Source organism: Canis lupus, chromosome 26 (assembly GCF_048164855.1).
Source record: "Canis lupus baileyi chromosome 26, mCanLup2.hap1, whole genome shotgun sequence".
Lineage (NCBI taxonomy): Eukaryota > Metazoa > Chordata > Mammalia > Carnivora > Canidae > Canis > Canis lupus.
In genome coordinates this window covers 4,294,008-4,553,401 of record NC_132863.1, presented here as the reverse complement: position 1 = coordinate 4,553,401, position 259,394 = coordinate 4,294,008, and the positions used below count along the sequence as shown (strand labels likewise).

General features: G+C 40.8%; 1 protein-coding gene, 3 long non-coding RNA genes and 2 pseudogenes across 12 annotated transcripts; 3 read left to right on the top strand and 3 right to left on the bottom strand.

The window, feature by feature from the left end:
- Positions 1-29,074: 29,074 nt before the first annotated feature.
- Positions 29,075-29,476, bottom strand: LOC140617828 (oligosaccharyltransferase complex subunit OSTC-like; annotated as a pseudogene).
- A 16,217-nt stretch (positions 29,477-45,693) lies between these two features.
- Positions 45,694-52,793, top strand: LOC140618860 (glyceraldehyde-3-phosphate dehydrogenase-like; annotated as a pseudogene).
- A 7,587-nt stretch (positions 52,794-60,380) lies between these two features.
- LOC140617982 (uncharacterized) lies at positions 60,381-73,957 on the bottom strand. Its single transcript, XR_012018142.1, has 3 exons — positions 73,445-73,957; positions 63,630-63,719; positions 60,381-61,183 (listed from the first exon to the last, which is right to left on the bottom strand). It is a non-coding gene; the product is annotated as an uncharacterized lncRNA (long non-coding RNA).
- A 7,310-nt stretch (positions 73,958-81,267) lies between these two features.
- On the top strand, positions 81,268-84,918 carry LOC140617980 (uncharacterized). Its single transcript, XR_012018140.1, has 2 exons — positions 81,268-81,631; positions 84,646-84,918. It is a non-coding gene; the product is annotated as an uncharacterized lncRNA (long non-coding RNA).
- On the bottom strand, positions 83,097-106,657 carry LOC140617981 (uncharacterized). The gene is made up of 3 exons (XR_012018141.1): positions 106,058-106,657; positions 87,608-87,661; positions 83,097-84,155 (listed from the first exon to the last, which is right to left on the bottom strand). It is a non-coding gene; the product is annotated as an uncharacterized lncRNA (long non-coding RNA).
- On the top strand, positions 95,642-226,875 carry KIZ (kizuna centrosomal protein). 9 transcript variants are annotated; one of them, XM_072799829.1, is made up of 16 exons: positions 106,644-106,778; positions 107,288-107,350; positions 110,927-111,089; positions 119,410-119,469; positions 119,877-119,969; positions 141,076-141,721; positions 142,095-142,419; positions 147,885-148,061; positions 177,806-177,919; positions 184,645-184,789; positions 194,907-195,072; positions 196,345-196,410; positions 211,132-211,236; positions 213,921-214,017; positions 224,343-224,386; positions 226,733-226,875. In XM_072799829.1, the coding sequence occupies exons 5-16, from the start codon at positions 119,895-119,897 to the stop codon at positions 226,834-226,836; spliced, it is 2,064 nt and encodes a 687-aa protein (XP_072655930.1). In that variant the 5' UTR covers positions 106,644-106,778; positions 107,288-107,350; positions 110,927-111,089; positions 119,410-119,469; positions 119,877-119,894; the 3' UTR covers positions 226,837-226,875. The 9 variants fall into 9 exon arrangements, 8 of the variants coding, with proteins under 8 accessions (XP_072655928.1, XP_072655924.1, XP_072655923.1 ...); XM_072799823.1 differs by lacking the exons at positions 106,644-106,778; positions 119,410-119,469 and adding an exon at positions 95,652-95,872 and having other exon boundaries at positions 141,076-141,637; XM_072799822.1 differs by lacking the exons at positions 106,644-106,778; positions 119,410-119,469 and adding an exon at positions 95,652-95,872.
- The last annotated feature ends 32,519 nt before the right edge of the window (positions 226,876-259,394 follow it).

Genomic DNA, 259,394 nt, shown 5'->3' with positions numbered 1-259,394 from the left:
ACTCTTCAGGGGCACCTGGGTGGCTCAGTCAGTTAAGAGTCTGCCTTTACCTCAGATCATGATCCCAGGGTCCAGGGATGGAGCCTAGGATCGGGCTTCCTGATCAGCAGGGAGTCTGCCCTTCCCCCTGCTCATGCTCTCTTGCTCTCTCCCTCTCTCTCTCTCTCTCTCAAATAAATAAATAAAATCTTTTTAAAAAGAAATACCTTTAAGTTTACTTTGGGCCTTTCTTTATAATGGTGTAGGATAGGGGAGAGAATGTTTTAGAATAGCTAGAAACCAATAATAGAAGGAGCAACATATGCCAAAAATAACCAAGAAGGTAAAAACATCTGCTCAGATTTGCCTATGAAAGAAAGAAATTGCATTACTGAAAAATTAGTGCATGGCCAAGCATACCTTAAAACAGAAAAGGAAAGTTCAGGTCCTGCTCATAAAGAAATAAGAATTTCTTCTTACATTTGCATTTGCCCATTAAATTCCCATGAAAAATGCAGACAGTTTCCTGTATCAATATACCTGCATTATCATAGAACAAAATATATCTGCATTATCACAGAATAAAATAGAACCTCTGATCTAGGCAGAAGGTCCAGGTCTGCTTGCAAAATCCCACGGGCAGTTTTGAAGTAGGAAGGAAAATAACCTGTATCAGGCACTGTACCAGAAGCTTCCATTTAGGAGATATAATTAAATTTTCACAACAACCTTGCAAAGCAAAGTGTAATTATCCCCATTTTATAGATAATGAAACCAAGCCTTTAAAAGTTAGATAATTTTCCCATAATTGGAATTGGAATCCACATATATGTGATTCCAAGACCATATTCCTCCTACTATAGCCCCTGGTGGTTAAACAACCACATTATCCATCTGATGGATATTAATCAGGCACCATGAATGAATCTCTCAAGAAATCCATTGTAAGATTGGTGGTTGCCACGGGGGGGGGGGGGGGGGGGTTAGGGGGAGGGGGAAGTAGGTAAAGATGGTCAAAAGGTGCAAACCGCCAGTTACAAGATGGAAAGTCCTACCTTGCACATTACATCCCTCCTGGATCCTCTGGAGCCATTTTCACCATGGTCTGAAAACATCCCCTATACCACACACTGCCTGGCACCCCAAGGCAGCTACTTACTAAGGCTCCAACTCTTCTGGTAGAAGTTTTTGCCTGGATCTTGAAGTCCCTTCTGAGAGACAAAACTAGTGTCATGGGTGGAGTGGGTTGTATTAGTGTCCCTGAATCATCATCCCCCTCTTAACCATGGGACTGGGCAGTCCCTCCCACTACAGAATATATTCTCTATATACAATATCCACATTTAATTAAAGAATATCTTCCCCTCCCTCAAGACAGCAGGTTCAGCCATGTGACTTGCTTTGCTTAATGGAATATAAGCAGAGGTGACGTGACTGTGTGCTTGAAAAGACTTGCACAACTGGACATGGATCTCAGCCATGATGAGAAGCCTTCCCCTAGGGATCTCTGGGTGGCTCAGCGGTTTGGCACCTGCCTTTGGCCCAGGGCGTGATCCTGGAGACCCGGGATCAAATCCCACGTCAGGCTCCCGGTGCATGGAGCCTGCTTCTCCCTCTGCCTGTGTCTCTGCCTCTCTATCTCTCTCTGTGTGTGACTATCATAAATAAATAAAAATTTAAAAAAATTAAAAAAAAAGAAGCCTTCCCCTAGTGTAGCTGCATCCCCTTCAGTCTGAGCTCCAGATGGACACATATAGGGCATAGACCTGATATCAGTCCTCAGGAAGGAAATAAGCCACAGCAGACCCATATTTTGAAGTAGAGCTGCTGCCCAGTGAAGCCATTCTAACTCAACCAACCCTCAGATATGTGATCTAACCAGACAAGACCACTCAAGATCAGCTCACCCCCTCCAGCCAACCAGAAATGGATGAGTTGAATGAACACTTGATGGTATACTCTTGAAGTGTTATAGTTGTGAACTATGCAGCATCTGTGGCAATTGCTATTTAACATAAATAAACTAAATTCTATGAAAGCAGAGAATTTATTTTATTAACTAAACTCTGTTAACTAAACTCCTGTTAACTGTTGTACATCCAGCACCTAGTACGGTGTCTGGCAAATAATAATGCTTACTAGAAAGATAGACCAATAAATAAATGCCTAACAACTAAAGGAAAACACTGAAGGAGCTAGCAGGCAATGCCTATTTAGAGTTGCTGATAGTATTAGTCAGAATTGTATAGAGAAACAGAACCAATAGAATGTGTGTGTGTGTGTGTGTGTGTGTGTGTGTGTGTGTTTAAAGATTTACTTTATTTATTTTATACACAGTTATACATGTAGGCAAGTCCCAGATTCTATAGGGTATCAGCAAACTAGAAACCCAGAAGAGTCGATGGTTTAGTGTGAATCTGTGTCCAAAGGCCTGAGAACCAGGAGAACTAATAACGTAGTTCCAGGCCAAGTGCCACTCGTCTCAAGACTCTGGAAGAGCTGACATTTTCAGTTCCAACCTAAAGGTAGGAAAAAGCTGATGTCCCAGTTCCAAGTCCACTGGGCAGGGAGAATTCTCTCTTACTCAGAGGAGGTCATCATTTTGTGCTATGTGAGCCTTTGTGGAGGCCGAGAAAAATTAAGGCCATTCCACCTCAAGTTTAGCATTAGCACAAGTACAGCCATCTTAGGCCCCTGGGAATAAGAGCTGAACTTTACAGGAAAAACTGCAGAGTGTCCTTGGCAGGGAATCCCATATCGGAAAGACAATAAAGCTCAGAATGCCCTCGGCAGAGAATCCCATATCAGATCTTAAGAAACTCCCCACCCTTTCCCCCATATTGGAATGGAAAAAATTCCTCCACCCCTTTTGAAGATCCCCTAGACCCACCCATAAAAACCCAGCTGTAACCCACCTCGGGATCCAAGTCCCTGCTCCGCTGTGTCGGGTATACTTGGACCCAGGCTCGAGCTTGTAAATAAACCCTCGTGTGTTTGCATCGGTGTCAGCTCCTTGGTGGTTTCTCGGATTCGCGATCTTGGGCACAACATTTGGGGGCACGTCTGGGATCCGAGAGACCTCCAGGACCCCATCTGGAGGGTTTCATGCGTGGTGAATGCTCTCAACTTTTTCCACCTTGTGCACATATTCTCTGAGAGCTCTATACTGTACTTTTACCTGTAGGAATTCCAATCTGTATCGGGTCAGCATTGGCTTAGGCAGACACGCTTGAGCCGTTGACCGCGGGTCTTGAGGAGACGTCCCTAGCCCCGGCCTGGAGGACAGGGTCTTTCTTCATCTGTAAGGAGGACGGGGTCCTCATCTGTAAGAAGGACCAGGGTCCTCATCTGTGAGGGGGACGGGGTCCTCATCTGTAAGGAGGGCCGGCTGCCAGCCCTTCGGGTTACTTTCTGTTTTGTCTCCGCAGCCGCCCTGGAACGTTTGTCTGTTGCTGTGTTCTTGTTACCTGTTTGCACGCTGGTCTGTGTTATTTGTTAACTGTCATAACTGTGTCTTGGTGTGGACGGGGGTACATAACGGGGCAGACACAAACCACCCCCTGTCCCTTATGCTCTCCCACTTCTCGGACATTAAGGAAAGAGCTCACAATCTGAGCACAGACATACGGAAAGGGAAATTTCGAACCTACTGCATATCAGAATGGCCAACCTTTGGCGTGGGATGGCCCCGAGAAGGAACTTCCCACCTACTTATTATCTTACAGGTTAAGGCCGTGATCTTCAGGGACATACCGGACGACCGACCAGGTGCCCTACATCCTGGCCTGGCAGGACATGATTGAGAATCCCCCTCCTTGGATAAAACTATTTTTACCCCCCAAAGCAGAACCTACCAAGAACCTAGCCCTGTGGAAAGGCCGAGAAGGAGACGGACTCTAAGACAAAAGTGCCTTTTTATCCAGTTTTACAGGATTCCTCTCCAGAGGACCTGATGCTCCCGCCACCCTACTGGGCACGCCCTCGCCCTTCCACCCGCCCCCCTCCATCAGAGGTACCGGGGGCTGCAGGAGGGGCGCCACCCCCCCAGATGAGGGAATTCCTGTGCGGGCAGCAGAGACGCGCAGCCGGACCCACCGGGCGGCCCCACCCCCTAACGCAGGCCGGCGGACTCCACCGCCCTTCCCCTCCGCGCCATGGGACCCCCAATGAGACTGGTGGACAGCTGATGTTGTACTGGCCGTTCTCCACCAGTGTTTTTATATGATTGGAAAACCCAAAATGCAAAGTTCTCTGATAATCCGCCAGAGATCGGAGAGAGATCTGATCAGGCTTTTAGATACTATTCTCTTTACCCACCAGCCTACTTGGGATGATGCCGACAGCTCTTGCAGGTTCTCTTCACCACTGAAGAAGGGAACAAATTCAGGTGGAAGCCCGGAAGTCTGTCCTGGGAGAGGACAGACAGCCAACTCAAAACCCAGACCTCATAAACGCTGCCTTCCCTTTATCCTGCCCCACCTGGGACTACAACTCAGCTGAAGGTAAGGAGAGACCCCGGGTCCACTGCCAGACTCTAGGGGCAGGTCTCCAGGCTGCCGCACGCAAGCCTACCAATCTGGCCAAGGTCTATGTTAGAGAGAGTCATAGAGGCTTTTACGCAGTACACCCCTATGAACCCAGAAGCCCTGGAAACAAAGGCCGCAATTATCATGGCCTTTGTTAATCAGGCCACTCTGAACATTAAAAAGAAATTGCAAAGAGTAGAGAGACTGGGAGAGAAGAGCTTGCAGGACTTAGTAATAGAAGCAGAAAGTCTGTAATAATAAAGTCTGGAAGAGCAGCAAACCAAACTAAGTGACCAGCAGACCTGAAGCCTGGCCAAGATCCTGCTGGCCACAACCACGGATGACCCACGGGGAAGACAGAGGCACCTCAAGAAGCCGGCTTCAGGGACAGGTAAGGAGGATGGCCCTGATCCCTGCCGGGAGCGCCCTAAACTGAACAAAAACCAATGTGCCCATTGCAAGGAAGAGGGCCACTGGGTGAAAGACTGTCTTAACAAAAGACCTAAGGGCCCTGCCAAGATCTTGGAGATGGAGGACCTGGACGACTAAGGAAGTTGGGGTTCAGCACCCCTCCCCGAGCCCAGGGTAACTCTCAGAGTGGAGGGGCAAGCCGTTGAATTCCTAGTGGACACTGGGGCACAACATTCGGTTTTATTACAACCCCAAGGGACATTGGCAAGCAAGACTTCATGGGTGCAAGGGGCCACGGGCACCAGACAGTACTCATGGACTACCCGAAGAGCTGTAGATCTCGACATGGGCCGGGTATCCCACTCCTTCATGGTCATCCCTGAGTGTCCCTACCCGTTGTTAGGTCGGGATTTGCTCACCAAGATGGGGGCACAAATTCGCTTCCACCCCGAAGGAGCAAAAGTCGTAAACAAACGCACCCGATTCAGGTGCTTGTCCTGAGTTTAGAAGACAAATAACAAGAAGACCACCAATTACTTAACACTGCCCCCTCCAGATGTCTCAGGTAAAAATTGACGATGGGGAGCAAATTGATTGACTTTAAATGGATCCAGATGGGACATAATAAATAGGTCTTGAAAATTGTCACTACTAAGCCTGAAACTTTTATTCTATTGAGGTTTACTGAAGGTCACATAAGTTCTGTTATTTTTTTGCAATTTATTAGTAAAAAATTGGCTAAAATTATGCTTAATTGTCTGTTTCCAAGTTTTCATAAGTAATTGTTAAGATATCTTTCAAAGTCCTTGGTAACCTGAAACCTTAGTTACACTTTGATGATAAATGGAATTAAATTCATCAGACATCTAGGTCTTTTCCAAACAGGAAAAAGTGCTGAAACGTTGATTTGAATCTGTCGGTAAACATGCTTTGTACTTAACTGTTTCATAAATTTGCCGTCTAAAGAGTTCTGGTGTTCAAAAATCGGTTACTCCTTAGTTTTCACTGGAGACTAAGGTTCCTAAGGATGGAAAAACTCTGCTAAAGTAAGACTGATGACTGCTAAAGAAAGCAACTCTGTATGTAGAAAAGGAGATATGTAAGAAATATGTAAGGAATGGGAATATATTTTTGTTCAAGGTAAAAAAGTAATTTTGTCCTAAATGAGACTGACTGGAAAGAAATGGCTTGGGACAAATTCTGAATGCAAAGGAAGGTGTAAAAGGGTTGTGAAGGGAAATCCTTGGAAAGGAATTTTAGATGTGGTCAGGACAGACTAATATCAAAGTAAATGGATTTTAAAGTACAAGAGTATAAGATTAAAAGTCTACTTTCTGTTCAAAAGTTTCCTTGATTTGTTGGTCTGCTCTTGATAAGAGCAGCAGTTTTGTCCGAGAAGGAGTCAGATCCGCGGGGGCAGCCGCGACCTCGGAGACGGAGACCGTCTGGGCAGAGCCACTGGCAGCGGAGCGTCGGCTCAACGGGCAGAACCCGCACTGGCCAAGGCGCTGACCGTGGGGGAAGGTGAAGGAATCAACGTCTACACCGACAGCGGGTCCGCCCTCGCCGCCGCTCAGTCCACGGGGCCCTTCACAGGGAGAGAGGGCTCCTGACCGCAGAGGGAGAGACTGCTCAAAACCCAGCGGAGATCCTTGACCTCCTGAGGGCCCTCTGGCTGCCCAGGGCCCTGGCCATCATGCACTGTCCGCGGCACCAGAGAGAGACACGCCAGGAGCGGGAACCGGCTAGCGGACTCAGAAGCTAAGGAGGCGGCCCTTCTGGTGACCCAGGTCTTAGCAACCACGCGACCCGGTGCGGGGCACCGACCCTGCCCGACACCCCCAACTGTACTGATGCGGACTCACGCTGGATCAACGCTTGCCGGTGACCCAGGGCTTGCGTGGCTGGGGGAGGGCCGCAGACCCCAGCATCATCCTGCCGGAGGAACTGGGACGGCGAGGCCTATCCAGGATGCATCGGAGCATCCATGGGACAAGGTAGATGGAAGACCTCACACGACATGCAAAGATCACTATTAAAGACACTCGAGCAGAGATGGAGCAGACTGTGGCGAGCTGCCACGCATGCCGGTTAACTAATGCCACCGCCCATGGATCTAACCCGGGCACCCGGCTCCGAGGGGACCGCCCAGGAGCCTACGGGGAAGTGGACTTCACTGAGGTAAGACCTGGAAAATACGGATACAGGTATTTACTAGTGTTTGTAGATACTCTTTCAGGATGGACGGAGGCATTTCCCACCAAACGTGAAACGGCACAGACCGTGACCAAGAAACTGCTGGAAGACATCTTACCGAGGTATGGTTTTCCTGTTAAGATTGGGTCAGACCACGGCCCAGGATTCTTCTCTAAGGTAACACGGGGAGTGGCACTAGTGCTTGGGGCAGATTGGAAATTACATGGTGCATATAGGCCCCAGAGCTCAGGACAGGTAGAGAGGAGGAACAGAACATTAAAGGAGACCTTAACTAAATTAGCCCTGGAGATTGGCAGGGACTGGGTGACTCTCCTCCCCTTCACCCTATATATATAGGGTGAGGAACTTCCCATATAAGATGGGACTAACCCCCTACGAGATCATGTTCGGTCTTCCTCCACCTATGATCCCCAATTTAAAACCTGAGGTGCTTTCGGAATTTGATGATCACCAACTTCTTTTCTCCCTCCAAATGTTACAACAAACCCATGAGCAGGTGTAGCCTAAGCTGAGGGCCCTCTATGAGACTGGGCCACCCCCTGGACCCCCATCGATATCGGCCAGGTGACTGGGTGTACGTGCAGAGATACCAACACCAGATACTTCAACCTCGCTGGAAGGGAACTTACATCGTGATCCTGACCACTCCCACCGCTCTCAAGGTGGACGGGATTACTCCCTGAGTCCACTACACCCACGTCTGGCCATGCCGTTCTCAAGGATTTGTTCCAGAATGGAAAGGCCGACCAGACAAGGACAATCCCCTAAAGCTAAGACTGTGCCGTCCTCACTTATTTCCCACCTCCAAGACTCCCTAGTCTGAGGTTGTCCTTCAAAACAGAAGGGGATTAGACTTAGTCTTCTTACAACAAGGGGGGTTATGTGCTGCCTTAAACGAGGAATATTGCTTCTTCACTGGGACGTAAACAGGAATGAGAACAGCAACAAGGTTGGTTCGAATCCTGGTTTAATCATTCCCCCTGGCTCACTCTGAGAGCAACCTGGACCCATGATTAGATCCTTCCTTAGGTTCCTCTGAGAGGGGGAAATGTGGAGGCCGAGAAAAATTAAGGCCATTCCACCTCAAGTTTAGCATTAGCACAAGTACAGCCATCTTAGGCCCCTGGGAATAAGAGCTGAACTTTACGGGAAAAACTGCAGAATGTCCTTGGCAGGGAATCCCATATCAGAAAGACAATAAAGCTCAGAATGCCCTCGGCAGAGAATCCCATATCAGATCTTAAGAAACTCCCCCACAGTTTCCCCCATATTGGAATGGAAAAAATTCCTCCACCCCTTCTGATGATCCCCTAGACCAGCCCATAAAAAACCCAGCTGTAACCCACTTCGGGGTACAAGTCCTTGCTCCGCTGTGTCGGGTATACTTGGACCCAAGCTCGTGCTTGTAAATAAACCTTCGTGTGTTTGCATCGGTGTCGGCTCCTTGGTGGTTTCTCGGATACGTAATCTTGGGCCAACACCTTCAACAGATTGGATGAAGCCCATTCACTTTGGGGAGGTCAAATTTTACTCAATCTGCCAAATTACTGTTCAGCTCATCAAAAAACTCCATCAAAGAAACACCCAGAAAATTGTTTACCAAATATCTGGGCACTTTGTGAGCCCAGTCAATTTGACACATAAAATTAATCATCACACTGGCTTTATGCATATCAACAGGCTTTAAATATACTCTCTCCATGTGGCAAATCCCAGGGCAGAGGTGGCTCACCCACCTCCTAACATTTTCCTGAAGAGTTGTGAGCAATGGATGAATACTAAACCCTAAGTATGAATTCTTCTAGAGTGTGATACCTTTGCTATGCTGCTACCAGAGCCTGCTGTCATTCAGATATAAAGGGGAAAGGGATGATGAGTAGAGGGGAGAGAGGTTACTGACCAACCATCAGCCCTAAATTCCAGAAACACCATGTGTGGGTTTGTTAAAGGCTGGCTTCCCCATAATATGTTCTGATGGGTTTGAAATTGGCCTGATGTAGACCAACAATAAGGGAGAGTCAAGCTCATAGAGCAGAAAATCTATACTCTCTAGATACCTGCTTACTGCAGGAGAATTCAAGGTATTGACCTTCAATTCAATGCTGAGATAAGAGGCGCTAATCTGTCCAACCTCCCAGGCACTTCCAGGCTGACAGGGATCTCTTCAGGCACAGCTTTGTAAGTTACTAAATGGGCCTTCATGGACTCAGTCTGGGGTGACACTCCTGGGAGTGTGGAAGGCTCTAACAGTGAGCCCAAATTCCTCTTCCTGCCTATTCAGTGGGGCCTGAAATTCCTTTAATAGAGGCTTAAAAATGCAAATGACCTTGGCATAAGGCAAAATGAACTTATATTCACTGAGATCTCTAGAAGTGGGAATTTCTCACCTTAATCTTTCCTGTCTCTACACCTCCTCATCCCCCAAAGGAGGGGCCCCACTATAATTGGTCAGTTTCCAAAACATAAGTTGAGGCATGTTTATTTGTGCCAGATCAATGGCAGCAGCTGGCCCAAGGCCTTGCCCACAAAAAGGAGGCCTGATCCTCTTGCTTTATCTTGCCGGTGCCTCTCTTGCTCAGTTTCTGTCTGTCTGTCCATCTCTCTCTATGCTTCTTCCTTCCACAAAGCCATTTTGCTCTCCCTAATGCATTCTGGTCTTCTCCTATGGGTCCCTTGGTCTTCTGGGTGGCTAGCCAGGGTGTGTGAAGAACTTCAAGGTGATGGGTTTGCTGTGGGGAAGCCATGCCGGGCCGGGCCATCTTCTCAGGCTTAGCATCCCAGAGCGTGGTGCTCTGCACACTGGTAGCCCAACCATTACTGACCTCAGTTAGGGACTCACTTTCCTTCAGTGCTGTCCCTCTCTCTATCTCTAATGGCATCCTTGAGGGAAAACAAGTGCAGGGTCAGACTCAGGAATACGTGCCCTCTTGGCCCCTATGCCATCCTAATAACATCCAAACCTCTTAATTCCACTTAACGGCACTAAGGCATAAAGGACTTAACCATGGATTCTTCCAGAACTTTGGTGGCAGAGAGGTGGTCACGCTATTTGGTAGAGCAAGAAAGGAGGAGAGGGCTGAGAAAGAAGTTTCTAAGGAACAAAGATGGAAAGATGGAGGAGGTTAGGAATGTAAGGTTAGGAAATGATACGAGGGTCTCCCCCAAATAATTCTGCTTTTCTTTTTTATACAGTTGCTTGCCTGGCCCACAACAAAATCAATATCATAAATCCTCCACCCAAAGATGGCAGCCCCTTGTCACTTATACTAGCCCTTGAGAATGAGTATTAGATGAGAACATAATTTGGAGACAGGGAAGAGAAAATTTGCGGTTTAAACGTTTTTTTAAGTTAAAATACTTTTTAAATGGCTATGCTTTCTAAATAATGCTTCCACAAAATTGTAAACACAATTAGAAACACATTCTGGAAGTTGAAATTAAGGAGAGAAAATCAGATGAAACTTTATCCATTTAAGGGACACTAAGGGACTTGTCACTCTATACGATTTAGAATCTATGAATGCCAGGCTCCAGAATTCAGATATTTTATTCCACAGAGATATTCTGAACCAAAATTTCATCGCCCACTTGGGTTCCTTGTGGCATATCTATCTTAAGACTGAGCCAAAGAAATAGATGCCAAACTTCCAAATCATCTGCAGAAATGCAATCTAGGAAGTTAGGCATAATAGTGACCATAACAGTAGTAATAATAATAGTGATGATGACTAACATCCATTAAGCATTTTCTGTGTGCTGGGCAATATACTATACTCTTTACAAACATATATTTATTCATTCATCTCCTGCAACTCCCAAAATGTAAGAACTCTCTTGATCTCCGATCCTGGCTAGAGAGGACAAGTAACTGGGCCAGGGTTACCCAGCTCCAGATGGCTGAGCCTGGAAATAACTACACCTGGCCTAACTTTAGAGTGGGCCTCTTAGCATGAGGAGAACCAAATAGGACCAGTGCAAGGTGGGGAAGGAGGGACCAGGGACTGCATAGACAACCCTAAACCGTTCTACCTGAAATGGCCTCATCTTTGTCAAATGACAGTATCTATTATTAAACTTCACTGCCATCACAGGTAGAATTAGGCTAGGTCCTCCCAAAACAGACCCTGAGATAAGAATTTAGGTTCAAGTAGATTATTTGGGAAGTGATTCTGGGGAAAATGGTGGAGGGATGGGGAAGTGAGACAGGAAAGGGAAGGAAGCCAATCTGAGGTGCCCTTAGGAGCTGGTTACCACCGTGGGCAGCTGGGACACAATGCCCTGGAGACATCTGGGTGATGATGTCAAATGTGCCTCAGAGTTGTCCCACTGGGAACACGAAATACTGTATACAAGGTGTATATACTATATACTGTACCAGTGCTTTGGCTTCAAATTTGACAATCAACTCTCCTTCACAGAGGTGTCGTTTTAAGAAAAGTGTTATGGCCAAGGGCTTGGAATTATGACCACTGAAGATAGAATATTCTTTTCTTAGACTCTTTCAGGTTCTCACCATGAGAGAAAGAAGATATCAGAGAAACATGAGACATTATTTGACACCAAGGAGTCAAAGTGTGCTGGAGAATTCCCCAAGGCTGGCTCCAGCCTCCTTCTCTTATCCGTGGTCCAAAATTTCTGAGGGTCTGCGGCAAAAAGGCTTTGAGGAAAACCAACAAAAAATACTCAAGGCAGGGAAAGAGATGATCAAATGCTCATAGATTCCTTTTGCCTGAGAGTGTATGGGATTTAAAAGTCCTAAGTACAAGAGGAAAAACGGTCAAGGATATTTAAGCCTTGGAAATCAGATAAGAGACATTGCAAGAATTTTTGCTACATTGATTTGGCCCACCTTTTAACATTTAAAAGTTTAAAAAAAAATGAGCTTAATTTTTGTACCATATTATACCTGACCATGTGGTGTGAAGGTGTGTGTGTGTGTGTGTGTGTGTGTGTTGTGCATAATCTGAAAAGACTCGAGAGTGTACAAAGAACAAGAGAGCAGACTTGGGGAATCCCTGTGTGGCTTAGTGGTTTAGCACCTGCTTTCAGCCCAGGGCGTGATCCTGGAGACCCGGGATCAAGTCCCACATTGGGCTCCCTACATGGAGCCTGCTTCTCCCTCTGCCTGTGTCTCTGCCTCTCTCTCTCTCTCTCTCTCTCTCTCTCTGTCTCTCATGAATAAATAAATAAAATCTTAAAAGAGAGAGAGAGAGAGAGAGAGCAGACTTGAAATATGTCATGGATTGAAAGCATGATACCACCAAATACATTATAGGCCAAGTTTATATTGCAATTAAACCTGAGTTCTGATTTATCCTTTTTAACTAAAATAAAAACTTTTCGACGATGAAAGCTTTGATGGCTTTCTCATAGAAAAAATATAGATGGAGCCACAAATAATTTTTAGTTTTATTTTAAAATCTAAATTGGGTGCTGTATTGCAAAGATGTCTTCTACAAAATATTATTTGAATGCCAAGTCACCCAAGTATATGGGGATAAGGTGAACTTCTAAAGGTTTGGGCTTTTTATTTCCTCCTGGAGCACTTTGTCCAGATAAGGCCAATTTCTGCCTTCAATGTCTATGATTTCAAATATGACTTTTCTAAACGTTGTAACCTTATTTTGAAGGAAACCATTTTAAGAGCATGGGATAAAATTCAATTAACTGAGATGACAGAAAATAATCTACTAAGCGAATATATCAAGCAATTGGAAGCTTTCATACCTTTCAAAAAGGAAGTAACCTATTTCTTGCCTTGTTATCTAATGACACAGGAGTTATTTCTCTTGAAGTCGTTACAAATCTACCTAATGAAGCCTAAACACTGTTGCCAAGCAATTAGAGTTTTTATTGTGTCATTGATTCCCTTCATGTCTGTAGCTGTTGATAATCATTAGCCTATACTGTCTCATCTAAGAATGGACATGTGTGCACATGTGCACATACATGCACACACACACACACGCACACTCCAGCTGGCTGAGAATTATAACAGATCCACTGACAGCTTCGGCCAGTGGCTCTGGGTAGGCATCCTCAGACAGTTACCAAATTTGGACATTCCTGCACATTTTATTAGTTAAGGCATTTGTGCTGACCCATACTCATTTGCTATTCTGTGGTACTCTTTACATCATAGGTACTGAAAGTTGGCAAGTTATATTTTTTCAAAGGATCACTTCACTCTGACCTGTTCTCTTCTAGAACCTTGTCTCCTCCCTGTCAAGAAAGAGGATCTAATTCACTTCCCTTGAATGTGGGCTGGCTCACAATGAGCTGGACCCAACAGAATCCAGCAGACGTGACTTCTAGGGGAAGGTCATAAAAACGAATACACTTTCTGCCTTAGACGCCAGAACATCTTCTCTTGCAGACTTCAGCTGCTGAACCCAGTGGCTGTGAGGAAGTTTGAGGAAGCCCAGGCTCACAGACCACATGGAGAAAGATTCAGAGCCATCTCCACTTTCCCTAGAAATCCATCTGCTCTGTCAGTTCCAGGCACCAAATGATGGCAACTACATATAGAATACGTCTAGTGAACTTTCCTGAATTCTTGACCACAGAAACCAGGAGTAATAAAATGGGAGTTGGAGATTAAGTTAGTAAATTTTGGCATGATATTGTATAGCCATACATAACCACAGCACTGCATACTTGTAATGACATGAGCATGGTTAGAATACTTCTGTATATGCACTCTTTTCCTTAATAATGAAAGCAGATGCTATGGGTGCTATGTCTACATTCCGTTAGCATTCATTGTTCCCATACCAGCCTTTTATTTTTTTCCTGAAAGCCACTGTCACTCTCTGCTTGGGGACTCTCCTGGCTGCAGCCTGCATGGCCACAGAGCGGCAGACCAGAAATACTAGGTAGTTGGTGCCTCCAGGGAACCTCTTAATGGAAAATGAAAGCCCAACCCTTCATCCCTCAGATGGGAAAAGTCCAATGCATGCTCTACTCCATCCTCAGAGTATAGCAGACTCTATAACACTAGTCCCGCTGCCTTCCCCCACCTGCCTAATTCCCCTGCCCGATGGTGCTTCATGACATCACACCCAAGCATCTGTCCACAAACCCTTGTCACAGTGTCTGCCTTTGAGGGAACCTCTATGAAGATAATGAGGTACCAGGCTGAAGGGCAGCAAGGCGGTGTGGTGTCAGCTCTGACCAGACCCCCAGCTCTTCTGCTGCTGCTTCCAATCACATGAAGCATCTGGGGAGCTGCTGAAGCTGGAGCCTGTGGCTGTGTCCTACCTAAGACTAGATTGGGAAGGGACAGAAGTCATCCTCATTCACACCTCTCATTAGGCACCTAGAAGATGTACACATGAACATCCACACAAATTTATTAAAAATGAATGTGTCCTGAGTGGGAATGTTGTCAAAGACAGACTTTCTCCCATCTTGCTCCAAATTTTGAAAAATACTTGAGTCAAAAAATGTATTGCTAATTACCTGTGTGCCCAGCACTCTGTTCAACAATGCAACAAATGCAAGAGAAAGGCACACCCCAAAGTCACAGCACTTGAAATGTGGCCAGAGGAGCGACCCTTCTTCATGGCAAAGACCCAAGAGTGGTGTACGGTGACTTGGGCAGGTGAAAGGCCAGCAGAGAAGGGAACTCCACCCTGGGCAGTGATTGCAATAACGATGGTGCCTGCCCTTCTGTTCCCAGGGAGTTCCTATGGGTTGCGGACTTACGTGGAAAAGGACTCAGGCACAACCAGACTTGTGGGAACACAAGCTTTTGCTTAGTACCTAACTGAAGACTACACCTTGAGAGTAATTGCCATTCACAGAGCGCCTCTTCCATGTCACATAGCCTTCAAGGGCTTTTTATATGCAAGGTAGTGGCACTTTATGCAAAGGATATTATTCCTGAAGAAACTGCATAATGAAAAGACTGCATTGTTCAACGTTAATCCCAAGAAAGAGGTGAATATTTCTTATTACCAGCTATGTGGCAACAGCATAAAACCAGTGTACCATCCACCCCTCCACCTGTCAGCTTTGAAATTACACAATTCTGGATTAATATTTATTTCATGGAAACTTGCATTGTTTCAAATCAAGAGCAAATATATAAAACAACTAGTATTTTATATTATACTAAATTAAACTCATATAAATGTGTCCTCACTACATAATTATCATCTTCATCTGTATGCTAACAAATACTGACATTAATAGTAATATAATCATTTCATATTTATAAAGAGCCTCATGTTTATTAAGTGTTTACCATAGATAAATGCTTCGCACAGATGTTAACTCATTTAATGTACTACAAAGTAGATTACTATTGTCCCAGTTTAGAGACAGGAAAAACCGAGGCACAGAGGTGACATAACTTGTCCATAATTATACAACTGATAGAAGGCAATCGTATAACTGGATACAGCCAGGCAGTCTGACCATAGAACCATCAGGCTCTACTCTCTCATTTAACTCCTATAGTGACCCTATTATGGAGGTATTGCTTTCCCATTTTACAGAGGAGAAAACTAAGGCCCAGATGAGTGTTAGAACTGCAACTGATTTCTCTGTAGCTCTAAAACCCACACTGGGGCAGCCCGGGTGGCTCAGCGGTTTAGCGCCACCTTCAGCGCAGGGCCTGATCCTGGAGACCTGGGATGGAGTCCCACATCAGGCTTCCTGCATGGAGCCTGCTTCTCCCTCTGCCTGTGTCTCTGCCTCTCTCTCTCAATCTGCGTGTGTGTTTCTCATGAATAAATAAATAAATCTTAAAAATAAATAGATGAATGAATGAATGAATGAATGAATAAATAAATAAATAAATAAATAAATAAATAATAAAACCCACATTGCTTGCATCAGACTCAGCTGGATCCTACCTGCCTTCTGTGCCCTAGCTGTATTGACGCCAAGATAGACTAAGTCCAACACCCACAAAGACTGCTTTTGTCAAGACAAACACTTAATTCGATGGAGACAGACAAATGGAAAAGATCCATTTTGACAAATGGAAAAGATCCATGAGGCTTGATGAAAGGCAGGAAAGCCTAGTGGTTGGGTGACCACTAATTGGGTGACCAATAATAGCAAATATTTATTAAGTCCCTCCATAAACCAGGCACTATTCCAGGCACCTTCCACATATCAGTCTGTATCAGAAGCCTTTTAAAAACCCAGTGAGGTACATACTGCTCTTCCTCCCGTTGTACAGTATGTCAGAGGCAGAAGGGAGGACGGGGTCCCGCTGTTTCCCTGGGGAGCTGCTGCTTCTCAGCGGAACTGAGGACAGACTGAATGTCAAGTCCCTCCTCTAGCTCAGGTACAAAGCTACAGATGGGCTCTGAAGCGTGGCGAGTGAGGGAAACTGAGGCACGGGAGGTCAGCTGCTCAGAGCTGAGCAGCATGACCCCAGCAACGCCCAGAGGAAGCAAAGTCAAGGCTTCCTTCACTCTTCTCCAGAAGAGCGGGAGGGCCTGGTCACCGACACCCTGGGGCCTTCTTGGAGGACCGCTGGGGAAACCTCAGTGATGGGCACCAGAGCGCCCTCTAGGGAACGACCGTGAGCAGAGCCCAGGGGCAAGAAGCAAGGAGAAAGCTTCGCCTGCCCAGGCTTGGAGTGGGTGGAGGTGGGGGTGGCCGCAGCGGATGCCGGCTTAGTGCCTCACGTGCTAAGACAGGAGACAAGTTGCACATGCTGGTGAAGTAAGAGTCCCAGGGATCTCAGGTGACTTGGGGAACTGATTTTTACTAAGTTTTGAGGAGCTGTGGCTCATTAAATTCTGTTAGTTCCTGTAAGGCCAACGGTGCATTTTATGGTAAGTACTGATTTTGCTATTGTTTGATTGAAATTTATTCTAATACATCTTCATCAGCGTATTTGGAAATGGAATGGGCATCGCAGCCTCACTGATTATATAGCAAAGGTGTGGGTTGAAAATTGATAACCCGTTTAGATCATAAAAAGACTGTACCATAATTCTCAGTAAAGTAGTATTCTATACATGAGCATATACCTCAGTAAGATAATATTCTATACCTGCGTAAGTGCATACATTATATAAACACTGCTGCGCCCTGCCCAAGCCTCCTTTATGGGACCAGGTGCCATCCGCCTGTGTGTTGTGCATAATCTGAAAAAGCCGCTGGGAATTGTGGCTGCTAACACTTTTCACCTGCCTGCTTCCCTGGAGAATCGCCCACTGCTAAAAGGGAAGCTACCAACTTACCCATGGAATAATGAGCCCACCCATGGGCAGTCAGTGTCCAATGGCTGTTTCATAAGGGTTCATATGAGCCTAAAGAGACATGAACTCCATGATGCAGTTCACACTCCAGGGCACCCCATGGGATCAGATTGAGAGTAGACCCCAGGGAAGGATCATAGCTTTGTGCAGCATTAACTGGTGAGATAGAAATGATATGTCCAGCTACCAATTAGAGAGTGGGATTTTCAAGGCTGGTTAGTTCCTACTAAATAATATTTTGGAAGCAATCCAGCTTATTTTCATTTCAGACTGGAGTCCTATGTGAGACAGCAAAACCCTAGAAAACATCTAATGAGCCAGGGAAAGCATGGTACACACAATGGAAAATACTGCGCCATTATAGAAATCAGGATATAGATTTTTTTTTATAGATCTATATCTACTGACATGGAAAGGACAAATTCAGGTCATAGAATCATTTTTAGAATGTGCCTTTATTGGACACTGTACATTCATTCATTCATTCACACACACAGAGTATCTTAGTGTATGTGGCTCCCCTGCCCAACCTCCACCACCCCCTACCCCAGATCAGCCTGAGACAAGGGCTTGTGTGTGGACAGTTTATTTGGGGAAGTGATCACAAAAAAACAGAAAGAGAGAGCTGGAGAACTATGAAACAGGGAAGGAGGGAAAACCAACTCAGGGACAACTGTCGAGCTAATCACCGTGGGCTCAGTCCTATTTGGGACCCTCTTGGGGGCTGTGTAGTCAGCCTCAGAATTGTCTATTTGCAGAACAGGAGAGGAGTGATTTATCCACTGGATCCAGGCTCCGTTGATTCGGGATTGTCCTGGGGGGAATTCTCTCCTTTCTGCTTCCTGAGAACACCTGCCCCAAATGGGCATAAGTACTCCACCTGCAGTGGTGGAAGAGCCCTGGGGCAAAAGTAAGCAGGGGAGCTGGGGTTATACCTGCATGGTTGGTGGCCATGGATGGAGTTAAAAGGTGGGCCAGGGGGCTTTGAGGAGGGTATAGGGGATGTGCAATCCACACAGAGAAGTGAGGGAGGGAGCTGTCAGCAGGCCACCTCCAAAGTAGGCTTAGGGAGGTAGGCAGAAGCCTAATAGCATTTGCTGCACTCAAGAAACCCAGAACTGAGATTTTCTCCTGCTCATCGTGGGCCCACTGGCTAAACAACACAGATGGTAACGGAGCAGCCAGTGAGTGGGACTCTGACTAGAGTTTACAGTCCCTCCGCCATCACTCCAAGCGTTGAGGAAGGGATGGATAGAGAGGGAAAGGTGGATGCAAAAACACAAAAGGCCGAAGCTAGGAGCAACCTCTTGAATAAATTGTTTGTTCTCAAACAGAGAAGGAACTTTATCTGAAGGGTTAATCCTCCTGTGCTACAACAGCCAGAGATCTCCCCACAAAGATTATCGACCGGAGTGGTGCAGACTGGGGCAAGCTTCATGCACTGCTTTCCCTTATAAATATCAGATCCTAGGGCCAGGCCAAGATAGTTGAAAGCAAATTGTGAGCCCCATCTGCCAGCTGGGGGCATGCTGAGACAAAGGAAAGATTCTAGCTGGCAGGGCTCACTGGAGACCCTTAATCCAGGCAGGCTGATTTTAACACGTTTGTTCCCGTGTTGTGTGGACATTCCTCCATCCTCAGAGATGCTACTTCAAAAAGATCTTTTCTGCTTGTTATCACCTTAGGCACTGTTTTAGATTCAGCTGTAGGTCATCTAGCTTCTAAATCTCAGCCAGCTGAGGGGAAATCTCCCCAGGGTTCCATCTAAATTGTAAATAAATAGGTGTTACCGCAGAAGGTGTCATGAAAATGGAGCCCTCTGTGATTCTGTGGGGTGGCTTCACACAGGAGCCATGCAGGAGCATTCCAGAAAACAAAGAGAACTGAGGAAACAAGGAGTCCACATGCACGAAGTAATCCTCAAGGTCACCTTGAAAGGGACCCTTTAAACACTTTTGCTATCCATAAAACTTCTCAAAAGTGTCGATCAGGTAAACCAACTCAGTTTGGCAGAAAATCAGGCATCATTGTTGAAATTATCAATCTCTCGGGCTGACAGGAAGACACACTCTAAGAACCAGCTAGTAACACTTGAGTTTCAGGGTGAAGGAAGAAAATATAAGCTGAGCCCCAGTTTAGAAAAGGGTGAGGATATTTTTGCAAATGCTCTCAGAAACACACTCAAAAGGCCATTTACAATCCCAAATGAATACCCTTAAAAAATATTCAGGACGCTCAATAGTTAACTGACTGTTGGTACATGTCTATAAAAATACCGTATCCTAAAGCCCAGATTTAGTTTATCTAGGATGCAAAGCCTAATGTTGTCATCAGCTATTTGGAAATTGATTAAAGTAAGAAAGACTTCCTCAAGACATTAGTAAAATTAGTCAAATGTAAAGAAGAACGTTTTCATTTTCAAGATCATATAATTTCTTTTCACTGAGAAAAAGTATTAAGGATGCTTATAAAAGAGACACAGTAAAAGACCAAAGTTATCATATATTCTAGACAGTCTTTTTTATGTTACTGTCCTTATAATTCGTTCATTCCACAAAGTAAAATTTACAATTCATTCATTCATCCATTCATTCAACAAAGATACACATGACTTCTCTCCCAGATACTCTGCTGGACACTAATAATATATCAATGCTGAAGATTGCTGGATTCCTGTCCCCTTGTGTTTACCATCTTACACATAGGGAAAAAGTGAGGTATTTTATTAGTGCACGGATGTCCGTTATTTAAAAAAAATATTAAAGATCAAAAGAACCTTAATAGTTAATATCAGAAGAAGCAAAAGCATAGATGTTGGGGCTGGATTCTTTTTTTTTTTTAAAGATTTTTATTTATTCATGAGAGACACAGAAAGAGGGAGAGAAGCAGAGACACAGGCAGAGGGAGAAGCAGGCTCCATGCAAGGAGTCCGACATGGGATTCGATCCTGGGACTCCAGGGTCACGCCCTGGGCCAGAAGGCAGGCACTAAACCCCTGAGCCACCTAGGGATCCCTGAGGCTGGATTCTGAAGGAGAAATGAGCAAGTTTGTGTGTTTCCAGGTACTGAAAGCCATGCCTTCCCCCACAGCAACCCTCCAGATGAACCAAGGAAATATCCATCATCTCTCACCTATACAACAGGTAAGTAATGATACCAAATTCATAGGATTGCTTCAGGGTATATGCACAAAGGGCCTTCTCTGGTGGCACTCATGATAAATGCTCAATTGATGTGACCTGCTTTGATATTAGCAAGTAACTCACATAGCACAGTGCTTGCTAGTAGAAAATGATCTATTAAATAATAACTCATTTTTCTTGCTACACAGACACACACATATACACACATATATAGACACATACCTTAACCCAAGGTCTCCAAAGTGGGGTATCCATGACAATCCATTGGGTGAAAAACAAAAATATTAGGAACTGTATTTGTAAATTTTTATATAAAAATGTCAACATGATTAGGCTTTATTGAAATATATTATATGAATTGACACTAGTTCCCTTCCTGGGTCTGTGTGTCAGTCTTGCAGTATTGGTACCTGAAATGCCCCAGGGGAATATGGGAATGCCACTGCTCCAAAGAGCAAAGAGTGGCATTTGGTGACCTTCCAACAACTGTAATAAAAGACACTTTTGGAACTCTGCTAAATGAATTTACAGGTTATATAAATCTAGCTTTAACCAAATTAACTCTCCCATTTGGGGAAAATGGCTTTAAAATATTCTAGCCAAGTAATCACAGATTGAAGATAATCCTAATACCACAAACACAAAGGAATTTAAAAAAAAATGGCAGAGTTGACTCTTCCATTCCCATTATCCCCCATCGGCCTCATTATAAAAATTATGATTCAATTAGTGTGACAAGAATTCAGCCAAAAAAAATATTGAAATTATAAAGAAGACTACTGGAAATGAGGATATACAATCATTATCATTGACAATGAACATAACTCTACATGCACATTGTTGCTCTGCTATAGTAGTTATTGACACAGGTTTTCAAAGTGGCTGTACCAATTTATATTCCCATCATTAATATGTGACAATTTCAATTGCCCCACATCCTCATCAAACTTTTATATTGTCTCTTAATTTTTTAAATGCCTTGTAGGCATTCTGGTACGTATATAGTGGTAAGTAATTGAGGTTTTAATTTGTATTTCCTAGCTGCCTGATAAACAGTTTTTCATGTCTTTAAAAGGCTTTTATCCATTTTTCAGATTGCGGTATCTTTTTCTAACTGGTTTTTAGGAATATTATATATATTCAAGGTCTGATGTAGATATACAGATATATATATTACAAATATATTTTTGTAACTTCTGGCTTGATTTTTTATTCTTTTATGGTTAGTGATTATAAATCCATTTAAGAAATGTTATTTTTCAGAGTCATGAAGATATGTGCCTATGCTATCTTTCATATTTAAATGTACATCACAGGGACACCTGGGTGGCTCAGTGGTTGAGCATCTGCCTTTGGCTCAGGTCATGATCCCTGTCTGAGGATTGAGTCCAGAGTCCCACATTGGGCTCCCTGCAGGAAGCCTGCTTCTCCCTCTGCCTGTGTCTCTGCTTCTCTCCCTGTCTCTCATGAATAAGTAAATAAAATCTTTTTAAAAATAAAAAAATAAATGTACATTCCACTTGGAATTGGTTTTGTCTATTACATAAGGAAATGCCAAAGATCCGTTTTCCCTTGTGGGTAGTCAATTAACCCAGAATTTTTTATTGGAAAGACCATCCTTTCCCTACTGCACCATTGTGGTATTTTTGCAATAAGATCACAAGATTAAATGTGTAAGTCTGCTTCTGGACTATTGATTCCATTGGTCTATTTATCTATCTTGTATCTGTTCTATACTGTCTTATTATAAAACAATTAATTAAATCCATCAACTTTATTCTTCTCCAAGATTCCCTTGGCGATTCTTGGCCCTTTTCATTTCCATATGAATTTTAGAATCAACTAATAAATTTCTACCACACACAAAAAATCTGATTTTTGTGGGGATTGCATTAAATCTACAGATAAAGCTAGCATTTTTATAGCATTGTCTTCCAATCCATTAATATCTCTCAGTAATTTTGTGTAGACCTCTGGGTAGATCAATATTTATTCCTAAAAACTTCATTTTTTAATGCTATTGGAAATATTTACTTTTTCAAAGTTTCATGTTCTAATCGTTGCTAATATAGAAAACAATCTGATTCTGGCATATTTTCATTAAAATGGTATTCAGCAGCCTTGCTAAACCCATGTATAATACTTAGGATTACCTAATTATCCATCCATAGATTGCTTTAACTTTTTTTCCCCCCAAAGATTCATTCGTCTATTTGAGAGAGAGAGAGAGAACACACCTGAGTGCATGGTGGAGGGAGGCAGAGGAAGAGGGAGAGAGAATCTTGAGAAGACTCTGCACTGATCATGAAGCGCCATGCAGGCTCGATCTTGTGACCCTGAGATCATGACCTGAGCCAAAACCAACAGTCTGACATCCAACCTACTGTACCACCCAGGCACCCCTAACTTTTCTATGTATCAAACATACTGTTTCATTTTTTCCTTTTCTTTTCTTTCTTCCTCTCTTCCTTTCCAACTTTCATAAATTTTCTTTTTATTCCCAATTTGCGCTATCTAGAAACACCATATAATGATGAATAAATGTGATGATAGCAGGCATCCTTCTTTCATTCCCAATCACAGAGGAAAGCTGTTCAGTAATTATTATTATTTTTTAAGATTTTATTTATTTATTCATGAGACAGACAGAGGGAGGGAGAGAGGCAGAGACACAGGAGAGGGAGAAGCAGGCTCCATGCAGGGAGCCCAACGTAGGACTGGATCCCTGGTCTCCAGGATCTGGCCCCAGGCTGAAGGTGGCACTAAACCGCTAAACTACTGGGGCTGCCCAGTAATTATTATTGTTAATGATTTAATAATGTAATATTTTCTATAGGGCTTTTACAGAGACACATATTATCAGATTAGGAAAGTTCTCTTGTATTCCAAGTATGCTGTGAGTTTTTAAATTAGGAGTTTAATTCAATTTTACATTATCTTTTTTCATTGTAATATTATTTGATTTTGTTCTGATTTTCTTGGTGTGTACTCTTGTGCGGAATGATGTCAAATGATTTTCATATGTTAACCTAAGCTTGATTTCCTGGAATCACCCCAATTTAGTGATGACTATCCTTTTGAAATATATTGTTGAATTTGATTTGCTAATAATTTGGAATTTTTCATCAATATCCATGAGAGATATTGTCCTGTTATTTTTCCTTTTTATTCTATTCTTATGAGGTTTTTGTAACAATGTTATTCTGGCCTCATAAAACAGATTGAGAAGTGTTTCTCCCTTCTCTCTTCTCTGAAAGAGTATATGTAAGTTTAATGTATATTATCCTTAAGTGTTTGGAAGACTTCAACAGTAAAGCCATCTCTCTTGAGGTTTTATTTATTGGAAGTTTTTAAATTACAAATTCAACTTCTCTAAGGAAATAGGAGGACTATTCAGATTTTTTATTTCTTCATGTGTCCATTTTGGTAAGTTATATTTTCTATGAAATATGCGCAATTCATCAAAATTTCAAAGATTAGCATGAGTTGTTCAATATATCCTTTTATGATCTTTCTAATATATAAAAGATCTATAATGATGTCCTTTCTTTCATTGTTGATAAATGGTGATTTGTGGCTCTTTTGGTAAGTCTTGATAAAGGTTTAATAGTTGTATTAATTTTTTCACAAAGCTAAATTTTTACTATGTTGATTACCTCCATAATATTCCTATTTCCCATTTGATTAATTTCTGGTGTTATCTTTATTTCCTTTCTTTTACTTTCTTTAGGCTTAATTTAATGTTTTTCCTAACTTCATGAGAGAGATTTTGGATCATAAATTATCTTCTTATATAATATATGCATTTAAAGCTACCAATTTCCCTTGGTAGAAGGGAAGATCAGCTAAGATCAGCTTTAGCTACTTCTCATAAATTTTATATGTCATATTTTCATTGTTACTTTGTAATATCTTCCATTGTCCACTGTGATTTCTTCTTTAAGAAAAAATGTTAAAAAAAAATGTTACTTAAAAGAGTACGGCTTAATTTCAAACAGAGACTTTTCTAATGATCTTCTGTTATTTATTTCTAGCTTAATTCCACTGAAGTCAGAGAACATATTCCCTATGTTTTTAGTATTTTGAGGTAAAACTTGATTTATGACCCAATATATGGTTATTTTTGATGAATGTTTTATTTGAACACACCTGAAAAACCAATCAATCTCCTGCTGTTATTTGAATTATTCTATATATGTTATTTAGGACAAGTTGGTTACTCATGTTGTCCAAATCTATAATTTTATGATTTTTCTGTTTGTTCCATTAGTTGTTGAAAAAAGTATTTAAAAATTTATATCTAACTATAATAATTATAATTGTGCTTATTTCTTCTTTTCATTCTATTGCTTTATACATTTTGAAGCTATGTTACTACCTGCATACAGATTTAAGATTGTCATGTCTCCCTGTTGGGTTGAACATTTTATCATTATGAAATATTCTCCTCTATTTCTAATAGAAATTCATTCTTTTTTTTTAAGATTTTATTTATTTATGAGAGACAGAGAGAGAGAGAGAGAGGCGCAGAGACATAGGCAGAGGGAGAAGCAGGCTCCATGCAGGGAGCCCGATGTGGAACTTGATCCCAGGTCTCCAGGATAACGCCCTGGGCCGAAGGCGGTTCTAAACCACTGAGCTACCTGGGCTGCCCCTAATTCCTTACTCTTAAAGTCTATTTTGCCTGATATAAACATAGTTGTACCAGCTCTCTCTTTTTTGTAAAGACTTTATTTACTTATTTTAGAGAGAGAGTACACAATTGGGGATTAATCGAGTGTCTTTATTATTCCATTTTTGGCCTCCATAAGTAAATTGTGCATTCTTTTATTATTCTTCTAATGGTTGCTCTAGAGATTTCAACAAGTACCTTGACTTATTAGGGTCTATTATAAGTTAGCAACATTGAACTTATTGTTAAACTTTTAACCTACTCCCCAGCTACCTTTACGATTTCCTCTTGGTCTTTAGTTTTCATCAGTTTTAGCCTGGTATCTGTAGGTATGGTTTCTTTGTATTCATCCTGTATGAGGTTCATAATGCTTCTTAACTCGATGCCTTGATATCATTTATCAGCTTTGAAATAGTCTCAGCTGCAATTTCTTCAAATACTGCCTCTGCCCATCCTCCCCCCCACCCCACTCCCCTAGGACACCAAATTCTCATGTTTAGACCTTCTCACTGTGTCCAATATATGTTTGGTGCTTTTATAAAGGGATCATCAACTTTCAGCCTCATGTCTGGGCAATCTGAGTGGGCTCTTTGTGGATAAAACTTCAATATTCATAGTTTTGGATATTTCTGCCTTTGGGGCTGTTCAAATTTCCAGTTGTGAAGTATTCCAGTCTTCCTTTCGTATGGAGAACATTTGACTTCCAGCTTTCTGGGAAACTCTGAAAGAAGAGTGAGCATCTTAGCATGTAGCATTTATCTAGGCATTTGTTCAATTAATCCCTCTGTTTTTATTATGGTATTACTGTATTAATTGTCATCCTGGCATCTTCCAGCCCAGTGACTCCATTTTAGATTCTCAAACAACGTCTTTCTAATAAAAGCCATGAATTTTGGTATAAATCTTTTATCAATTAAAAGAAGTTCACTTCTGTTCTTGATTTGTTAAATTTATTATAAATAGATATTGAATTTTATCAAATTATCTTTCTGTGTTAATTAAGAAAAATCAGGTAATTTTCTCTTTTATTTTATTTTTATGGTGAAGTGCCATCCTTACTTCCCTGTAGTAAATCATACTTGATATCGAAATATTATATACTATTAGATGCAATAAACTGATATTTTACTTAGGATTTCTGCATTTACATTCACAATTAAGTGGACCCATGATCTTCTTCCTATTGTTCTCATCAAGTCATAGAACCAAAATGATGGGCAGCCTGGGTGGCTCAGCGGTTTAGCGCCACCTTCAGCCCAGGGCCTGATCCTGGAGATCCGGGATTGAGTCCCACATAGGGCTCCTCTGCCTGTGTCTCTGCCTCTCTCTGTGTCTCCCATGAATGAATGAATAAAATCTTTTAAAAAAATCAAAATGATGCCATAAAAGAGATCAGGCAATTTATATTCTTTCTAATATTTTCTTTCTATATTTTCTTATATTCTTTCTAATATTTTTTAATATTGTTTAAGAAAGAACTAGCTGCTCTTTGTTATTTCTTCTAAAGAATTTATATTAACTTGATGTGTGAGGTTTGGGGAAAAAATCTTTGACCATGATTTCAATTTATTTAATATTTATTAGTTATTTAAGTTAGCAACTTCTTTTTATACTAATTTTGGGATATTATTTTTTTCTAGGAATTTTACCATTTCATGTAGGACTTTTATTTCATATACATACATACATAATATTCCTGTATTTTATTTAAATTTCTAGTGTGTCTGTGTTTGCTTACCTTTGCTACTCTTTTGTTTCAATCCCAGTATGATTAACATAGTGTTGTATTAGTTTCAGTATCCTTTGTTATTCTTTATTTGCAGAGGTCAGAGGTCAGCCTATCTTATCCATCTTTTCAAAGAACTCAGTTTTGGTTTCAGAACTCTTATTATTTTTTCTTTATTTCATGAATGTGTTCTCTATATCCTTCTTCTTTGGAACTTTCTCCAAAAAAAAAGAAAAAAAGAATTTTAAGTAGGCTCCACACACAACATGGGCCTTGAATTCACAACCCTGAAATCAAGACCTTAAACTGGGATCAAGAGTCAGATACTTAACCAGCTGAGCCACACAGGCACCCCCCAAATTTTTGAGTTGAATATTATTTATTACTTAACTTTCTGGCTTTCTAATTAGTATATTTAAAAGCTTAAAAAAAGGAGATGTCTAGGTGGCTCAGTGGTTGAGCATCTGCCTTCGACTCAGGTCATGATTCCAGTGTCCTGGGACTGAGTCACATATGGGGCTCCCCGCAGGGAACCTGCTTCTTCCTCTGCCTATGTCTCTACCTCTCTGTGTTTTTTATAATTAAATAAAATTGAAAAAAAAAAAAGCTTAAAAAATTCCTTGTAAGTGCTATGTTTAGCTATGAACCACAAATTTTGAAAAGTAGGGTTTAATTATCATTCAGTTCTAAATATTCCTCTACTTTTTTTTATTTCTTTTTTAACTCAGGGATTAATAGTATTATATTTTTAATTTATAAATATATCCAATTTTTAGCTATGATTGGTATTCATTTATAACTGATTCCATTATGGCAGAGAAAATAGTCATATCAAGAAAATATAGATATTGGTTATTTAGAATGTATTTAGTTTCCTTTATGGCCTCATAAATGTCTTATTTTCAAAAATATTCCAGGGGTGATCAATAAAAATCAATCTCTCTCTCCCTCTCAATATATACCTATATATGTCTACTAATTCAAGCTATACTAGACTGTTCTAATTTTTGTATCTCTGCCTATTTTTAGTCTATTTGGTCTAATAGTTTCTGAATGGGCTGTATCACACCTCAAAAACACGCTTTATCTAATTCTCTGTGCTGCTCTAACAGTTGTTGCTTGATATATAAGGGCCATATATAGTCAGGATGGATATATATTTTTGTCTTATTATTCCTCTGCAATTATAACATTTTGTTTTGTTGCTATATTTTGCCTTAAATTTTATTTTGTTGAATATTAAAGTTGCTACACCAACTTTCTTTTTTTTTAATTAATTAATTAATTTATTTATTTATTTTTACCAACTTTCTTTTGATTCATATTTTCCTGGTATAGCTTTTCATCCTATTTTTTCAAGTATTTTTTACCTTTCCATTTCAAGTATTTTTCACCTTTCCATCCAGGCATCACCCCTGTATATTAGATGTTTAAACCCAGCCTAACAGTCTGTTTTTAAGCCACATACATTTATTATAATTACTAATATATTAGGAGTTAGTCTACTTCCTTATTTTATATTTTCTATTTAGTGCATTTTCTTTTCTTTCTTTTACCATTCTTTTTTTTTTTTAATTAGAAAAACTATTTATTTCTGCTCCTCTCATACATCTTATTGTGCAGGAAACAGTCTCACACATATCTGAATAATGTACTGTCACACTGTTTAAAGGCAAAGCACCATAGGTAAAGCTGATCACCTGTCCAGAGTTCTCAGCTTATGGGATCTCGCTTCCTGATTTTACATTAATTTTTGAAAGTCAGAAATGTCATCTCCACAAAATGTTAAGGGGGCTGTAAGAAATAATCACTTTATTCAAAATTATAGTTGTGGAAATGGGAGTATATTTTCTTTAAGAAATGAAAAACTAAAAAGAAAATGCCACTAAACATCATTGGTGTGTCAGTACAGGCCAGCAGGAGAAATACTGTGAGAAGTTTGTCTCTTTGATACCAAGAGGACATTCTAGTTCAAGCTTTAATATGATTCCTATTTCTCACTAGATGCTTCTTTTCTGCTGCTTACTCTTTTTCCATATTTCACATCAGAGGATTGGTACAGCCTTTAAAACTTCATTAACAGGAGCAAATCCAATATCCACAGATTTCTTGTCAAAAGGCATTTTTTAACCCATCGGGTAGCCCGGCAGTTTCATTCTCGATGAATACTCTAGCCATGAAAAAACTCAATAGGACACAGACGAATCCAATGAATAGAAGAAGAAATCTATTGAGTTTTGGAATGTTTGGTGCATTCGATCAGTCCAGGATTATGAAACCTAAACCTCCCATTGTAAACAGGAAGCTGGATGCAAGTCCTTCCATAATATATTGTACATTTACTCTGTAGGCCAAGAAAGCTACTGGTCTCTGATGTCCATGTTCATCAGTCATAGAACCAACACTTGGAGGTTCAACAATAACATCATAAATTATTCCTCCAGTGATGAGGAAGTAAGATACCACCACCAGAGCATACACGTCATGGCCAACGGCATGTGCACCCAGGGCGGCTTCTTCAGATTCAGGTTGGGGCATTCGAGCACTAAGAACGGGATGCGGTACAAGGTCTCCATGTTGGTGGTGGCAGGGGTTTCTCTCTCCTCTTTTATCATTCTTATCCAACAGATGAAATTTACTTCTGGTAGTTTAAAAGGAAGCCTCTTCATTCTTTTTTATAGATATATATTATTCCCTTGAATGAATGTGCTGTGATTTACCTAATTCATCCACTGTTGATAGACATTCAGGATGTTTTCAACTATATTACAATCATATCCTATTTCAAATAATGAAAAACCCTCTTCATACTTCCCAATTCAAGTTTGTCTTGCGGATTTACCTTTTTTCGGTATCTTTGGCTCCAAGAATTTATGTTAACTAACTAAAATTTAAATAAAAACATTTTAAAAAGAAAAAGAACTGATAGACTCCTCCATAGATTCTGTCTTGAATTGGGATCTCCAGAAGCAGTCCCTGAGATGAGTATTTCTGTGAACATGGTTTACTAGGAGCTCAGCCCTGGAAAAAGTGGGAGAGTGGAAAATGAAGAAGGGAGGGAGCTTCACCAAGTGCAGCATCAAGCAAATCACCTGCCTAGATGACTTTGACTCAGTCTAACAGGAGAACTCTGAAGACAGTACAGGCCCCTATGATCATGTGCTGACCAGGGCAAGCACACTGCTCCTCTCTGACATTTCTACAGGCTGCCCCCAAGGAGACAAACGCTAGCACCTACACTAATCATCAGGGTAGAAGAGTCCTAAGGGCAGCCTGTGGACAAAGAGACACAGGCAGTGACTCTGGGGAGCTAGTGTGCATGAGAATGCCTGGGCAGATGTGACATTGTCTGCTATAGCAACCTGACCCCTGACTGGGTGCAGGCCAATAAGAGAGAATCAGTAGGAGATGAAGGGAAGCTTTCTAATCTAATCTAATTTAATTGGCCATAAAACAAATGAGATGCTTAAACAGAGGAGTGTCTAGGCTGACTGTTGTCTCCACCACTTGTATGTCATATGACCTTATGCAAAACATCACTTAACCTTTTTTTTTAAGATTTATTTATTTAAAAAAAAAGATTTATTTATTTATTTTAGAGAGAGAGAATGAGAACAGTGTGAGCAGGGGGAGGGGCAGAGGGAGAGAATCCTCAAGCAGACTCCCTATTGATCACAGAACCTGACTCGGGGCTCAATCAGAACCCTGAGATCATGACCTGAGGTGAAATCAAGAGTTGGGTGCTTAACTGATGGCACCACCCAGGCTCCCCTATCCCTTAACCTTTTTAAGACACATTTTTTTTTCTTTGTGTAAAACTGGGAATGATTACAGCTCTTATAACAAAAAGCTTAGCACAGTGTCTGGCACAGAGTAAGAAATGATACGAGTTCCTGTCATTACTCAGCAGAACTTTATTCAAACAACCCCTGAAGGACGCTAAGCTGATTAAACAACCACTAGAAAGCACCTTACAAAGCAAAAGTGCCAGTGTATTTATTTATATAAAATGCAGAAATGGGAGAAAATCACATAAATCATAAGTTGCTATTTTTCTTGGAGTCTACAACACCCACATTATTTCATAAAGAATTAGAACATATTAAATTACTGAGGCCTTGGAAATTTGTAAACCTGTACAAACCTCACACTGGAAACACTCATTCATATGTACTGTCACTTAAAGCACAAATTATGGTTGGTATAAAGATTTTAATTCACATAAATTCACCAGTAAAAAGTACATAACAGGACAGAACTACTCAGGGCTTCTACACATAAAGAGGCTGCTAGAAGTTATCATAGTTGGATACATTCTCTCTGGATAATTGAGTAGTGGGATTGGATGAAGGAGAAATAAGGAAGGATTTTTTTAGTTGAATTCCTCCAAAAGCCAAACTTGGGCAAGGGCTTGGGTGCAAATAGTTTATTTGGGAGATATATTTAACCAAGTTTCTTCAGAGAAACAGAACCAATAGTATGGATAGATAGATGATGATAGATAGATAGATAGATAGATAGATAGATAGATAGATAGATGATAGATGGATAGATAGACATGGGGTAGCTCACATGATTATGGAGGCTGAGAAATCCCATGATTTTCTGTCTTCAAGCTGAAGACCAAGAAGCCTAGTTGTATGATTCAATCTGAGCCCAAAGGCAGGAAAAGGTGCGATGAGATGTCTGTTCCAGCTCAACAGTGAGACAGGAAGAAAAGAGGAAAATTCCTTCTTCATCTGCTTTTCATTCTATTGAAGCCCTCAATGGATTAGATGATACCCACCTACACTGGTAAATATAATCTACTTAGCTGAGTCTACCAATTCCAATGTTATTCTCACCCAGAAATACCCTCACAGACACACTCAGAAATAATGTTTAATCTAGGTATGCCAATGGTCAGTCAAACTGATGCATAAAATGAAGCATTACAGAAGATGATACCAGGAAACCCAAGTAAGGGAGTCAGGAAATGAGGCAGGGAAGGGAGAAAAACAGATAAGGACAGTGTTCAGAAGCAAGTTACTACTATGGGCAAATGATGCTCAGAGGTGCTGGGGACCTTCAGAAAAACCATGTGGAACACACCCTCAGAACTGTCACACCAAAGGAGGGGGAAGCTGAGAAATTTATCCACCAACTTTCAGCCCCTGTTAGTTGAGACTTACCCCAAGTTGTTGAATCCTTGACACTTATAGGTTGCCCTACAAGTGGGTTGACCAAGTTCATGGGGTGCAGAAGAAACCCTTTGGGAAGAAAAGCAGAAAGACGGAAATGCTTGGGTGGGAAGTTTACAGTATATATGGGAACTGTCCACTGTAGCTGCAGATGAATGCAATGACTGAGGGAGAACCAGTTGGGGCATCCACAGCATCTGCTACAAATAAATGTTTTGAAAATCTGTCATGACTCAAGACATAGTGAAATATGAATCCATTTTAGAACACAACTTTTATTTATTACAGGGAGCAAAATATCACTATAATGTTATTGCTTCTAGAACTTTGTTCCATAAAATGTACCTCAAAAATTGTGCTCTAAGGAGGCTCTAGGCAATTATAGTCAACTGTTCTCTTTAAAAAATAAAAAATAGGGATCCCTGGGTGGCGCAGCGGTTTGGCGCCTGCCTTTCGCCCAGGGCGCGATCCTGGAGACCCGGGATCAAATCCCACGTCAGGCTCCTGGTGCATGGAGTCTGCTTCTCCCTCTGCCTGTGTCTCTGCCTCTCTCTCTCTCTCTCTCTCTGTGACTATCATAAATAAATTAAAAAAAAAAATTAAAAAAAATAAAAAAATAAAAATAAATAAAAAATAAAATGATTTGTTTACTTATTTAAGAGAGAGGGAGAATACACACATGCACGAATTGGGGAGGGGCAGAGGGAGAGAATCTTCAAGCAGATCTCCTGCTGAGTACAGAGCTGGATGCTGCATTCAAACCCAGGACCCTGAGATCATGACCTGAGGCAAGGCCAAGAGTCAGAAGCTTAACTGACTGAGCCACCCAGGCACCTCCATCTTTCCTCTTAAAAAGAACTATTTCTCAATCCAGTTTTCCTTAGCCATATGACAACCATGATAACTTTAGCACACGATATAGCACATGATTTAGCACCGTAAGTCAACAGTCAATGTATCATAAATTAATGCCAGCACTAATACAACATTTTGGTCACCATATCTGTTACAGAAGAATCTGAATGTGTTAATACAATCCAATAACTCTGCCCTCAAGTTTTCCAGGCCATTTAATTACTAAATTTCTCTTTTAAAAAAGATACCTATTGTAAGCAATTCAGGCTTTGGTTGTTGTCAGGGTTGTGAGGTCACCAGAGCTTTTAACCACTGCCTAACGTGCATCCTGTGCTGATTAACATATCTCGGATTAACTAGATTTAGCATGCGGCAATCATACTCCATTCAGTAGGGCCCATCTCTGGTGAATCATGGACATTAATAACAGTTGCAAGAGCTCAAATATTATATAATCACTAATTACATTCTGCGCAATTAGTGGAGGCTCATCAGTGTGAATCACTAATGGCTGATCACCCTGTTCTCTCTGGAAAGAAATAGACGGTCTGCATAATTTTCTGATTGTATTAGCATAGACACAAACGCTATTAATGAACTTTGGCGGTCCTGAAGAGGTTCTGTGTCTGTGATGGACAAAGGCAAGAGGCTTCATTTGATGGGCACAGACACTTCATTTTGAACCTCAAAGCCATGTGTTTGTGGTTTGTTGATGTGACTCATTCATTCCCCACCTTTCGAAAGGAAAATACACACAACATCCTGTCCAACCAACCACTAAAGAACTTGCAAACAAAGCTAGTAAAAAACAAAAAACAAAAAACAAAAACAAAACAAAACAAACAAAAAAAACGCCTATGGACCATCATTGCCTTTAGCTGATTTTCAGAGAGCCAACATCTAAGGATTCGTGAGTATTCAAATTTGAAGCTGGTGACAAAATAAGAGGAATACATTTGGAATGGTAAAGACCTTATCTATTTCTTTTAATCCTCTATGTTCTGGGACAGTGTATTAGTCTGCCCAAGCTGCCATAACGAAGTACCACAGACTGGGGCCAATTTCAATGGGAGAAATTTATTTTCTTATATTCTGGAGTGAAGTCCAAGATCAGGGTGGCAGAAGGTTTGTTGTCTTGTGAGGCCTCTCTCCTTTGCTTGCAGATGGCCACCTTCTCAGCGTGTCCTCACAGGGCCATTCCTCTGTATACATGCATGTCTCATGTCTCACCATGTGTCCAAATTCCCTCCTCTTATAAGGACACCAGTCATATTGGATTAGGGCCCACCCATATGACCTCATTTCACCTTAATTACCTCTTCAAAGTCCCTGTCTCCAAGGATAGTCACATTCTGAGGTACTGGGAGTTAGGACTTCAATATATGAATCAGGGTGGAGGGGACACAATGCAGCCCATAACAGGATGTGCATGAACTATGACAATTCATTCTAACCCAAGAAGTTCTGGCTGGAAGATAGGCAACACAATGGGACCGTGTGAAAGTCTTAAAGGCATGCTTTGGTGAGCACTATGCTATTCGAAACAGCAGTCCACAGCCACATATGACTCTTGAGCACTTGGAATGTGGCTAGCTAGTGTGGCTGAGGAACTGAATTTTTAATTTTATGTCATTGTAATTAATTTTAGAATTAAAGAAATGTAAAATATTTTTCTGTGAAACACAACTTTATTGTTTTAGAAGGGATATATTTCACCTCAACTATTAAAAATTTAGTGTCCCACTTGAAATGTGCTGTCTGAAATACACACTGAAGTTTGAAACAGGATATAAAGTATTTCATTAATAATTTTTTATTGCTTATGTGTTGAAATGAAAATATTTTTAATATATTGATTAAATGAAATGTTATTAATTTTTTTTACTTTTTATAAGATGTCTATAAGAAAATTTAAAGTTGCATGTCTGTCTTGCACTATATTTTTTTTTTTAAGATTTTATTTATTCATGAGAGACAGAGAGAGAGACAGAGACAAAGGTAGAGTGGAGAAGCAGGCTCTATGCAGGGAGCCCGATGTGGGACTTGATCCCAGATTCCGGGATCATGTCCTGAGCCAAAGGCAGACACTCAACCGCTAAGCTACCCCAGGCATCCCCTTGCACTATATTTCTTTTAGACAGCGTTGGGTTAGAACTTTAGTCCTCTGATATCCATTGCTCACCAAAGTTGTATCAGCGGATAAGTTCCTTTAGCCAAAATGATTAAAATTCCATGCCTTTTTTGTGTCCTTTGTACTAAGATTAGGATAACTGAAACCAACCATTACTTCTTGGATACTAATACAGTTGACCTTTGAATAATGTGGGGGTTAGGGATGTGGACCCTTGCACAGCTGAAAATCCATTTATAATTTTGACACCCCAAAAACGTAACTACTAATAGCCTCCTGTTGGCTGGAACCCTTATCTGTAATGTAAATAGTTGATTAACAAGTATCTTGTATGTTACATGTATTATACCGTGGTGTGTGTGTGTGTGTGTGTGTGTGTGTATTCTGTATTCTTACAGCAAAATAAGCTAGAAAAAAGAAAATGTTAAGAAAATCATAAGGAAGAAAAAATACAGTTACAGAATTGCACAGTATTTATTGGAAAAAAATCCATGTATAAGTGAACCCTGGGCAGTTCAAACCTGTGTTGCTTGAGAGTCAACTGTATATGATGAAAGTTCCCATTTCTTGCCATATTTGTTAAGTTTTCTCAATAATACTTTCAACATTAAAATCTTTTCTTTTTCAACATTAAAATCTTGCCATCACATACTGTATTTAGGAATCACGAATAATTTTCTTCATAATGAAAAAATTCTTCCACATAAATGAATCCGGCTATTCTCATCACCCTGGCTTTTTCTCCACAGTACCCTGGCTTCATTTGTCCTCCCAACGCTCTCATCTTTTTTTTTTTTTTTTTTTTCCTCTGTCTTCCTACCTCAGTTGCTAGGAAATTTTCAGATAAAGTATTTGATGATACCCTTTCCTTATTTCTATTTAACACAAGCTAAAAACCCACTCTCATTTCTTCATCTGCAATATGGAAAAGTCACACTGGATTTTACATCTTAAAACTTAAAGAATTAAAATTAAAAAATTCAAACTAAATAATTGTTTGATATTAGGTTAGAATAACTGGTTAGTTGTCTCTAACCCTTTCTTAATTAGCTTAATCTGCAAACACCAGAGAGAACAACTAACAAGCAACAGAGGAGACAAGGACTTCTAGAGACCTGACCCCATGGTGCAGCTTGTCCTTACCCTACCCACCAGCTGACGTTAGCCCTGAGTAGGGAATGTCTGAAATTCCTTAAGTGACCACAGAATTTGTCCAATATCACATGATCATTCTAAAATACAGGACACAAGGGCAATAAAACAGATGGGTTTTGCCTTATCTCTTTGTTCTTCCTGGCATCAATCAGCCTTTGGAAATAATTAAATCAATGCAAACATTTGTTGGAAGGATCCCCACTTTGAAGATCATTTGCTGCCTAACTATCTTGGTCATTTACATGGATTCCAGGGAGGATTTCAAAGAATCTCTCACCCTTATTGCTCAGATAAAAGAAAGAATCAGGTGTTAAGTTTGGTTGTATGTATATGTGCTCTAACATTTGATGAGGTTTCCGTTTCACACACGCATGATTCCCATGTTAGTTTTATTTTTCTGTCCTTTAATTGAAGTGATGCCAGTCGAATCAAAGGTGAAAAACACATTTATATCCAAAAGGGAGAAAGTATTTACAGCGAGAAAAGTGACATGTAAGTGTCACTTGCATAAAGCAAATGTTTTTCTGTGCATGTAGAAGCAGCAATACATGGCAAAGTGGTTTCAATTAGAAAATAAAAGAGGGGAAAGGTTGGTAAAAAAAAAAAAAAAGATTTCCCAACCAGAACTTAAAAGGGAAAGACAAGGAAAGGATATACATGAACCAAGTCTTCTTTTAATATAACAGAAGTTGTTCAGTCGAAAACATGAAAAGATTTTAGAAATCAAGTACTTGTGGGACGCCATGTTGAGTTTTGGAGGCAACCACTGGAGAACAAAAAATTTAATATATGTGTTATTTAATTTCCAAATATTTGTGAATTTTCCCATTTTCCTCCTATTATTGCTTTCTAGTTTTGTACCACTGTAGTTAGAAAAGATACTTGGTATAATTTCAGTCTTTAAATTTGTCAAGTCCTATTTTGTGAGCTAACATATGATCTGTCCTAAGGAATGTTCTGTGTGCCCTTGAGAAGAATGTATAGTCTGCTTCTGTTGGATGGCATGTTCTCTGCAAGTCTGTCAGTTCCCTTTGGTCTAAAGCACAGTTCAGGTTCAATGTGTGCTTTTTGATTTTCTGTTGAATGGTCTATCTTTTGTTGAAAGTGGGGATATTGAAGCTCCCCACTATTATTGTATTGTTGTCTATTTCTCCTTTCAGATCTCTTAGTATTTGCTAATATATGTAGATGCTCTGGTGTTGGACACATGTATATTTATAATTATTATATCTTCTTGATGACCCCTTTCTCATTTTATAATGACTTTTGTCTCTTTTTACAGTTTTTGTTTTTTAAAGTCTATTTTATCTGATATAAGTATAGCTACTTCTATTCTCTTTTGGTTTCCATTTGCTTGGAATATCTTTTTCTATCTCTTCACTTTAAGCTTATGTGTGTCCTTGAAGCTGAAGTGTGTCTCTTGTAGGCAGCATATAGTTGGGTCTCTTTTTCTTTTTTTAAATTCATTCAACCACTCTATTCCTTTTGATTGGAACACTTAATCCATTTACACTTAAAGTAATTGATAGGTAAGGACTTACTATTACATCTTGTTAATTATTTTCTGTCTGTTTTGTGATTTATTTTTGTTTGTTTTGTTTTTTGTTTTGTTTTGTTTTGTGATTTCTTTATTCCTTTCTTCCTCTTTTGATGCCTTCCTTTGTGAACTGGTGATTTTCCATAGTGGTATACTTTCCCAATCGTGTGTGTGTCTATCATAGGTTTGGGGTTTTGATAGGTCGTTACCCTGAGGCTTACTTAAATTCTTATGGATACACCAGTATATTTTAATTTGATAGCAATCACACAACAACTTTAACCTTTCATTTCTCCACACACCCATTTTATGTTCTTGATGTCACACTTTACTTGTTTTTATATTTATATTTGTACCCATTAACAAATTGTTGTAACTATAATTATCTTCAATAATTTTGTCCTTCAACCTTCATACTAGAGTTAAGTGATTAACATACCATGATATTACAGTATGCTGAAACTGACTATATACTTGCTTTTACAAGTGTGTTGTTTATTTTTGTGTGTTTTCATGTGACTAGCTAGCATCCTTTCATTTCAGCTTGAGGAACTCCTTTCAACATTTCTGGTAAAGCAGGTCTAGTAGTGATGAACTCCCTCAGCATTTGTTTGTTTATTTAGCCTTCCTTTCTGAAGGGACAACTTTGACAAGTACATTCTTGGTTATCAGTTTCTTTTCTTCAATATTTTCAATATATCATCCCAGGAAATTTATATTTTGAAAAATGATCCTTGACCCCTACCTCACACCATCCACAAAAATGAGCTCAAGATGAACTGTAAAAATCCTAAAAGAAAATGGAAGAGACTATTCATCATGAACTTGGGTAGGCAAAGATTTCTTAAACATGACACAAAAACTATGGACCATAAAAAATAATAATAATAATAATAAAATAAAACCCTGATAAACTAGACTGCATCAAAGTGGAAAATTCACTCATCAAGAGACACCATTAAGAAAGTGAAATGGCAAGCCACACACTGGGAGAAAATATTCTCAAGTTGTACATCTGCCTTAGTCTGTTGGGGCTACTATAACAAAATATCACAGATGAGATAGCTTATAAAAAACAGAAATTTATTGACTCACAGTACTAGAGGCTAGGAAGTCCAAGATCAAAGTGCTCAGAAATGCATTGTCCAGTTATGACCCACTTTCTGATCCCTTCTCATTGTGCCCTTATATGGTAGAAGGAACTAGGGAATTCTGTTAAGTCTCTTTCACAAGAGCACTAATCCCAATCATGAAGGTCCCACCCACAATGACCTAATCACCTCCCAAAGGCCCCATCTTCTAATACCATCACCTTGAGTTTAGGATTTCAACAAATTTGGCAGGGTGGGGTGGGGTGGGATGGGATGGGGGAATAAACCAAGTTTTTAAATGGACAAAAGGCTTAAGCAGGCACTTTCAAAAGAATGTGAATAATAAGCATCTAAATGGGCTATTATTATTCATTAGGAAACCACATGACTACCTCCTGCTAGACTGCTCTTTACAGTAGGTAAATAATTTCTTCCTTGAAATACAACATGAAGCCTCCAAGATTGGGTTATAAAATTCAGGTAGGACAATTAGGCAAAGAAAAGAAATAATACTTCAACAAAAATAAAACATTTAGTAAACTTAACAAAAGAAGTGTAAGACTTATATGCTGAAAACCGTAAGGCAGTGTTGAAAAAAGTTAAAGGAGATCTAAATAATGAAAAGACATCCTATGTTCATGGATTGGATAGCTTAATATTTTTAAGGCAGTAACACTTTTTACTTTATTTATTTATTTATTTATTTATTTATTTATTTATTTATTTTCAGTAACACTTTTTTAATGATTTACAGATTCAATGTTTTCTCTAACAAAATCCCAGCTAGCTAACTTTTTGCAGAAATTGACAGGTTCTATTCCAAAGTTTATATAGAAATGCCAAGGACCAAAAATAGCCAAAACAATCTTGAAAAATAAGAATAGAATTGGAGAATTCACATATTCCAATTTAAAATTTAGTGCAAACCTGGATAATTCAAAATTATGTACTACTGTCATTAAGGATAGACATACAGATCAATGGCATAGAACTGAGAACCCAGAAATAAACCCTTGCTTTTATCATCAATTGATTTTTTAGAAGATTGATGAGACTTGTCAATGAGGGAAAGAATATTTTTTTGAACAAATGGTGCAGGTACAACTGGACAGCAGCATGCAAAATGGTGAACTTGGACACCTATGTTATAACATATACAAAAATTATCTCAAAATGGATCAGAGATCTAAATATAAGAGTTAAAACTATAAAACTCTTTTAAAAATTTGATTAGGTAATGGTTTATTAGAAATAACACAAAACACACAATCAGATTAAAAATATTTTTGAACTTTATAAAAATCAAAAGCTTTTGTGCTTTAAAGGACACTATCAAAAAATAAAGAGAACCCACAGAATGGAAGAAAATATTTTTAAGTCATATATCAGCTTGAATCTACTACCTCTTACCTCTCAACAATAAAAAGTAATCCAACCCAGATATCACATATCATTAAATATATATATATTTATATTATAAAGATTTTACTCATCTATTCATGAGAGACACAGAGAGAGAGGCAGAGACATAGGCAGAGGAAGAAGCAGGCTCCCCATGGGGAACCCAATGTGGGACTAGATTCCAGGATCCTAAGATCATGACCTGAGCCAAAGGCAGACAGACGCTCAACCACTGAGCCACCCAGGCATCCCTGAATATATATTTTTCTTAACTGAATTCAAAATTTGAATTAACTTAAAAATTATATGTGTGTGTGTGTGTGTGCAATTAAGAAACAATTCCATGCCATCCACCATAGTTTCTCTCCATAAGCTAATACCTGAACCACATGAGTGGGTCTTCTAAGATAGAGTATGAAATATAATGATGTTCATATTTCATATTAATGTCCATCATGGAAAAGACAGTAAAAGATCAGGTAGGCAAAATGACTTAGTCTTCCTCCTTCATCAACTATTCTAGTGCTGGCAAAATAAGTATATGAACTGAAAGGGAATGATGGCAGGTTTGGGGGTCATGCACGGGCCCAACAGAATGGGTTCTCTCTCACCATGGCTAATGCTGTTACTGAATGTCACCCAATATGCCAACCACAGAGACCAGTGGTCCTATTATGGCACCATTCCTCAAGAAGACCAACCAGTTACTTGAGAGCTGGTTAATTACACTAGACCTCTTCTACTCTGGAGGGGGCAGCCTTTCTTCTTGACCAAAGCAGCATACATTCCAAGTAGGAGTTTGCTTGTCCTGTCCTTAGGGTCTCAGCCAGAAGCACATTTATAGGGCTTCCGGAATATTTGATCCACCAACACAAGATCCCTCATTATGTCACATTGAGCCAAAGGACCTACTTTACAGCAAAGATGGTCCACCGTGGTCTCATGTCTATGGGTTCTACTGCATTCACTGCTACAAAAAACTGCCAGTCTGACAGAGTAGTTAAATGACCCTTTTAAGGCACAATCAATGTGAGAAATAATATCTTGCAAAGATGGGCTTCTGTCCTCCAGAATGTCACACATACCATAAATCAATCACCATCATGTGGTACTGTGTTTATAGTAGGTGAAATCAATAGGTCTGGAGTGAACATAAAAGTGGCCCCATACACCATCACTTCCAGTGATTTACTTGGAGAATTTGTACTTCTTTCTCTGTAATTCTAAGTTCTGTGGTACTAGAAATTTTGGTTCCCAAGAAGGGGGAACACTTTCACCAGGGGGATACAAGGGTCCCACTAAGCTTTAAGATATGAACACTAACTTCAGAATCCTCATGCCAAAAGAGCAGCAAGGCAGGAGATGGGTCACCATCCTGACAGGGAAACTGACCATGATCAGGAAGAGGAGGGGCTGCTATGACATAGTTGGGGGAGAAACATGTGCCCCTTAGTCTTTCCCTGATCAGTGTTGATGGTAAATGGACAAAAGCAGCAACAGTCTGCAAAGGGCATGGAGACTAGAGGCTCAGACTCCCCAGGGATGACTCCTCCTGGTTCACCCCATCTGGTAAGCCACTGAGGCCAGGACGGATGCTGGCCGAGACTACGAGAAATCAGAATGGATAGCAAGGGAGGGAAAAAATGAGTATCGACTGCAGTTCTAAAACAGCTGGAACACAAGGTTAATCTGATGAACTTTCCTCTTGTAATTACACTTCCCTGTGTGGGAGGGTGGGGAACAAGGAGAATCCTGAAGCAGTATTCACTGAGCAAGTACACCTCAGAGGACAAGGGGTATTCTTTTTTTTTTTTTAATTTTTATTTACTTATGATAGTCACACACAGAGAGAGAGAGAGAGAGGCAGAGACACAGGCAGAGGGAGGAGCAGGCTCCATGCACCGGGAGCCCGACGTGGGACTTGATCCCAGGTCTCCAGGATCGCGCCCTGGGCCAAAGGCAGGCGCCAAACCGCTGTGCCACCCAGGGATCCCGTCAAGGGGTATTATTCTATGGTGGATGCTGTGAGACCATCCAAGAGTCCCTCTTTATGACTGGAGCGCCCCCACCATATGGTGGCATGGCAGGTGCCTACTTAGGATGTACTGTTGAGTCCCTTTCTAGAAACAACCATTAGCTGAAGGGAGTTGCCTGGCCCAAGTATCTGCCCCTCCTTGGGGACAATCTATCTCCATCAACTGGTCACTGAAGGGGCACAATTTAAAAGACTGCTGGTCTTGAATCTGCACATATTCCTTTGAGAGAGTATCACTAAACTGAGGTCTATAGAAGGGCATTCATTCATTTGGCAAGTATTTATCAAGCACATATTGTGTACCCGGACAATTCCATGAACTTGGTATACATCAGTAAACTAAACACACAACAATTCCTGTCCTCATGGAGTTTACTTGCTAGCGGGAGGAGACAGTAGTCAACAAACCACATAATAAGACAGTGAATTATATGGCATAAAAGGGGGGGGAAGCAAGATAAGAGCGATAAGGAGTATAGGGAAATGGAGAATGGTTACAGTTTTATATACCTTGTCCAGGTAGACCTCCCTGAAAAGGTGACACTGAGCCATCTTGAAGGAGACGTGGGAGGGATCTCTGTGATTATCTTGGAGGAAACTGTAGCAACCAGAGGGATCAGCTAGGCTCAGACCTGTGTGTTCAGGAGATAGCCAGGAGACATGCAACCACCAACAGTGAGCCACAGGGATGGTAGTAGGAGAGGAGGTCAAGAGGTAAACAGGTCGAGGGTGAAGGGGACCACCTTGTAGAACATTGTGTGAGGATCTTGACATGCTGTGGGAAATGGAGAGCCAGGGAAAACCTTGATCAGAGGACTACCATGATCACTTCCATTTTGACGGGATTTTTCGTTCTGCTTTCCTAAGAAGAGATTGGTGGGGGGAAGCTAGAAGCGTAGACACCAAGAGACAAACTAAGAAACTCTGGTATTAGTTTCAGTGAGACCCGATAGTGGCTCAACAGAGTAGCAGTAGAGGTAATGAGATTCTGGATACATTTTAAATGTAGAGCCAATCTTATTCTGATATATTGATGGGGGCATGACAGAAAGAGTCATGATGGATGACTCCAAGGTACTCTGGGGAAGTAACTGGAAGGTTGGAGTTGAGAGATGGGAATTGGGGAAGGAGTATCAGAAGTTCTGGACACATTTAGTCGGAGATGTCTAATAGATTCAGAAGCAAATCCTGCTGCTTCAGTGTTCCACTGCCAAACTGGAAGTGTCTGGGAGATTGTGTTCCCACACTCAAAGCCACACTCAGACAATGACTGATGAGTGCAAGGATATAATAGCCCAGCTCCCATTTCTTGCACTGGTACAAACCTCAAGCCATAACTCGCATTCCAGAGCACCTTTGTGGGACCAAGCTGAGGTCACCTTCTACAGAACTTTGCCCAGTATTGTACCTTGCTTTGTTTCCTTGCCTGCTCTGTCCCTATCCTGCTTCCCTCATTGCCTTTCTAGTTTCTCCTAAGAGTGGCCCCTTATAGATCATATACACAATTCCTCATTTAAGGTCTGCTTCTGAGGAACCAGACCTAAAATGACATCCAAATAGAGATGGATATATGAAGGAGGCAGATGGATATATGAATCTGGAGTTCATCAGAGAGCTTTTGGCCAGAGAAATAAATTTGGATATCAGCCACATATAAATGTACTTAAAGGCATGACAATGAAAATGACTTGGTATTATTCTTTCATCATAGAGATACTTTCATCTTGTAAGCAATTCAGGGAATCAAAAGGCTGATTCCTTTTTAAATATTATTAAATTGTAATTATAGTTTAATTATAACTAAATGTCAGAAGTTGATACTTGTTAAAGCTAGGCTGTGGGTGGGATGCCTGGTTGGCTCAGTGGTTGAGCATCTGCCTTTGGCTCAGGTCATGATTCCGGGGTCCTGGGATTGAGTCCCAAATCAGACTCCCTTCAGGGTGCCTGCTTCTCCCTCTGCCTGTGTCTCTGCCTCTCTCTGTTTCTCTCATAAATAAATAAAATCTTAAACAAAAAAAAAAAATAGGCTGTGGGTATATACAGAATCATTATATTATTCTTTTAACTTGTATGCATGTTTGAAAATTTCCACAATGAAAATCACACAAGCAATATATGAATATGCTCTCCTTTAAAAAAAAAAAAGAAGAAAGAATTGGGAGAATTCGGGAAGGTGGTGAAAAGTACAAACTTTCAGTTATAAGATAAATAAGTACTAGGGATATAACATACAGCATGACGGCATAGCTAATGCTGCTATACGGTATATGGGAAAGTTGTCAACAGAGTAAATCCTAATAGTTCTCACCACAAGGGAAAAAAAATTTGCCATTTTGCCATTTCTTTTTATTGTATCTGTGTAAGATGATAGATGTTAACTAAATTTATTAAGGTAATTATTTCATAATATATGTGAGTCAAACCATTATGCTGAACACCTTAAACTTAGATAGTGATGTATGTCAATTATATCTCAATAAACCTGGTAAAAAATAATTACATAGTAAAAAACTAGAAATAATATAAATTTCCATCAACAATAAATAGATATGTGAATTGTGGTTTACTGACACAGCCATGATTATGATGAACTCCCTATGACAATAGGAGTGAATAAATCCTATAAACATGATGTTGCAAAAAATGTACACAGAAGAGTACATACCATGTCATCCCATGATGTAAAGCTCAAAACAGGTAAAACTAATCCATGCTGTTAGATAAGAATTACTCTTGCAGGGTATTGACTGAAGGGTACATCAAGGAGATTCCTGTGATGCTGCTCATGATCTTTTTCTGGATCTGGTGCTGGCTGCACGTATAAGTCCACTCATTCAGTATTTACATTGCATTGTCAACATGCTGAACCTGCCTCAATCTCATGGATGCCAGTGAAGACATAAGATTCCCAGGTCAGAGACAAAGGGACTTTATTCTTCCCAGGAATTGTGGGCTTCCTGTTTGCATCAGTTCCCTTTGACCCCTAAGTACCATGGGGGTGACATGGAGATGAGCCCAAGTGGATGCAGCACACACACTGAGTTTGCAGTGGACCTGAGAGACCCTAGGCTTAGGAAATCTCAGTTTTTTAAAGGGGCTGCAAGCAAACTGCTCAAACTTTGTCCCGGTGGGGACATTATCTTTACCAGATTGGACAGCAGACAAACCTATCCTTGCCTCAGAGAGAGAGAGACCATCCCTATTTTCCAAGCCTTTTAGCTATACAAATATCCTTGAACTGATAGTCTGGAACAAAAGCTGTTGGTGCCTCTGCTCACAAGACATGAAGTACAAATACAAGACCCAACAATAAAATGTACATTTAAAAAAATCATGGCCTTCTGCTCCTCCCTGTTTGACAGACAGTTGTATCTTCTGGTGTAGTGACAGCCGAGTTGCGGAGACATCATGGTGGAGGTCAGAGTAAATGGATTTGGCTGTATTGGGTACCTGGTCACTGGGTCTGCCTTTCACTCTGGCAAAGTGGGTATTGTCGCCATCAATGACACTTCATTGACCTCAACGACATGGTCTACATGTTCCAGTATGATTCTATCCACAGCACATTCAATGGCACAATCAAGGCTGAGAACAGGAAACTTGTCATTAATGGAAAGCTCATCTCCACCTTCCAGGAGTAAGCTCTCCCTATCAAATCTGGTGATACTGGTTCTGAGTATGTTGTGGAGTCCACTGGGGTTTTACTACCATGGAGAAGGAGGGGTCACTTGAAGGATGGGGCCAAGAGGGTCATTGTCTCTGCCCCTTCTGCTGCTGGGCGTGAACCACAAAAAGCATGACAACTCCTTTAAGATTATCAGCAATGCCTCTGGCATCACCAACTGCTTGTCCCCTCTGGCCAAGGTCATCCATGACAACCTCGGCATCTGGGAGGGCATCATGACCACAGCCCATGCAATCACTGCCACTCAGAAGACCATAGAACCGAGTAACCAGCGATGGTTCTTTTCTGGCAGACTTCTCACTGACAAATGAAGTTGGAAGAGCTGAAGATCCCAAAGGACTATGTTGTACAAGTTATCATGAGCCAGCCTTTGCAAAACCCAACACCAATAGAGAACTGATTGGTACACACCGCGGGCCGAGTGCGGTAAAGGGCTAGAGCGTGCCCGGCGGGGCCTCGGGAGAAGCTCAGGCGTGGCTCTGAGCAGAGGGGGCTGCCTCCTGCTCCTTCCGGAGCCAAGACTCGGGAGCGCGACTCCAGCAGCACAGGCCCTGGATCCCAGGGCGCCGGGGGACACAGCCCAGGATCCTGCACTCCCCATGGAACAGGCAAAGGCGGGGAGGGCACAGGATAGCGAGGACGCTCCTGCCACTGGGTTCCCTGAGCTATGCAAATCAGCGCCCCCCGCCCCTGGAGCATCCAAGCCAGTGCAGACTGGGAGACTGCGGTAGTTACTGTGGGAGCTGACTCCAGAGCTGGAGACCTGGCTGATGCCACTGTTGTTCCTCCTTGTGTCACCCTGTGCCTGGGAGGGTCGGGGCCACCAGGGAACAGAGGCCTCACAAGATAAACAGCTCCTATTGAGCCGTGCACCTGGCAGCGGGCAGGGCAGCTCCCTCGGGTGCACACACCTGAGAATCAGCACAGCAGGCCCCTCCCCCAAAAGACCAGCTGGAAGGACAGGGGAAGCAAGTTCTTGACCAAGCAACGCTGGAAAACTCCAGGGGAAGTCGAGGGATATACAGTATATAGAACCAGAGAGTACTCCTCCTTGTTGTTTTTTGTTTGTTTGTTTGTTTTTGTCTTTGTTTTTTATTCTTTGTTTTGTTTGTTTCTTTGTTTTTCCCCATTTTCTCTTTCTTTTTCTTCCTTATTCCAGTACAACTTGTTTTTAGCCACTCTGCACTAAGCAAAATGACTAGAAAGAAGAACTCACCACAAAAGAAAGAATCAAAAACAGCACTCTCTCCCATACAATTACAGAATTTGAATTACATTTCAATGGCAGAATGCCAATTCAGAAGCACCATTATAAAGCTACTGATGGCTCTGGAAAAAAGCATAAAGGATTCAAGAGACTTCATGACTGCAGAATTTAGATCTAATCAGGCAGAAATTAAAAATCAATTAAATGAGATGCAATCCAAACTGGAGGGCCTAACGATGGGGGTTAATGAGGTAGAAGAAAGAGTGAGTGACATAGAAGACAAGTTGATGGCAAGGAAGGAAGTTGAGGAAAAAAGAGAAAAACAATGAAAAGACGATGAAGAAGGGTTAAGGGAAATAAATGACAGCCTCAGAAGGAAAAATCTATGTTTAATTGTGGATCCAGGGGATGCTGAAAGGGACAGAGGACCAGAAAGTGTATTTGAACAAATCATAGCTGAGAACTTCCCTAACTTGGTGAGGGAAACAGGCATTCAGATCCAGGAGATACAGAGATCCTCCCCTAAAATCAATAAAAACCATTCAACACCTCAACATTTAATAGTGAAACTTGCAAATTCCAAAAATAAAGAGAAGATCCTTAAAGCAGCAAGAGACAAGAGATCCCTAACTTATATGGGGAGAACTATTAGATTAGCAGCAGACCTCTCCACAGAGACCTGGCAGGCCAGAAGGGGCTGGCAGGATATATTCAGGGTCCTAAATGAGAAGAACATGCAGCCAAGAATACTCTATCCAGCAAGGCTCTCATTCAGAATAGGAGAGATAAAGAGCTTCCAAGATAGGCAGAAACTGAAAGAATATGTGACCACCAAACCAGCTCTGCAAGAAATATTAAGGGGGACTCTGTAAAAGAAAGAAGATGCCCAAAGAAACAATCCACAAAAACAGGGACTGAATAGGTATTATGATGACACTAAATTCATATCTTTCAATAGTAACTCTGAATCTGAATGGGCTTAATGATCCCATCAAAAGACACAGGGTTTCAGACTGGATAAAAAAGCAAGACCCATCTATTTGCTGCCTACAAGAGACTCATTTTAGATGTAAGGACACCTACAGCCTGAAAATAAAAGGTTGGAGAACCATTTACCATTCAAATGGTCCTCAAAAGAAAGCAGGGGTAGCAATGCTCATATTAGATAAATTAAAGTTTATCCCAAAGACTGTAGTAAGATGAAGAGGGACACTATATTATACTTAAAGGATCTGTCCAAGAAGAGGAGCTAACAACCATGAATATTTATGCCCGAATGTGGGAGCTGCCAAGTATATCAATAAATTGATAACCAAAGTTAAGACATATTTATTTTTTTGACATATTTAGATAATACACTAATACTAGGAGACTTCAACATGGTGCTTTCTGTAAATGACAGATTTTCTAAGCACATAATCTCCAAAGAAACAAGAGCTTTAAATGATATACTGGACCAGATGGATTTCACAGATATTTACTGAACTTTACATCCAAACGCAACTGAATACACATTCTTCTCAAGTGCACATGGAACTATCTCCAGAATAGACCACATACTGGGTCACAAATCAGGTCTTAACCGATAACAAAAGATTAGGATTGTCCCCTGCGTATTTTCAGACCATAATGTTTTGAAACGAGAACTAAATCACAAGAAGAAATTTGGAAGAAATTCAAACACGTGGAGGTTAAAGAGCATCCTGCTAAAAGATGAAAGGGTCAACCAGGAAATTAGAGAAAAATTAAAAAGATTCATGGGAATTAATGAGAATGAAGAAACAACAGTTCAAAATCTTTGGGCAGCAAAAGCAGTCCTGAGAGGAAAATACATCTCAATACAAGCATCCCTCAAAAAATTGGAAAAAAAATCAAATGGACAAGCTAACCTTGCACCTAAAGGAACTGGAGAAAGAACAGCAAATAAAACCTACACCCAGAAGAAGAAGAGAGTTAATAAAAATTCAAAAAGAACTCAATAAAATAGAGACGAGAAGAACTGTAGAACAGATTGACAAAACCAGGAGTTGGTTCATTGAAAGAATTAATAAGATAGATAAACCATTAGCCAGCCTTATTAAAAAGAAAAAAGACTCAAATTAATAAAATCACGAATGAAAAAGGAGAGATCACAACCAATACCAAGGAAATAAAAACGATTTAAAAAACATATTATGAGCAGGTATACACCACTAAATTAGGCAATCTAGAAAAAATGGATGCATTTCTGGAAAACCACAAACTACCAAAACTGGAACAGGAAGAAATAGAAAACGTGAACAGGCCGATAACCAGGGAGGAAATTGAAGCAGTCATCAAAAACCTCCCAAGACACAAAAGTCCAGGGCCAGATGGCTTCCCAGGGGAATTCTATCAAACGTTTAAAGAAGAAATAATACCTATTCTACGAAAGCTGTTCCGAAAGCTGGAAGAGGACGGAATACTTCCAAACTCGTTTTATGAGGCCAGCATCACCTTAATTCCAAAACCAGACAAAGACTCCACCAAAAGGAGAATTATAGACCAATATCCCTGATGAACACGGAAGCAAAAATTCTCAACAAGATACTAGCCAATAGGATCCAACAATACATTAAGAAGATTATTCACCATGACCAAGTGGGATTTATCCCCGGAATGCAAAGCTGGTTCAACACTCTCAAAGCAATAAACGTGATAGATCATATCAACAAGAGAAAAAACAAGAACCATATGATCCTCTCAATAGATGCAGAGAAAGCATTTAACAAAATACAGCATCCATTCCTGATCAGAACTCTTCAGAGTGTAGGGATAGAGAGAACATTCCTTAGCATCTTAAAAGCCATCTACGAAAAGCCCACAGCAAATATCATTCTCACTGGGGAAACACTGGGAGCCTTTCCCCTAAGATCAGGAACACGGCAGGGATGTCCACTCTCACCACTGCTATTCAACATAGTACTAGAAGTCCTAGCCTCAGCAGGCAACAAAAAGAAATAAAGGCATTCAAATTGGCAAAGAAGAAGTCAAACTCTCCTTCTTCACAGATGACATTATACTGTACATAGAAAACCCAAAAGACTCCACCCCAAGATTGCTAGAACTCATACAGCAATTCGGCAGTGTGGCAGGATACAAAATCAATGCTCAGAAATCAGTGGCATTTGTCTACACTAACAGCGAGGCTGAAGAAAGAGAAATTAAGGACTCAATCCCATTTACAATTGCACCCAAAAGCATAAGATACCTAGGAATAAATCTAACCAAAGAGGTAAAGCATCTATACCCTAAAAACTATAGAACACTTCTGAAAGAAATGGAGGAAGACACAAAGAGATGGAAAAATATTCCATGCTCATTGGTTGGAAGAATTAATATTGTGAAAATGTCAATGTTACCCAGGGCAATTTATACATTTAATGCAAACCCTATCAAAATACCATGGACTTTCTTCAGAGAGTTGGAACAAATAATCATATTTGTGTGGAATCAGAAAAGACCCCGAATAGCCAGGGGAATATTGAACAAGAAAACCAGAGCCGGGGTCATCACAATGCCGGATTTCAAGTTGTACTACAAAGCTGTGGTCATCAAGACAGTGTGGTACTGGCACAAAAACAGACACATAGATCAACGGAACAGAATAGAGAACCCAGAAATGGGCCCTCAACTCTATGGTCAACTAATATTCGACAAAGCAGGAAAGACTATCCACTGGAAAAAGGACAGTCTCTTCAATAAATGGTGCTGGGAAAATTGGACAGCCACGTGCAGAAGAATGAAACTAGACCACTCTCTTTCACCAGACACAAAGATACACTCAAAATGGATGAAAGATCTAAATGTGAGACAAGAATTCATCAAAATCCTAGAGGAGAACACAGGCAACACCCTTTTAGAACTTGGCCACAGCAACTTCTTGCAAGATACATCCATGAAGGCAAGGGAAACAAAAGCAAAAATGAATTATTGGGACTTCATCAAGATAAAAAGCTTCTGCACAGCAAAAGAAACAGTCCACAAAACTAAAAGACAACCTACGGAATGGGAGAATACATTTGCAAATGACCTATCAGATAAAGGGCTAGTATCTAAGATCTATAAGGAACTTATTAAACTCAACAGCAAAGAAGCAAACAATCCAATCATGAAATGGGCAAAAGACATGAACAGAAATCTCACAGAGGAAGGCATAGACGTGGTCAACATGCACATGAGAAAATGCTCCGCATCCCTTGCCCTCAGGGAAATACAAATCAAAACCACAATGAGATACTACCTCACACCAGTGAGAATGGGGAAAATTAACAAGACAGGAAACCACAAATGTTGGAGAGGATGTGGAGAAAGGGGAACCCTCTTGCACTGTTGGTGGGAATGTGAACTGGTGCAGCCACTCTGGAAAACTGTGTGGAGGTTCCTCAAAGAGTTAAAAATAGAACTGCTCTATGACCCAGCAATTGCACTGCTGGGGATTTACCCCAAAGATACAGATGTAGTGAAACAGCAGGACACCTGCACCCCAATGTTTCTAGCAGCAATGTCCACAATAACCAAACTGTGGAAGGAGCCTCGGTGTCCATCGAAAGATGAATGGATAAAGAAGATGTGGTCTGTGTATACAATGGAATATTCCTCAGCCATTAGAAATGACAAATACCCACCATTTGCTTCAACGTGGATGGAACTGGAGGGTATTATTCTGAGTGAAGTAAGTCAATCGGAGAAAGACAAACATTATATGGTCTCATTCATTTGGGGAATATAAAAAATAGTGAAAGGGATTAAAGGGGAAAGGAGAGAAAATGAGTGGGAAATATCAGAGAGGGTAACAGACCATGAGAGACTCCTAACTCTGGGAAACGAACAAGGGGTAGTGGAAAGGGAGGTATGCGGGGGGTTGGGGTGACTGGGTGACGGGCACTGAGGGGGGCACTTGATGGGATGAGCACTGTGTGATATGCTGAATTTTGGCAAATTGAACTCCAATAAAAAATAATTTAAAAAAAGAGAACTGATTGGTCCTATTGGCTGGTCCCAATATCCCTTCCACTCCTTCTTATTGTTTGTTGTCATTTCCTCCTCTATGGTATGAAATTTATTTTAATTGCTCGAATTCCATATGAGTGGATTTAGTTCTGAGAAATTACCAGTGAAAAATTCCATCTGTGATGGAGATCAACAAAAGTAATTAATAAAACACAAAGAGAAAAAAAAAATGGGAAGCTGTCATGTGATGGCTGAGGGGCTGCCCAGGACATCATCCCTACTTCTACTGGCACTGCCAAGGCAGTAGGCTGAGCTGAATGGGAAGCTCACTGACATGACCTTCTGTGTCCCCACCCTCAACGTTGTCAGTCATGGATCTGACCTGCTGCCTGGAGAAAGCAGCCAAATATGAGGACATCAGGAAGGTGGTGGTAAAGCAGGCCCTGGAGGGCCCCCTCAATGGCATCCAGAGGTACTCTGGACCAGGTTGTCTCCCATGACTTTAACAATGACACCTGCTCTTCCTCTTTTGATGTTGGGGCTGGCATTGCTTGCTTTGTCAACCTCATTTCCTGGTATGACAATGAATTTGGTTATAGCAACCAAGTGGTGGACCTTATGGTCCACATGGCCTCCAAGGTGTAAGAGCCCCCTGGACCCCAGCCCTAGCGAGAGCAAGAAGAGAGAAGCCCTCAGCTGTTGGGCAGTCCTTGCCTCAATTCATCCAACACACTAAGAATCTCCCCCCTCCACAGTTTCCATCCCAGAACCCCTGAAGAAAATGAAGAGCTTGGGAACCCGTACCTTGTCATGTACCATCAAGGAAGTATACTGTACCCCCCATCAAAATCATGTAGGTAAATCATTACAGGAGAGGCTAAAGATAAAGTTTCTTTGACCACTTCCCTGTTCCAAGTCAAGAAGTGACCAATGTTGGGTGCATTCCTTTCTAGAGCATCAGCTATACAAATACAAGCATCTATATGTATGCTTATGCATGCCGATATACATATGTATACCATGTGTATAGATATAGACAGAGACAGAGAAACAGAGAAAAGAGATTTGGAGCACTGTATGAAATGAGTTAAATATATGACATCATATTCTACATGTCATTCTATAGCTATGATTTTACTTAACGATGTATTCCCTATCTTTTCCCCTTCCTTGTCATTACATACACACAGATCTTTCTCTTCTAATTTTCTGCATAGTGAGCTACAGTATGAATGTACTACAGTTTAATTAAACGTTCCTTGTTTGGATATGTTCAGTTTTTGCTATTTCTTTGGTTTTTGCATTTTTCTTAAAGATTTGTTTATTTATTCATGAGAGACACACAGAGAGAGAGAGGCAGAGACACAGGCAGAGGAAGAAGCAAGCTCTTTGCAGGAGCCGGATGCTGGACTCGATCCCGGATCCCAGGATCACCACCTGAGCAGAAGGCAGCCACACAACCGCTGAGCCACCCAGGCGTCCCTGGTTTTTGCTTTTTTTTTTTTTTTTTTTTTTTTACTATTACAAACTGTACTTCAGTGACCATCCTTGTTGCACAGGTCTCCTTACACATTTGTGCAAATATTTCCTTAGGGTGGATTCCGGGGGGGCTGCTGCCAAATTGCCCTCAAAAATCATTGTTCCTGTTATCTTGCTAGTAGTTTGTGAGTGCCCATTTCCTCATGAACTTGCTAACAGTGTACATTATTGTTCATTTTCATTTTTGTCAATTGTAAAGGAGAGAAAAGTGATGTCCTGTTGAGGTTTTAATTCGCATTTCCAAGACCTCTAGGAAAGCTGAGCATATTTGCATACCTCATTTCTTAGATCACCACATCTTAATATTTATGTGCCCGGGACTGCAATGGTATGTCATGCAAAATATTTCACTTTATTCTCACAACCCCTCCCTGGTGTGGTAGTGAGGAAGGAGCCACTATTTTTCCCCATGTGGCAAGTGAGTCAACAGAGACTAGCCTGTATTCACTCATCTAGTAATTGTCAGCGGCAGCAAACTCTTCTAATTAATTACACAGTATCTGTTGTCTTCTTCCTCAGTAAGAGAACCCAGGGAGTAGAGGGAGCAGCAACTTGTCAGAATTGAATCACCCCTTTCCAGCCTTCTTGGTAGGTAGAAATAGCTATATGCTAGCTCTTAAGGATGAGCTATAGATGCAGTTGAGGGTGAGAAGTGCTCCCTGTGAAGCTGTTTGAAAGGACAGTGACCATCTGATGCCTTATCCTGCTCTCCTCCCTTATTCCTCCTTGAGATGAGATTAATCAAGCTATCCAGCCATGACATACCCCCGGGGCAAACTTGAGATGGAACTAAAGTTCCAAAAATGGTGGAACAGGGAGACAGTAGGAATGTGGGACCTTGATAGTGTTATGGGGCCTGTTCTCTTCCACCCTAGACACCCTAGACTACCTACTTCTGGAATTTCTATTGCATGAATAGGAAATGATCCCCTCTGCTTTCTGTTATTACTGAGACAGCCATGGAGACAGGTTTGAGCCAAAGCCAACCCCATGATCAGGACCCTTAATCTATGCTGAATCACTGCTTTTCTATCCAGGCAACAGTCTCCACATAAAAGGATGCTTTTACTATAGTGGTCACCTCCAGCGGCCATTAAAGACTAGAAAAAATCTTTGCTCTTGGCTCTTCTTCCTCAGGACAGTAGGAGTTGCACATCCTGCCTCTGCATCAGAACAATTTCAACCTCATAACAGCAACAGAAGAGGTAGTGCTTGTGAAAAAATAAAAGTAGTAAAGGTCCAATACTATGTAACTTCCTTTACGGATGGTGTCTACACAGGGGAACTCGAACTTATAGAAATTAACTGCATGGCAAATGTTTAAAGCAAAAGTTCCAATCCTGGCTTTCCTATCATATGTGCTGTGTGATCTTAGAAAAACCATCTCATTCCTCTTAGCTCCCTTTTCTTGTTAATAAAATAAGCCTGCGTGCCACAGGCTGGTGATGAAAGTCCAGCTAGGAAATACACATAAAAGCTTTTCAAAAAAAATCACCGCCGCCCTGGCCACAGAAAGAATCACTGTATAAATATTGAATTCCCAGTGTACGTATACACCATACACAGAAAGCCTTGCGGTTATCATTATCCCATTTTAGTGACCCCAATTTTCTCCCTCTTTTTTAGCCATTATATTGTAAGGAGACCCCATGAGACCCGGGGATGTTCTCACAGTGAGGGGTAGGTGTGCCCGGATGTGTGTGTTTTTAAGATTTATCCTTTTTCTCATTGAGTTTCATATATTTCATGCAAAAGAATTGCTGAATATTCATCCATCTATCTAGTATCCCCAAGTACGCTATTAGAAATGCATTGCTTATCTATATTTTTGAAATGTTGAAATAATTCAGTGTTGATCCTTTGTGAGATAGGTTTGCTACCTTTAAACTGAAGTGACAATAATACCCCAGCCGTCTTCGATTTCTCTCCAGTTGTAGTGATATCCCTGATGCTGCTAACAAACCAGAGCCTGCCTGTGAGAATCCTGTATGTCACCATTAAATTGAAAAAGGCCTGAAGTATCAAAATCTCACTTCTGGTAGGAAAGAGAATTGAGGAAAGAGCACACCAATGGTTATTCATGAATCACTCCGGCCTGCCAGGGCCAGGATAAATACCCGCGGCCTCCTTCTCTTCTCTGGGCTCATCATTTTCTCCCTGAAGGTGTCTCACCTGCACAGGAAGAACTAGGGTGGAGGGATGCTAGTAAAAAATGATTTTTAAAGCCTCTTAAAACGCAAAAGGCTGTGTGTGGGTTACGAGCTCTTCTTATTGCATAAGCAACACAACGTCCAATTAATCTCGGCAGATTGGGGAGAGGGGATGAAAGAGTCGGTCACGTTTGGTCTAGGGTTTTGTGGCAGCCCAGGAATGTGATGAGGAAATGAAATAAATACCCGATGAAGGAACTTCTTTTAAAAGATTACAAGCCAATGGGTCCAGATTTGGGCTTCTAGTGCAACTGAAAGGAGATATCCACTCTCCAAATACTGATTCTGCATCTAAGCTGGGGAATATTCAAGCCACTTCTCCGTAAGAGGCGAGGACAGGGTGTCTGCAAGGCAATGCAGCAGTGCACAAAGAACCAGTAAAAGTGTGGCTTCCGGGTATTTTATTGTACACTTCCCGATGTCTTCTCATTGTTCAGATGGGGAGTTGCCGTTCCCACCGGCCTTGACAGCCCGGGCTATGTGACATGTTGGCAAACAATTTTACTGTTTTCCTCTCTCTCCTTATGAATGATATTTATAGACTAAGAATTGCATTTGCTTCCGTTTTCCGACACAGTTCTCTTCTTGGGCGTGGATTAAATGTAGATCTGGGTGTTGAAAGACATTTACATAAGTGCTGTTTGTGAACCGGAGGCCAGTTCTTCTATTATCGCCAGAACATTTAAATCTTAATGACTGGCATTGTTGTCTAAAAGACGGTGTTTTTCCTGCTGAGAAACTGCATTAGATTCAAGAAACAGAGCTCATTTCCATTCTCGCAGCAGTCTCTCTAGAAATGACATGCAGTGCTTGAAACTGTTTATTTCCAAATTCAGGCCTCCCTTGCATCAGTCATCAGCTTCAATTACCAGTTTTCCGGAGCCAAGCCATCAGGCAGTCTGACACCGGGGTCCGGCCTAATTCCCACCTTCTCCAGAGTCAAGAGCATAATGTGCGGATGAAAAGGTGCAAAATAGCCCGGACTTCATTAGCATGCAGGGCCTGGCTGTTCATTTGCCGGCTGCGAATGGAAGTTCTGACACTCTGAGCGGGCTGCAAAATGAGAAAAGTCCTCTTCAGGGGAGATGGGGTCCTCGGTGGTGAGGAAAGGTCATCAAAAAGACAGCCACTGCCCTTGCTCCCTGCTCTCCAGGACTGCTTATTGATTCCAGGGACACCTCATTACACGCCGGATCAACATATTATTGCCATGTTCTGGGACTGAATTGTTTACAAGTGTCTTTATCACCGGCAAAGGCCTGCCCGGCGATGCATGACTACACTCATTTGGCTGTGACCCGCCAATTATATGTTATCCGATATGTTGCTGGGTATCTTGATCTTTGCCCGGGTCTTCTCTCGGCATCAACACAGTCCCATTTACTACTTCTTTCTAACCACTCTTTGGGAAAGTAGCCATTAGCCTGTCAGTATATAAGTGTGTGTGTGTGTGTGTGTGCGCGTGTGTGTGTGTGTGTGTGTGTGTCCTCTGCTATAGGAAATTTGAACGTGGTTTCTCCCTTGCTTGCTGTGCATAAGATTCATAATCAGTTGGGAGAAAAAAAAATCTGTCTCTTTCACACACACACACACACCTTTTCTTTTCTTTTTTTTTTTTTTTATGGCATCAAGAACCCACACGATTTGCAATCAGTATGCATGGCAGAGAGCATAATGCGGCTTGTTACTGAGCTCCCTCTGCTTACATTTAGGCCCTACGAGAGAGCTGTCATATTTTATTTGGGCATAGCCACTGCAAACCACTGCACAGGACCATTTTAATCTTTCATTACAGACACTTCTATGGCTCCATAAAAGAAAGAGTGGAAGAGCAACTCGATTAAAAACTCAGTAAAGAGACTGTGGAACCTATCCTCCTCCCCCAAAAAGTGGAGCTGAAGCCATGGTTTAGAACTGAGTGCATTCCAATGCAACTTGATTTCCATCTCCCCTCCAATGGTGACTACTGACAGAGTTTTAATGATGTTACGGATTGACAACTTTGGTTTGTTATTATGAACGCTGCTTAGGAAGTTTTAATGACTGCCAAACATTTGGGCTATCTCAACTAAGTACTAAAAGGAGGCCATTTCATTTACATCTCCAATTGCCATCAGAAATGGTTCTTTAATGAGTTTTCCAGGAGCGTGAGGGGGAGGGGGGGAGGGGGTGGGGGGAGGATGTAAAGCAAATGCCAAGAAATTTGCCTTTACTTTCCCTGGAAGAATACATCCTTGGCAACGGGCACAAATTATAATGAGTGAAATGAAACTCAAAAATCTAACTGCCTTCAGAAAGGTGACATCTGTAAGTACATTCATTTCCAGCAGTTTCCCAGATTTGTCTGTTATTTCTCTTTAAATTAATTTTCTCCAGGCATATTTTTTCTCTTTTTGATTTTTGGAGCAGAGTCTTAGAAAGTTAGAGTTCTTTTTATTCTTTCTGAAATCCCTGGGCCCTAGCTTCCTGACAAATAACTTACTGAAAAGGCTTTTATGACTCATAAAGGCCCCTCATCAGGGTGCTTCAGCCCAATTAAAGAGTCAATGAGAGATGTTTGCCCCACCAAGTGTTGAAGGACACTGCAAATTCTGTAGTGTCATCATCCAACAAATAGCCTTTGGGAGAGGAGAAGATGATGGGAAGGATTATTCTTGCTTGCTTTTTTTTTTTTTTTTTGAGACATGATTGCATATGCAGAAGTTTGGTCAAGGGATAAAGATGGAACAAGCAGGACTGTTCACCAAATTTCCCATCTGAGTAGCAATTCTCAATATGGTTGGGATTCAGCGAATGCCAAAATGGATGACTCTCAATAACTAGAGGCCATCCAAAAGGGAAGGGTTTCTCTTTTTTTTTTTTTTAAGATTTTATTTATTCATTCATAGAGACACACACAGAGAGAGAGGCAGAGACACAGGCAGAGGGAGAAGCAGGCTCCATGCAGAGAGCCCGACATGGGACTCGATCCAGGGTCTCCAGGATCACGCCCTGGGCTGCAGGCGGCGCTAAACCGCTGCGCCCCTGGGACTGCCCGCAAAAGGGAAAGGTTTCTTTACACACTTATAAAAGGTTGTAACAATAAAGCAGCGAGAGTTCCCTGTCAATGGACAATCTCGGGTTGAAGGTTCTGAGCAGAAGGAAGAGCTCCATCCAGGGTTTCTGCCAATTTTTATAACCAGCTCATCTATTATTTCAATCATCAAAAAGAATTCCTCACTGTTACCGCTTTAACACCTCATTTTCTTTATGACTCTTCCAAATTGGGACCAAAGATTCTCTTCGAGTAACAGGATGGCCTGTAATCCTGGATCCTCTGGATTTCTTCTCCATCTTAAGGAATCATGTCTTTGTAAATTTCTGATAGTTAATGGAAAATCCATACACAGACTGTGCAAGCACAGCGATGTGGTAAAGTGATCTTTTTGTAACTAACAAAAAGAGAACCTTGAAATAGCAAGTGTTGGAGATGATGTGGAGAAAAGGGAACCCTAGGGATCCCTGGGTGGCTCAGCGGTTTGGAGCCTGGCTTCGGCCCAGGGCGTGGTCCTGGAGTCCCGGTATGGAGTCCCACATCAGGCTCCCTGCGTGGAGCCTGCTTCTCCCTCTGCCTGTGTCTCTGCCTCTCTCTCTCTCTCTCTCTCTCTCTCTGTCTCTCGTGAATGAATAAAGAAAATTTTTTTAAAAATTAAAAAAAAAAAAAAGAAAAGGGAACCCTCATGGACTCTTGGTGAGAGTGTAAATTGGTGCAGCCACTGTGGGGAATGGAGGTTCCTCAAAAAATTAAAAATAGAAATACCATGTGATCCATTGATTCCACCGCTGGGCTTTTACCCAGAGAAAATGAAAATACCAATTCAAAAAGTTATATGTCTTTCTTTTTTTTTTTTTTAATTTATTTATGATAGTCACAGAGAGAGAGAGAGAGAGAGGCAGAGACATAGGCAGAGGGAGAAGCAGGCTCCATGCACCGGGAGCCTGATGTGGGATTCGATCCCGGGTCTCCAGGATCGCGCCCTGGGCCAAAGGCAGGCGCCAAACTGCTGCGCCACCCAGGGATCCCAGTTATATGTCTTTCTATGTTTATTGCAGCATTATTTACAATAGCCAAGATATAGAAGCAATTCAAGTGTCCATCCATACAAGAATGGATAAAGAACATGTGACATATATAATTTTATATACATGTAATTGAATATGACCTAGTCATAAGAGAGAAATCTTGTCATTTGTGACAAAATGGATGGGCCTAGAGGGTATTATGCTAAGTGAAATAAGTCAGAAACAGACAAATACCCTGTGATTGTAGTTATTTATGAAATCTAATAAACAAACAAACAAACAAAAAAGCAGAAATATATCCATAAATACAAAGAACAAACTAGTAAAAGGGAGCAGGGGTGGGAGACAGAATGGGTAGAATGGGAGAAGGGGAATGGAAGGTACAAGCTTCCAGAGAAAAAAAAGAACCTTGCTTTAAATGTCGTTTATTAAATATACCTTTATTTCGGGGAACTTTCTAAAAATTTCACACATATTTACTTATTGAATATAACAACCCCATGGGTATTGCTATTCTCACCTTCAAGATGAGGACAACTTTTCACACGTCTAACAGAGTTTTCAAATGTGCTCAAGGTCACAAGGCTAATGACAGAGGGAGAATTTATTTGTAAGTTTTGGTATATTTTTTATTGGAGTTCGATTTGCCAACATATAGTATAACACCCAGTGCTCATCCCGTCAAGTGCCCCCCTCAGAGCCTGTCACCCAGTCACCCCCACTCCCCGCCCACCTCCCTTTCCACTACCCCTTGTTCATTTCCCAGAGTTAGGACTCTCTCATGTTTCGTCACCCTCTCTGATTTTTCCAGAGAGAGAATTTAAACCCAAGTGTGACCCATGGCAGAATCCATGCTCTATGTGCCGACATCCATTACGCATTTCCAGGAACCCAGTAAAATGCATTTTCTGCACGCTAGCAGAACATCAATGCACAAAGAGCTACTATTCATGAAAATGTGTCTCACCTATCATCTTTTACACATCTGATATCTTTAGCCATGAGGTGGGCTGCAGCAAGCCTACTTTGACTGACATGATAAAGTTTTGATCCAAAAGGGCAATTCAGGGCATTTAATAAAAAAGCAGGTGGGGGTTGCAGGGAGAACATGTTCTGGGAGCTATAGAAATACCCCCACTGGTCACTAGGAGCAACAGAGGAAGTCTTGTCAGTCTTCTGCACTCATAGTCATCCCAGTTGTCTGTTGATCTTCCCTTAGTAATTCTGTTAAAAGAAAACAACAACTCTTAATTCACTTCCCGTGAACATTATAGGCCAGGTTTTCCGCAGGCTTATTCTGCCTTTGAAGAACTAGTGACAAAGGGCCCAGTTATAGTGTAGGAGACTGAATCTCAGAGACCGGAGAGTGTCCATTCACTGACTGCAAACCCACAAAAACATGTGCAAGAGTTCTGGAATCTTCCTTCTCTCATGTTTCTGTTTTTTCCTGTTGTCCATGAGAATGCTAGCCACCTTCTAATGTCTCGGGCAATGCATTATTTTGAATGTCTCCTGGACAACTGGCCTGGCTGAAAATAAAGGAGACCACTTGTCCATCACGACCTCTCCTCTCCTCAATTCTTTCATTCAGCATCAGTGGGTTCTAATTTTCCAGCACATTCCAGCTGCCCCAGTTTCTTCTGTTGAGAGAGAAACACTTCTCTTATCAGTTAATTTATCACTAAGACATCAAGGATTCAAATACCTACCCTTCTCTTCCCACTCCACCTCCACCTGCATTCTAAAAAGGCAAAGTTTGACACAAGGGAATCATCATGGTGGAGGAGTAGTGTTTGGGAAGGGAAAGCCTTCCAGGTGATCCACAAACATGGCCATTGCCACATGTGGTTGTGTGTGTCTCCTAAGCCTCACTTAGGTGCAGAGGATTTCAAAATTATTTGATTTTCAGAGCATATAGTTGAGGACTCTAGATAAATCTACTAGAAATAAGTTCTACTGATCTAGATCTTAACCCAGGGGCATATGCATGCTAGTCATTCCTTCTACCCAGCCCTTACTTCTATGCCCCTTACTTGGTTTTTGTACAGATACACACCATACAAAGTATTCTTGGAAATCTAACATGCATTTTCTGCCCTCAAAGAGCCAACAGTAGGTAGCAACAAAGTGTTACAAGATAACAAATGACTAAGGACAAAATAAGAAGTGTGTAGTAAGATATGTCCATGGAGTTCAGATGGGGCCAGAAGAGAGCAGTGGACTAGTGTGACAGCAAAGGCTTTCTGGATAAGGGATTTGACTAAGTGCACAAGGGGTGGGCAGGCACAATGGACAGCACCCTCATTAAGCCACCGACAGTCCCTCCTATTCTTTTTGCACAGGTGCAGCTCCTCCCACCAAGAGGAGGAATGCAATGCTCCTATTGACTTGGACAGACCTTGTGATCTGCTCCAACCAATAGAATGACATTTTGAGACTTCTGGCTGCACAGGCCTTCAAAAGACCAGCAACTTCCACTTCTTCCCTCATGAAGCCCAGCTGCCATCCTACAAGGAGGTTCTGGCTGGGCCACTGAATGATTAGCAGCCACACAAAGAGAAGCCCTTGAAGGTAAGAGGCCATTGTGGTAGCTCCACGGGAATAGGCCCAGCTGACACTCCGTGGAGAAGTGCCTAGCAAGTCCTGCCTGAATTCCTGATTCATGGAATTGTGAAAAATAATAAGTTGTAGTTTTAAGCCGCCAAGTTCCAGGGTAATCGGTTAAGCAGTAAAGATAAAGGGGAGTACACCAGTGATGAGATGCTTTCCCATGAAGGGATGACACAAGTAAAAGGAAAATGTTGCTTATGGTATTTGGGGTGCCCTAAATCAAGTAAACCAATCTGGCTAGAGCAGGCATTTCAGATTAGCAACTAGAAAAACAGATTGATAAACTGAGTCCAGATAACTTTAATGTAGAAAGAGGAGCTTCAAGACCATTCGCTGATGCCTTCTGTAGCAGATGCGGTCAGTGTCCTACCAGTAAATCCTTGCCTTTCAACTCCAGTGTCTACCAGCTCAATATACAACCACCAGCCCCTGTGTTGCATTGCCTGGGTGCTTTTTTTGGGTCTCGGAAGCCCATTCTGCCTCTGCAACAGGCCAAAAGTGCTGAGGAAATAATGCCTGTGAAAAGTAACCCTCAGCTAGCGATTGATGGGAGTTGGTGTATAAATACTCCAGCTCAGGGGGACTTACTCTAAGACACATTCTACGTTGTTTCCCAGAGTTACCTCAATAGAATTAAATCCCAGTTGCCCACCACGGTAATTTGCTTTTAAGTGCACTTTAATGGCTGTCTTCCCTTTCCTGTCTGTCAACCCCACTCCTCAACTGGCATTTCCTCAGATCACTTCTCAATAAACTCCTTGCTTGGGGGGAAGCCCAAACTAAGATACAGTTTTACAGTTAAGAAAAATGAAGCCAGGATGTGGATTACTTTGGGTAGATGCTGTAACAAAATGAACCAAAATATGTGGTTTTTCAAACGGAATAGACCTTTATTTCTCTCCATGTTAACAGTCCAGGGTGAAAGTAGACTCTGCTCCAGGGAGTCATCTTGTGAACCCAGGTCATTGGGGGAGCTTTGTCATAGTCCACATGTGGCTGCCATTAGCATCATTCTCAGCCAGCTAGAAGGAACAGGAAGGTGCAGGTATGAGACAATTACCTCCATCACTTCTGCTTGCATTCCACTGTTAAGAACTTAGTCAACTGCAAGGGAGGCTGGGAAATGTAGTCCAGCTGGGCAGGTGGGTGCCTAGCAAGAAGAAAATTATAAATGGGTGGTGAGAAGTGGCAGACAGGAGTCCCTGACACAGGAAGATCAGGTGGTTGCCTAACTGCGCACAGCTGGTTAGTGGACAAATAAGCCTTCTCCCCACCACTTATTTCCTTCTACCCCTACGTTGATTCCAATCAGGCTATGGCAGGTCTCAAATATCATGCTTATGAGTCTGATATTCTGCAGGATCCATCTCCTCTCACAGAGCCAACAAAGCAGAATAAGTCCTTGGAACCCCTCTGCGGTTCAGTCTACACTAGGCTGCTGGATTGAACTTTCTGGCCAGAGCAAAATGGCACAGGAAGTCCACAGTCTCCACTGTCTACGACCCTCTCAAGCAGAGCCAGCCAGACTTACTTACACTTAACCCATGTTGCCTCTTAGTATGTATTTGCAAATAATAATAATAATGGCCATCTTCCTCAACTTCACTTTACTGCCATACCCCAAAACAGTGTCTTAAAAATCATCCACATCTGATGATGTATGAATGGTGCCCCTCGAGTAAGGTAAAGCTCAACCTGTCGATTATAATCATAATTCCTGGAAGGAATGGAAAGAAAGAACCATGAGGCTGGTTGACATCCATGATCAGAGATATTTTACAGTCATCTTTGAGGAATCAGGACTTATTTCTGTGGCTTGCAATTATCCACAGGCATATAAGTGCTGAAGGTCTTTTCTTTTTTTTTTTTTTTTAAGATTTTATTTATTTATTCATGAGAGACACACACACACACAGAGAGAGAGAGAGAGAGAGAGAGAGGCAGAGACACAGGCAGAGGGAGAAGCAGGCTCCATGCAAGGAGCCTGATGTGGGACGGGACTCGATCCCGGGTCTCCAGGATCAGGACCTGGGCTGAAGGCAACACTAAACCGCTGAGCCACCCGGACTGCCCCTGAAGGTCTTTTCTTTTGAACCCAGTAACAACACCCAGCACAGCTTATTTAAACACTAAAAGAGAAGAAAATGGGAGGAGACAGGTTTATCTAAGTGAATCCTGTTCATAACTTTTACATGCTAACCTATATTTTTAAAACTCAGTTTTTTAGTGGATTTGTGTTTAAGCTGGCCATATGTGTGGAAATGGCCTTTTTTTGTTTTGTTTTGTGAGCAATCAGAATCATTTATTCTCTCAAGTGAATTGAAAGAATTTGTTTATTGGGAGAATTTCTATAATGGCTCTGCACTGTTTTTTCCTCTCACATTTAAAAAAAAAAGTTTTTTTTTTCCTTGAGGAAGATAGTACTTTTTAAAATCATTATTGTGGGGACATCTGGGTGGCTCAGTCAGTTAAGGCCTGTCTTCAGCTCAAGTCATGATCCCAGGATCCTGGGATCCTGCTTGGGGCTCCCTGCTCAACAGGGAGCCTGCTTCTCCCTCTACCTCTGCCGCTACTCCTGCTTGTGCTCTCTGGCTCTATGTGTCAAATAAATAAATACAATCTTTTTTTTTTTTAATTTTTATTTATTTATGATAGTCACACACAGAGAGAGAGAGAGAGAGAGAGGCAGAGACATAGGCAGAGGGAGAAGCAGGCTCCATGCACCGGGAGCCCGACGTGGGATTCGATTCCCGGTCTCCAGGATCGCGCCCTGGGCCAAAGGCAGGTGCTAAACCGCTGCGCCACCCAGGGATACCTTTTTTTTTTTTTTTTTTAAGATTGTATTCATTTATTCATGAGAGACACAGAGAGAGAGAGGGCAGAGACAGAGGCAGAGGGAGAAGCAGACTCCATGCAGGGAGCCTGATATGGGATTTGCTCCCGGGACTTCGGGATCACACCCTGAGCTGAAGGCAGAGCCACCCAGGTGCCCCAATAAATAAAATCTTTTTTAAAAAAATCATTATTGTGCTTCTTGTCCATTCTGCAATTTTTCACGAGAGAAGGCTTATTTCTTTTACAATTAGGATGAAAATAACAATGGTATGTGTCATTTAAGTTACTGAATATCACCTACTACTATAGTTAAAATATTTTTACTGCAAGTGTACATGAGTAGCAGTTACCTTTGATTTGAACTCTACAAAGTAAAGTGATACTCCAAATTTTTTTTGCCAACAATTTCCGGTTATGTTCAGCAAACCTCCCTCCAAATGCAGAATTCAGTCTAATTTAGGAAACTGTGCTGAAAATATGTGTCTAATCACCAAAAAGCTGAGCATTTATCAGGATAATCCTTCGAAACTCATCAACTTTAATGGTATCCAGACGGCTTTTCTGGAGAGGGCTCATTAGTTAAAAGAAAAAAAGAGAAAGAAAAAGAAAGAAAATTCAAAATTTCAATATTGTGTGGCTTTACTTCCATCGTCAAAAACATAATCAGAGTTTCCTGCCTTCCTCTTTAATAGCCATTTTCTGCCCATACACTGCCTTGAAAAATAGTCAAACAAATGTAAAGAAGATAAATATCAAGCATAAAGGAACTACCGCCAAAGGGGATAGGTTGTGTGCATAAAAATGAGTAACATCAGTACTGCAGATTAAGAAACTGAATATGTTGGTGTTTAAAATTGGAATGGCTCCCAATTGAATTGATAATGTTCCATTTAAGAAAAGAAATGTTTCCAAATCACTCTGCTGACTGGAAGTCTGAATCAAAGTCAGAAATTAATAAGAAGATGCAGACAGAGACCCCTAATCACAAATAATAGAGACGATTTGTATGCTTTAAAAGACTGCAAGGCCCAGGGGAAAAAACCTAATGAAATGCAAGAAGAAAATGTTTTTAAAAAAAGAAAAAAAGAGAAAGAAATGAATGTGCTTGTTTGAAATGCTATTGTTGTATTCTTGTGACACCATGACTTGTTTTCTGGAAAAGTAATTCTTCAATAGAACCAGGCAAGAATTGTATTCATTGTAAAGTTGTATATTTAGACCTATAGTCTAAAGGGCTTGCCTGTATTTAAAGCTCAGTGCTACCCCAGGCTCATTACAGTTTAAGACCAAGCTCGATCATATTGCTGCTTGGACACTACCCAGAACTTCAGGGTACTTTTCAGTGGCTTTAAGTACTTAGATTGTCAGCATTGTAGGAAATAGAAAACATATTGAATGGGTGAGGTGTGTACATCAAACACGTAGGAATGTATAGACAGAGATAAGGATCCCAGTCAAACATCCTGTTATAGTGAAGTCAGTGCAGAACAATTCCAGGGTAAACACAGACTTGTAGTCAAAAGACCTGCAATGCACAGGTTGCAAAAATTAGAGCAGTCTGAGTCTCATTCAAGATCAAATGGTTCTCCTCTAGACTTAATGTCAGGAATAGGGTTCTGCCATGGGTGGCAGAAAGATAGAGGAACATAATCCCAGCCATGAAATCTTCAGCATAGAGACAGAAATGGCAAAGGAAAAGTGTCTAAATTCATGCCTGTTATGACAACTGTATGGCATCATTGTACAAGTGCTTCCTTCCAAACTGAGGCCAACTCAACATTTTGGCTGGCCTACGTGTGCTTTGTGGGAAGTTGGTATCAGGATGGGGGCCAAGGTAGGATGGAGGAAGTGTGGTCAGGAGGAGAAATGGGACAAGTCAGTTAAGGACTATTAGCAACCTAAATAATTCACCTCTGCTTTCTGGTAATTCAATTTGCCTTTTATGTATTTATTTTTGGAATAAATAATACCTGCATAAAAGGAAAAATTGAAAGTACAAGAAGTAATTGAGTGAAAAGTTAGTCTCCCTCTCTCCCACCTACCATGTTCCCCTTCCGGTAGGTATTTGCAAACCTAAATGCAGTCAATCAATTTCAATCCACGATGTTTAATAAAGCAGACCCCTACCTCAAAACCTCCCCAACACCCAAGTCTTCTTCCTTTCAAGCAGTTCTTTACTCAGAACCCCTGCCCCAGCAGGTCTATTAATCTCAGGGTCTTTGATACACGACCTGGAGACACCGTGATGACCCGGGCAATTTTCTTTTCTTTCTTTCTTTCTTTTTTTTTTTTTTAGGGGTAGGGTTATTACTTAATGATAATGACTCATTGTACATATTGTCGTCTGCTGATGTTTAAGAGATAAGAAGACATTTGTCTCGGCGGACGTCTGAGGCCCTCGGAGGACGCTGGGAAACCCTGCCAAAACGTTTCCAAACTGAATAGTCATTGGGCTGCCAGATAATTCAGAAACTATTTGTATGAGCTGTTTATCAAATTATTAACCGCACAGATGTTGTTTGGCTGAAGAGCAGCTGAATCCCCTCTCTGGCAGCCGCGGAGACAAAGGTCTCCAGGAATAATTGGAGATGTGCATGGAATATTAAATTAATTTACTGTTCTTAATTCTTATGCAAATTTTGACCTCCGATGGCGCCTATCAATTACCCCGCGCGCAGTGAAAGCTAAGGCGACAGGTTTCTTTTCTTCTCTTTGCTTTTTTTTTTTTTTTTTAAGAACTCGAAAAAGGAAATATTTGCAATAAGCAGGCGGTAGGAGCACCGCGTAACTGGAATTATTTAATTGAATCTCCAAGTTTTCAGGGATGTCCATAGAGGATAAAACCCCAGGACGCAGGGGAGTGAAGGGGTGCGGAAGGCGGAGGAATTTGTTGGTGTGATAGTGCACCTGCGGGCGGCGGAAAACTATAGCAATGAGCAGGGACCAGTGATGGCAAATAGCGCGTTGGCCTGCGGGCGGGCGTGGGCCTCGGTCATCCCGAGAGCCGAGCGGTAGCGCCCGGTTCCTTCGCCGTCGGCGACTCGGTCTGAACACCGCGCGCTAGGCCACCCCGGGTCAGCGCCTTTGCGCTTTCCTCGCCCGCAACCTGTAAGGTCTCCTAATCTCTGGCATCCCTTTATTTATCTTTTAAGGGTTTTAACCTCTTTTACAAACCCTCCCCATCCTCCAAAAAAACAAAAAATTCTTTGATTGAAAAAACAAACCACAGAGCTGAGCGCTCATGTTCAACTCCTACGGAAATCCCGGGTGGGCCAAAATGCGATTGTCTCGTGCGTGGAGAAGTGACACCCACTCTTTTCTCAGAATTGAGCAAACGCCCGGGCTTTGTCTGCGCTGGTGGCTTAAACTCTGTGCGGTTTCTACGCCCCGGTGGTGGGTTGTAAAACTGGGGTCTCTGAGTCTTTCATCATCCTTTTAATAAGGAAAACCAGAATGGGCGCATAATGTCATCAGCCCCGGCTCGACCTCGCCGGGACCTCGGCAGCCCGACGATGTCGCCAGCGGCCCCCGGCGCAGTCACGACGCGCCGCCTTTCAGCTCCTCGCGGCCCCCACAAAAGCCAGACAACAATATCAATTAATCATGCAGCCTGCAAACAAGGAGATTTATCCCGCGACAAACAGCCCCACCGAGAGCCGCTGAATGGGTGTGATTAGCATGTGAAAAGGCGAGCAAAACTCCGCGGTTCAACAGCTAAAGAGCAATTTGATGGGGCTGGGACGGGGAAATTACTTGATTAGCGTCCACCGGAGGAGAGCACGGTAACTGCCCCTCGGCCGGGAATCCGACAGGGGAACAAAACGCGCTGGTAAACTCGGCGACGTGGAGGGGGAGCGGGCGAAGGAGGGTGGCGCGGGGGCCTGCACCGCGGAGTCGAGATCGGAGAGGGGGGCGCGCATCGCGGGCAAAGGGACTGACTTTCTAGCCTCGGCCGGAGCCCGAGGCCGAAGCCTACAGGAGCGGCGACAACTGGCTCTCGCGGCCCTCACCTAGGGCTCCCGGGCTGGCACGGGGCGGACACGAGGCTCCCCACCCAGCGCTAGAGGCCGACCGTGGAGCGCTGCTCTAGTCGGAAAGACAGAGAGGGGCGTGAGGAGGGAAAAACCCACCCGCGCGGCCCCGAGAGGCCCCTTCGGGGACCCCAAGGCGCAGCCGGCCGCCGCCGCAGCCTCGCCCGCCCTAGGGCTGGAGCACCGGGTCGGAGTCTCGGTGCGCGGCGCGGCGGCTCCACTCGTAGCTCTGCGGTCCAGTTCTCGCCTGCAGAGAAGGTTGGAGCTGGTCACGACGTGTGTTCCGGCTCCTCCGAATTCCATCGCCCTGTTCCGTCTCCTCGAAATCTGCGGCGTTTGGGCTTGGCGTGTAACAAGAAAAGGGTTCCTTGGCTGCGCCACCACGGGGAGGCAGTGGGAAGCTGGGAGAGAACTCCCTGAAGGCGAGGGGTCGCGGCGCCAGGGCCTGGGGTAGGGACCTGGATGGAGCAGGCGCCGGGGCTCTCCCTGGTCTCGGCTGGGAGCCCCGGGCCTGCCCCGGATCCAGACTCTCCGGGCCGAGCTGGAGGCTACGAAGCAGCGCTTGGCGGCCTCGTGCCAGGCCCGGAGGGCAGCTTCAGAGGCCCGAGGCACAGCCCGGCCCAGGGTTTGGTTTGAGCAAGCACACGGGGCTCGGGGACTGCGCTTTTATTTGCTGGGGAGAAGAGCGAAGGGAGGATACACTACAGGGTAGAGCGGCTGGTCCGCAGGGCAAGGCCAGGTGGAAGGTGCGGGCACCCTCAGACCCCCATGCACCCCGTCTGCGGCGGCGCCGGCACCTTCTCCTCAACCGCCGACACTGCGCGGGAGCTAAAGCTTGCGTCAAACCCCACAGGAGGAATTTAGTAGTTCTCGCTCGACGCGCCTGTAACCTTCCCTCTAGACACAGACTCACAACCCCTGCTCCCTGGCTCCTCCCAGTGCCAGGGAAGGGAAGGGCTCCCACCCAGTCCCCAGAGGCCCAAACGCACCCCGGGGCTCCGGATCCACTAACGGGTCCTTCCGGCTCACGCTCGGAATCGGGATGCACAGGTGAGTCCCCGGGGATGCAGCCTTCAAAGTACCTGAGGGGGAATCTAATTTGGCCTTCGCGAAGCCCATTGTCACAAATGTAATGAAGACTTGAAAAGATTTGCCGTCAAGGCCCCGGCGGTCTTAAATTCACCCCCAGCCCCTTGGCATAAATAAAACAAGCACCAAGGAGTCACATTTTGTTTTACATAAAGGGGGTGTGTGTGTGGAACGTCCCCATCGAGATGAACAATTGTCACCCAGTTGAACAGTGTCTATAAAACCACAGTTCGTGGCCGATTTCAAAAAAGCTGCTTTCTGCGATGTCTCTGGCGGCGGATGTGCGGGGAATTCGAGTTCGTCACTTTCCCTCTCTCCTTCGCCTTCCCTCTCTCCCTCTGGACTCCTCGCTGAAGCCACGGTGAGGCTCCCTGGTCTTCCTGTCCCCGGCCAGACCCCTTGAGCCACAGTTCCCGGCTGGGCACGGGTGCTGAGGTCAGGCGGGGGCGGGGTGGGAGGGGGGAGCGCGATGTGCGGCCCGCGGGTCTGCAGCGCGCACAGGTGAGCAGGGCACTGCGACGCCGGGACCCGACTGCAAACCTCAGACCCTCGGCTATCTCCAAACACCAAAGCCCTGCGGGCAGCGCGGCTGCACCCACGGAAATCTGTGCCCGGCGCACCCGCCACCTCCCTCTGCGCGTCAATAATTTAGCGGTGTGTCCCGAAGTGCTTTCTCCGGGCAGCCAGGGCTGTACATTTTAATCCCAAAGCCAAGAGGTTGAACCATCTCTAAATTGGCGGGCGGAGGGGGCGGTGGCAGGAAACCGGGTGGCTAAATGCCTTTGCCTGCGGGGTGGCAGAGCTGCTCCCACCAATAGCGACAGCTCGGGGCTGGCTTTGTAGTTATTTTTACAAGTTCTGCCCGGTGCCCATCATGTCGCCCTGAAAAGCAAAAGAGGCCGCTGCAATTTATTCCAATGGGCGGTTTTTAAGAAGCTGGCAATTTGAACCGGCTGGGTGTTATTTAGTGCAATATGAAATCAAATGATCCTATTTCTCAAATAACAGTGTCTGTGAGGAGAAGTGAATCCTCTGAAAGGGTAATTGTCTGCTGATAGTGTTTTCCATTATACCCGATCTGGCCTAAATGGTGTTCGGCAGCGGGGCTGAGAGCGAGGGGTGAAATCAATGCGCGAACTCGCCCTCGGGAGGCAGCAAAAAGGGAGCACCGCTCGCGTCCTGGCAGGTCGGATGAACAATGCCACCCAGTGCGCCGCCGATTTCGACGTCATTTTGCAGGTGTCCGACTTCGTTAGGAGTGATCTTGTGGATGAAGGAAAAGTAACTCTTCCTCCTTTTGCAACTTTGGGAATCGTTAGAAATTGGAGCCGGCCCTTGCCTTCACAGTATCCTAGAGTTCTTTAGGCAGGCTACAGATTGACAAGAGTCTGGGAAACAAAACCTAGGTTGGCGCCCCCCTCATCACAACATATTCCTATTGTGAAGCGGAGTCTCTCCTTCCAAAGACACACTTCTGCCTAGGACTTTCCCAGTCCGATTTCTGGAACCCAAATTTAAGTCCTGGGAAAGGTATTGTGTCCAAGAGGTGTCTGTTATTGACACAGATGGTGGCACTTTTTGGAGGAAAAAGTTGGCCCTTGAGCTTTCAAAATGTCTTCCGTGGGCCCAGCCACTGTTTCTGGTGGAAACCAGATAAAGGGAAGCGGTTTGTGTCTAAGAAAGGCACAGAGACGAGCAAAGTTAAGGAATGTTTTAAGAACAAGGACAGTGCAACACACTCTCCCATATGGCTTTGAGGCCTGTCAGTACCCAAGGTTCAATGCCAGCATGCACGCTGGTGAGGTCCCAGGCCATCTCTCTGCAGAATTATTCCTAGATACAGAGGCGGTGGCGGGCAGCATCCTTGTACAGGAAACCTTTTTACTTATTATTCAGACACCTTGAGGGGGTAGTCTCCTCCTTAGAACCTGCGGGCCTAGACAGGGAGGAGTTGGGCCAGAACAAAACCCCTGGGCTCAAGGCACTTCCAAGGGCACAGCCAGGCTAAGGCCCGGAGACGGTTTCTGGGTGTGTTACCTCCACCCCACTCCACCGCACCCTTCAAACTTTTTTTCCTAAGGAGCATTTTGTGTGTTCCGGATATCCTGAGTTTGTAGGTACAGCCTATCTACACCCTTCGCAAATTTGGGGTATTTAATGCTAAACCTCCTAGAACAGATTTGTGGTTTGTTTCTGCTCAGGCTGGTTCGTTTCATAGTCTCTTTGGATGTATGTGTGTATGTGTGTGTGTGTGTGTGTGTGTATGTAGTATAGATATTAGATATAGAATGTATATATATTTAAGTATATATCCCATACTACGACCTTTGTTTACGAGTCTATTTGGTTCTTAATGATTTCCCCCCTTGGATGGTGCTACTTGCAAAATTTTAAAGAAGCCAAGGAAGGGTGGTGATTCCTGCATATCCGAGAAACCCGGCCTAGGAAGCTTCTATCCGTTTCTTGGAGGGAGGTTCTCCACCGCACCTGGAGCCTACAGCACCGACACCAGGCGCGCCATCCCTGGAGCTCTCCCGGGCCCTCCAGTAGAAGGGCGGCAGGTAGCCGGGGTTCAGCCTGCAGCACCCCCTCCAGGATCATTGCCGGGCTGAACACCCAGCCAGCACCGGTTCTCCTGCCGGCCGGGGGCATGGCTTGGACGCCCCACCACCCTCCGGAGCCCTGATCCAGCGTTTTCATTTCTCACCCTCCTGCTCGTTGTCTGAACAGCCCGGGCTGTTTCCTAGGTCTTCTGGGGACATCCTCGCCCCTCCAGGGCCTGCCCTCCCTGTCGAGGACCGCGCGCCCCCTGACCCCCCAGGGGCTTCTCCCACCAACCCTGCCGCCCCCCGCGCACACTGGGCGCCCCCCTCGCGGAGGAGCTGCGGGCCCGCGCGGGGCGCCCCGTTCGCCTCCAAACCTGCGCTCGCGCTGCCCGAGGAGGCGGTGGCCGCGCCCGAGCCTGCCGCCATTCTTTTAGGAGAAGGGAGTGTCCGCGAGGAGTCCCTGCAGAGCCTCCAGGGCGCTTCGGTTGGACCCCGGGCCTCCTCCCCAGTCGGTCGGGCTGGGAACCCGGGGCCTGTCGGCGTCCGTCCGCTTTCTCCGGGCTTCAGCCTCTTCGGTGCTCTCTACTCCGCCTCTCCTCCGGACGTGCCTAGACCCTAGGCTGGCGCGACCCCGGCCGGCACGGGACGGGGCTGGGGGCCGCGGCCGCGAAGGAGAAGGGGCTTTGGGCTTCAAGCGACCGCCGCGCCCTCGCCTGCAGGGAAAGCCTCGCCAAGTCCACGCGCGGGGGCCGGGGCCGGACCCCCTCTTCCCAAGGACGTGGGGTTTAAGACAGAGCCTTCCCCGCCTGGGCCAGTCGCCCGTCGCCTCCGCGTCTCTGCCGGGAGGACCGCCGCCCGCCCAGCTCTTCAGCCCAGCCCCGAGCTGCCCCGGGCCGGTGCCCCCACCCTCGGCTCTCCGAGCCCCCCTGCCCCGGCCCCTCACCCCGCCGCCCCCCGGCCGAGGCCTGCTGACCTTGGGAAGCCGCGCGCCCGCCGCCCGCCGCGCCCGCCGGGCCCTGAGCGCAGGAGCCGCGCGGTTCACGCTCCGGGAGACCCGCAGGCTCCGCGGCGGCGGCCGCGCCGGGCGAGGGACTCCGAGCTCCCCTCCCCCTCGCCTTATAATTTAATCACACGCGATATTAAATTATCAAGCCGCTCATTAATCGTCACACGAGTTACTGGGACTCAGCACGCCGCCGCGGGTTTTGACAGCCCAAACGGATTCGCGGGGTCGGGGTGTGTGTGGGTCTGGGGGCGGGGGCTGGCGAAGCCCTCTCCAGGAGCGCTGAGAGCCCCACGCGGGCTGACGGGGCCTCTTGCCTGGGAAAAGATTAGGACAAGAGCAGGCTGGGCTTCCGAGTTTGGTTGAGGGTTTGTTAAAAGCTCTAAGGCGACCCTCCGGGCTCCTTTTCTTAATATTTGGATTTTGATCACGATGATTAAGACAGCCGGCAGCCGATCAATCAACAGCATCTTAATTTGCAGTTTTCTGGACGGTGAATTTGACCTGAATCTGTGCATCTTCATTACCTACTGTGGACGGTGTGAAATTAATGTGTTTGAAATACAGATGAAATCATATCACTGAAGTCATTTCAAAGGACAACTTTTCCCCCAACTCAAAGAGGCTTTTTCTTGCTTTTTGCATACTGTAGAGTCAAGAAAGGAAAACGTTTTTTTTTTTTATCCAATCCTTAATTTGAGGCTTTCTCTTTAAAAATAATTATGCATTTCATTCTAAAGTCTTAGAAACTGCTTTTATTTTGTAGGTTTTATTTCCCCTTTCCCTATGTATATTAGGTGGATCTTTTAAAAATGAATACACCGATTAAATGAAAGTTTGTAGTAATTGATTCTGTACAATGAAGAAGCAAGTGCTCATAAAAAGTTGTCTTAGTGACACAAAAAAGGCTAATTAGTCTCAGCATTCAGAATGTAACACACCAGCAGAACAATAAACAAAAGAAATACCTACTGCTTTTGAGGGGCTAATGTAGATATGAATCTATCAACCAACATATATATTTTTTAAAATATCCAGTTTGAAATTAGTCTTTGAGAGAAATGTAATTCCCAAATTAAGTCTTTCCCACCTTAGCAGAAGCAAAAGCTAGTGTGTAGCAAGAAAAGGCCAGTTCCTGTAGGAAGTAACTATGGCTTTAGTTAAGTTGAAAGTAAAGTTTTCTTTTCTTTTTTTTTTTTGAAAGTAAAGTTTTCTAAACAAATAGTAGACCAAATCAAATTATTTCCCTTAAAATATATAACATAAAAGTATATGTCAAACCAAAGTAAATTTTAAATTCTTAGCACCTAAATTGCATTTTACCTTTTCAATCAGAAAAGTGTGATCAATTTACAAAATGTGATCAATAAGTACATAATCCTGACCTTGTGGTTACATTTTATCACAGAACATTATCGATATTATTAGTGGTGTCCAAGACCATTCTTGAGATATTCTCTCTTCTATTCATTTGTTGTCTGTATTTTTCTACCCTACTAACTAACACAGAGACATAGGTATCAAAAACTCAAAACACACACACAGCTAGGTGAATTTCATAAATCCTAAAGAAGCTAGTTGCGGAGGGGGGGGGGGCGGGGAGGACTATATAATATGTGAAGTTTTCTTTTTTAAATAAACCAATAGAGAAAAAAAAACATGACTATCTTTATCCAGGCAGTTCATGCCTATGTATGTTCTGCAATGATAGGAGCATTTGTTGTTCGGATGGAGAGGTCACTTTCTATCCCAGGGGCCCTTTCTTGTTAAAGTGGGCCACTGGCAACTGTCTGCTAAAAGTCATAGCTGAAGACCCTGTTTTAAAACCAGAGGCTTTCAACTTAACCTGAGTATCCAGTGTGGAATGATGGATTAGGTAATCGTCTACTTCTCAAATGTAGGATGTGGATCAAGGCTACATGAGAAGCTTGAAGAAAATTTAAAATGTAATATTTTGTTGAATGAGCCATCAAAATTGAGAAAAATTTAGATATTCCATTCATTTACTTGCTTTTGCAGTCATCATTCGTTTGACTCTTATAGGAATGCTGGAGGTATGACTGTAGAATAGTAATGTAATCTTTCCTGCTCATGCTTGAGAAAATTACACAATATATTCATGGTACAGGACAGTAAGTGAGAACCCACATTCCTTGACTCCTAGTCCAGTGCTCTTTCCAAGTAACATTTGTTTAATATAGTTAACATACACTTCAAATTTCTCTTTTGTGAGCCTTCCCCCATCACTCAATAAAATCAAGCACTTGATTATTCTGAAACTCTTCCAGAATGTAACAAATATCAGGCCTACTCTTGACTGGGGGTCAGCTTAGCCCCTAGTTTTAGGTCTGACCTTGGACACGTTACTCTATATACCTTCAGCTGTGTTCTCCCAGAAGCTGACCTTGAGACAAAGACTTGAGGCTAAGTAAATTTTTCAGGAAGTGATCTTAGGAAGCAACACAGTAGAGGAAGCCAAGAAAAGAAATAGTGAGAGGAAGGCAGGGCAACCCGGGTGGCTCAGCGGTTTAGCACCACCTTCAGCCCAGGGCCTGATTCTGGATACCTGGGATCAGAATGGAATCCCACATCAGGCTCTCTGCATGGAGCCTGCTTCTCCCTCTGCCTGTCTCTGTCTCTCTCTATCTGTGTGTCTCTCATGAATAAATAAATAAAATCTTAAAAAAAGAAAGAAAGAAAGAAAGAAAGAAAGAAAGAAAGAAAGAAAGAAAGAAAGAAAGAAAGAAGGAAGGAAGGAAGGAAGGAAGGAAGGAAGGAAGGAAGGAAGGAAGAAAGAAAGAAAGAAAGAAAGAAAGAAAGAAAGAAAGAAAGAAAGAAAGGCAGCAATAAAGAGTGAATTATCAAGAGAGTTACCATTGTCTCCACCTGAATCGAATCCTGCTACAGGAGCTCTGGGAAGCAAGGGGATTGTAGCATCCAACTCTTGTCCATTGTTGTTTGAGAACTGCAAGGGGTGGATGTTAATTTCCCATAGCTGCAGCCCCATCTCACAAGAAGCACAGCAGACCCTGGTCACCTGAGAAAGCCCCAAGGCAAAGAGTTGCAGGTGCGAGTAGCTAGATGGCTGGCCAGTGTACATGGAAATGGTGGGAGCCATTATATTTTCCAAAAATGTCCACAACTAAATCCCCTAGCCCATGTGTTTTGTAGTGCAGCCTTGCCACTCTCCCAATAAAAAGATGTAATCTATTTCTCCACCCTCTTGAGTCTGAGCCTGCTTTGACCAATAGAACATAGTGCAGGTAATGCTGTCCTCGCTCCAGGCAGAGGCGTTAACTGGCCTAGCAGCCTGTATTTCCTATTTCTTGGAAGGTTGGCTTCTAGGGCACTCCTTCTCAGAACCCAACCACTATGCTGAGAGAATTCCAAACCAACAGAAGGGATTAGGTTGGATGGTCCGGAGCCTGAGCTGAGCTTCCAGCTGATGGCCAGCACTAACCACCAGCCATGGGGGAGAATGATCTTGGATATTAGCTCAATGGAGACTTCAGAAGACATATAACTCTATAACCATATGATGGTTGGATTTTATGTGTCAACTCAGCTAGGCTATAGTATCTGTTATTTTATCTAACACTAATCTAGATGTTGCTGTGAAGATATTTCATAGATGTAGTTAACATTTAAAATTAGTCAACTTTACATAATGAGATTATCCTCAAATATGTGAGTGGGCCTCATCTAAACATGAAGGCCTTTTTTAAGAGAAAGCTGAAGTTACGAAATCCTGCCTCAAGACTGCTGCACCAATTCCTGCCTAAATTTCCAGCACATTCCTTCAAAAAACAGATTCTTAAAAATATACGTATGTAATAATAATATACAATAAATAAATGATAATATATTACAAATACATAATATTAATTCATATTTATGTTTATATTTATCAATGTAATTAATATATTATATTGATTATAATTATATATTGTGATATAATTGTATTTATATATTTGTCATATATGATATAATTTATAATATATAATACAATTTAAATAATTAAGATTATTCTTATAACTAGAATTATTTATATTGATATGCTATATTAATATATGTTTATAAATTATTTAAATTATAAAATCAACTACATACATAAATATATAATATATAAGTACTTATATATATATTATATAAATGGTTCTGTTTCTTTGGAGAGCCCTGACGGATAGAGACTCCAAGCAAGAACCATCCAGCTGAGCCCAATCACTCTTCAGAACCAGGAAGTTAATAATAAAAAATCATTTATCATGCAACAATAGATAATCAGAACAGGAACTGACACTGTCTACTATATTCTGGTTCTCTGGGTCTGAGTTTCATCATTTCTGCAGTGAATATCTACTGCTACATTTATCTTTCAGGTCTTTTCAAAATTTGTTCTTCTTAAATTCCTGAGACTCATTAGTGAGATGGAATATTTTGCTGTCATTATATCGATAATGCATAATTTACTAATTCTGAGGCAAGGAAAATTTGAAACATTTAATAAAAAATGAAATAAGTAATATGGACTAATTATTGAATTATAAAAACTGTGGGACCTAAGGAGGTTATGGAATTGGTTAAATAGTTGGTCAATTAAGGTGAGGCTTTATTCTGCTTTCTCTATAAAGTTGCTTAAGTAAACTTTATTTCTGTGGTTTTATGATGAGGGAGATTTTATCTGATAAAATCTGCTTCTGTAATACAGAATATTGACCTCACCTCTGAGCTTTCTACAGAACAAGAGATAATCAATTTGTCAATGATGTGGCCAAAATAATCTAGAAATGTAATTGAATATCTTCATAGAAGTAACATGAGGTCCAATTAATTATTCTCCTACTCTTGGAATGCCAGGTGCATTTTCTGAGATTTGGGAAGTCATGGGAACTCTGTATTTCTCTTCTACTGTGATAGCAGGTAGTTCTTTCCCTATCTATCCTTTTATTTCTCAAAAATAATGATGTCACAATTTTCCAACATGTTCATTAGAAATTTATTGCTATAGAGAGAATCAGCTTTGAAATATTCAAGGAAGCTTAAAAAGGTAAATAATTTAGGGAGTGTTGGAGAAGGAATCTCAGGTTGGATTGAAAATGGGAAGTGATAGAGAACCTTGACTTTGTGTTCTAGGGCTTTCTGACAATATTTCAACATCTGGTTGGCCTGAGGCCCTCTTTTCATTTCACATTGTCACTTCTAGACCACTTTCTATATAAAATTGATTCCATTGATTTACAGTTTCTGCTTGGTGATGTAGAGAGCTGGAAAGAGTGTTGTTCCCAATCTTACAACAAAAACCCAGAATATCAGCAAATATATAATCAGCAAATTAGAAAGTCATTTTCTTAAATGCATTGGAGTTGCCATTGTCACAAGCAACCAACTGGCACAGGACTCAGGCTCAGGATGAGACTGGCTCATGCTCAATCCACTCCACCTTCCAGCTTCTGAGTACATCCACCAAGTCCTTCTACCCAAATCATGTGGGGGCAGCTGAACAGTTTCTTTTTAAGCAAGATTACTGCAGCCCTATAGTAAGTCTTAAAATCAGTCTTCTCCAACTTTCTTCTTTTGTTTTTGTTTTTGTTTTTAATTTATTTTTTATTGGTGTTCAATTTACCAACATACAGAATAACCCCCAGTGCCCGTCACCCATTCACTCCCACCCCCCGCCCTCCTCCCCTTCTACCACCCCTAGTTCGTTTCCCAGAGTTAGCAGTCTTTACGTTCTGTCTCCCTTTCTGATATTTCCCACACATTTCTTCTCCCTTCCCTTATATTCCCTTTCACTATTATTTATATTCCCCAAATGAATGAGAACATAGAGTGTTTGTCCTTCTCCGACTGACTTACTTCACTCAGCTGTTTTTGCTTTTTTAAATTTTTTTTGGCTTTCTTCTTTTGTAGAGTTGTTTTGCATCTTTTAGGTTCTTTGCATGTCCATATGTATTCTAGAAATGGCTTGTCAATTTCTACCAAAAAAAAAAAAAAAGCCTGCTGGGATTTGATTTTGATTGGAATTCCATTGAATCTATAGATCAGTTTGGGGAGAACTGACATCTTAACAGTGTTGAGTCTCCTGACCTAAGGTTTTCTCCATTTACTTGTCTTCTTCTTCTTTCTTGTTTGTTTGTTTTTTTTAAGATTTTATTTATTTAGAGAGAGAGGCAAAGACATAGGCAGAGGGAGAAGCAGGCTCCTCGCAGGGAGCCAGATGTGGGACTTCATCCAAAGGCAGACACTCAACTGCTGAGCCAGCCAGGCATCTCAATTACTTAGGTCTTCTTTAATTTCTCTCAGTGATATTCACAGTTTTCTCTGTATAAAATATCCATATCTTTTGTCAGATTTATCCCTAAGTATTGCATTTTTATGTTATTATACATGTATTTTTTAAAAATTTCAATTTTCTCGTTGCTTGTTGCTGGTTATATACAGCATGGACTTTTAAAATATATTGATCTTTTATCCTTGAACCTTAATAATCTCACTCATTAGTTCTTAGCAAGCCAACAGAAACCAGAGGTCAGCCATAGTGTGGTGTCCCTGCTCCCTTTAGCCAGTTTAGAGGACATTTGTTACATAGATGACCATGGGTTGACCTCTATTTCTCTATGTGCTATGGGATCTTTTTTTTTTGAAGATTTTATTTATTTATTCATGAGACACACACACACACACACACACACACACACACACACAGAGGCAGAGGGAGAAGCAGGCTTCACACAGGGAGCCTGATGTGGGATTCCATCTGGGGATTCCAGGGTCATGCCCTGAGCCAAAGGCAGCTGAGCCAAAGGCATGCCCTGAGCCAAAGGCAGTTCAACCATTGAGCCACCCAGGTGTCCCTGCTGTGGGATTGAACAAGAAAATCATCATCTCCAAGCCTCAGGATAATAATGCTTCTCTTGCCAGGATCTTGATGGTATGTTAAAGGCCCACCCAGAGCAAACACTCAGTACATGCCTAATATTCTAAGCCCTGTATGAAAATTTCTTTCTTCTTTGTTTTTATTTAAGATTATTTATTTATTTATTTATTTATTTATTTATTTATTTATCTATCTGAGGGAGTGTGCAAGCAGGGGGGCGGGAAGAGGGAGAGAGAGAATCTGGAACAGACTGCATGGAACCCCACTCGGGCTTAGGGCTCGATCTCAAGACTGTGAGATCATGACCGGAATGTAAACCAAGAGTCGGTCACTTAACCAACTGAGGCACCCAGGAGCACAGCCCTGTATGGAAATTTCTTTTGCGCCCCCAAGTGCCATCACCACTTAGGCCCAGACTCAAAAAGTCCTTACTTGCTGCGCTACCATGAGATACTCCATCAAGGAACCAAAGGCTAGGTTCTTAGCTAATGTATATGCTGTTTCTAAACAAAGCAGATTCTGTCCAGGCCCATTTTTTCCCTTGGTGTCCTGGAAGTGACCTTCATAGTCTCTTTACAGCCAAAGGCACCCTGTATCACTTTGCCTGCAGGTGTGTTTTGGTCCTGGGCTGCCTTGGAAAATGTGTAGAAGACGGGAAACACTAGGAGCAGCCTTCCATCAGTGAGTAATGGGAGTAGGTAGGCAATAAAAATCCTACTTCCTCATCCCTCAATCAGATGATTCTGTTCTACGTAGTCGCTGAGGTGTCCCAGTTGCATTGGGTCATAGTTGCCCATAGCAGTAACCGCTCATTAAGGCACTTCATGTCGTTTCCTTTCCTTCCCTGTCTCACACCCTCTCTTTCTCAACTGCTTCCTGGGATCACCCCCTAAACAAACCAATTGTGTATTAATTAATTAATTAATTAATCCCTTGCCTTGAGATCTGCTTCCAGGACTCAACCTAAGGAAGGTCATTTAACAAATGATCAAGCTAGTTAGTAGCAGAGCTAGAGTTAGAACTCCAGTCTTCTGGCTCCAGATTATGTCCTTTAGACTTACTCAATAGGGCAGTGTACACTTGAAACAGTGATGATACAACATTGAGCAGCATGTACTTGGGTACTAACTAACAATGCTGGACTGACTCTGCCATGCTTGTCTCTTAAGGCTATTATTACAAAGTAATAGATCTGACTCTTAGGTAGTTTCAAGCAGCAACAGAAACAGCGAATAGATTGAAGGTGGGGCTCAGGTGTAGATCACTAAGGCCAAGAAAGGATAAGTTTTCTAAGAAAATGGAGTAGAAGTGGTATGGGGTATTAAAAAATGTCTAATGGAAATTGGAGAAAGGGGCCTTAAAGTGGTAGAGCACATCTGTAAATATGACTAAATGATGTAAGTTTCAAAACCATGGCACATATACACATCTGATGAATGACCCACTCACTCATAGTGCTACAGTGGAATGGCACTGTGGTGTACCAGAAAGATGCCTATCTCTATGATACTATAAAGCCAATTTAAAAAAAGTAAATAGTAACTGCATTGTGTCACCAATGTCATTATCATAGTATATGAAATAAAACAAGTCCACTGGATGAGGACTGATTAAATTATTTCATGTAATATCTGTAAAATAAAACATTGTATAACTATTTAAAAAGAATAGGATGAAAAAAAAAAGAATAGGATGGATCTACAGCTCTCCATATCCTAATATGGAAAGATCTCCAAGATACGTTAAGCAAAAATGCAAGATGCTGAAGAGTGTAAAGAATAACACCATTTATATTTTAAAAGATATAATAGCTATATAGATAAAAATATATATAGATATACATATAGACATGTGTGTAGAATAACTCAGGATGTCTAATTTATTTTTTATTTTTTATTTTTTTAGAAAAGTGTTTTTTTTTTTTAAGATTTTATTTATTTATTCATGAGAGAGAGAGAGAGAGAGGCAGAGAGACAGACAGAGGGAGAAGCAGGTTCCATGCAGGGAGCCTGATGTGGGACTTAATCCCAAGACTCCAGGATCATGTCCTGGGCCAAAGGCAGGCACTAAACCGCTGAGCCACCCAGGGATCCCCAGGATGTCTAATTTAAAACATGGCAATTGGTTGCCTCTGGGAAAAGAAACAGAAAGGTCTGGTGACAGGGATATTTTCACTGTATATCTTTTCAGTTGAATTTTGCATGACATATTGCTTTAAAAAATAATGAAATATGAGAACTCTTTTGGAAGCCAATTGCAGCAGAATGTAGGTAAATCATTGAATGATGCAGGACCATGTGGAAAGAGAGGTTCCGCCCATAACTATACCAAAGCCCAGATATAAGAGTGAAGCCGTCTTGAACAGTTGAGCCTCAGCTGAGCTCCTGGTTGAATGCAGCCTAATATGCAACCCAGATCACCCAGCTGAGCCCAGCCAAGTCACAGATGCATGGTGAATAATAAGTCATTTTTCTTTGAAAACACTAAAATGCAACTAAAATGCACACACACGGAAAAAGAAAGATATATAGGAGAGGAAAAAAATAAGAAATTGTTGAGTGCAAAAGAGTGACTTTCCAAAGTAGAATTCTAAGGTAAGTACGAGACACCTTTTAGCTCACTTTCATTGCTGCTAAGCAATAGCAAGTAATTAACTGTGTACACAATACCAGTCCTGAATGAGGGCATTCTACAGTAGGGATCCAGTGATACAGTAGAAATCACATAGATTTAAGACTTCAGCAATCTCCTTAACCCCAGACCCTCGATGAAATAGTGATGATAACATACACTTTGCAGAGCTCTTGTGAGGCTTGAAGAAGATTCCCAAAGATGATCCTCGGCTAGAAGACAGTAGGTATGTAATAGTCATTGGCTTCTTCAACCATTGCTGTCCACCTCAGCTGTATCAAGTTACTTGATGCTGCATTACAAATAATCCCAAAACTTAATGGCTTAAAATAACAAGGATCATTTATTATCTCATGGTTTCTGTGGACCAGGATTCAAGAGCAGCTTGGCTGGCCAGTTCTCTCTAGCAGATGTTGTCTAGAGCTGCAGTCATCAGGAGGTTAGACTGGGCTAGAGAACCCACTCTCACCCATTTGCATGGCCCCTAAGTACTGCCTGTTAACAGGAAGCTTCAGTTACTCGCCCAGTGGCTCCTTTCCAAGGATCGCTCAGGTGTCCTCACAATACTGTTTACCTGAAAAAGAGAGCCATCCTTGAATATCATCACCATCGTAGAAGTTAGCCTCAATTCAATGTAGGAGTGTACTATATACAAGGGCATGAATTCTTGGTGGAAAGGAACACTGAGGGGCTGCTATGAGTTGAGTTGTGACCCCCCCCCATTCATATGTTGAAGTCATAAGCCCCAGTATCTCAAAATGTGACTTTATTTGGAGATAAACTCTTTAAAGAGATAATTTTTAAAAAAATTTATTTATTCATGAGACACACACACACAGAGGCAGAGACATAGGCAGAGGGAGAAGCAGGCTCCATGCAGGGAGCCTGATGTGGGACTCAATCCCGGGACTTCAGGACCATGCCCTGGGCCAAAGGCAGACGCTCTATCCCTGAGCCACCCAGGCATCCCTTTAAAAAGGTAATTAAATTAAAAAGAGGTCTGTGGGGTGGGACTAATCCAATGTAGCTGGTGTTCTTATAAAAAGAGATTAATACATATGCAGGTACAGAGGGAAGACCACATGAAGACATGGGGAGAAGGTGGCCATCTGCAAGCCAAGGAGAGAGGCCTCAGAAGAAACCAACCCTGACGGAACCTTGGTCTTGGGCTTTCCGCCTCCAGACTGTGAGATGATAAATTCCTGTTGTTGAAGCCATCTATTTGTGGAACTTTGTTACAGCAGCCCCAGCAAACTAATGCAAGGGTCATTGTGGAAGCTAACTTCCATATTGACCATCCTGTTGCATTTAAGAAATAGCAGCTTCCTCAGACACAAGGATACATATTGCATAATTCAATTTATTTTTTTTTAATATTTGTATTTATTTATGATAGTCACAGAGAGAGAGAGAGAGAGGCAGAGACACAGGCAGAGGGAGAAGCAGGCTCCATGCCAGGAGCCCGACGTGGGATTCGATCCCGGGTCTCCAGGATCGCGCCCCGGGCCAAAGGCAGGCGCCAAACCGCTGCGCCACCCAGGGATCCCTCAATTTATTTTTTTAAAATATTTTATTTATTCATGAAAGATGCACACAGAGAGGCAGAGACATAGGGAGAGGGAAGAAAAGCAGGCTTCCCGTAGGGAGCCTGACAGGGAACTCGATCCCAGGACCATGGAATCATGACCAAGGCCAAAAGCAGATTCTCAACCACTGAGCCATCCATAAGCCCTGTATAATTCTGTTTATATGAAATTTTCAGAGTAGGCAGATCTGTAGAGACAGACAGTAGATTGGCAGTTGTTAGGGACTGGAGGTCCAGGGAAATGAAGAGTAACTGCTAATGCATGAAGGATTTCCTTTGGGGGTGATAATATGTTCTGGAATTACAGAGTGGTAATGGTTGCATAATTTTGTGAACATACTAAAAACCACCAATTGTACACTTTAAAAGGATGAATTTTATAATATGTGAACTACACTTCAATTTTTAAAAATGGCTTCTTGTTGCTAATCTGCCCATCAGTTGGTATTTTGGGGTAATATTTTGGGCTGAGTTCTAGTCCCCGAGTTGGGTTGAAGAACACTAAAGAAATATATGCCAGTCTTCCTCTCTGCAGCAGACTTACAATTGAGTTGTGGTAATGAAAAATTGGTTTAAAAATACTTCCGATGCATTATTTAAAAGGCTGCCAAGAGTCCAGTTAGAGTCTAGCTTGAGGAAGTCTACCACTGGGGAGAAGCAACACCTTGGTCACTCCCCCATTGGCCCGTTCCAGCTTTTGCTCAAGCTGCAGTGACCCACCCTGTCATGCATCAATTGACCCAGGCCTCAATTTCCCTGATCCAGAAAACATTTGCCATTGTGAGGAGCCAAATATAGTAGTTAAGAGTTTGAGTCCTGTGCTATATCGTGATGGTTGTAATATCCTCTTCTTATGAGCTGTGTGGCCTCAAGTTGGATTGTGTGCCCTTGATGTACCCTAACATTTGATGATATTTGTTGGTGCATGGGTGTGTGCACACACACAACCATTAACAAAATGAACCAGTTGCCATATTCTTTGGTTACATGTAAAAATAACCTTGTCCTCAGAGAGACATTGGAACCATTTGCTTATTGAATGTTTTCTAGAGACCAGGCCTGTGCTAAGAGCTTCTCAAATGATACCTTATTCACACCTTACAATAACTCTGTTAAAACAATATATCGCTACCCTCATTTTTGAAATGAGGCAAATGAGGCATTCAAGATATTAAGAAATGGGCTCACACAGCTAGTATGAGGCAGGGTCAGAATTTGAACTCAGGTCTTCAGATGTCAAAGTATGTTATTTTTGACAATATGGTGTTACATGCCCTTCCAATGCCCTTCATTTCTCCTCTTGAAAGTTGGTGGGCAAAGATCCCTACAACTGCCAGGGCTGACACAAAAGTAGTGAAACTGAATCATGGATTGAGGTTCCCTACTGAATGCCACCTACTAAGTCCTTGGTGATAAATTCAAGTGAGTTGACTTCTCCGAGGGGGCATGTGAGGTTTGATGAAGGAGGATGGAGAGAAAGCTGGGAAATGCCTTTGAAAGACAGACAAATAGAAGAAGCAAAATGTGGGCACTTACCTCTGATGGCTCTCTCCATCTCCCCAAGGGATATTCTTCTTGCCTTCTGAAGTGATGCTAACTTCTGTTTATTGAGGGCTAATTCTACCAGACAGGATTCTAAGTGCATCGCACAGGTCACCACATTTGATTCTCTCCCTCTCTCTCTTTTTTAAAGATTTTATTTATTTATTCACGAGAACCACACACAGAGGCAGAGATATAGGCTGAGGGAGAAGTAGGCTCCTTTCAGGGAACCTGATGTGGGATTTCATCCCTGGATTCCCGGGCCAAAGGCAGATTCTCAACCACTGAGCCACCCAAGCATCCCACATTTAATCCTCTCAACATGCCGGAAGAATTTGGGGCATAGCAAGTTTAAGTAATCTGCCCAAGTTTGCATAGCTTGTAAGAAGAGGTGGTAGTATACCATGCAGAGGGGGACCTGAGCCAAAATTTTTTACTTCTGTATTCAACCACTTCTCTAGGACACCACGGCAAGTGTTTGCTGGAACAGGGAGGGTACTCTGTGTGGCAGCCACCATTCGAGTGCCCCAGGAATGAATGAAGTCAACATGTCTACAAAGACACATGATATAGATAATTGTAAACAATGAGAAGCGGAACATTATTCATCCAGTGCCCTGTCACCCTATAGACATAAACACACAACCATCAAATTAAATACTATTTATTATGTAAAACCCTTTGGTTTCAACCTGTCTGTGAGTTGTAAGAGCAGGCCCAGAGCATCCCTTTGTTTCCAATCCTTCTAGTTAGGAGTACTTGTTGAACCCTGATGAGAAGTGCATCCAAGTGGCAAACAATTATGAAATCCACCAAATGACTTTTGAGAAGAATCTTAGCATGCAAATATTGTTCATGCATGACACCAGCATCCACACAGATTCAGGGCTGCTGCTCACCTCCCACAGTTGCAGAGCAGTCCCTGCCAGACAGAACCAAGTCACCATCCAGTCCTAATGAAAGAAAAGAGTACATACAAGGATTTAGTGCTGCAGATCTATTGCCTCTAAGGATTCCTCTCTGTCAACAAAGGGATAATCCTGAAGGTCTCACGGAAGCACAAATTCAAGGACTTCATGGAAATCATAGGTACGCAAGAGCTGTGAGACAAAATGCACCGGTCTCATTTAAGAAGTCTATAGTTAGGGGGCACCTGGGTGTCTCAGTTGGTTAAGCAACCAACTTCTGATATCAACTCAGGTCTTGATTTCAGGGTCCTGAGTTCAAGCCCCATATTTGGGCTGCATGCCCAGCATGGAACCTACCTAAAAAGGAAGTGGAGGAAGAGGAGGAGGAGGAGGAGGACGACGACGACGACGACGATGAAGAAGGAGGAGTCGTCTCTAGCTGGAGTCATTTAAATGCCCTGTTATTCTATTTCTGGCTGTTAAATTTAGCTTTCACAGAGCTTGTGTATTTTAGAAACCCACATAGTAGATGTTGACTTACATGATATGAAATAAAATGAGGAAATCCATGTTTTCACTTTATTTATTGGAATTTGCACTCAATTCTTATTGTTTCAAATTAGCTGTTATAAATGCCTTTGAACAAAATGCTCTCAGTAAGCATGCTCTCCTGTATTATTAGTCCAGGTTCTCTGGAGAAACAGAACCTATAAAAAAGATGATAGATAGATAGATAGATAGATAGATAGATAGATAGATAATCTGGAGAGAGAGAGATTGATGTATTTTAAGGAATTGACATATTTAATCATAGGGGCTAGCAAATCCAGCATCTATATGCAGGCCTGCAGTTTGGACATTTCAGTAGGAACTGATGCTGCAGTCTTGAATCCAAAAGCAACTTGGAGGCAGGATTCTTTTTTTCCAGGACCTCCAGTCTTTTTTCTTAAGGACTTCAATTGATTGAAAGAGGCCCATTCAATTGTGGAGGACAATTTGCTTTACTCAAAATTTATTGATTTAAATGTTAATCACATCTTAAAAATACCTTCACAGCAACACCTAGACTGGTATTTGACCAAACAACTAGACACCATGGCCTAGCAAACTTGACACATAAAATTAATGATCACACTGCCTCTCTTGAACACCATCACCTCCCACCAAGGATGGCACCTCACATTCTAGTTCCCACCTTTCTACCTCCTCATAACTTATGACCTCCCCTTGTGCTTATGCATCTTGTCACTTTCTCTCTAGATCTTCATTGTCTGACATAGTAGCCAGTAGATACACATGTACTGTAAAAGTTAAATTTTAATTAAAATGAAATGAAATCTAAAATCCAATTCCTCATTTGCACTAGCTGCATATCAATAGTCACATGTAGCTATTGGCTACCATATTGGACAGCACAGAATAGAACCTTTGCATTATTGGTGAAAGTCTCATTTAACAGAGCTACTCTAGATGCTTCTTCCTCAGATATTGACAATCTCAGAATTCCAGGTTTGTAGTCTTCTTGACCATCTGGATGCTCCTGTAAATCCTCTTTGATAATGTTGTGGAAGGGCATTTGGATGCACTTGTATAATTGTTCAACAGAATGCTGTGTATGAATCAGGCTAAGTAATGCCAGCTGCTAAAACAAACAACCTCAAAATAGCAATGGCTTAACACAATAAAGGCTTATTTCTTGTCCAAGTCACATCCTCTGCTCTTTGCAGTCATTCCGTGTTCTTCCAGAGCCACAGTGTTCTCCACTGGAATCTGACTGTAGTGGGCCAACAAACAGAAAATGGGGAAGAGAGTATAGAATATTTGGGGGTCATCCTTAGGAGTGGCTGCATCACTTCCACTCACATTCATTGGCCAGACTGGGCCATATAGACCCATCTAACTGCTAGAAAGCATCAGACATGTAGTGCCAAAGAGGAAAATGAACCGAATGGTGAACACATAGTGCTATATCACAGCATGTAGAAAATTGCATTTATCAGTGAACACTATTCCCCCAAACAATGAAACATGTCTACATAAAAACCCTCCTGCATACATTATAATTTTACACATCTCATACAGAAAAATAAAAAGTATCAGTAGGTATTGATGAATAATAGCAAATAGTGAGTTTCAAGGCCATGTAGAATGGCGGTTAAGAAAGGATGGAATTTAGAATTAGAAAAGGTCTGTGTTTGAATTCTAGCACTACTGCTAGCTGGCCAAGAACATACTGACAACATAATCTTAGGCCAGTTGCTTAAACTTGTGGTGCCTTCAAAAGGACAGTCCTGGGGTTTAAATGATGCAACAAATGCTTACACCAGCAAATGCTGTGACAAGGAGGGGTTACATAAACATATACATGTGACAGCCTCTTCTATCTTTTTTTTCACTCCTACGTTCTACTTTTGAGTCCTCTCTTCTTACAAACTGTATTTTCTAATAGCATAGGATGCAATGTCTAATATTTTGGTAGAGTGATGGCAAAATGAAATAATTTTCCATGTTTGGTTTGTTGTAGGTTTAGTTGTACCCCCCCCCCTCACAAATTCATATATTGAAGTCCTAACTCCTAAAACCTCAGAATGTGACCTCATTTAGAACTGGGGTCATTGCAGATATAATGAGTTAAGATGAGGTCATACTGGAGGAAGGAGGGCTCTAATCCAACTGACTAGTATCCTTATAAAAGGAGACATTTGGAGACATGCATGCACACGGGGAGGACACAACGTAAAAATGAAGTAGAGATCAGGGTGATGCATCTATGAGCCAAGGAATGGCAAAGATTGCCAACAAACCACCAGAAGCTAGGAGAGAGGCATGAAATAAGTTCTTCATAGCCCTCAGAAGGAGCCAATCCTGCCAACACCTTGATCTCAGACTTACAGCTTCCTGAACTGTGACACAATAAATTTTTGTGGTTTAAGCCACCCAGTGTGGGGTACTTTATTATGGCAGCCCTGGCCAACAAACATAATATCCAAGCAGTTATTGACTCAAATATACAGGATCCATTTGTAAAATGGCATTTAAAAATGTAAAGTTTAAATTGTAAAATTCCAATTTCAACATATTTCCAAAACCAATTTTCCACTCATAAATCTGTTTTTGAGCTTACAAAATCAGCAGTTTTTCTTTTCTTTTAAGATTTTACTTATTTAGGGATCCCTGGGTGGCGCAGCGGTTTGGCGCCTGCCTTTGGCCCAGGGCGCGATCCTGGAGACCCGGGATCGAATCCCACGTCGGGCTCCCGGTGCATGGAGCCTGCTTCTCCCTCTGCCTGTGTCTCTGCCTCTCTCTCTCTGTGTGACTATCATGAATAAATAAATAAAATCTTTAAAAAAAAAAAGATTTTACTTATTTATTCATGAGAGACACAAAAAGAGGCAGAGACATAGGCAGAGGAAGAAACAGGATCCCTGCGGGGAGCCCAATGCAGGACTCTATCCCAAGACCCCGAGATCACACCCGGAGCCAAAGGCAGATGCTCAACCACTGAGCCACCCAGGTGTCCCACAAAAGCAGAGTTTCATATGGATCATCCTAGGATCCATGATTACAGGGATAAAACACTGTCTTTCCTTGCTGTATGTTTAGTGGGGCTCCTGGGAACCCATATTTAGAACTAAATTCACTAATACCACACAGCTGTGGCCCTGGCCAAGTCCCTTACCTACCCTGAATCCTTTTCTTCTTCTAAAAAATAAAGAGGTGACAGATTCTCTCTTTCACCTATGACATTCGGTAGCTTATAGGAAGCCTTGTGGGTCCAGGCAGACTTGTAGGCCTGCAGTCCAGGTAAGTGAAAACAGAGCTGCTTATAGAAATCAGCTCTACTAATATAAAGGGATTTAAAAATAATATTGAAAGACCATACTACAGCAAATTAAATTTCTAAGTAAAGAACACTGAATTTATTAGAAGTGTCAACATTCAGAATACATAATTTTAGCATACTCTAGAAATATTCACTTAGTTTGCTATATTTTGTTTTTTTTCTTTTTTATTTTATTTATTTATTTTTTTAGGTTTTATTTATTCATAGAGACACACACAGAGAGAGAGAGAGAGGCAGAGAGAAAAGCAGGCTCCATGCAGAGAGCCTGACGCGGGACTCGATCCAGGGTCTCCAGGATCATACCCTGAGCTGCAGGCAGCGCTAAACCGCTGCGCCACCAGGGCTGCCCTATTTTATTGTTAATAAAGAAGGTTCTATATCTAGATTTGTCATATGTCATTAATAAATCATTTATAAAATGCAGATTATAATTATTTTGAATTATCTATTTACTGTTTAATTATATTTAAGTTTAGGTTCCCCTAAAATGGCCTAATAAAAATTTGAGATGCTAAGTGACTGCTTCATCTGCTTACTCTGTGTATTTGCTGAAAATAATTAGTTATATTAATTGAACTTTTTTTTCCTTTAAAAAACACATCTGGGTGAGGCTGAATCTAAATAAAATATGCTAAAAATATGCATTATTTTTGCCAGTGTGGTGGGTAAAATGTAGTTTGCACTAAAATGAGCAAAATAAACCTTTGTACATGACCATAGAATCAATTTGGTATAATGATTTGATATAACAACTAAACACAGAGTATTAGTACTACCCTGAGAACCAGGCAAGAGGACCCCTGCCTTGGCTTCTGTATATTAATAGAGTCTGTTCTGGCCCTTTTCTGGCCATGCTACTCCACACAAGGGAAGAGGCCCCAGTATATACTTGTCTGGAACTCACACACACACACACACACCCTTCTTCTTTTTTTTTTTTTTTAAGATTTTATTTATTTATTCATGAGAGACACAGAGAGAGAGGCAGAGACATAGGTAGAGGGAGAAGTAGGCTCCATGCAGGGAGCCCAATGTGGGACTTGGTCCTGGGACTCCAGGATCACGCCATGGGCTAAAGGTAGACACTCAACCGCTGAGCCACCCAGGTGTCCCCACGCACACCTTTCTTAGAACACATTCCAGGTAAGTACCACTCTGACATGCTTTGCTCAAGGCCTTGGAGCTTGGCAAGCTCCAAGGCCTTTAGAGACCTCTTTCCTGGATCATTCCTGAAAGGGTGACTATCACTGGTGGGCTCACCATTAGGCTTGGTGTGTGGCTATGAGAGGCTAAGGTGGACTGGGTTGGGGGACACATACATTCCTGTCTGTTAGGAAGCTCCTCACAGTGCTTGATTGAGCCTCAAGTGGTAGAGGGTAAGTAGGGGAAGAAGTCACAGAACTAAATCCCCCTGTGGCTTTCCAGGTTATTAGGAAGGCACATTGGTCAAGGTAGGAGGAAAGAACAGTTTATCTACAACTTGTCATTGTGAGTTATAATCATTTCATACTTCAACAGATAGCATGAAGGCCTCCAAGTACTCTAGCCCTGGACCTAACAAATAAGAAGAGCAAGCCGAGTAACATCATAATTGTATATTGCCAACCTTTAAGTGGTCCATCTATCTCGCTAATGATCAATTTGCTACCTTTAGTCACACCTTGCACATAAGAATAAGTGAAATTAGTGGCTGAGAAAAGAAACCAAGTGAAGAATAAGAGACTAAAGAAACGCTATAGTGTAGTTCTTCTTCTACTCTGTGGGTTTGGAATATGTTTTTCTTCAGGAAGCTTATGCCCCAAGATGATGACAGTCATAAAAAGTGATGTTTACTATGTGTGGGGCCCTTTTATAAGCATTACACACATTAATTAGTCATTATAACAATGGCATAGGTGGGTCCTGCAGTAACAGCCTCCCCATTCTACAAGAGGAAGTCTGGGCATGGAGAGAGTGACTTGCCTGCAGTCACACAGCTAGGTGGAGGAAGAGGAGATTCGAGCCCAGGCAGTCTGGCTCCAGAGGCTCCGCTGAAGGATTCGACAGGGCGTTTGTCCACTGAGTCACGTCTGCGCAAACAAATGTCTGCTTCACAAGCAACTAGTTAGCCACTCTTCCCTCTTCACAACCACATCCTTGGGGCAGCACGGACTTTCCAGCAAGCAGCTGTTCTTTTTTTTTTTTTTTTTATATGGGGGAATGTTTTATTAAGAATAAAAAAAAAACACACACAACTTCCTGATAACATTTTAGAGCAAAAATGAATAAAGAAGATGCAATATTTCCCATAACAATATCGAAGAAATAACATCAATGAGTCCAGAAAATATCTTTAGGAGATAACATGGTGTCACTTTGCAGAGTTCTGGGTGAAATCTTTTCTGAATCACCAAATTCAGACATCTGTAAAACAATTTCAGATTAAGTTGTTAATTTCTGTTTACATCCAGTTTAGAAATTACCATGATGATTTCCCTCCATTTCTTAGAAAATGTATTTCAATAAGAGAAACTTGACGTTCTGGATTGGTAAGTACCCTTTGAAATTCCCAGAGATTAACCTAAAGAAAAACTGCAATATCTGTGTGTGTGTGGCAGGGGGCGGAGTATATGTGTAGGCGCCCCAGAAGCATGACACCCAGCATGTTGTGGACTTGACCATTTCCATCCAATTCCGCAGAATTGCTGGTTCACCACATCAGCCCAGGAGGAGGACATATCCTCATTTCAACAGACACCTCCTCAGGGTCCTCTGCTGTGGAGGACAAGTCTCTGAGTCCATGAGCTGTCTCATTCCCTATGAGAGTCTTCAGAGGATGGGGATACCTGCAGGTCTTCTTAGAGAACTCTCGAGGGGACAGGCACACAAGTTCCCTCACTCTGAATGACACAATAAACTATTGGTCAAAAGAAACACAATTCCCAGACATAGAAGAAACTCTGATACTTTGTATCTTTAATCTGCCTTCGATACATGAAAACCTACAAAAAAGTGTGATTTGTTGACCAAAATTCCTATTTTCCTTTACTTTCCAGTAAGCATGACCTTTCCAAATTTCCATATAGAGTGGAAATACATTATTGAGCCCTTAAATGCCAGTGCAAATGATGAGACGTTACAACTGCACATCTACGGTCACACTCAGAGGCATTTGATTGGTCATGCAATAATTTCCATTCCACAATGAATTTGTCAGTCTCTTCTGTAAGAAATACAATGATAACACAGAGCACCTATAACCTGGCATGAAAAACCATTTTGCTAGATTCATGAACTTGGCACTGTTTTCCTGAGGTATAAACCGAGGTCAACATTGAAGTTGAAGTGACATGAAATCCATGAGTCCACCTCTTATGTGTCAGGAGGTGTCACAAAGGGGGTGGTAGCAAAATCTTCCTGAAACCTTATATTCACTGGGAGGCGGGGCAACTCCCTTGGGATAAGGGTCCTTGTCAGTTTCCTTGTCTTCAGTCTTAATATAGGAGGTAGGGAAGGGAACATGATATAATCAACGTGGTTCAAGTAGGCTGGATGCAGTTATCTCCTGAAAAATAGACATTTAATTCCTTTTGTACCATTTCCAAGCCACGACCAAATGTGTCCATATTTTTGGGGAGACTTCTCCATCTACATTTTGTGCAAGTAAAACTTTGCACACTCATACATTATTGTTTCGCAAGCAGCTGTTCTATTGTCAGGGCTGAGCGCAGAGTATTTTGGGTTGTCTTCTTTTATGGTGTTTTGTTCTGCCTCTTAAGTGTGGTAGGAAACAAAGTTTAGTGCAGCGCCCCGCTCAGAAATCCTGAAGAAGGGAGGGAGAGGTGGTAGGAAGGAGAGGATGAATCCGGGAACACTGGTGCAGCTTGATGCCGCAGGCGGAAATAACCTACTGAACTGCTCCTACCCAGCGGCGCTCCCCACAACCCCTCAGCCTCTACCAAGGTCCTCACGGAGGCTCCCGGTCGCGGGGAGGGCCAGGGTCTCTCCCGCGAGAATTCTGAAGGGCGAGGGGAAAGGGAGACGCCAGACTCGGGAGAGGGAAGCCGGGGAACCGCGCCCCCCCCCCGCCCGGGCCGCGTCACCACGCGGAGAACCTTCCCAGGGCCTCCGAAGCTGCGCGCGCAGCCTCACAGCACGCCCCGCCCCCGCCCCGCCCCCCGCGGCGCCTGCCCCGCCCCCCGCCCCGCCCCTCCGCGGCGGCCGGCGCCCGGTTTACCGCGGTGCATGGTGGGGCCGTCGCCCCGGACAACCCGGCCCCCCACCCCCGCCCGGAACGCGGCTGCTCCTCGGCGGTGCTGGGGCAGGGGGCGCGGCGAGGGCGGCATGCGGCCGGCCTCCCCGCCTTCAGCGCCTCTGGCGAGCTCCGACTACCACGAGAGGCTGGGCCGCCTCCAGCGCGGGCTGCGGGACAGGTACGTCTCCGGGGCCGGGGCGCGCGGGGTGGGCCCGGCCGGGGGTCAGCCGGCGCCCTAACTCCGCGGCCTCGCCACCCACCACCCCCGCCCACCCCCGCCGTGTTTCTCAGAGCCCGGGTCCGCCCGGGACGCTCCCCAGGCTCCCGGTGCGGCCTAGAGGACAAAGTTCCCCAAATACGGTGCCCGCCGTCCTCACGGGAGGGCTCCCACCGGGAGATGCGGCCGCGTCACGCAGTTTGCCCAGAAGCGACACTGGGAGTCCTCTGCTGCCACTCTCATCACGCCTCGTGGATTTCCCTACTTCCCTTCTACACGCCTCCTCCCTTGTCTCTCCTAAGATCGTCATCCCTCCCTGACAGCTGCACTGCATCAGCGATGACAGCCTGGGCACGCAGGCGGGGGAGTGTGTGTGAGAGAGACAGACACAGAAAGACAGAAGCATCTGCCCTGTTTGAATGCAGGAGACATTTTTTGGGGCGGGGGGAACGAGGGCTGGCCGGATTTCCAGCAAAGAGGTGACATTTACAGAAGGAGAAGTCCAGCTTCCAGAGGGTTCGTGATACTTTGATTAAGACGTGAAGGATGAGAGCCACTAGATCTAAGAGCACAGAGAGAAAATTATAAAGCAATTTACTATAAATAACCACATAAAAGATAAATTGTTGGAACTGTTATTCAGCTGCTAAATTAATTGGAGTTGGAAATCTCATTAGTTGACAAGAAAGGAAATAGATATTTGGATCTCTTGATAAACACAGCGTTTAATGAATGTTAAAAGTTACAAAATCATTTCAGTGAAGAGGAGAGCTTTGTGTGTGGCAATTCTAAAATGACAATGATAATTACATATAAGGTAAAGGCAGTAATAGGTGGTTATAAAAAGGAATTATATTCATCTTAGCCTCGATTTAATTCTTGTCAAATATTTATAGAACATCCGCAACAGGCCTCCTTAATTGCCCTCACCATATTTTACCCCTTGATCCTTTTCTATATCCTATTTTCTTTCTGACATACTGCCACTCACCCACTCCAGGGACCTCCTCACCTCCAACTTAAAAAAAACAAGACAAAACAAAAAAACAAAAACAAACAAACAAACAAACAAAAAAACACTTCCTGCAGTGGTTTCCCTATGGCAAGTATTGATCATCCCATTCCCTAATTTACGTTATCTCTATTTTAATACCACTGTAGATAAATGGCTTGAGTGACTTGCTCCCTGCTTAGAGAGAGAATTCCAGGAGGACAAGAACCATATTTAGCTGTATCTTTAGCTGGTAATAGAGTACCTGAGGTGGAGGAGGAGCTTGACAAATTGTTGAGTGAATGGCAGAGATCCCAACGTCAACCAGCCAGGACCCAGCAGTTTTGAATGTCACGTATACAACACTGTAGCCACACATTGTCACTAAATCTTGACGATTTACCAGTCAACCAGGGAAAGTGAAGAGTATGAGATTTCAAAAATGGTATTATGTCTGCACATACCTTATAATTAAAGGAGAAGACACTGCTCTGCACATCAGCACACCTAAAGTGCTTTTGCTCTGTTAGAAGAGTAGCTTAGTGTTCTTAGGCCTTTAGTTACTTGTATCTCTTAGCCCAAGTTCTAATTTTAAAATGTTGCTGGTTAAAAAATAAATAAATGAATAAAAAATAAAATGTTACTGGTTTAAATGGCATTCTTTTTGAACTAAGTTCATTGTGAGGTATCATTTTTACTTTCTGTGCTAGGAACACCTGGTGGTTTATAGTCCTTATGGTATAATAACTGTGTAATGATTAGTACTCACTTTATGTTTAACACTTAAAATGTTTTAACTGTTAATCAAGGTGAGGCTGTTGAAATTATATAAGGAATTCAAGTAAAATTTTGTAGCCTATTCATGGTTCTACACTTGGAGGTTTTTAAAAATTGTTAAGTTGGTACAAAACTGTTGCTATGTGTTTTCATCTTTCATTTAAAAAAATATTTTTTTTAGAGAGGAAGTGTGGAGGGGCAGAGGGAGAGAGAGAGAAGCCCAAGTAGGCTCCTCGCTGAGCGCGGAGCCTGACATGGGGCTTGATCTCACTACCGTGAGATCATGACCTGAGTGGAAATCAAGAGTCAGATGCCTATCCAACTGAGACACCCTGGTGCTCCTTATTTTTCATCTTAAAAGTCCATAACTAACTTCTCATGCATAGTAAGTACAGAGGCATATAACTTTGGATGCAGAGAAACTTGGGTTCTGCTCTACAAAGAATTGTGTGACTTTGAGCAGGTTGTTCAGCTTCTCTGAACCTTGGCTGTTCACCAGAAATGAGGAGCACTGAATTACATGTATGGTAAGGCCACAGATTTGTTTTTTCTCTAGTAATGAGCTTCAAACTAAAAGAGTTGAATGTTGTAGTTTTACAAAGAAACAAGTAATGAATATCATTGTTTGTATCCTATTTGAGTGTTTGAATGTACCTGCTTTTTGTTTAGTTTTGTTTTTTAATCACTCTCACTGACTCTAAAACTTCAGAGTCATTTTAAAGGCTGCATCCCTGGGTCATCCCAGCTGCTTTATCAGTCCAGAAATTTCCTGGGGGTAGGAGATAAAAACAGCCTGCCCTTTTCTGGCCTTCTTAGAGCTGGCTCACTGATGGTCTAATATAGCTGGTCTAATAACTGGGCCTTTCCCTGGTAAGTAGTATATTTCTAGCCCAGTTTGTCTTAGCTGAAGTCACACATAAATGTACTTTTACATTCTTAATTTTATCCTCTTTGAGTATGGTGTTTTCTCTGCACTCGGTGAAATCAATCATAGAATCTTAAAGAGCCTGCTGGAGTGACTTTGTTACAGTGTGTGTAGTGCCACATGCATGGTAGAAACATGTGAGTGGAATTGACTCTTATAATTATATAAAAACATCCCTTTAAAAGGCCCATTAACCAGTTTTTTCAATGCCAGTATTGATTCAGAGTGAGATATCATAATAGTCCAGAAATTGATTCTGAGATATTAGCTAAGTGAAGCTGAAGTTGGTATTGAGACAAAAACAGAATAACAAGTGCTTAAAAGGAGAAAAGGGAATCATGTGGCTACACTCTTAAGGACTAGCAGCTGTGTAAACCTTTGAATGGTCGAGGTGAGGGATGCAGGTGACTAAAACCATGGACTGTATTATGGGTATACATCCCAGGGTTGGGTGTTTCAGAGATTCTGAGATAAAGATTTAGTATGTAGGGGTTGCAAGGTCATCTTCCACATAAACCTTTCTCTGGCTTTTTATTGGAGTAAATATCTTGTTTTAAGTCTTAAATTTAAAATAGAAATGAAAGACAGCATTCAGAAGCTCTGAAGCGTGGATGAGGAGGTTGGGAAAAGGGCCTGTGATGAGATTAATGAGATTAGCATCATGTTGTACGCAGTGGAAGGCCAGGAGGTGTTTGTAGTTTTTCACCATCTGAAGCGCCATAATAGGTAAGTGTGACTGGCAGATGTGTTTATCTACTGAAGACAGAGGAGCAATGAAGAAGTTCTATGTTCATGATTAAAAAAGAACTTGCGGCACAGGTGGTGATGGATTCCTAAAAAGACTGTGGTCGTTTTTCACTAGAGGTTGTAGGTGAATTTTTAAAATTATTTTGAATTAAATTCAAGCTCGCAAAAAAGTTGCAAGTATAGCAGAAAGACTTTTAGTATTTCCCTCACCCAGATTCCCACTCTTAACATTTCATTATATTTTTTCTGTTTTTGTCTATCTGCCTGTCTAAAATTATTAGTCTTTTCTGAACTATGTGAGAAACTGCAGATAATGATGCCCCATTACTCCTAAAAACTCAAGTGTCTATTTCCAAAAATAAGGATGTTCCCTGACATGGATGCACCCTATGACTCTCCTAGTGTGGAAATCAACGCTGATACCAGTCCACAGACTCCAATCACATTTCACTACCTGCCTATTTTGCCAGCTGTCCTAAGACTGTTTTTTTCTTTTCTTTTCTCTTTTTTAAGATTTATTTATTTATTTATTCATGATAGACAGAGAGAGAGAGAGAGAGAGAGAGAGAGAAAGAGAGAAAGGCAGAGACACAGGAGGAGGGAGAAGCAGGCTCCATGCCGGGAGCCCGACGTGGGACTCGATCCCGGGACTCCAGGATTGTGCCCTGGGTCAAAGGCAGGCACTAAACTGCTGAGCCACCCAGGGATCCCCAAGACTCTTTTTTCTTTTCTGGACCAGGATCCCATCTGTGTACTCATTTGTTACATCCTTTCAGTCTCCCCCAGTATGGAGCTATTCCATAGTTGTTTCCTATCTTGTATTCTGACAATTTCATAGAGTCCAACTCTATTACCCTTCTAGAGGGTAATCCTCAAGCTGGATCCATCTAATGGTTCCTCATGATAAGACAATGATCACACTTTCTTGGCAGGAATAACACAGAAGTGAAGCAGGATGTCAGGGCACAAGGTCACAGATACACTTAAGGGTCCTTCTGTCTTTGTAATTTAATGATAGATGGCTCACTGTTCATTCTTCATTAACTAAGTATCCTACTAATCATGAAATTTTAGAAGCCGCCAAAGTGACTAATAAACAATTCTAACATGGAAGCAATTATGCCATATTTACTTCTCTTCTAAGTTCACTCTTATTTTTTTAAATTTTAGTTTAGTTTAAATTCAGTTAACATATATTATTAGTTTCAAAGGTAGAGTTCAGTGGTTCATCAGTAGCTTATAACACCCAGTGCTGCTAATCATATCACATGCCCTCCTTAATGTCCATCATCCAATTACTCCAGCCCCCCACCCACCTCCTCTTTAGCAACTCTCAGTTTGTTTCCTAGAGTTAAGAATCTCTTATGGTTTATCTCCCTCTCTGATTTCATCTTATTTTATTTTTCCCTCCCTTCCCCTATGGTTCTGTTTCTATTTTTGTTTTTAAGATTTTATTTACTTATTCATGAGAGACACAGAGAGAGGCAGAGACACAGGCAGAGGAAGAAGTAGGCTCCCCTTGGGGAGCTTCATGTGGGACTCGATCCCAGGACCCTGGGATCACGACCTGAGCCAAAAGGCAGAAACTTAACCACTGAGCCACCCAGGTGCCCCTTTATTGTTCTGTTTTGTTTCTTAAATTCCACAGATGACTAAAATCATATGGTATTTGAGCTTCTCTGACTGACTTATTTTGCTTAGCATAATATCTTCCAGTTCCATCTACATCATTGCAATCTCTCTCTCTCTCTCTCTCTCTATATATATATATATATATCTCATATCTTCTTTATCCATTCATCTGTTGATGGACACTTGGGCTCTTTGCATATTTTAACTATCATGGACATGGCTGCTATAAACATTGGGGTGCAGGTACCTCTTTGAATCTCTATGTTTGTATCCTTTGGGGTAAATACCTAGTAGTGCTATTGATGAGTCATAGGGCAGCTCTATTTTTAACTTTTTAAGGAACCTCTATATTGTTTTCTAGAGTGGCGTGGCTGGACCAGTTTGCATTCCCACCAGCAGTGCAAGAGGGTTCCCCTTTCTACAGCCCTGCCAACATCTGTCATTTCCTGACTTATTCATTTTAGCCATTCTGACTGGTGTGAGTTGGTATCTCATTGTGGTTTTGATGTGTATTTCCCTGATACCTAGTGATGTTGAGCTTTTTTTTTTTTTTTTTTTTTTTTTTTTTTTTTTTTTTCATGTGTCTATTGGCCATTTGTATGTCTCCTGTGGAGAAATGTCTGTTCCTGTCTTCTGCCCATTTCGTTACTGGATTGTTTATTTTTTGGGTGTTGAGTTTGATAAGTTCTTTATATATCTTGGATACTAGCCCTTTATCTGATAAGACATTCTCAAGTATCATCTCCCATTCTGTAGATTGTCTTTTGGTTTTGTTGATTGTTTCCTTTGCTGTGTAAAAGCTTTTTATCGTGATGAAGTCCCAGTAGTTCATTTTTTATTTTGTTTCCCTTGCCTTTAGAGACTTGTTTAGCAAGAAGTTGCTGCAGCTGAGGTCACAGAGGTTGCTACCTATGTTCGCCTCTAGGATTTTAATGGATTCCTATCTCATGTTTAGGTCTTTCATCCATTTTGAGTTTATTTTTGTGTATGGTATAAGTACCTCATACAGGAATTCAGCAAAGTGGCAGGATATAAAATCAATGCACAGAAACCTGTTGCATTTCTATACATTAACAATGAGACAGAAGAAAGAGAAAATAAGGAATTGATCCCATTTATACAATTGCACCGAGAACCATAAGATACCTAGGAATAAATCCAAAGAGGTAAAGAATCTGTACTCTGAGAACTGTAGAACACTTATGAAAGAAATTGAGGAAGATACAAAGAAATGGAAAAGCAAGGGGCAGGGCAAGATGGTGGAGGAGTAGGGTCCCCAAGTCACCAGTCCCCACCAACTTACCTAGATAACTTTCAAATCATCCTGAAAATCTGGGAATTCGACCTGATATTTAAAGAGAGAACAGCTGGAACTCTACAGAGAGAAGAGTTTGTGCTTCTATCAAGTACAACTCGTTTTTAGCCACTCTGCACTAAGCAAAATGACTAGAAAGAGGAACTCACCACAAAAGAAAGAATCAGAAACAGTACTCTCTCCCATACAGTTACAGAATTTGGATTACATTTCAATGTCAGAATGCCAATTCAGAAGCACCATTATAAAGCTACTGGTGGCTCTGGATAAAAGCATAAAGGATTCAAGAGACTTCATGACTGCAGAATTTAGATGTAAATCAGGCTGAAATTAAAAACAAATGAGATGCAATCCAAACCGGAGGTCCTAATGACAGGGTTATTAGGGATAGAGAGAACATTCCTTAGCATCTTAAAAGCCATCTACGAAAAGCCCACAGCAAATATCATTCTCAATGGGGAAATACTGGGAGCCTTTCCCCTAAGATCAGGAACAAGACAGGGATGTCCACTCTCACCACTGCTATTCAACATAGTACTAGAAGTCCTAGCCTCAGCAGGCAACAAAAAGAAATAAAGGCATTCAAATTGGCAAAGAAGAAGTCAAACTCTCCTTCTTCACAGATGACATTATACTGTACATAGAAAACCCAAAAGACTCCACCCCAAGATTGCTAGAACTCATACAGCAATTCGGCAGTGTGGCAGGATACAAAATCAATGCTCAGAAATCAGTGGCATTTGTCTACACTAACAGCGAGGCTGAAGAAAGAGAAATTAAGGACTCCCATTTACAATTGCACCCAAAAGCATAAGATACCTAGGAATAAATCTAACCAAAGAGGTAAAGCATCTATACCCTAAAAACTGTAGAACACTTCTGAAAGAAATGGAGGAAGACACAAAGAGATGGAAAAATATTCCATGCTCATGGGTTGGAAGAATTAATATTGTGAAAATGTCAATGCTACCCAGGGCAATTTACACATTTAATGCAATCCCTATCAAAATACCATGAACTTTCTTCAGAGAGTTGGAACAAATAATCATAATATTTGTGTGGAATCAGAAAAGACCCTGAATAGCCAGGGGAATATTGAACAAGAAAACCAGAGCCGGGGGCATCACAATGCTGGATTTCAAGTTGTACTACAAAGCTGTGATCATCAAGACAGTGTGGTACTGGCACAAAAACAGACACATAGATCAATGGAACAGAATAGAGAACCCAGAAATGAGCCCTCAACTCTATGGTCAGCTAATATTCGACAAAGCAGGAAAGACTATCCACTGGAAAAAAGGACAGTCTCTTCAATAAATGGTGCTGGGAAAATTGGACAGCCACGTGCAGAAGAATGAAACTAGACCACTCTCTTTCACCAGACACAAAGATACACTCAAAATGGTTGAAAGATCTAAATGTGAGACAAGAATTCATCAAAATCCTAGAGGAGAACACAGGCAACACCCTTTTTGAACTTGGCCACAGCAACTTCTTACAAGATACATCTATGAAGGCAAGGGAAACAAAAGCAAAAATGAATTATTGGGACTTCATCAAGATAAAAAGCTTCTGCACAGCAAAAGAAACAGTCCACAAAACTAAAAGACAACCTACGGAATGGGAGAATACATTTGCAAATGACCTATCAGATAAAGGGCTAGTATCTAAGATCTATAAGGAACTTATTAAACTCAACAGCCAAGAAACAAACAATCCAATCATGAAATGGGCAAAAGACATGAACAGAAATCTCACAGAGGAAGACATAGACATGCCAACACGCACATGAGAAAATGCTCCGCATCCCTTGCCATCAGGGAAATACAAATCAAAACCACAATGAGATACTACCTCACACCAGTGAGAATGGGGAAAATTAACAAGACAGGAAACCACAAATGTTGGAGAGGATGTGGAGAAAGGGGAACCCTCTTGCACTGTTGGTGGGAATGTGAACTGGTGCAGCCACTCTGGAAAACTGTGTGGAGGTTCCTCAAAGAGTTAAAAATAGACCTGCCCTACAACCCAGCAATTGCACTGCTGGGGATTTACCCCAAAGATACAGATGTAGTGAAACAGCAGGACACCTGCACCCCAATGTTTCTAGCAGCAATGTCTACAATAGCCAAACTGTGGAAGGAGCCTTGGTGTCCATCGAAAGATGAATGGATAAAGAAGCTGTGGTCTGTGTATACAATGGAATATTCCTCAGCCATTAGAAATGACAAATACCCACCATTTGCTTCAACGTGGATGGAACTGGAGGTATTATTCTGAGTGAAGTAAGTCAATCGGAGAAGGACAAACATTATATGGTCTCATTCATTTGGGGAATATAAATAATAGTGAAAGGGATTAAAGGGGAAGGGAGAGAAAATGAGTGGGAAATATCAGAGAAGGTAACAGACCATGAGAGACGCCTAACTCTGGGAAACGAACAAGAGGTAGTGGAAAGGGAGGTGGGCGGGGGTGGGGGTGACTGGGTGACGGGCACTGAGGGGGGCACTTTATGGGATGAGCACTGGGTGATAGGCTGTATTTTGGCAAATTGAACTCCAAAAAAAATATACAAAAAAAGAAAGGAAAAACATTCCATGCTCATGGATTGGAAGAATAAATATTGTTAAAATGTCTATGTTACCCAGAGCAATCTACACATTGATTCAGTGTGATCCCTATCAAAATATTGTCGATTTTTTTTCTCAGAACTGGACAAATAATCCTAAAATTTGTATGAAACCAGAAAAGACCCCAAATAGCTAGAGGAATGTTAAAAAAGAAAACCAAAGCTATTGGCATCAGAATTCTGGACTTCAAGCTATATTGCAAAGCTGTATAATCATCAAGACAGTGTGATACTGGCACAAAAACAGACACATAGATCAGTGGAACAGAATAAAGAACCCAGAAATAGACCCTCATTTCTATGGTCAACTAATCTTTGACAAAGCAGGAAAGAATATTCAATAGACAAAAGACAATCTTCAGCAAATGGTGTTGGGAAAATTGGACAGCCACATGAAGAAGAATGGAACCGGACTACTTTCTTACAACCATACAGAAAAATAAGTTCACTCTTATTTTACAAAGTAAAGATGTGTGTAGTGCTACTACCTAAAATGGCATCTCTATGATTTTTCTCTCTTGGAATCTTGTTTCCGTTTTAAATATAGGTACAGGGCAGCCCAGGTGGCTCAGCGGTTTAGCGCCACCTTCAGCCCAGGGCCTGATCTTGGAGACCCGGGATCGAGTCCCACGTTGGTCTCCCTACATGGAGCCTGCTTCTCCCTCTGCCTGTGTCTCTGCGCCTCTCTCTCTCTCTCTCATTAAAAATAAATAAAATCTTTTAAAAAAATAAACAGGATGCCTGGGTAGCTCGGCAGTTGAGCGTCTGCCTTCAGCCCAGGGCGTGATCCTGGAGACCCAGGATCGAGTCCCACATCGGGCTCCCTGCATGGAGCCTGCTTCTCCTTCTGCCTATGTCTCTGCCTCTCTCTCTGTGTCCCTCATGAATAAATAAATAAAATATTTTAAAAATTAAAAAATTAAAAAAATAAACATAGGTACACCCTAATTAAGAATAGATTGTGTTCCTAAGCAATGATTTGGTATTTGGATTTTGGACCGCATTTCCCTTTAAAAGAATTTGGTTAAATGGTAGTTTCCATTCTAGATTATGCTAAGCAAAGAAATTGACTTAACTTCTAATATAGCTAATAGTAACTTTTGGCATTTTTTTAAAAAGGGAAAACATACCTGAAGGAAAACAGAAACTGATAATTAAGAGCTCCCAAAGGGGAACATGGGCTCAGCCTCTTTTCCTCAGCAGACCACCTGAGGTCACCTTCTGCTGGATTCCTTCTCTTTGATTCACAGTCTCTCTTTTTTTTTTTTTCTCCATGCCATTTTTCTTGCAGACATTATGCGATTTCTCTTTTGGCCATTAGTTCATGTTAATTTGGCTTCAGTTGAAACTAGTACTTAGGTGGTAGAGCAGAAACCCCTAAGGTCAAACCCCTTGTAGTTAAAACCCCTCAAGAGCTCTTTCTGGGACTGGCTAGTCCTGTTCAACAGTTTTACCCCCCAGCGTCTTGGTTTTGCCTATTGCCACCTCCTCTGCTGCCTATTTCCTTTACCTCTTACCAGGCTTGGGTAGAGCTGTGTAGGATAAGCTTTGTCTTCTAGCTTACTGTCAGCACTCACCTGAACAGCACAAGCTAAGTCTTTACTGGAGAGTAGTTCCAGGGAATAGCAGTCAGTGACAAATCATCACCATGATGATTTGTGATGTCACAAAGTTATAAAAAAAGAAAGTTATAAAAAAGAAATTCCTCCAAATTCAAAGTAGTAGGGGACTTGGTCTTCATTAAGTATGAATGGAACTAGGTCTACTTTTCAAAGACATGGCTCTTCTCAGGCTTGTCTACTAGGGAGCAGAGCAAGCTACCAGTCTTCAATTGAAAGTGGATTTGTGGAAGTATGTTGTCTTGACCTGGTAAAACCCTCATTACTCAAATGCCGCTATCTCAGAAAAATCTGGCCATATTTTATTTTACATATTTATCTTATTTATTGTCTGTCCTTCCCCCTAGAATGGTTAGCTGCCTGACACCAGAGGCCTTGGCTGGCTTGTTCACCATGTTAGTTTTCAGGCTTGGAATAGTTACTGGTTCATCATGGCACTCAAGAAATACTTGCTGAATGAATGAACCTACTTTCCAGTCTTTTCTTAGTGCCTCTCTCCCATTTGCTTTGAAAATCTTGTTCTTTTTGCTTCATATTGGTATCATTTTGCTTTTTAGATTTCTATGGTGATTGCCAAATATTTTTGTGTTTTGAGTTTCAAACAGCTGGCATTTTCTGCTTCTTAGACCAGAGGAGCATTCTCACAAAGGTGTAATTTCAAAAGAGATCATGTTCTAAATCCAACTGCCTATTATTTATCAGTGTAATTTATTCATAAAATATTTTCTTTCTATATTATAGTGAAAAAAAGAGACTGGACCTGGAAAGGAAACTTTATGAATATAACCAATCTGATATATGCAGGTAAGATGTGACAGTAGTAACAGTGTTTGAACCAGTTGGTGTATGTTAATCAATAAAAACACAATCCTAATGTATGTTACAGATACCATAACAGTACTTTTGCTGTTCTCTCAGGTCTAATGTGTACTTATTTCCAGTAAACACTGAAATTTAATATAATCACTGTCAAATGTAGGAATAAATTTTGTCAAAATTTCTGTAAAGATAAAAATTATTTTCACTATTTGATATCTTGTGGTATTTCAGGAATCTATTTGGCTTACATGGCTGAGAGTAAGATGTATTATGTAGTCTTTCTTATCTTTTTGATCACAATTTAAACACATCAAGCCTATGTAATGATTAAGGCATAATAACTGTGGCTGACCTTTTAACCAATTGTTGAAGGCAGGGTTATGTGATGTCTCATTTGTTCATGGATGTTTGACAATGCCTGTGAAAGTTATTATGAGCAATGGACAAAATCCATGTATCCTTTCTGGGTTATTCTAATATGAAGAGCCAACTTTTAATATTTTTAATTCTGTTTTATGGAAATTGAACTTTACCCTTAAGTCAAATATGTGGTGTTACCTCCAGTGTTATTCATATGAAAAATTTCTGGCTATGATAGCATTAATTTTTTTATTTAGCCACATTATGAGTGAGAAATGAAAACATCTCATCCAGAAGAAAGAGAAAACTTTAAAAGCAAATCACCTATAAGGTCCATTTGGTTTTCTCATTTGCAAAATTAATTTTTGGTTTTAGGTCTCAGTGTACTTTCAAGGATACCCGTCATGGTGGACAGTGATATGTCCCCAGTAGTTCTAGAAGAAACAAAAAAGCAGTGAGATGGTGCAAGGAATAGTAGTATTGTGGACACCATCATCTCAGAAGTGGGCCCAGGTCTGAGAGCATCCATGGCAGCTGCCATTTTTCTAGCTTGCTGCCAAGAGGGAAGCCAGTGGGGTCGAGATTTTTTTCTGCAGCCTGTTCCTGGCTTCCTGGGGACCTTTACCAAGCTGTCAGTTTGCTGAGTTTGTTCCCCTTTCTTACTTAGCCTCTTGTTTCCTGGAAGATGAAAGGAATGATTTGCTAAAAGTATACTTTCTTTGACTTCTTGACAGGATAAAATCCAAACTGGCTAATGTGGCTATTTCAATATGGGGTCCCCCCGCAGAAGGCATTGCCTGAGACAAGGGTTTGTATGTAGATGGTAGTTTATTTTAGGAAGTGCTCACATAAAACTGGCGAGCAAGGCTGGGAAGAATGAAGTAGGAACTGGTCACTGCTCTGGGCATCTGGTGCTCTATCCTTCCAGACCTTCAGCGGAGCCACATAGACTGCTTCTCTGCTCCTCACAAGTGTTCACTTAAGGGAGGAAGGGAACCTTTTATCTGCTGGCAACCCCACATTGGGCAGGAACACCCTAAGAGCTGTTAACTCCTTCTCACATCCATGTTGTGAACTCAGAGGAGCAACCCTGCAAAAGCAAGATACTAGGTGCATCTGAGACAGGTGCTACCAGGTGGCTGCAGCCATAGCTAGCAGAGGAAGAGCTGGGCCAAGAACGTGTGAGGAGGGCCTGCAGATATCTGGCACAACAGTGTACCCGACCCTCCATTATCTGCCCCTAGGTTTATCTTCATCACTCTCTCACCAGCCTCCCCTAACATGTTACACAGAATCTTTACTGAAGCATGACAGGACTTTATGGTATCATGTAAGCAGCGGGGCTGTGTTGCCAGGTGCCTCTGTTCAGTCTGAGCCCCACCAGCTCAGACTGGGGACAATTACTTCAACACTCTGTACTGTTTCTTCAGTCTGCCACATGGGGGTAATGGTAGTTACGAGAACTTAACAGAGCCTTGAAGTAGTATCTGACCCAGTGTAAGAGGCAATAATTTATTATTACAGTTTTCGCCAATATTAGTATAGTTATTTTCTTAATTATTGCCTTTGAACTTAGCACCGTGCTATTTCCCCTGCTTGAGCATTTCCCCTCATCTTCTCTCCCTGGCTTTCCCCAGTTTTGGGTTACCTCTGTGCATCCATCATGTCTAAGTTAAAAATCCATTTCCACTGGGAAGGCTGTCTTAATCCCCTCAATTAGGTCAGGTTACCCAGTCTGTAAGTAAGAGTCCCTGGCAGTTTTCTTCTTAGCATTCATGACACTGTATTAGACTTATCTAATTTTTTGTTTTCCCTGTTGACTAGCTGAGTGGCTTTCCTATTTACAGTGCTGAATATACAAATGGCTGTATGGATGGGTGGGTGGACTTCTGTGGTCAGCTCTGAATGCTAATGTGGGAGCAGGAATGAAACTAGACTTTGGGTGGAAAAGACATGGTTACTGTTGTACACATTCCAGTTGGACACTGGCCACCACCACAGCTTCACGAAGTGCCTGCCTGTGTAGGACAATGCTTTAGGTTCCACCTCCATTACTGTCATTTGCGTCAAAAGTGGCAGACGTGGACAGTAGTAAAACTAATCTTAAGTGTTTTGTTTAGAAGGAAAAATGGGGACAGCCAACTAAAGTCAGCATAGACTTATTAGCATGATAAAGAATTTCTTGAAAATATTTGACCTAGACAGAGGTTTAAGGTCTATTGCTGATTAGTTTTTAAGCTCTCCAGCATCTTTGCCAATCTGGTCTTGAGGGTGAACATTTTTGTGATTTTCAACTTAGTTTTGCTTGACAGAACAATGTTGAAAAATTGTGAGCACTGAGTAATACACAGAATTGTTGAGTCACTATGTTAAGCACTTGAAACTAATATAATACTCTAAGTTAACTAGAACTGGAATTAAAATTAGAAACTTAATTTAAAAAGACTGTTGAATTATTTTATTGAACTAACAATATAAATGCTTCATACCAGGTACTCTTATCATATAAAACTTGTGAAGAAAGAGCTAGAATGAGCAGTGTTGGTTCTGTGGGAAGAGTGGGCTGCACAACTTGAGCCATTCAGTGTGCCTTCTGTTCTGTACCTTGGATGAGTCTCTAAAGGTTTTTTCACAATTTGAGTAGAATTACAGAGCATATGATAATTTTATTATCATAAAATATTTTAAAAATATAGCATATTGTTATAGTTCCTCATTAAAAATTTTAATATTATCTAAATGAGAGCCTTTGGGGTATTTTAAATTTTGGAATTTCTTTGGAATTTATGGATTGTGGTTTATAGTTTGATTCTATTTCCATAAAGCAGGTAGTTTTGAAATTGTCTGTCATAAAAAGAATGCTAATGGGCTATTCATCCAACCATGGCCACATAGACACAGCTCTTGAAATCACATTTAATTTTGAGAAAGAAATCCATATCAATCTTTATTGTGTGAATGTTATAATGTAATCTTATATACATTTCTCAGGAGAGTTACGTCTGGATGTGCTACTCAGTGATGATGCATTAATTTCTTCTCTCTAAAAATGCATGTGCATTCTGCTCTTAGCTTTCAGTATTTGGGTAAAATATCTCCAAATACATTGTCTTGTTAACAATTTTGTTAAAGAAAAGTCTCCTCCTTTGATTTGTCAGAGTCTAACTGCATTATTTAAAAATCTGCTTTTTATTTTTCTAGAGTTAAGCTGAAGTATGTTAAATTAAAGAAATACCTGAAGGAAATAAGTGAATCAGAAAAGAAGGCTCATACTCGAAACCAAGACTATTTAAAGCGGTTTGAACATGTCCAAGCTCATGTTGGACACTTTACCACAAATACAGAGAAGCTTCAAGAACTGAAGGTAACTTCTTGTTTTGTACTATATTTCTCTCTCTCTCTCTCACTCTCACCCTGGTCTCTTTTGCTAAAATTAGAAGGAGGTAATAGCAGTATGTATCAGATTATCAGATCAGTGGTGGTCAGTAATGTTCAGTTGTTCGTCCATAAGATTAACTGCCCATTTTCTCTGTGGATTACCGTGAGGCTAGGTTTTGATCGTGGAACTTGAAATTGCATTTTTTCAATTTCTATTTTAGTTGAAGAATTAATGAAATATCTTTACTTTGTTATACTACACAACTTGTACAGGCAAGAGCACTACCCACTACCAGGCTCAGCACCTAGCATATGGTATTTTTTGGCCTCAAGATTGAATTTGAGCAGCATTAGGGATCCCTCTAGAGTCTACCTCCTTCTTTATTATTATTTTTTAATTTATATTTTTTTCATTTATCAAGTTAACTTTGTACAAAAATTTTATTTAAGTTCTAGTTAGTTAACATATGGTATAATAGGGCACCCTGGATGGCTCAGCGGTTTGGTGCCGACTTCAGCCCAGGGTGTGATCGGAGACCTGGGATCGAGTCCCATGTCAGGTTCCCTGTATGGAGCCTGCTTCTCCCTCTGCCTGTCTCTGCCTCTCTCCTCTCTCTCTCTCTCTCTCTCTGTCTGTCTCTCATGAATAAATAAATAAAATCTTTAAAAAAAAAACCCATACAATATAATATTGGTTTCAGGAGTGGAATTCAGTTATTCACCACTTACATACAACACCTAGTGCTCATGATAACATGTGCCCTCCTTAATACCCATCACCCATCCAATTTATCCTCCACCCACTTTCCTCCATCAATCCTCAGTTCTCTATCCTTAAGAATCTCTTATGGTTTGTTTCCCTCTCTCTCTCCCTCCACCCCCCCCCATATGTCCACCTATTTTGTTTGTTAAATTCCACATATGAGTGAAATTATATGGTATTTGTCTTTCTCTGACTTATTTCGCTTAGCATAATACATTCCAGCTCCATCCATGTCATTACAAATGGCAAGATTTCATTCTTTCTGGGGATTTCTTCCTTCTTTAATGGGTTCTTTTTCTGGGGTCTAAGCTCCTCTGTCCTGGTTAGACAGTGTGTTGGGGAGAGTCCAAGGGTAGAACTGGCTCCATAGAGTTCGCCTTTATGCTCCTCAACTGTGTGAACCAGAGCAGCTGCTCTCTGTGGCCCTCTCTGATTCTGGGATCCCATTCTGTAAGGTGCTGGGCAACCTACAGCTCCACAAATGATGCCAGGTGTGGAGGGCTAGGCCTTTTTGTCACCATTTGTGCTGGCCAAGAATTGTTGCTCAAGTTAACCCAACTGAATACTGGTTACAGAAGAAGTTGGCTTCAGTACTTCCCTTTCTCTTTTTTTTCTCTGGGAGTTTCCCACACTGAACCTTTATTTCAAAAACACAGAAAAAGGAAAATAATTATTATAATCAACATTCATGCAATGGTCTGAATGTGTCCTCCTGAAATTCGTATCTTGAAATCTTAACCCCCAAATGTAATGGTATTCATAGCTGGGGCCTTCAAGACATGCTTATGTCATGAGGTTGGAGAGCTCATGGATGAAGTAGGATGCCTTCTAAAAAAAAGCTCCAGAGACCTTCCTAGCCCCTTCTACAGTGTGGGGATGCAGTGGTGGTGGCTCTGAATGAGGAAGAGAGCCCTCACCAGAAGGTGACCACACTGGTGCCTTGATTTTGGACTTTCCAGCCTCCATAACTGTGAATGATACATTTCTGATGTTTATAAGCCGCCCAGCCAGTGGTGTTTTGTTATAGCAGCCTGAATGGACTAAGACAACTCACATACTCTCTACCAAGATGCAGTAGGTATAAATATTTTACCATATTTGCTTTGCGTGCGTGTGTGTGTGTGTGTACGTACATTTTTTTTTGTGAGCCACTGAAAGTATGCTGTAGACACCATGACATTTCTTCCCTAAATACTTGAGTGTGGATCTCCTAAGAACAAGGAAAGTCTCCTACATAATCATACTACTGTTATTACAGCTACCAAAATTAATAATATCATTTAATATCCACCGATATTTAATTTCCCCAATTCCCTCCAAAATTCTTTTTATTTTTCCAGACCAGGAGCCAGCTAGGATTTGCACATTACTTTTGGTTATTGTGTCTTTTTTTGTCTTTAAATCTAAGTTTCTCCTACCACCCTTCCTTTTTTTTTTTTTTTTCATGACACTGACTTTTGAAGAAGGTAGTCTAGTTGCCTATAGAATGATCCGAATTTGACTGGTATTATTTAACTGAAAATTAGACCAGCACTGCCCAATGGAACTTTCTGTAGTGATAGAAATGTTCTCTATCTATACTATTGCTGTCTAATAAGGTAGCCACTTGCTACACATGGCTACTGAGCCCTTAAAATGTGGCTTGTGACACCAAGGACTGAGTTTTTAATTTTGTTAATTTTAATTAGTTAAATTTATTTATTTATTTATTTTTTTAATTAGTTAAATTTAAAAAGTCATAGCTGAGGTTACTCTTGCATCCCATCAGGAGGCCTCATGAGTCATGGATGATGTCAGGTGGTCTGACCGGAGTGAGGTTGAGTTTGATGCATTGGTTAATATGACAATCTCTAGATCTCTCTATTATATGGTACTTTTATTCCCTTTGCAGCTGAGCAAATAGTCTATGGAATGATAGTTTGACATCCTAGCAATATCTTGTTCCTCAACAGCTTTTTACGTAGTGGCTTTAGGATCCATCAGTGATGCCTGAATTAGTTATATTGGAGGTTATGAAATGGTGATTTTCTAATTTGATCTTCTACTTTATTAGCTGACATTCTTCTATAAAGAAGAGTTTTCTTTCCTTCTTTTCTCTCTTTTTTTAGGTATCACCAGGGACTTGTGATTTTTTAGTTAGTGTGTTCTTAGTCACTGTATTATTCTTTTTGTTCATATTTTCCCAAATTTTGCCTGGGAAATTTCCCAAATTTCCCAGTTTCTCTTGAAATTGGTTTCTGTGTCCTTTTGACCCGACCCCATTAATTCTGAGCTTTCTTTGCTTTGGGGCACAAGGTATTCCAGGTTTGCTGGATGCGTCTCTGCCTCAGACATGGAATTAGCCTCTTTCCCAAGGAGCTGTGGTTCCTTTTAGTGGAGAAGGGTATTTAGAAACCAAGATCTGGAGGTTAGGTGTGCTCAAGCAATAGGAAGTTTTAGCTGCAGCACTCTGGGTTTTCTTCTCTTAGTAGTCAAGCAAAATACTTAGCATTCAAAAAGCAATTGTTGGTATCAGCAATGTAAATCTCTTTGCTGTTCAGAGATTTCACAGAGAAAATAAAAGTGGTGGACAAAGCAGGGAATGTTGCCTTCTCAATAGAAAAAAGAAAATAATAGAAATTTTCCTTTTATTTTCATATTGATGCTTTACTCAATTATTGATTTCACAATATAGCCAAATGTGAGATGGAGGAATTTGAAAGGGAGAATCCTCTTTTGTAAATATTTTTATATTGAGAGCAGTTGAATTTTTGGTAAGGAATGCTTTTTGAAAACAATCTGTGATGGTTTAGAAGAGCAGACTATGTAGCTACAGTTGGGAAAGCTGTGAGTTCCATGGAGAACTGTATATTGGGAATCACCCTAAGTCCAAGTTGAATGCTTGAAACGTGCTTGTGAAATCAGACAGTGATATTTGAAACTCTAGCCAGTGATACCACTTATCTCAGCAAATTGTGAAGTAAGAGTTTCAAAGAAGGAAATGTTTGTCCCTATTCTTTTCCCATTCCTTTCATCCTGGTGTCCAGTGGTGGTCTTAGGAAGGCTCAAACAACCTGTCTCCTCTTAATCCTGCCCCACTCAGGTCTCAGATCTTCACTTCCTTTACTGGCCGACCACACATAAGCCTTAGGAGAAAGATGTTCTGATGGAGCATATTGTCCACATACTCCAAAATGCCAGGGATATTTCCCATTGAATAGAATATAGTTAATGCAAACGAATTAGTAATTGGTAGAGTTCCAGAAAGTGAAATAGTGAAGCAGGGTGCAAGAAGTGGGAATTTGGCCCAAATTAAATTAAGTGCATTTCTCCCTCTTTGTAGGACAATGCCCTTTTTATTATATAATATTAAAATCTTTTTAAATGGGATAAAGGCTTTAAAAAAAAAACCCTTTCAACTGATTTTATTAATTATACTACTTAATTTGGGGGCCTGTGATCATTTTCAGGGCTTTTAGAGGCTATTGATCTGTCATGTAGGTTTGAAAATATGGTGTTGAGGCTGTGTTGCTACTTGTCAGATAAAGAGGCTGACTACACTCAGTTTAATAATGTAAATATTACTAGTATTGTGAAGATCATGTTCTTCTCTCTTTCTCTCTCTGCCCCCATTCAACCCTTGCTCCCTGCATTAGTGCTTTTGTGGAAGATCCCCAGTTGGTCCTTAGAGCAGTTTTCTTTGGGTGCCCTTTGCCCTTATTTCAGTTTGGGTTCTCCTGAAGTGGACCCTGACACAAGGGTTCAAATGGAAGTAGTTTATTTGGGAAGTGCAGAGAGGGTCAGTAGGCTAGAGGGTAGATGAGACAGGGAAGTACAGGTGGCTGGAACAAGGTGTATTACTAAGTTAACTATCATAGTCAGCATCTGGAACTTAACCCCACACAGAAACCCTGCCAAGTGGTTCCGAACATTTGGAATATGCATACATGGCTCCTGAGCATCACTGATTGAGGACTGATGGAGAAGAGAAGTAGGTGAAGGGAAATTAACCGTGAGCTCCTTAGGCACAGAGACAGGGATGCTGGGACTTAGGAGCATCCAAAGGGGTCCCAGGCACATGTGTGGAGCATGGCCAGCATCTGTTTCAGCCTCCCACATTCAAGTGCCAGGCATGACATTGGCATGCCAGGGCATTCAGGGGGTCCCCAGTTGAGGAGAGTCATCATCTGGTTATGTCTCTCATCTGCCTGAAATCCTTGAGTGCTTGCTCAGCCTTTTAGGATAAAGCCCAGATGCTGCTCTCAGCCTGCACACCACCCTGCAGCTCAGCCTTAGGACCCCTAGCACACATTCTCTCTCGCTGTCTGTCTCACACAAATACACAGACATGTGCACATTTTCTCTTCCCCATGTGCCCCCCCTTCCTCTGTCCCCATCTCTGCTCGCTCTCTCTTCCTACCCCTAGCTCTCCCCACCCCTGCCCCCTCATACCCCCAGAACTCATGCAATCTTCCCTCCACCCCCATGTCTTCCCACCATCCCTCTCCATTTTTATTTCCCACACGTGCACATTTTCTCTCCTTTACACACTCATGTACTCACATGCACCCACTGAATTTTAAACATGCTGAACACTTACTTGAAAGCACCACATTATTTCCCATCTTCTTCAAGTAGAAGGCCTCTCTCCCTCTGTCCTGCCTTAGGTCTGTGCCATAGTTATCTCAGTAAGCACTTCCTCCATGGTATTGTCATTGTTTATGTGTTTGCCCACCTCACTGTGGGTTCCTCATCTTATTATTTCAATGCTGTCAGTGTCTGACCCAGAATGTAGCACATAATAAGCACTCAGTAAGCTTTGAGACTCCCCCCTTGACTGAAAATTAATTCTTCCATCTTTTTCATCTTTGACCATCATCTCATGGACCATGAACAACTATGTGAGAGCTAATGTTGTCACATTGGTTCTATCCTGTGTTATACCTTCCCAGGAGCATTTCTGTTTAATAACAGAGGCACTTTATAAAGATATAATGTTACTATTTAAAGATGCAATTCTTGTTAAAAATTCAGTTCTTAGATGAAATGTGCCTATTGGGGATAAAATTTGAAGAGAACAAATCTTTGAGCTCTCATTTGATCCCTACTGAGCATTGTGACAGGGCATGACCTTTAGGCTTCTGGAAGACAGTCTGTAGCTTATCCTATTTTTTATGAACCAGAATGTATTACTTGTTAATATGCATTAGGTGAATATAAGTAAGTATTCCTCTATACCTTTTTGTAGAAACTCAGAATTTAAGAGGAAACGCATATACTGGAAAAAAGATAGAAGAGAAAACAAAAGATTGTGAACTGTAGTTCTCAGGGTCAAATCAGACAGTTTATGTAACTCTTTATACCCAAAGAGTTGGGTACATGAGGAGGCTGGGCCAGTTGATTTTAAATGTCTGTTCAGTTCTGTAACCGAGAATGTTTATATAATCCTAAGGACCACTGAAAAAAAGGAAGCCTGTTTAAATAGAAGGTAGTGGTGGCATCTTCAGCCAAAGTGATAATGTGATACGGGGAAATTGAAGGAATGTAAGTGGGGGTATAGAAGAAAAGAAGGAAAGAATGGAAAATGAAATGTGTCATGTGCATAGAGAGAAATCCCAGGGACCTGAAAGACCTGGCAGGACCTCCATCTCCTTTTCCCATGACCCCAAATCATCATTAACAGATTTCATCAGTTGAGATAAGATAAAATGGTTTGCACACAGTAAGGAAATGAATAGAAAGGTCCCTCTACATGTAGGTGGGCAGCATCCAGTCCAGTGCTGTGAAGCAAAATGGTAACTGACGGAACGAGTTACCTGATGGGTTGATTCCATGTTCTTAGGTTTATTAAAACAGATTTCCCTAGGGGAGTTGGGAGAAGAGGGAACTGTCCTTAGAGAGGCTATGGACTGGCAGGCGCTGACAGGACATGAGAACTTTGCCCCCCTAAAGTAGCAAATCTGACAGATATCTAGACCACATGGCAAGAAGAGAGCAGGAACCTGTCATCACCAGACAGAACGATGCAGTATAAGCCCTCATGTATTGTAGAGGTATAATGGGACCTGATCAGAGAAGAAATGGGGAATAAAACATGAAAGACTGATGGGAAAAGCAGATGTGTGCTCTGCTATTTCATCAGACATTGTTAGCTGTGGAAGTTTTGGTAAGACTCATCTATACAGTTTTCCAAAAACTTTTAAACCTAGTACAACCCTTTGTTTATATGCAGATAGAATAGGAGATGGGGGCTGGAAATCCCTGCTCTCCAGTGTTCAGAAGGTGGATTTGATAGATAGTAACCAAGTGTCCTATGTATAAATAAAAGTTAAAGAGCAAGGCATTTGTAGGTGGAAAACGCGTGGTCCTAGGGGATACAAAGTTATAGTTTGTATCAATTATTAATTTATCATAGCAACTTTGGATTTCAAATACATTGTTCGGTTTTTATTTGCATCACTAATTTAGAAAAGTACCTACAATTCAGTAAATTATTTGGATGCATTGAGAACAATCTAAATTGGACTCATGAAGAGACGGTCCTTACTGTTCTTTATAAAGCCGTAATGCAGTTATCAGTTTTTGCTACAGCAAAATGAATTAAATAAAACTCACATATTACATGAGAAAGTACTCTGTCTTTGGAAGATATGGCTCTGAAATGATCCCATAATGAGGAAATCAGGTACAACATGCCTGTTGCATGTTCATAACTGATCTCAAAGAATATATGAAAATATTTGTAGCCACAGGAATGGAGGATTTTTGTATAACCTATAATTATTTAATAAAGCTCAGTGTTTTTATTTTATTTTATAATTCACTCCCATTTTTAAGGATGCTTTCCCTTAGAATCTATAAAGTATGCCTTTTGAAAGCTCTTGGGGTTAAAAAGTAAATGTCTCTGAGTCCAAAGAAGTAGATATAGAACAGAAAGATATAAATTGTATTAACTTAATTGCCCTCTTTCCTTATCTTTTCTTAGTTTATCGTGTATACTAGCCTTATAAAATTATTGCTTAATCAGGAATCTCTTTAGATCATTACTGTCATCTATCATGTTAATAGCATTTTGATAGAGAAAAAATTCCCTGCTTAATTGTTAATAAAAATGGAGCAACTATAATATCCTTTAAAATATTTTGAGGGAAATAAGTCAATTCTCATTAGAACTGACTTTTTTTTTTTTTTTTTTTTTTTTGTATCTCAAATCTCAGGCCAATTACATGTTCAGACTGAGAACTAAGGAAACGGTTTTCTAATTTGGTTATCTCATAGGTGTCTTTCTAATTGCAGTGCATCACAACCTAACTTAGAAAATGTTCTAATACTTATCTGTGATGGACCACCATCGGTGAATTTCTTAAGGCTTTAATTAATAACACTGAATCAAAGCACTTTTTATGCCTTGCTTTAAAAAAAAAAAGTCATTTTATGATGGAATCACTTTCATCAATTATAGTACAATAATGAAGCAGACATCTTTATGTAGTTATTAGTGCCAGAGCAAACTTCATTCCTATGGTGTTGAGCACTGATGTCTACTATATGTTTTTATTCATAGAAAATGGAATTCATTTCAAGTCGAGGATCTGGCAAATAATATACTCTGTTGCTGTGACTGGTAGGACCATGATACTAATGTAGATACCATACAGATATAAAGTCAGTAGGATTGATTTCTTTTCCTTTAGGACAAAAAATTTTCAGGGTAAACACTGTTTAATGTGTTGTTTTCATACTAAAGTAACTGTATTTTCCTCAGAGTTTGATATAACAAGGTTTTATTCCCTATGTTGATGAAAGATGGTGAGAATCCATCAAATCTTATTTAAAAGCATGTGGCATCTTATAGAACTCAGTTTTTGACATTTTATTTGTGAAATCATCTCTTTTCTAAGATAAGTTGAATTTCTTGACAATATCAGCTTTTACTTTCTACTTCAGTGTTCTTTTCATGCTCTAATAACTGAAAAATATAGCTGGTTATCATAAGAGCCACCACAAAATCGAAACTTTGTTTATATTTAGAACGAATATGTGGCTCAAATGAAGAAGATGCAGCTACTGTCAAAAGAGAGTCCAGAAGCAAGAGGTGAACAGAAGGATAAAGACAGAGGAAAGGTAATACATTAAAATAATATACCTACTGTTGACAGAGGACTTCTGGAACATTCCTCTTTTACCTTAGTGTTTTAAATAAAATCATCTTATTACAAAGATCTTTTTGATTAACCTATAAGTATTATTTAAAGACTTTTCCTTACAGAGTATTACTTTAATGTTTAATTCAATTAAATGTGCTGAAAGGCCATCACGGCAGGCTTAAAAGAGACAAATTCCCAAGAAAACCTTAGTGTCGTTAGCAGGTGAAATTATGTTTGGCTAAATGATGCTTTATAGCTGCTTTTTCCCCCCCTTAGTTCCAGAAATGTTTTAAGCAAAAGGTAAACAAAATGTGGCCTTTTGCTTCTTTTCTTTGTATATATAATTTTGTACATTTTAACCTTTCACGGAGGAAGTGGAAAGAAAAGATTGCATATCTAAGCAACAGACAAAAAGACTGGCAGGGAATACTTAAATAAATTCTGCTATGTATCTGCCGTAATGCAGGCTACTAATCCTGCAGCCTATCTCCATATAAATGATTCTGTTCAAGACCATAGATGTTTTCTCCACTAAAAGCAGTAAAGCTCTTTTAGATGAAATGTCTAAAAACATCTTGTAATAACTTGGAGCATGCTGGCAAGAGTAGTCACTTGTGACTATGTGTGAAACCCCCTCAGCCAGTCGATATTGTAATAAGCAAAAATGGTAGCATCACTCCATTATTCAGAGAAGCCAACAGCGTGCTCGTTCCTTAGGCTGCAGCATTCATTAAGAAAAGCTTACTGGACTGAAAGCTGGAAACAGATGATAACGGGATATGATTTTCATATTTAATGCTTTCCTTGGAAGAGTATGTGTGCTACAGATTGATAGAAGAACCAACTGCTACTTTACTAAAAGACTTTCAGGTTTGCCCTATAGCTACCGATGGAATCATTCAGCCAAGAAATTAACTTTTTCTCCTTTTACCTGCTTTATATATCTGCTAAGCAGGCTGCCTGGCTGCCAGTAAATGTTATTATGCAGTTAACTGTTTGGTATTTAAGACTCTTATCAGAAAAGAAACAGAGGCCACACTATTTTGTTTTTATAGTAGGAGGAAGGTTTTAGTTTTCCTTTTTTCCATGCATTAGCAGGCATTAAGCTGAGTTTATAGGAAGTTTTAGTTTTCCTTCCCAAAGATTAAAAAGTTAAAAAACAGAATTTAGAGCATTCTTTAAACTGTAAGATACAAAACACCAAGGCCCAGCAACCTTGACCTATATAAAAAAGGCCTTTAATGATAAATGATTTCTGTACCATTAGATGTATGCCAAATGTGGTGTGATGTGATAGACTCCTAAACCATTCAGGCAGTGTTTCTGTTTGACATTGGGTCACAAAATAATTGACGTTTTTAATCTATAAACCAGTTTGTTCTTTCTATGCCATTCCTGATAAATGCATTTTTAGTACGGCAGTGTCAATGGTACTTAGGTAAAATGGGAGACTTCTTTTTTTTCTATTTGCACTACTGATTCCTTACCTTACATACAGTTATGTAGTCTCCTTTTAAGTTACGTTGAAAATTAGGGCAAGAGACATATAGCTTACAAACCCTTAAAGATGTTACATATAATAATTAGAAGAGAAGTATTTCACTTTATGCTGAGAAGTGTCATCTCCTTAAAAGCTTTGATTATAGACTGTGTGTAAGAATCAATTAGGTAACATTTTGAGAAATTTACATCTTGTCATTTTCAATTTCCTATTGATTTTCCATCAATTAAAAGGTAAATACATTTCAGTAAAATGATGAATTGGTTAATCCTTATTATATGCCAATTCTAGAACAATTTCTTAGCATATGAGTTAATGTTTTTTTCCCAGTGGAAATCCACACATCTCTTCTTTAGACAGTCAAATGTATTAGTCTCTGTTCCCAGAGATGTGAGTCTTCAGGGACTGGCCTGAAGCACAGTATAGTGTCACCGTTGAAGTCAATAAATATGTTCTGAGCAACTGATTTGCGTGAGAAGCCACAGTAGGTCCTACTATGAATTCCAGTGTTTGCCTTCAAGGAGATGCCCTTTCTGAGGCCCAGGGTAGTATGTGATAAATGCTGGTTACGTGGGGTAGGCATGTGCTACATGAAGAAAAAAGATGTGCTTCCACTGACATGAGTATCCCAAGGCTTGGTGGAGGAGGTGGCATTTGAACTAGCATGCAGGAATGGGAAGGGGGAATATGCAGTCAGGGGAATATAGTAGACATTCTAAGGTTCAGAGATGTTATGAGTAAAGGAGCAGAAGCAAGAAAGCCTAGTGAGTAGTTATTCAGCCTGGTTAAAGTCTGATATTCTTATAGGGAAGTGGTAGACAATGAGTTTGGAAAGTTACATCATAGAACTTCTTAGTACCAGGTGAAGAATTGAGATTTCCTCCTGGAACCCATGTGTGCATGTATCTATGAATACATGTGTGTGTGTCCATGTGTGTTGGGGCAGGTGAAGGCAGGGCTTGTGGACAGAGCAGTGACATCACAGGTGTGCAGCTGCAGGAAGATGAGGCTGGTAGTGCTGTGCAGGATGAACTGGGGGAAGGAGTTGATAGAACTGAAGAAATCAAAGTTGGTTCAGACAGGAAGAATTAAGAGCCTAAATTGGGGGTTACCATTGAAGTGGAAAACACTAAGGAGGGGGAAAGGGTTTATCCAATTAGTGATACTTCTGAATTGTAAAAGGTAGGATGTCTTTTTTTTTTTTTTTTTAAGATTTTATTCATCCATTCATGAGAGAGACAGAGAGAGAAGCAGGCTCCATGCAGAGAGGTGAAAAGACAGATGCGCACCTGGTGCCATGGTGGAGCCCTGACAGGAGAGGTGGTAGAGTTGTGGTTGGGAGCAGCCCTGATGTTGTGTCTGGGAGACACCAGACAAGGAAGACACCCCAGTGTTTCATGATGGGAAGGGTTTCACTCCCAGAGGACAGACTGCAGCTCCCAGGAGCAGCCTGACCAAGGCAGGCCATTGTAGGGCCTGGGCTCATCTCCAAGGGCTAAGAGACCCTCAATCCCAGGTCTCCAGGATCATGCCCTGGGCGGAAGGCAGACGCCCAACTGCTGAGCCACCCAGGCATCCCAAAAGATAGGTCTTTTAATTGGTTGTGTACTTTTTAACCATAGCAGGAACTTGGATATCTACTAAGAAAAGTCATGAGGTAGTAGTTGTCCATCTTCTCAATGTAAAACTCTAGTTTGGTTTCATAATAGGACATCCAGAGCTTTCATACATCCAATGGCTACTCTTCAGAGTCATGTGTTCTTTTACAAGAATAAATAATTGGTCTACTCCAAGTTTGTTTCCACTATTACTTAGTAGACTTTTGTTTTTTGGTTAATAGATAGCAAAAAGACAAAGTTGGAGCCCCCCGCCCTCGAATCCTCACAAGTTTTACTATAATTTAATCATACTTTCCCTCTATTATATATTGCATTTTTTGTCTTGGGAGTAAACTCTAATTCTGTTAGTCTTTAGGTATGTTCTAGTGCTCAATTTTTCATATGAGCAATGACTAAAGAATATACATAAAAGCACATCAAATGCTATGTACCCAAAAGAGATGCAGATGATATTTGTGAATGAGAGTATAAATTTGGGGGTAGAGATTGTGAAGTTTCTTTGAACTGTTGTACTGTGAAACATATTCTACTAAAAGTAGAACTAAACTAGAGAGTTTAAAAAAAAAATAAACTAGAGAGTTTACAGCTGGATTATACGGTGCTAGGCTTGGCTGGAGGTCATAGGACTAAAGGCTAACTGGGGAGTTCACTTTGCTGTTATAAACCTTCCTGCAAGGGTTACATGGAGAATGGTTATGCAGGTTGATACTTCCACTTCTGATACGAATAGTAACAATGGCTAATGATAATTGCACACTTACTCTGTGCCAGGTGCTACATTAAGCACTTTATATTCATCAACTCATCTAATATATTCAACAATCCTGGAAGTAAATGCTGTTGTTATCCTCATTTCATGGCAGGGCTCAGAGGGGTTGATTAACTTGCCCAAAACTACACAGGGAAGCAGAGCCAAAACTCAAATCCAAACCATTTTTACTTTGGTGTCTGTGCTGTTAGCCATCTTGCTTCCCTGCCACTTAGGGTGGTATGGGTGAAATGTTCTTTATAAGTCAGGAGAAATTCCTGATCCAATAAAAACAGCCTGGCCACATCATGCAAAATATTTCAATTACCCATTTAGATGTTGCATTTGTCCCCAACCTTGGGAGAGAGTGAAATGGTTTCAGTATTCCAGCTATGTCAGATGAGCCAAGGAAAGCAGAGTGCCTATCTCTGAACTGCTCATGTTTCTAATAGAAGGAGCATCTGCTTGAGTAGGCTTGGTGGGGCAGAAGAAATACCTGAAAGCCATACTGAAGAACTTCTAAGCGAAAAGACAGATGCGCACCTGGTGCCATGGTGGAGCCCTGACAGGAGAGGTGGTAGAGTTGTGGTTGGGAGCAGCCCTGATGTTGTGTCTGGGAGGCACCAGACAAGGAAGACACCCCAGTGTTTCATGATGGGAAGGGTTTCACTCCCAGAGGACAGACTGCAGCTCCCAGGAGCAGCCTGACCAAGGCAGGCCATTGTAGGGCCTGGGCTCATCTCCAAGGGCTAAAGTGACCAGTGATATGGAGGGGACGCACAATTGAAATAAAAACATCATGGCAAGGGAAAAGGGGTCATAAGACTCTCCTGAAGTATCCATATTTAAAGAGGAAATAGATTGGAATCCCATGGAAGTAGAACCTGAGACAAGATTGGAGTGTAAGTGGTTTATCTGAGAGGTGGTCCCAGGAAGCTCAGATAGAGGAGAGAGGAGAGCGATACAACCAGTAGTGTATGACCCAAGTAGGCTACCACTGGGAACACCTGGATCTCAGTTCCATCGGGGATCCTCGGAAGACTGTGTAGCACACACCTCAGTGTCCTCGAACCCAGAGGAGGGGCAGGAGAGGGAGGGGCTTATTCCTTAGCTCCTGTCATTGTCTGGTTGTTGTACCTGGCTCCACTCCAGGCTGCTGCACAGCAGTGAGGGAAGCTCCCAGGCCAGGAGGACACTGTGGGCAGTACTGGGATGGTGAGGTTCCCGTGGATATGGGTCTAGCCCTGTCATACCTGCTACTGGAAAGAGCAGTGTGGGGGAGAGGGTAAAGTGGTTGAGTTATTAAAGTTACCTGTATAAGCCCCGGTTTCCTATCCTTACTGTCCCACAGTGCTTCATTCACCAACAGTCTCATTGAACCACTGCCCAGTTATAAAGAGTACAAGAATCTCTCTAAAGCGGGGGCCTGGGCAGTTGCCCAGGTTTCTAATACTGGGATGTTGTACCTTGTTCGGGATGTTGACTCACCCTCACCTCTGCCATCCTCAGACTTGTGAATTTTTTTTGACTTAGGTCAATGACAAATCCAGAGGTGTTCAGCTGGACCTCTTTTATCTTAATTGCTTTTTTATTTTTATGTGTTTCTAGTCACAAAACAAGTAAAAATTCAACTGAATTACACAACTAGTTTTTCAAGTCCTGGCACTAAAACCAGATATGCAGATCTTCTTTCAGGAGAGGCTAGAAAATGCTCTTTTCTCCAGGTTCACTGGACCATGAGCTTCTACCCGTAGGTCTAGAGCTTATCCACTGCTCCACCTGGTGAGCCGTAGCAGCCTGCCAGCCCGCAGTGAGGAAGAGGGGATAGCTGTTTTCTTTGAGCGGGGTGTGTGCTCCATTCCACTGGATCTCAAGGGCAGATGAAGTTTGAACTCTCCATGTCCTGCTTCCTTTGAGGGTGCCTCCCAAGTGGGTGATATGGGTCAGATTAACAGCTAACACTTAACATTGGTTTTACTCTGTTTTGGGTACTGTTCTAAGGACTTTATATAATACATTTATAAATATATATAAAAGTACACACACACACACTCCTTACAACAGCTTTACAAAGTAAGATTTATTTTGATACCCATTTTTCATATTAGGAGATGGAGGCTGAAAGCCATTTCTCCAGATGTATACCTGGTCAATGGCAGAGACTTAATCAAGAAATACATCAACTTGCTTCTCGGTTACTGGAAGAAAGGTTTCACTTAGGAGAATAGTGGAAGGAAGCCTCTCTGGAAGGGACTTAGCCTCCTCCTTACAGTCAAGAATGAAACTAACCATATTTCTAAACTTTTCTTTTGTGGAGACAATTGGCTACACAACTATCATTCCTTTGCTGTCTCTGGAGGAATTATGTGACAAGAGTGTTATGTGTCAAAAGCCTTTGCAAGTGAGAAAATCACATTCGTGCATATATATATATATATATATATATATATATATGCACACATCTTCTAGTGGAGTGATAGGGAAGAGTGAAAAAGGGAAGGAAAAGAAGAAACGGAAACAAGTTGATTTAGCAAGAGGAAGATACGTTTTATGGAAAACACTGTTTCTTTTCTCCCTTTGATAGTACAAGGGATTACAGAAGTCTCCACAGGAGAACAAATATTGATTTCTTTAGAAGATTTTCCAAACTTGATATGCTCATATTCTATAAAATACTATATTATTAGGGAAAAAACTCATTTTCATGTAGTCTGAAAAAAAAGTATTAGTGCTAGAACTATTTTGGAAAGGAATCTGGCAATAATCATCACAAGTAAATATAGAGTTAACCCTTGAACAACATGGGTTTGAACTGTATGGGTCCACTTATACACAGATTTTTAAAAATAAATTTATGTACAGTACTATAAATGTATTTTATGTTTTTCTTTTCTCTGGCTTGCATTGTTGTAAGAATACAGTATATAACACATATACAGAAATATGCGTTAATCGACTATTTATGCTTCCGGTCAATAGGAGACTATTAGTAGTTAGGTTTTGAGGGAGTCAGAAGTTTTACACAGATTTTTTGACTATGCAGGGGATTGGCTATATACATATGCTTTGTGCCAGCGATCCAACTTTTGGTAATCTGTCCTCAAAGAATAGAAGTTCCAGGGACACCTGAGTGGCTCAGTTGGTTGGTTATGTGCCTGACTAGTAATTTCGGCTCAGGTCATGATCTCATGGGTCCCAGGGCAGGCTCCATGCTCAGCAGCGAGTTGGCTTGAGTTTCTCTCTCTCCCTCTCCCTCTGTCCCTCCCGGTGCTCATACTTGCTCTTTCTCTCTCTCTAATTAATTAGTTACCAAAAAATAGAAGCTCTAGTTAGCTTAATAATGTTAATATAGGGGAAAAAAAATACAGAAAAAAAAGTAAGGTTTGAGGAAGGGATGAGCATTTTAGGAAGAAGGACCTTGCTCAGGAGATAGTTATATCCTGAGCCACCCTGTGAGGGAACCACGGAGCATATACATGGCAAATTAAGAAAGGGCTGTTGCCTCGATATTCTCAGACACTTGTTAAGCTTCTCTTCTTGAAAACCATGACTTTCTACTGTTTTAATCAAGGCAATTGCGTAGGCCTGAGGGTATCCGGGGGAAGGATGGTGCTGGGGCGTGTGTGTTTATTTTTTGAAAATCACTGATTGGTAAAATTGAGGAATACTAAATTTCTATTGAAGTTTCTATATGCTTTTATCCTACTTTTCCCATTTACCCTACATAGACTCAACTTTATTTATTAGGTAGAAGTTCCATTTAGAGTCTGTTTTAGTAGGTCTGATTTTGTACTGGTTGAATTAGTAAGAAATTAGTTGTAGATTTCAATTTATTTTTAGAGATTTTGTATTTGTTTTTCAAAAAATTCAGTAACACAGTTCGAGTCTCACTGATTTCATTTTGAGTATTGTAGCATAAGAGATGGGCATTGGATTCTCATGTGCAGGTTTGAATTCTGTGGTCAAAAGCAAATTGTTCAATTCTTGCTAAGTCCCACAAGAGCAGGGAAATAGTAATGGTTGTTTTGAGGATTAAGAAAGGTAATGAATATAAATCTCCTTGACTCCTGGTAAGTACTTAACAGGTGTCCTGATCCTGCCACCACTTTCACTCACCCCTGTCCCCATCATCTCTATCTTTGGTCTCCACTAGGGTAGCCATTCTTTTGTGCTGGCTTCTTGCCTTTCGTCTAGGACGGTAGAGACACCAGCTCTGGGGATGGAGAGATTACCCAAGAATTAAAGAAATGGGACATAAAGCCACCAGGTGGTAACTGCTCATAATTGGTTAATGTTATAATGATTTATCCAACAAAATTATTTTCAGAACATATCTTTGAAGCCTAAATTTAATGGATCCATTCTAAAATAAAGACAGTTCCAATGCCTATTGGATTTAATGACCAGAGATAGCTCTTTGTGTCCTCAGTTGTGAAAATTTGATTGTGTCTGTAATCTATCACTGGCAAAGTGAAAGAAGTGTTAAGCATTGGCATGATGTGTTAGTTCAAGTGGCCATAACAAAATACCACAGACTGGGGCTTAAATAACAGAAATTTATTTTCTCACAATTCTAGAAGCTGAAAGTCCAAGATAAGAGTGCCAGCTGAATTGATTTCTGGTAGGGCCTCTCTCCCTTTGGGTTGCCGATAGCTGCCCTTTCTCTGTGTCTCATAGGGCCTTTTCTTTGTACATTTGCATGGAGAGAGATCTCTGGTGTCTCCTCCTCTTAGGAACTCATTTAACCTTAATCACCCTTAACTTACAGGCCCTATCTTCTGATAATCACACTGGGAATTAGGACTTCAACATAAGAATTCGGGGAGGGGATACAATTCAGCTGATAACACATGGTAAAGTAAAAGAATTTCTTCAGGATTGCTATATGTAAATTTTTTTACAAAAAAGATTTTGTTTATTTATTTGAGAGAGTGAGCAAGAGAGAGCACATAAGCAGGAACAATGGTTGAGGGAGAAGCAGAGCTGAGCAGGGAGCCTGATGTGGGACTTGATCCCAGGACTCCAGGATCATGACCTGAGCCGAAGGCAGATACTTAGCCAGCTGAGCCACCTGGCACCCCTATATATAAATTTTTACTAAAATATTTTTTTAATCTCTATTTAATTTAAGGACTTGCTTATATAGAAACTAAAAGTTATCATTGTACTGTGTGAAAGCTGGAAATTTGGTCTGATAGCTCTGTTTCCATTCTGAATTCATCTTGATACTTCTCACTTCCCTTGTCTGTGAAAAAAATAACGTAGTAAGAAAAACTAAGATTTTCTCAGGATTTTGCAAAATGTGAAGTATAGCATAAATAATTTTCAAAGTACAATAATGGTTAAGATACCTGCTTTGACTACTGTAGTTAGTAGTTATTAACTAAGTCATCATTACCATAATTCATTTAAAATATTTTTATTAAAATTCAATTTAGTTAACATGTAGTGTATTAGTAGTTTCAGGGGTAGAATGTAGTGATTCACCAGCTGCATATAACACCCAGTGCTCATTCCATCACGTGCCCTCCTTAATGCCCATCATCCAGTTACCTCATCCCCCTCCATACCTCCCCTCCAGCAGCCCTCTGATTCCTATAGTGAAGAGTCTCTTATGGTTTGCCTCCCTCTCTGTTTTTATCTTATTTTATTTTTTTCATCATTACAGTAATTCTAAAGTTGTTGATCTCTCCCTATGTATGCCCTTTCCCATTTCACAATGAAGTTCTGGTTTTAAAACTTACCTTCTGTTTACTCATGAGTATTTCCAGTCATATTCATTTGCTTTGCTATCACTTTCTGCATCTCCTAAAATTTTTAAAGAAACTACAGATGGATAACTGTATCAGGGGAAAAGGAAGAACTGAACTGAAATCCTGGGTTAGAGATTTACCTCAAGCACTGAACTACAGAAAGTAATAGGAAGGCGGAGAAACATTGATCATTATGTCAGATCCTTAAATACTGATACACACCCCTTCTTTTGGCAATAACGTCTATCTCTCAAAAACTTTTCAATTCCTAATATTATTCCAGTGTCAACAATAATGTGAAACACGGCATTCTCTTCAGCTTCCCTGGCTTAGAAACTGCTTGTGAGACATATAACAATGTCAGAATTTTAAGATTAAAGACCCTATTTCCTGTTGCTAAGCAAACAAAATGACAGACTATTTTAAAAAAGAAAAGTCACCTGTCTCACTGCCTGATCTTAGCAAATGGGAAAGCTGCCAACCTGATGAAGCCCAGCTTGTATTTTACTGGAGCCACTATTTTACTTTGCAAATGTTGAGCCAGTTCAAATGTATGTAACATTGCCTAATAGCGAGCAGCAGTTAATTCTTATACGTTTCTTTACATTTTTTTTTTTTGTTGTTGTTGTTGTTATAAAAGTTTACATAATTGCTGGTAGGAATGTAAAATGGTGTAGTAGATAAGTGGTTGCCCAGGGCTAGGGGCTGGTCAGGGAGGATGGGAAGTGATTGCTGAAGGGTACAGGGTTTCTTTTGTGGGCGATGAAATGTTCTAAAGTTGATTGTGGTAATGGCTGCACACTTGTGACTATATGGAAACCCCTGACTATATGGAAACCCCTGAATTGTTATACTTTAAAAGGATGAATTTTATGGCATGTGAATTATAGCTCGATAAAATTATTTTTAACGGTTTACATCAAGTTAGATTTGTTAAGTTGGAAAATGGAACAGTTGAGCAAAGCAATGTTCATTTTCTTGGCAAAATTCTATACAAACACATTTTGGTTAATTTCTTTTTCCTATGTTAGGTTTATCTTTACGTAGGTAGGTATAAGTATACTAAATATATAATTTTGGATTTTTTTCACTTGTCATATCTAAGCATTTCTCTTGTTCCACCATAGTCTGCATTTGCTTCATTTTTGTGACTTCATAATCTTGCCCCATTTTATGCAGCTGGCTTCTAACTTTTCATGATTGTAAATAATGCTGCAAATGAACTTGTTTCCCACATAGTTTTTATTCCCCTGTTAGGCTTACTTCCTTAGGATGTTTCCCTGTAAAAGTATAGAATCAAAGGCAATAAGGATATTTAGGACTATTCATGCTGGATTCTTTCCTGTATGTTATCAGAGGATTTTGCCTGTTTATTTTGCTATCAATAACAGGAGCTTCTATTTCACCGAACCTTCATCAGTACTAGGGATTTTTTTTATTGTTACTGTTGTTTATTTTTTATTGAGATATATTTGACATATAATATTGTATAAATTTATAGTATCTAACAGGTTAATTCAATACATTTATATATTGTAATATGATTGCCATTGTAGTGGTAATTAACACCTCTATCACATGTAATTACCATTTCCTTTCAGTGGTTAGGATAATCAACTTCTAGTCTCTTAGCAAGTTTGATGATTATAATATTGTTGTCTATATTCACCATGCTGTGCATTAGGTCTCTAGGACTTATTTACTACTCATTGCAAGTTTTTACCCTTAAACGATATCTGCCGTGTCCCCAGGACCCCTCTTCCCAGGAGTTATTTTTCAAGTAAACGTTTTATTCTAGAGTAATTTTAGATTTGCAGAAAACCTGCAGAGACAGTACAGTTTTCTTGGATCACTCACCCAGTTTACACAGTTGTCAACAACCTACATTACAACGCCACATTTGTCAAATCTAAAAAACCAACTTCGGTATATTACTATTAACTAGACTCTGGTCTTCATTCATATTTTTTAGTTTATCCATCAATGTCCTTTTTCTGTTCCAGGACCCAATCCAGAATTGGGTATAATAATTTTAATTTCTAAAATTTAATATAATGGGTTTAAAATGGCATTGCATTTTTGTCAGTCATGTTTTTTTTTTAAATTTTGGGTTTTTCTTTTAAGAGGTCAATTTTCTTTTAGATTTATTTATTTGAGAGAGAGAGAGAGAGAGAGAGAAAGAGCATGAGCACGGGGAGGGATAGAAGGAGAGAGAAAGAGAATCTCAAGCAGACTCTGCACTGACCTGAGCTGAAACTTAACCAACTGAGCCATCCAGGTACTCCCAGATGTCAAATTTTTAAGGGAATATTTTTAATTATTCTGCTTGATAGTGGGAAGATTGGGGGTTAATTTCCAACCCAGTGAACTTGCTTTATCAGAGTAATAGTCCTGTTGCTGAAAAACTAGAAACACATTTCTGTGGTCTTCCTGACAAAAATGCATAACCTAAATGTAAACACGGTGAGACATCAGCCAAATACACATTGAGAGAGTCTGCAAAGTAGCCAGCCTATATTCTTAAACAATGTCAAGGTCAAGAATGACAAAGACTGAGGAGCTGTCCCAGATTAAAGGACACTCAAGAGATATGACTTGGATCCTGAACCCCTGGAGAAAAGTTAGCTATATAAAGGACATTGTTAGGCCAAGTGTCAAAATTTGAATGTGGATTGTGGGATAGAAAATAGCATTTTATGAGTTAAATTTCCTGATTTTAATCATTGAACTCTGTCTACTCATGAAGGACAATGTCCTTGTGCTTGGGAAATACATACTGAAATGTTTGGGGGAGAAGGGCCAGGTATCTCCAATTTACCCTCAAATAGTTCAGGAAAAAATTGTGTGTGTGTATGTATGTGTATATATAAAGATTCACATATATGTAGAAGGAGAGAGAATGATAAATGAGCAAAATGTGAACAATTGATAAATCTAGTTAAAAGACACTAGGGGTGGCTCAGCGGTTTACATGGAGCCTGCTTCTCCCTCTGCCTGTGTCTCTGCCTCTCTCTCTCTCTCTCTCTCTGTGTGTGTGTGTGTGTGTGTCTCTCATGAATAAATAAAATCTTTAAAAAAAAAAAGATATTAGGGGAGTTTTTGTCATGATTCCAGCAATGTTGATTTCAACATTTTCAATTATATCAAAAATTCCTCCCCCAAAACAACTAGAAATACAGCAGCAAAAATTTCCTATTGGGTCTCAACAGATCCTCAAATGCAAATTGTCTCTTTCAGTCCTGTAGGTGAACAAATGCACAAATTCATAGATTTTGATTCTATGCATAATTAAGAGCCACCTTTTCATAATACCTATTTATTATAAGTCACTAGAATTTAATGTTCTCATTAATTAGTATATCAGTAATTAGGATATTAGTAGAGTTTGTTGGGGATGCATAATTCCATATTCTAAAAGGTCTAGAATGCTTGGCAAAATTGGCACTTTATAACCATTGCTGTCATAGAGATTTGTAATTTCTCCTGCTTTTTGGAAGTACCCTTTGTTAACAGTGCCATCTTGAATTGTTGCTGTTTTTCACTTACTGTGGTTCTAGTAAGCATTAACTGTAAGTTAAATCATGATTACATCCTACTTTTGTTGACTGTGCGGGTTACTATTTAGATACTGTTGTTTCTCTCCATTTCTTAGCTCTTGGGGTTCTTTGTTCAGTGGGAATGGACTTGGAGTCTTTTGCCTCTTACTAAGAAGCAATCAGGGACACTTCTTGTGGCTCTCCTTAGGCGGCTTTCTCATCTCTAAAACATGCCCACTCCTTTATGTTCTGGCCTTTAGCAGACCAATGAAGAGGGAGGTGTGTACTCCTTGTACTGAGTTAGTAATCACTCTAGTATTGGTTCATTAACACTCCCTAAATGGGCCTTGAAAGTGAAAAATCAAAGTCCTCTCAAACTCACAAGTCTGATCATTGATTTGCCTCAAATTTTCACTAAATGACCTCAGCATATGGCCAGCTGAAGTTCTCTACAGTAGCTCATCACTTGAAGGCATATATTTTTAAAACTGGGGGGTTTTTGAGCACAGGAAAAATGAAAGTAGTTGTTAAATTAGTACCATGATAATAGGTGATTTACACCTGTTTTAAAATGTGACTTTGTTCTTATATCAGTTTCTCAATTACAAAAGGAACAGAAAATATAAAAGAAATAGAAGTCACAAATATTTATATCAGTGAATCAAGATGTTGATTATAATTTTGCTATTTAAACCATATGGTACAATGGAAAATTCTTAATAATGACATAATTGCCTCTTTGGATGATGAAATGGCAATATATTATAAGTTAGTCTTGATACAGCAGTTTCAGTTCTAGAAAGCTGTCTTGTTAATGTACTTGCATGTACAGAGAGGCATAAACTCCAATAATAATCATTGTAGCATGGTTTAGAATGGTAGATGGTGGGAAACAAAAGTCCATCAAGGTCTATCAAAACAAGACTGGTTAAATAAATTATGGTACATTTATAGAATAAGATAATATCCAGCTGCCGAAATTATGATGTAATCTGGTTTCCAGACCAACATTTAAGAAGCTTGGAAGTCACAACATCTTCCTAACAAGTAAAAAGCTGAATAAGCAAAAAAATCAGCAATTCTTCTTAGATCTCTCAGAGAAGTGAGGTTACAGAGCAATTGGCTGTCTCTAAAATTGGAGAGACCCAACAGTGAATACAGAGAATCACAGATTATTAGAATAAACAGTTCCGGGATAGAGAAACCTGAACTGTAATTGACAAATTGTCAGAGGCTCAGCATAGACAGACCTGAAAAAGAAAACCTCCCGGGAGACCTAGTCATAGTCTTTCCTCCCCCCACTTCGTGTTTGCTCGATTGATTGATTGATTGATTGATTGATTGATTGATTTAGGAGAGGACTGGCTTGGAACATACACAGTCCTCATAGCAACTCTCTCAACATCAAAAGCTGCTTTTCAGACTTGAATATTCTTTTTTTTACGGTTTTTAAAATTTATTTATACATGAGAGACACAGAGAGACAGAGACACAGGCAGAGGGAGAAGCAGGCTCCCTGCAAGGAGCCTGATGCAGGACTTGATCCAAGGACCTGATCACGACCTGAGCCAAAGGCAGATGCTCAACCACTGAGCCACTGAACTTTCAAAACTACTTTTCAAGGTGCATGGATAGTTCTGGACTCTGAATTCTGTTCCATTGATCTTTATGTATATCCTCATGCCAGTACAGTCTACAATTACCCTAGTTTTGTAATAAGTTTTGAAAGTCAGAAATATTAGGTCTCCAAGTTTGCTCTTTTCTTTTTTTTGGAAAATTGTTTTGGTTATTCTGGGTTCCTCATATTTCCATATGAATTTAGCATCAGCTGGCCAATTTCTGTAAGAATGCCATGCCAGTGCCAGATTTTGGTATACAAGTCTTGTACTTCTTTTTAAACTTATTCTTCTATGTTTTTATGCTATCGTGTATAGAATTGTTTTCTGATTTGTTTCAGTTGTTTATTGCTAGTGTATAGAAATAATTATTACTATTTGCATATTGCTCTTGTATCCTACATCCTTGCTGAACTTATTACTTCTAATTGTTTCTTGTGATTCCTGAGGTTTTTTTTTATATGAGATGATGTCATTTGTCAATAGAGATAGTTTACTTCTTCCTTCGAAGTCTTGATGCCTTCCATTTCTTTTTCTTGCCATACTATCCTGGCTAGAATTGCGTGCCTTATTAAGTAGAAGTGGTAAAAGCAGACATTCTTGTGTTAATCCTGATCTTAGGGAGTAAGCTTTTTAGTCTTTCACCATTGACTATGTTACCTATGTGATTTCCATAGATGCACTTTATCAAGTTGTGGAAGTTCCCTTTTATTCCTAGTTTGTTTGTTGCTTTTTATCATGAACATGTGTTGGATTTTGACAAATGCTTTTTATATGTCTATGGAGATAATCTTTTGTTTTTTCTTCCCCCCTTTATTGGCATAATGTATTACATTACTTGATTTTCATGTTGAATCAAATTTGTATTCATGGCATAAATCCTACATAGTCATGGTATATATAATTCTTTTTATGTGTTCCTGAATTCAGTTTACTAGTATTTTGCTGAGAATTTTCACATCTATATTCATAAGAAATATTAGCTTGTAGTTTTCTTTTTTAAGGACATCTTTGGTTTTGATCTTAGGGACTGGCCTTGTAGAATGAGTGGAGATGTATTTCTTCCTTGCCTATTTTTGGAAGAGTTTATGAAGGGTTGGTGTTAACCCTATAGATTTCTGGTAAAATTAACCAGTGAAGCCTGGTCCTGGACTTTTCTCTGTGGGAAATTTTTTGATTACTAATTGAATTTCTTGCTACAAGTCTATTCAGATTTTTTCTTTCTTCTTGAGTCAGTTTTAGTAGTGTGTGTCTTTTTTGTCCAATTTGTCTAGGTTGTCCAATTTTTTGTCGAGAATTTGTCCAATTTGTCTAGGTTGTCTAATTTGTTGGCATATAATTATTTGTAGTATTCTGTTATAATCTTTTATATCTGTAAGGTTGGTCACAAAGTGCTCCCTTTTGATTTCTGATTTTGATGACTTAAATTCTTCTTTTTTTCCTTAATCTAGCTAGAGGTATGCCAATCTGTTGATCTTTTCAAATAATCAGCTTTTGGTTTTGTTGATTGTCACTATTGCTTTTCTCTAATTCTGCTCTGATCTTTATTATTTCCTTCTTTATGCTCACTTTGGGTTTAATTGGCTCTTCTTTTTAAAATTTCTTTTCTTCTAAGATCTTATCTATTATTTGAGAAAGAGAGCACATGCCCACAGGTGTGCGCACATGAGGAGGGGTGCAGAGGGAGAGGCAGAGAGAGAATCTCAAGCAGCCCGTTTTGAGTGTGGAGCCCAGTGCATAGCTTGATTCCCTGACCCTGAGATCATTACCCGAGCCAAAATTAGGAGTTGGATGCTCAACTGACTGAGCCACCCAGGTGCCCCTTCTTTTTAAAATTTCTTAACATGGAAGGTTAGGCTGTTGATTTGAGTTCTTTCTTCTTTTTCAATATGGCTTTTACAGTTATTAATTTCTCTCTAAGTGCTGCTTCTTATAGGTTTTAGTATATTGTATTTTCCTTTTCATTTATCTCAAACTCTTTTCCTGTAATTTCTTTTTTGACCCATTATTTAGGAGTAATTTTCACATATTTGTGAATTTACCAAATTTCCTTCTTTTTTTGACTTCTAATTTTATTTCATTGTCATCAGAGAACATACTTTCAACTCCTTTAAATGTATTAAGACTTGATTTATTGCCTAAAATATGGATCTTTCCATGTGCACTTCAGAATATGGATTCTGCTGGTGGTGGGTAGATACTTCTGTATATGTCTGTTAGGTCTAGTTGGTGTATAGTTGTTCAAGTCTTCTATTTCCTTATTGATCTTCTGCCTACTTATCTAGATCTTCTATTTTGTCTGATATTAGTATAGCCACTTCAGCTTTCTTTTGGTTACTATCTGCATAGTATATTTTTTCATTTTCCTTTCTTGTTCTTTCAACCTATTTGTGTCTTTGAATCTAAAATGAGTCACTTTAGAAAGCATTTTGTTGGATAATGGCTTTTTAAAAATTCACTCTGCCAATCTCTGACTTTAATTGTAGTGTTTAATCCATTTAAATTTAATGTGATTACTAAAAAGTTAAGATTTAGGGGTGCCTGGTTAAGCATCCAACTTCTAATTTCAGTTCAGGTCATGATCTCAGGATCCTGAAATTGAGCTCCACATTGGGCTCTGTGCTCAGTGGAGAGTCTACATGAGATTCTCTCTCTCTCTTTCTCTCTCTCTCTCCCTCCCTCCCTCCCTCTGTCCCTCCCCCCACTTTTCCCCCTCTCCCTTTCTTTTTTTTTTTTTTTTTTTCAATTTTTTATGATAGTCACAGAGAGAGAGAGGCAGAGACACAGGCAGAGGGAGAAGCAGGCTCCATGCACCAGGAGCCCGATGTGGGATTCGATCCCGGGTCTCCGGGATTGCGCCCTGGGCCAAAGGCAGGCGCGAAACCGCTGCGCCACCCAGGGATCCCCCCCCTCTCCCTTTCTATCTCAAATAAAAAGGTAGAATTTGATTCTGCCATTTTGTACTTTGTTTTCTATATATCTTTTTTGTTCTTTTAATCCTTCACACTGCCTTCTTTTGCATTAAACATATATTTTCTAGTGTGCTATTTTAATTCCTTGTCATGTCTGTTACTGTGGGTTTCCTGGTATTATAATTAATATTTTAGCTTAAAATAATCTATTTTAGACTAATACTAACTTTAATAGCATGCCAAAATTTGTCTCCTGTATACTCCATTCCTTTCCCACTCCTTTGTGGTGTAGTTGTAGTATAAAGTATGTCTTTATATCTTACATGCTGCTCATCCACATATATTTATAATTATTGCTTGATGTACTTGGCTTTTAAATCATATGGGAGAAAAAAGTTATAAAAATGTATTTATGCTATCTTTTATGTTTACCAATGTAGTTACCCTTATTAATGCTATTTATTTCTTGTTTTTTTTTTCATTTTTTTAATTGAAGTATTGTTGACACAAAATGTTACATTAGTTTCAGGTGTACAACATAGTGATTCAACACCTCTATACATTATGCTATGCTCATAGCCACAAGTATAGCTACTGTCTGTCACCATACAGTGCTATTACAGTATCATTGACTATATTCCCTATGCTGAACCTTTCATCCCCAGGACTTACCCATTGTATAACTGGAAGCCTATACCTCTGACTCCCCTTCACCCATTTTACCTCTCTCTCCCCTCTTTTCCCGCTGACAACCATCAGTTTTTTCTCTGTATTTATATGTCTGTTTCTGCTTTTTTTTTTTTTTAACAAAAATTTGCTTATTGTTACGTTTGTTTCTTATATTCCACATATAAGTGAAATCATGTGGTATTTGTCTTTCTCTGCCTTATTTCACTTAGCATAATGTCCTCTAGGCTCTATCAATGATGTTGCAAATGGCAAGATCTAATTCTTTTATGGCTGAGTAATATTCTATAGGGTGTGTGCTCATGTGTGTACACATATATACATGCATACACACACACTACATCTTCTTTATCCATTTATCCATACACACTACATCTTCTTTATGCATTTATCTATCAGAAGACACTTAGGTTGCTTCCATATCTTGGCTGTTATAAATAATGGTGTAATAAACATAGGGGTGCATATATCTTTTTGAATTAGTGTTTTTGTTTTCTTTGGGTCAGTACCCATTAGTGGAATTACTGGATCATATGGTATTTCTATTTTTAAATTTTTGAGGAAATAACATACTATTTTCCACAGCAGCTGCACCAATTTACATTCCCACCAAGAGTGCACAAGTGTTCCTTTTTCTTTCCATGTTCACCAACACTTTTTATTTCTTGTCTTTTTTATTCTAGCCATTCTGACTGTGGGATGATAGCTCATTGTGGTTTTGATTTGCATTTTCCCCAATTATTAATGATGTTGAGCATCTTTTCATGTGTCTGTTGTCCATGTGTATGTTTTCTTTGGAAAAATGTCTATTCAGGTCCTCTGCCCATTTTTAATCAGATTATTTAGGTTTTTGGTGTTGAGTTTTAGAAGTTCTTTATATATTTTGAATATTAACCCCTTATCAGATGTATCATTTGCAAATATCTTCACTCATTCAGTAGGTTGCCTTTTTGTTCTACTGATGATTTCCTTCACTGTACAAAAGCTTATTTTGGTGTATCCAAATACTTTACTTTTGCTTTTGTTTACTTGCCCACGGAGGCAGACATATTTAGAAAACTGTCGCTAAGACTCATGTCAGAGAGATTACTGCCCATGTTTTCTAGAAGTTTTATGGTTTCAGGGAGGGACAGTATATTTGAAGAGAAGCAAGACCTGGATTCTGATTTCAGCTGAGTGTGTAATGTTTTCTTTCTTAAAATTTGGGCCTCATATTTTCCCATCCATGGAAGAGAGATGTGAATACATCTCCCCATCTATTCTGTAGGGCTCTGTATATAGAAATGCTTTGGTCCCTTTAGGAGAAAATCACTTAGCTTCAAGGTTTCATTATTGTTACTTCCAGTTCTACTTACCATTATGTGTCCGTGATCAAGCCACTGAACCAGTTGCTTCTGTTGCTCCGCTCAGCACCTCACCTCTCTTTTTTTCCATCCCCCTCTCTTTTCAATGAAGAGACAATACTCATTTTCCCCATAGATATGACAGTAAGTTTATTCTTATTTTTTTCTTATTATTTAAATTCAATTAGTTAATATAGGAGTGCCTGGGTGGCTCAGTCGGTGAAGCATCTGCCTTCAGCTCAGGCCATGATCCCAGGGTCCTAGGATCCAGCCCTACGTCAGGCTCCCTGCTCAACGGGGAGTCTGCTTCTTCCTTTCCCTCTGCTGTTCCTCCTGCTTGTGTGCACACGCATGCTCTCGCTCTCTTTCCCTCTCTCTTTCTCTCTGTGTCAAATAAATAAATGAAATCTTAAAGAAAAAATCAGTTAACATATCGTATATCATTAGTTTCAGATGTAGAGTTCAGTAATTCATCAGTTGCATAGAACATGACAGTAAATTTCAATTGCTTTATATGTGTTTCAAGATTACTTGAAGATGTTCAGGAAAAACTGCTGTTGTTATTTGCAGTTTGACTGGCAATTAGGATTATTTTGCACAAATAGGGTATATTTTAATGTAATCCTGAATGTGATTATTTGAAGTTTTTTTAATATTGTGCATAATACTAGAAATAGAGTTTTGAAACCTCCTCTAGTCCTTTTTATGCATCTTTCCCTTCCTTCCTCCCACTCTTTCTTTCTTTTTGTCTAATATCTCCCTAGCTCTATGAAATCCAAGCTTCTCTGTGAAAAGTGGTTAGAAATTCTAGCTTTTTTTTTAATTGTAAAATATACTTAACATAAAATTTACCATTTTAGCCATGTGTAAGTGTACCATTCAGTGGCATTAAGTACTTTCACATAGTTGGGCGATGTGCACCTGTTTTTGAAAAATACCAATTCCATAGTTGCTGGGCAATATTTTGTGAACCAGTATTGTTATTCAAATTAAATAGTATGGACCCAGCACTTGGGTGGCTCAACGGTTGAGCATCTGTCTTCGGCTCAGGCCGTGATCCCAGGGTCCCAGGAACGAGTCCCACGTGAGGCTCCCTGCTAGGAGCCTGCTTCTCCATCTGCCTGTGTCTCTGCCTCTCTCTCTCTCTCTCTCTGTGTCTCTCATGAATAAATAAATCTTAAATAAATAAATAGTATGGACTGCATTGTTTTTCTGACTTATTTTGTGGAAGCCATGAGCTTTATAAAGCGAGGTCGGTATTCATTTTGGTGGTCACGCTTCCTTTTCTTCACTTCATCTGAGCACAACCTAAACAACCTACTCATTTATCCATAATACATTTAACTCATGTCTCTTTTGGTGTCGCAGGTTGCAAGGCAGGTAGGAATTAACTTGGGGACAGCCGCGTCAAGAGGACTGTATCACCCAGCAACAATCTTTATGGGCCGCCAAATGTCAGCCATGTTGAGCATCAGAGGTTTCCGTGCAGAGCAGAAATCTCCCCAGCCCACAAAGAGTGTTTCAATTCCTGACCCACATTCACACCGACAGCCAGCCCGGAGTGGTGACGTGACAGACAGCTGTGTAGGACAAATTCACAGTGACACACAGCGCTTAAAGAAGTCTGACAAAATAGATGGCAAGACATCTCTTCAGATTGGTGAGAAAATGCCAGTCACAGGCAGCGCATTGTCTGAGGAGGAACAAACTCACTGCTCGCAGATAGGAAGCAACACACATCACGGCGAGAGTAGTTTATCTGAAGGCAAAAAGTCTGCCCAACTCCATTCCCTGTTGCTGGCAAGATTAAGTCCAGAGAACAGAACTACTGATGTAAAGTGTGACAGTTCCAACAGATCAGAGGGATCAGAGGGAGAAATACTGACACGGGAACATATTGAAGTCAAGGAAGAAAGAGCCGGACTGCCAGGTGCTCCCATATCAGCCTCGGAATGCTGCGCATCTGAAAATGAGTGTTCTCAAGAGAAGGGTTCGGCTTGGGAAGGTTGCTCAGGTGGGGTGAGAGGCTGAGATTGTTTGCTGATTTTTATTGGGGTTTAGTTTTGGGGGTCGTAGCAGTCTCCTGTCAGAACGACATACACTCTAATTTTATCTCTGTTAGAAAAACAAGCCAGTGACGTTGGCCAGTAAATTCCATTCTAATGAATTCTTGAATATAGGCATGGAAATATTTTACAAGCTAATATGCTGATTTTAAAACCCACTGTGATATTTTAAAATATACTTGTAGTGATTTTTCACATACTATAATTAGTTGTGAGTTGTTTCTACACATCTTTCTTTAGCTAATTCTGCCCTCGAAGCAGAACATGTTCACCTCTCCCTGAAATTAGTGATCAGTAATCTATTCATATCTGCTTTTACAGATCATGTTCCTCCCGGGGACCCAGAGTCACAGAAACCCTTCAGAAAAATGCAGGAAGAGCAGGAAGAGGAAAGTTTGAGCAGCAGCAGCAGCAGCAGTGACCTCACAGTCTCTGTAAGTGAAGATGATCTCATTTTCAAGAGTCCAGAACCACAGCCAAATCCAAGTGACAAGATCGAGGGAGAAGATGGAATAGAGGCCTTAAAATTAATCCACTCTGAGCAAGAAAGAGATGCCCTGTCCACCGAAAAACATAATTGTATTTTGCAAACCCTAAGCTCTCCTGATTCAAAAAAAGAATCCTCCACTAACTCACCAACAAGAAAGTAAGCCATTCAATTTTTTTTTATTGTTCTGTTTTTAATTATAGACATTTTTAGAGACCATTCCACTGGGAATGTATTATTGAACCCTTAGCCATAGATGAGTAAGTTCCTTAAGTGTCATGAACAGTCTTTTAGACAAGGTCTAATTTTCTTTCTTTTGTTTTGTTTAATGAAATAGCTTTTAAAGTCTGAATCATGGTGATTGGCAGTTTACAATTATATCCAATCGATCCTTGGTTAATTCGTGAGTTATTTCCCCCCACACCCTGCCCTCCAGCCTTGTAGAAAATAAATCATTTTGAAGTTGTGGTAACAAAGAAGGTGACAAATAGTTAAACTTAACTAGGAGTTCAGCTTTAGAGGCTAAGAACTTTGTATCTAATTAATTTGCTTAATCCTTCTATTCCTTGTCATGGTATCTTATGGTTAAATAAGAGTTTGAGTTCTGCCAAGTGTATTTCTTTTTTTTATTTTTTTAAAGATTTTATTTTTTATTTATTAATGAGAGACACAGAGCGAGAGAGAGGGGGCGGGGGGGGAGGGCAGAGACACAGGCAGAGGGAGAAGCAGGCCCCATGCAGGGAGCCTGACGTGGGACTCGATTCCCCGGTCTCCAGGATCACGCCCTGGGCTGCAGGCGGTGCTAAACTGCTGCGCCACTGGGGCTGCCCTGCCAAGTGTATTTCTAAGTCAGCTTTCGTTTTCTGAATATAAATGTGAGGACCCTGGAATCTTCAATGTTAAATAGGAACAACATCAGTATTATATATTCTGAGCACTTAAAATATCCAACTCATAGGGGCACCTTGGTGGCTCATTTGGTTGAGCATCTGACCCGTGATTTTGGCTCAGGCTATGATCTCATGGGTCATGAGATTGAGTCCCCTGTCAGACTCTGTGCTGAGCAGGGAGTCTGCTTGAAAATTCTCTCCCTTTGCCTCTCACCCCACTCATGCACACACACTCTCTTTAAAGTAAATAAATAAATCTTAAAAAATAATATCCAACTCATAAAGATGGTTTTGTATTACTGACTTGTGTAGAGAACATGGAGACTGTTAGAAAACCAATTGTGCAGTGAAAATAGCATCACATCTCTTATAGGGGTAGAAGGAACCTAAGTTAACAACCCAATGTAGATCTCATCTCTTAAAAATGAGGAAACCAAGGCCAGGGACATAGAGGTGACATTTGAGCCATTGGGGCAGACCTTCTATACAGCTTACCTCCCAAGCCTCCACACTACCCCCAGAACTTTCTTTCATACCATGATGGTGTCACTCTTTTCAACCATCTCAGCAACAGGAAAAGCTAAGTGGGCATTCTTGCGTATTAGGGTATATATTCTCTTTTAGAACACTTGTCCCTTTCAATATATTGCTTTTTACCATTCATAATCTACTTATGTGAAAAGTTTATAGTCCGAATAACTCCAAGCTGACATTCAAGAAGTATTAATTAAGAGCACTCCCAAGGACACAGTACTTGCGCTATAGATGGAAGAACTGACAAATTTCCTGTCCTGATTTATTGTGGAAGCAAGCCAAATAGATTTTTCTTGTCATAACTCTTTTATGCCATCAAAGAGGTATAGGTATTACATACTACATCATCAGAAACTTTATTACTGAAGATAACAATCTATTTTGGATTTTGTATTCACAGGCTTCTTTCTATAGCGGTTCATTGGCCAAGTTAGTACTTTGGTAGGCTAACCAAGGGGCTAGTGTATTTACTCAGGATTTAGTCTTTTTCTGAGATGAAAAACATTGATTAGGTGTGTGGAATTAAGAACATACTATCTCCTTTTCTTCTAGATGAATGACTTTTTCCTATGACCTTAAAGCCAAGCTCCTTAGAATTTGGGTATATAGTTTTCCAAAATTTATGGGAAAATATGGGAATTTGGGGAATTTTTAAATATTTGCCTTAAAGGAATGCCCCCAGAATGAAAGGTCAGTCAGTACTGTTTGATGTCTGTACTATCAAATTTGAGCCTATTGATTTTTTGTGGTGAAAGTACTCACCACGAATAGGTTGAAAGTGGTTTTAAATGCTGCTGGTTAACCTGCTGACATTCTCGCTGCTTTTGAGGCCCTACTTTCTCTTATTTGTTCTTTAGCATGAGCTATTCTTCTTTGCACTGTGAGTTATTAATCTGGGGCTATATCATTGTATTTACACAGCCAACATTGTGACCTCCAAGGTTCATTATATCAGTTTACTTCAGGGTCTTTTGGGGGCTTGGAGAAAAGTCACTTGAATGAATTTTGGCTAAGAAGGATGAGAAAGTGGGACACAGACAGACACATAGGAAGATATGAACAGAAAACTGGAACCTCTGATGATGATGATAGTTATGTTTTAGCACATCTCTGCCAGCTGAATTGCTGTATTTGAACAGAAAACATGGTCTTAAGCTTCCCAGCAATAAAGGTGAAAAGAAGAGTGCAGTATGCTAAATAGCTCCCATCTGAGGAGAAAACTGAAGCCAAGGACTATTTTTGTGTTGTTTGGTTTTTGTTTGTTTTGTTTAGGAAAAAAGTGAATGGTTTCTTTGAAATATAATTCACATACCATACAATCCACCCATTTTAAGTGTACAGTATAAGGGTTTGGGATACATTACATTACTGATTTATAAAAATTGTACTTATGATATAAAAAACATTTAAAAATTACCATTTTAAGCGTATAATTTAGTGACATTCACCGTAGTCATTCAGCCATTGCCACTATTTACAAAAGTCGTTCCCCACCCCAAATATAAACTCCATTAAGCAGTAACTCTCCATTCTTTCCTCCTCTCAGTCTCTGGTAACCTCTATTCTACTTTCTATCTATGAATTTGTCTATTCTGTTGGTAACTAGACAATATTTGATCTCTTGTGTCTGGCTTATTTCTGATCTTAGTATAAGGTCTTTAAGGTTTAAAAAAAAAAAAAGATCTTTAAGTTTTAAACAGGTTGTAAATATCAGAACTTCCTTCTATTTTATGGTTAAATAATATTCCAGTGTATGGATATACAAAATGTGGTATATTGTGGATATGCCACATTTAATGTTCATTAACATTCATCTGTTAATGAACACTTGGATTGTTTCTACCTAAAAGCCAAGTGTTTTTGAAAAGCTTCATGACTCAATCCTATGGATACTTCCAGATACTGAAAATCAGCCTGTGCTTCATGCACAACTCCTTTATCACAAGTTATAATTAACCCTTCTCACAAGAAAGCATACTAAAATGAAGCTGAAGGAGAAAACTATCAAAAAGGAGGACCCAGAATCTTGTTATTTTTTAGGAGTAAATCATTTGCTGCAAACGTTGGTACAAAGCTCCATGACTTAAGACATCAGACATTTATTACTTTTCATGTGTTGGGTATGGCCCAGTGTCAGTTGGTACCACAGGGATAATTTGGCCATATGTCCCTCTTCATCCAGGAGAATAGTTCAACCTGTCACCTGATGCTGGTAGCCGAGTTCCCAGGACAGCAAAAGGGCAAACCCCAGGGCCCAGATGCTTTATAGTATCTGCCTGAGTCACATTTGCTAGTGTCCTGTGGCTAAAGAAAATCACAGACCCCAGCCTAGAGTCAAGAGGTGGAAAAGTCAAGTGGTCCATCTCTTGATAGGGTATGTGGTAGAGTCACATTACAAAAGGCGGGGGGCGGGGGGCGCACACAGGGAAAGGAAGTTCATGGTCATCTTTTGCAAACCACCACAGTACTTTAGGACAAATTCAAATGAAGATAAGCTCAGTGTGAGTCCAAAGGGCAGGAAAGGCTTTGTACAGGTGCTAATGCAGCATCTTGAAAGCTGTCAAGGCTTTGAGTAAGAAGGAGGTGGGCAGAGGTGAGTTAGGTTTGGAGGAAGAGTGCTGGAAGGCTTGCAGATGTAGAGAACATGGAGGGCAAGAAGAGAGGGTAGAACAAAAGGTGTGACTAAGGCTCACTGAACAGGACTCCTTGAAGTGAAGGAAGGTTTAAAATGGTGCCTGAGACATGGCCGAGGGCAGGCCTAGACTATCTGGTTAATGAATCAAGAGTTCATTTTCTATCTTTTGCACACTTGCTGAAGGATAGTATGGTGAGTAATTTCTTTAGGAGAATTAATATGACATGATTAGTTTCATCAAGATTAATTATCCATGAGGTAGGCAAAATTCTGAGGTGGCTCCCAAGTCCTGCCTCCCAGCATACACTCTGTATAATCCCTTTACCTTGAGTGTGGACTGGACTGTACATCTGATGGATTTTCCTCCCACAATTAGTCTATGTTATATAACAGACATGAAAGATTTTGCAAATATGGTAAAGACTCAAATCAGTTGCTTTTGAACTAATCAAAAAAGAATTATCCAGAGTGGGCCTAACCTAAACAGATCAGCCTTTAAAAAGGGTCCTTATGAAGTTAGAAATACAAAGCAGCTGATATATGCCCCTATTTGCCTTGAAAAAGCAAACTGCCATGTTGGGGAGAAGGCCACATGGCAGGAAATGGTTGGCAGAAAATTCAATTGCTAACAACCAGTGAGCTTGGAGAAGACCCAGATTTAGGCAAGATTGCAGACCTGGCCTGCACCTTGATTTCTGCATGGTGAGACTGGGCATAAGACTCCACTTACCTGGGTGGCTCAGCAGGGAATCTGCCCTCACTCCTCCGCTGCCCTTCCCTGCTGCTTGCACACCCGCATTCTCACTCTCTCAAATAAATAAATCTTAAAAAAACAAAACAAAACAAAAAAAAGACTCCACTAACCTAGACCCAGACCTCTGACCCATGAGAACTGTGAGGTAAATTTGTGGTCTGTGCAGAATATGTGGTAATTTGTTATGCAGTCATAGATAATTAATACTATCCAATTGAAGAATTAGCATCAAAGATTATATCTTTGCAAGGATTGTATGAGTAGAAGTCGCTACCTGTAGTGACTCAAGGCAGGCTGAATCAGATATGTTCAGGGTCCAGTGTGGTGCTGGGGTGGCAAAGTGGGTGGCCCGGAAGCTAATGTGTGCTTTTTCTTGCCGTATACCCTCACCATCTGAGCAAGTACATTTTCGACACATGACCACATGCAGGTAAGCAGGGATGGAACATGGTAGACTGGTAGGGACCTAGAAAAGTGTGTGGGGGGGCACAGCTGCATTACTTAACAAGCAGTTTTTTTATGTAAGCAGTATATCTCTGCTTCCTTCTCTAATGAATGAAGCAATGTATTGAGGATTTTTTTTACTTCTCTTTGTTTACAATGCATAATGTTGTATATGCACCTTTACAATATCATACAGAATACTTTCACTGCCTGAAAATGCCTTATGCTCTACTTATCTCTCTTTCTCCCTTCCCTCACCCAAACCTCTGGTTACCATTGGTCTATTGTCTCTATAGTTTTACCTTTACTAGAATGTCTTTTTTTTTTTATTTTTTTTTATTTTTTTTTTTTTATTTGTTTATGATAGTCACAGAGAGAGAGAGAGGCAGAGACACAGGCAGAGGGAGAAGCAGGCTCCATGCACCGGGAGCCCGACGTGGGATTCGATCCCGGGTCTCCAGGATCGCGCCCTGGGCCAAAGGCAGGCGCCAAACCGCTGCGCCACCCAGGGATCCCTAGAATGTCTTATTTTTGAAATCATTCAGTATGTAGCCTTCTCAAATTGACTTCTTTCCCTAAGCAACATGCCTTTTAAATTCCTTCTTGTCTTTTTTTTTATGGCTTGATAGCTCATTTCCTTTATAGTGCTGAATAATATTTTGTTATCTGGATATACCACAGTTTATTTATCCATTTATCTACTGAAGGACTTCTTCGTGACTTACACATTTTGTCAATGATGAATAAATCTGCTATAGACATTTGTGTACAGGTTTTTGTGTAGACATAATTTTTAAACTCATTTGCGTAAATATCAAGGAGTATAATAGCTAAATTGTGTGGTAAGACTGTGTTTAACTTTGTAAGAAACTGCTAAATTGTCTTCCATGGTGGTTATCCCATTTTGCATTCCCACCAGCAATGAATGAGAATTCCTGTTCCATATCCTTATAAGCCTTTGGTATTGTCAATTTCACTTAACTATTCTAATAGATACACAATGGTATATGTTTTAATTTATAATTTCCTAATGGCATATGATGTTAAGCATGTTTTCATATACTTTATTTACTATTTGTATATCTTCTTTGAGGAAGTACCTGTTCAGTTCTTTTCCCCAGTTTTTAATTGGATTGATTTTTTTATTGAATTTAAAGAATTCTTTACATATTTTGGATACAAGTGCTTTATGAGGGAGATAATGTATTTTGTTCATACTTTCTCCCAGTCTGTGGCTTGTCTTTCCATTCTCTTAATAGTGCCTTTTTCAGTACAGAAGTTTTTTTGTCTTTGTTTTTTGTTTTCTTTCTTCTCTCTCCCAGAGTGGTGGATCCCAGCAATGAGTGCTGTCCCCTCCAGGACTGCAGGGCCTAGCTAGTTGGAGCCCCTGCCACCATCTTGAAGCCCCCAGAAGTTTTTTACTTTAACAAAGTTAAACTTACCAATTTTGTTCTTTCATTGTGCTTATGCTACTGTATCTAGAAACTCACCACAAAATCTGAGGTCACCTAGATTTTCTCCTTTGTTATCTTCTAGAAATATTATGGTTTTGCAGTTTACATTTAGATATGTGCTCCATTCTGAGTTAATTTTTGTAAAAGGCAAAATGTAAATTTCCAGATTCATTGTCTTTTTGCATGTGGATGTCTTATTTGTTCCAATACCATCTGTTGAAAAGATGATCCTTTTTCCATTAAAGAATTGAATAGTTTGGTGGGTCTATTTCTGGGCTTTATATTCTAAGCCATTTATTGTTTACCAGTACCACGCTGTATAGTAACTTTATAGTAAATCTTGAAGTCATGTAGTATCAGTCCTTTTACTTTGCTTTTCTTCAGTACTGTGTTGGCTCCATATAAACTATAGAATTAATCTGTCAGTATCCAGAAAGATAACTTGCTGGGCTTTTGATTGATATTGTATCGAATCCAGAGTTGGGATTCAAAGGGGCACCTGCCTGTCTCAGTCAGTAGAGCATTTAACTCCTGATCTCAGGGTCGAGAGTTTAAGCCCCATATTGGGTGTGGAGCCTACGAGAGAGAGAGGGGGGGGTGGGGAAGGAAGGAAGGAAGGGAGGGAGGAAGGAAGGAAGGAAGGAAGGAAGGAAGGAAGGAAGGAAGGAAGGAAGGAAGGAAGGAAGGAGAAAGAGAAAGAAAGAGAAAGAGAAAGAGAAAGAGAAAGAGAAAGAACGAGCAAGAGCTGGGAATTCAAGTTGGGAAAAACTGACATCTTAACAATGTTGAGACTTTCTATGCCTGAACATGGAATATCTCTTCATTTATTTTAGTTCTTTGATTTCTTCAATCAGTTTTGTAGTTTTCTTCTTGGAGTTCTTCTACATATATACTGTTAGATTTATTATTCTTAAGTACTTTTCTCCTTTTTTTTGGTGCTAACGTAAATATAGTGTGTTTTTATTTATTTTTTTATTTTTTTTTTTTTAAAGATTTTATTTTTTTTTTTTAAATTATGATAGTCACAGAGAGAGAGAGAGAGGTAGAGACACAGGCAGAGGGGGAAGCAGGCTCCATGCACCGGGAGCCTGACATGGGATTCGATCCCGGGTCTCCAGGATCGCGCCCTGGGCCAAAGACAGGCGCCAAACCGCTGCGCCACCCAGGGATCCCTATAGTGTGTTTTTAATTTCAAATTTAAATTGCTCATAAGAAAGCAATGGACTTAAAATAATTTTTTACATTCAATTTAATTAACTTATTCTGTATTATTAGTTTCAGAAGTAGAAGTCATTGATTCATCAGTTGCATACAACACCCAGTGCTCATTACTTCAAGTGCCCTTTTTAGTGTCCATCACCCAGTTAACCCCCACCCACTTCCCTCCAGCAACCCTTAGCTTGTTCTTATAGTTAGGAGTCTCTTATGGTTTGCTTCCCTCTGTTTTAATATTATTTTATTTTTCCTTCCCTTCCCCTAGAAGGAGTGAAATCATGGTATTTGTCTTTCTCTGACTGACTTATTTTGGTTAGCATAATACCTTCTAGTTCCATCCACATTGTCCACATAGTTCCATCCACATTCATATGTGCAAATGGCAAGATTTCATTCTTTTTGATGGCTCAGTAATAGTCATATATATATATGTAATAGTCATATATATAATGAATATATGTATATGAATATAATGAATGAATGAATATATATGTATTCATACACACACACGTGTGTGTGTGCGCGCGCGTGCATGTGTGTGTATAGTATCTCCCACATCTTCTTTATTCATTCATCTGTCAGTGAACATCTGGGTTCCTTGCATAATTTGGCTATTATGGACATGGCTACTATAGGCTTTGGGGTGCACTTTGAATCACTATGTTTGTATCCTTTGGATAAATACCTAATAGTGCAATTGCTGGGTCATAAGGTAGCTCTTTTTTTTAACTTTTTGAGGACCCTCCATACTGTTTTCCAGAGTGGCTGCCCCAGTTTGCATTCCCACCAACAGTGTAAGAGGGTTCCCCTTTCTCTGCATCCTTGCCAATATCTGTCATTTCCTGACTTATTAATTTTAGCCAATCTGACTGGTGTAAGGTGGTATCTGATTGTGGTTTTGATGTGTATTTCCCTGATACCGAGTGAAGTGGAGCATTTGTTCATGTGTCTATTGGCCATTTGCCATTTGTGTTCTTTGGAAAAATGTCTGTTCATGTCTTCTCATTTCTTGACTGGATTGTTTGTTTTTTTTTGGGTATTGAATTTGATAAGTTCTTTATAGATTTTGTATAAAACCCTTTACCTGATATTTGTAAATATCTTCTTCCTTTCCATATGTTGCCTTTTAGTTTTGTTTCCTTTGCTGAGAAAGTAGTTGACTTTTGCATATTAACCTTATATCCTGCAACATTGCTATAATTATTATTAGCTCCAGGAGTTTTTGTTGTGATTCTATGTTGGGATTTTCAACATAGATAAGAATGTCCTCTGTGAACAAAGACAGTTTTGTTTCTTTCTTCCCAATCTAAATGCCTTTTATTTTCTTTTTTCATTTGCTAGGATTTCTAGTACAACGTTGAATAGGAGTGGTGAGACGAGACATTCTGGCCTTGTTGCTGATCTTATGGGGGGAAAGCATTTAGTTCTTTGACATTAAATATAATGTTCGCCATAGGGTTTTTGTTCTTTATCTGCTGAAGAATATCTGTTCTTTATCAAGTTGAAGAAATTCACCTTTATTTTTGGTTTGCTGAGAGTTTTATCAATGAACAAGTGTTGACTCTTGTTATATGCTTTTTCTGTACCTAATGGTAGAATCATATGATTTTTCTTCTTTACCTTGAGATCTGATGGATTACATTCATTTATTTTCTTTTTTTTTTTTTTTAAGATTTTTATTTATTTACTCATGAGAGACAGAGAGAGAGGCAGAGACACAGGCAGAGGGAGAAGCAGGCTCCATGCAGGGAGCCTGACATGGGACTCGATCCTCGGTCTCCAGGATCACGCCCTGGACTGAAGGTGGCGCTAAACTGCTGAGCCACCGAGGCTGCCCACATTCATTGATTTTCAAACGTTAAATCAGCCTTCTGTGCTTGGAATAAAATCCAGCTGGTCATGCTGTGTAATTTTTTAATATATTCTTGGATTCAGTTTGCCAATTTTTTTGAGAATTTTTACATCTGTGTTCATGAGAGATACTGATTTGTAGTTTCCTTTCTTATAATATCTTTATCTAATTTTGGTGTAAGGGTAATGCTAGTTATGAAGTGTTCTTTTGGCTTCTATCCTCTGAAAGAGATTGTAGAGAATTGGTATAATTTCTTCTTTAAATGTTTGGTAGAATTTGCCAGTGAACCAATCTGGCCCTGGTACTTTCTGTTTTGAGAGATAATCAGTGATTAATTCAATTTCTTTAACATGTATAGTTCTATTCAGATTATCTCTTTCTCTTTATGTAAAACTTGGTAGATTGTGTCCTTCTAGGAATTCGTTCATCTGAGTTATCAAATTTGTATAGAATTATTTATACTATTCCTTTATTATGTCTTTAATATACATGGGATCGATAATGATGGTCTGTCATTCATTCATATGTGAATTTTCTTTTCTTTTCTTTTCTTTTCTTTTCTTTTCTTTTCTTTTCTTTTCTTTTTTTTCTTTTCTTTTCTTGGTTAGCCTTGTATTATTGGTTGAATGTGTGTGTTCCCCCCAAATTCATATTTGGAAGCTCCAGTGCTACAAGTGACTGTATTTGGAGATTGGCCTGTGAAAAGGTGATTTAGGTTAAAAGAGGTCACAGAAGAGAGGCTTTAATCCAGTAAGGATGGAGCCCTTACAAGAGGAAAAGACACCTGGCTAGAGGTTTATCCATTTTGTTGGCTTTTCTCTTTTCAAAGAAACCGTTTTTGTTTTGTTGATTTCCTCTATTGTTTTCCTGTTTTCAATTTCATTAGTTTCTTTTGTAAATTTTATTATTTCTTTTCTTCTGCTTACTTTGGAAAGTTTGCTCTTCTTTTTTTCTTGTTTTTTAAGGTGAAAGTTTAGATTATTGATTTTAGACTTTTCTTCTTTTCTAATATATATGTTCAGTGCTGTAAATTTCCCTGTAAGCCCTCCTCTTGGTACATCCCACAAATTTTGATAAGTTGTGCTTTCATTTTCACTTGGTCAAAATATAATTTACTTTCTCTTGAAACATCTTCTTTGGCCCATATGTTCTTCAGAAATGTGTATATTTAATGTCCAAATATTTTGAGACATCCTATGTTTCTATTATTGATCTTTGGTTCCATTCCATTCTGGTCTGAAAGTATACTTTCCATGAATTCTGTTCTTTTAACTTCTTTGGGGTTTGTTTTATGGAACAGAATATGGTTTGCCTTGGCAAATGTTCCATGTGAGCTTGAGAAGAATGTATATTTTGCGGTTGTTGGATGGCGTATCCTTTATACATCAATTAGATCAAGTTGACTATGGTGCTTTTCACTTCAGCTATATCCTTGCTGCTTGTTTTACATGCTGGATATGCCAGTTACTGACAGAGATGTGTTGAAGTGTCCACATGGTGGATTTGCCTGTTTCTCCTTGTAGTTCTATCATTTTTATATAGGTATTTTGGTGCCCTGTTGTTAGGTGCATACACATTAAGGATTTTTATGTGATATTCCTAGGAAATTTTTTTTTTATATTTACCCTATTTCATGTTCTCTGAGCTTCCTGGGTCTGTAGTTTGGTATCTGTCATTAACTTTGGAAAATTTTTAGCCATTATTATTTCAAATATTCCTTCTACTCCTTTATCTTCTTATTCTTCTGATATTCCCATTATTTGTATGTTATACCCTTTGTAATTATCTCACAGTGGAATTATAGAACATGATTATTCTTCCTTTTAATTATAGTTCCCTAACTGAAAATCATGTTCTATAATTCCATTTTAATTCAGCCAAAATATTTTGAATGCTTGTTAGGCCCAAAATTCTGTATCGTGCAGTGTGGAGTTGTAGCAATTTAAAATATGACCACAAATTCTTCAACACTCCTCTTGTCAAAAGATGGGGTCTCTGTGCACTTCCCTTGAATCTGAGTGAGCTTATAAACTACTTAACTAAATAGAGGATGGTGGAATTGATGCTTTCTGACTTTGAAAGTTAAGTTATAAAAGGCCATGCAGTTTCTGTCCTGTTTGCTAGACCTTGTTCTGGGAACCCTGAACCAATATGTTAGAAGTCTGACTATTCTGAGGCTGCTGTGCTGAAGAAATTATGTGTAGGTACTCTATAAACTGTGATCCCTGCTGGGCCAGTCCTTCCAGATATTTCCACCAAGGTGCCAAACAGGTAGTGAAGCCTTCTTGGACCCTCCTTACAAATGTATCCACCAGCAAAACATCACTAGCCATCCTCTCTCAATTAACACATGAAATAGAAGAATCACACAGCCAAGGCCTGCATGATTTCTTGATCCACAGAATCATCACATATGATAAAATGGTGGCTGTTTTAAGCTACTAAGTTTTGGGGTAGTTTGTTCAGTCTATAGATAACTAATAAAGGACTTTGTTCATTTTACCTTAAATATTTACCTTGTGCCTGCTTTGTGCCAGATACTAGTTTGCTCATATGGTACTTGTGATCATGCAGGTAAAGGGGAGGAAGATACAATAAACTTACAATCTATGTAAAAAGTATTGTGAGAAAGAATAAGCAGGTTATGTTTATTAAAAAAAAGGCATAAATGCAATTTATATAGGATAATCAGGGAGAGTCTTTCTGGTAAGATGCTATTTGAATAGTGATCGAAAGTAAGTGAATGAGTAAGCCACATTAAGTTGTACTCATACCTTCTCTATCACTTAACCTGCTTTATTCCTTGTCACCTTAATTTTCATCCTGGTATATTTGTTTATCAATTTATATTTCCTTTTTCCCCTTCAATATCTGGGAGATGTATGAGAAATATCTTGAGGAAGAGCATACCAGGTAACAGGAATGAAAAGTAAAAAGGACCTCAAGTGGGAGCATACTTCAAGTGGGAGCATACTTGATGTTTCTAGGAAAGGCACAAAATCCCATGCAGCTGGACCAGAAGAGGTGGGAGGAAGGCAGGACAAGGAGTGAAAAACGTATCAACAGGCCAAATTATGAAGGGTCTTATGAGCTATAGGAAGAACTTTGGATTGTGCTTTAAGGGAGATGAAGAATCATGCTGACTATTTAATGGAAAGTGAACTATTAGGGGAAGGATGGGAATAGGGAGATGTTTGGAGAATATTATAGCGATCCAGGGAGAGATGGTAGTGCTTTGACTGGGGTAATAGCTGTGAGAAGTAGTCAAATTTTGGAGATATATGTGTGTGTGTGTGTGTGTGTGTGTGGTGTGTGTTAAAAAAGAAAAAACACATGTAAGATGAGTTTTACCCTAACATTTCTTAAGACTTTATTTTTATAGAATAATTTTAGGTTCACAACAAAAGTGAGAGGTAGATGCAAAGATTTCTCATATATCTTCTGCCACCACATATAGCTGTCTCATTATCAACATCTTGTACCAGAGTGGTATGTTTGTTACAATTGATAGACCTTCACTGATTGATTATGATCACCCAAAATCCATAGTTTCCATTATTAGTTCACTCTTGGTATTGCACATTCTGTGAATTTGGATAATGCATGATGACATGTGTCTATCATTATAGCATCATAAAGAGGATTTCCACTGCACTAAAAATTCTCCATGCTCCTCCAATTCATACTCCTACCCCTGCTCCCTGGTTAGTAACTGCTGATCCTTTCACAGTCTCGATAGTCTTACCTTTTCTAGAATGTCATATTCTTGGAATCATACAGCTTGTAGCCTTTTCAGATTGGCTTCTTTTACTGGGTGGGAAATAGGCCTTTAAGGTTCCTCCATGTCCTTTCTGTGGCTTCATAGCTCATTTTTTTAAAGTGATAAATAATATTCATTACCTGGATATATACTATAGTTTTATATCCATTCTCCTATTGAAGGACATCTTTGTGGCTTCAATGTTTTGGAAATTATGAATAAAACTGATATAGACATCCACATGTAGATTTTTATGTGAATATAGTTTTCAACTCTGGGTATATACTAAGGAGTACAGTTGCTAGACTATATACTAAGACTATGTTTAGCTTTGTAAGAAGCCGCCAAACTGTCTTGCATAGTGGCTTTTGTATTCCCGCTGGCAGTGAATAAGAATTCTTGTTGCTTAAGAGCCTTGTTAGCATTTATTAGTTTTTCTTTTTTGTTTTAGCTATTTCAATAGATCCATAATGATGTATCATGTTGTTTTAATTTGCAGTTCCCTAGTGATATTGAGCATCTTTTCATACATTTACTTATTATATGTGCATCTTCTTTGGTGAGGTGTTTGTTCAGATCTTTTGCCCATTTTTAATTGAGTTGTTCATTTTCTCATTGTCCATTTTTAAGAGCTCTTTGTATATTTTGGATTTAAGTCCTTTATCAGATGTGTCTTTTGTGAATATTTTCTCCAAATCTGTGCTTGTCTTCTCATTCTCTTGATATTACCTTTCTGCAGAGCATAAGTTTTTGCTTATGATGAGATCTAGCTTATCAATTATTTCTTTCATGGATCATGACTTCGGTGTTGTATCCAAAAGGTCATAGCCATAACCCAAGATCATCTAGGTTTTCTCCTATGTTCTCTTTCAGAAGTTTTATTATTTTGTGTTTTATATTTAGGACTGGGATCCATTTTGAGCTAATTTTTATGAAGGATATAAGGTATGTTTCTAGATTCATTTTATTTATTTTTTGCTTATGGATGTTGTTTTAGCACCATTTGTTGAAAAGTTAACATATTTTTAAGTGTACCATACAGTATTGTTGACTGTACACACAATGTTGTATAACATATCTCTAGAACTTTTCCATCTTGAAGAACTGAAACTTTATGCTCATTGAACAGCAAGCCCCACTGACCTCTCCCCCAGCCCCTGAAGCCACCATTCTACTTTCTGCTTCTGAATTTGACTACCTTAGATATCTTATATAAGTGGATTCTTATATATATCTTATATAAGAAATCTGATAGGATTTCTTTCTTTTAATGACTGAATAATATTCCATTCTGTATGCATACTAGATTTTCTTCATGCACTCACCTGTCTAGGACGCTTAGTTTTTTTCTACCTCTTGGCTATTGCGAATAATGCTGCAATAAACATGGGAATGATGATCTCTCTCTGAGATCCTGATTTCAGTTCTTTTGGATAAATACCCAGAAGTGAGATTGCTGGATCATAATGTTCTATTTTTAGTTTTTTTAAGGAACTTCCATACTGTTTTCCATAGTTGCAGCAACATTTTATACTCCTATCAAAAGTGTACAAGGACCTAGTTTCTCTATGTCCTCACCAACACTTATTATTTTCTGTTTGTTCCCCATCCCCAACAAATAATGGACATTCTAACAAGCACTGAAGTGATATCTCATTGTGCTTGATTTGCAATTCCCTAATAATAAGTGATGTTGAACATCCTTTCATATATCTCTTGGTTATTTGCATGTCTTCTTTTGAGAAATATCTATTCAGATTTTTTGCCCATTTTTTAAGGGGGTTGTTTGTTTTTTGCAGTTGAGTTGTAGGAGTTCCTTATATAGTTTTGAATATTAATCCCTTATCATATATGTTTTGCAGATATTTTCTCCCATTCCATAGGATACTTTTTCACTCAGTTGGCTGTTTCCTTTGCCATGTAAAAACTTTTTAGTTTTACATATTCCTGCTTGTCTGTTTTTGTTTTTGGTGTCATACCCAAGAAATAATTGCTAAGACGAATGTTAGGAAGCTGTTATATGTTTACTTCTGGGAGCTTTACAGTTTCAGGTGTTATGTTTACATTTCAATATATTTTGAATTGACTTTTGTGTGTGGTATAAGATAAGGGTCCAATTTCATCCTTGCTTGTGGATGTCCAGTTATCCCATCACCATTTGTTGAAACTATCTTTTCCCCATTGTATATTCTTGACCAAAGATGAATTGACTCCATCTGTGTGGATTTGTTTCTGGGCTCTTTGTTCTATTCCATTTGGTTATATGTCTGTGTTTCTGCCGGTACCATACAATTTTGATTACTGTAGCTTTGTAATATGCTTTGAAATCAGGAAGTGAGAGTCCTCTGGCTTTTTTCTTTTTCCTCTGTATATTTTGGCTAGTCAGTGTCCTTTGTAGTTCCGTATGAATTAGGATTGTTTTTTCTATCTCTGTAAAAAAATGCCTTAGGATTTTGATAAGGGTTGTATTGAATCTATAGATCATTTTGGGTAGTATTAACAATATTAAGTCTTCCAACCCATGAGCATGAGATGTCTTTCCATTTATTTGTGTTTTCTTTAATTTCTTTCAATAGTGTTTTGTAGTTTTCAGTGCATGGGTCTTTTGCCTCTTTGGTTATGTTTATTTCTAAGTATTTTATCTTTTTGATTTCTGTTGTCAGTGGGGTCTATTTAATTTCCTTTTTGAGTTATGTGTTATATAAAAAGTGAGATTGATTTTTATATGTTGTTTTTGTATTCTGCAACTTTACTGAGTCATCAGAGTATAAATGCATTTTTAAATCATATACCCCGAAACCATTAAGGAGTGATTATAATTAGGAAAACAGCCCAAGCTTGACTCCATATTCGAGATCAGGAAGATCAGAAGGAACCATCAAAGGAGTCTAAGATAGGCTGCATGAAGAAGGAGAATTGAGAAGTTGTGCTGTAGATGCCAAGTGGAGTGTTTCAAGTCGGATTTAGAAAGATTGAGTAACCTTCCCCGTCACAAAGCTAGTTAGAGATACAGCTAGTATCCATACTGATAGATGCCAGAATTCATGCTCTTAATTTCTGTACTGTCACCCACATTGCAATCATAATGCCTATGGTATCATCAACTCTGTGCCAGGCAGCATTAGAACAGCTTTGTAATAACCCATTTATTCCTGTTATCATCACCATTTTACAGAGAAGGAAACAAACAGAGGTTGTGTTCAGTCACACTGCAGCTCAGTGAACTTTGAACTCAGCTGCCTACTTCCATAGTCTGCAGTCCTAACTGGTACCCTGGACTGTTTCCCAGTAATCCTCTCCTGCTTAAATAACTGGAGTGTCATCAAGGATAATATTTCATAAGGTTGAATAAAAAAGTTCAGGGAGCAAATTATTTTTTTAAAGATTTTATTTATTTATTCATGAGAGAGAGAGAGAGAGAGGCAGAGACACCGGCAGAGAGAGACGCAGGCTCCATGCGGGGAGCCCAACGTAGGACCCGATCCCGAGACTCCAGGATCGTGCCCTGGACCAAAGGCAGGCGCCAAACCGCTGAGCCACACAGGGATCCCCTCAGGGAGCAAATTAAATTCTTTAATTAGAAAAAGAAAACTAAGCTATGGCAATTTGACCTTTTACTCTGTCCATACTGATTTTTGTGCCTTCCAGTCTCAAATAAGCTAATGAAATGCTGTGCCCTTCTTCATACTTGAACAAAGTACTTGCAGAGTTGCTGTGTTCTTCCCCACCCCACCTCCCCTCCCCCTGCCCCAGAGCAGGACTGAAAGCAAAATGTAATGCTCTATTTTAGGTTAAGTAACATGAAAGCTTTAGTTTCTCAAGGTCGCAAAGATGTGATCACATAGATTGAATATCATCCAATGATATTAATTTAGCCCCTCTTCAAAGTTAGACACAGGAAGGAAGTTCTTGTATCAGAGAAAGATTTGCTACTGGAAATCACATTGTCAGGAATCAGATGTTATAACTGTTCCTTTAGAATTTACCCTCAATTCACTTTAAGAGGAGCTGGAAACATATTGCTTCAGATGTAATGATGCCTTCAGATACCTTTTCTCACTTTTTTTTTTTCTTCACTACTGTCATTTGTTTTTCTTGGGCATGATCTCTCACCCTCAGTGCAGGTGGCCCCCTGAGCTATTTCTTGCCACCCCCACAGATTCTGGCCTTTGTTCCCAAAGTAAGGTTGTGCTTTACACTTCTGGAAAAATAACCCGGTGCCAGCAGGTGGGGCCATCGGTGTATCTTCTTCATGTTATACTTGACACATCATTCCCCAGTTTTGCCTTTTCTTCTTCAGTTTTGCAAAAGGTAAATTTCTCTTGTTACAGCTAACTTATTTTTATCTGAAATATCTGAGACTTTCCTTATCTCTACTTTGGTTAAAACTTAAAAAGTCCAGAATCAGGTTTCCAAGATGGCAGTAGTTCTGAGACATGATTATTAGCAAAATAGACAGTAATCACAATCATTGTTACCTGGTGTCTGTGCAAGAGATTTAAAAAACAAGCAAACAAACAAACAAACAACAACAAAAAAAAACCCCACAACTCCGTTGACCATTTTGCACCTGATTCCTCAGCTTTTGCAAGCCATCCCACCCTAGCTGCTGGCCTGGGTCAGAAGAGGTGAGTGACCTGTAGCAAAGACAGGCTTGGGGAATACTGAGAAGCCCTTGTGAAGGTTACAGCCTGAAGGACTTCTTTAAACATTTTTTGCAAGACAGGTCTACCAGTGAATATTCCATCAATTTTTGTTTGATTACTTATTCCATTTCTTAAATGCTCACGTATATATTTATGTTTTCATTCATCTCAAGTCAATTTGCAAATGTATACTATACTAGAAATAGATCCATTTTCTAAGTTCTCAAATGTGTGGGTCTATTTTATATTTTAGAATTTCTACCATGTCAATAATTATGCTCCTTTTCTCATTCATAAGTTTATGTCTGCCCTATTTTTTTTTAAATCAGTCAACCCTGCATGAGATGTCTATTTTATTAATTTCTTCAAATCAGATTTGATCCCACCTATTGCTTTTTAAAAATCTTATTAATTTCTATTATTATCTTCATTATTCCTTTATTTCTTTCCTTGGAATTTATTATGTGGTTCTTTTTCTAAGGCATTAAGCTTCCGCCTAAGTACTGCTTGATTTGTACCCCACTGGTTTTGACAAGTAACACTATCAATGTCATTCAGTTTTAAATATTTTAATGTAATTATCTAAATGTTTCTAAATAAGTATTAAACTTTCTTCTTTAACATAGGCATTATTGAGAAGTGATTTTTTTTTTTAAGTTCTTAAACATTGGCGGAAAGAGGCATTATCTTTTTATTTTAGAGATCCAGTTTTATCACAGTCTTGGCAGAGAATGTGCTCTGAACAGCATCTGCTCTTTGGCCTTTGTTGATTGGCCATAGTAATGGTCAGTTTTTATAAACACTCCTGTGTGCTTGTAAAGAATGTCTATCCAATTTTTTGTGAGGTGTAGAGTTCTGTATGTTTCCGTTAGCTCAAACTTATTAATTACATAGTTCTAATCTGTGTATTCACTAATTTTTGATCTATGAGTTACTGACCTTTAAAAATCTACTGTTAACCTATTTTTACATTCTTCCTGGATAATATAAGTACCTTAAACACTGTACCCCCTTTACTCCCTGTGTGTCTATTTTCTTTTGTTTCTTTTGGTTTTTAATAACTGTCTTATTTTTCTCAAATCTCTAGTAATTTTTGAATAGCTATTATATGGGAGCATTTTCAGAGTGATTTCAGACCTAGGAAGTTCTCTGAAGAAGATTTACCTATGCTTCTGGCAGGTGTCTGGAGCAGAAGCAATCTTGGATTCTTTCATCCAGGTATGAGGATTTTGATGGCTTGGAACCAGACTTTGGTCCCCTTGATTACCAAACTATTCTGTTTCACCCTTATCTGCAAAAAGTAGCCCTTTAAGGTTCCAGTTCAAAGTGTGGATGACTTATTAGGGTTCCCTTCTTTAGTAGACCTGAACATCAGTTTTTATTCTCCCAACTCTGTGAAGTTGTCTGAGCTCTGCTTAGCTTCTCAGGCTCTCAGCCCCCTCTTCTGGAATTGACACATGCTCTTCAAAGAAAAGTGGCCCCACATATTAGGTTCATTTCTTTGAATTTCCTTTTTCTATATTTTGATCTTGTAATTCTTCATTACCTCTCTAATGCTATCAAGGAGATTTTTCAAATATGTTTTTGTTCTTAGTGCAAGGCTTCACGTTCATTACCTAGGATGCCATTAGGAGAAGCTGAAGTCCTTGTCATATGCACTTTTAAAAATAAATTTTAGGGATCCCTGGGTGGCGCAGTGGTTTAGCGCCTGCCTTTGGCCCAGGGCGCGATCCTGGAGACCCAGGATCGAATCCCACGTCGGGTTCTATCAAGAAGTGGTATCAGCACTGGAAGCTTGCCCTGTGTGCCCTCTCCCTTCTCCCTCATCATCACTTTCACTGACTGCTGCTTCCTTTCTGAAGACCAAGGAAACCAGATATCACTGGGCCCCTTTTGGTTTTTTTCTTTTTAAGATATTTATTTATTTGACAGTGAGAGAGAAAAAACACAAGTGGGGGAGTGGGAAAGACAAGGGGAGAAGCAGGCCCCTCACTGAGTAGGGAGCTCGATGCAGAGCTCGATCTGAACTGAAGGCGGACACTTAACCCAACTGAGCCACCCAGGCACCCCATCATTGGGTCCCTTTTAATTATAAAATGCATAGTTTTGGTCAAGGCCTTCCTAATTTGGGTTGCCTTTTCCCTTTTAAATCTGTTACTTGGAAGGTTTTCTTCCCTTCCATTTTATCTTTCTTCCCTGTATGAGTCCTCTCAAGTCTTCTAACAATTTGTCTTTTTAGAATGCACACAATACTTTCTTGTTTTCCTGTATGCGGTTACTAGAGAGGCTTCTAAATTCATGACTGTCTTTTGACATGTAGAATATGCTATTTCAGAATGTTGTTCTGTTTTATACCCATTTACAAAAAAATCATCCAGAATATGAACCTGTTTCTTTACTTTTATTTCTCCTGTCAGGCAAATGCTCTCTCTAGTCCCCTTTCTTTAACTACGGATGATCACAAGAAATAAATCAGGAATGCACTTATTTGGTTTAGAGTTTTCTCTTGCTCTCTGCCTGCTGTAGACATGTTTGAAATCACAGAAGGCATGGCAGAGCCATGACCTCTTGTGGTTATCATCTTAGATCTCCTTTTGGCTGGTATTACAATTGACTAACTGAACTTGACTTCTAGTTCTCACCACTGTATCAGATTAGTGTTCTTCAGCTCTAGCACCTCATACAGTGGCTGCCACATGTTGGCATTTGATACTTAATTAGTTAAAGGCAATGTGACATGGTGGTTCTAGAAGTCAAGATGCAGGGACATCATGAGATGAAACAAATGGCCAACTTGTTTTTCTTTTTTTTTTTATTAATTAATTAATTAATTTTTTGTTTTGTTTTGTTTTTGTTTTCTTAAGTTAGAAACGAACTTGTCTTCTGTCTTTCTTACTTCTGATTATTGGCAATTTGATAAATTCATTTCCTAGCATCAAAGAGTCAGAATCATGACAAAGGGGACATTTCATTTTACTTAACATTTTTCATTGAAAAGTGTTGGATAAAAAAAAAAAAGTGTTGGATATGATGCACTCACTGTAAGTATAGTTTGTACTTAACATCAGTATATAAGGTCACTGCAGAGCCCCAGAATTCTGGGAGTTCAACAAGGAAATCATCATCAAAATAGGTACGACCAGAAGTTTTTCTAAAAAATGGGATACTTTCCAGAAAAAAGATATGGGTATACCTCATTTTATTGTGCTTCACTTTATTGCACTTCTGCATTTTTTACAAATTGAAAGATTAAGACTTCAGTGGGAAGTACCTGCAGATGTGGTAGAAACAGCAAGAGAACTAGAATTAGAAGTGGGGCCTGGAGATGGGGCTGACTTGCTGCCATCTCATGAGAAAACTTGAACGGATGAGAAGTTGCTTCTTATAGATGAGCAAGAGTAGTTTCTTGAGATGGAATCTGCCCCTGGTGAAGATGCTGTGAAGGTTGCTGAAATGACAACAGAGGATTTAGAATAGTACATAAACTTAGTTGATAAAGCAGTGACAGGCTTGAGAAGATTGACTCCAGATATGAGATAGGTTCTCCTGTGGGTGAAATGCTATCAAACAGCATTGCCTACTACAGAGAAATTTTTCATGAAAGGAGAGTCAATTAACACATCAAACTTCATTGTTTTATTTTAAGAAATTGCCACAGCCACCCCAGCCTTCAGCAGCCACCACCCCAGTCAGTCAGCAGCCATCAACATAAAGGTGAGACCGTCCGCCAGCATTAAAGATTATGATTCACTGAAAGCTCCAATGTTGGTTAGCAGTTTTTAGCCATATTTTTTAATTAAGTTATTTACATTGCCTTTTTAGACATAATGCTATTGCACACTTAATAGACTACAGTATAGTATAAAGATAACTTTTATATGTACTGGAAAATGAGAATATTCATTTGACTCACTTTATCCTGTTATTTGCTTTATTGCAATAGTCCCTTTGTTATGATGGCCCAGTACCGAACCCACAATATCTCTGAGGTTTGCCTGTAATCACGGCTGAAAAGTTATCATAAAGGAAAATCATAGACTAATCAGCTGTGGGAATCTCTCTGAAGCAAGCACATGTGAGCAGCTAGAACAGGGTCAGCCTCCAGCCCAGGAAGAGAAAGGCTCAAGGCAGAACCGGGTAGTTTGATTTCCAGTACAGATGTGGGGAGAGGCAATGAGTCCAGGGGACAACAACTTGGGAGGTGTCCCTTGGAGTGGGACAGTGGTGTTTTATCACACTTCACTTGGCCTACCTGAAATCCTTTTATTTTGTTAGAGTGTGGCTTAAGGTTGTTCTACGAATTTGATATGCTAATATTTATAATAATAGTGATAATTTCTATTACGTTTGAGCGCCATGCCAGCCACTCTATAGACATTATGTCATTCATGACAGCAGTCCTATGCAGTAGACGTGCCATTACCTGCATTTTACTGATAAGGGGACCCAGAATCTCTGCAGGGACTGCGTTCCACGAGACGCCTTCTCCTACACTCTGGAAGGGCAGGTGAGCCAGGCTGGCTTTCTACTTTTATGGCTCCAGAGCTCCCTCTTCTGTGGTTCTCCCATAATGTTTCTAAGTGTGGCTTCTTACTTTCTTGGATCTCTTGCCTCTTTCCCCTATTCCACTTTAAGTGGAAAGATTCCTTCTTTCTTATTGTCTCAGTTCAGCTCAATTTAGGACTCGCTTCCAGCATTTTCTTCTCAGGGCTGAACTCCGCTGAGAGGGCACTTAGACTAGTAAGGTCCTAGAGTCACAGGGCCTGCACTGCTGCTGCTGATCCTGCCCCCACGGCAGCCTTTGTGTTCTCATCCTTGAAATGGACCTGCAGACCCCCTTTCAGATGGGCTGCTGTCCTTCCAGTGAGAGAACCACCTGCTGATGTGGAGGTTCTCATGTTCTAGGGAACATCTTGTGTCCCTTCACTGTCCCCCCACTTGCTTCTGCACAGTCGCAGATGTCATGGTTTGGATTGCTATCAGGAGTTAGTCACACTCCCTCATATTTTGTCATCTAATGGTTTGCTCTCCTAATTATTCTCTTTCATTTTATAAGGGAATTCTGAAAAGTTTTTTTAAAAGACCATGCTGTACTATTTTCTTTTTACCATTTGATATTTCAGTAAATTACAACAAATGGAGTGGTAAGATACCATGCCGCAGCTCTCTGGTAGCCAAACAAAAGATGGAGGCTGGGGGGGAAGAGGAGAGAAGGGAAGGAGAGAAGGGGAGGAGAGAAAGACAGATGAGGGAGGCTAGTGAGAGAATGTAGCAGACCTACACCTGTTCCAGGGAGGGAACAACAGTCAGGCCAAATCCTGCTAGGAATGTAGCAAAACTAGACCTCAGAGACCGAGGTCCTTTCCATTTCCTTGCTCTGTTACCCCCAGTGCTAGCCTCATCCTAAGGTCAGGAGCAAGATGGCTGCAGCAGTGCTATTATGGACTGAATTGTGTCCCCTCAAAAGTCATGCCAAAGCCCTCACCCCCAATTTGATGATATTTAGAGACAGGATCTTTAGGAGGTGTTAGAGTTAGATGGAGTCATGAGGGTAGGGTCCTCATGATGGGAGTAGTGCCCTTATAAGAAGTGACATGAGAGAACTTCCTTTCTGTCTCTACCATGCGAGGACACAGTAGGAAGGCTTCTCTACAAGCCACGAAGAGGATCCTCACCAGGAACCAAGTCAAACAATATCTTGATCTTGGACTTCCTACCCTCCAGAGTTGTGAAAAACAAGTTATTTAAGCCACCTAGTCTGTGGTATTTTGTTGTAGAAGCCCAAGCTGATGAATACAAACAGCGAAGAACCTCATCTCAACACCACAAAGATAGATAGCAAAGATAGAAAGACATTCACTCTTCTTGAGTCTCTTTATTAGGAGCAAGGAAACCCTTCAGTAAATAGACTTCCTCTAACATCTCATTGACTAAAATTCATTGTATGCCCATTCCTAAACCAGTCATTAGTAAGGATTATTATAATGATCTGAGATGGGAGGAAACCTTTACTGTAAGGGGCCAGATAATAAATATTTCAGGCTTTGCTTCTCCTCTTCCCTTCTCCTTTCCCTCACCCTCCCTCTTTTTAAATCTTAGCTCAAGGGTTGTACAAAAGCAGGCTGTGGCTGGATTCCGTCACCCTTGGCTTAGACTAATTGTGATTTACTTCTGAATGAGGGTTACTTGAAGGGGAGGTTGATTCCTGAACAAAATTGTCTTTCTGTAAAAGGAAAGAAGGGATCTGGACATTGAATAGGCAACCACAGTGTTGCTACACTTGGTAAAAATAAGTTTGTGGATGCAGGAAATAGGCAAAGGAGCTGTGTCCAAGAGACAGAACTCAAATTTTTTATAATGAGTATTTTGTAATTAGTAAAATAATTAAGCTGAAGACAAGCCCCAAAATTATCTTTTGGAAAACTTCTAAAATTAGATTGTGTGAAGTTACACAATTCTATGAGTACATTAGTAAAAGCCATTAGTAAATACTTTAAATATTTGAGTTTTATGGTATGTGAATTATATCACAGTGAAGCTGGTTTTTTCAAAATCTTCCAAATTCCAGAACAAAGACATGTCTTGCAGCTCTGTGGTGTTTGCCCTGTGGAGGCGAGGGCACGTTTGGTTGTATGGCTGGTTTTAGAGCTTTCACTGGTGGCCTTAGAAATCTTCCTATAGTGGGGATGCTTTTGATGACCACTTTTTGGACATATGTATTAAATATCCTTCATGCTATAGAAAATATTTTATATTTTATAATCAAATGCTTAGCATGCTTGTAATAAAGATAAAACTGATGCAGGGGTGCATGGGTGGTGCAGTTGGTTAAGCAACCGACCCTTGGTTTCGGCTCAGATCTTGATCTCAGGGTCCTGAGATGGAGCCCTGCACTCAGCACAGACTACTTGAGCACAGACTACTTGGGATTCTTTCCCTCTTCCTCTCTCTTCCCCTCTGCCCTTCACCCCAAATAGAATCTTTAAAAAAATAAAACTGATGCAGAAGCAAGAAATTACTGAATATTTTTGTCCTTGCCTCTTTTAAACTTTATTTACTCTTTGTGTCCATTAGGACTCTTTCTGTTGTATTTACCTATGTTAAACTCTTAAGTTAAAGAGAACTCTGCTGCTGTACAGCAAGAAGTCCAGTGGTAGATGGTCTGCAGGCTGGTTTCACCAGGGCACAGATGATGCCACTCCTCTCCTTTTCTTGGTTCAGTTTCTCCTGGATTGGCTCAGTTCTCAGGCCCAGCATCCTGGTGGCCTTTGTCTTGACATGCTGAGCAGTCTTTCATTGGCTCTGATCTCGTCATTGGCCCTTCCCCCCTCCACAGTCACTGTAACAAGAAGAGAGCACCACTGGCTTGCACCTGGACCCCATGCTTCACCCTGAGCCCCATCCAAGTGGGTGGGCTAGGATGGGGGAGTGGTTGTTCATTAGAGCAAAATGGCAGTGTTACAGGCAGGCTGTTGGGTGGCAAATCTTCACACTTTCCTTCTCTCCATCCCTGACTTCACTTCTGCATTTGGTTGCCTATTTTATTCCTCCTCCTTCAGTGTCTTATGGCTCATCTTTCCTTTTATTCTCTTTAACTTATATTTTTTATAGGCTTCTGGAAAAACAAAATGCATTTTAAGGTAGGATTTAAAAAAGAATATTGAGCCTGATAGCTGAGTGGGACAGCTTCCCTTCAGTGATGGCTTTTGTTAAGGAATGTATGCGGACAAGACAAGTAGATGAGACAAGGAAAAAAACCAAAAAGTTAAGCAAAAAGTGAGACTTTGATAAGTTTGCTTGTACTCTTATACTTGATCTCACCATTTTGAGCCCTAGTTGGGAAACTGACACTATTGCCTTAACCCTACAGGAGAGATGCAAGGAGCAGTTCTGAATCCTCTTGTCTTTTGTGGCTTTCAACTAGTTGTCAAACATTTTTTTTTTTTAATTTTCCTTTTTCAGTGTAAATTTATTTTAATTTGCTTGTCCTTTTGATGGACAGGGTCTGTGTTTGAGTCTGCTGCTTAAAACAATTCTGTTTGGTTTTTTTATTGCAGTGACTCTCAGATATATTTCAGTAGAATTATTCTGCAGTTGAATAAAATGATCTTTTCCAAGTTGGTAGGAGAATGAATCTTTGTAATTTTGGGAACTTCCTCAAAATCATTTCACTAAAACTTTGGTACCAGCTACTGCCTGCCTGCTTGAAGATAAAATGCAGGCATGTGAGTAGCTGATGAATAATAATGAACCATGTGGGAACAGCTGATCTTGTTAGCTTTGACAGATTGTATTTTTAATCATGGGTCTATGTGCTCATGGTTTGATTTTGATATCACATACACATATATTCATACATGTATATGAATACATAACGTATATGATGAAATGAAATACATCTGTATTTCATGCTGTTTTGCAAAAAAAAAAAAGTTCTGTGAATTCTGGTGTTCTATCACCTTAAACACTGGAAAGCACTACTTTCCAGGGCAATTGAATCCCTGAAAGAATTTCCGGGATGGAATCATGTGACTGATGATCCTTACTGATCAACTGTGTTAATGTATTAAAAGGACATGCTCTGGACACAGTGGGTTTGGAACATTATTACATCTGTAATCATAAGCACGTTTGGAATTGATTCCTACTGTTTTTGAAAAGTGCACTTAGCAGGAATCAGGGATGTGCTTGCCTGACCGCCCTGAACTCTGACACAGAGGAGACAGGCCTTTTCACCTGGTTGCCAGGCTCTACCCAGGAAGGCCAGCTCGCTTTCCCTGTTTTCTTGCATGCATCCTGCCTCTCCTCCACTGTTAACCCATTTATTCATTCATAAGGATGAGTCAGCATCTTCCACATTCTTGTTTCTCACTTCCTCTTTTGGTCTTTGGCTTCCTCTGAGCAGCTTCTTGTGAATGCACATTTGACTAGTAAATTGATTCAGCTTCTTCATTGTGCTACAGTAGTGACCCTGTGAAGGGCCAGCAGCACGCCAGCACAATCTTTTCAGGACTCCTCCATTTAACTTTCACCATCCTTGCACAGTAGAAGTGTTAATCACAGTAGAAGTGTTAATAGCCAAGGCCTTAGTGGATCTTTGGCAGGTGCCCTCCCTGGGGAGCTGCCACTCCCATGTCAGTCATTGTGGAGGTGGGCCCAGAACTTGGAGTCAGAATCCAGAGACGGAACTGGCCTGCTTGTCTGAGCTCCCCCTCAGTAGGGGTGACTGCACAGGACCCCATTCCTATTCGTCACTTACTGGCCTCCAAGGAGACTTAACTATGCCACGGAGGTGGAATATTAATTTATTACAGGGTTTGAACCTGGCAAGAGCCCTCCATAAGCCCATTTAACCACCCCATGGTGCCCTCTGATTTCCCTTCTCCCTGGATCCCCTTACATGCTATAACCCTTGCCGGCCCAATCTAAGGCTCCTTACCTCCCTTCTTATACACAGATGCACACACATGTACCAAGACAGGCAGACATGTAACAGCTCAGCAAAAGTCTGCTGCTTGGTTTTATGGTCCTCTATCAGTCACTAAGCCCCAATGAAGATGGTTCTGCCCTGACAATATCAGATGCCCTTTTACCAAAAAGCACCCCTTCGAGTTTAATTATAGAACTGATTATGATGATGCCTAATAAGCAAAAGTTTATTGTGTTCATAGTATTTTTCAAACTTTTCCAAAATGCAGGGCCTGATTGTATTCCACTTTTTTCTTTTCTTTTTTTTTTAATTTTTTATTATTTTTTTTATTTATGATAGTCACACAGAGAGAGAGAGAGAGAGAGGCAGAGACATAGGCAGAGGGAGAAGCAGGCTCCATGCACTGGGAGCCTGACGTGGGATTCGATCCCGGTCTCCAGGATCGCGCCCTGGGCCAAAGGCAGGCGCTAAACCGCTGCGCCACCCAGGGATCCCTTATTCCACTTTTTTCTAAAGATTTTTTTTTTTTTTTTTATTTATTTATTTATTTATTTATTTAAGAGCGAGCACACAAGAAAGCACAAGTGGGAAAAGCAGCAGAGGGAGGGAGAAGCAGGCTCCCCACTAAGCAGGGAACCTGATGTGGGGCTTGATCCCAGGACCCTGGGATCATGACATGAGCCAAAGACAGACATTAACCGACCGAGCCACCCAGGTACCCCGTGTATTCCATTTTTGAAAAGGCATAAAGTTAAAAAAAAAGAAAAAGAAAAAAAGAAAAGGCATAAAGTTGCATGATAATAAGATTTACCCTCCATGATCTTTTCTGCAGCAGATATTCAAAGCCAGGTAGCTTTAGGGAACCAGTTCCATAAATCCACTGTGTGGGCTCAGGACCCAAATGACAGCATCCTTCTGGTAACATGTCATTGGTGATTTAAAAGAAACCTTGGGAGCAAGAGTAAATGTTGCGAGTCTGGTAAGGATTTTTATCAACCAGAGTGTTAAGTTTGGGATCCATAGATTAGCAAGGAGAAAATGGACTGGAACACTTATGCATTTCACAGAGGATATCTGCAGGCATAAGTACTGATTCTGGGCTATTTAAAACTCCTCCTAAGTTCAGGCTGCTTATCTCTCTTTAAGGGCAGAGAAAACACCCATTACAAATTCTCTCAGGCTGTCCAGTGCCTCATTAAGGAACTTGGGGCGGGGCGGGGGGTGGGGAGGTGGCATGAGAGAGGGAGTAGTTCTGCGAATTAAAGTGGAATAGAATGATGAGGTCTGTTTTGAGGCCAAAGTGGGGGAAAAGGCAAGGGTTTTGCTTGTGCGCCTCTGCTACAATACAGAGGACCTTAACACAGACAGACGGTACCCTACAAAGTGTAGCCCATAATTCAAGCTGTCAGCTTAATCACACTGTTTCCAGGTAAAGAGAAGGAGCCCTTGTTTCCTGGGTAAAGAGAAGGAGCGTTGTTTGCTGACCCCTGGTCCTCAGCCTGCAGCGGACTGCCCCACTCTGTTGGCCTTTGTGTCACTGTCCCCTCCTTCCCTCCTTTTTGGCATTGTGCTCCCTTCAAGTGGCCCCCTGGAAGGGACCACCCAGGGGGCTGTACAATGCTCCCCACCCCCACCCCCACCCCGAGGTAGCCACCAAAACATAGGTTTTGTAAGACAGCCCGTTAAAAGAAAAATACTGTTTAACTATGTATGTGTTTGTCCTTTCTACAACTGTTTTGTGTGGCCAACAAAACCCCGTATACAGACTTCACTGTGGCCGCACATACAGCTGTTCAAGCCATCAGGTGTCAGGCTTGAGATAGTTGCTTCCAGTTTATTTTCCCAGGGTACTAATTCTTGATGCAGTTTATATTTACACATTTGGATTTATGGTCAGGATATTTGATATCAAAGCAAACAAATTGCACTGGCTTTATGAAACTCTTATCTGTAGTCTTTGGAGTTGGTGGCTTGGCATTGCTCTTGGATGAAATTTGTCTGTAATGCTACTTAACAAAAGCTAGCAGCCGGGAATTCGGTTCTCAATAGCCATTTACACCTCTGTAAAAGGATTAGCTCTGGCCAATTGTTACACTGTTTAAATCTTAATTTGCATCTTTATGGAGGTAGAGATTCTAGAGACCTCGCTGGTTCTCTGTTGTATTTGTATACCTATGGGTGGGAGGTCACTGGAGGTTTTCTCTTATTGGTGAAGGTGCTAAATTGCTTCAGGGTGACCAGTAAGCTACACAAATTGAATTAGCGTCCAGGGTTGGGTTTTGACTGACAACAGTCGGCTTTGATTCGTTAGTTATATTTTGTAGCAGTTGTGGTCTGAGTGTTTGGTACATGAATGCACACTCTGTTAGTTCTGTTCAAACTTAAGAATCCTTAAGGTCCTTAGGATTTGAAACGTTCGTTGTAATCAGCAAATGCCCATGGGAATAAAGTGTAAAAAAATCCAAACCCTAACTGGATAAAACGATGTTTATAAAAAGTAATCTTTTCTATCCAGACCATGTGTTCTTAGCTTAAAGATCAAAGCCTTGTTGCCTTTAGGAAGGAAGGTGGGTCAGACCAGTGAGGAGGAAGAAGCTGAGATTCCCTGGCCAGTGCGCTGGGAATTGGAAACAAAAGCCGGTTGAGTTGCCTCTTTCCCACCTTTCTGTGTATGGGTTATTCCTAAATGACATGCTCCTAACCTTTGGACCACCTCTTCGAATGATGCCTTTTCATTGTTGCTCATTTTGAAATACAGATCTTCCCCTAAAATTTAGTTCTGGAAGTGACCCGCTTGGGTGCTTTATGATCCTTTAGTTGCATTAAAAACACGGTACACATATATCATAAAACTTTTTTATTTTTTATTTTATTTTTTAAAACTTTTTAAAAGTAACGTTAGATTAATAAATGTTGCAAGCCAACTCATTGCCATTTACAGTCAGTGATTACCATACTTTTTTGTGTGTGTGTGATTACCATACTTGAGACTATTGTTCCCTACCTGAAATAAAACCTGAAAGTTGAGCCTGTAGTACTGCAGCTGCAACACTTAAATTCTGTCCCCAAAAAAGCTAGCACCCACAGGAATGGGACTTTCTATATCCCTCAGACAGGATTTAAAAAAAGTTTTTTGTTTAGGTTTTTGTTTTGCCAAAAAGTAATTCTCAGTTTGCAATCCTGAAAGAAAAACCACAGCACCTTTTCTCTTTTCCTCATTTTTTTCAGAAAAACTGTATATTAATTTGAGTGTTCCCATTCACCTGGAATAGGGTTGTTTTCTTTCAAATCATTTCCAAAATTCTACATGACTAAAAAATGAAAGTGAAGCTAAGAAGCAATTACTTTAAATTTGGCCCGCTCAAATTCTATGTATCGTATGCTATAACCCTGTTGGGTAAAATTAAATACACTTCTTTAAAGTTCCATCTGTGTTTCTATTTTATTTTTTTTTAATTTTTTATTTATTTATGATAGTCACAGAGAGAGAGAGAGGCACAGAGACACAGGCAGAGGGAGAAGCAGGCTCCATGCACCGGGAGCCCGATGTGGGATTCGATCCTGGGTCTCCAGGATCGCGCCCTGGGCCAAAGGCAGACACCAAACCACTGCGCCACCCAGGGATCCCTCCATCTGTGTTTCTAATGATTCTTTATCAACTATCAGGTTTGTCCACTTGCTGGACTTAAGAGAATGGACTAGTGCCGTGTGTTGATGCTAGGCCAGTCCACACATTCCTGTGGAAAGACTAGACCTGGCCTCATCAGACTGAGATCCCTCCAGTGAGAATTATTTTGGTTGGAATGCAAACGAAAGACATAAAAGAAGTTGAGATCTTAAATTCCAACATAGTCAGTCTTTCCATAACACATAGTCTTTAATCTTTAGCTCCATTGCTTTGAATTCTTAAATAGAGTCATTTGTAGCAAAGGGCTGATAGATATTTTGTTAAGGCCAGGTAAAGCTATTAGAAATGCTCAGCACAGACTAACTCAACATTTAGCCAGAGAAGCTCCTGAGTTTATCGAAAGTAGACCTAAGCTCTCTGTGCAGAAGAGTCCTTATGGCCCTCTGACTAATCACTTGTTGCTCAGCCCTACCTGGGCTGGTCTAACAACAACCATGTAAAAACATACTGTAGAAATAGGTGGGACATGACTTTCTCTAATCTGAATTTAAATCTTGGCCTGTCATTCAGCACATAGTGTTGTTAAGTATGTCTTCAGTGTTGTGCTGAATGCTACGTGAAACTTAAAGTAAGATAAAAATTCTCAAGTCCAGCTGCTGATTCCAACAAGCTTTTGGTTTTGTAGAGCAGGCTAAGCAGACATGACATAACTAGAGGTCAGTTCCATACGATGAAGGATGCTGTCTATACAGTGAGTGCTAAAGGAAGTCAGGGATAAGAAAGAGCCCTGAACCGAGCTACTCAGAGAAGTGCCTAGACAAGTGTGAGATGAGCTAGTCTAAGGGAGCCTGACATTTGGATTGAGCTGGTGGGAAATGAGCAAGGGTCATGTGACTGGACGATCCGATACCCTGAAACACTGGCTCACCATGCAGGAGGGTGGGGGAGCTGCAGTTGGAGGCAGCAAGGGGTGCCTTGTCTGTAGAGAATTTATAAACAGTAACAAAAAACTGCTTTCTCTTACCACCATTCCTAAGAATGGCAAATATAAAATACTCCTCCCTGGAGGGAAGCTGTTCCCACTGCAACACCCCATACACACCCTGCCTTGGTATACCAGCATCCCGGAGTATCTGCTAACTTCTACTACTATACTGGCATTTTAGAGGAGGTGCACAAACGTCAGGCCATGGTCCTTGTTCTGGAAGTCAGACTAAAGGCGTTCTAAGCTGGAGATTCCACGCTTGCAGGCAGGCTGTCTGCCCAGCACTGTATTTAACCTTCTTTTGAATTAATTGTCACATTTGTAAATCTGGGAGATGTCATATAAACATAAACTTTGAATTTGTGAATCTCTGGCTTGTCCTGAACTCTTGGAAGATCAGCGTCACTGAGGCACCACAGTGGGAGCCGTGACTGACAAGCCCTTGGCTGGTAGCGCCCTTGGCTGGTAGCGTGGCCCCAAGCCTTCCGATCCCCAGCTTGTAGCCCCCACCATGGGCGCTCACGACCTCCACCTCCACCCCCACTGCTGCTCTCACACTTCTGTCTCTTCCCCTGCCAGCCGGAGCACAAGCTCCATCTCCTGGCTGGTTTGGGGCCTTAAGGTTTCTCCCTTCATCAATAGCATCAGCCCAGGGCCACCAGGCTGACCCTCTCTAAAACTGCTTTCAAGAAACCAACCAAAGCTCAGAAATCAGAAAGGTATATTGCTATTTTCTCACCAGAGTTTTATATTGAATTTTATTTCCCATTATAGTTGCCCCTTGAACAGCAGGTTTGAACTGCATGGGTCCACTTATATGTGGCTTTTTGTCAATAAATACACTATAGTAAATGTATTTTCTCTTCCTTATGAATTTCTTTTTTTTTTTTAAGATTTGTTTATTTATTCATGAGAGACACACAGAGAGAGGCACACACAGGCAGATGGAGAAGCAAGCTCTCCATGGGAAGCTTGATGCAGGACTTGATCCCAGGACCTCGGGATCACAACCTGAGCCAAAGGCAGATGCTCAACCAGTGAGCCACCCAGGCATCCTTCCTTATGATTTCCTTACTGTCACTTTCTTTTCTCTAGCTTACTTTATTGTAAGAATACAATAGATTACACATATGCAAAATGTGTGTTAACAAACTATATTATCAATAAGGCTTTAGGTCAGCAGTAGGCTATTAGAAAGTAAGTTTGAGGACAGTCAAAAATTATGTATGGGGGTACCTAGGTGGCTCAGTCAGTTAAGCATCTGACTCTTGGTTTCTGCTCAGGTCATAGTCTCAGGGTTGAGCCCTGCTTGGGGCTCTATGCTCAGTGTGGAGTCGGCCTGAGATTCTCTCTCCCTGCCTCCACCCCTTCTACTGGTGCGTTCTCTGTCTCTCTCTCTCCCCCCAATAAATACATCTTTAAAAATAAATAAATAAAAGTTATGTATGGATATTTGACTGTATGGGGTGAGGGGGGTTGGTGCCTATAACCCCCGTGTTCTTCAGGAGTTACCTGTACTAATCCTGTCACCACATGCACCAACCCCTGTCTGGCCAAACTTGTCTACTTGCTGATTCCCCACCCCTCTCACTTAGCATTTCCTGTCACCTTTGCTGTGCCACTCCGAAGCTGTCTAAATACTGCCTGGTGGAGGGTCCTCCTCACCATTCCTGATTGTCTGCCCACTGATTCTGAGCTCCCATTTACATCTCTAAAATTGGCTCATCACTGGCAGACTTATCTCCCCCTTCTTAAGAGCAGGTGTTAGGCAGCCCAGGTGGCTCAGCAGTTTAGCACCACCTTTGGTCCAGGGCGTGATCTTGGAGACCTGGGATCGAGTCCCACATCGGGCTCCCTGCATGGAGCCTATTTTTCCTTCTGTCTGTTTCTCCCTTTGCGTGTGTGTGTGTGTGTGTGTGTGTGTCTCATGAGTAAATTAAAAAATAAAATCTTTAAAAAAAAAAAAAGCAGGTGTTATAATGTGAATTGAGTGGTGGTGGCAAGATAAAGCCTTTTAGGAAGAATTAGGATCTAGATTTTGCCCCCCCAAAAAGGTATTCATAGGTCCTGTCAGTGATATAGGCCAGGAGACTGGAAGCTTTTTGGCAGCAGAGCTTCAGACTGAAGGTCTCAACCCAGGATCTGGCCCACAGGGACTAAGAATCCAAACTGAGTCTAGACAAGAGATCAGGACTTGGCAAGGAGCTGGGGCACCGACATTGTGTCCCAGAGCTCGGAATAGGTCCCAAATCCAGAGGGTCCATTATTATTTCCTGCCCAGAGTAAAAGCCTGCATCAGAGTAGAGAGATAGCAGAGGAAAGAGGGAGGACTCTGCCTGCTGTTATCTCTCACCCTCCCATAGGACAGAGCACATCTCCTTTATCCTTGTGCTGTCAGGCACATGGCTATCAAATGGATCCAATAACTTAACCGACTATAGAAGTAATTACAAATTAGTAATATATAATACTACTAATACTAATGTATTGCTTTAGGAGTTGCTTCATTTTCATTTGGGAGTATATATCGAACATTCTCAACTGTGATTGTCTCCTTTGAAGTAGAAATACTGTTTTGCTTTTTATATCCTATCCAATAGCTTTTCAGGATCATGCTTTCCATCAAATAGACACTTTTTAAAAGGAAGTTACTAGCTAATCTCTTTGGAGGCTAATGGTGCAATGACAGACCTAACTAGAAACAGTGGCCAAATTGTCAAACTCTGCCAGTCCCCCGGTAGACTGGAAGTGGATAATGAAGGCTCAAGCCCCCTTCCCACACCTTCCTGTTCTTATTAAAAGTAAAGAAAATTTTATTGTAGTGGATCTGAATGGAGAAATCATAGTCATTTTTCTGCATTCGGAAATAGAGGACGTAACCTATACTTCAGTCAGCAGTTTGCAATTTCTTAGCAGTGACATTTTAAGTAAATTTCACACAAGTTGTGGAGCTCTAACTTTGTTATGATTGACAATATAAAATTAGCCTTTTCTGCTGTTAAGATTATCTAGCATTCCTTTCAGTCAGCTGCAATGTGGAATGAGATTGCACAGCTGTAGATTAAGCAACATTAAAGTCTCCAAAGGGTTAAGAGTTACTTCCTCTGATGGATTTAAAACTGCCACATACCCACAAACAAGTTTTTCAAACTGCCCCATTTTACATTTTTGTCGAGAGACAGTCTAGTTGCTGCATTTTTATGTCTAGATTATATTACAGATATATTTCAATAAACCACGAAGAACCGCCATAGATTCTAGAAGCGGGCCGTCTGTGCTTAAATAAACATCTCATGCAGCACCTGTTTTATTTTATAGGCTCTATAATCGCAGTGACATTCTGAAAGAAGACCTTGAAGCCTGCAGAGCAGCTGTCCTTCACCAGCTTCCGAGACTCTTACCTGAGGGTAGCAGCGATGAAAAACAAGTCAGGTATTAATCACTGCTGAGGTGGAATGACTATTCTTGCTCCAAGATCCTTACAAATGTAAAGGATCACAGAGTTGCAGACTGCTAGCTCACATGGTTACCACTGGGGTAGATGCTTGCAGTTGTCAACTTAACTTTTTTACAAACTGTATCATTTACTTTTTTGTAAGAGTATTTGTTTCTGTTAATTGGATATATCCACTCAATTCCCTGCTCATAGCAGTGTTTTAAGGGCTTATTTGTGGAGTGTGAGTACAGGTAGTCTTTGGCATATTAGCATACCTTGAGAACAACCCAGTATATGATCCAGGGTAGCCATCGCCTAGAGAGATGCATTCCTCAGTATCCAAGGTCATGCTAGTGATACAGACCTCCAGTCTGTAGGTGTGGTCACTGGACCAGCAGCCTCAACAAGACCTGGGAACTTGTTAGAGATACGTGTTTTTGGGCCCCACCTCAGACCTACTGAATCAGGAATCTGGGGGTAGGGTGTGGCCATCTGGATTTTAATAAACCCTTAAGGGAACTCTGTTTCTTCAAGTTTGAGAGCCACTATTCCAAAGATATGCCTTAAATGGCCACAAATCTGGGATAAGACAAAGAGAGAGGAAGTTAATTAAATGTAGGGTAGTTGGCACATATGAACTATATATAACTCATATATTTTCGTAAGTCGCTCAGAAATCCATTCCATACTCTCTACCCACCTTTTAGGCAAGCTGGGTTTCTTTTCATGACTCAGAAGTTCTGTGGCATTAGGCCACTTACTGAGTTCATAGAATTACAAATGTGTAATATGTGTAATGGTTTGTCCAGTACTCTCATCTGGTAGGTGCCTAATTTATGTGGCATAAATGTTGCCAGTGTTCTTTTATTTGTATTTTGAGGATTGACTATGTTTCCTCTTATAAAAATATGTCCTACCATTTACTAGCAGAGAACAGATTATTACTCAGACCTGGTCAGCAGATGGGTGTCTGTGAAAGCCTTTCTGCAAGGACCTTCTGTGGCTGAGAGCATGGGAGGGGCTCTTGGGGTCTGCTTATCTTACCTCCAACATCACCTTCTCTAACTTTAGTGCACCAAGTAGGCTGTTTTATGTTCGCGTCTTTCTTTAGAAGAGAATTCAGCCTGTCTAGCATGTATTGGATACCATCAAGGCATGAGAAGTGAGGATAATGGTCTCTAAAAGGGCCTTATCACAAGAAAACTTGGCCAATTGAATGTTTCCATTTCACAGACCATGATGAGCTTCACAAGTCCTGAGTGTTTTTAATTTACCTTCTGTATCTCCACTAGTGATCCCCAAACTATAGGAAATGTTGGAAATGACCTTCCTAGTCAGTAGCTTTTCAGCCTAAAGCAGTAAAGGCAAGAAAATCCTCTTCCATGTATTTATCATGTGAAATAAAAAACAGCAGTCTTAAAATACTCCTTTACAAGGTAGTGGAAGAAACTGCCTGGGAGGAATCTTTCTGAGCTCTATAGGTTGATTGGTGCTTATGTGGTGTAAGGCTCTTTGTCCCTCTTTTTCTTTCTCACTGCTTTTTATATCTGTTGATATACTATTTGGCATAAACCACAGTTGTGGCATGTGGCATAGGAAGCATATACACATTTATAATTCTCATACAAACTGACTTGTTAGACTAAATGATTCATTGTTGGACTCTCTTAACCTAGGTTGCCAAACTGATTGTGGGTGAGAAAATATAATATCTACATCTACTAGACTAACGTTTGTTATAGTTTCTCAACATGCATGATAGAGGATTGATTTTCATTATGAAAAGTTGCATTTTATATGACTATTGATCTATAGTTGTGTATAAATCAGCCTTCCCTAAGAAATGATTCTTCTTATAACCAACACAAATTTTAAAATTAATATCTGGAGGCTTCAAGACTGTTTGGTTACCACCATCATTTTTTAAAGCTAGATAAAGAAGTCAAGAATGGTTACTAATGTCAGTGTTATGTTCTGTTACAATTAGAATTGTCCCATGTACTGTGACTGGCAATACTATTTAATGCACACTGATTGTCACTGCTTCACTGTCTAACCTTGGAAAAAGTGCCAACTCTTTATAGGACCTGTGAGAGACAAGTAGTCAGGTCTTTAATACATGTTCTTTTTAATGATTTTAACCATGGCATCTGACTCCACCCTGCCGTCCTTGCTCTAACCAGCTCCCTGCACCCCTCAACACCCAGTAGTTATTGCTGGGTACTCCTCTAAGTGAGATATTCCTGTCTGCTTGGTGATCTGCCCTGGACCAAACTAGTCAATTTGATAAACCATTCCAGAAACACATTCAGAGAGAATGATCTGCTTCTGTTCCTTGATTGCTAATGATTCTGGTGTCATTGAAGTCTAAGCCAGGCAGAGTAGGAAGCCTCTAACAAGTTATGAACTCCTTAAAACCCATTGAATAGAACCATGTTTGATGTGGCCAAAGTCCTGCTTGTGCCCCTGACCAAACCATGGCAATGGACATCTGTCTCTTTAATCTCATCTGTAATATAGGACACCTGCCCCATAGTATACTCTAAAAGATAATGTGAAGACTTCCAAATTCCTGCTCATAAAATGAAGCATCTTAGAAGAAAAAAAGACCAAAACCATTACTATCATCATTATTGATTTAGTGTTCAAAGACCTTCATTTGAAAGAAAGATTTTCTATTAGGTAGGGGACCAAGTCGCTATTGTAGACAATTATGAACCACTAAAATATGATTCATGACATTTGGAGTACTTGATAAAAGTTTTTGTTCATCATTGCCTTTGGGAAAAATTTTAACATAAAAACAATTACTTAATAAGTAGTTTTATATGATGAGCCATTATGAGACTGTTTTTATTTTTTTTTCCAGGTGCAACTAATTAATTGTCTCTCTTAGTGGCTATTCTCAAATACAGTTGCCCAATTGTGTTCTCAAACTCATGCTTAAAAATTGAGTCAGCTTTATATTGTTTGAATTACAGTATGTAAAAACCTCTTTATTTTATTCTGCCTGTATTCAAAATGAAAATCAAGGTGTTTATTAATTTGTCTGCATTTAAAACTTTGGTTGGTCAAATTACCAATCTGTTATAAATCAGTTGTGGTTAAGAAGTTCTGGTACGTTTGTGTTAATTGCAGGTTTCTGATTGGAAGCCATTCCAAACATATGAAATTAATTATAGATTAGAGTATCATCTTTTGTTATATATATATTTTTTAAAAGATTTTATTTATTAGAGAGAAAGAGAGGGCATGAGCAGTGGGGAGGGGCAGAGGGAGAAGGAGAAGCAGGATCCCTGCTGAGCCAGGAGCCAGATCATGACTTGAGCCGAAGGTGACTCTTAACTGACTGAGCCACCCAGGCGCCCCTCTTTTGTTATATTTTTAATTAGAGGAGTATAACACTTAACTGACATCAAACTTTGTTTTCTCTCTGTAACACCGATATTACAAATTTTCCAAGAAAGTGGGCAAAAGTGGAAAAAAAACCTTTTTAAGTTCTTTGTACCACTTTGCGAATTTTCTGATTTGGTGTATTTATGTAGAACCATGGGAACACCTCATGCAAAGACAGCCACGGCTCTTGCACTCCTTGCCCAATCGATCCTGAAATAAATCTGCAGGAAAGCCTGGTTTTGTGCTTTAAGTGTTGGCTTAGCTGTTCCAAAGTCACAGATTCTAGATGCTGTAACTCCTTCAGTAGTTCATTTGCTGTTTCACCCTGTGCAAGTTGATTAATGGTTTTGTCCCTTTGTGAAGTTTGTGTAATAATTGTAGGAAACCTTAGCTTATTCTTCATCCCAGGACCTGAAGGATGGTTATAGTTGGTGAGGATATTAGTACCCCGAGTCTTGCCTTGGCTTTGTCTCTGGAGAAATTACATGTATCAATCACCTGAGAGACTGGTCTCTGATCATTCAGTCCATCCCAACTAATTTAATTAATTTAATTGATCCTAATTCAACTTGTTTTCAAGTTTAAGTCAACCTAGCAAAACATGCTTTCAGACCAGAAACAAAATTGATTTACTCATTATAAGGAATACAACAGCTGAATAGACTAGAATTTGCTCCTGTCCTATGAATGCGTTTTCCCAGTAGGGAAATCTATTGTGAAACCAAATGCAGATGGATGTTCGTTCATTTATATAGAATCAGAACAAAGGAATTGGGCGGCATTATGACTTCAGTGAAGTCTGGAAGAAACTAAGAAATTCAAGTTGCTGAAGGAGCTTTCTGCCCAACCAGCCAGAAACTTTGGAATCATTCTGGAAAGTTTTTAAAGAGTTTCAAGGATCGCCATGACACATCCTACTTTATGCAACTGTTCGTTAGGTCAAGCAAAGATTATAACAATTAAGATGCACTAATAAGGTTCTAAATTATACATAGACTTACTTTTTTCAAAGCATACAGAAAAATAAAAGGAACTGTACAGTGAGCATCCCTATATCCACCACCCAGATCTACCATTGACATTTTACTGCACACCACACCCATATCTGTCTTTCTATCCTTCTGTTTATCTCAATCTCTTATTTTTGTGAATTTAAAAGTAAATTAAGTAAGCTATAGACATTAGTATACTAGGTTTTCTTTTTAACTTTTTGTTTTTAAATTTTAAAAAATTCACAAAAGTAAATATAATGAAATCCCATGTATTTATCACTGGGATCCACAATTGTCAACATTTTTTTAGTCTTGTATTATCTATTTTTCTCCTCCACACTCTTTTCTTGAGTCATTTAAAACAGACAATATGTTTCATTTACAAATACAAATACTTATCTTTCTAATAAATAAGCATTTAATACATAACTGTTTAACAAGATTCCTTATCTAATACCTATTCTTTACCAGTTGTCCTTGATTGTCTCAAAGTCTTTTTACATTTGATTTATTTGAAAAGGATCCAAATGATATTACCCATAAATTGGTGGTTCAACCCAGATACAAGATTATATTCCAGACCAGCTATTTTGGCAACATGACATTGTAACTATACTTCTGTTATACTTCTGCAGGCAGCACATGGTGGCTGATTGTTCCACTGTTAGTGGTGCTAGGACTGATCCATGGGTTCAAGCGTTGGCATGCTGATGCCTTTAGTATGGTATTTACCATTATGCAATTTTCACAAAATTATGATCATTTCTTAGATGCAGTCATTAATTTGGATTTACAAAATACTGACTAATTCATTAGTTGGAAGAACTTTGCCCATCAACTACTTGGTAGTCCTGAAATGTGTTTTTTTGACCACAAAAGTGGGATAAATGATTCTGTCCCTTTACTTACCAATTTTCAGAATGAGTTGTTGCCCTAGCATCCTCCAAAAGTTGGTTGGTTGGTTGGTTATATTTTTAATTGTGGTAAAACACAACAAAAGTTACCATCTTAACGATTTTTTTAAAAGATTTTATTTGTTCTAGAGAAAGAGAGAGCGCGAATGGGGGGGAGGGACAGAGGGAGGAGCCCCTACGTGGGGCTTCATCCCAGGACCCTGGGATCCTGACTGGAGCTGAAGGCAGACACTTAACTGAGCCACACAGGAACATCCTCCCCACCAATCTTAACCATTTTTAAGTGTTCCGTAGCATTAAGTACATTCATATTATTTTGTACCAGATCCCCAGAACTTTCTCATTTTACAAAACTGAAACTCTATACTCATTATTTAACTCTCCATTTCTTCTTCCCTCTAAGCCCCTGGCAAGCACCGATCTGCTCTGTTTCTATGAATTTGACCATTTTAGGTACTTTATGTAAATCAAATCGTGCATTATTTGCCTTTTTGTGACTAGCTTATTTAACTTAGCATGATGTCCTTAAGATTCATGTATGTTGCAGCATGTGACAAGATTTGCTTCCTTTTTAAGGCTGAATCCAAAGGTTTTTATTATTTTAAAAACTTACTTTTTGTTATTTTTCACATGAACTCATGATTTTCCTGTATTTGCTGTATATCAGTCCATTGGAGTCATGATTCTTTTTGGTGCTCAAATTGTCTCATCTTGGGCCAGTGGGATCCCCCTCAGGATAGTCTCTGAGGCCTTTTGACATGACTCAGTAGTCTCTGATAGCTTCTTTTGTGATGCCAGGATGTTCCAGGTTCATCTTGTCCATCTCTCCTATGCAAGAGATACACTACATGCCATAGTCTGGGAATATAATTTAGGTACACTTTTCAATTCTTTCCTAATGTTATCTTAATGCTTTTTCATTGCAAATAGACCATAGTAAGAGTCTAATAAGGATAAACTGATGTTAAAAATAAAATGTGATTGGTTTCTTTTAACTACACATAAGAGGAACCTGACCATCTATGCTGTGATTTGAAACCAAGGCTACATATTAGAACCACTCTGTGAGCCTTAAAAAAATCCCAATGGGCAGGGCACACCCGAGTCCAGTGTTACTAGATTTTTTAAGGGTGGCACCAGGTATCCCGGATTTTGCAGAGCTCCCTACGTGGTTCCAGTAGGCAGCGAAAGTTGAGAATGTTAAAATTTAGTGGTGAAATTATAACCAAAATAAATGAAAAAGAAAGAAAGATAACCTAGACTCTGGAAATTACCTCAGTCCTGAATATATTAGGTTCCATACTTTTCTGGATGAACTGTCCTTTGCTAACTTGAATGTGGTACCTCTAAAAATGAAGGAATCTCATAAATAACACAATACTGCAAATCTCTAATGTGTCTACTGTTTCTGTTTTATAGATTTGAACACGCACCAGCAGCAGGCTTGAGGGCACGATTGGGTCAGCATGTTGCCACCTTGAAAGAACATGATAATTCTATCAAAGAAGAGGTAGCTAAACCATCTGAAGTTTTCCCAGTTAAAAACATGAACCAGACAACAAGGGTCAGTAATTTTTTTTTTAAATAAAGTTTCAAGTTTATGCAAATGATTCATTTGAGGACATAGTCACATTCTTGACAATGGTTAAAATATCTTTTATTTATTTATTTGTTTATTTATTCATTCATTCATTCATTAGAGACGGGGGGCGGGGAGACATAGGCAGAGGGAGAAGCAGGCTCCATGCAGGGAGCCCGATGTGGGATTCGATCCTGGGACTTCAGAATCACTCCCTGAGCTGAAAGCAGACACTTAACCACTGAGCCACCCAGGTGTCCTAAAATATTTTCTTTTTAATTTTACATGATAAGTGAAGTTTTATGATTTGTTTGTTTTCACTTTCTGATCTCAGGCCTTTTGCAGTTTTGTGTAGGAATCTCAACTCCCTACAGAAAGTTAATTCAGATCCTAGAGGTAACTTCATTAAACATAATGACAGGGATCCCTGGGTGGCGCAGTGGTTTGGCGCCTGCCTTTGGCCCAGGGCGCGATCCTGGAGTCCTGGGATCGAATCCCACGTCGGGCTCCCGGTGTATGGGGCCTGCTTCTCCCTCACCTATGTCTCTGCCTCTCTCTCTCTCTCTCTGTGTGACTATCATAAATAAATAAAAATTAAAAAAAAAAAACATAATGACAACATTTTCCAAGGAACCTAGAAGCATCTTGTAGCATTCTGGTTTTCTTTCTCCACTCCATACTTTAAAAATCCTGAACAGTCATATATGTTAATTCAGCAAATACGTATTGATGCACTTCTATACAAAGGTACCAGACCAAATCCATTGAAGGAAAAGAGATAAATAAAATGTGACATCTTCTGGGGAATGGTATATTGGGATGTATGCAGTAAGAAAATAGCAAAGAATATGGACCTTCAGAAAAAGGAGCCAAGCCATCTAGAGATCCAATGAGGGCAGACTTTACAGTGGCGGGAGTAGAGAAGTGTGAGGTGACCATGAAAAAAGAGACAGGATTTTGACAGTCTAAGAGTGTAGGAGGGTGCATCAGGCAGGAGAGGGCTGTTAGGAGCCAAAGAATAGACCCAGGAAGTAGAGCTCAACTCTGGTCTTCTTGGCTAGAGGGCAGGCTCCAGGCTGGGGGTGATGGATAAGAAAGTCCAAAGTGGCCACAGGCCCTGTGAGCAGCATCCATCCAGCCCAAGTAGGGAGTTTGTGTTTGGTTTAGACTCTGGAAAGCTGTCAGAGCTTTTTAAGCAAAGGGGCACCCGAGGGCATGAAGATGCTAAACAGATGGAGCAGATGGAGCTGATCCCCAAGGAGAACACGAAGGAGGTCCCAAAAGCCAGGTCTAGAGCATGCCCTGTGTAGTCTTCATCATTCTCTAGAAGGCCATATATTCAGAGATGGCACTCCTAAGTTTAATGACATGTCAGTGTGTCTTGTCTCAAAGTATGTTTTCTCATCTCTATCTGTAATGTAGGGTTTTCTGGCTTGGATCCTTTTTAAGTTTTTATTTTTTATCATGTTCAAAGTCCAAGGATTTGACATGTGCCCCTCCTGGAGGCAAGCCTTGCCACCCCAGGACTGAAGTCAGACACCTCTCTCACTGTGCGGTCCAGAGTCTCTGCCATTGCTCCCTTTCCTGAGTCTTTCAAAGCACCTTCAGTCCTTCCCATGCCCCCTTTCTTTGCCTCTTTAATTAAAAGAGAGGAGGAAGAGGGTTTTTTTTTTTTTACCATTTCAAACATACATACATAGAATGATGTAATGAATTTAACATGCCTACCCAAGTTCATGTGTGTTGTTACCATTACACTGGATTTGTTTCAAACTTCACCTTCTGCTTCCTTCCCCCTACCCCATCAGTCCCCCCACATCACCCTATCCCTCCTCTTCCTCCTCTTACCTGCTTCCTCCCCCCTTTCCTTCTTCTGAAACCAACTATTACAAATATAGATACAGCGGCATGTGCCTTTCACAGATCCCCTTTCCCTTCTCACAGATAACCTGGGATGTATCCTTCCCACACACATTTGCATTTTATTGCATATTTGTGTGATTCAGTAAAGAAAGAACAATATTGTTTAGGAAAAACAGAACCTGTGTTTCTTAGGTCCATTCCATATCTGTTGATAATTATAGTTCTTAAGAAGGATTTTTGTTCTCAGGTTTTATTTAGTACTCTTTCATAGCAACATTGTTTCCCATTCATTCCATTCACTACAAATACCTCACATCTTAGCCACATCAAGGGTGAAAGAAATATTGGCCTACTGCCCTTTGCTATCTAATTGTCTCATTATTTAAGTTGTTTATAGTAGAAAACATATTCCAAGTTCAGACAACCAATTCACTCATAATTTTTCAAATAATAACTCCGGTATTAACGGAAAGGGGGATGCCTGATGAAGAACTTAGAAATCAAATGATATTCTGCCTCCCTTAGTAGATCTTTGGTTCCTTTTTAAATCGTCATGACCTCATCTTCATGACAATAGTGAAAGTTACCAAAAAAGTAATGATGAAGCCTGTCCTTTTTTTTTTTTTTTTTTTTTTTTTTTTTTTGATGAAGCCTGTCCTTAAAAATAGAAGTAAGCAGGCAGTTTCTGTTAGTTTGGGACTGAAGAAATGTGCAACCCTAAAGAACTGTGTTGCCAAAATGAACGTTGTGAACTCTACAGTAAAATGCTTTTGTGGGTTCTAGGACTGCTTTGGTTTACACAATCATCTAGTCACAGTTAGCAAAAACCAAATGTCTCTGAGTCATTTCTCATCATTCATTGAAACAATATACACAGTAAATAGTATAGTATGGGTTAAATATTTCTCCATAGGTAAAAATCATAAAACTAAGAGATTTTCAAAATTTAAGAAAGCTCTACTAGAAATTACTTGGTGAAGAATCTAATGAAGCTCAGAAATATTTACTTTGATCTCTTGGGTAAATGGCTAATTAAACAGCCATATGTAAATGATGTTTACCTGTGGGTCCCTTTGCTGTCAGCTGGAGTCAATCCCGTCTCTTGAGTAAATACATCATTAAAGCCGCCGAAACTCGGATTATGTCCCCTCGAGACCAGATAAGATCCACAGCACCTGCATAACCTATTAGGTAATTACATAATTGAGCTGCATGCTTTTAAATCAGAAAAATTTGTAATTACTCTATGTGGAAAAAAAAATGAGTTGGGTGCTTCATTAAAACACAAAGTGCCTTAATACTCCTTTTCTCCTAAGTGATGTCCTTTCTGCCCGGGAGAACTTCTCCAGGCAAAGCAGAGTGGCTTCCTCGTGTCACCCACAGAGAAAGTCAGTCCTGTCCCCCACCACATATGCACCGCCACAGAGACATGTGATTGGTCACAGAAATCCCTTCACCTCTTCCTAAATGATGGACTGTTTTTTTATCTTATCTCTTGAATGCTCATTTGCTGGCCCATGTGAATACTTGTTCATTTCTTTTAATTGCTACATAGATAATCCCTTTTTCTTTCTCTTTTCCCCTTTTTCTCCTATAACTTAGATATAACTTGAGAGCATTCTGCTTTAAGCCGTGAATAATTACTTCTGATATGTAAGAGGAAGGTCAGTTAAATCTATATGTTAGGAGAAAATGTTACCTATCTATAGCCATATTCTCTTGCTTTTTTGTATCTGCATTAATAGCACTGATATACATAAAGAAGAGAATTTAATTTTACTAAATACTTTACATTCGTTTTCTTTTTTTTTAATTTATTTCTTATTGGTGTTCAATTTACCAACATACAGAATAACCCCCAGTGCCCGTCACCCATTCACTCCCACCCCCCGCCCTCCTCCCCTTCTACCACCCCTAGTTCGTTTCCCAGAGTTAGCAGTCTTTATGTTCTGTCTCCCTTTCTGATATTTCCCACACATTTCTTCTCCCTTCCCTTATATTCCCTTTCACTATTATTTATATTCCCCACATGAATGAGAACATACACTGTTTGTCCTCCGATTGACTTACTTCACTCAGCATAATACCCTCCAGTTCCACCCACGTTGAAGCAAATGGTGGGTATTTGTCGTTTCTAATGGCTGAGGAATATCCCATTGTATACATAGACCACATCTTCTTTATCCATTCATCTTTCGATGGACACCAAGGCTCCTTCCACAGTTTGGCTATTGTGGCCATTGCTGCTATAAACATCGGGGTGCAGGTGTCCCGGCGTTTCATTGCATCTGTATCTTTGGGGTAAATCCCCAACAGTGCAATTGCTGGGTCGTAGGGCAGGTCTATTTTTAACTCTTTGAGGAACCTCCACACAGTTTTCCAGAGTGGCTGCACCAGTTCACATTCCCACGAACAGTGTAAGAGGGTTCCCTTTTCTCCGCATCCTCTCCAACATTTGTGGTTTCCTGCCTTGTTAATTTGCCCCATTCTCACTGGTGTGAGGTGGGATCTCATTGTGGTTTTGATTTGTATTTCCTTGATGGAAATACAAATGATTTTGATGTGATGCAGAGAATTTTCTCATATACATGTTGGCCATGTCTATGTCTTCCTCTGTGAGATTTCTCTTCATGTCTTTTGCCCATTTCATGATTGGATTGTTTGTTTCTTTGGTATTGAGTTTAATAAGTTCTTTATAGATCTTGGAAACTAGCCCTTTATCTGATATGTCATTTGCAAATATCTTCTCCCATTCTGCAGGTTGTCTTTTAGTTTTGTTGACTGTATCCTTTGCTGTGCAAAAGCTTCTTATCTTGATGAAGTCCCAATAGTTCATTTTTGCTTTTGTTTCTTTTGCCTTCGTGGATGTATCTTGCAAGAAGTTACTGTGGCCGAGTTCAAAAAGGGTGTTGCCTGTGTTCTCCTCTAGGATTTTGATGGAATCTTGCCTCACATTTAGATCTTTCATCCATTTTGAGTTTATCTTTGTGTATGGTGCAAGAGAGTGGTCTAGTTTCATTCTTCTGCATGTGGATGTCCAATTTTCCCAGCACCATTTATTGAAGAGACTGTCTTTCTTCCAATGGATAGTCTTTCCTCCTTTATAGAATATTAGTTGACCATAAAGTTCAGGGTCCACTTCTGGGTTCTCTATTCTGTTCCATTGATCTATGTGTCTGTTTTTGTGCCAGTACCACACTGTCTTGATGACCACAGCTTTGTAGTACAACCTGAAATCTGGCATTGTGATGCCCCTAGATATGGTTTTCTTTTTTAAAATTCCCCTGGCTATTTGGGGTCTTTTCTGATTCCACACAAATCTTAAAATAATTTGTTCTAACTCTCTGAAGAAAGTCCATGGTATTTTGATAGGGATTGCATTAAACGTGTATATTGCCCTGGGTAACCACATTTGTTTTCTGTGTGTATTTATACCACCCATCACAGAAATTGGATTCTTAGGGGTAGCATATGTTTTTTTTAAAAAACCTAGCAGAAAAAAAACCTCCAAATTTGGAATAATAAAGTAAAAAAAAATAAATAAATAAAAGAAAGTTGTCTATTGACATTGCAGTGTGTGGTTTTTAATATTTAATATATTGACAAACATGGACTGTACTATTTGTGTACAAAGCTTTTCTTCCCCCACTTGTCACAAATGGACTTCATATCATCAGATGTTCTACATCATTTCAAATGGCTGCACAGAGACCCCTATAAAGATACTCCAGTCTCTTTAACCATTCCTATTGTTGAGGTTTGTTTTTAATTGTTCCTCTAGTAAAAAAAATTGCAAAGAACATCTGAGCCATTCAATTTTTACAACTGTCCATGCTATTTCGTTTTGATGAATTTCTAGATGTGGGATTGTCAGGTCAGAAGGTGTGTGTATCTCTCAGGCTGTAGCTAATCACTGGTACATCTCACTCTGGAAGGGTAATCAGTTATGAGGAATGAATGAAATATTGTTTCTTTGAGATTTTTATGAAACTGGATACTATTGACTTTTTTTTTTTTTGGACACCAAGATTGAGAAATACAAATGACGTCTGATTTTTTTGTTCATTTGACCTTTATAGTACAATTGAGGTCAAATTTTCCCCTACCTATTTGTTAGCCATTTGTATTTCTTCTTTAATAATTGGCAGGTTCATGTTCTTTGCTCATTTTTCTATTAGGTTAGTAATCTTTTTCTTATTGACTTGTAAGAATTTTTTTTCTATCAATTGGCACAATTTATTGCAGTATTTTGAGCAGTTTTTCTTTCATTTCTTTTAATGGTGTTTTGGACATAATGTCTTTTCCAGTAATACCCTCATCTATATATCTATACATGTGAATATCACAATTGATTGTTTCTGGATATAAATTAAGAAATGACTCTTGAGGTTCTCAACCTAGCAGGATCCATATTTAAACTGAACTTTGAGAAAAATTCTAATAGACTTGAACCAATAACTCTAGGTGTCCTGCTGAGTATAATTAATGGGACGATTTATCTTTTGTAAGATCTGAAATGTGGAGATATCACTGTCAGTCATTCTGCAAACAGTGTGTGCATTGGCATTGAATTTCCCTTTCTCCTGGCTCCGGGGAAGGCAGAAAAGTGAGAGACTAGTTTGTTGGTATGGACTTAATCATCAGACTACTGATAGCAGTGAAGACAGTCTCCATCTCCCTCCTGGGCTCAAAATGTAGGAAATCCAAGAGAGAGCCTTTATTAGCTAACGGATAAGTTGAAACCCAAGCATAGTCCATTCATAAGCACCATCTGGAGGCCAATAAGAAAGTTGTTGTGTGGTGGCATTTTTCACATAGAGAGTTGCAATTTGCAGAGCCCATTCAGTCCCAGCGTGAGCTGTGTAAGGCAGCTTGCTCACTTTTCTCTGGGCTTTTGTCCATGCAGGTATGGGTTAGTGTCGTAGCCTTGAACTGCAAGCTCCTTCAAGTTGGGGGATTCCCTAAAAATACGCCTTTCTAAAAGGTCTGCAGACATGACCGCTTGAGAATGTATTACAAATGTTTCTCCCAACTCTACTGAAGTTGTTTTCGACTCAAAACTTTCTGACTGTTCCTTGTCTGAGGCTGATGTTTCTTTCTGTCCTGCTTATTATTATTCCCTGCTTGTTAAGTCTTATATTGTGGATTCCTTTACGGATGACCCACTGGACACATTTGCTACTCTCTGTTGGCTCCATGGTCCAGTAAAACCAAGCCAGCCATTCTAATGTAGTAATTTGACCTTCTACCAAAATCCTTGCAGATATAAAAAACTGATCTTTGAGAAATTATCTATAGAATTATCTTAGAAGATGAGTTGCTTTAGGGATGCCTGGGTGGCTCAGCGGTTGAGCGTCTGCCTTTGGCTCAGGTCAGAATGCCAGAGTCCTGGGATCGAGTCCCACATTGGGCTCCCCTCCGGGAGCCTGCTTCTCCCTCTACCTATGTCTGTGCCTCTCTCTGTGTGTCTCTCATGAATAAATACATAGAATCTTTAAAAAAAAAATGATGAGTCATTTTATAAATGCCTCTATCAAAACAGTAAGAGAAATTGGGGCACCTAGGTGTCTCAGCCAGTTAAGTGTCTGCCTTCAGCTCGGGTCAGGATCTCAGGATCCTGGGATCGAGCCCCACATTGGGCTCCCTGCTCAGTAGGGTGTCTGCTTCCGTCTCTCCTCCTACCCCTCCCAACTCATTCTCCCTCTTTCTCTCTAATAAATAAAATCTTTAAAAAAAAAAAAAGTAAGAGAAATCCTAGAGCTAGGAATATTGAGTAGTAAAGATAATTTATCTCCATTTATGAAATATACAAAATAAATAAAAACCTGCAGTATGCTCACCACTCTATCTACCTCACCCTACTCACCCTAGTTTAAAAAAAAAAAAAAAAAGAGGGCTCAGTGTAGAACTGGTGGCAGTGGTGATATGGTTATCAAGCAAATAAGGATTTATTAGAAAGGCATTTACAGTATTATTATAGCATTTTATTCTGTGTTCTTTTGAGGCCCAGTTGGAACCCAGCTAAAGCAAAGAAGGGGCTTGTATGAAAAGGGATGTGCAAAGCTGTGAGATAAATTGTGTGTCATCCCTGAGGGCCTATTGAGAAGTAATCTGAGTCACTGGCAACCCCAGTTTCCATTGTCAGCAAATTCTACAGCACAAAGTGCAGGAAGCTTCAACAGTCCTTGAACAATTTTATTCTTAAGATGTGTGTTAAGACAGAGGCTATTATGAATTCATGCCAAGAAATTATTACTTATAACCATTACATAAGGCAAGATGTGGAAAAAGTACATCTTTGAGGCTCTCAGATATTTGGAGTTTTTTCTATTAGAAAAAGAAGATTACAGAACTGGCCAGAATCTGGGCCGGTTCTTTTTGTTCATATTCTAAAATGCTTTTCACATAGCCAGGATTATTGGGCACACAGAATTGGAGCTTAGCTCTCTGTGGGAAGAGACTAGATCAGGATGAGTGGAGATCTAGAAATGAGACATGCCAGGATGGTCCAGAGATCATACTGACAGCTGAGAGATGGCAGTTCAAGGACGTGGTCCTACTCTTCATACCTCTCTTCCTAGACAGATCCTAGAAACAGGTGCAGTGCAATGGTCCATGAAGGCAGCTCTGTGTGGGGCACTATGGCAGCCAGTGATGGGAACCAGCCCTGGCCTGAGCTTTGGAGGCAGGACTTTTATACCTGAACCCTAGTCTGTGGAAGCAGGGATAGATGTCACATCATCCCAACAGAGTGTTACCACAATTGGAATAAAATCTAGGACTGATTTAAACAAATGGAGGAAAAGCTCCTGGTTACTAGAAGTGGACCACAGACAGGTCTTGGCTGTAAGTCTAACTTGATGCCAAGTCCCTTGGCCAAGGAGAGTAGAACTCTTTAAATACCTTCTAATCAGCTGCTGTAGCCCCTAGGATAGGCAAGAGTCCAAAAGGCCAGCTGGTCCTAGGGAGGGCAGAGGGCAAGAGCCTTACAGGGATGTCAAGGTCCATGGCAGTGACTTCAAAGTATGTTCCAGGCCAAACTCACAAGGCTAGATCTCCCATATTCTGCCTCAGTGATTCTCCCTTTTGGGGTATCTTCACTTTCTTTCATGTTAATCACAAGGAAAGTTTATTCTGTTTCCTGTTATTCCCTAGATAGTAATGGTGTTGCTCCTTTGCACTTAGACTGAAGATGACTTGGGAGGCTTTATTAAGTCCACTCTTCATATCAACTTGTAGAGTCTCATGTTCGTTTTCCACAGAAACACCCTCTTTCTCGAGGTTGGGTTGGATACCGCCCTGTATTTGCTCCTGTCATCAGATACTAGTGATAGCTAAGTTGGTACCACCGCCTAGGTTTTCACTGCCAAAAGCCTGGGCAAGTCACCAATTCCAAGTAAGAAGTAAAAGAAGATATACACCCTGGAAGGTTACTCTCTTGATTACCTCTTGTTACCAGCATATTTGTGTTTCTCAGGAGGAGAGTACTGACTTGGAAATGAAAGACATGAGTATTAACTTGTCCTGTTAATTGCCACTTGCTCTCCACCTCTCAAGTTGGCCATGATGAAAGCTGTACCCACCTGTCTGCCCATGAGACATGAGGTGATAGGAGTAAGACAGTTCAGGGCCCTTGGAAAATAGATAGGTAGTGTGGCAGGCCAGCTTCCTGAGTTCCCAGCAGACTGAGGGGCAAAGTGCAGAGTATCTTTATTTATCATTGATTGAGGATTGATTTAGAATAAGTTTAGCTCTCTTTTTGCTTTAGTGTAACCTCCTCAGCCACAAGTTTTTCTATAATCTCATTTTGGGGAAGTTCAGGGGTCATTTCAAGAAAGATGGAGATATCTCAAGGTCACATTCATTTCAAACTGTCTTCAGTGCCTGAAAAACAGATTCATGTAATGAAAGATAAGTCTTAGATAAACTAGCCCAGATTAATGGTGGTGGTCACATCTCATAAACATACTTCACGAGTCAAAGAACACTTCTGCATTCTGTAAGTCCTCAAAGAAGGTATCACTGCAAGTGTGAGTTGTTGTAAAGAAATTATGCTGGAAAATAATCAGATGTTGTCTCATCTCAAAGACATTTTAATTTCAGTTAAATGTCAGGAAGCAAATTAAATCCTAAGTAAAGCTTAACCTAAAATTACATTTGAAGGCTGGGTTTTCAAGACCAAGGGTAATGCAGTTAGAGTTTGTTTTTATTTCTTTGTGCTTTCTTCTAAACACTGTAGGCAGCAGCCTTATTGAAAAAAGCCCTTACAGAAGAGTGTGACGGTAGGTCAGCTATTCATAGTAATGAATCATCCTGCAGCTTGCCATCTATTCTGAATGACAATAGTGGAATAAAGGAAGAAAAACCTGCTGCATGGCTCAACAGTGTTCATATAAAGGAACAAGGTAACTCTTGCTATAAATTCTGTCCACAGAAAACATGCATTCAGAGTCAGTGCAACACCCTCTTTCTCGAGGTATACCTATAAAATTAAGCTGACCATAGAATACCTCTGATTTTAATATGCATGATATGTTCTTTGTTTTATACCACCTTTTAGGAAATATATTTGTTTTCATTTAGTCTATCAGGAATGGAAAACCTAATCATAGATCTGCAGTTCTGCTGAATTTCCGATAAGGTTTTTTTTAAGATTTTATTTATTTATTGGAGAGAGAGAGCACAAGCCAGGGGGTAGGAAGAGGCAGAGAGAAAGGGAGAAGCGGATTCCCTGCTGAGTGGGGAGCCAGACACAGGTTCCAGGACCTCCGAAATCATGACCTGACTCAAAGTCCGGCGCTTAACTGATTGAGCCACCTAGTGCCTCTCTAATAAGTTTTTATAAGTAATGAAATCTTAGCAAAATGAATCTCTTGGCAGTAGATCATTTTGATCATGTGACAAAGATGAAAGTGATTCCATTAAAGTGATTCCATAAAATACCATGGAGTTTTTGATATCACTTCATAAAATTTACTCATAATTTGTAAAAATTATTTTTAATTGTAATGGAACTTTTTTTTAAGATTTATTTATTCATGAGAGACACAGAGAGAAAGAGAGAGGCAGAGACACAGGCAGAGGGAGAAGCAGGCTTCCCGTGGGGAACCTGATGCAGGACTCAATCCCAGGACTCCGGGATCATGCCCTGAACCAAAGGCAGATGCTCAACCGCTCAGCCACCCAGGCATCCCAACTGTAATGGAACCTTATAAAAGTTTCAACTGATGACTAAGAATCAACAAGTTTATGCCCGGCAAACTTCATAGCCAATTTTTATTTTCTGGAGATTATGATTATTTTAGTTCTGTTAAGGCCTGTCAGTAAACTGCTGTAATGACATTTCTAAGACAGCCATGAGTTGCTCAGGACATACTGAGAAGTCAGTATACTCTTGCAGAATTTGGAGCTCACTTGTTTTAAGCCCTATTTGAATTTGATAGATGTCAGACTACAGTATTTTGCTTGAAGGTGACATAGAGATACCTTAGATTTTGAGTAAGTTTCCTTAGGAAACAATACTGTTTTAGACAAAAAAATAAACTAAGCCACAGAAAGGAATATGGGGAGGCAATGAAAATAAAAGGAACGGCAGTTTAAAAAAAAGGCGAACAAAGGTCTACTCCATAAATATAGCCTTGAGATACACTTTTATCATCATGTGTTCCTTTTTTTAGAAATTTCCAGTGACTGTGGAGGTGAAAGCAGGGAAGAAAGCATGGCAGCGAAGATCCCGATCACAGGTAAAGTTACGGTCATCAGTGAGTTTCAAATGGGATTCAACCTTATCATGTAACCAGAACCTTGTAGGTTAGTGGTTTGTGGACTCCACTAAGAGCAAGGATATTCAACAGCTACGCACTGAAGCAGGCGATTAATCCTAAGAGCCAAATGTGCAAGCTTACGTTTAACATAAACTAAAGTGGAAAATAACCGTGTCTATTGAATTCTTCATAATCACTCATACATTTACACATGTGAACACTGCCATCACATAGCCTTTCAGCACCTGCATCTGGATGACAAGGTCAGTCTCCATGGGGAACACCCAGTCATTATATGGCAAACTACAGATATTTGTGATGTTACTCTTTTCTTGCCTGTAATAATTGAATGTGTATCATTAAAATAAGGGGTGGGGGAAGTGCCAGACAGGAAGCTTTCCTTGTACCTCCAATAACTTAAAACTAACCAAAAATAGGAGGTGGTTAGCTCATCTGATAATTTAACAATTTAACAGTAAGGTTTCATCAAGACCTATTAAGATTTCTGTATAAGTGTTAGGCTTATTTCGATGGAATCTCAGTATCATTATTTTTTCTGGTTTTAGAATATCAACAGCAGCAATTAGTATTCTGAACAGAGTTCTATTTGTCGTACATCTAAATTTACTAGTACCTTATTTTGTAAAGTGGTGTACTACTTTATTAGAAATTCAAAGGTCTGACTTTAAATATTTATACAAGTAAATACACCGTTGCACCGAGGTACTGAGGCATGCATCTGCATATGTGGTCGTTTTGTTGTTTATAAGCAGAAAAGAATGGCTTTCTTTTATGGCAGTACAATTCATGGCCTGATGATTAATTTTTTAAACCCATGTTTCTGTGATGAACTCTGGTTTTGAAAAAGGAGTATATAGTAGAGCAATTATTGTATATATTCTGCATCAGATAATATTTCACCCCAAAATACAGAGGTTTTCTTTTCTTTTCAGCGTTTTCCCAGTGATATAGTTTATTGCATTTTTATTCTTCACTTTGAGAAAAACTCTGTTAGAGTCTCTTCTTTATTTTTTTATTAATAGAAGTGTAGATATCCCAAGCTGCAAATAACCAAGAAGTTATTTGGATGCTTTTCCTTTGCAATTTATCTTTGAATGCAGAAGATCTAATGACCTCTGAATTTATTTCAGTTAAAATGACAAAAACTTATTGGGTAGAAACCAGGAAATGACCCAGTTGCCCATTACTTCTCCGGTATTCTTTCTAATCATCCCTTGCAAGTAGTTGACTCTCCCCCAAATTAATGCAGATAGTATTTTCCATAGACTTCCTTTAAAATAGAAGAGATAGTTAAGTACTAGACTAAATTAACTTGGGGGAAAAAAACACACACAAAACAAAAAACCTTTTCAAAGCCAATGACTTTGTTAGAGCATTGCCAGTTCTGTCCTGGTTACCACATTCTCTTCTGTACTCCCCATTTGCCGGACCTCCATGAAGTTAATGTTCGAGGGTCTCAGGGACCTTGACCCTGCTTAAGGACCACTATTGTGACACAGGTCACTGAAGTTACTTTGCTCTGAAGTTCTTTTTTCCCCCCACTATTTTGTGAGATATAATTGTCATATAACATTGTATTAGTTTAACGCCCAAGTTCTTGACCATCACCTTTTTATTAAATATTTATGTCTTTTGGCATAATTATTTGGAGATTTGGCCTTTGGTAGAGTTAGGGCAAGTGTGTCATTTGATTTAAGTTAGAGTCCACCTCTCCCTTCATAATAATTTTGTTGAGGCTTTCTTGTTGTATGAGCTACATTCTTTCTACAGTATTCCAAAGAAAAGGAATATTCCAGAGGCTGCCCTCTGGAAGTTGAGGATATATGGTGGCTGTCCCTTGGCTTTGGCATCGGTTGTCTATGTGAGCTCTTTACTCATTGCTCTATTTCTCCACCCTTCTGAGCCTTTGAACTGGGAAAGCAGACAAGTTACTACCTGGCAAGTTTGTCTTAAAGTTGAAATGAGATTGTGTGAAAGTGCCAACTGTGTACTACATACTCAATACATGAACGCTACCTGCTGAGTTGCAGTAGGCACTTGAGAATGAGACCAACCCGAGCCCTGTGCTGCATAATTCCTCATCGACAGCACTTCCTGTAGTACCACTAAATTAGGTTCTGCAAGAAATTTCCAATGGTTGAAAACTCAGTGGTTCGAATCCAGAAAGATGTTTACTTTATCAAAAAGGTATCTTAAGGAGAGTTTCATGATATTTTAGGAACTTCTAATTAGTCCCATGAAAAAAAAGGTTAGAGAGGAATAACTAGCAGGAGTTGATGAAGTGATTCCTGGATGTCTCCTTGGTGGAGGCTACCCATCTCTGCCTATGAGTGCTCATGCACAGGTTGAGGACACTGCACGGTGCCTGATCACCAGGCGAGTCTTCCTGTGGTGTGCTGTCACAAGGGTGGCTGGACGGTTGCAGCATTTCCCCGGTCTGTTCTGTGCAGTGCTCCACCTGGAAGATACTTTGAGAAATATGTATTTTGGACCCAACCCAACGTGACCCCTCTTTCTCTCTATAGCCAGCACAGTGTGCTGCGGCCTATTAGACTTTTACAATTTAAAGTAAATGCACCATTTAAAAGTGTGAACCTAGAGTTTCAAATAACTTATTTTCCATCTGAAAATGGAATCTTTCCTATAAATGGCCAACAGTTAATATTCTGTGGGACACATTTTGGGAAATGTAAATATGCACACATATATGTTGAATGTTTAGTAAATCCTTAAGTCGGGCAGCCCCCGTGGCACAGCACTTTGGCGCCGCCTACAGCCCGGGGTGTGATCCTGGACACCCAGGATCGAGTTCCGCATCGGGCTCCCTGCGTGGAGCCTGCTTCTCCCTCTGCCTGTGTCTCTGCCTCTCTCTCTCACTCTCTCGCTCTGTGTGTGTGTGTGTGTGTGTGTGTGTGTGTCTATGAATAAATAAATAAAATCTTAAAAAAATAAAATAAATCCTTAAGTCTAGGGGTGCCTGGATGGCTCAGTCAGTTAAGCGTCTGACTCTTGATTTCAGCTCAGGTCACGAGCTCAGGGGCGTGAGATTGAGCCCCCCCCCCCCCCCCATTGGGCTTCATGCTGGGCATAGAGCCTGCTTGGGATTCTGTCTCTCACTTTCCTTTTGTCCCTGTCCCCTAAAAACAAACGAACAAACAAAACCAAAAAACCCTAAGTCTAATGAGGACATCAATTTTCTCAATAGTCTAAGTTTATCTTCAGCATTTTCCTGCAGTTTCTTTTTGTGGGAACATCCCTCGTGGATGAAATTGCTTTATGTTATAGATGTTGGGCTGCTTTAGCATAACTAAACCCAGATGATGTTATGATTGAAAGTTATATGTTAAAGCTGCTCCCCAAATTGATGACCAGCAGGTTACAGTAGTAACATGTAACAGTTCAAAGCACTCCTCTTCGGTGTGGGTCCTCTGTGTGACATTATGTGCTTTACAGCCATCTCAGGAGAGGTACAGTAAAGACAGAGGCTGAGGCAAAATGCAGGAAGCGGGGTAGAATGGGTGGGAGGCCCTGAAGTGACACTGTATTCAGAATGACAAGAGTCCTGGGGAAGTTTAACCCAAAAAAGGCACAGAAGCTATCTGTAAGTATTTGTGGGGCTGCCACATACCAAACATTTATCAATAACTATAGCGTGTAGCTTGTGGGGAGGAGGCCTGTATGTGAGTGTTGCAAGGAAGGAATTCAGCGTTGGTCATGGAAGAACTTTCTGGCTCTTCATTCCGGCAAAAACAAGGTGAGTGTCTTCCAGCTGCTGGCTGGTTGCACCCCAGCAGGAACCCGCTCCCTAGAGGGGCACTATGGAAGGAATTTCTGTTCCTGGGAACACTAACATTCCTTTAAATGCTGGGAGTCTGTGATTCTCAGTCCATAGTAAAGGAATCAACTGTGCCAACATTCTCATTTATTTTTTTTTCCTTTATTTGCTTATCACTCCCAAACATAGGTTTTCCTGACAGAGGGGCTCATCCTTAACAAATTTGCTGTCACTCTGAAAAGCATCTGCTTTGTTGATCATCATCTGGGAGAGTGTGAGTCTGAGTCTCATGATTCTGGCTCCCACAGTCTGTGCAAAAATTTACACAGAAATCCTTCCCTACACCCCAGCCCCCACACACAGCCTGTATGATCTGCCATTGTTAACAGGCTACTCCTTTCATTAGTCAGGCTGTTCAAACTAAAGAATCCAGATAGGAAGCAAGGATTAATTTGAATGCCTCTGAATGTGTGGTTTTCTGTATATAATAAATAGTATATCATCTGCATGTCCGCTGCACCTTTACTTGGGCTGCATGTGGAAATACCAGGATAGCAAAAGCCTGCGGCCCTGCCCTCATTAAAGCCTCTGTCCCCTCCAATTTTCATAATAGCCTGTGGGGCATAAATATCAGTAACTTGTTCTACACACAGTCCAACAGAAACCTAGAAAGGTTAAGATTCCTGCTCAAAGCCATATAGCTAGCTAAGGTATTGGATCTTGAACTCAAACTTCAAAATTTAAGCCTTGACCTCTTTCCATTCTACCACTATTTTTGTTTGACAGAGGCAACTGTATCAGGATGGCTACATCAGTGAAATGTCAGTGTATGGCCCAATAAAAGATGAGCTCAGCAAGGACACTTTGAGAGCTTAATGAGCAAAGCCATACCTTTCCTTTTCCTTTTGTTAGGCCTAGAGAGGTGGGCAGCTTGCAAGGATTTCCAAGTACAGGTTGTACCAGAGGTCTGCCCTTAGTAAAGAGTGCAGTTAGGCCTGAGACCACACGTGGATGATAGGCTATTCAGGTCAGCGTTTCCCTGAAAAATTTAGGCTTGGGATTAAAGTGATGCTTACCTAGCTGATGAGAGAAAGTGTCCCTCTGAACTACTTATACCCCTAGGTAAAATCTCCTACATTGGCAATTTTATTTGTATTCACACCAAATTTACCTTTAAGAGGTGAGTTTCCGTTGTATCAAGTGATGCAGCTAATGCTAAATGTCAAAAAAACCCATCACCTAATAGTGTCCGGCACACAGTGGGCACTCATCTTGTCAAACGAATGAATAAAAATGAGAGTATTAAGGAGTTTCCTTAATGCTTGTTGATTCAGGCCAGAATAATATCTCTTGCAGTCATTCACTCCACCAGTACTTTTCCCACCCACGTGCCCATCCTGGCAAAACTCATCTCCTTAAGCTCCATGTGAAAAGGCCTCTTAGCTTTTATCTCAAGAGGATTAAGCCTCTAAGAATGTCCATTCAGCCTCTCATTCTTTTAACACCAATTCTCTTGGTCAAGCTGTGTTGAAAGTGGTTGCCTGACTGTGCCATTTCTCACTGATATTCTTTGGAAGCTGAAATATTCAAGGTCATACTAAGGTACGTCCATTTAAAAGCTTTGTGGGAGGTCAGCATAGATTTGAAGGTTGCCACTTAGGGTTCTGGGCAGTGCTTCCCAAAACATGATTACTTGAGTTTTTTATCACACTGCAAAAGGGCTGGAAATCTACAACAGCCAAGTTGTCATTGGTGACTAGATTTATCCTGGGAGAAAAGACTGCAGTCACAACTTTTGGTGGTGGGAGAACCACAGCATAACACCTCTACTGAGCCTTTTCCAAGACTGTGTCTTGCTTGTCCTGTCCCAGAAATGTACAAGAATCATGCAAAGACATGTTGTTACCTGTTATACTTGGGACCAGGAGCACCCAACTCATGCAAAACCAAGGAAGCCACCATGTGCTGCTGGATTGTCCACTGCAGTCCATAGGGTCCTCTCCCTGTGGCAGGGGTCAGACTGCTGGTGCTTCACTGGTGGGGCCTACTGCCTACTGCTTGCTACAGGAAAGCATTCCTCTCTCATGACATTGAGGGTGGTGGTGGTGATTTAAAGTGGTTAGTAAAGAATGAAAGGCATCTATCCAGAGAGTGCTCTTGATTGGATGCTCCCATGTTCAAGAAAACCAACTCCTTAAGTGCCCAGAGAAATTCTCCTCTGTAGTTGTGCCATAGCATCCCATGCAGGCTTTTAAACATGTCCATACCCCAGCCACACCTTTGACCAGTTACATCAGAACCTCTGGGGGTGGGGTGGGAGGGCTGGGTATCAGTCTTCTAGATACCCAGGTGACTCCCGAGGTTTGAGAACCACTGAGCGGGGGGGTCTCAAAGCTGAGAGAGCCCTTGTGGGTCATCTAGTGAAACACCCTCATTTTACACAGGAGACCCAAGTGAAGAGAAAGGAAGAAAAGGGATTGGGCTTTAGATATTTCAATAAAATGGTGGCTCAGGGAGTGTATTATTTTTCCAGGGCTGCTACAACTAAGTACCACAAACTTAAAACAACAGAAATGTATTCTCTCACAGTTCTGGATGCTAGAAGTCTAAAATCAGAGTGTCAGCAGGGCTGTGCTCCTTCTGAACCCCTCCATGCCTGCTCCAGCTTCTGGTAACTCCAGTCTCTGTCCCGTGTTCACGCTGCTACCTTTTCTGTTTCTCTGTTTGCTCTCCTTCCTACCAGGACCCCAGTCACTGGATATAAGGGTCACCATAAATCAAGGATGACTTCATCTTAAGGTCCATAACTAATTACACCTACAAGGAACCTGTTTCCAAAGATCATATTCTGAGATTCTAGATTAACATAAGCCTGGCAGGAGGTGGGTGCGGGGAGATACTTTGCAACCCACTACAGTGGATGAGGAGGGATTTCTGCATATTTTATATTTCTAGCACCCAGGTCATCTTATACAGTGATTATTCCAGGCCCTAATCTAAATGATGATGATAATATTTACTGTCTTTATTTCTGATTCTTCTCATATAAATCATTGCATACAAAGCTGCTAAAAATCCTGTGTTGTGTGCCAATAAAATACAGCTTCCTGATCAGATTACTCCATCTTTGAAAAGTTGAAGATTCCCTACTTTCAGAGTTGAACACCCACCTCCCAGGACTGAACTGTGTGAAGTGGCAGGCACTAGGGCTATATAAATTTACATGTGAAGAGGTGTTTGGTTTGGTTTTGAAATGTTAAAGGACAGTTACAAACCTGCCATTTATTTTCAGGTGTAATTGTTGAATTGCCCCATAGAAATTAAGAATGGTGCTACTATATGTTGGCAAATCGAATTCCAATAATTAAAAAAAAAAAAAAGCCCTAGGTGGAGAAAAAAAAAAAAAAGAAATTAAGAATGTAATGTAAATACTTATTTTCTGAAGCAGCTCCAGGCAACTCATCTGGATTAGGCTTTCTTTCGTCTCTTCTGTATGCATTGGCCCTCTTCTTGGTGATAGATTTATGGGCCCAGGATGACTGGTGGAGTGGGATGTATTGCAGAAAATCTGGACATGAAAGGCAATTCTCGTTATGGATCCAACCTGTGTGTCTCACCTTCACAAACACTTGTGGCCTTCAATTTAAAAAATCCTAAATACAGATGAGTTTTCTGTATTTTCTGGTCATGGAAGCACTCCTATCCTAATATTCTCTCATTTTCATTTGAACAGATTATTAGACAAATGATTTCTGGATTTTAAGCGATAATCCTTATAATTAATTTTAGAAATACTTATCACAATTTTTATTTTCTTTGGTAAATATGACTTGGTTTGCCAGAATCAGCCACACATCTAGCACAGCATTAGGGGGTAATTGAATGGGTGTAGACATGTGTGAAGGGTAACAGCACTGGGAAACTCCGAGGATGGAAAATACTTTTCAAATTTCATTTTAAAATTACTGCACACTTCATACAGAAATAGTAATTATCTTCCTGTACTCGAGGCTACCCAGTTCTTTGTCAGTTCAAGGTCATTTTTTCCTAGCCAGAATGATAGTATTGTTTGCATCCCCTTTTGTTATTCCTTTTCCTGGCCCAGCTCTTCCCTTTTTTCTTGAGGGATTTCTGCGAAAGCCCTGGAGACACCCCTTCAGGGCTGGTGAACCCCACATTTATCTGGCTCTTGGAAAAGGCTGTTAAAAGCACTTGTTCATCAGATATTTTCTTTTTCTCTTATTTGTCAATTTAGAAGTATTTTAGCAGGTGTACATTTGCATATAAAAGAGAACAGAAGATAAGAAGTTGAGGCTTTTTCTCTCTCCCCTTCTCACCAACATCATCTCTTTCCTACCTCCCTTTATTCAGCATGTTTTCTCTTTCTTTCCCTGGCTGTTCCAGTTTCTAGACACAAAATGCATATCAAAAAGGAAAACACAGTCTCAGTGATCACTCACCACTTTGCAGGAAGACAAATGATTGGGTTTGGCCAGCTTATGGAACAAACTAGGGAAAAATATATTTATCTTGTTGTGTCTGTCACTGGTCTGGAATTAATAGCCAGGGGTGGAATTTAACCACCATCACCCCCGACCATCTCTTGTTTTGTGTTTTAAACTCCATCCACTCTTTTCTACTTTTTAAACTAAATCTTGATGTAGATTTGAGTATATAGTGGATGCTTCTGGAGAGATCCAGAATGGAACAGTTGAGCATGCATGTACACCAGAACATGAAAAAGCATGAATGAATGAATGAATGAATGAATGAATGAATGAAAAAGAGTCGTATTCTTTTAAATATTTGTTTTATTGAATTATTTGCACTACTCAATAATTTTCTGAGAGTCTGACATTGTTAATAGGAGGAAGCATTTCTCTGGAGTTTTAAGGCACAGGCTGGAAAATGAAGCTGTAAGGGGCCACCCAGGCCTTCCAAGTAAACTGGCAGACTTCAGGTTAACTTGAAGTTGGGAAAACGCAAATCTTTTTTTCTTTTTCTTTTTTCTTGTTAAAGATTTTTACCCATCTGTCTGAGAGAGAAAGAGAGAAAAGGTATGATCAGGGGCAAGGGGTAGGGAGAGGGAGAAGCAGACTCCCTGCTGAGCAGGGAGCCAACCTGGGGCTCAATTGGAGGACCCCAAGACCATGACCTGAGCTGAAGACACTCAACCAACTGAGCCACCAGGTGCCCCTAAAGTCTTCTTCTTGGGAACCACGTGAGCTCTTGTCCCTACCTTGTTTAAGCAGACTAACTTGAACCTCTAGATTTGTTACTTTTGCTCCTTTGTTCATTCATTCGTTAAATAACTATAAATTTTCAGGGCAAGGCAGTGCAACTTTTAACAGCCTGATTCTTTACTGATCTTCCCTCCAGAAAAGCCTGGGCCTGAGTTGCCACAAAATTTGTGCCTGAGCTTTGCCTTTTTCGCTCTATAAAGCTGACATCCTAGTCTTCTAAGCCATTCCAGGAGGGTATCTGAACTGTTGGAGCCCTCTAGCAAAAACTGCACTCTTGCCTCCACAAAGAGTGTGCAGCCTGGTCCATTTGATATAGATGTCTATTTAAAAATCTCTACACAGCTGTGTAAGCCCCCCTTGATAATACATTTCGATCAACTTTCAACTAAGAAAGCTTTTCCTAGGGATCCCTGGGTGGCGCAGCGGTTTAGCGCCTGCCTTTGGCCCAGGGCGCGATCCTGGAGACACAGGATCAAATCCCACGTCAGGCTCCCGGTGCATGGAGCCTGCTTCTCCCTCTGCCTGTGTCTCTGCCTCTCTCTCTCTCTCTCTTTCTCTCTCTCTCTGTGACTATCATGAATAAATAAATAAAATCCTAAAAAAAAAAAAAAAAAGAAAGAAAGAAAGAAAGCTTTTCCTAATATCGAACTTGTATTCCTTGGCTGAAGGTTTTCTCTAAGGGTTCCAGTGCTTATACAATCAACACAGAAAAAACTTTACCGCCTTCAAGTTTGGAGGTTGCAGGATGTTCTGTTTGGCCTTTAAAAAAAAAAAAAAGAAGTCGAGCAGCCCGGGTGGCTCAGTGGTTTAGCGCCACCTTTCGCCCGGGATGTGATCTCAGAGACCCGGAATCAAGTCCCGCGTTGGGCTCCCTGCATGGAGCCTGCTTCTCTCTCTGCCTGTGTCTCTGCCTCTTTCTCTCTCTGTGTCTGTCATGAATAAATACATAAAATCTTAAAAAAAAAAAAAAAAGTCGTCTGGCCTTCTTTCCCACGGGGCAGCAATTGACTGTCTCCAGAGGACAGCTGTGCCCTCTGGAGGAGGCAGTTGCTCTCCAGCATGCTATAGCACTCCCATTCCCCCTACCCTACCCCTCTGAAGTCACTTAGTGCAGTACCTACTTGGCCCCAGAAAGTGCCTGCATTTACAGTCCCACCCTGTCCCAACTGTTGCAGTATCTGTGTACCTGAACCCTTCTCCTGTTTCTACACAGGCTATGTAGCCTTTAATCTCTCCTGATTTTTTTTTTTTTTTAACAAACCATTTTTGGGTCAGCTCCCAATCTTTCATATGTTGTTGTAGCTCTACTCACTAAAATAAGGATGTGGACATGCTGTGGGAGAATAACTCCCAGCTCTGAGCATCTGATCCCTAATACAGACCTCGATGGTCAGGCAACAGCTTGCACTGTCTACTCCAACTCCACCAGCTGTTCTGGTGTCTCTGGTCCTGTCTCCATTTGTGTTTATTCCTCCAAGTGAATGCATTTAATTCTTTTTTTTTTTTAATTTATTTATGATAGTCACACAGAGAGAGAGAGAGAGAGGCAGAGACATAGGCAGAGGGAGAAGCAGGCTCCATGCACTGGGAGCCCGACGTGGGATTCGATCCTGGGTCTCCAGGATCGCGCCCTGGGCCAAAGGCAGGCGCCAAACCGCTGTGCCACCCAGGGATCCCCTATTACCTTTTAAGCTTCATTTTGCCATTAAACTACTGAAGGAATCATGCGTAGGGATGGGGTAGGTGATGTGTCCAGCAGTCCTCAGCTTGATTTTGCCAAAAGCTTCTATCACTCAGGTAAGGGCAGCTAGAGATAAAATGTGTCCATGTGGGCTTCAGTGACTCTAATTAGAGAAGGGCCCACAGAAGTTTTCAGGATCACATACCAGTGAAGATCCGTGGTTGGGAAGGGGTCTGGGCTTTGGTTGAATGGAACAGGAGAGATGAGCTATCTCTCAAAGTAAACTTGGAGCAGTCTTGAAGGGAAAGTCTACAGGCCAGTTACAGAGACCAAGTCCCTTAAGAAGGAAGGGAAGATAGATCTTTAAAGTCCTCATCACAAGAAAAAAAAAAAAAAGTAACTGTAAGGTGATGGATGGTAACTAGACTTACTGTGGTGATCATTTCACAGTGCATACAGATGCCAAATCACCATGTGGTATACCTAATACTAATATAACATTGTATGTCAATTATAGCTCTATTTAAACAAAGAGAGAAAAGGAAAGGAAACCAGAATAAAAGTGGGTAGAACATGGAAATGGCTGATCTTTCCAGAGTAGTGAAATGGTCCTTTGTCACTAAGAGTGAACTCACTTCACGTTTCTCCATTGCTAGACTTAGACCAGTAACAATATCAGTACTGTCTAATATTTGGATGGAACATTTAATCCCCCCAAATCTGAAATTACCTTTCAGCTACCTGCCTGCCATTTTTCACAAAAAAACCCTCTCCTGAAAATAAAAGGCACATGTCTTCCCAGTCTCTGAGAAACAGGAGACCCAGCTCACTGGAGTGAAATGATTTACCTTAAGATAATAGACCAGAGGAACCCCAATCCCAGTCTCCAGCTGCCAGGAACCTTTGTTTTGTTGTTAAATGTCTGTCTTTACTATCTTTTCCTAGACCAAGTAAGTGTAATTGAATGCAGAAATAGCATATGGTCATTATGCTCTAGACTTAGATCCTAAAAGCTGAAACTTTTAATAAAATAAAACCAAAACAGCACATTCTCCTCTCCTTTATAATGATTCTTTACCTACTTAGAATCCAGATGCCCTGTCTTTGATTTTATTAATATCTCCCCTCTCTGCAAATAATGTTACAAGTCTGAAGTAATATGGACACTAGGATTAATTGGAGAGTATTATGATGCCATCCTATTGGAGCCACCCTAGGACAATGAGACTAACCTACAACAAGAAATACTTTCTGTCCCAGGCCAGCATGTGTGTGTCCATGTGTGTACACACACACACACACACACACACACACACACATAAAACAGTATATTCCCATCCTGCATGCATCTGGTGTTTTTTGTATTAAATTTTTCACAAATCTGGTTCCAGTGCTTCAAACTGATTTTACAACCCAGCAGTGTTTAAAGATGTTGCCTTAGAATTTATTTTCAGAGTTAAGGGGCCTTGATCTGTACATATTTTAATTATATAATTATTTTAATTATGTTTAACATTCTAAAATATGCTCATTTTCAAGACTTATCTTTATCTTGATTGACTCTCAGGGCAAGAGAAGTTATATTTTCATTCTTCAGTGTGATAGTAGTTTTAATCCAGTAATAAGGGGCTCATGCTTAAGTTCTTAGATGGAGCCAGCAAACACAGGAATGCAGCCCCTGGTGCTGACAGCGGGAATCCTTTTATTTTGTCTGTGCTGTCGGTTTCATTCAGGTATCCTTGAGACTTGAGGTGATAAGGAAGGTTGTGTCACTCTGGTCCTTTATGTTGCCCTCAACGTTAACTCACAACTGATGTGATTAGAAGCCGTGCAGTCCCCCACCCCCCATCCTGGACCTGTGGACCTGAGCCAGGTCTGTGCTGCTGCTGATCCCTCTGGGGCACTTGGCTTTTTTGCTCCGTCCCTACAATAAGCCTAGGTTGGATTTTCTCAGCTGTGGGCCTCTGAGCACATCCTGCTGTGCCTAGTCTTCCCCATCTTCCTGCCCTCATCCAGCCTGTCCTCAGCCCTCACTGCACTCCAGCGCCAGGAGTGCTCCGGAGGGACCAGGAGACCAGGGAAATCAGTGCTGTCTCTTGGATTTGTTCCTCTAGTGGCTTCTGCAAGGCCCCAGAGAAGAAACCATTTTACTATGATGCGGAGCCTACCCCAGACCCACTCAAAATAATGACTAGAATTTGGCCACTTTAGATGAACTCCTACAACTTGTCTTTGTGAGTCTTGAAACCTGGGTTCAACTAAATTGTTTTTTGTTTTTCAGAATTTCTAAAAAGTGACAGCTTGAGAAATAATTTGCATGTGTTTGAAAAGTGTAAATGGCATATGAAGAATTTAAGAAAGTTCTCTCTGGTAGTAGAGAACAGTAGAATATTCTGTATTTATGTGATTTTTTTTTTTTCCCCACAACTAAACCAATATTAATTTATCAGTATCATCAACTATCCAGTCGGTGTTCTAGTGTTTTTTACAGGTTTGTGTTTTTTTTTTCTGACACAGCCAGACTGTGCCAACACATTGCATTTGGTTTAGATGACCAGACAAGTCACTATCTAAACAAGGAAACATTTGACAATAAAAGGGAATTCTATTCATAGTTACACCAGGACAACAGGCATGAACCTGAATCATCATGGACAAATTGGGATGTCTGGTCACTCTACTTTTTTTTTAATTATTATTTTAAAAAATACATATAACATTAAATTTACCATCTTAACCAAGTTGAGTGTACAGTTCAGTAGTAGTCAGTATATTCACATTGTTGTGCACCAGCTCTCTGAAACTTTTTCATCTTGCAGAACTGAACTACTGTACCCATTTAACACCTATTTCCCCTTCCCCCTTGCCCTCAGTGACCACCTTTCCACTTTCTGTTTCTATCATTTTGACTACTTTCAATACTTTATATGAGCAGAATCATACAATATTGATTCTTTTGTGACGGCTCATTTCACTTAGCATAATGCCGTCAAAGTTCATCTATATCGTAGCATGTGTCAGGATTTCCCTCTTTTGAAAGGCTGCTTAATATTCAGTTGTATGTCTATGCCGTGTTTTGTCCATTATCTGTTGATGGATGTTTGGGTTCCTTCTGCCTCTTGGCCTATTATGAATAATGCTGCAGTGAACATGGGTGTGCCAGTATCTCTTCAAGATCCTGCTTTAAAAAAAAAAAAATCCAAAATCCTGCTTTCAATTCTTTTGGATATATAGTCAGAAGTAGGATTGCTGAATCATGTGGCAGTTTTCTTCATAACTTGTTGGGGAACCTCTATAGTATTTTCCAGAATGACAGCACCATTCTACACTCCCACCACCAGGCACAGGGTTCCAACTTTTCTGCAACCTTGCCAACACTTGTTATTTTCTGTTGTTTTGATACTAATCATACTGATGGGTCAGATGTGACTATTTCATTGTGGTTTTCAATTCCATTTCCCAAATGATTAATGATTCTGAGCATCTTTTCTTGTGTTTATTGGTCATTTGTATGTCTTCTTTGGAGAAATGTCTGCTCAAGTTCTTTCCCCATGTTTTCATTGGATCATTTTTGTTGTTGTTGTTGTGCAGTTGTAGAAGTTCTTTATATATTCTCGATATTAACCACTAATCAAATCTGTTTTTTCAATCATTTTCTGCCATTCTGTAGGTTGCCTTTTCACTCTGTTCATTTTTTTTCCTTTGACATGCAGTAGTTTTTAAGTTTGTTAGAGTCCTATTTGTCCATTTTTAACTTTGTCAACTAGGCTTCTGGTGCCGTCCAATAAATCATTGCCAAGTCCAATGTCCTGAAACTTTTGTGCCATGTTTTCTTCCAGGGATTTAATAGTCTTAGGTCTTGTGTTTTAAGTCTATAATCCACTTTGAATTGATTTTTGTCTGTGGTATAAAGCAAGGGTCCAAATTCATTCTTTTACATGTGTATATCCAGCTATCTGTATCTTTTTTTAAATCTGTAGAGACAAAAGCCTATCAGTTGCTGAAGCAGTCTACCCTTCAGGATAATATAAATCACACTGAAGACAGATTCCAAAAAGCAGATGTTTCTGTCTTACAGCTGTCAGGTAAGCGGGGCATATTCACTCAAAACCAGTGTCCAGGGGACCTAGGGTGGCAGTGAATGGTATGTTCAGGCAAGGGTTCATCCTTTGAAGGTTTCTGGAGATTGCTTTGTAACAAGCTGTCACCAGGTCAAAATAAACCAGTACTTTTTCTGTTCTTAATGAACGACAGATTGGCAGTCTTCCCTCCTGGATCTGTGCTGGCCCCCAGCATGGCAACGGTCCAAACAGACCCTCAGATTCTACTGGTATGTCATAATAGTAACTTGTCACTAAGTACCACTGGAGACACTGCCAAATTCCTTCTTTTTCCCACATCTTCCAGTTTCTTAATCATCAGTGGGAGCATCATGCTGGGCTACCTTCCTCTCCAGAATGTTGGGGGACTTGGGGTTCTTTAAAAGAAAATACTCTAAAAACCCAGTAAAGCTAAATTTTAAGCTTAAATGTAGTTCCTTCAACCTAGGATTTTTATTGTAACTGTAATTTTCTTTGTTCTCAGATATTCTGTTCCTGTATTTTTATTGATTTCAGTGGTTTTTCTCTTATTACACCTTTTTTTTTAGTATGAGTCACCTCAGCTCCTTTGTTAAAGTAAATACATTAAAGAATGCTTTAATGACTTTCTTATTTTTACATAAACCACCATGTTGCAATTTCACCTACTGGAATAAATAATTTTTTTTAATATCATGTAATTCCCAGTCCATATCTAGATTGCTCAATCATCTCATGAGATAGTTCTTTTTTTTCTTGAGGGACATACTTATGGTGCATTAAACTTAGCTTTCTGTCTTTGGAGAGCTATTTCCTAGATAGTATTAGTGTTCAAATCAGTTGCTGCAAAGTTCAGTATTTTAGGTGTTTTGAGGATTCACGGAGGCCTAGCATAGAGCCTGTTAAAGTCCTCAGAGAGTGGTGGTGGTGGTGATAGTCTGAACTCTGCAGATGTGAGACTTTGCAGTCTGCTGCCGTAGAAAGCAGGGCCTCTGCCTGGGTGGAGGTCTTTAGCACTTGGGAAGGATACAGCATGCGTGAGCCCTCACCTGGGCTTTTCATCACCTTCTGCACATTTAAGTCACAGAATTCAAGTCCAGAGGGATCTTAGAAAGTATTTAAAAAAAAAAAAAAAAAGAAAGAATTTATCTGACCCCTCATTTTACAAATGAGGCCCCAAGAGAGTGATGCTTCTCTCAGAGCAGTACAGCCAGTCAGCAAACACACCCGTTTGGAAGGTGACCACCAGTCTGTTTGTGGTAAGTGTATTTGCGATAGTTAATTGGACAGGCTCAAAAGATCAGTAAATTAGACAGGAAATTATAGTCCCTTGGATGTATATCAGACAATTTGGTACTGTTAATATAGTAATAATCAATATATTCATTTATTAACCTTTTCATAAGCAACAGGATAGGTTGTATCGTCAGGCACCCCTACATTCAATTTCCTCTCTCTACCCTCGAAATGACACTGTATGTTTTGCAAGATTCCAGATTTTCTAGCACTGAGATCACAGGACTTCTCATGGTCCTGGCTGTCATCACAGTTAGATGCTGCTTCTGATATTTTACCTTTGGTCACCATTACCTTTTCCTAGGGACTTCTCTGAGCTCCAAAGAAAAGCGGGGAAGTGGGCGGGGAGGGCAGAGGGAAATGGAAGCCACATACCCATGTTAGACCTCACAGCCTGGTTACAGGGTAGCAGGAGGGATGTGGGCCCTGAGCTCGGGAGCCACCCCTATGTCTAACTGTGGAAAAAGTGCAGACTTCAGTTACTTTTTGCATCAGATGTCTTAGGCTCTGTCTCTGGACCTGTCACCAAGGTAAGCTGCTTAAACCTCCTGCCTTTGTTTTCAAGAACTTGTCTTGTTAAGCATGTGGGAACTCTCTTCAGATGAATGTGGACACCTTGTTAAGTATCACTTGGCTGCAAAGGTCCTGTGAGGGGGAGCAGGTTACAGGTCAGAAATTCGGCCAGTGCCTTTCCCAGCGATGCCCATGCACCTCCATCTGTGACACCTGTGACCACCACTTTGGAATCAGATTGGTAGCTGACACATCCAAGGTGCCCAGGATACAGGGGTGGTCCGACCCCCTCCCCCCACCTGCAAGGAAGAGGTGGATTGTGTGTCTTCCCCATCAACCTTTCCAGATTGGTTAATGAGTGGCCTTGATAGCTTTCAATGGAGGTTCATTCTCCTCCACAAAATGGTAAAAAAGAGGATTCGACAGAGGGATCACTGTCATCCTGGGGAATCAGTGATTTCTGAGCCCTGGTTCCTAGCACCCATCATTTTGGTGATCTCTCAGTACTGTGTCCTCATGTTACAAGGTGAATTATCAGTGAGTGCCTAGTGCCAGGGGAGACACCCATGTGTGTACACGTGTGTCTTGGTCATTTAAACTAGAGCTCCTTGAGTGATTTTTACTTTTTGTGACTGCTGTGTGTCACAGGACCACCCCCCCCCCCCCCCGACACACACACACACACACACACACTTCCTTTCAGTATTCTGCCAACATGTAGTTCCTGGCCTCAGAAGCTCCCTTGCCTGCTGTGGCTTGAACAGCATCTTCCCCGTCGACATTTGTTTCACCAAAGTTATTGTGCGGCTGCTGCTCCATTCAGCGCAGTCCTTCACTGCGTGGTGGCCAGCACTCACTCTCTACGTTTGTGCTTATCACAGGTTTGAACATTAGCAGCGGGACATTCAAGACAAAGACAACTAACAAAATTGCTTCAGAGGCTAGTTTTTCATCGAGTGAAGAAAGTCCTTTGTCAAGGTAAAGTCGTGAAAGCCTTTCTGAACAGTGGCGACAAGAAGAGAAATGTCACTCTGTTAATGAATGAAACTCTGGCTGCATATTATTTTGTTGTTGTGACTCGAGGGAAGGTTAGGGTTTGGGTTTTTGTTGATCTGAAATAACAGTCGAAACTTCAGTCTACCTTTGAAAATATTTGCACCAGAGCCAAGCATTGTTTTGCAGCTGTTGTTTCGTTGGTTTAAGACTCAATTGACACCTCAGTGAACCACAAATTAGCGGCTACAGCTGCTCGCAGTAGGGCTGCTTAGAGACCACATAATGGAGTGTGTCGGAAAAGGGCAGAGAGAAAACCTCGGGCCTTAAAAGAAATAAAGTGGCCTGTTTCTTCTTCCTGAGGCGGCTGACATGTATACTGGCAATTGCTGGGGACTTGTTTTTGTATTCCTCTTTTTCACCAAGCCTTTGGGCCAGGTTACCCTTTCCTTTCCTGCTTCTTCCCTGCTTATTGTCCATAAAGAACAAAATTCATCCTTTCACATTTGGGGAACTGTAGCCCTTCTCATAACTTTTCCAGACAACAATAAGTGAGCTGGCCAGTTGTGTGCTGGATTTGTCACTGACATGAAATACTGACGGGGCAGTGGCGTTGGGTCAGAAAGAATTTATTGATGGGAATAGAAGCAGTTGCCTGAGGAGATACTTACTGTTTTGGCTTCGGGCTACATGTTGTTTAAAACCACACAAATTTCCTTTTTTGATAACATTTCCCAATTAAAACCCTGTCCTTTAGATGATTGAGTTATATTTGAATTAACTTCTTATCCTGATGAAATTTTCAAACAGAAACATCACATTTCTAATGTCACATATAATGTCCCATAAGATAGTGATTTGATCCAGAAACGTATTTTTTAAACGCAAAAAAAAAAAAAAAGTCCTGCTTTCACTTATATTGTGAAAAACATTGTAATATTTTTAGGACCTGGAATATCTTAAAATGAGATTGATCTTCTAAAATTAGATTGTTGGGCAGCCCTGGTGGCTCAGCGGTTTAGCGCCGCCTTCAGTCCAGGACCTGATCCTGGAGACCCGGATCGAGTCCCACATTGAGCTCCCTGCATGGAGCCTGCTTCTCCCTCTGCCTGTGTCTCTGCCTCTCTCTCTCTCTCTCTCTGTGTGCCTATCATGAATAAATAAATAACATATTTAAAAAAAAAGTATTTAAAAAAATAATAAAATAAAATTAGATTGTTGCATTTAGAAACCTGACAAGTTCAATTTTAGAAAATTACTCATGTGGTTATCAGAAACCAGCATCTTTAGTACCTGGGTTTTCATCCTTGTTTTTGAAGGAAGTGGGAGGAAATGAAGCACGGGACAGGAAGAGTGTTAAAGTTTTTTTGTTTTGTTTGTTTGTTTTTTGTTTTTTGTTTTTTGTTTTTTTTTGGATAAATTCAAGTTCTGGGTCTTCTAAAGGAAAATTTAAAAGGTAGTAAGTTCTACAGGTGGTTTCAGGGCTCCCTGTTACCATTTGGCTCCATGATACATCTGTAGTTGTTAAAGATTGTTAGAAGTGCTTTTTCCATTATATCATAGAGGCACTAAAAACCTCAATCCTTCCTTAACTTGTCTTTATATATATATGCTCTTGACGCAGTTTTAAAATACATTGAGAAAGCAGCTGGGCCCCAGGAAATTTACTCAGCCTTGTGTCTGTATTTCACTAAATTCTCACTTTCTTCCCCCTTCATTCCAAGGCAGAGACCTATTGTTCCTGGATGAAATTAACTTTCTAAATGAATTACAGGTCATCTCATCAAGTCCTTTAAGAGAGAGAAAAAAAAAAAAGGCCTTCAAGGAACCTTTGGTCTAGACCCTTGATAATCCAGTGATGAAAAGGTGCAGGCGTTGAGTGTGTGGGTTTGGCGTGCTGTTGGACATGGTGTGGTTCCTGTGCTGGGTTTGGTGTTGTCAGTACGGCACCCTGGGCTTTGGAGAGCTCTGGGTTTGCTGTTTGTGCTTGGATTCACTGAAATTTCTTAGAGGCTTACATTTAAGGATCCCACTTACTGCAGTCACTCCTTGTGCTTTATTGCTTTTACAAGTGGTCTCGAAACCCAGTACTTGAGAATAAACATAACAGTGCAGTGCTGCTGTAGCACTTTTAAAAATTCTTCTTTGCTCTATTTTGTCAGTGAGCTGATGAGCAACCTCAAAAAAAAAAAAAGAAAAAAAAAAGCCCTGCTGGACCTTAAAAAAAAAAAATGGCTTCCTCTGATGTCCTAGAGACAATAATTATGATGTGCTAGTTAAGCCCAAACTACAGCTGAGGGATTTTACTTTAAAGCAGCGGCTTGGGTGCAAAAATGCATTTATAGCTCTTTGTCTGCACCTCATTATGTGTGGGCCTGATTCATTAAGTAATTGGTTTGCAGTTGTTTACATGAGTATTAAGGCCTTCTTTTCAGCCGCCTTTGAGAGATACATTGTGCAAATGTTGCCTGTGATGAATGCAGAATGAGGGCCAGAGGGTCCGTCCTATTGGCTAAACAGTGCACTCTGTTGAAAAGCCAGAGAAAGAGATTGGGTGCTGCTTTGCATAGCAATGACTTTCTTAATAAGCGTTGCAGATTAATACACACAAGCTATAAAAGATGCAAAGAGATACTCTTAGCACATTTATACATGCTCATTTCATTGTGATGGTGGTGGGATCTGGGTGCTTTCATATTCCGATTTTCAGAGCAGCAGCTTCAGTGCATGAGCCGTAATAGAATCCGATGTTTATTGTATTATAAATCACGGGCAAGTAGGCAGATCGGCAACAGTTTATTATTAAAGATTCTTTCAGTGTAAATCTTTTTCTACCATTGTATTTGCTTCAGCAAAATCATTTTGTGGTTGAGTGGGGATGAAAGGCATAATGTACGAAGGAGTGAGTCCTAATAGGAAGCCGTTCTCTGAGTAAAGACCACTTGTTCCCTTTTGTTCAGGGGTGCATGCCAGAGCTTCCTCTCCTCTGCAAACATTGTCTCGCTTTACCTTCCCCAGGAAGCGTTTTTCACGCTCCCGATCCATTTATTCAATTGAGAGTATATTTTAACAGCCTGCCGTGTAACTTCAGTTTACCGGCTGGATCGAGATAACATTTTACCCAAAGAAAAGGATGTGTGCTTGCAACATAATTGCCTGGGGGAAAGGTAGCAGAAGTCACCCAGCTGCAGCACCCTGGCAGGGCCACTGTGGGTGGCATTCCTGCCCACCCTGCAGCCGGGAGCGGCCAGCGGAGGGCGCCAGGCTGCAGCTGATGCTGTGGTGGGGACTGCTCTCTCTCTTCCTGCTTGGTCACTGTGCCCTTTTCCCTTGGGATAACACAGAGATCACAAGGAAGCCATTCCAGTGAAATAAAAATGTGGTTTTCCTGGGAGTGCTTTAAGGTTTCCTATTAAAGCTCCCATTCTTCGTCTCTGGCTTACCAAATCTGCATTCCCCTTAAATTCTACTAAGTAAGCAGCTGCCTAAATATCCTACCTGTTTCTCATCACAAACCCACACACTTTATTTTTTCTATACAGAGCATGAAAGATCAGTCACTTGCTTGACTAACTGAAAGGAAGTAGTTAACAAGTGGACTCTAGGCAGCTTAAAAAAAAAAAAAAAAGGCATTTGCTGCAGGGTCCCTAGCTAACCATCAGGGGGCGCTCGGACTTTGTCAAATTAAAACTGTCCGCCTTCCATCAGCCCTTAAAACTTAAAGTTAGCATTTACAGAGATTGGTTGGCATACTTGCATACTTGTGGGTTGTTTCTTCTTCTTCTTCCTCTTCCTCCTCCTCCTCTTCTTCTTTTTCTTCTTTTTTTTCTTCACTTTCTGAATTGTTTTATGCCTTCTGGTTTTTCAGAAATATGTCTTTTTTTGAGGAAAATTCTAGCTGAAGATGCTGTTGGAGACATTTTAATAATTTATTTTAGCTAGCAGTCAAATCATTCAAAATTAGAATTCAGAGTTTTGAGATCACATCTTCCCATTACTTAGTTATTTTCAGTCTCAGAGTGAGACCCTAGAACTGGAAGGGCACTTCCCACTAGGAATCCCTCCTCATTGTCCCTGACACCATAGACCCTGCCCTCAGCAGGATCTTAAGTCTCGTTGCTAGACTCCACACATGACCTCAAAGTCACAATAACTTGGGTAGTTTGTTTACAGGCTGTGGACACTTTTTTTCCTTTAAAATAATGATCTTGACCATGAGGTTGAGAGTCATTGTGTTACTAATGTTAGGACATCTCTCAGATCTGGCTGTTTTCCAGATTCCTCTTCCCACAGGGCCAAGAATTAGTGTCTGACACACTAGCCTGAAGGTTGCATCTCTGCTGCTGAACCCTCATGGTTCCTGTTGCCCACACCCCGCTCAACCACCACAGGTCCTACAGTCTGCAGTGCCCCCCTGCCTGCTCCTCCATGTCTCTGTGCCCACTGGACAGCCTCATGTCATGCCCTCATACAACCTGCTGTGTCATGTGCCCCGGCTTCTATTCCTCCTCTTTTGCCAGAATTCTTCTGCCCCACTCTACCGTGTGGCTGATGCCTACTAGATTGTCAAGGCTTAACTATTAACGTTCTAAAAGTTTCCAAAGCGGAGGATCTGGTCATATAGATGCCCCTATTGTGGCCCTGTGGCTACTTCCAGTGTCATCTGTAGCATAGGGGTGGCAGCCATTTGCAAATACCTTGCCCCCACTGTAAGCTCCTCACTGGGGCTTGGGAGGTTTTCCTCAATTGCCAGTGCTCAATAACTATTGGACTTGCTGAATGAGTGAGCATCTGTATATAGCCCCACCATTTACTCAAGCATCTGTCTTAGATGCCCTCACCTCTAGACGGCATCACGTACCCCAGCCACAGGGAATTACGCATTCCACAAATGTCCAAATGTCTCTGTCCACACAAGTGTGTGGAAGGAGGAGGGCCAGGTGCACACTCACATTTCCAAAGGGAGACCCATTTTGACTGCATGTGGTGTGCTCGTGCGTTCTGCAGTGTATGAGTGTGGACACTTACACACCCATACACACCCATACACCCAAGAGTGCCTTCCTGGGGTCCTGACCAGACTGCCATCCTGTCTGTTGGAGAAATGATGTCTGGCTCCTGGTCCTGAACCTGACATGGCCTTATGGGCTCTTGGTACAAATGGGGCCTGGATGTTGCCACCCAATTTAGCTGCCGTCAATTCTCAGCTCATTCCACAGTTGCCTTTTATTTTGGCTTGTGTCACATTCTTAATTTGGTTTCACTGGAGCAGTAGAGGCCCAGACAGAGATCAAATGTGTCTTGTTTGTTGCTGTAGGGCCAGCACAGAGCTGATGTGTAGTGTCACCTGTATGAGATTTATGAGAGAGTGAATGAGTGAGTGAATGAGTGGGTAGACGAACAAACAGCTTATTGCAGATGAGATGCCTCTGCCCACTGCATGTGTCGGGCCTGGCAGAGGCAATTTCCCTGTCCTCAGGGCTCCTACCCATCAGGCTCCTCAAGGAGGAGACTTCATGCATCTTGAGCCTGTTTCTTTTCAGTCTGGACCCAGACTTTTCCTTTCCTTGGCCACTGTGCCAGAGGACCTGTCCCCTCCACTTAGACCCCATGACTGTACATCACTAAACCAAGCATGTGCCTTGTTCTCCCAAAAGTCTTGACTGTGCAGCAGTGCTGCTCCCCAAGGCCTGCTGTACCCAGGCTGTTGAGCAGGATTGTCTCAAAGCTTAGCAGAACACTGCAAGGAAGGCCTTACTACCCCATTTTGCAGACAGAAAAGGGATTCTCAGAGAGGTTGGGAACTTGCCCAGGGCCACACAGGGACCAGAGTCGAGCATTGAGCGTAGACGCTGTCTGGCCCCAGAGCTGACACTGTCTCCCATCAGCAATCCTGCTGTCCCAGGTTGGGACTAGGTGTCCCAACCCAGATTCTCCCCACCCTGCTGTTTGAGCACTTCTCACAAGTGCCCATGGAGACAATTGTTTGCCGCGTGTGCCTTTGGGAAGCCTCAGTGTTACAGGAGGAGCCCTGTCCCACCTCTGCCCCACCATCTGCTGGCTCAGTATGCCTTGGGACATACCCTTCACTCAACCTCTCTGGGCCCCACCACCCATACAGTGAAAGTGCTGGATTGATAATCCATAAATGCTCAGCTATCATTTATTAATAGATTTCTTAGAAACTCATAGATTTTCCACACCTCATTTTTGCCTCTGCTTGCTGGTTCCACAAAGCAAAACTTCATGTTTACAATAGGCCTGGCCTTCTAACTTTGTGTTTATGATGACTGTGTTGACTAAGTGACTCTAGCCTTTTGATTCTATAAAATGAACAGTTGACACACATAATTCTTTAATACTCTGTCACCATGATTGCATGTGTAGGTGCCAGGTACTGTTCTTACAATAAAACCTGTTAAGACCCTAGCCAACCTTAACTTCTTAAGTTTAGCAAGAATGAGAACAAAAGTGACTTTGATTAGAGTTGTCCTAATCTGGTTTGTCAATGGCAGAGAAATTTATAAACAATTACTGAAATGCATCAAAAAATAAGATGGCTTAATGGATAGACAGAGGGAAGGTATGTGATAAAGCCAATATGGCAGGAGGTTAACCATTGAGAGTCCCCTTCATGGGTATGTGGTGTTCACTAAGGGAGAAATTACCAAACCTCCTGGGAAATTCTGCAGAATTTAGAAGTAAAGTCTAAAAGTAAACTTTTAGGGGAAAAATCAAGTCTGCTATCTTCGATTCCAAAAGTTACCCATGAAAGACCCATGCAGAGGAAAGGTAGGCCCTTTGGTGGGCTGCAAGTATGGTGCGTGTCACCCATGCAGCAGGCATGGTGTGCTGTGGCCCAAGGGCCAAGTCCTGGCCTGGCCACTGCCTGGTCCTGTGCAGCCTGCAAGCTAAGAGTGATTTTTGCAGTTTTAAATGGTTGAGGGAAATCCAAAGAATAATATTGTGCGACACCTGAAAGTTCTTTTTTTTTTTTTTCATTTATTTATGATAGTCACACAGAGAGAGAGAGAGAGGCAGAGACACAGGCAGAGGGAGAAGCAGGCTCCATGCACCGGGAGCCCGACATGGGATTCGATCCCGGGTCTCCAGGATCGCGCCCTGGGCCAAAGGCAGGCGCCAAACTGCTGCGCCACCCAGGGATCCCCGACACCTGAAAGTTCTATGAAATTCAAATTCTAGTGCCTATAGATGAGGTTGAATTGTAATGCAGCCATGTCTGTCAGTTTACACATTGTCCACTGGGACTGTTGTCACGCTACAAGCACACAAAGTGAGTAGTTGTAGCTGAGACCATATGGCCCACAACACCCAAACCATTTGCTTTCTGGCTCTTTATTAGCAAACCTTTGCCGACCTGGGCTTTTTAAGATGGAAATGTTTCTTCCCTGCCCTCAAAGAAAGTGGAGCAGTCAGATTCCAAGCTTCCAAACACATGTGATAGAATATGGTGACCCTATCTCATGGCCTCTAAGACTAACTCTTCCATTTCTTATGCCCTCCGAAGTGAAAGTGTTCTTTCTCTTACTGACCATAGTAGCTAAACAAGTTGGCTATATCCAGTATTACAGGGAAAGCTCTCCCACCATGGTCTCATCTTAGCTTTACACATTAGGTGCAGCTCAGAAAGAACTGTTGACCCAAAGAATTGTGTGTGTGATCAATTTGAGATTTGTGACACTCCAGATCAACTTTGGGGTGTCACATTGGCGTGCAGAGATGGTTTCCCACAGGGAAAAAAATATTGCCCCTAAGGTGTGGGGATGGAATAGGAAACACCTGGAAGCATTGTCCACCTTTCTCAGTGGGTGAACTACATGCATTTATTAGTTCTGCAACATATTTCTTGCCCATTTCCAGTAAGAAACTTCAACAACCTGATTCTGAAGTCCCATAAGTAAAAATATGCCAATCAAATAATGTGTCAGCAAATATTGGTTAGGGGTCTTTAAGCAGGGCCCTGCTCTTGGTGAGGTTCCTCTTTTCATTCATATGTAAGCCCCAAGCACCCACTAAGTGCAAAGCACTAGGTTACCCAGGTAAGCTGAAACAGGTACAGTCGCTACCTTCGTGGAGTTCACACTCTATAGGGGGAGTGATCATATATGCTTCAGTTACACAGATGAGTGTGAGACAGCAACCTGGATGAGGACTCAATGTGGCGGTGAGGGAGGGCAGGAATGAGGAGCTGAAGGGCCCACCCAAGTCTGGAGATCAACCTTGGAGGTGCTGTTCAGGATTCAGGGCTTTTGCCAAAAAACAATAGGAAGGCGTCATGGGGCTTTAGCGATGAAGTGGAGATAATCAGGCTTGTGTTTCAACAAGTTCACTCTTGTTGCTGAGTGGAAAATGGACTACAGGGGACATGATGTTTTTGGCATCATCAATCAGGGGCTGTTCCAAAGGTCCAGGCAAGAGATGATGGTGTAGTTGGATAGTTGGTGGCAGCCTAGAGGGAAGAGCAATGACTTCAGGAAGTACTAGAAAATAAATTGGTGGAACGTAGGCCTTGATTGGGTGCAGGAGGGTCCAGGAGTAGAAGGAGTTGGGGAGGGAGCAGAGGGTCCAGGTGCCTTTGACAGAGACTTGAGGGGCCTGGCCTGGCAGGGGAAGGGAACCACGCTGGGGAGATTGTGAATTTGGTCATGAATGGACATGTTGACCACAGGACGCTTTGAAGGCAACCAAGTAGAGCGAGCCCTGGCCATGTTTCTGGAGCTCCGAGAAGTGGCTGCCCCAACCTCCACCCTGGGATCTGGCCTGTGCTCACTGGCTATTCTGCACTTGCTCTTGCCAAGGGCTCCACTACCACATCTCACCGCATCCCCCTTTCCTCTGTCCCAGGTTTGCTTCAGCTTTTAAAAGCAGAGCCCAGGAGGTACCCTGCCTTCTCAGGGGTCCTACAGCCACTTACCACCCACTCTGTTCTCACAGTTCTCCCAGCCCTTGGCTCTCTCCCCCTCTCCCCCTGCAGCTCTCCTTGCTACAGCTGGAAAATTATCCTCTCTGTACCCCACCAGCATTGTTATAACCAACCTCTGCCCTCCGCCTCTGGACCAGTGTCCTCATGAAATGGGAAGTAGGTAAACAGTAGACACACAACACAATAGTTGCATTTAGAGTGTGTATGTGTGTGTGTGGGGGGGGGTGTGTGTAGGCTAAGTACTTCATGTCAGATGGATCCATGTGCGCAGCACCTTTCTGCCACCTCCATGTCTGCTGGTGAGTGCCAGACCCTCTCAGATGGCCATGGGGGTGCCCCTTCTTCGTGGGGAAATAGCTCCGGCCCCTAGGTGGTCATGGCAGATCATGAAACAGGTACCAAGTTTAAAGGAAGCGTGGAAAGATATTGAGCCTAGAAAGTAATAACCTGACTGGAGCTTATTTTACAGAAGAAAAAACATAAATAATATTACCTATGGCAAAGAGCAGATTTTTAAGCCACAGGTTAGCCATAGGGAGGGAGAAGGTGAGTTAACAGTGTTTCCTATGTCAAGAGGACCGGAGTCCCGGTCAGGAGCAGACCGTGCACATTGGCAACTGTTTTCTTCATTCTACTCAACTAAAAGGCTGGGTGGAATCTGTTCTAATGAAATAATCTGTAAATGTAAATGCTAGCAGATACCCTGCCAGGACCACATTGCTAGTATTTGATGCCATAAACACTAACATCTTGTGCATGTGACACCTAGAAACTTACACAGTGGTGCCCGGGATCCTTGTCTTTCTTTCCCGTGCCTTAGTGCATTTCTGTAAGCACAATGGGAGTTTATTCTGCACTCCCTTACTAAGCTGTTAAGGATTGCCATCACTGGCTTGATGGAGAGGAGTCTTCACTTCCTCACTAGCTTCTTGCATTCCATCCCGGATTCTCTACTTCAGGTACTTGACTTTTAGCTTGTTTGAGAGTGCCAAAGCTCTGGCATTTTGTGGTTTTTAGAGGGCTGTCAGAGGGAAGTCGGTGCTCTGCCTCACTGACCATGTCCTCGTTGTCTAGCTGCAAGCGGCAGGCACAGACTGACCTGGTCTCTGCAGAGCCAGTAGGGAATGCGCTCAGGGACACGAGTGATGCTGTCACAGTAGGGACCCACCCCCCAAAGCATCAGCGAGCACCTCTGGCCACTGTGGTCCTGACATTTTCTTCTTGTTCTTAAGACTTGGAGAGCACACATAAAATATCTGGCCTTTCCGTGCATCGTACGTGCTTCTTTGCTGATGCACTCATTGTAAAAATATCAGTCTGATTGTCATTTTTTTTTCAGGACTTAGGCTATTTCTTTATCTTTCAGGTATGAAAACGAAAAGAAATTAACTACCAATTTAGAGTCTAAAGGTAAGAGGATTCCTTTTGTGCTTTAATCAAGAGTTGTTTGTGACCTTCTATTTGTTTTCTGCATCATCGTGTAAGGAGCCTGAAGTGTGCCTGTGATCACAGGGGGCCGTTCCACCTCCCCATTTCTGAGGGGAGGGGAGGGCTGCTCGAGGCACCATTCTTCGGTGGCAGGGCAGGGACCTGACGACACATGAGGGGCCACGGGCCACGATGGCTTAGCATTCTAATTTGCAAGTATGAACACAGGGTATCTTGGCCTCCACATCCACTTGGTTGTCAACACGGGTATATTCTACCTATGAAATGTTTTTTGCCTCTGTCCCCAACCTCACAGCGAGTGCCCACAAGTACCCACTGCTCATGACATGACAGGGCTCTTGCATTAGACTAACTGGCTTCCTTATATCCAGTCCCTCCCCAAGTCCTGATTGTCCTCTACCTGGCCACCAGCATCCAAAACCTCAATGAACCTTCTTACCTTCCTGGTTAAAAATTGCTGGTGTCCCCCACTATGTGCAGGATAGAGTCTGTAACTTTCTCCCTTGTAGTCTATCCCTTCCCTTGTTTCCAGCTCAGTGCCTTGCAAGGTCTTGTCTTCTTCTGGTCGTGACTTAAGTCATTTTTTTTCCAAATAAAGACATACCTCGGAGGCATTGCAGCTTGGTTCCAGACCACTGCAATAAAGCCATTATCGTAATAACACCAAATAAATTTTTTGGTCTCCCAGTGCCTATAAAAGTTGTGTTTACACTATACTGTAGTTTCTTAAGTATGCAACAGCATTATGTCTAAAAAAAATGTTAATTAACATAATTTAAAATAATTTTTAAAACACTTTATTACTAAAAGATGCTAACTGTCATCTGAGCTTTCTGCGAGTCATGATCACTAATCACAGGTCACTGTATGAAATGAAATAATAATGGAAAAGTTTGAAATAATGAGAGAATTACCAAAATGTGACGGGGACACAAGATGAACAAATGCTATTGGAAAAATGGCACCAGTAGGCTTGCCTGATGTGGGGTTGCCACAAACCTTCAATTTGTAAAAAACACAATCTCTGAAAGCACAGAGAAAATGAGGTGTGCCTGGATACCACACTTGTACCTCTGTGCCTTTCCTCATACTGCTCCTACCCTTTTCCTTCGCACTCTGAGCCCCTATTCGTCTCTGAACCCTCAGCTCACAGGGAGCACCTCCTCCACCTTGCATGCTAATGCTGTGGCATATCCCTTGGAGCTTGGGCTCCCCTACTCTGTCTGCTTAGACCCCCTTCCCAGTGGGCCCTGATCGAGAGTGTAGGTGTAAGTCAGACATACTGGATGGGACTCCTGGCTGGAGCACCCACCAATGCTGTGATCAGGGTGGTCACAGCCTCTCCGCCTGTTTGCTCAGTTGATGGAGGCAGTCATACTTGCCTTCCCAGGTTGGTACAAGGATGAAATGGGGTTCAATATAAGCCATCATCACAGAGTGGCAGGCAGTGAGTCCCATGGAGATAACAGTGGTCGTGGAGATGGTCACTGAGCAGACCATGCCCCCTCACATTCTGTCCTACTATCTTGGAGATCGCAGCACCGTTTGCAGGCAGCCGTGGCCTTCCACTGCAGGCAGCTAGCCTCAGCCTGAGGGCTTTCTCTGGCCCTGGAAGCATGCACCATCCCCACGGGGCTGCCCAGAGTGCCAGGGACTGGGTGCCCTGGTTGAGAATAACTCTCAACCAATGAGAAGTGGAAGTAGGTTGGGAAATAACCCCACTTCCTTGCTCTGTTGGGACAGTTTGAGGAGAGTTCTGAGTGTCTCAGAGGGTACCCTCAGGACTGAGCCTCCTGTCTACTGCCCACCCCGCTGTGGGCTCTTGCTTCCTGTGTCACTCTTCTAGCTGCTCCCATCATTCCCAGGGATCACCTCCCAAGTAAGCTATGTGCACCCAAGGCCTGGTCTCAGTATGCACCTCACTTCTTTCCTTTCACCACATCTTCCCTTCTCTCATCTGCTCTTATGAAGACCAGAGGAGATCAAAGTGCCAGAGCAGCAGAGCTGAGGTGGTCCCCGGTCTGATGAAATACTTAGCTAGCTGTGCTTCTATGGTTCCCTGGTCTTAAACCCCCGTCCTACAGTAAGGAGGTGGTCACAAGAAGGGAAGGAAATATTCTGCAGTGTTTTCCATAGAACACACTGAAATGTTCGCATTTGTGCAGTATTGACACACATTCCAGACACATGTGGTTGGGTTCATCCCTCCATGTCCCTGGTAGGCCTTTTGCAGGCCTTGTCTGGCTGTTGAAGACAAGCTGATCAGAGTGGAGAGATGTTAAATAGCTGTCTGGTTTTCTTTTCCAGCCTTCTGGGGTGAGTCTGATGACAGTAACTCAGAAATTGAAGCTGCTTTACGTCCTAGAAACCGTAACACATCCGCCAATGATTTTGATGATTTTTATGACTGAGTAACGACTGTTGGAAATAAAGTCGTTAAGGAAACTAAAGGCCTGTGTTCGTATGTAAAGTCCTAAATAAGCATGTCATTTTAAGCTTTCTAATTGTTTAATGGGAAAACTTGGGACCACATTGCCATTGGAGCGAAATTTCATGGCATAAACATAAATAGCATATTCATTTGAAGTGTCATCAAAAAACAAAGTGATAAATGCAATGCCCATCAAAATTCAAGTTGGTTTCTTTGTAGAAATTGACAGGCTGATCCTATAATTCATATGGAAATCCAAGGGAACTAGAATAGCTAAAACAGTCTTAAAAAAGAAAACCAGAGTCAGAGCACTCATATTTCCCAATTTTGAAACTTACTTTAAAAACTATAGTAATGGGGAGGCCAGGTGGCTCAGGGGTTTAGCACCACCCTCGGCCCAGGGCCTGATCCTGGAGACCCAGGATCGAGTCCCACATCAGGCTCCCTCCCTGCATGGAGCCTGCTTCTCCCTCTGCCTGTGTCTCTGCCTTTCTCTCTCTCTCTCTCTCTCCCTCTCTCTGTCTCTGTCTCTGTCTCTCATTAATAAATAAATGAAATTTTTTAAAAATGTAGTAATTGAGACAGTGTGGGACTGCAATAGACATACAGATTAATAAAATATCAATATATACAATTTAGAATTGATAATCCAGAAACAACTCCTTACATATATGGTCACTTAATTTTTCACAAAGGCACCAAACCATTTAGTGGGGGAAAGAATAGTCTTTCCACATAGGGTGCTAGGTCAACTAGATAGCCACCTGCAAAAGAATGAAGCTTGCACTGTATACAAAATTAACTCAAAATAGATCAAGTACCTAAATATAAGAGCTGAGCTAGATTATAAAACTCTTAAAAGAAAACATAAATGTAAATCTTTGTGACCTTGCATTAGGCGATGCTTTCTTTGTTATGACACCAAAAGCCCTGAAGAGAGAAAAACAGATATATTAGACTTCATCAAAATTAAAACTTTTTTTGCTGCAAAGGACACATCAGGAAAGTGAAAAGAGGGCAGCCCTGGTGGCTCAGCAGTTTAGTGCCACCTTTGGCCCAGGGCCTGATCCTGGAGACCCAGGATCAAGTCCCGCATTGGGCTCAGTGCGTGGAGCGTGCTTTTCCCTCTGCCTGTATCTCTGCCTCTCTCTCTCTCTCAGGAATAAATAAATATTTTTTAAAAAAAAAAAAGGAAAGCAAAAAGAATGGGAGAAATATTTGCAAATCATTTATCTAAAAAGAGATTTGTATCCATAATATATAAAGAATTTTTATAACCCAATAATAAAAAGACAACTAATCCAACTTAAAAATGAGCAAAGGATCTGAATCAACATGGCTCCAAAGAAAATATACATTTGACCAACAAGTACATGAAAAAATGCTGGACATCATTAGTCATCAGGGAAATGCAAGTGAGAATCACAGCGAAATATCACTAGGTATCCTCATTCCCACTGCAATGGCTAGAATCAAAAAAGGTAATACTGGGATCCCTGGGTGGCGCAGCGGTTTGGCTCCTGCCTTTGGCCCAGGGCGCGATCCTGGAGACCCGGGATTGAATCCCACATCAGGCTCCCGGTGCATGGAGCCTGCTTCTCCCTCTGCCTGTGTCTCTGCCTCTCTCTCTCTCTCTCTCTCTCTCTCTCTCTCTCTGTGACTATCATAAATAAATTAATTAAGTAAAAAAAAAGTAATACTGGTGTTGGTGAGAATATGGAGAAAACCTCTCATACACTGCTGGTGGGGATGTGAGACAGTGCAACAACTTTAGAAAACACTGGCAATTCCTCAAAAGGACAAAAAGGTGGGAAGCGGTTATCAGGGAAATCCCATCCCTTGTGAAGCCCAGTGGGGTGAGATCTCAGGACAGCAGGCACAGCATCTGGAACATTTCTTAGGGTACTTACAGAGATCCCATCTGGAAAATAATAGATGACCACAATTGAATGTTGCCAGTGAGAGGTTATGTATGCATCATGCCCCCACTGCTGTGATGAGAGGGACACTTCACCCGTGTGATGTTCTCTCCAAAAACTCCTAACCAGAATCTGATCGTGGGGGAAAAAATATCAGACAAACTCCAATTGAGGGACATTTAGCAAAATACCTGGCCATCTTCAAGACTGTCAAAGTCATGAAAATCAAGAGGAGATGAAAGTGTCACAAACCAAAGGAGACATGACGACTAAATGCAACATGGGATCCTAAGTTGGACCCTCAAACTAAAGGGGAAAAAAAAGGCATTAATGGAAAATTTTGGGAAACCCAAATGAAGTTCAGAGTTTAGCTGACAGTAATGTACTAGTGTTGGGTTCTTAGCTTTTACAAATGTACCATGGTAATGTAAGATCAGGGGGATGTAACATTAGGAACCAGACAATACAAGAACTGTCTGTAATATCTTTGCAACTTTTCTATAAATCTGAAATTATTCCACACAAAAATCCAGCAGTAAACTTTGACAATTGAGTGATAACCTTCTGGACCTCATCTCTGTATATAGATGTTTGTTTTTTAAAAATAGTCTTAAACGTTTCTATTTTAATTCTAAATATTATCAGAAAATATAACAGCCCTTCAGCTAGACACTAACAGAAAGCACAGAGTCCTACATCTAGAACACCTTTTACTGGAGATCACAAGTCGTGTGTACTGATGATGATCCAGAAGAAAGCTAGGTTGGTAACAACCTACCATTTTGCTAGCACTTAATCTCACTTTTGAGTAGTGGGAGAGTAGGCCTGGGGCTCAATGCCTCTACCAGGCAAATTGTCCAGCTAAATTTAATAAGATTCCTTTTTCAGTTGCTTTCTATTTAGCTTAAGTGACCCAGATTTAAAATGAATAGAAATAAAGTTTCCTTTATATATACATTTTAGGAAAAAGAAGATAATCAACTTTTTAAAATATACTAAATAAATAGCAATATAAATGATGCACAAGACGTGTGCAGGAAGGGTGAGCATTGAGTCTGTGAAGGCAGGTGGGCACATCATATCGGAGTAGCTCCAGTGGGGAAGGAGAGAATTTGTGGGCATTATCCGCAGATTTCAAATGTCCCCCCCCCCCCAAAAAAAAAAAAAAACCAGAAGTAAAACCATTGACTCACTGACATTTGTTGGGAGCATATCAAATGGTTTGCAAACCAGGAGCACTAAAACCATAACATGGGATAAGGTCAGAGGTCTGTTGTCAAGGGGCTTAGATAGTATAGAACCAGGAACTATTTATTCTTCACAGTGATTGGTTACATTAGAATTTTCTTAAATGAAAGGAAATTGGTTGGTGGCTACCATATATCAACTTGGGAGAACAATTTAAGTTTCACTTATGATTTTCATAAGCAAGAGGTGAAAGTCAAGTGAGCCTCGCCTGTCTTACAAAATAAGCTAAATTAAGATTTGCTTGTATGACTAAAGTGATTTTGTCTGCTCAGAACTTTCAAGACTGGTCTCTGTGTGTGTTTTAACACAGACAATATGATTGTCCACAAAGAAAATCAAGAGACTCAAAAGGCAAAGTGTTGAACCAGTGAGCTCAGCAAAGTTGGTGGCTTTTCATCAAAAATCAACATTATAGCAATACACTAGGAAAACCAGTTTGAAAACATTTTAGAGATGTCATTCACAGTAATGAGAAATGAATGATATGTCAAAAATCTAAAGCTTATTTAAAGACAAATTTTAATTTTTTTATTTAAATTCAATTTAATTAACACATGCTGTATTATTAGTTTCAGAGGTAGAATTTAGTAATTCATCAGTTGCATGTAACACCCAGTGCTCATTACATCATGTGCCCTTCTTAATGCCCATCACCCAGTTACCCCTCCAGCAACCCTCAGTTTGTTTTCTATATTTAAGGGTCTTATGGTTTACTTCCCTTTCTGTTTTAATATTTTATTCCCTTCCCCTATTTTTGTTTCTTAAATTCCACAGATGAGTGAAATCATATGGTATTTGTCTTTCTCTGACTGACTTATTTCACTTAGCATAATACCCTCTAGTTCCATTTATGTCGTTGCAAATGGCAAGATTGCATTCTTTTTGAGGGCTGGGTAATATTCCATTACATACATCATTTCCTTATCCATTTATCTGTTTTTTTTTTGTTGTTGTTGTTGTTGTTTTAAACAGATTTCTTTTTTAAATGTATGATAGTCACAGGGGGAGAGAGAGAGAGAGAGAGAGAGGGAGGCAGAGACACAGGTAGAGGGAGAAGAAGCAGGCTCCATGCACCGGGAGCCTGACGTGGGATTCGATCCCAGGCCTCCAGGATCGCGCCCTGGGCCAAAGGCAGGTGCCAAACCGCTGCGCCACCCAGGGATCCCCTCCATTTATCTGTTGATGGACACCTGGGCTCTTTCCATATTTTGGCTATCATGGACATAGCTGTTATAAACATTGGGGTGCATGTGCCACTTTGAATCACTATGTTTGTATCCTTTGGGTAAATACCTAGTAGTACAATTGCTGGGTCATAGGGCAGCTCTATTTTTAACTTTTTAAGGACCCTCCATACCGTTTTCCAGAGTGGCTGCACCAGTTTGCATTCCCATCAACAGTGCAAGAGGGTTCCCCTTTCTCTGTATCCTAGCCAACATCTATCATTTCCTGACTTTTAATTTTAGCCATTCTGACTGGAGTGAGGTGGTATCTCCTTGTGGTTTTGATTTGTATTTCCCTGATGGCCAGTGATGCAGAGCATTTTCTCAGGTGCTTGTTGGCTCTGTGTATGTCTTCTTTGGAGAAATGTCTCTTCATGTCTTCTGCCGATTTCTTGACTGGATTATTTGTTTTTTGGGTGTTGAGTTTGATAAGTTCTTTTTTTTTAAAAGATTTTATTTATTTATTCATGAGAGACACAGAGAGAGAGAGGCAGAGACACAGGCAGAGGGAGAAGCAGGCTCCATGCAGGGAGCCCGACATGGGACTCCATCCCGGGTCTCCAAGATCACACCCTGGGCTGCAGGTGTGCTAAACCGCTGCGCCACCAGGGCTGCCCTGATAAGTTCTTTATAGATCTTGGATACTAGCCCTTTATCTGATAAGACATTCACAAGTATCTTCTCTCTTTCTGTAGGTTGTCTTTTGGTTTTGTCAACTGTTTCCTTTGCTGTGCAGAAGCTTTTTATCTTGATGAAGTCCCAGTAGTTCAATTTGGCTTTTGTTTCCCTTGCCTTTATAGACATGTCTAGCAAGAAGTTGCTCCAGCCAAAGTAAAGGGGTTGCTGCCTGTATTCTCCTCTAGGATTTTGATGGATTCCTGTCTCACATTTAGGTCTTTCATCCATTTTGAGTTTATTTTTGTGTATGGTGTAAGGAAGTGGTCCAGTTTCATTCTTCTGCACGTGGCTGTCCAATTTTCCCAACATCATTTGTTGAAGAGACTGTCCTTTTTCCAGTGGATATTCTTTCCTGCTTTGTTGAAGATGAGTTGACCATAGAGTTGAGGGTCCATTTCTGGGGCCTCTATTCTGTTCCATTGATCTATGTGTCTGTTTTTGTACCAATACCACACTGTCTTGATGATCACGGCTTTGTAGTACAGCCTAAAATCTGGCATTGTGATGCCGCCAGCTCTGGTTTTCTTTTTCAACATCACTTTGGATATATGGGGTCTTTTGTGGTTCCATACAAATTTTAGGATTGTTCCAGCTCTCTGAATAAATGCTGATGGTATTTTGATAGGGACTGCACTGAATATGTAAATTGCTTTAAGTAGCATAGACATTTTAACAATATTTATTCTTCTAATCCATGAGCATGGAATGTTTTTTCCATCTCTTTGTGTCTTCCTCCATTTCTTTTGTAAGTGTTCTATAGTTTTCAGAATGCTGATCCTTTACCTCTTCAGTTAGGTTTATTCCTAGATATCTTATGGTTTTTTGATGCAATTGTAAATCGAATCACTTCCTTGATTTCTCTTCCACCTCATTTGTATAGAAATGCAACTGACTTCTGTGCATTATTTTTATATCCTGACTCTTTGCTGAATTCCTCTATGAGTTCTAGCAGTTTGGGGGTTTTCTACGTAGAGTATGCTGTCATCCATGAACAGTGAAAGTTTGACTTCTTCTTTGCCAATTTTGATGCCTTTTATTTCTTTTTGTTGTCTGATTGCAGAGCCTAGGTCTTCCAGTACTAGTTGAATGATAGTGGTGAGAGTGGACATCCCTGTCATGTTCCTGACCTTAGGGGAAAAGTTCTCAGTTTGGAAGACAAAATTTAAAACATTTACTGACAAGAGAGAACTCAGTGTTCTGGGGGCGGGGTGGGGGTGGGAGATCCTATATCTTAAAATTCACAATTCTATCCAAATTAATGCTGGAAGTCCATTCCAATTCAATCAAAATCCCACCAGGTCTTTCGCAGAACTTAACAAGATCATCATAAAATTCAGAAGGAATATAAAGGGCCAAATGAAATTAAAAAAGAAAGAAAAGAAAAAAAGAATGAAAAAAGGAAAGGAAGGAGGGAGGAAGGAAAGCAGGAACAAACGAACGAAGGACGAGCCAAGACAAGTTTGAAGAATAAAAAGGAGGTCTTGCGGTGGCAAACATCAGGATTTATTGAAAAGAATAGTAATTAGGCCTTGGGGTATTGGCTCAGGGATAGAACCGGGGAGCAGAAGGAAGGCCCTAGCCATAGTCTCAGGCAGGAGAATCAGTGTAGATAGATGTAGTTTCAGAAATCAGTGAGGTGGTAACAGACTTTTCATAAATGATGTTGGATCAATTGGCAATCCACGTGGCAAAACACCAAATTAATTTTTTTACATGGTAATCATAAAATATTTATTTTTGTATCAATTTCACTCTCAGTATATCTAAGTGATCCTTTTTCAGTTCACTAGGAGAGCACACTAGCACTTCTATACCTCTTTCTTCCCCAGGCTGTGTTTGCTAAGATCGCTAGTTTGCTAAGATTGAAGCTCCTTTGTCTTCCTTTCATTGCCATCTCTTCATGGCTGGCATCTCTTCTCTTTCCAAAGGAAAGAAAGGAAAGATCCTTCTTCCTTCCTGCCTCACTGTTCCCCACCATTAATTAAATCATTTATTCACTTAGGGCACATCTGATGCCCTTCTACTTCCCCCAGTACATTTTTCCTCAATCTTTTTTATTGTGGCAAAATATATACAACATAAAACATACCATCTTAATCATTTGCAAGTGTACAGTTTGGTAGTATGAAATACATTCACGATGTGCAGTTGCCACCACTATCCATCTCCAGAACTGCAGAACTGTCATCTTGTAAAACTAAAAGTCTGAATGCCCCCTCCCTAAAACCCCTGGCAACCACCATTTTACTTTCTGTCTCTATGATTTTGACCATTCAAAGTACCTCATATAAGTGGAAGCATGCAGTATTTGTCTTTTTGTGACTGGCTTATTTCACTCAATATAATGTTCTAAGGTTCATCCACACTATCGCATATGTCAGAATTTCTTTCCTTCTTAAGGCTGAATAATATTCCATCAAATGTGTATGCTACATTTGTTTGTTTATCCATTCATCTGTCAATGGACACTTGAGTTGCTTTCATGTTTTAGCTACCGTGAGTAATGCTGCTATGAACCTGAATGTACAAACATCTCTTCAAGATCCTGATTTCAGGGGATCCCTGGGTGGCTCAGCGGTTTGGCGCCTGCCTTTGGTCCAGGGCACAATCCTGGAGTCCCGGGATCAAGTCCCGCGTCAGGCTCCCTGCATGGAGCCTGCTTCTCCCTCTGCCTGTGTCTCTGCCTCTCTCTCTATGTCTATCATGAATAAATAAATAAAACCTTTAAAAAAAAAAGAAAGATCCTGATTTCAGTTCTTCTGGATATACACCTAGAAGTGGAATTGCTGGATCATATGAATCATAAATTCTATTTTTAATTTTTTGAGGAAATGCCATACAAGTTTTTGTTTGTGTAACGATTATTGTAGCACCATGCATGTTTTCCACAGTGGCTGCACCATTTTACATTCCTAAGGACAGTGCACAGGGGGTTCCCCTTCTCCACATCCTCACCAATGCATATTTTCTGTGTTTTTGATAGTAACCATCCTGAGGGGTAGTAACATTAAGTTTCCACCTCACTCTTCATACAAAGGAAATTCCAGCTAAAATAAAGAACCAAATGTGAAAAAGAAAAACTTGAAAACTCTTAAAGAAAAACAATAAGCAACTATCTTTATGATAGTTAGACCAAGGAAGAATTTCTTAACCCATGCAGAAAATGCATGAACTTGTAAAAGAAAACATTGATAAATATTACCACATTGAAATGAAAATATTCTGAATAACCAAAACACTAACAATCTGAAAAGACAAATCTTGGACTAGAAGATGACATATGTAGGATATATGCCCATCAAAGATCTGTATATAGAATATATAGAGAACCATATATCAATAAAAAAGAATACAACTCAGTGGAAAATGAAAAAAAGGATCAGAATGAGCAGTTCATAGAAAAAAATTCAAATGTAGACATAAAATAGACTTACTAGTGTAGCAAATAGCAAAAGTAAAGTATTTCAAAAGGTGACATTTCATGCCCGGTAGACTGGAAGCAGATCACTCTGAGCATCAAGAAGTATACCAGGAAAGAGGGACATAAACTATGAAGAACACAGCTTACAGTATCAGGTAAGGTTGCAGGTGGCATATCATATCCTATGACCCTATGGTTCCCTCTCTAAATATTTGGAGCCACACCGTCCAATACAGTAATCACAAGCCATGTGTGACTCCTGAGCACTCTCAAGTGCTAGCCCAAATTCATTTCGGATTAAGACTTTGTATGAAAGAAATAATGTAACACATCACCATATAACACTGTTATAATACCATTGACTATATTCCCTATGCTGTGCCTTTCATCCCTGTGACTTATGCTTCCATAAGTGGAAGACTATACCTCCCACTCCCCTTCACCCATTATGCCCATTCCTCTATTGCCACCTGTGGCAACCACCAGTTTGTCCTCTGTATTTATGGGTCTTTTTCTGCTTATTTTGTTTTTTAGATTCCACATATAAGCAAATCATTATATTTTCCATTATATTATTATTTCATTAACTTTTATATCAGTTATAGGTTGAAATGGATACATTGGATATGTTGAGTTAAAATATATTATTAGGGACACCTGGATGACTCAGCAGTTGAGCATCTGCCTTTGGCTCAGGTTGCAATCCCAGAGTCCTGGGATCGAGTTCCACATCAGGCTTCCTGCCAGGAGCCTGCTTGTCCCTCTGCCTATGTCTCTGCCTCTCTCTCTCTCTCTCTCTCTCTCTGTCTCTCATGAATAAATAAAAATAAAATCTTTTAAAAATTGATTATTAAAGTTAATTTCAAGGACACCTGGGTGGCTCAGTGATTGAGCATCTGCCTTCGGCTCAGGTCCTGATCCCAGAGTCCCAGAATCGAGTCCCACATCAGGCTCCTCACTGGGAGCCTGCTTCTCCCTCTGCCTATGTCTCTGTCTCTCTGTGTCTCTCATGAATAAATAAATAAAATCTTTTTTAAAAATAAGGTTAATTTCAACCAGTTGTTTTTGTTTTTTTTACATTTTCTAATGTGGCTACTAGAAAATAAAAAAATTATTACATGACTCACATTTGTGGCTTTCTAATATCTCTGGGACAAAGCTGCTATAGAGAAACTCTCACTGTTGTACAAAGAGAGACAAAAACTTAATTGTGCTATTATTTGAAATACTGAAAATTTGGAAACATTAGTGCCCACCAACAGAAAAACAATAAGAGACACATTGCTGAAGGATTTATACAGTTGGTAAAATACATGTAAAAGTGGAAAAACACAAAACAATTCAGTGTGTTGTTTACAGAAAAAGAGGGAAGGGTTTGTATATAATAAAAGTATAAAAACATGCATGGAAGAGGTTTTGACATCTCCAAGAAAGCAATTAGCTCTGGGAAGAAGAGAAAACACTACAATGGTTGGTATACAGAGAACTGTAATGCATCAGTAACAGCTTGTTTCTTTAGGTTAAAAAACAAATGCTCTAGGCAAATATGGCTAAATGTTAACATCTGTCAAATATCTGTCCAATTTGGATGGTGGTTTCATGTCATTCATATTATGCTATTCTCTGCATTTTTGTGTCTCAAATAGTTTATAATTTTTTAAAGAAATGAATCATGAAGAGCTTTTTATCCCATCCTAAGGAGTTTGGACTTTCTTCTGTTGATAGTGTTTGGAAGCCACTGAAGGGTTTTAAGCAGAGATTTCCATCTAGAGAGAACATTTTGCGATCTCAGGCTCATCCAGCCCATCAGCAAATAACAGGAAAAATATTTCATTGCTTCTGGTGCATGCTTTTTTTTTTCTCCCACATTTGAACAACTCTGCAACTGGCATGTGTTGTGTTGCCCAGTCAACACTCAGGGCATTGGCGTTGTTGCCTGTGCTGATGCACCAACATGCAGAATGCCAGTTATCATCCTCTTGGATAACATTATGGGGACTCTAGGGGATCACTCTTAAATGCTACACTGCTGGGGCGCCTGAGTGACTCAGTCGGTAAAGCGTCTGCCTTTGGCTCAGGTCATGATCCCAGGGTCCTAGTCAAGTCCAACATTGGGTTCCCTGCTCAGCAAGGAGTCTGCTCTTTTCTCCCCCTCCGCCCCTCCCCCTGCCTGTGCTCTCTCTCTCTCACTCTCCTTCTCAAATAAATAAATAAAACCTTTTAAAAAATGCTACACTGCCAACACACTTCATGGCACAGAGAAAGAAAACATGGAAAATCCTTCACATCAGCAACTTTGAATCAAAATGTAATTTAGAAGATGCACGTTCTATACATGAAGGAGTTTTAGGAAACCATTATTTAATTGGTCAATGTTTGCGTTTTTATACATGCACAAGAGTGGAATGATTTCTTTAAGATTTTTTAAAATTCTGGTAAAACACACATAACATAAAATTTACCATCTTAACCATTTTTCAGGGTACAGTTGAGGACATTCACATTGTTAGGCAGCCATCCATCTCTAGAACTCTTCTCATCCTGTACAGCTGAAACTCTGTGCCCATTAGACACCAATTCCCCCGTCCTGGCCACTATAATGACCACTGTGCAAACCTCATACGTCTGCTTGGTAGGACCTGCCTAAGTCACAGAGAACTCTACCTTAAAGGGACTCTGGACAATGTCATTGTTATCTTTCCAGGCTCTGCAGGGTAGCAAGCACACCGCAGGGGCTGGGATGGTGTTGAGCACCATCCTACCGTATCTACTCTAAGTATCTACCAGTACTGGTCTCACAATACACGAGGGAAGGGTTGTTCTCCATAGGCAAACCAAATTCAGGGGCGAATTCTGTTGAGTTTGATGACTGAAATCAACTTCAGTGAAGTCTGTCCCTGAGACCCAGCCCTGTAACTACCAGAAGAAGCCTGTGCAGGGTTTTCCAACAACAGTGGGAAATCACACTTCCCCTGGCATAAACCCTACTGGAGCCGGTCCTGGCGAGAAGACCTGACACTGGCTGCCACCGGGATTTGACTATCCTTGAACCTTTCATCTCAGTGAATTGCTTTTCTAATTGCACTTCCTTTTTAAATGGTCTGTTTGCATCGTGTCCTCCCAGACCTCCCTCCTTACCATGTGGTTTGCTACTCTCAGCATTTAATTGTGTTACTGACTGACAAGATCTGTTTAGGGCCCGATTTTCTACTGACATTGGGTGACAGCTCATGAGTTCCCTCCTCCTTTCCCTCAAGAAAAAATGAGGAAACCAAACAACTGTGAATCCTAACAGCTTTTATCCCGTTCTCAAGCTTTCGTCCGCTTTCAATATTCCTGTCACTACGGCTGTGTCATCGGCAGAGTGCTTTGGTGATGATCAGATTTCAATGTATCAAACTGGCAAAAACACATTAAAGAAGATTGCAATAATTCCAGCCCCAAATCCAAGCAGATAAGGATTATATTACTCAAGAACTTACCCCAAGTGACAGAAACTGAACTCATCCAGTGGAAACACACATTAGCATTCAGCAGCCAAGATTTCAAGTCTAACTGCTTCTGGTAGTGGTTCTGTATATTTATTTCGGAATCATCTGGAAATCTCTGGCTCCTTAAGGTAGCTCCCTTTAAATCTTTTTGAACGACATGGTGTCGTCATTTGCCTCACTGCGTCGATGTTTTCCATTTCCTCAGGCCAGTCCAGCCATTGACACAAAGACTAATATTTGATGACAGATGGCTCTGTGAGCTTCTGGTAAGGCCATATCTCACTTTTGGAATGCAAGCGATAACCGAGTTCCTCTAGAGCCTTATTTATTATACTATTATTGTGCACAAACTCATTAGATGTAAAACATTCTGCCAGTCAACCTGATCCTGCTCTTCCCCAGCTGTCACGCTGGCAGCTCAAAGATGGCGACAGATGACACTGATGGACAGTACGGCTGCCATCTCCTGCTTCCCAAATTTAAAGCTGGATGCTTCTCAACCGAAGGAACGTGCCAGAGAAAAGAGCTAGGAAGTCACTCTGCCGCATCCTGTGGTTTGATCACCATGGTAGTTTACTAAATGGTATTCATTGGGCCCTGCTGGCCAGGCTTTTCTGGCACTCACAAGCATACTTATGGCAACTATATAAAATCAAACTGAAATCAAACTACATCCCTCCCTCTGGTGCAACAAGAATGTTGTCAGTTTTGCATCCTGGTCCCATTCTTGCCAAGCACCAATTCTTTCTCCCTTTTCAGATGTGCATGTATCTGGCCTCAATGCTCATACATCTCCCATAGACATTTTTGCAATAATATAAGAAATAACTATTCAATCACTTGTTTAAGAACATTCATTCTAGAGTACTTGCTGTGCCCCAGCCATTATGCCAGGCCAAATATATGGAGAAATAAATCAAGGACTTCCCTGTCTCATGGGAAAGAAACAGCTCATCTACATGCAAATTGTTTAGGGTGATGTTTTAGCTGCTATGACAAAATAGGCCCCAAATACAGTGGCTTTGAGAATATGTAAGTTTGTTTCTCTCTCGTTAACAGACCCAAGATTGGCAAGCGGTTCTTCTCTTACATGTTCAGAAATCCAGGTCCCTTCCATTTTTTTCCTCCACCCTCCCTAGGGCATCATCCTTGTCTGCATGGCAAAACTGTGTTGCAGACACACGAGGAGGTGGAAAATGGAAGTCCTAGGACAGGAACTTTCTTTTAAGGAATCACATGGTTATTTCTCACAATCCACAAGTGAATGCTTACTTATTTGGCAATACCTAGCTATAAAGTAGATTGGGAAACAATCTCCAGCTGAACAATCATGTTCCCAGGAAGAAGAGGAAAATGGATTTGGGTGGAAAACTGGCAGTCTTTTCTACAAATACTGTGTGTTAAGTATTGTTAGAGGAACATCTCTGGAGAGGCTAAATCATGAAATGGCTACACACTCAGGTTCAGGAGTCAGACAAGCCTATATTTGAGTCCCAGTACACAACACAGTATCATTCATTTAGTAGGTACCCAGTAAATATTAGATAAGAATATCATTTGCAATTCCATGGAAGTACAGTCAAAAGATTAGTTAGACTGCCTATGAATGGGTCCTATCAGGTATAGATTAGGAGGTAAACTTTGGCTGAGTCTTGAAGGACCAACAGAAATTGAGCAAGTATGGAGCACCTGGATGGTTCAGTTGGTTAAGCATCTGCCTTTAGCTCAGATCATGGTCTCAGGGTCCTGGGATCAAGCCCTGCTTTAGGCTCCCTGTTCAGTGGAGACTCTGCTTTTCCGTCTCCCTTTGCTCCTCTCCCCACTCATGCTTTCTCTGCCTCTCCCAAATAAGTAAAGAAGTCTTAAAAAAAAAAAAAAGAAATTGAGCAAATGGAAGTTCAGTCATTCTGAGCATACACATGCCAAAGTAAGTACATGACAGGTAAATTTTTTTACCTGTGAGCAATTAGAATTTTCTCATACCAGGGGAGCTCGTATTAGGTTCCTGAGTCTCACATTCTGACTCCATAGTGACACTGAACCTCAGATCCCTTTGGAAGGATGTGGGAGAAAAGAGGCTATAAACCTACATGAGACTCAGGAGACAGGGGCCGTGCTGGCACCGAAGACAGGCAACAGAAAAGCCAGAGTTATAATTCAATGAGAAACTCATCCTCCATGTTTGGAGGACAAGAATCCAAACAAGAGAAGAAAGGATTCTGGAAGGATGGCAGAGTAGGAAGCACCAGGAATCTGTCCCTGATATAGACCGTGATTTCACTGGCAAAATCTGACTGATAAAACTATTTTGGAATTCTGGAGTCTGTTTCAAGCCCTGCAATTTCCAGAGGAGATTTAAATGCCTGTTGCAGTTATTTTGGTCAATTTTAGCTTCCAACATTGTATCACTCTCCCCCCCTCCTTCCACCTCCACACTCTCAGCCATATGGTATACAGCTTCTGTCAACTTTTGGGAGCCAGAGTGAGTAATAAGGACTCTGTCCTCCAAAAATTGAGGATCTATATGCTGATTGCCTAATTGTTGCTTCCGATCTTGAAGATGCAGAAACATAGGCAGGTGGCCATTGTCACACCTCTCCTCACAATGTTACAAGCCCTCCCCCTCCATCTGAAGCAACTTCCAAAGGAACTCAAGGGCCAACACCCCTTCCCTCCCTTCTTATCCCCTTCAATTTTCTCCATTCCATTTTCCCTTTTTGAGAGACAGACGTTTAAAGTCAAGGGATTTCAAAAGGAGCTACATATATAAAGGAACTTAAAAAATCACCATGCATGGCCAGGGAGAGGCACAGGCTTTAAAAAAAGACCTAAGAAGAACTTAAGTTTATGCCTCAGGCTGGTCCTCAGCACAGATACAGCCTACAGCAATCAAAACACAAAAACAAAAATCAGCAATCCCAAGAAAGGGAGAATCTGATTTCCAGAGTAACTACATTATTAGATTTAAATGTCCAGTTTTTAACAAAAAAATCACAAGGCATCCAGGAAAATATGGCCCATTCAAAGGAATTAAAGAAAGCAACAGAAACCATCACCAAGAAAGAACAGATGGCAGACTTGCTAGACAAAGACTTTAAAACAGGCGTATTAAAGATGCTCAAAGAACTAAAGAAAGTCAGGGAGAAAGTCAAAATAATGAGTAAAATGGAAATACCAATAAAGAGGTAGAAGACCTAAAAAGAAACTAAATGAAATTCTGGAACTGAAAAGTACAATAACTGAAATGAAAAATTCACTAGAGTGATTCAAAAGCATGCTGGAGCAGCCAGAAGGAAAAAAAAAAAAAAAAAAAACCTGTGAACTTGAAGATAGGACAATTGAAATTATCCAGTCTGAAGATCAAAGATTAAAAATACTGAAGAAAAGTGAATGGAGCCTAAAGGACATGTGGGACTCTGTAAAATGGACCAATATATATATGTGGGAATCCTGGAAAGAGAAAAGAGAGAGAGAGAAAGAGGCAGAGAGATCACTCAAAGAAATAATACCCCCAAACTTTCCAAGTCTTATGAATGACATGAATATGAACATCTAAGAAGCTCAACAAACTCCAAGTGAGATGAATTCAAAGAGACCTATGCCAAGACACATTGTAATCAAGCTGTTCAAAGACAAAGACAAAAAGAAAATCTTAAGAGCAGCAATAGAGAAATAATGTATCCCACAGAAGGGATCCTCAATAATATTATTAGCAGATTTCCCATTAAATACTTTGGAGGCCAGAAGGTAGTGGGCTGTTATATTAAAAGTGCTGAAAGAAAACAAAACTGTCAACCAAGAATCATGTATTTGGCAAAACTGTCCCTCAAAAGTGAGGGAGAAATTAAGACATTCCCAGATAAACAAAAGCTGAGAAAGCTTTTTACCACTAGTCCTGCCTTGCAAGAATGCTAAAAGAAATCCTGCAGGTTGAAGTGGAAGGCCACTAGATGGTAATTTGAAGCTGTATAAAGAAATAAAGATCTCAGTAAAGATAAATACATGAACAATTGTAAAAGCTAATATTATTTTAACTTTGGTTTATAGCTCCAGTTTTTGTATTCTACGTAATTTAAGAGACTAATACGTTTTCTAAAACTATTAGTTTAGAAACTACCATTATAACTGGTAATAATTCCACATTTTGTTTTATACATAATTTAAGAGATTGATGCATTAAAAATAATTACTAGTTTATGTGTTTGGGCATACAATGTATAAAGATATAATGTTTTAACCCTAATAACTGACAGGGGTAAGGGGTTTTTTATGCTACTGGGGTTATTCTGGTAAAATTCCAATTGGAGTGTTATCATGTTAGGATGTTAAATGTAATCCCTATGGTAACCAAAAAAAAAAAAAAAGCTATAAAATATACACAAAAGAAAATGAAAAGGATTATATTTCACTGCAAAAGATCAACTAAACAAAAAAGAAGTTATTAATGCACGAAATAAGACACAAAAAGAGCTACAAGGCACATCAAATTGACATAAATCCCTCATTATCAGTAATTACTTTAAATGTAAGTGGACTAAAATATCCAATCAAAAGACAGAGATTGGCAGACTGGATTAAAAAAAAAAAGCATGATGCAAGTCTATACCATGTATAAAAGACTCACTTTAAATCTAGACACAGGGATGCCTGGGTGGCTCAGCAGTTGAGCATCTGCCTTCAGCTCAGGGCATGATCCATGATCCCGGGGTCTGGGATCGAGTCCCACATTGGGTTCCCCGCAGGGATCTTGCTTCTCCCTCTGCCTGTGTCTCTGCCTCTCTCTGTGTCTCTCATGAATAAATAAATAAAATCTTTTAAAAAATAAAAAAATAAATCTAGAGACATAAACAGGTTGCAAATGAAAGTATGAAAAAATATATTCCATGTAAATAGTAACCAAAAGAAAGTAGGTATGGCTATCAATAAGTGAATCACAAAAAGACAAATACTGTATGATTCCACTTATATAAAGTGCTTTGATCATACATACAGAGAGAAGAGTGGTGTTTGCTGGGGGCAAGTGGTGTTGGGAGGAGAGGTAAGTGGGGAGTTATTGTTTAATAAATATGGCCTTTTAGTTTTGCAAGACAAAAAGTTCTGGAGATGGATGGTGGTGATGGTTACACAATAATGTGAATGCACTTAATACCACAGAACTATTCATTTTAAAATGGTTAAGAAAGTAAATTTTATGTTATGTACATTTTACCACAGTTTTTTAAAGTGCTATTAAGTTTTAAGAAATTTACTTTCATCCAAGTGGGAGTTTTTATGGTACTAATGCCCCAATTGATACTCTGATTAAAAAAAAAAAAGTGTGCACCATGGTCAGAGAAGTCCAGGAAACACTTTATATTATACCTCAATGCATATGAGCTTCTTCAGTTCTCAGAGAGGAGCTACAATAAGGATGCCTTCGTTTTCCCCTATTTTCATGGAAGAATTTGATCATTACTGTTCAACAGGGATCAAAGAACCAAAGATTTTTGAAGCATAGCCACCTCTCCTGTACCCTGTTCCTGCAGTTGCTGGCCCACAGGAAATTTCATTGACCAGAGTTCCTGATACCTGCCTGTGGCAAACTGTTCATTTAGTGGCCCCTACAATGAGCCTCTCTCTCTGGGATTTAAGTCTTTGAATCTGGCCTGGCCCTATAACCTGCAACAGGACTGACATGGTGCCAATCCTAGGCCTAAGACTTATGAAGGTCTGGAAGCTTCCACGTTTGTGTTTTTCCGGGAACCAGCTGCTGTGTAAGAAAGCTAACTTCTCTGAGATCACCATGCTGTGAGGAAGCCTAGGCTAACCACATAAGAGGGTCTGAGGAGGAGAACCAGGGAACCTGGCAACAGCAAGTCATTCCGTTCAGCTCTCAACCCTTTGAGTACGGGAGGTGATGCCCACAGGAAGCAGAGGTTAGCAGCCTGCTGCCCAAGTGCAGATTGGAAACAAACAAGCAATTGTTGTTTTAAGCCTCCATGTTTCAGGCTAGTTTATTTACACAGCAAGAGACTTGCAAAACAGTATGTTTTCCATCTGACTGAGTAGGGTCCTGAGCAGACCACTGGGGGCTTCTGGCATCTTCCTTCTCCCTCTGTGGTACCCTTTTTTCCTGAGGTTCTACATTCTCCAGCCTGTATGTCTAAAGAATAAGGACGTCTGCTACCAAATCACAGTACTATTGTCATATTTAAGACAGTTAACATTTAGCTCAACAATGCGATACAACGTACAGTCCACATTTGAATTTTGCTATTTGTGCCCACATAAATTCTTCTAGCAACTTTTTCAAGCTGCAGAAGCTACCTGATGCTTACTCACCGCATTTGGCTTTTATAGACATGATGAATTCTTGAAATGACTGAAGGAGAAGATAATAACTCGAAATCCCAGTGTCATTATTACCTGGGCATCTCTTTGCTCCTCTCAGAATGGTGAGCAATACCTATTCTACTTTTGTCACAGGTCCTAAGTTTTTATAGGACTTATCGTTTGTGATAAATGCTATTCTAAACTAGTTCTTTCTGGATTATAATGTGCTTTGTGCTTTCACATACATTATTTTCATTTATGGCATACATAAATACCTAGCGTCCTTGATATTTCGTATATATTGGCTTCTTCATGGGTCTTATCTATGTTCTTATTTTATTTCTTGTAGATCATTTCTTTCTCTCCATAGTAATTCCAAGCTCTGCATTTCCCTTATGGGAACCCCTACCCCCTTCATGTTTACTTCGGTGTACCTTTTTTGAGTAAAGTGAGACTTCGTGGTTGCGAAGAAAAGAGGAAGGGAAAACAGTTTTTGCAAGGTAGTATCAAAAGAGTGAAAATAAATAAGTCCAGGGCCTTCCTGCCTCTGTTGGTGGAAGATACCGTAACACATCCCCAGACACAGGGAGGAGTCCAGAATACAAGAATCTATTAACCCTAGTCTTGGCACCAAACAAAAGTATTTTTCTTGCATGAAGAACCAGACATACACTGTTATAATTCTTCTTGGTTTACACATTATCTAGCCCAAAGCCAAACACATTCATAAGCTTCATATTGATACTGCTGGAAGGATCCTGCAGGTTCCTGGTGAGCTTCTGCTGCCTTTACATCATGTGGGACAGTCATTATTTTATTCCAAGAGATGCCAAAATATGTACAAGGACTTTGGAAGCTTTATTCGTCATCTCAGTTCTCTAAGGTGGGGTCCCTTTCTTGTGAGTCCTTTACCTGCAGGAAAAGGGACCATGACCTTTGGTGTGAACAGTTCTCTCCACCCTTCCCCGGGAAACTGTCAGGAAACAGAATGATACAGGAGCCACACTGACTATCCCTAGGACCGTGGAAGTCGGATGTAAATGTTTACCTATTTCTTCCTAAGGAAACAGCTCTGCACAACCTGAGGAAGGGCTTTAGATAGAGAAAAGAAGGCAAAAGGACGGATTGCAAGCTCCTTCTTCTGTGTGGCCTCAGGGGAAGAACCATTGATTAAAATGGAAGGTCAACATCATCCCTGCTGGGCAAATTTGAGATTCTTGAAGAGCCTCTCAGCCCAGTAGGACTCTCAAGCCCGGCTTTGAGTGGGTGGAAAGAGACTCGGTGATTCTCCCTTCGAGGCCAGTCTTGGCCTGAACTCATCTTTAAATCCAGAGCATTTGGATCTTTATGCTGCCTGTGCTGCCCTGGTCAGGAAAGCATTTGTCACAGCTCTTAGTTTTGTAATTTCCTGAAGAAAGGTTTAAGTCACCCTGAGCCTCTCTTTGCAGAAAGTGGGAGATGACATTGGCCCACACCAATCCAGAATAGCACACTGGGTCCTGTTTGCACACCTTATTTACAAGGCTTTTCAAGACCATTCCTGGCCCATCTACTGTAACTCTGCATCCATTTGCTGAACACACCAGTCCCTTTTTCTAGGACAGCAGAAAGCTTAATCCTAAAATTGTAAATAGATATCAAATATTATGACAGTTGCAGTTTGGGATCATGGTCGTCTTCCCCCAACCTCATGGTTATAACAGAGATTCTGAAGTGGCTGCCTTCTCATGAGGGGATGGAGTTGGGGGGATGCTCCTTGGCCTGTGAATGGCAGACCACAAGGCCAGGGAGAAGCTCCCTCCACCTTCATCCCTACCCACTAGCTCTAGCTCCCGACCTTTTCCACATCAGACTATTCTGCTAGGGCTTCCCATAGCTATTCCTTTGGAATACCTACACCCTCACTTGTCACGTGAGACTCAACAAGGAGAAAACCAACATCCCAAAAGGGCTGCTCTGAAACAAAATCAAGTATATGTTGGGGAGCCAGTAGAGACAGCAAACAGAAATGACTTTTGGTCTCACTGGTGTTTAAATTACACATGGAGGTCACTCAATGAGATGACTTTAATGCTTTAGTAGCCTATGTAAGCAAACCAAAACCTAAATCTCTCAAAGTTTAAAAGTCAAAACCTAAGGCTTTTCCAAATAAGGCAACCACTCAAGCTTCAGCCAATCAAAAACTTTCCTTGCTTTGTTTCTGCCTCTTCTCTGTGCAAGTCTTTCTGTATATGGAGTGCTCCTAACTACTTCCTGTTTGGTGCTCCCTGATTCAAATGAATTTTTGCTCAAATTAACTTCTAATTTTTAAAAAGATTTTAAGTAATATCTACATCCAATTGTGGGGCTTGAACTTACAATGCCAAGATCAAGAGTTGCATGCTCCACCGACTGAGCCAGCCAGGAGCCCCACAAATTAACTTATAATCTTTAATATTCCTTGCTTTATCTCCAAACACAGTTCTCTTCGGATTTTCTGTGAACACAGAAAACTCTCCACTCAGAGCTTTTCCTGAAGGTTCTGGTTCACCTGAACACCTGGATCTGGACAAACCTGGAGCTGTTTGAGCCTGCCCCCTTAAGAATAAGATGCTTCCCTTTCCTGCTGCCTGCCTGTGAACACTGGAAAACCTGCTGGCTTATTAGGAGGTGCAACTCTGACCTCCCACCCTACTCCTTAGAACATTGATTTCCAAACTTGAGCAGCATTAGAATCATCTGAATCCCCTGGAGCGAGTGTTAAAACCAAGATTTCTGAGCCTCCCTCCCCCCCAAAAAAAAATTCAGATCCAGAGTTCTGGGTGGGGACTGAGAACATGCAGTTTTTACAAGTTTCTAGGAGATGCTATTACTACTGGTCTGGGGACCACATATTGGGAACCACTCCCTAAAATCTCTGTGGCACCAATTACCCTCTCTCACCTTGTTTTCTTTGCACATCCTTGCATTTTGGACAAACCAAGTCTCCAAACTATGGGACATGGTAGAAAACCCCCTTTTTCCTGACTTCATTAGACAAGTATTTTCTGAACTGACCGCTGGTAGAACATGGGAAAAAAATGGAAGAGCTGAGTCACATGATAAAAGGATGCCTTCCACCTACAGCAAGAGTCAAGCTTTGAGATGATTTGCAATTTAAAGTAATTACAGATGTTGAGTTTAATAAGTTCTTTATAGATCTTGGAAACTAGCCCTTTATCTGATACGTCATTTGCAAATATCTTCTCCCATTCTGTAGGTCGTCTTCGAGTTTTGTGGACCGTGTCCTTTGCTGTGCAAAAGCTTCTTATCTTGATGAAGTCCCAATAGTTCATTTTTGCTTTGGTTTCTTTTGCCTTCGTGGATGTATCTTGCAAGAAGTTACTGTGGCCAAGTTCAAAAAGGGTGTTGCCTGTGTTCTCCTCTAGGATTTTGATGGAATCTTGTCTCACATTTAGATCTTTTATCCATTTTGAGTTTCTCTTTGTGTATGGTGCAAGAGAGTGGTCTAGTTTCATTCTTCTGCATGTGGATGTCCAATTTTCCCAGCACCATTTATTGAAGAGGCTGTCTTATTAAACTCAACACCAAGAATCAAATAATCCAATCATGAAATGGGCAAAAGACATGAAGAGAAATCTCACAGAGGAAGACATAGACATGGCCAACATGCACATGAGAAAATGCTCTGCATCACTTGTCATCAGGGAAATACAAATCAAAACCACAGTGAAAAAAAAATGAAAAAAAAAAAAAACACAGTGAGATCCCACCTCACACCAGTGAGAATGGGGCAAATTAACAAGGCAGGAAACCACAAATGTTGGAGAGGATGCGGAGAAAGGGGAACCCTCTTACACTGTTGGTGGGAATGTGAACTGGGGCGGCCACTCTGGAAAACTGTGTGGAGGTTCCTCAAAGATTTAAAAATAGACCTGCCCTATGACCCAGCAATTGCACTGTTGGGGATTTACCCCAAAGATACAGATGCAGTGAAACGCCGGGACACCTGCACCCCGATGTTTATAACAGCAAAGTCCACAATAGCCTAACTGTGGAAGGAGCCTCGGTGTCCATCGAAAGATGAATGGATAAAGATGTGGTCTATGTATACAATGGAATATTACTCAGCCATTAGAAACGACAAATACCCACCATTTGCTTCAACGTGGATGGAACTGGAGGGTATTATGCTGAGTGAAATGAGTCAATCGGAGAAGGACTAACAGTGTATGTTCTCATTCATTTGGGGAATATAAATAATGGTGAAAGGGAATAGAAGGGAAGGGAGAAGAAATGGGTAGGAAATATCAGAAAGGGAGACAGAACATAAAGACTCCTAACTCTGGGAAACGAACTAGGGGTGGTAGAAGGGGAGGAGGGCGGGGGGTGGGGGTGAATGGGTGACGGGCACTGAGGGGGGCACTTGGTGGGATGAGCACTGGGTGTTATTCTGTATGTTGGCAAATTGAACACCAATAAAAAATAAATTTATTATTAAAAAAATAATAAAAATAAAATAAAGGTAATTACAGGAATCCCCGGGGGGCTCAGCGGTTGAGCGTCTTCCTACGGCACAGGGCGTGATCCCAGAGACCCAGGAGACCCAGGAGACCCAGATCGAGTCCCACGTCAGGCTCCCTGCATGGAGCCTGCTTCTCCCTCTGCCTGTGTCTCTGCCTCTCTTTCTCTGTGTGTGTGTCTCATGAATAAATAAATAAATCTTTTTTTAAAGGTAATTACAGATGAATAGAAGCAAAAGAATTTCAGGAGTAATGGAGAATTTAAACTTCAATGGCTAGTTCAACTGTCTTTTGAATCCATCTTATGAATAATTTATCTTTCAAAGTCATTTGCTAATGGGTAGTTTTCACCTTTAGAAAGCATTTCCCCCGTACAAACAGTACTCTATATGATGGCTAGGAAGGTGTTCAATGAGCCTTACTCACTCCATTGTGTGGCTGAAAGTATTCATTTTATCCAAAAACTAAAGGTAGGAAATGATATTATATTTTGTTCTAAATTTCATAAGACATTTAAACATACAGAGTACATCAAAAGTCTCTTTTTAATGAGTATTTCACAATGTATTATACTACAAATAATTAAGACAAAATAAAATTAAATGAGATAAGTTTTCAGTGCTGAAGGAAAGGACACTTCCATTTTTACTGTAAAAAGATGGGATGCTTTGTGGCTATCCCAAGAGAGCATTTGGGGCAATTTTAAAGGCTTTAGACATAAAAAATTCTGGCTCTATATTAGATCTAGTTGCATTTCTGAACATATAAGCTTCCAGGGCACTTTGGAGAAATAGCTGATTCTGGTGCGGGGGCATGGAAAGTTCAAGAAGAGCTGGGCACTACTTCTTGTGCCAGAAAGAAAGGACTGACTCTAAAAATCATGGAAATATATCAAAAGAATACAGGAACTATCTTGAAGAGGTTCCCACTGACCAAACTTGAGACAATTTAACCATCAAAATAATTAGACAGTAATAGATTGTAACTTACAAATAAAATAAGAATTACACACACACTGTGTATATATGTATGTGTATTTGAAAGCATACATATGCACATGTAAAATTTAGATATAGAATGTCAATAGTGTAAACTTCATATAGAAAGTATATATAAACATACATCATTAGTATACTATATATATGTGTGTGTGTGTGTGTGTGTGTGTGTGCCTAAATATAGTACACATTATTAGCTGGCATTATACTATAAAAAAGAGCTTTCTCCCATGTATTTCTCCTTAGGATGACAACTAATAAATGTAGAAGAAATCAGGTAGTTAGAAATATCACCATTTAAATAAAAATAAAAAGAAATATCACCATTTTGCAATCATCATAATATTAATAGTGATGCAAAACTCATCAATGGATGATGCTAAAGTTCATGTATGAACATTTGATTAGGAATGGGATATCTATTCTCAAAATGTTCACTCTCAAATTACTCATTAATCACAAAGAGAAAATAGGCACTTTACAGTAGAGAAACTTGAGATCAGCATTAACATCACCAACAATGGGACACATCCACCTCTGATGTACCAAGAAGAAAGCAGTGTCAATTGTGGGCTATTCCTCCCAATATGTGTAATCGAAAACTAATCATGAGAAAAAAATCAGACAAGCCCACACTAAGGCACATCCTGTAGAAGGAATAACCTATATTTCCAAAAAATGTTAAGGTCAAGAAAGACTGAAGGAGGATAAAGAGTTGCAACAACCAAGTGCAAATGTGTGATCCAGAATTATGTCCCAGTCTGGAAAAAATCTGCCATGGAGGGCATTATTAGGACAGAAGGCAAAATTTGAACAAGGAACATTTAATTAATAATAATATTTAATCCAAACCAAGTGTCCATCAATGGATGAATGGATAAGAAGATGTGATATATATAATGGAATACTCAGTCATAAAAGAATGAAATCTATCCATTTGCAACAACATGGATGGACCTAGAAGACATTATGCTAAGTAACATAAATCAGACAAAAAAAAAAGACAAATACCATGCAATTTAGCTTATATGTGCAATCTAAAAAACAAAAGAACCAAAAAGCAGTTTCTTAAATACAGAGAACAAACTAGTGTTGCCAGAGAGGAGATGAGTGGGTGAACAAGTGAAATAGATAAGGGGATTAGGAGGTACAAACTTCCAGTTGTAAAATAAATAAGTCAAGGATATGAAAACTACAGCATTGGGAATATAGTCATTAACAATGTAATAACAGGGGATCCCTAGGTGGCTCAGCAGTTTGGCGCCTGCCTTTGGCCCAGGGCATGATCCTGGAGACCCAGGATCGAGTCCCACGTCAGGCTCCCGGCATGGAGCCTGCTTCTCCCTCTGTCTCTCTCTCTCTCTCTCTCTCTCTCTCCCCTCTCTCTCTCTATGTCTATCATGAATAAATAAATAAATAAATCTTAAAAAAAAACATTGTAATAACATTGTGATCACACTTATGGTGAGCTCTGAGTAATGTATAGAATTGTCAGATCACTGTTGTACATCTGGAACTAATGTAATATTGCACGTCAACTGTACGTCCATAATAAAAAATATTGTGTTTCTGTGGCCAGGCCCTTAAGCATTTCTACTCTGGCCTTTGGTTGCCTAGCCCCTATGTCCCAGACCCACCAGGCTCAACTCTAGTGTGTAGTTTGTCTGAAGGATAAGGAAGGAGAAAGGTTCCTGGAGATCTTGCCAACTTCTTGTGAACCTAGCAATGCCTCAAAGAGTGTGTAGTGTCTAGCTATTGTGGGGCACATGGGCCCCGGAGCCCTTGGTTTCCCATGACAATGAAAGCCAAATATGCCTCTATCTTTCTATATTTTTTAAATTTAACATACAGAAGTTTAATATTTTATACATAGATCATTAGTGCTTCTTTTTTTAAAATTTCTAGTATTCTATTTATTCTAATATTAGAAAGTTCTCTCTCCAGTTACTTATTGATATTATAGCAAACCACTCCAAAACTTAATGGCTTGAAACAATGACTTATTATTTCCTCACAGTTCTGTGGGTTGACTGGGATTAGTTTGGTGGTGCTTGCCTGGGATCTTGCATATGGTAATGCCATGGCTGAAATTGGAGTCATCTGAATGCTTACCAGGGCTGGATGTCCAGGATTGCTTCTTCACTCTGTCTGGCACCTGGACTGAGATGGTTGGATTTTTTTTTTTAAAAGGCCATTTTTCATTCAAAAGAAACACCTAAAAAATAAGAATACAGAATGACTAGAAGAAAAAGAAAGGAAATTATATATCTGACAAGTATCAAAAGAAAGCTACTATAGCTATATGAATGTTATACAAATTAGATTTTTATGACACAAAGCTTTTCTCAAAATAAAGAATCACCTCGTAAGGATGTAACACCATAACAATCTAAACAGTCTAAATCTGAATGCCCCTAATAACATAGCCTCAAAATATATAAAGGAAAAAAATTGACAAAACTACAAAGAGAAATATGTAAAATCACCCATTAGTGGGTAATTTTAACAAGCTATTTTCAGTAATGGATAGATCAAAGAGACCAAAAGAATAATGAAAGATATAAGGGATTTGAACACAATTAGTGGGCTTTATCTGACTTGTACAGAATACTGCACCCCTTGCTGCAAAAGACACATTAATAAACATTGATTGCATACTCAGCCACAGAGCAAGTTTCAACAAATATGAAATAATTAGTACAATAGCAGACTTTGTAGCTGCACTCAAGGAGTGCATCAGCTGCATTGGACATAGTTGTTCTCCCTTCTTGGAACATACTCTTCTCTTGGCCTCTAGGACACAGTCCCTTGATTTCTTTCTAATTTCATTGACAGCTTCTTCTCAGTCTCCTTTGAAGTTTTTCCCCATCTTTTTGATCTCTAAATATTGAAGTTCCCTGGAGGATCAGTGCTCAGAACTCTTCCTTTTCTTTTTTAACACTAGCCCAAAGTAATCACATCCATATTTATGACTTTAAATAACACTTATATACTACTGACTTCCAAATTTAGGTCTCCAGCCCAAATTCTTCCCTCGGGTTTCAGACAAAGATCCATCTGCCTACCCAACATTCCTGCTGGGAAATCTAATCAGCATATCACATTCAACATGTCCAAATTTGAGTTCTTGATTTCTCCCCAAATCTGCTATTCTAGCACTTTTCCCATCTCAGTAAATGACTACCCCATTTTTCCGAGTGTTCAGGTTTGAATTCTTGGCATTACCCATGTCTTTTCTCTCTTTCTTACTCCACAATAACAAATCCTGTCATCTCTTTTCTTATGGCCTCTGCTTCTACTACCCTCAGCCATGCCACCATTATTTCCCACCCAGATTCAGAGTCTCCTAACAGGTTGTTTCAGTTATTTATTGCTGTGTAATGAACAATCCCAAAATTAGTGTCTTAAGGCAACACCAGTTTATTTATTTCTCATGATCCTGTGGGTTGACCACATAGTTTTACAGTTTCATGTGGTGTCAGCTGGGGCATAGATGGTTAGAAGGATTAATATGACCTCATTTTCATGGCAGGCAGCTTGTGATGACTGCTTAGTTGGGAGCTCAGCTAGAGCTATTAGCCAGTGGGCTCCACACTGGCCTCAACTCCTCCACATGGACCTCAACTCTCCAGAAGTCTCCTAACTTCTTAGGCTGCCACACAGCATGGATTCTATAAGGGAGCTGCACTGAGGGAAATGAAGATTTCTTAAATCACAACTTTGGAAGTTACAGAGTAACTGCTATGCATTCTTTTAGTCAATGCAATCATAAGACCCGCCAGATTCAAGTAATAAGAAATAAACTCTGCTTCTGGATGGGAAGAGCAGCAAAGAATTTGTGATCATTTTTAACACCCCATGGTTCTCCCTGCTTCCACTTTTCCCACTCCATAATTCTCCACATAATGTCCAGACTTTTTTTTAAAACGTAAGTCAGACCATGTCACTTTTATTCTCAAAACTCTCTAGTAGTTTCTTCTCTTATCCAGATTAAAACAGAAATTATTCACCATGGTTGTCAACTCTACCTCATCTGATCCTTGCTTCCTCTCCCAGCTCCCAGCTCCTCCTCACTTCATTCAGGCCACATTAGTCCTTGACGTTTATCAAACTCCCCAGTTATGTTCCTGTCTGGGGGCCTTTACATTGGCTGTTCCCTCTGCCTACATCCCATGGATCTCTGCCTGGCTTACTCACCCCCTTACTTCCTGCAGGTATCTAATCAAAACTCATTTCATCCTGAGGGCCTTCCCTCTCTAGAATAAGCAAAACTAATCCATGACAGTAAAAGTTAGAGGGAGGTACCTCGGGTGGAGGGAGAATTGCCTGGAGGGGCACAGGGGAATTTCTGGGGGATGAAAATGTTCTATATTTTATTTTGGTGGTGATTTCCACATAGATGTTGTTTCTGTGATCTCTTGCTGTGTAACAAATTGACCCCACACTCAGTTATGCAAAACAACTATTTATTACCTCTGAGAGTTTCTGTAGGACAGGAATTTGGACAGGGCACAGTAGGAACAATGTATTCTGTGATGTCTGGGATCTCTGAGAAGTTGAAGGCTGGAAGCTGGAATTATCTAAAGGTTCATTCACTTATATATTTGGCAGCTGATGTTGATGTTGACTGGGACCTCAGGTGGGACTGTTGACCAGAACACCTACACTAGCCTGTCCTTGTGGCTGCTTGGCTTTCTCACAACGTAGTGGATGCGTTGAAAGAGAAGGGAGGGAGAGAGAGTGTCAGGCGGAAGCTGTATTGTCTTTTCTAACCTCAAAAGTCATACTGTGTTCATTCTACCACATTCTGTGCACTGGAATCAGGTCACTAAGGTCACAGAATTTTCAAACATGTTTTAACACAGCCACGGGTCTGAATGATTGGCAAAACCCATTGACTGAACATTTAAGAACTGTTCATTGATGGTTGTCAACTATACCCCAATTTAAAAAATGGAAAAAATGACCTTCTTTGGCCCTAAAATAGAGACCCCACCCCATCATTACCACCCATCCCTTTGCACTGTTTTGTTTTGTTTTTAAGATTTTATTTATTTATTCATGAGAGACACTGAGAGAAAGAGAGGCAGAGACACAGGCAGAGGGAGAAGCAGGCTCCATGCAGGGAGCCTGACTTGGGACTTGATCCCTGGTCTCCAGGATCACGCCCTGATCCAAAGGCAGACACCCAACTGCTGAGCCCCCCAGGTGTCCCTGCCCTGTTTTGCTTTTTATTTTTTGTTTTTTGGTTTTTTTGAAGGTTTTATTTATTTGTTTGAGAGAGAGAGAGAGAATGAGTGAGCACAAGTGTGTGTGTGGGGGGGGAATGGTAGAGGGAAAGGAAAAAGCAGACTCCCTGCTGAGCAGGTAGCCCCACTTGAGGCTCAATCCCAGGACCCCAAGATCATGACTTGAGCTGAAGACAGACACTAAACTGACGGAGCCACCCAGGCACCCCTTTGTCCTGTTTTAAAGTAAAATAAAACCACTTATGACAGCCCAACACAGTATTGCATGGTTTTTTCCCTCACTTATTTACTCTGTCCCAACCCACACCCTATGGCAAACAAGACTGTAAAATTTAAGAGCACAGGCATTTGGTGCCCAACATTCAATACCTACAGTAGAGTCTGGCACACATCAGTGCTCAGTCAAGATTTGTCAGATGTCATTGACTGTGCTGAATGACTCCAGGAAGGAAAGACCCACATAGCAGAAAATAAGAGGCCATGAGGCCGTATATCAAAACATTAAATGCAGATCACAATTGTCACAGCCAGTCAGACAATGGAAGGAGAACCTAATTCTGAACTATTAGAGTTAGAAGGATCCTTAGGGGTGATGTGGGGTAGCTCCTCATTTTATAGGTGAGGAAGGTAGGATCCAAAGGAGGGGAGAGGCTTATTCCAGGTCACACAGCAGTAGGGATAGGAGCCAGGCCCCATGACTCAGGTCACTAGGTAAAGCTAAAGCTCCAGGTGTTTTTTATTCTGGAGAACAGCCTCTCTATTGCAGCGCATTTTTGGAAAGAAGCATTCTAGCCTGACGATGTGGCTGGACAAAAATGAACGAGATTTTAGAAATGAGACTATGAGTTGGGTGATAAAATTCAGACTCACGTTGGCAGAATTTCTGTGTACTACACAGAAGGGCAATGCATTCTTCTTGGAGTTTCTAGTCATTTTATATGCCTTGGGTGGTGGGATCAGCTGCATGAAAAAAATTCCTGGTCTTTGGTGTCATAAAATCCTCCTTTCCCCCACCATCAGCTAAGGAACTCTCTGTAAAAACTAGAGATTTCTGAGCCAATTCTCAAGAAAGTGATTCCATGATAGAAAGATAGAAACAAAAAAACCCACCAACAACAACAGAAGAAAGAAAGAAAGAAAGAAAGAAAGAAAGAAAGAAAGAAAGAAAGAAAGGAAGGAAGGAAGAAACATGTTTACTGCCATTTACTCACTGGAAAGCTTTTGGATTCCTACGTTTGTTGTGTTTCTGAGAGTGCTAATTAATTTAAGACGTTCTCCTATTATGCTGTACCACATCTGGAGTATGAGCAGCACATATTGTGCCACCATAAGCCAAATAATGACTCATTTTTGCATGACACAAGAGTCCAATTCTATGTTTTAGCTCTTATTCAAGTTTCTTGAATGATTCTATTTAAGTAACATCTGTTAGAACAAAGACAGTAGTTCAGGTGGAAGATTCATTTCAGAAAAGAATTTGGAGATTCACAGAACAACGTGAATCAGGCTAAAAAAGAGACAAGAGGGCAGCCCGTGTGGCTCAGCAGTTTAGCGCCGCTTTCAGCCCAGGGCGTGATCCTGGAGACCCGGGATCGAGTCCCACGTCGGGCTCCCTGCATGGAGCCTGCTTCTCCCTCTGCCTGTGTCTCTGCCTCTGTCTCTCATGAATAAATAAATAAAATCTTAAAAAAAAAAAAAAAAGAGACAAGAAATGAGAAATGGTGCTTGCACACTTTGTACACTAAATTACTGATATATTTTCTCCTTCAAATTGATATCATCGTGTTACAAGCAGAATTGGTCATTGGTGATTTTTAAAATGTGTGATTCGGGATCCCTGGGTGGCGCAGCGGTTTGGCGCCTGCCTTTGGCCCAGGGCACGATCCTGGAGACCCGGGATCGAGTCCCACATCGGGCTTCCGGTGCATGGAGCCTGCTTCTCCCTCTGCCTGTGTCTCTGCCTCTCTCTCTCTCTCTATGTGACTATCATAAATAAATAAATAAAATTAAAAAAAAAATTTAAAATGTGTGATTCTTCTCCTTTCCATCCTTGTCCTCATCTTCATGATTAGCATTACCTTGGAGAAACTACAAGCTGAACCCAGGAGACATTATAGGGCCAAATCTTGCTGATGATGATGTTTCTAATAGCAATAGACTGCATTCAAATTCAGCATCACCAAATGGACCCTTTTAAGTTTATTTGCTTAAGCAATGAATGAATAATGAAGCAGGGTGGGCTGCATTGCTCTTTCTCTTTTTTCTTCCTCTTTGTAATTATCATGAATCGTACATTCCAATTTTCCAGTTTGTGCTTCAGTTAAAATCGTATCAGCCCACTTAGATACTTCAGGCTCTCTAAGAGCCATCTGCTATTTCCCCCTTTCATACTGCCGCAATGACTGACACCCACCCTCCAGACACTGCAGGTTTGTATCTCCCATGAAGCTTTTCTTGTAGTAGATGCTCACTAAATGTTTGTGGACTGAGTCTATGAAGAGAGAATGTCCTTTGTACTCCATTCTTTTTCAAAAAAGGATTTTTCAAATCCTAGATGCATGTTTGGCATGTTTAGAGATAAACATAATTTCAAAGTTAATATTTGTGAAATCTGTCTAAGGGGGATACCTGGGTGGCTCAGTGGTTGAGCATCTGCCTTTGGCTCAGGGCATGATCCTGGAGTCCCGGGTTTGAGTCCCACATCGGGATCCCTGCAAGGAGCCTGCTTCTCCCTCTGCCTGTGTCTCTGCCTCTCTCTCTCTGTGTCTCTCATGAATAAATAAAATCTTAAAAAAAAAAAAAAAGAAATCTTTCTAAGGAATGTACTGATTCACACATCTAAGTTGGTGCCTAATCCTGACCCTATAGAGCCCTAACCCTGGCCATGTGGCTGATAAGCAGAAGACATTGACCACATGGACAATGAAACAAACAGAAGAGTTGGACGTGTATGGATCTTTTTGCACTGTGGCTCACCTGTGGAGAAGCAAGTAGTTCAATGGTGCATGAGTGAGTGAAGTGAACACACTCCAGAGCAGTGGACAACAAAGTTCAAACAGTGAAATAAGGGGAGATTGTGGAGGGTCAAGGATGCTAGCTTAAGGAGTACGAATTCCTTTCCATAGAAACCAGAGAGACTTCCAAGGTTTTCAACAGTGACAATGCTCATGGAGATCATTCCTATAGCCATCAAGCATATATTTAGGTAAAATGGTACAAGTACTTTGAAAAGAGCTTGGTAGTTTCTTACAAAGTTAAACATACATACACCTATCACGCAACCATTATTCCTAGGTATTTGTCCCAAAGATAAAAATGTACTTCTTAAAAAAGACAAAAACAAAATTATTGTGCAAAGATGTCCATAGGAGTTTTATTCCAACAAACTGGAGACAACTCATATATCCATCAGTTGGTGAATAGGTACCCAAATTATGGACATCTTCACAACGAGATACCACACAGCAATAAAAACGCAATGGGGGCAGCCTGGGTGG

Coding starts and splice junctions, on each gene's coding strand:
- KIZ (XM_072799822.1), top strand. CDS start 95,685: ATGGTGGGGCCGTCGCCCCGGACAACCCGGCCCCCCACCCCCGCCCGG. Junction 142,420..147,884: donor ACTAACTCACCAACAAGAAA/GTAAGCCATTCA, acceptor TGTTTATGATAG/TCACAGAGAGAGAGAGAGGC. Junction 211,237..213,920: donor TTCTGTCTTACAGCTGTCAG/GTAAGCGGGGCA, acceptor TGCTTATCACAG/GTTTGAACATTAGCAGCGGG.